Source organism: Sylvia atricapilla, chromosome 22 (assembly GCF_009819655.1).
Source record: "Sylvia atricapilla isolate bSylAtr1 chromosome 22, bSylAtr1.pri, whole genome shotgun sequence".
Classification (NCBI taxonomy): Eukaryota; Metazoa; Chordata; class Aves; order Passeriformes; family Sylviidae; genus Sylvia; species Sylvia atricapilla.
The window spans coordinates 7,052,886-7,279,642 of NC_089161.1; the positions used below are offsets into that span (position 1 = coordinate 7,052,886).

The following is a 226,757-nucleotide window of genomic DNA, read 5'->3' on the forward strand; positions in this document are numbered from 1 at the left end:
TCATCTCTACCCACCTGCTGACAATTCCCATTCCCTCCAGCCAGTGGTTTTCCAACTCTTTCAGCCAGAAGGTTTAAGCTCCCCAAACAGATTTCCCAGCCCTGACACAGTGGATTCACAGGTCTGTTCAAAGGCTCTACAGCAAATTTGTCTTTTCCAATCCAAGGCAATGAGAGCAATCCGTCCTTGCACAGCTCTGCTGTTGCACACTCACATTCCCAGCAGGCTCTGACACTGACATCCTGAGAGGAATTCCACACCAAGTTGGCAAATAATTACCCTTATTTACATACAAACTGGCATCCATTTAATTTAACTATTTAACTGCTACAAGCCACCATGTACCGCTCAAAAAAGCGCCTTTTGGAAGAAGAGCACCCACACGACCTGCAGAGGTTTAACAGACAGCCCTGGAGCCCTGGTGGGTGGGGGTTCCACGGGGACAGACCTTTTGGAGACCTTGAGAGCCCATCCAAACCTCTGGGCCCAATGGTGAGGCCAAGGCATCACTGGACGCTGGTACATGCAGATACATGAGCATATATTAATGGTGAGAAATATTTTTCTTTTTCTTTTTTTTTTTTTTAACAAAACATCAAAGAAAAGTGTTTTATTGTTACTAAAAAAAAAAATAACCAAACAATGCTCTAGTGTTTTAGGCCATGGATTCTCTAGCTCAGATTCATGGTGTGGAACATGTTAACAGGGAAAATGTCTCATGGACATCTCCCTTCTGGCCACAACCAGGTACCTCCTCCCTTCCCCATGGTGATCAAATCACATCCTCAGGCAAGTACAGCAATTGTTTACATGTAAAAGTAAGATTAGGAAAGTATTTAATGTTTTTGTAGCCTTTCTTCTTTTTTTTTTTTTTTTTTTTTTTTTTCTTTTTGTTTCTTTTTGTTGTTGGGGTGGGGTTTTTTTGTTGTTGTCGTTGGTTTTAAGAAGTGATTTAGCAGCCGGAAAGAAAAAGACAGCATCATGTGAGCAGTCCGTGCTGCAGACACCCCCAGCAAATGCTCCACAGGTTACTCATGGTCCATGGCCCACAGTTCACAAACCGAATTTCAGGGCTTCCCCAGTTTTGTAGAGTCCTTGATGGCAGGTGCTTCTCACAGTGAAAGCCAGCAGGTCATCTTTGGTGGCTGAAGAGACACACGAGGGCCTTCCTGTCCTCAGCAGCAGCTCGGCTTGGAGCAGCACCAGGGCCTGGGTCCCAGTGGGCACACAGAAGGGGCTCCCATGGCTTGTGGCTCTGCGCACACGGAGCCAGGCGGGAGGTGCCTTGCTCCTGCACCTGCTCCCTGGTGCTGTGTCCCCTGCGGGGGCCCTGGCTGCTCAGCACAGCACAGCACAGCTCAGCACAGCACAGCTCAGCACAGCACAGCACAGCAGTGGGCGGCCACGGGCGCAGGGCTGGCGGATCTCGGCTCTCACAGCTGCTGTGGGCTCCAGAGCTCCCAGGGTCACACATCTCCCGATGACACCACTGATCCAAGTCATACCAGAGACACGCTGCCACGTGGCTGGAGAAACCCTGCTGAGGTTGGGCACCGTCCACCCTTAGGTCACGTCCCAGCCTTGGGAACCAACTGCACCCACGTGGCCCCGCAGCCACTGGCTTCTCCCTGGCCAGGGAGTTTCTCGGCACAACAGCAACCCCTTTTTCCCTTTTTTCTATTTTTTTTTTTAAACAACAATTGCTCTCACCCTTCATTTCTGGTAGTCACACATACAGACACACACTATATGTACACAATTTGGGCCCGAGGATCTACGGCATGCCAAGGAAGCCAGCACCGCTCAGGATGGTGCACACATTCAGCAGCTGTCAAAGGAGAAGTCGTTTTACTTGCTTTTAAACTTGCAATGTTTGTCTTTATTTTGTTCTTTATATTTTGAAAGTGAAAAGAAATAGTATCGAGTCAATTTCTTTTTTTCTTTTTTTTTTTTTTTTTTTAAATATTTGTTCTATGTATTTACAAGCCTTAAAGTTGCCCTAAAGGTTCTCAAAGTATTACTAGTACATTTTTCCCCGGGGTAGCATGGTTTTCAATGAGTTATTTTTGGAGCACTCTGGTCTGCAGCAGTTTTCTCAAATGCATTTTCGTTCTGATCCAAGGTTATGTATGGTTTGATTACTATTTTCTTTTTAAATTTCTGAAGCAAGCTGAGAGGCAGGCAGAAAAATCTGATGACAATAAAAAAAAATTGATCTTGTCCTCATCTAGCTCACCCCAACCCCCTTCAAAGTTTTGTCTATTTATCATGCTTTGAAACAAAACTGAGGTGCGTATGAAGGGGAGGGAATTTTTTTCTCTGCTTTTGTTCTATTATACAATTTGTTTACAGAAACTGCAAATTTAAAAATTACACTGGCATTTGCAGTCCTTAAAATAATAAATTAGAAGTTTTCAACTTGTTTTTGTTTTTGCTAAACAGATTTGTTTTGCTGTGTGTTTCCCGAAGTATGAGTCCTTGTTTAAAAAAAAAAAAAAAAGAAAAAGATTAAAACAGAAAGTATTTTCTATAAATAATACATGTATTTTGGTTTAGTGCTCCCGCCCTCGGGTTTGAAGTTTACTTTTGTGGGGTTTTTTTCAAGTACCTTTTTGCCTCCATGATGACCTCGGTGTTTATTGGGTTTTACCTGTCCCATTCGTGTGTGTGTGGGGCAAGGGGAGTCTGCGAGAGAGAATTGGCCTTGCTGCACTGTGATTGGCGAAGACGTGAAACTTTTTAAAAAAATACTTAAATTGTTTCTTTTTTGTTTGTTTGTTTTAAATCTGTATTTTAAGTTTTAATTATCCTCCGACTCCTCTTCAGCCTCCCGTAGCCACGTGAAGAATGCTGTGACAGATTTTAGCGCCACTCCTTTCCCGTTCTGCTCTGCCGGGTCCTTGCTGCTTTCCCACTTGTAGAAGGCATCCTCTGAAATGACCTCCTCGTCATACAGGCAATCAAAAAACATCCGCAACAGATCTGCAGTAATGGAGTAACAGGAGGGAACATCTGTCAGCTGTGCCTGCGACAGAGACGTCTGCAGATAAGGGGATTAATGGGACCTCTTGGCACAGGAGATGGAGAGACAAGGAAAACAAAGGGCTCTTACTCAGTTACTGTTCCTGGCTGCTCACACTCAGGTGAGGGGGAAAATCGACTCCTCTGACACTGTCAGAGGAGAGGGAAAGCTGGGAAAGCGGTTGTGGGAATATGTTATCTAGAGATGGGCTGGCAAGCAGGACCACAGCAGCCCATATCCTCTTGACCACATGTTGAATTCCCTCCAACCCCGGATTTTTGTGGCTCATCAGGAGAGATAGAATGCTCAACTAATGTCATAAAGGACACTATGGATGATCGTGTTGGATGTTTTGAGGTACTCTTGGATTTTGTGCTGCAGATTCCCCTGGGAATCCCTGTTTCTTTGGCTACTCCCTTGCCTCTTGCCCCACAAGAGTTTTCTGTAGCATCTCTGGGACAAAACTCATCAGTTGGCCAACTAATTTTATTCCCTCCAAGCCCACAGACACCTGTGGAGTAGTAATGCAATAACAACACCCATGCTTTCACATGCCCAGGTACTGCAAACTCAACAGATTATTTTTTACTGCTCTTTTTTTGCTCTCTTTTTATCAACAGAGGTGTGTCCTTCCTTCTGTGTGGCTGCTCACAGGAGCAACCAAAGGAAGAACCAGCCTCTGGCCAAGCATTTGGAAACCTGAGCTGCTCTAAAAAGCTGGGATCTGGACAAGCTGAACCCACCCACACCAGCTTCTCTCATCTGCTACCTACAAAGGTAAGGAAAAGTACATCCTCTTCCAGTCTCCCACAGAACCCCCCTTCCCTTATGTGGGCTCAAATTCTTAGCACAGAGTCAACACTTACTAGGAGGTTGATCAAGTTTTACTATTGATGCTTGTAGTGCATAAAGTGCTTGTAGTTCCTTCTCTGTGTCTGAGTCCAGGTACTTGAGCAAGATTGGCACTCTCTGTTTGATAACAGAAGTGTCCACTCGGAAGCTGGAAGAGTCCGCTGAGGGCAAGAGGAGAAAGCAGGGTTAGCTTGGCACATAGCAACAGGATGGGTCTTTGCCTTTATTTATGCAAACAGCAATCACAAACACAGATTAGAGTGGAGAGAAAAGGAGGGTGAGAAACAACAGGAAGTATTTTTGCTTAACGGCTCTTTCTGGAAGTCTTGGTCCATACAGTTCCCCACGTTCAACCACTGAACCTGCAGTGACCCCAGCCTTAATACAGGCAGAAGCACAACCTTACTTTGTAGCACAAATAGTGTCCCCACAGGCAACTGTGTTTAGGAGGTTATACGTTTTTTAAAAAATCTTTGTTTTCTGGAAATACCAGGGCAGAAACAGAATCCTAAGTTGCACATTATATAGGAAATAGTGAGTATATAAAAAATATGCATTAGAAGTCCATCACCTACAAGGATAAATTACTCAGCAGCTTTCAAGTAAATCATGCAACCCAATTAAGTGATATTTTGAAAACAAAAAAAAACCCACCTCAGTTAGAGGCAAGGTCAAAATTTAAAGCAGAGGATGATTTTCCTTACACAACAGGGAACCCTCAAACACTGGAAATGAAGTCCCGTGTCATGTCTCTGCTAACACTAGGTGGCATGAGCAAGGTTCTGTTCCCAGGGAGAGAAAAGAGCTGGGCTGTCCCTCCCCTCCCTCACACGGTGGAATTCAGCCCGTTCTCTCCCCTAAATCACAGCTCAGAGCAGAACCAGACTCTTTACAAGCACCACTTTTTGGTGTGCCAGATGCCAACAGCAAAGTTAAAGAAAACCAAGTGAACTGAGCAGATGTTTCTGGCTGCAGAGCTTTACTCAACCCCCTCCCCCTGAGGTTCCGAGGCTCACATGTCTGACTTGGGAGCCTTCCCTTTCCTGTATTTCCAGCTATACAGTCAGGCAGTCCACATAAACCATCCTTCCAAAATTGGAACTTTGGACAAAAAACTCTTACAAGCCTGAACACCAGACTGCCTTCTTCCTGCAGCCCATGCTGGGGTGCCCATGCATCCTTGTTGACACAGGAGTGGACGTGTTAATTGCCTTAATGATGATCTCAGTCATTTCCAACTTCATTAAGAAAATCAACGAACAACCTGGCATTACCAGCACCGTCTGAAACCCCTGCTCACACAAGGTCACTGGGACACACCAGGGTCACCCTTAGAAGCACCATACCTAGCAAAGTGCCCAACTGTCACATGTGGAGGGGACACCCTGCTCTCAGGCACAATCCCAAATAATGGAGAAGCCCCAGTGTGTGATAAAACACAGGCTAGGGCAGGGAAATGTGACATAGACCTGGAAAATACTAACCAATTCTTTGCATGTTTGGTTTGTGTGGTGTTTACACTCTAAGTTACTCACCTATAATAGCTGCTTTACAAACTGCTGTCATTAAAGCTCTAAGGAATGTAGGTGAACTCATCTGGCTTTCATCTAGATTAGCCTGGAATCAAGAATAAATTGATTTAAAAACATGGCACTGCAGGAGTGCAACCACTTCCAAGCTCCAGTGCTGAATCTCAGGCTCAGCTGCTGCAGCAGCACAAACCCAGCTCACCCCTGAAACACTTGGCTTCCCCACTCACTCCTTGAAATTCCCTCAGGGACCTCAACAGGCAACACCGGTTCCCATGGGATCCCTGTGCCTCTGAACGCCTCCCACAAGGAGCCGTTTGTCTGCAGAGCCAAACCAACCACCCTGGGCTCCTGCAACACCCTTACACAGTTCAAGGAGTTTTAGGCTCTTCCAACAAACTTTATGGTGTATTCCTTGGGTGGAGATTGTTTGCTTTGTAAAAGAAATTCAGGGAATGGCTATGGAGCCTGTCCAAGGCTCCAGAGAGCCTGTGGCTGATTTTCAGTGCTGCTTTCATTCCATTCTCAACTCCCCTAACAGCAGTGGAAAAATGACATTTCTAACACATTGCTCTGCCACAGAAATAACTGCAGCTGACCAAGATTTAGTGTAAGCACAGACGTAAATGCCTATGTTGGGTATAATTTCAGACAATAAACATCCAAGTTTAAGAAGGCAGCCAGAGACTGACAGCAAAGACCAGGGGGTTGACTGGCCTTTTCCTCTTTTTTTTCCTTTATTTTCTCTTCCAGTGCCTGGCCCAGTGCATTGGGAAAAGGTGCTCTCAGTGAAAACCCAGCATGTTTTTACAGGGAAAAATTTGGAGAGGTCATGTTTGAGAAAAGTAGTGAGAAGCTTCTCTTCCCTATTTTCTGAAGAAATGATGTAGCAATGTACATCTAAAATGTACTAAGTGGCAGAAGCACAATATTCAGTGTCAGAAAATCTACAGTATTTAAAAGATTAGTTACACAGTTAATATGGCTAGAAGTCTTCCTTCCCGAAGCTGACCCTTAAAAAACTGATCATATTTTAGACTTTAATTATTTGGAAGTTTTGATTGCACAGACCAAATCCTCACGGTGTCCCATACCCTGAGATGTTCAGACCAGAACATATTTACACAAGCAGTTTAAACAGTATGCAGGGAGGGTGAAAATCTCTTTGTACCTCTACCCAATCAAAGATTTGTTCATCATTCGCCTTGTCCTCAACAATGAGTTTTTCCAGCTGCTTATTCAGCTCTTCTGCAGAGAGTTCTTTCTCTGAAAGTGCTTCTGAGGAACTGGAACAGTCAGACTCTGTGAACTCCAACTTCTGCAACACCACATGTGATGATGACAATTAGTGAAATGTACCTTCATAGGCTGAATTACAGCAGATTGAATCAGGAAACTACATTTAATTCTGCTTCCTGGCATCTTTTAGCTGCTCAGTTATCGTTACAATATAAACTTTCCCTGTTCCTATAGTTAGGAAGCATTTTACAAACACATGGGGACTCCATTATCCAACAAACACAATGAGGCACCTCAGCCAGCTCCAGCCCTGCACAGCAGAGCACAAAATCAAGTGTGTGTTGCCTGCCTGGAGCTACAGGGGCTGGAATGCAACAACCAGAGCTGGCATTGGCTCAAAGGAATTGCAGCCAATGCCCCAGTTCCTTGAAAACTGTGACAGAAGAGCTGCAGTCCCCTCAGCAAGGCCCAGGCCATGGTAATCATTTCATTTCCTGCAGCACTTCCAAAGTGCCAGAACAGGGCACTGGATCACTCGAAGCTCCAAAGGGAGACAGCAACTTCCTGAGGCACCAACAAGAAATGAGGTGCCTCCATCAGTCCTGGCTCCCTCGAGGATCATAATCCAAGGTGGGATGAGTGAATAACTGCTACCATTAATTGTGGCACTTCTGCAGATTGTCCGCCCTTGCCCCAAAACTTATTTTTGAATGTTTTTTTCCCCAGCTGGAGAAATAGGTCTCCTAGAGAAAGCCAGGTGTCTGGGAGCAGCGGAGACAGGCTTGTCCTCCCTGTGCTTCAAAAGGTGGTGCTAAAATCATATACCCCAACACTTCACCTCATATTACAACTTGCACCTAAGAAGGGGATGGAAGAGGATGAACAAGCAGGATGATCAAGCAAATGATCTGAACTCACTTGTTCCATGAGAAAGGTATGTACATTCTCCCCTTCGGGTAAGTAGTCCTTCCAACTGAGGCCAGACTCCCTCCATAAGGCTCCCACTTTCTTATGGCTCTGAAACACAAGCAGTTTGTCCATTTAAGGAGCTGATGGATGCCCTGGGAACTCACAGGGGCTGGAATGGTGCAGCTGTGTCAGGAGGAATAAAGGACAGTTCAGCCACCCAACAAACGCCCGGCAATGAGTGAGAACATCTGGAGACCCCGTGCAAGAGAAACCACATGCGCAATCCCCTCAGGTATGCACATCCTCTCAGGTGGGCAATGCCTCGTGACAGGGAATGGGCAAGGCAGAAGTGACACTGGAGGTTCGCAACGTCCTCTGAGGTAACCCAGGAGAAGTGACACGTGGAACAGGGCACTTTCCCACGGCCTGACACAGAGCTGGCACACGTGACTCAGATCCTTCTCCTGACTTACTCCGTGACTCACACTCCCTTGCCTTGACAGTAAGGCTCTGGCAAACTGTTCCTTTGAGAAAATCTCTCATTTACATGGCTGTTTTCTGCGCAGAGACCATGCCTCAAATTCAGGCACATAATTCCAAATTCTCTATTTCCTAGAGTTTATGCAAACCTTGACAGCAGTGCCTTGGAGCACAGACAGTTCTGCCTTTTGCAGCCTCTAATGTCACACTGACCTTTGAGCCTCCTGCCTCAGAGAGCACAGTTCTGACACACACAGTTCTGACAAGAATAAAAATGCTGAACATAATCAGCTCTTTTCACCCAAATGCTCTGCCGAAGTTTCACCCTACAGCACCTGTACACAGGAGACCACTGAGCAGCCTAAGCCAAGCTGAGAAACACAGCCTGATTTTAAGTTTACAAAGCAGATTACAATTTTCACTTTACAATACAGGTTGTTAAGAGCCAACTGTGCATAGTTCCTGCTACCCCAGTCCAAGTCTTGACCTGGACAAGATCAGATCAGAAAGCTGTGGCAAAAACACTGACCCAAGGCTGTGCTTCCACACCCAGAGCACAGCAGCTTTTCTTTCACAGAATAGTTAAAAAAAAATTAAAATTTGACTGTCCAAACAAGCACAATACTAAAGTAAATAAATAAAAAGTCACTCTTTGCACTGTTGGACTGAAATGCTCCTGGAACATTCAACTTTACTTGAATGCATGCTTGAAAAAAAAAAAAAAGAAAAAAAAAGGCAAGTGAGGGATTTTACAGGGTTGGAAATAGACACTATCCAAAGTGCAGGATTCAGCTGGATTTAAAAAAAAAAAAAAAAAAAAAAAAAAAAAAAAAAAAAAAAAGACAAAAATGGAGATGAGTTATAGGGAAACCACCAATCTGGTTGGACACACAGCTGTGAGGTGTGAAAGAGAGCTCTCGGAGTCATGGGGTGAGGAGGTGTCACTACCCCAGTGGTGGGTGAACCTCAAGAGTCGGCAGGTTTAGTTTGGATAAGCACACAGCAGTCTGAGGCCATCGGAAGCTTATCCGAGCCCTGAGAACCTCTCCGGTCTGCAAGAACAGTTCTCTCGCAAGATTCCCGGCACTTGCTGCTTCTGGTCAGCCCAGAAATCCCTTGAGCATGTCCCTCTTGCAGTATTTCAGCACTCTTAGCTTCTGGGAGAAGCCAGGTGCAAAGGTACCTGCAAAAGGGAAAAGTGATGAGAAAACAAAAAGTTAACTCAACTTTTTGGAACCCTGTAAGGCTTGGTTGGAAACTGGGGGTGCGAGGCACGTTTCCTAAGTTATCTGGATTGGCTGGCCCATCCCTAAATGTCCTCATGGGAATGGTGTAGGTGTCATGCACGAACACAAATGCTGCATCCACTCCTCCCTCCGGAGGACAGGAGCACCAGCACACTCACCATTTGTTTGCATAGAAGGTGCAAGATTTCAGCAAGCAAGATGCCGGCTCTTCCCACAGGAAGCAAGGGTTTGCTAAATTCTCTAGAATGAAAGAAAACCAGGTGTTTTTCCTTTATAATTTGTATTTGGAATGCAAATCCAGGGGTAGTGATCAAACTGAGGCAAGGAAACCTTTAACTTCTGCCCGGAAGGAAGGATTTGATTAATCCAGCATTGCTGGTAAAACATTTAGTGATGCAGTGACCTTGTCACAATAGGGCAAATTACAAAGACTTGAATTTTACATCAAAAAATATGTTCTATTTAATGTCAAATCCACTCATTTTTGTGGGATGCTGCATTCGAGTAGACGGAAAAGACTTGTTTTCTGAATATGCTGGTAATAGAAATAGGAACCATTCAACTTGCTCACAGTTAATCCCAAAATATGTAGGGACAGAAAGAAAATGCAGGAATTATGATCCAGGAAATGGTTTCTGGTCCTGCAGACAAGGTTTTGTGCCCATTTAAGGCAGTGCCCAGGTGCTAGAGACACGGAATCTCATAGTTTGGGCAGGGGCACCTTCCACTATCCCAGGTTGCTCCAAGCCCTCTCCAACCTGGCCTTGGATGCTTCCAGGGATGAGGCAGCCACAGCTTCTCTGGGCAAACTGTGTCAGGGCTCCCCCACCCTCACAGGGGAGAATTTATTCCAAATATCCCATCTGATCCAGCCCTCCTTCCGTTACCCCTCTGAGCCACACAGCCTCTCTGCAATACCTCAGTCTCTAATTCCCAGAGCCCCTGTGCTCCCAAATGACTCCACTCTAAAGAACTGGGATATTTTTAAGCTGAGCTGAAACAAACAGCAGACTTATGGATAAAACCCTTCTCCAAGGGTGTAAGCACCAAGCTCACTTCCCAGCAGAGCTCTCAGACCCGTGTGGGCCCCCAAGGATGTGCAACAAGTTTTCCATCAGCTCCTGTGTGGAGCTGAGCCTCCAGCATTGCTCATGCCTCACCTACTACTGAGGTGAGACTGAGAAAACACTACAGGCACAACTGGGGAAGCATCACTTACTGTATAAGTTCTCTCATAGAGATTCCTCCTTCTTTTAACATGGGGGTCACCAACTCAGCCAGGTACAACCAGATATGGGGTATATCTATTGCCATGTCATCCGCCATCTCCAGGGTCTCAGAAAAACTTTTGAAGGAAGAAAAAACATTAAGTATTAAATAAAATTTAATTTGAGACATTTCCTTCAAAGAAATCTGCACTTCCAAAATGTTTTGTAACATAAAAGAGGAGCACAAAGAGAGAGGAGTGAGGAGAATCATAAAGGTAACAAAAACCCTATTGCTTGTGATACTTCCAAACTGCCAAGACTGAATTTCTCCATGCAGTAACATGGAGAATATGTGGAAAAGACCCCACTTTATAGATCCAACAGATACATCCAGGAAACCTCCATTTATAATAATTCTTATATCCCAGTACCAAATCATTTACTAAACAGTAACATCTATAAAACTAAAAAGCATTTTTGTCTGTATATATAAACCATCAAGTAAATAAAACTTTCTTAAAAATATCCAAACATTTAGGGAAGGGGGTTAATCCTAACAGAATTCCAAATGTAAGGTAAGCAGTGAAACATCTGTAACTAAGAGCTCAGTTCAGCAAACGAGAATTTCTATGTGCAGCAGGAATTATAGGACTGTTCCCCAGTGATATACTTTCCAGAATGGCTCAAAACTTTTCTTTCCCATGAAACCCTTGCAGGTGGCTTCATTTCCCATGCTGGGAGATGGTAACTTTTCTGCTCTCCTGCCACTATCTATCATGGTTTATTTCTCCCTGAACACCTTGAAAACTCCTGTGTTCTGTTTAGTAACTATAAATCCACATTTTCTCTCATGTTTCAAACCTGAAACCACCTTCTTTGCTTTGTTCTTTGCATCCTCTGCTGCTCCTCCATCCTTTCTGCCAGAAATTGTTTTCCTGTTGTGCATCTCCCCAGATGTGGGCTGGGACCAGTGTTCATCCTGTTATCCCTCATTACACAGTCACTTCTGTGTCAGTAAGTGAGGTGGTTTCTGGTGTTCTCAGCACCCACTGAACACCACTTGCCCTTTCCATCATCTTCAGGAGTTGTTTCACATTGTTTGTCACATTCAGAGCACAGATCCCAATATTTCATCAAGACCCACTTATCCATCTCCAGGAAACTCGAGAACAGCTTTAATCACAGTACATTTTGAGTATGTACCACCTCTAACGAGTCCCTCTGACCATCAGTGCTGTGTGAACACAAATGCATTCCCTGTGGATACAGATTTCTTCAGCCGTTCCACATGGTTTAGAGCTTTTCTGTGAGCTAGATGAAATTCAAGGACAGACACGAGTGCAAGAATTTCCCTCTTGGAGTGGTTGGTGGTATCATGACAGGGATTCAAATTAAAGCCAGACAGAGTCAACTCCTCAGAAAGTCAGTACCGAAGGGTTACTTCATCTGCTCTTTCACTGCTGCATTTGTTGCTATCCCTGTTTTATCCCTCCTGCTCTGCACCCCAGCGAGGACTGAGTGCTGCCAGGGACCTACACGGGAACAGGGATTGTTTTAGGACTGGACACCAGGCTGAGAACACAAAACTCAGGGAGCTGAAATGAGCCAGCAACCAAAACTTAGGTTTCTCAAGGCAAGTCCAACCCATCTGCTGCATTTTTTTCCTCCTCAGCCCCTCAAGGATTTGGCTGCTCCAGCTGAGGTGTCCTGAAAAATGGCATTGTGTGGGTGAAGCCTTTTTCCCAGTGGGTGAGTGGCTGAGGGGCTGAGGCTCTGTGGGTGCACAGGAGCTCAGGCTCCAGAGCTCCCAGGTACCAATGTTGTGTGAAGGATTCTGATTGCTCCCTCTTCCAACTACATTCAGGGATTTGCAAAAGGCAAACAGGAAGAAATGTAGCACAGAACAGGGATCTGAACACACACATTTAAACAGACACCTACAGATCTCCTTGAAAATAAACGCTGATATAAATATGAACATATTTACATTCACTAAAGCATCTGAAACACTTTAAAATACATTGCAATAATAATATTCCTTATAAATACACCTAGATGATACAGTCCTTCCAGAAGAATGTGTGGAGAGGGCAGGATACCAAAACAAGGTGGGAGATCATTTCTCTGCAGCACAGGATCCACTTACAAGAAACACTGAGGAAAACAATCTGTTTCCCTCAGAAATTCTCCATGCAGAATACTAACCCCTTGAAGAAATCCTGCTTGCTCAGCTTTCCCGACTGCACCAGCTGATGTAACAACTGGCCCATGTGATCCCTGGTGATCTGACTCCGCTCCAGCGTCGACTCCACGCCCACACGCACGAACACAGGGAGCAGGTTCTGGGCACTCAGCTCCTCCACACACTGCACAGCCTCCTGTGGAACGACACACGTCAGTCACCCCTCAACCGAAAAGCTGCAGAAACCTGGCACCAAGAGTATTTCCTACTGTAACACTGGGGATTTTTGGTGAAATGAGTATTTTGTCAGGCTGCCAGGTGAAGTGCTAAATTAGGCTGGAACCTCATCACAATAACAAAATAACAAATCACAAATCACCTCATCACAATAACAAAAACAACAGTAATAGCAATAGTGGAATTTATGCCACTCAAGTAACAATTTTTAAAATACACAATCACATTCCAGGGCTACTTAGTGAAATGGCAGGAGTTGTCTTCTGGATGCCACCAAACACCTATTACTGCATCAAACATCAAGGCAAGTCACAAAAGGGGTGTCAGGCCAGATTTGTTACGTTCTGACCTGGCACAAATGCCTGTGTCACAAACCCACAGCCCACCAAGAAGCAGAAAATAGCTGGGGAACACTTGCAGGAAGATTTCCCCTTTCTAAACCTCCCACTTTGACTTAAGCCTTTTTTAACCTGAACAAAGAAAACACTGAGACTTTGAGAGCACCTCTTGAAGTCCCATATCAAAATCTCCAAGGACCCTCCAGTGACCTTCTGAGTCCAGCCCACAAATCTCAGTGGCCTTCCTGACAACAGACATCTTCTCTGTGACTAGTTATGCCTTGAGTTACCCAGACCTGGCAGCCCCAGCCGTGTTTCCTCAGGCCCTGTATGGCTTTTTCCTGCAGGTCAGGAGCCCAGTGGTCCCGGCCTGCGTGCTCAGGTCAGAGTTCATCCAACAGACCTACTGTCACAGGGAACCCTGCTAGCTGGCCCTGCTGTCACCAGGGTCACAGCTCAGCAGTTTGAGTTCATGGGCAGGTCACACTCTGAGGACCACACACCTGCAAAGTGCCGTTCCTCTGCTCTACACAGCAGGAACTCACTCACGGGTGGCTGCAGGAGCATGAGTTTAAGCAGTTAGTCAGAGCTTGGCCACACCTGAAGAGCACCAAGAATTCCCCAGTACCAAGCAATTCCTGATGCAAACAAGCTGCCACAATTCCATGGACTTTTAACCAGCCCTGCCCTGGCTAATGCAATTCAACTCCACTTCCAGCCAGCCACAGAAACACATCACTGTATTTGCAAAAGGGAACTGAAGTAAACTGAAGTGGCCCCTTCATCGCAGGCATCCAGGGGGAGCCTTTGGAGTCTGTCACAAGCAGGAAAAAGAGCAGAGACTCCTTGGCTAACCAGCCACTGGGTCACAGGCCAGCTCACTGGAAATCAGTGCAAGGTTTTTCCTCTCCAAACCAAGTATTTAATAATTTATCCAAATAACTAGATGTGACCTCTAAACAATCCATCATGAGAATATTCCTCTTTCCAATTATTAATTGGAAGTCCAATGAAATGGAAGCAGCAACTCTGCTTTTAGGGTGCCAAACCAGAAACTCCCAAGTGCTGCCATTTCAAACTTGGCAGGTTTTAAAATCTATTTCAGTGAAAGATCAAATGAAGCAGCTTTGCAGCCAATGTAACACTCCTTGCAAACTCCCTGGACGAGCTAAAAAACCCATTTACAAGGGAAACAAAATTTCAACCTTTTAACTAGGAAGTGATGACAGCTGCTCAGTGATTTTCAATGTTTATTAAAAATCCTCTAGAGTAATTTGTTCAATATTTAGTATTGCTTTATCTGCCTCCAGATCAGAACAGCACATGCTTTCATAACTAAATGAAGACCTCTGTTTATTTTCCCACTAGCTTTTCTGCTTCCAAAGTTGCTAGTATTATGGTGCTGCTCAGTGATTCATGACAGATACATATCCATCTTGCTACTTAAAACACACAGGCTGAGCTTTCTTTCCTATAACCAGAAGGGCAGAAGACAAGCTCGGGAAACAACTGTCCTGAAAGTGCTCATGGAGCTTCTGCTGCCTCTGTGTAGGCTGGGGTCACAGAGACACACCGTGGAGAGAAATCACTGCAGCCCCTCAGAGCTTTCTGTTAAGTGAGGTTTCCATTGCTTACCTTAAAATCATTAATATGCAAGAACTCATCAATGATAGATTTGCATTTTCTCTCTATTTCCTCTTCTGATAGTGAAGGCTTTTCTTGGACTGGAGCTGGGGGAGCTTCTGGCTTGGCTGGTGGAAATACAACAACAAAAATGTTTGGAAAAGGAAAATCAGCATTTTAGAGACGACATTCTGAGAAGAGAAGTCACTAGGGCAGGTGTGTTTTGTCCCATCCTCAGGCATAGGGTAGTTCTTTGAGGGGGCTTGGAGCAACCTGGGATGGGTGGAAGGTGTCCCTGCCCACAGCAGGGGGTTGGAACTGGATGAACTTTAAGGTTCCTTCCAACTCAAACTATTCTGGGCTTCTGCGATTCTTTTCTGGCTACTTTTCCTCCACATGAACTCCCAGTATTTCTGTAACTTGACCTTGCAGGATCACAGCTGGCAGTGGCACAGGTCAAACACCTTCAAACCTCTGCACCAACATTAAATAATTTAAAGGGAGCTGTTGCAGCCAAGCTAAAATATGCTGACTGTGATGGGCAGCAGCCCAAGGCAATCTCCCAATCACATCCCAAAACCCTGGTCCCCATGGATTGCCTACAATATCCCGAAGCTTCAGGGTAAGCCTGTCCTGTGGCAGTCGAGGTGTTTCCCTCATTGCAGAAGTTCCCAGATGTTTCCCAGGGAAGGAGCTGAATGCTGCCCTTACTATAAAGCTTCTGTCCACTGGGAACATCACCCTAAGTGTCCCCGTTTCCCCACTAATAGATCAGCCCAAGCTGGCAGGAGGGAAAAGCAGGAGCTGCAGACTGACAAGGTGACACAAGAGTCACCCTGGCAGGTGCCACCATCCCACTGCACCAGGGCTGGCTCGGAAGGAGGGCTGGCAACAACACGGTGCTAGAAAGCTGCTGTGCACCATCTGTCCCAGATCCAAATCCCTGCCCTGGCCTTGGCGAATGCTTGAAAAGGGCAGATGTGGCTTTACTGGGCACTGAAAAGCATTGCTCAAGAACTGACACTGATCTGGGGGACTTTGTGCCCAGAAGCCAGTGGGGCAGTGAGAGAATAAAAGAGGAAAGACAATGCCATGGGGTGATATTGTGCTGGCACCTGCAGCCTTTCAACTCTTCTGGATCCCACAGAGGAGTGGTGAGAGGGATAAGGCCCAGGCCTGCCTGACTCAGCTGTGTCACCCAGCTCTGGGAGGTGCATCCCAGCTGCAGCAGCCTGACAGTGCCCTGCACAGACACCTATCACTGCTCCTGACAGATTCTCCCTTGTGCCTTTCCACACATTCAGTAAGACTCACTGAGCACAGAGGAGCTGTTACCAGATTCCTTGGCTTTGTTCCTCTCGGCCTCTGTGCTGTTCCTGTCCATCTCCATGCCTCCTGTCAGCTGCTTCACTGTCTCCAGCATCTCCCTGCGCTGCTCCTCCTGGGCCTGGTTGTCCAGCAGCAGCTCCTTGCTGCTGCTGCCCCGGAGGAAGGTGTTGGGCCGGGACAGGGAAGGTGGCAGAGGTTTGTCATTCTTCTCCCTGCCCATGCTCCCACGACTGCCCAACAAAAACACACTCAGAGGTTAGAAAAGGCACTCGAGACCTTCACCGGGGGGAAAACCCACCCCCCCAAGCCCCACAGGATTGCTGACTGTCCTTCTTACAGCCGCACTTAGAACCAAAATTAACTCAAGTCTAGGGATGCACAAAGAGAAATACCCAGGGTAGACAGGCACAGCTAATGAATGCTTCCTAGAGGACATATGGAAAAGCAATGCTCTACAGCACCCATTTTATACATGGAATAGTGAATTTTATAAAACAAAGACTCTCTTTCACTTTGAAATGGTGTGAAAGCTTTAGATTAGACAAAGAAGCTCCTGCCTTGTGAGGGTGGTGAGGCCCTGCCAGAGGGTGCACAGAGAAGCTGTGGCTGCCCCTGGATCCCTGGCAATGTTCAAGGCCAAGCTGAATGGGGCTTGGAGCAGCCTGGGACAGTGGAAGGTGTCCCTGCTCATAGTAGGGAGTGGGAATGCGTCATCTTTCAATTCTCTCCTATGCAAAACATTCTGTGATTCCATGAGAGTTGTGTTTTTTACCCATTTATTGAAAAACACCTCCCAAACAACAGGCAACAGTGATCTGTCCTATTAATTATTGTGTTTTTGAGTAAGATGGGCAAAATTATGTCAAAATGGAATAATTTCCAGATAAGCCGAAGTTTTACTTGAAATAGGAAGGAAAACATTAGAGGCACAACCCAGGAAAACATTTCAGCAGCTTGTGTGCACTGGAAGGAAGATCCAGTGACATTTTAAACCAACTGTACATTTATAAAAGGTGTCTAAAGTTAATAAATTATTGAGGGTAAATATTGAGGGTTTCATGCTCCAAGCTGGCTTGGTTGCAGCCCTGAAGGAATTGGAGTGAGAGAGAGGCTCTGCAGTTTTCTGTTGGATGTGAGAGCACAGGCACCCAGCTCTGGGAGGATGCACCTCCCACACCTGCTGGGGAGGGTCAGACACGGTTTTATGCTGCATTTCTGCCAGGTTTTAGGTGTGTTTTCCCGGATAAATAAACCTACTGACCGGCTGAATTCACAGCCACTAAATCCAACCTATTTATTACGACATTTTATCTGGAGAGTTTTTAATATGTTAAGCACAACTACCTTTGACTGAAGGGTGAAGTGGAAACTAAAACATTTATCAAAATGGTTTTAAAAATTAATTCCACCTCTCTCTGCTATGACATTGTAAAATACAGGCATGTTCAAAGCTAATTCAGAGGGGAAAAAGGACCCAGTCAGTCCTGAAAAAGCAAGGAATTCTCTTCTTTCCAAATGCTTGTGCCCAGAGCAGGGGGTGCCAAGTGCAGCAGTGAAGAGCAATGAGGCAACACTCACCTCGTTAAGGCCCTGCGAGACTCTAGTTCTGAAGATGCAGATGAGGCAGATACTGGGGAGACTGGAGGCTGCAGGGCAGAAAATCTGTTCAGACTTGTGGCACTTGGTCGCAAGGAGTCTGGAGATTGTGGAGACAACACAAAGCAGAGCAACAAGGTCAGGAGCCTCTGATACCTCAGCATCACTGAGCAGTCCAGCCAGAGTGATGGGGATACAACTGCAGGGAAAGGCTGGTCCTGCCCCACTTCAACCCTTCTTGTCAGGAGGTCACACAGAGGGGAGGAGAGGAGGCAGAGAGCAGTCCTCACTGGGGGCTGCAGCTCCTCCTGAGGGGCAGCTCTGGTCTCTGCCCTATGATCAGGGACAGCACTGAGGGGGCAGCTGGAGCTGTGCCAGGGGAGGGTTTAGGCTGGAGATCAGGGAAAGGTTCTTCCCCAGAGGGTGCTGGGCACTGCCCAGGCTCCCCAGGGAATGGGCACGGCCCCAGAGCTCCAGGGGTGTTTGGACAGCACTGCCAGGGATGTCCAGGGTGGGATTGTTGGGGTGTCTGTGCAGGGCCAGGGGTTGGACTGGATGGTCCCTGTGGGTCCCTTCCAGCTGAGGACATTCCATGGTTCTGTGAACCTCATCTGAACCTGCTCTTTGGCAGCAAAGCCGAGGGTGAGGGTCCATAGTGACTTACCCATCTCACTTGCTTTGGCTCCACCGCTGCTGCCCTTCCCCCAGCTGCCCAACTGGGCTTTAGGCACAAGCTGAATCTTCTCATCTATTGTGGGCTGTAAAACACACCAGGATGTACAATTACAAGGGCAAATTGTACTGCTCAATAATAAATGGGAGGTTTTTTTGGCAATAATCCCAGTCTTGTGAACACCAAAATACACTTTACATATTTTTGGAAGACCAAACTGTGGCCAAAGACAGAGGACACAAACAACAAAGGGCATCATAAAGAGCCTCTTCCAAAGGTCAATGAGAGACATTCACAGTGAGCAGGAGCTTCTTTTTATTGAGAATTCTGAAGCTCAGAAAGAAGAAAAAGCTCAGTATATCTGTATTTGAAAGATGCTCAGTTTGTTATGCGTAAATCACTTTCACTGTCCATCAACTCTCCAGTCATTGCTTTGGGGGGATCTGCAGGGCACCAAACAATCCAGAGGGCAAAGGACGACCACAGGTCGCAGAACTTGGGAGGGAAGAAGTGGTGTCTGGCAAGAAGAGAACATTGATTTTACAATGTTCAGTGTAGAATTTATTGACAAGGAGGCTGTGACCTCGCAGATCTCAGGGGAGCTCCTCTCTCCTTCCAAAGCAACTGCTGTGGAACCAGCTCCATTTGTATGGAATAAAGGTGTAGGGCTTTTTCTAGGTGAGCTCCTTCCAGGCAGGAGGAAGCTGAACCTCTCCTGCTAATGAAGTTTTGGAGACTTGTTTTACAGCTTCCATAAGGAACAAACTGGATCTGCAGAAAGGTTGCAGTCTGTCCAGGTCCTGCTTTATAGCTCTCCAAGAATCCAGACAGAGTGTAAAAATTCAAGGTGAGTGACATTAAGTGGGACAAGGGAATATTTAGGAGTCAATGATTTATAAAAAGGCCAGACTTTTCCTTGGCAAGAAAACCCAGAGCTGTTCCAAAGTTTGGCAAAGGAGAAATCTTGCTCAGCCTGTAGCCTGGAAAACTGTCCCAAATCCACCATCTAATGGTGAAATAACAGGAAGATGCTCATGTGGAGCACGAACATGACAGTTTATCACACACTGGGGGATGCAGCAGTGCCACCAAGCCAAGAAACCTCTAAAAGCAGACACAGCTCTTCTCATTCTACTGGAGGGTCCTAAGTCTGGAGTGCTGCTGTTTGTGACACATCAAAGTCGATGTGGCCTCCCTATTTTACTGAAGAGCAGCATCAAAACAGGGTCTCAAGAACTCGAGGCAGCCAAGGATTTCCAGCAGGTGTTTGAGACCCCCAGCTGATGTGTTTGCGACCCATGGAACATGGGAGCTGTGCTGCATATCCATGTCACACAATACTCTGGCTCACATTTTCATCATTGAATAAAATGCAGATTTTCTCACTGTGAGAGCTTCTGGATTACTAAAAGGACACAGTGAACCTGAGAAAGAAAGTCTGCACACTCCTTTCCTTCAGGACAAAACAGGAACATCCAGAAGATAATGCAGCTTGATTTATACACAGTATTAACTCTTGAGTATTTAACATGTCCCAACCGCAAGTTTTGACCTGTACACACCATCCTGGTCCTTCCTGGATTAACAGATGTTTTATTGCCCTGTCCTGAAGGAGGCTTGTGCTGGCACCTACCTTGGTGATTTTAAGGAACTTGGTGGGGTCCAGCACTCTGCTGTTCTTTGCCCCCTGCACAGTGTTCCAGCCGCCTTCGTCGACCCGCGGGACACCTGAGGATGACAAACAGAGCCACCCTCAGCTTATTCTGCTGCTCTGACTGGCAGGGTCCTGCTCATCCTTCACACTGACATGACAAACCAGCCTGTATTCTCACAGAACAGCCTGGACATAACAGCTCTCACTCCTTTCAAGGACTGCTTTTGGAAGGGATGGTTCCTGGCTGGATTTCTCTGCATTCCTGTGGGTGCTGCATGTTCATGAGCTCTCAGAAGGAGCAGGTGAGATCCCTTCCCTTACCAGAGCTTCACTTACGCCAAAACTCCTGCAGCGCTTGGCTGGTCTGATATGGAGCCCCTCAGGCACTCCCAGGCTCCTTACCTTCTCCTGGCCACTTTTAGGATAATTAAAGTCTATATCTATTTTCTTTACACCCTGTTTTAAAAGCACTTTCATCTGACAATCCTTAGTTTACTTTCTCCTTGCCCTGCTCTGTTGCCAATCTTCATTTTCCCAGTCACTCCAAATTCATCTTCAGATAGTGCCCTGTGGGCCAGGAGCAGTTTAAGGTGACGCCAAGACACTCACTTGACAGAGAGTCAGCACCTCATGACTTTAACAACTAAAGACAACAAAGTTACTCCTGAACTGAGATGTGTTTCTCTTGAAATGAGACTCTGCAGTGCATGAGAATGGATGGTGTATCTGACTCCTCAGTAATAGCTTGTTAGAACAGATTTCTGGCAGCCTGTCACAAAATCAAACAGGGTTCATACAAACAGAACGTGAAGCACTGTTGGCCTGTGGCTGGTTATTTTCACCCCTGAGATTTGCCCCTGAAAATCCCCACAGCCAATCCATTGCAGATCTGTTCCTTTTCCAGCCTCTGCCGTATCAGGCCCCAATTCCCTTTGTTCATTACACTTAGGAAAAAAACCCCACAGATTTTTTTCCTTTTATGTGGGATTCCCTCTAAGGCTACTGGATGTGAAATGAGTGAAAAGAGCAGCCAACTTGGCTTTTACTTTACCTGGTCTCCTCTTGTCTTTGGTCATGAGTTGTTGCATCTTCCTCTGTTCTTCTTGCTCTTCAATCTTGGCTTCTTTATGGATCTGCTCGATGGTCTTGGGGCCCTGGTCTGCTCTCCGTGACACCCAGTTGCACTGGGGAAGAAGCAAAAAACCCAAACACGTACTCAGGGAAACTTCCAGGGGAGCATCAAAGATGGGGAATTTGAACACTGGGAGCAAGGCCTCATCCTCCCACCCTTGTCATGCCTTAGAGGGGCTGGATAAAATCCTGTGGAGCTGGGATACATTATGGACATGGTTATCCCAGCACCACAGAACAGAGCATTGTACTCAGGTACAGAGACTGCAGTGAAGATCTGACTGAATTTAGGACATGTGCATTCCCTGCTTCTCTTTCAAGGTTCAGAGGAAAGAGAAGAGCTGCTGTCACTCTCTGTTTATGACTGATACTTTGTGGGAGCCTTTCCTCTAAGCTAGAGGGAAAAATGAAACCTTGAAAATAAAAAAAGGCAAGAAGCGACTGATTTTAAGTGGAGACAGTGCTTTGCACTCCAGGAATGGTGATGGCTGACACAGGAATCCTGCAGAGAGGAGCAGCTGTCTCTCCAAAAACACTTTCCTTGCTTGATGTGTCTTTCCAGCCATGCAGTGCCCAGACACGTCCAGCCCTGGAATGACCTCACGGTCCCTTATCTTGCTGCAGCCTCATTTACAGGTCTTGGGGTAATTATCAACCTGCAGCCAAAATGGTGACTTCAGCCTCCACATAAGCCAAACCAGCTCCCCTGGGGAAGAAGGTCTGTTCCACCCATGGACACGTCTTCACCTGCACAGTGTGGGGACCCCCTGCACTGCATGTGCACTGACCACACCACCAGGACAACATGGAGACATTTCCTGGCTTTGAACAGCCAGACTTCGGGGAGAAGGGGAACAGATCTTCCCCTAACATCCCACTTGCACCGTGAATCCCTCCTTTTGCATGAGAGCTTATCCAGTCTGGATATGGAAGGGAACATAACAGACTGGCATGAGAGCTAGGTGTGTTCACATGGAGCAGAGAAGACCCCAGGGAAACCTTAGAACCCCTTCCAGGGCCTAAAGGGGCTCCAAGAGAGCTGTAGAGGGACTGGGGACAGGGGGGAATGGCTTCCCACTGCCAGAGGGCAGGGTCAGATGGGATACTGGGAAGAATTCTTCCCTCTGAGGGGGAAGAGGCCCTGGCATAGGCTGCCCACAGAAGCTGTGTCTGCCTCTGGATCCTCTGGAAGTGTCCAAGGTCAGGCTGGATGGAGCTTGGAGCAACCTGGGACAGTGGAAAGTGTCCCTGCCCATGGCAGGGGTGGAATGGGATGATCCTTAAGGTTCCTTACAAGCCAGATTAGTCTGGGCTTCTATGATTTCATGCTTTTACTCACTGGAGCTAGGACCTACCAGCCTTAGGTCTATTACATCCTGAAGCATGAACCGAATCCTTGAGGAGGTTTTCCTTTCTTTCACAATCTTCTCCATCTGATTAAAATACTGGTCCATGCGGGGCTAGACAAGAAAACCACAATGAGCACGTTGTGGAGAAAAATGAAAGCACTCCCTCAAGGGGCACCCAAGTTGGTCCTGCATTCCAGGATTTCTGTGCCAGAAACATCAGGGACACAGGGCTGCTCCCCAGGTGCTGGGTCTTCTATACTCCTCCAGGATGGATTTGAGGGTGCATAGGGCAGCATGTGCAGGAGATGAGGTGCACCTCTGGGTTTTTAACTACACAAATGATCTACACCCTCTGCATATACATAATAAACACTACATCGAAAAAAAATGTATCTCAATCTGAGCTTCCCCTTCTCAAATTAGCTGTGTGCTCACCTCAGCCCAAGAAAAACTAGCTCAGGAAACAAAATGGGTACAAAACCAGTCTAAGACACATCATTCCATGGTTTATCCCCGAGCTGAGCCAGGCCAGACTGAGCAGCAGCTCTGGGTCTCTCTGGAAGAACAGTTTAATGCGCTCAGCTATGGTAAAACACCCCACAAACTCCTCATCCAGAAAATCGTAATGTGGTGGAATCCCAATAGGTTCACACTAAGCCATGAATTGGGACTCGCAGAGAAGCTGTTGTTAGGTCCAAATTTGGCTCATCAAGCTCTAAAAGGCCTTTTTTTCAAAATAGCACCTCTGGTTGTTTCAAACAAGAGTTTCAGAGCAGTTTCCTACTGTGTTTCCCACTTGTCACTAAAAACCACCTAAACCCTTATCCTTGTAGTTAAACAAACAAACAAACAAACAAATCCATTAAAACTTGTGCCTGGCCTTGCCTTGGAAAGTTCCAGCTCTGGGAGCAAATATTTCCAAAGTTAGGGATGATGGGGAAATATTTCCAATGGACTTTGTTTGAAAGCTTTAATTAAACTATGATTAACAGTTCAGCTTCAATAAAAACACATAATATGTCTACTCCACTAAGAAGGATTCACTCAGTCTTGACAGAAATAACCTATTCCCAAAAACAGGACAGAGGGATCTGGAATTGCACCCTCACTCCATGCCCTGCCATGCCTCAGCTCAAGGGTGCAGAACCAGCAGAGCACCAAAATGTTGGCTTTTACAGTGCTCAAAAAGACCAAAACAGCATCCAGGCCTTGTCCAGCCTGACCTCAGCTTGGAAGGCAAACCTGTTTTTTTTTTCCCAAAGCACATGGAGAAACTGAATCCCATGCTGGTGCCGCGTTCGCAGCCTGAGATGTTTAGCCTGGGACTGCTGATAAACCATGTTATTGTGGTCAACTCTCAGAGAACAATCTGGGAAATTCCTTCCCCTTAAGGCTCAGGATTGATCCTCCATGATCCCTGAGATCCAGTGAGTGGAGAGGGAGCTCCCTGCTCGGGGCAGCTGAACACAATTAGCTCCGATTGATTCCAGAGCCCAGTCCCACTGATTCCTGGCAAAACCCTCCAGTTTTTCATCCCAAGCCTGGTTTTTGTGAAGGATCAGCAGACTGTCTGTGCCAAGAGAAGCTCCTGGAGTGTGCAATGCTCTGTGGTACAGATATATTTGCTGGAAAATGGGGAGGAGGATGCAGGAGTGCTGCAGATGCAGAGTGGCTGCCGCATCCCAGCACAACTAGAGACAAGGATGAGACAAAACACAGGCATTCCCGAGGTTTAGGTGGGCTTTGGACCGGGTGATGAAGGTGCTTTAGATTTAACCTGAACAATACATTTCATGGTAGCTTTTGTAGGTAACACAAACCCTCAACGGGAAATATTAATGTTTTGGGAACTACAAAGGAAGAGGGACATTTAACTTAGAAAAAGGTAAATGTTGTTCATTTCTGGGCTGTGTGTTTGGATAAAATCTTTAGAAATACCAACTGGAGAATACCATTGAAAATGATACAGGATCTATTACGGAGCAGGGAGCAAGGCCAGGTCATGATGAAACATCCACAGAGAAGTGGATGATTTCCTCATGCCATATGGAAATCCCTGAAGAAAAAACAAATCTTCAAATAAAAACGCTCCACACCCATTTTTCCAGCCCTGCCCAGAGAACCTCATCCCTAGCTACCATTCCTGCCCCACCTTGGCCTTCTCAAAGTCCAGGTCCTTGCCAATGGTCGTGAGCAGGCGGCAAAGGCACTCAAGGGACTCCTCGTCGTGGTTTTTCAGCAGCTTCACCACGCAGTCGTGCATGATGGCCTCCGTCAGCATCTTCAGTTTGAAAAGCTCGCCGATGAATTTTATATTCCCAATGGATCTCCGCCGGGCTTTGTCCTTGGCCTCTTCCAGCTCGTCATGGAGCCGTGTCTTCTCCTCTGGCTGTAAAACAGGAAAACAGCTCTGCAAAACCACGTTCCCAGTGCACAGAACTCTTTGAAAGATCCAGTTTAATGCTCACAGACACTGTTCACTCTTTTTTTCCTAAAGCCCAGAAAGACGCTGTGATAAACCCACTGTCAAGGCAAGTATTTTTTATTTTCCTCAGGCACAGTGACAGAATGCAACTCCAAAATCCCCCTCAAATCAACTGCCCTCTCAAAAGGAAATACATTTTTGAGGGAGCTCTGAGAACTTATGGAGAAAAACAGCACTTACAGTGGTGGCAGCTTCGAGTTCTTTCTGCTTCTTTTCAAAGACATCATCGTCAGCCTTGTCCTTTTCAAATTCCTTCTGGCAGCGATTTAACAGCAACTTACGGAAATTTACTGTGCTCCCAGGTTTGTCTGCCATGGGCACTTTCAGCTGGAGTGAGAAGGAAGAAAAACATCAGCAGAAATAAGGATAAACTTCAAAGAGGAGGGGTCATCCCTAACAATTTATTTTGCTCTTCATGTTGAGCTGCGTGGCTCCACAAGGCTGTGAAAGTTAAGCTCCACATCAGGATTTCCAGTGGAGTTTCACACTGCAGATGTAAAGTCACACTCCAAACTTGGCTGGACACTGCCTCCGCTCAGGGATGAATTACATTTCCATCCATAAGATCCCGAAAAAACACCCTCTGCTTACAAATACTCCTGTTCTGTGCTAAAAGTTTAAGCCATATTTCTTCACTGCAAGTCATGAAGGACCTGGGGAAAAGGGGGCTCTTTTGTCTCACATTCACCATCTGAGAATGATCTGTGCAATGCCTGGCTTATCTTGAGCTCCCTTGGAACTGACAGATACAGAAGGGTGGGGAGGCCCTGGTACAGGGTGCCCAAAGCAGCTGTTGTTGCCCCACCCCAGAAGCGTCCAAGGCCAGGTTGGACGAGGCTTGGAGCAACCTGGGAAAGTGGAAGTTGTCCCTGCCCATGGCAGGGGATGGAATGAGAAGAGCTTTAAGTTCCCTTTCCCACCTATACTATTCCATGCTTCTGTGATTCCATGAACTTCCCAAATAGAACTAATCTTGTGACCAGGTGGAACAAGGAATCCTCAATTCCCAACAACTGCTCCAAGCAAATCCCTCTGCCTTGGGCACGACCAACAAACCAATACTCCACATTAGTTATTCTTACTTACACTCAAATGAATATTTAACTCTGCTCTCTGCAGCTTCTGTCACTGCCCAAGAGCCCAGGCTGAGCCCTGCTCAGAGGAGTTCCCGTGCTGCGGGCGGCTCTTACCGTCACCAGGCACCGGCACATGTTGGCGTACGCCACAGAGAAGCTGGGCTCATCAATGGCCTTCTCAAAGACCAGGTCGATGACTCCCTTCAGCCTCTCCTCCGTGTCCACCGTCAGGTCTGTCACCTGCTTCATGAGCTGGTTGAACATCTGGGGCGTCAGCTTGTTCAAGATGCTTCGTACCTTGCGGAACAACTCCTGAATGACAGAAACACTGCAAGTTCAGGCACAAGTGGTGCAGGTGCATTTAAGGAATGAGCCAGGATGCTTCCCACGGGGGAATGGAGACATCCTGTAGGAATGTCTGGGAAGCTGAGTAACCCACCACACATTTCTGCACAGCCAGTTCTCTCTTGGCTAGCACAAGTCCAAGACTACAGGGCAGGAGTTTTGGAAACACCCAAGTGCTTTTATCAAGTGCAACAGAGACACAAAGACCTTCCTGTTAGAAACACTCTTCTTTATATTAGTTAAATCCATGAGATATAAATTAATTCACTTAAAGACACTCTATTTTTTTCCTATCCAGCATGATAATGAGGTCAATAATGCCACCACTAGCTCCAAGAACAAATTCCAGTGTCCTTCAAGACTATCCCAACTTTTCCTACAAATTACAAGGTTGACCACCAGATAAACATCTCCACCCAGAGCGAGTGCCCCACAGAGGAGAGGAGGGGGAGGACAGAGGGAGCTTTGGATGGCACTGTTGGGCTGGACAGGACCAACTGAGGGATTTCACAGAGGAACCACAGTCTTGCTGAGAACTCAGAGCAAAAATGTGGTCTAAAAGGAAATGAAACCCAAGTTCTGTGCTGGGAATGTAGGGCTCTTTGCTTTAGCATGGAGACAGAAATATTCCAGTAAAACAGCAGTAGGAAAGCAATGCTGGAAGAGAGATAGGAGGTTGTCTGGTGTTCTCTGCTTAATATACAGGACTGGCATTTAAACACTAGGTCAAGAAAAAACATGTAAGAAATACCATCAAGGTAGGGGAAAGCTGGGATTCCAACTGGAATTCACTGCCCCTTTTCACTGTTTCATACAAGAGGGAAGGCAAATTACCATTACCTGGTGCAGCTGCTGCACCTTCAGACCTGCTTACGCTCTCACCTGGGTTTTGACATTTTCTGGGTCTTCTGTTTGGTTTTCTCTCTTCAGGCTGGGCTTCCAGGCATTCTCTGCCTTCTTCAGGTGCACATCCTCCTTCACACACACAGTGATGATCTTCCTGGGCTCCCTCCTCTGGCCTGGCTGAGATCTCCTCGGTCCAACATTCAACAACTAGGACAAAAACATTCCTTGTTATATCCCACTTTAAGCTCATGCTGAATAACACACTCCAAGGCAAACGCCAACCCCTGCTGATGGCACCACTGACCACCAGCACTCTTGCTGGGACATGAGGAGTCCCTCCAACCCAATAGTGCTCCAGGCTGGTCACAGGGAATGTGGAGACACCAGACACATTTCTATGGGCAGCTTTTCCCAACAGAGAAAGAGGATGACTCTGCCTACACAACCCAGCAGTGCTCCAGGTGCTGCTACAGGGGGGCAGAACTGACCCTGACTGGCCAAAAGTGCCTCTTGGGAGTCAGAAACTTCATAACTGAGACATCACAGCAAGGTATGGAAGAATTCAGCCCTTACAGGTGTATTTCAAATATGCTATCCCAAGCACTTAGACAATGACAAATTAGCAGCTCTGCTAGAAATGTTAAGTTTTACTTGAGATTGCTTCAATAAAGCCATTTTGAGATGGGAATTGTGTAAAACACAGTGAAGGCTATCACTGCAGCTCCTGCACTCTAAAAATATGGACCCTAACAGACATGGGACAAACTCTGGGTGGTTTCACAGAAGAAAGGGAATCAGGTGCTTTGGAACTGCCTAAGCACCTCTGTTATCCTGTGTTCTGTGATGCTCCTCCCTAATAGGCACAAAACCTGCCACAGCCAGGGAGCTTTTCACCAGATGTATAAGTGGGAGGACACAAAACACCCTCAAACCTCTTTTTCATCATCTGGGGGCTTCTGATTAAGGACTAGGTGCTGTTGGGAGGTTGCTCTTCCCCCACGCTCTTTCACATTTCTGAACTCACTTATTACAAATGGCCAACCTCACGGTACAAATTAACGCAGCAAAACTCCATTATCAAACCCAGTACTTCCCACAGCAGTAATTAATCTGCTCAGCAGCCACTCATGGAAGACAGGCCATTTCAAAGACTGCTTTGTTCAACAAAGGGATTCAATGAGCATCAAAAAGGCCAGACCACTGCAGTTACTTGAAGAGCTTCAATGAATAGGAGGAAAGGGCTCTTGGCAGGTGCCTCTTATATCATACGTCAGCCACAAACCTGGGTTTGTGGTTACTGAAAGGCAAAACTTTTCTTAAAGGCAGAGGGAGTTGAACCACTTGCCTTTGACAAGGTTAATGTGTGCAAATTAACAGGATCACCAGCAGTGCTGGAGCTCTTGTTTTGGCTTCATTAGGGGACAACAGGAACAGAGGAAGATGTTGTCAGAAGACAATGACCACATGCAATGATCTGCTCCATGTGTCCAGCGATGCCTGGGAGAGGGCTCCAAAGGACAGGGTGTCACTGGGCTCCCCTCACCTTACAAAGACCCTGTTCACATCCCCTGCCATGCAGAGGTATAGCCCAGCAGATTATTCAAACTGCACGGGGCACAAGCCCCATGAATGCTATAATTCACAGAATCATTTACCTTGGAAAAGTTCTCCAAGATCATCAAGTCTAACCACTTGCAGAGTAACCGCACCAGCTGATCACTTGTGAGGAAACAAGAGTGAAACAGGGAGCCCTCAGGACATTTCTGTGTGTCAGATACCTTCCTAAAGCAGACAATGATCTCTCCCTATGTCCCCTCTCTGTTCCCACCCTGAGTCCTGACTGATACCAGCCTGGCACAGCAAGGCCTGACAGCAGCCCTGGCTTCACACACCACCTCTGATGTTACACAGTTCTGCCGCCCAGGCTCTGACCATGCTGCAGATGTGAAGAGAAGAGACTTCCCTCCAACCGAAAAACCAGACAAGGATGTAACAGAAAACTGACTGGCTGCAGCCACGTGTGCCTGAGCTCACCACATACCTCCTGCCTGCTGACAGCTCTGTAATCAGAGCCAGTCTGGAGTGTGCCCTGAAAACCAAACCTTTAAGCTCATTCCCCCCGGAACAGGGGAAAGCCAAGGAGAGGTGACCAGCAGCCACCTCATCTCCTGCAGAGAGGCAACTCTGAAGGACCTCCCAAACACGCCAAGCTGTAATGCATGGGGACAGAGTCACAGAGGCTGGCATTTCCTCAAGCATGGAACTTCTTTGGGCACGGGTCCATGCAAATGTTCCTTTTTAGCAAACACCCATCCCTGAAGGAGTTGACTCCCTCGGAGAGATGAGGGATGCACAGAGCATGTCACATGTCATCTCCTCATATCCAGCTGCCTTTGAGCCCAGACCTTTCAGGCATCAACACAAGAAAGACTTTTGTTGAGACTGTAAGTTTTTAATATCTGTGAATAAACTCAGTTCAAACTGTGTGATTAGGTTTTCCATCAGTGAACAGAAGCCTCCTTTGAAGATGTAATAAAATAATAGATGGATCTAACTTTTAAAAGGAATGGTCTAGGGGTCTGGGGTTTTTGGCTCCAGGTTTATACAGAAAGTTAAAGAGATGCCTGAGCTCAGGCCTGGCTTCCTGTAAATAATGATGGGTCTTGGGGCATGGGGCAATTACCAGGTGTTCCTGTACTAATCTGAATGACCTCTCTTCCAGAGGAAGATGTGGGAAAGGAAAGCAGGAAGACACAGGCACAAGACTCCTGCAGAGAAGCCAAAGACTCACAGCAGCATAGACTGACCTGGTGCTCCCACTCAGGCCACAAATCATGGAAATACTTTAGAAACCATCCAAGGAATTAAGGAAGTGCTTCTCCCTCTATAAGAGGCTTTGAATGCAGACAGTGACATTGATCTTCCATGGAGGGAGAGGTTGTCTTCCAGGAAGAAGAACGGAGGTGATTTCAGTTTCCATCACCTCTCAGGAAAGACAAAGCAAACGCATCCTGTGCAGGGACAGACCCGTCTGCTCCAGCCCACCATCTCTGACTTTCCACCTCCTCACCTGCCATGCTCACCTAACCCTGCCTACACCAAAGAGCCTCCCCAGCTGCATTCTGCTCCTGTGCAACTCCACCCCGGTGCCATCTGACCCAACACTGGTTAGTGCCAGAAACAGTCATAAAACACATTCAAGCAAAAAGACGGAAACAAAGACAAAAGCCAAGGAAGCGAAACAAAAGACTCTCAGCGTGCTGGAAGCAGTTAGCGCTGAGCTCTCCATGTTATTTGGGGCGAGGAAGAGGCAGTGGTTTGATGGTTCATGGCATGGCCTGTGAAGAGGTGGGATGGCTGGGGACAGGCAGCGCACACGCAGGGGTTGCCATGCGTCACGAGAGGGGAACGTCTGCTGGGGCTCAGAACCCTCTGATCCTACAACCGCCGGCGTCAAGGACAGGCTGGTTAAAACAGGTCACCTTCCAGCCCTCCTCCAGAACAAGGCAAGGAGAGGCTCTGCTCTGCAAAGGTGCAAATGTAAGATGTATGTTATGTGCTGAATGCTCCAAATGAACGGGGTAAGCGGGACTTACCTTTTCTCCCCCTTTCCACAGGTCTGCAAAGTGCAGACCCTCGCGGATCCCGCTCAGGCCAACGTCCCAGCATGCCCTCAGCTGGTGATGTCCCACCCACCACTGAAGACTGCCTAGAGGGGTACAATGCAAGTCTTGTTTCGGTTTTTTTAAACAAGGTTGCACCTTTTTGTAAAGTTTTCTGCCAGTCGTTCTTTATCAACAGTGGGTGTTGGGAAAAAAGGCAACTCTACAAAAAGGTGCAAAGTCTGGGGGGAGAGGGGGGGATTTGGCTTACCCCTATCGGCAGGTTCCTCAATGGTGGGTGAGACGAGACCAAGAGAGGGCATGCTGGGGGCCCACACCGAGCCAGGGAGGGCAATCCAGGGGTGCTCTGCACTTTGCAGGCCTGCAGAGAGACAAAGAGTGACAGCCGTGTTACCCAGATGCTTCAGGGCTCGGGACACTCAGGACATGACAGGAGAGGAGGCGCCACAGCGCAACCTGCATGTCCTGAACCCGGGAAGCACTGGCAACCTCACGAGGTTTTGTGGACCAGGTGGTGCTCCAAGAGAAACCGTAGCACCGAGGCAAGACCAAGACACAGATGTTCACCCTGTAACTGAGGCAACAGCCACGAGGCTGCTCCCAAACCAGAAACATTACATTGACCCAAAATCGCTGGGTCTGACTCCTGGAAACCTGCACACTTGGAAGTTGGGGTGATTCAGGGAACTCTTCTGGAACCAGCAGGTTTGAAAGCTCCATGATGGCTGTGTCGTTAGACACATCCAGATGGACACAGCAGAAGCATCTCGATAGCTGAAAATCAGTGATTGCCCCTAACGGCGGCAGCGTCCTCCTCCAGTGGCACTGATGGCGTAGCATGTGCTGGAGGCACCTGTGCCCCAGGAAAAGATATGGCAGAGGCACAAGTGAAGAAATCACAGAGGGATTTCAGAGTGTGGGCAAAGCCAGACACAGGGAGAAGATGGGAAAGTGAAAGAAAAGCAGCAGAAAAGGTGGGAAAACAAGGAATGAAGTGACCGGAGCAATACATGGAAGCACAGAGAAAAGCAGGAACACACAGGTGCTGGCTATATTTGTTAGTAAAATTGTTTTGCCCTGTTGGTGTGTTTTGCAGCACAGCCCCCCAGGCTGACACACTGACGCCGGGTTTGTTGTACGACGAACACATGACCGCACACGCGACTGCCGGGCCCTGGTGTGGAAATGCTTCCACCCTCTCACACAGGGAAACAGGAAGGAGATCAAACCCTTCCCAAACAACACCTACCCGTGACAAACATCCACAACTGTTTCCAATTTCCCTACATTTTGTCAGCCAAGCAAACATCCCCCCTGCATTCATCCTAACAAAACGAGAACCACCGGCGCATCAGAAGAGGTGCAAAAACCTGAGGAGGGACTTCATCAGTGTTAAGCCCAGTTTTTAAATGAGCAAGTTTGGGTAAACTCACACTTCCAGACATGTTTCTTCCTCCAGGGGCTTGCCTCCCAAAATCAGCAAAGGCTGGCGTGAAGTCAGGGCCTCGTGGCAGGATCCGGGGGTCCAGAGTCCTCAGCGGCAACTTCGGCTGATTGACCTGTGCCACGAGCAGAGCACACAAACGGGCTGCTCAGGGGTGCTGAGCTACCAGAGGTCATGCAATCTACAGACAACATCAGCTAAACAATAACAGTCATATCAACATTCATATTAAAGCTTTTAACAAACTGCTCAAGTTTTAGGCATCCACACTTACGCTAAAAATAAGAGCTTAATTTAAAATGCATCTTCTTCAGGAGACTATTGAGGAAACAGGAATAGTTCAGAAACATTTCAAAGCTGACAGGAATTATGGAGGTTAAAATCATGGTAATACGGGCCTGTCTTGGTTCAGGAGCATGAAACTGCCACCTTCCCTCAAAGCAATGGCTTTTGTGCCGCCATGAGAGATGGACAACTGAGCCCAGGAAGTTCAGCCACAGAACAGTGAGAAACAGTCACGGGAAAGTAGCAGGTAGGTGAAATAATTTTGGGAATAAAGCTGTGTTTTACAATTTGTCTGGGAATGAAGCTCAGAGCAGAAATGTTTCTGCACACAGGGATCACCCACATCCCTGAGTCTCAAGAGTGAGTCTGTTGTGGTTCCATCAAAGCCAAGGAACACCCCAGTTCTCCATGAGAGCAGAACGAGGCCTTGGTGTCAGTATTCAGAAATCCCAAGTGTTTCAGACCTCCAGCAGAGACAATCAGCTCTGAGATGAGGCTGGAGAGAAATCCCAAAACTGCCCAAGAATGGAGTTCTTAAAGATCTTTTATTAGATCAGCTTATAAATAGTGAAGAAACTGCTTCAGATTAAAAAAACAGTTTGTCCTAAAGCTTCTCTCTGATTTTTAATTGATCTAATAAAAGCAGCTGCCTCTCCATTCAGCCTTACTTGGATCTTCAGCTCTTCATGGCTGGATCATTTAAAATTTTAATAACAACCTGGTATAACTTAATCTAGATAATGCCCATCAAAAATACTTCAGTTTTTAATCATCTGTGCACATCCACCAGGCATCAACACCTCTATTTGTAGAATTTTGTGATGAGACCAACTATTCCCACTTCCCACCAAAAGCCGGCATGGAAATGGTTCAGGAATAAGGCATTAGGGACCTTTATTCAAATCCCTGCACGTACCTGTTTTATGGGCTCTCCTCTCACCTTGTCGAGCACCACGTCGCTGATGGGAGGCAGCCCCTCGGGCTTCTGGATACAGGCAGGCATGAACTGGATATCCAGCAGGAATTCCCGGTCGTATTGCTTCTTCCCCTCTGGGTCCACGGGCTTCCACTGCTCTATAGGGAGAGAAGTCCCTGAGAGTCACAGGAAACAAACCCCCTGCTCACCCAGATGTGCTTCTGGTAAATCTAAAGGGACGAGGCTGCTGCACCAGTTTGGGAAATTTCAGTTTAATTTAATTTTCATTTTGAAGAGAGAGGAGGCAACACACATAACATTAAAGGGACATGAACAACGGGGAGTCTGTAGAGCCAAGTCCATAGCAACCACACCTGGATCTGGTCACTAATTCCAGTTCTAACCCATGTATCTATCTTTGACTTCTGCTCTCCTGTGGGATATGGTGGAACGGGGACAATTTCCTGTTTCTGCATGAAAATGCGGAAGTTAAAGGAGTTTGTCTGGTGAAAAAGGGAGCCATAAACATGAACTCAAGGACAGCAGAGCATGGAACAAAAACACTCTCTGAAAATGTGAAGCCATGGAACTGTGAACAAACCAGGCTGGAGATAAAAGCAGAAACAAGAGAAACCACTACCACAGGCCATGATCTGGGAATTTTAACTTTCCAACTATTGTACGTGGGGCTTCTTGGGTGTGGAGGACCCTGCCTGGTGCAAACCACAGCATAAACCCACAGCCACTTCAGCACAAGGAAAGTCAGCCTCTGGTGGCCTGGAGATGGCATTTTCAGCACTGGCCACACAGTTTGCTTGAAGTTAGGGAAGAAAACATGTTTTATCTCTAGGAAAACATCTGTATGAGATGCTGCCTTTGAATCTCCCTCACACCACACTGCGTTACTCAGCACTCATCAGCTCTCAAGGTATTTATTATTCCTTTATTTCACTCCCTGACCCCTGGCTTTGGATCTCTGGGATCTCACCATCTGCATACCTGCAGAGACCATGAGCAGGGATTTACTCCAGTGATGGGTTTCAATAACTGGGAATGAAAATACACAGAAGTAATTGCAAACTTTAGCTCTTTATACAGTTTTATTTCTACAGAGCTTCAGGATACAGGGTTGCAGAAATGGTTTGGCTGGATCCTGGCTGGAATTTCTGGCCTGCCCACTGTACCTGTCATTGACCACGGAAAAGCTCCAACGTAACAACAAGCAGATTATGTGTAGTTTCCTTCTTCTGGAAAGCTCTCAACAAGCTGTTTTAATGTACAGAGCAGCTGGGCAGCATCACAGGAAGGATCCTCAACACAGGCAGAGACAATGATCAAACACACAATTCCTCCAAAAGGCAGAAATTCCCCTTTCTAAAAAGAGCAGAGCTGAAATCGAGGACTATTGCACAAGTCTGATGTATGTTGCTTTCCCAGGGATCAATCCACTCCTCCAGATGAGTGAAAGGAGATCTGGACTCAACTGCGATTGCTCTGACTGCATCAGCCGATGAATTATGGATTAACTTCAGGAAGTGCTTGGCTAGTGAGCTGGTCAGGTACCCTGAGTGTGATGAGCTATCAAGAGGCCTCTGTGTTTCCCTCACATGGTATGATTGTGCTGAATTAATAAAACCAAAGCAATTGAGGTCTTTGTCAGAACAAAGTAGTGCAGAAATAACCACTGCAGTGGAGTCCCTTAATGGCGGTGTGCCTTGTCCACCAGGTTCTCCAGGTCTTTCCTTATTATTATTATTATATGCTAATTTCTGGGATCATAAAAAAATTGCTCCTTTATTTAGAGAGTGTATCACTTGAATAAGAAATTGCTTAAAAATTGGGAGAAACTGAAAATTTGGTCTCAAATTCTCTCTGAATGAGGTGGATTAACTGAGGTGCAGGTCTATAAATTACAAAATCCACAAAAATAACAAAAAGGTTAAGTTTTCATAAATAGCAAAAACCACTCTATATAGATCTCCTATACCCTAATCAATGGGACTGAGCTGGGCAGTGCCTGGATTGAAAACCACAAACTGTTTTTTTTCCTTACTTTTCTAGAATCCCAAGATCCATGCAACTGTTTAGCCTGGAAATTAAATCTTTATGAATGCATATATTTGTATTTGGGACCCAATGAGGACTTTTATTTCTTATTTAACCACATCTTATTTCAGAGGTATATTGATTTATGTGGAATTTCTTGGATATTTTCCACCTACCAATCCACACAGGAATCAACTCTCTGCTGTATCCACCGTGCAGCATCCAAATACACAAAAATTTCAAGGAATTAAAGATTTTCTCTTCTCTTGACCATGACCAGCAAGACAAAAACAGTTTTCTCTTTTTGTGCCCTTAGAAGATGTCTCAGGCCTGCTGGGTTGCAGATTTCAGCAGACTCACACAAGATGAGTCCCCTTCTAGCCCCAATGGGAACATCCATAGGGATGATACATGGGTGTCAGCAGCTCTTACGGGAGGGAGGCAGAGAAGCAGAGTGGAGCAGGACTTACCTGGTTTGCACTGGTACACCAGCCCCTCTCCAGAGCTCTCTGTGCAGCTGGAGTTGGCGTCAGTGCCTTCGCCCTCCGAGATGCTCTCGGCACCATTTCGCACAGGCTCTGTCTCCTGCTCCCCATTCTCTTCCATGGGTTTCACTGGTTTGAGCTCTGAGGGTTCCCTTTCTGGTTGAAGCCCATGGCTCATTTTCTCCTGCTCGGATTCAAGTACTTTGTCCCCTAAAGGTTCCTGTTCCTCCTCCTCCTCCTCCTCCTTCGGCTGGAGCACAGACAGAGGCAGAGGTTTCATTAAAAACACCCTGACAAATTCAATGCACATGAAACAGCTCTACATGGATTCACATGGCACTTTTGGGAGCAGGAGGAATATAAATGCATTTTACACAGGGATACTGAACACCACACTGAGCCACTGGGTGATTTATCAGCTCATTCCCATGGATAACCCACTGATAATTAATAGTGCAACTGGAAAGACTCAGCATTGCCCATGAAATCCCCATGGAATTGGATGGAGGGAACTGTTAAGCCATGAGCAATCCCAGCCTGGAAAGATAAGTCTGCTTTCCTCTTCTCCTACCATCCATGATAAATGGTTGTAAAAGGCACGTGGTGCTTGTTTTGGGGGATTCTTCCTTTAAATGCCTGCTGCCAACTGGAGCAGATCCCACTAAGGAAGACAATGTGAGATCCAGCCACAATTTCAGCATCTCAGTTTCAGGAAAAAGCATTAATAGTATCCCTGGCTGTTAATTTTAGAGCTCTCCACGGACACAGCCTGATTGTGCATTCAGATGAGGAGGTGTCGGAATGTGCTTCTCCCAGGAGAAATCCCAGCACATCTTAGCACTGAACAAAGAACAACTTCATAGACGATGCTCTGTAGGAGGCTCCCAATCCTTTTGCCTCCCCACCTGACAGCACTACATTCTAAAACGCTTCTTGCAGATTTTTCAAGGGAATTCTCTGAAGAATTCCTCAGTGGAACTGCTGGGTGGCGCAGGAGACATGACTCCTCCAGGGGAGGATGAACCTGCTGGGGCTGGGCTGCCCCAGTGACATCTTTTGCTCTTCTGCTCTGCCTCACATCTGACCAGTCTCAGCTTTTATCCACACACTGAGCAGTCTGAACTTTTACATTTTTACTCTCTCGCTCCCTTTCTGATTGATTCTAACCCCATATTGACCCAGGATTTTAAGCACCCTGCTGCAATATCCCTACCGGAGCAGCAGCGAGGGAGGTTTTCTTTCACTCATCTAATTACTCATCTAATCACTCTTGGGGTGGTTTTGCCCGAAAACTTCAGAATTTTCCTTTGCCAGCTTCTCCATCAGTTGGTCATCAGGAAAACTATCCTCTGCCATGATATCCCTGTGCAGAAGAACCGGCCAAATGTCAGGATGGTGGCCTGGGACCAAAATGGGGCAGTGCTGAAGGATGCAAACCCACTTATCCCTTACTCTTCACTGAAAGGGGTCCCTCAGTGCTGGGAGGCTGGTGGAAGTTTAGTGGAACCTTTCAGTGGAAGGTGTCCCCAGCCATGGCAGGGGTTGAATAAGATGAGTTTTTAAGGGCCCAACCAAAAACCAGTCTGTGATTCTGTGACTGTACTAGTAATTAAAAATTAGGCAAACACAAAGAAAACTGAAGAGCTTTAAAAGGGAGCAGACTGACACCTGTTACCTAAAGGATGCTGAGGAATACCAGAGTTCCTCCCCAAAACTCTGCCCTGGATCCTGTGAGACAATGAGGAAGCAATGTCTCTAAAGTACAATTTCAAGAGAGGAACACCATCTTTAAATTTGGGTAAAGCAGGACTTTGGTTCCCTCTCACCTCTTTTTCTGCCTCTGTCAGCTCCTCAGTGGCTTGGGTCCGGTCTTTTGGTTTCTTCCAGGTCTTTGGTGCAGTTACAGCAGTTTGGGCTGCAATGTAAATGTGCATCTGTTACAACACTGAATGACGCTGAGCTGATGTGGCCATGAGTAATGAGCTTCCCTCCCAGGGGCTGGTCTGAGGCACAGGAAAACTAAAGCAGTAGCAGCCTTGTGGAAAATTCGGCTTAATTTGACCACTTTGGCTTTCAATGCAGCAATAACAATCATTGGAATTACATTAAAACAAAGGAACTGTTTTACAAATTGCTCACTGAAGCTCCAAATGGCACTTGGGGTAGTAAGGAGGTCACTGCCAACAGCACAAGGATCATGCAGAGAAAAAAACCTTCAGGAAGTCAAGTTTTTGGAAAGATCAGGTGCTGGCTGGGAGAGAAGGCTGTTCTCAACGTATTTTTCTCAAGAATTCTAACATTGTTATAATATTAACCATGAACAAGCCCAAATTTCAGTATTTCATCCAAAAGGGAAAGGAAACTCCTTCAGTCCTGCAGCACTGGCCTGAGCTAGATTTATACTTCAATTTAAAAGCAGGTTCATAACTCCACCACTAATGATCTCCCTGGCCAACTGAGTCACTGAAAACACCACAGAGTATTTCCAAGATCAGCACTGATTTACTCCAATCATGTCTTCCCTCTAAAAGGTAGAAGAAACCACACAATATATTAAGGAGACAAACCCATTAATCCAATCTGCTCCTAATTTGTGACAACTGCTCCCAGCTTAAATTCGGATTCCAGGCACAGATATCCAGTTAACAGAGTGTAAATGGGATTGATTTTGTGACTGAAGTTTACTGCAAACAGATTTCCAGCTCCGGCCTTTGGTTTCCAGCAGGTACGGTGGAAAAACCCAGTGTGCACTTCCTTTATCACAATAAAATACAATTTTGAAAAGTTCTTCACTATGGATAAATAAGAGTTAATAACAGCCATCTCTGTTCCTAAGGGCATGGAGCAAATGGGACTTGCTGTGTTCCCGCTGCCCCAAAGGATATATACAAGCTTCCAAGGCTTCTCCAGAGTGCTTTCCTGCTTGGAGGGTGACCATGGACCTGCAGATACTCTGCAGATTCCCGTGGGAATCACCATATCCAGGCCCCAGCCCAAGGAGCAACAGGAGCTACTGGCACTGATGGAAAACTTTTAGCTCCAGGCTGAACAACCCAAAAGCGAAATTAATTAAAAAAGGAAAGCCTTAATTAAATATTCAAACATCATGTCCTTCTTCACAGAACCAATGGCTGGAAAAATCATCCAGGTTTCCCAAGCTCCAGGGCCTGCACATCCCATCCATTGTGTCTCCCTATGGAGAGGCTTTAAGGGCTGGGAAGAGCCCCAGCACAAATCCCGAGTTTCCTGGGGCTCAAAGGAGGGGAGAGGAAGGGCCGAGCAGGCCCAGACTGCAACATGGCTTTGTCTCCCACAACTGAGACCAGCCTTTACTGCTGCTCCCAGCAGCTCCTGGCACCTTGGCAAGAACAGCCCAGTTATTCCCACTATCCTGGGGTAAAAGCAGGGCTGTGAATGATCTGTGTTTGTGCACATGGTAATTTCTGGAATTCAGCAAAGCAGAGATCTAAGCCAGACTCCCCAGTTCCCTCAATCACAAAACCTGCCAAAAATTCAGTGAAAACTGAGCACTTTTCAAAGCGCTGTTTTCAGTCCTCTGGTTTGGTGATGTCACTTGCACACTTTCAGGGGTTTCTCCAAAAAAGGATTAGGTCTGCAAAGCAACAACCTCAGTGTTGCCTGAGCCATTTTAATCTGACAGAATTCCACTCCCCTCAAACTCAAACCACAGAAACCATCTACGGTGTAAAATAATGTTTCATTTTTAACCGTACAGAAATAAATTCAGGGGTCATGGATTTGGGGCTGGCAAAGGTCCAGGGTGTTTCCTTCCTCAGCTGTCAGGATGTGAACATTACTGCTGCTCAAGTATACATTTTTTCCACATTTTTTTGGCAGAAGTAACCTCTGAAGAGGCTGAAATCCTGCTAAGCCTTCTGAATGAGTCTTGCCTCAAATCCCACGACTTCCATCAGCTCAGGGGTTCTACAGTTGGAGCAACCCCTGACCTGTTGTGGAGCTCCCCAGGATGGATCTCCAGAGACGTTGTTCAATTTCCCCCCCTCTTAAAGTAGCAGACACCAGTTTTCTTTTTTCTGTCAGATTCACATTTCTGCTGCAGAAGCTCAAAGGAGAATGTGCACTGATGTGAGTTTGGGTGTCAACCTTCCCAAACCCCAAATCCAACAGGACAATGGCGTTATTCATCTGAAGATGGAGTTTCATCTGTGAGGCTATAGGGAAATACAAAGTAATGTGTCCAGTTTGGCTCTTGGAGAGGGACAACTCCAGTCTTCTGAAAGAACACCACCTCTGGTCTTTTTTTCCGTTTTCCAATCCCCAACTTGAGCAACTTCATGTGCTCTCCAGTAGTTTAATTTCTGCCCAAATGCAGGTTCATTTTTGCCATTGTTCAACACTTCCAGACCTTGTTTTCAGCTCATTTAATTCCTTTGGAGAAGGGACTCCAGAAACCCAACCAACACTCTGAGCTCTTACCACAGCTTACAAAACCAAGGGAGATAACAGGAGTGACAACACAGATTTACTTTAGGACTGGAAAGAGGAACAAACCCTTAATTCCAGACTATCCCGGACACCATTCCCAGTGATAACCTCACCACTGCAGGGATCTGTCCAGCAGGCCCAACACTCCCTCAGCCCATTTCTCCAGCTGTGTCACATTCCCCAGCAGAACATCTTCCCACGGGATTTAATACCCATGAGCTCATGGCCCATCTGGTGGGACACGAGGCCTCGCCTCTCTGATGTGGTGCCAACTGTGAAGCGTAATTAATACCAGCTCTTATATTTTTATCTTATTATCCAAGATGCCATGAAAGACCAAAACAAAGATTCACCATCACCTTCCAGCTCATGGAAAAGAAAATATATTCCAGTGCTTATGGCAGCAAATCAAGAAGAAGGGGACACCTGATTTATGTTTCTGCCTCTCCAGGTATCGGTGTTGGAGAAATTTCTCCAAGGTATTTCCAACTACAGCCCAAGTTGCTCATTACAGTCTCCCCAGCTCAGAAACTCCAGGACTCACCAAAGCTGGGCTATTTAATACAGAAATATGTCTCATAAATGAGCTCTTCAAGAAATAGCTCTTTGAATTCCACGTGTATTAAGTTCTTTCGGCTTCCTGTGTTCCAAGGAGTTCGGTCTGGGACACACATCAGTCTCTTGTTTTCCTCTTTGCTTCTTGTAATAGCCATGATAGAATGCTGACATCAAAGGCCTCAGGTCTCTGGTAGCATCTGCAGAAATTCCACTCCACCAACAAAACACTTTTTCCTGTTTCATTGCCTGGAAAATGCTGGTCCCTCACTGTAGCTACAGAAACCCCAGATTTTAATAAAAAGTAACAGTCATTGATGACTTTTAGCCAGGGTGATGTTTTTAGTGCAGATTGGAGCGCTCAGGTCCTCTCTTGATAATCTCTTTTTCTCCTTGTAGAGCAGATGAGTAGGAATTAATTACTTTTAAAAGCATGTGCTCTTACCCCTTGTAGGTTAACAGCTCTGCCCGTCCTAAAAACTCCAGGCAAAAATTCCTGAGGAGGCAGGAATGCAACCTGTGCCCTGAGAACAGGGGGAACATGTCCCCTTTGGGCAGATGCTCAGACCAGGAACACAGTCATCAGCAAGAAACTACCCCTGAGTACAACATCCTGCACTGCACTGCTGTGGTTTAATGCTCTGAAACTCACCAAATCTTCCCCATTTCACAGAGACCCACAGTGATGCTGATGAGCAGGGAATGTTGATCTGGTGACTCACACTCAGAGACTGAACCACTAAGGCTGCCAACTTTGCTGTGAGGGTGTACAGAACAGGCAGAATTCAGTGTAAAATACAACAAGGGTGCTCCCTGACCTTAGAATCCCCTGACCTTAGAAATCTGGTAAAGACCTAATGCCAGTGGAAAAGGTGAAGTGGAGGCTCCCCTGGATCCCCACAGGATTAACTCAGCTCTGGCCTCTCCCTGCAAACACTGACAAAGTTGTTTTGTTGAGCTGTAAAAAAAAAAAAAAACCTGCTGCAGGATAAAGACTTTTAAAGGTCTGAATATATTTTCTTTCTCATCACAGAGCTTGACAGAGCAAAAAATCCAAGTCTGGTTTCCCTGACTGTTGGACAAAACGTGTGTTCTGTAAAATACTGCAGGAACAGGCAAATCCCTTTGCTCATCCCCAAAAAGCTGCCATCCCCAGCACAAAATATGGAATCCACCTGGGAGCCTCAGCAGTGCTGCCCCAGCAGCGATGAGGGTGGGATGAAGGTCTCATTCCCAAAATCAGGCAGGCCGGGTTATAGCTATGAAAAGGACATGCAGGAGGAACTGCTGCAGGAATGAGATTATCCCGAGAGGTCCCAGCACTGCCCCAGCCAGCCCAGCTCAGATCCCCTAAAAGGGAAAGCAGGGTGATGATTTGTGGCCAAGCTGCTCTGTAATAAAAACACCATTCTGCTGAAAACCCCAAAGACATATTGCTCAAAGTCACAGAGCTCACAGCTACCAGCATACTCCTGAGAAGTTTCCCTTATCCCAGGTTTAATCCTAACTCCAGAGATCATAAAAAAATCTCTCAGCCTTTAGTCCAAGAAAAACACAACAATATAACCCTTTCTCCTTGCTCCTGAGGGTCAGCATCTGGATCTTCGTTCCTGAATTAGCAGGCAGCCTCGGATGAAGTTATTTCAATCTCTCTTCCTCTATCCAAGAAAGAATTGGAAAATTATTGCTGAAAAGAAGGCTGGCAGAGAAATGCAATAGTTTGAGATCATTAAGTCAGGGGTAAAGCACAAAAAAACACTTGGAGAGCTTCATGCTTTCTTTGAAGTCCTGAGCTTTTAATAGAAATCTGAGTTTCAAGTCATCTTTTACATGACTTGAGAACTCCTTGTTTCCGTGTTGCCAAAGCCAATGGCTTGGCTAATGTGTGTTCTGGAGCAAAATGACATTACAGCATTAAAATTAATCTTCTGCATAATTAAAAGCCTAAACACTGTAAGTTAATTTTTTTTAAATTTAAAGTACAGGCCATTGCAAAGCCAGCAGTAACACTGCAAACTGAAACCTGCCTGTGCAAAACCTTATTTACAGTGTCCCATTTCTTCTCTCCTTTGTAAGGAAATTAATTTGGGTTATGAAGCAGCTTTGATTGAAAGAGTGCCAGAGCAGTGAAATGACCCAAGTGAAATAAAAACAGAAGAAGATTAACAGGAAAAAATCCTCATGGTTGGTGTAGTAAAAGGGATCTTTCTTCTCATCTGTAGATACTGGATTTTAAAATCAGCATATTGAGCATCACACAAACACGGAGCATGGCCAACTTCAGCCTTTCAGTGCATTTAAGAGCAGAGCCCATTTCTGAGCCCATTTCCCACTTATCAAAAAAACCCTCAAAAAACCAAAACCAAAAAAACCCTCCCAAAAAAACAACTAAACAAACAAACCCAAACCGAACCAAACCAAACAACCAAAAACAAACCAACCACCCTAAAAAAAAAAAAACATATAGGGTTATGCTACCATATAGGGTAAATGTTACTTTAAAAAAATGAAACCAACAAAGATCCATATCACAACCAGCTGCTTGTCCTCTTTGTCCAAGCTTCACCAAGTTCCAAGGAATTGAAATAACTGCAGAACAGGACGTTGAAAATGTGACACATGAAATGCTATAACACTGCTGGGTGTGAAGAACAGCCCCCACTTCACGTCCTCAGTAGTAAATACAAGGAATTAATAATTTAACTTCTTTTCCACAATTTGATCTCCAGGAAGTCCTGCAAAAAAAGCCATTTTTCACAGGAAACACAGAGTGTTAAAACCACAGAGCCAAACCAAAGATGTGGCAGGGCTGAAACCAAAGGCAGGAAACAACACTTGAAGAAATAGGCTGGATTTTAAAAGGCAGTTGCAGAAATAGGGATTTTAGTGAATTTTAAACTGTAAACTGCAGAATTTAAATTTAAAATTGTAAACTGTACATTTTGCTTACATGCGACTTCTGCAACCGAAAAGCCCAAGCATCACTAATGAAGGCTGGGCAGGTAGAGGTGTGTGACACTGAGGTGACGATGGGGTGTGACCCGGATGGGTGATACTGGTGTGGTTGTGATACTGGTTGTCAGTTGTTTGGATGAGTGTGAACAGTCCATTTCATTTTCCCACATCTGGGAACACTGTGACATGTTTTTACAGCTGGAAAAAGACCCCAGTCCAGCAGTACTGGAAATTGGTGGCTCAGGGGCTTGCTCCCAAGAGCATCAGGGTCCCAAATTCAGAGCCACAAACTGGACCAACTGCTCGGGGGAAACAGGAGCTGTGAATGCCCCATCCCTGGAAATGTCCAAGGCCAGGTTGGACAGTAAGATTTGGAGCAACCTGGGAGAGTGGAGGGTATCCCTGCCCATGGCAGGGGGTGGCACTGGATGGGATTTAAGGCCCCTTCAACCCAAACTATCCTGGGATTCCATGAAGGCTAGTGTGCTCTGCACTCTCCTTCCACCATCCCTCTGTTGCCATGAAAGCATGAGCCCACCCCAGCCTGGGACACACATCCAAGTCAGTGACCAATTATGAACTATCAGGAGGGATTTCTATCCGTGCCAACAAAGATCAGCATTTCACAATTACAGCAGCCATGAGGCACCACCACGCTTTTTTCTTTTGCAGATAGAAACAGAAGCATCTGTTGGAAGAAGAAAAAGCCCCTTTCCTTCCTTGTGCAGTTCACTACATGAACCCACATAGCCCAGTACTTACCTGGGACAGGACTTCTGCTCAAGTTCATACTCAGAGCTTCCCGGCTCTCCTCCAGTTGCCCATCTGTTTCTGTCTCTTCCTTCTTTTCAGTATCTTTTAGCTCTTCACTTAGAGTAGTTCTTGTGCTCTCCTCTCCTTCTAAATCTCCCTGGACAACAGAGAGGGCACTCGGAGACAGGAGAGGAGGTGGAGAAAGAGCTGTAGTGGCAACAGCAGCAACGCAAACCGGAGGGGCCGGGGGCGGCGGGGTGGGCGGCAGGGTGGGCGGAGGAGAGGGAGCGGCGTGAGGAGCACTGGGAGGTGATGGAGCGCTCTCCAGCTCCACTGGGGGCACCGCGGGGGGCTCCAACTCCACAGTCAACGCTGCAGCTTCTGCCTGGGCCACCTCCGCCACGGGGTCGTCCCCTGCAGCCCTGGCGCTGCTCGTGTCGCTGATGACACCGGGCCCAGCCAGCGCCAGCACCGGCACCGGCACCGGGGTGTCACCAGGGGATGCTACCGCACTGCTGGGCTCTGTGCACACCTCGGCACCAGGCTCCTCCACGGCAGGAGGGGCCGCTGGCTCCGGGCAGGCTGTGGCACTGGGTGTAGGCATGGCCTCCTCTCCAGGGGAGGCCAGTTCACATCTGTCCTCTGGGTCAGCTGTGGGAGGCGTTTTTCTGGAAAGGGGGACAGCGGTGGCATCCGCCGGGACAGCTGCGACCACAGCGGCTGGGGCTGGCGTCAGAGCATGAGGATGTTCTGGTGGGGTTTCCACCGAGGTGGGGGCCTCGGTTGTTTGCCCAGCTTGATCTTTCTTCTCCCCAGTAGGTTCTGGTCTGAGGACTGGAGAAGGTGGTTTTAATACTGGATCTGGTTTTGGCTTCTCTTCTGGGAAAGGAGAAAAAAACCCATTATCAACAGCAAGGCAACTCCATGTTCCTGCCTGATGTCTTGGCCCCCTTGGTTCCCATTCCTGCATTTTGCCAAGCAGCTTTGAGGAAGACACAAGAAGCCTCTGCACCTCACTGGGAATCCAAATTTGAAAATACCTCTGCCATCCTGACAAGAGACAGATCTGCAGACAGACTCACTGCAGCTTTCCAGTGCCTACAGGGGGCTTATAAAACAAGGAGAGCAACTTTTCACATGGACAAAAACTTGCAGGACAAGGGGGAATGGGTTAAACTGCAAGAGGAGAAATTTAGATGTTTGGAAGAAATGTATCAACACAACCCCCAAGATCTCCTGCAGAAAGAAGTCCCTGCACTCATCTCATTATCAGCAACAGACACGGTGATCCCGTCCCTGCCGAGACTGTCACAGAGCTCCCAAAGCTCTGCTGCAGCTCTGCTGCTTCCCCCTTCTTTTCTACAGAAGTATGAGCCATTATCATTTAGGATCTTGCAGGAACACTAAACTCCTTCAGGACACTATTACACCAGCAAAAATAATTCTGGAAAAGACAGAGGCACAAACCTGCTTTTCAGAATTACAAAGTCAAAGGCCACAACCAACCCCAAATCATCAAAATTCAAGTAGAACTGAACAGCTTTGGCTCTGCTGGATTTCCATTAGGGGTTTATCCAACAGCTGAAGGGAATGGGTTTCTAAAGCAGAACCAAAGGGTTTTTGAAGGAGAACTCACTGGAAACTGCTTTGAGCATCAAATCCCACCTTTAGAATAGCTGAAGCAAAAGTGAACTCTGCTTGCAGCCGTCAGCAGCCCCAGCAGCATTACAGAGGCCCATGGCCAAAGTAGTAGTTTATCAACCTAATGAGGCACCCAGGGACATGGCTTTGGAGGAGGATGACAAGTGAGGAAAGAGAAGGAAAGAGTACCCCAACAGCTGACTTTGATTCTGGAGGCTCTGTGGAAGAAAAAGGATGCAGGAACTGGTTTGGAAAAAGAAAACCCCTCTGATTTCTGGAACATCCTTCACAGGAACTCCTGGGGCATTCCTGACATTTACAGCTCGCTATAAACAACTGCCTGGATATTCTCTCCCTGAGGCAAAGGACAATGCTAAAAAAAAAACCCAAAAAACCAAAAAAAAACCCAAAACAAAACAAAAAAAACCCACACACAAAAAAACCCCCAAAATCAACAACAACAAAAAAACCCCACCAAAACCCCCCCAAAAACCCAAAACCAAAACAAAACACAAAACCACCCAAACCCCAACCCCCCCTCCAAAAAAAACCAAAAAGAAAACAAAAACAAAACAAAAACAAACAGACAAACAAAACCCCTCCCAAAAAACTCCAACCTAATGCATTTGAAGTGCTAATAAATCATTCTGAGAGATAAAATCAGCACAAATTCACAGCTGCATTTGAAACCAGAGGTTTCACTCCCTTCCTTCAAACCACACCTTTTCTGGCCAATGTTCTTGTTATGGATACAGGATGTGTGTGCAAAATACCAGAGAAAAGTGATTTGAGGAGGGATTTCAGAGAATGAGGAGCAGATTTGGCTAATGAGAAGCAAATCTGAACTTGAATCCTCATCCCAGAGAACAAATCTCCAAGTCCTGGCAGAGGAGGTCTCATCCTTGCCAACTCTTACAGAAAGTCACGTGAACAACTCACAGTTGGGGAGGAAAAACAAAAATCAATGCAATTCATCCAAACTGGATCAAATCCCTCTTCCTAAATATGCTGAGATCATTCCTCATGATGTATTTAGAAAGTATTTACAGGAAGCAAGGGCTGCTCCACTGGAAATATCAAGAGATAAAAATTTCCTGATAAATATAATTTTTGCAAAATTATTCCTTAAAGATTCTTTCACATATCCAGTGGGACAGACTCTGCTCTGTAGTCTCCTTCATGGAAAAGTCATTGTTGGGCTGGTAGGTGGTCCCAGTGGCACAGACTGGCAAAAGCAGTGGATGAGGAAGATTTTACTGGATACGGGAATTTGTTCCTGCTCTGTGGTGTTTATCTGACAATAACTGCTGGGCTTGCTGCCATTTTTCCATCTTTTGTTCTGATGCAAACACTCATGAGATGGCACCAGGACTGACTCAGTGTCAGCAGAGGGGCTTTGGAGCTTTCCAAACTCCGAGGTCTGATATTTATCTGTTTTCCACATACCATGCTGCACATTCTCTCCATGTCTGATGCATTGCAAGATTTGGAAAGAAGTTTGAAAAGAGGATAATACTACTGCCTGAAACATCCCCCTGAACGTCTGCAAGTGGAATAAATGTGGGCAGCTCTGATTCCATGCAGTTCTATCCCACTGCACCTCCTGCACCAGCCTGGCCTGCAGCCAGGCTCTGCAGGCTGGGCCACCGGCTTGACCTGGATTCCCCAGCAGTATCCTCCCCTCTGTCAGCCTGTCTGGTATGGACACACCAGGGGTGCCTACAGGAACCAGAACTTGCACCTAAATAATGTGATTTTTCAAGGTATCATAGCAGCAATTCCTGTACCTGGTCCACTGGAAGGTGTCCAGCGGGGTCAGAATGGGAGGAGCTTTAAGGTCCCTCCAACCCAAACCATTCTAGGATTCTACAAAATGCCAAAGGCTTGTCTTTAAAAAAAAACAACTAAGGATATAAATAATGCAATCCCAGATCCAGTCTCAGGAATGACTTCCAGACCAAACCAACAGGGCCTGCAGATCCTGGTCTGCTGGCAGAGCACACGGCTCCACCCCTGAGCCCAACGGACTGGCCAGGTGCTGCTCACAGTCAGAAACAGCTGCACAAGTAGCACTGGGTGTCACAGAATCACAGTGAAAGCCTGATTCCAAACTTCAACGGCTGAAATGGTCACAGGAGAGGAAGGGCACAAGGATGATCCAACCGACAGGATGAACTTGGCAGAGGGGACTTTGGAGAAACCATGACACTGGTTTTAATGAACACTTCAGCCATGCAGCCCTTTCTGCCACTGCTTTTGTTTTGGGAGCAAAAAACCGCAACATCGAAATAAAAAATAATTTTGATACCTTGGCATGTATTTCTGAACAGACATGCTCCCCAAAAGTCATTAGTTCAGTTTAAATACTATGAACGGGGTCTATTAATTACTGACACTAACCCCTACATTGCTCTGCCTGCCCCAGCCCCAGCTGAGTGTTATTCCAGCGCTTTCCCTGCAGTGCTTACATAAATGTGCTCTTTAGCAATTTTTGGACTGGAACAAATGTTTGACTCTTTCTGGGATGGAATGGAGATAAACACAGGGAGGCTCACTGGTGTGAAACCCCAGTTAATCCCTGCTTTATGTTCAAACCAGCACTGTCAGGGCTGTGTAACTAAATAAACACATTTACTTCCAGTTTACTCACAGCTGCCTACAAAGGGATTAAGTGAAAGAGAGAGAGAAGAGGGGTAAGACCTGTTTGTCCTGAAAATCCACGTTTTCATACACAGAGATGAAACACTGTGAAGGAAAGTGCTGGATTTTCAGAGATCAGAGTTCAAGGAGGTCTTGGTCATATGGTTTAGTGGTAGGCATTCCTGTGAGGAGCAGTGGGTTGGACTTGGTGATCCTTACATGTCCCTTCTGGCGGGGGACGTTCTGTGATTGCACGGCTCTACAGCTCAGGCCAGCTCTGTCCCCAGGCCAGATGCACTTCAGCCGTCACTGGTGCCACCAAGTGACCATGTGGTGTGCTCAGAGGATGTCCCTGGCAGCAAGAGGGACTTGGGAGTGTTGGCAGAGGGAACACAGACAGAGAAGAGCAGCTGTGCCAGAGCTGGGAAGCACCAAACAGCCAGGGGAGCTCAGGCAGCACAGCCACAGCAGAGGCAAAGGACATCAGACCCACCCATGCCTTGTTCAGGTGACACTGGGGATGAAGGTTTGCACCAACACCTAGACAGACGCACAGCCTGCCGTTACGTGGGAGATGGGACCAGCCCAGCTCCAAAAGGTCCTTTTTCAACCTCTTTGAACCGATTTCTAGACGTTGCAGCAGTTTAGAGGCACAGCACTGGAAGAAGGAAACCCCGATGTCCACACTGTGGCTGTAATAACCCCAGGGACACCTGGGGAAGGTGATCCTTGGCTTCCCAGCAGTGGCTGTGCTGTTCTGGGATCGAGGACATCTGCAGCACCAGAGATGCTGGTTTGTCCCCTTTGCTAGAGCTGTGCTCCTCTGGGGCTTGGTTTTCCTCTAGCAACCCTCTTCCAGGGAATACACAACAGGACAAGAGGAAATTGCCTCAGGTTGTGTCAGGGGTGGTTCAGGTTGGATTTTGGGAAAATTCCTTCATGGAAAGGGTGGCCAGACAACGACCTGGGCAGTGGTGGAGTCACTGTCTCTGACAGTGTTAAAAAATGTGTGGATGTGACACCTGCGGACATGGTCAGTACTGAACACAGCAGTGCTGCGTTGGACTTGAAGATCTGGAAGGGCTCTTCCAACCTTGGCGATTCTGTGACTCTGGGTACTCTGAAATAAAAATCTCAGCACTCTAGGACTTCCCTGCATGCATCGCTCCAGGCAGAGCCCAGGAGGCTGTGATGCCACAGGTAAAACTGGGAACAAGCAGCGATGTCAGCTCTATAGTCCAGCACCCATTCTGCTGCCACACATCAGGAACTGCAGCTTCCAATGGCTGCAAATTCCAGCGTGGGAACAGCCTGGGCCTGCTCTGTTGGCCTCCTAGGACAATTCCCTGAATGGTTTTTAAAATCTCCCTTCCAATGTTTATTATGGAATATCCTGAGCTGGCAGTGATCCATCAGGATCATCAAGTCCAACTCGTGGCCCTGTACAGGGACCCCAAAGATCCCATCCTGTGCCTGAGAGTGTTGTCCAAGGAAATGGAATTTTAAGAAACTTTTTCCATTTGTGCCATTTTTACCAAAGTCAGCAAAATCTGCTATGGACTTTATGAGACACTTGGCACACTAATGCATTTTTTCCTAGTTAATTTTGCCCATTCCTAGAGGACAGGACACACAAGCAGCTCTGGGGAAGCCATATGATCCTCTCGATCCATGCCATTGCTGTGGCTAATTATCCAAGTGATCCAAAGCCTCTCTGGCTAAAGCATTTCCCTGACAACACACTGGTTTCTGAAGGATGACACTTGGGTGAGAGGAGTTTCATCCTTCTGTGTGCCCTGAAACAATGTTTAGGACACAGAAGATTAAAGACAATTATTTTTAACCAGTTCCACATTAGCAAATTCCAATTAATTGCCTTAGCAACACACTTAAAACGTTTCCACTGGAGGGAGAGAAGTTCCTCCCCTTCTATTTCTGCTGCCTGCTGGTCTCCCTGCCAAAAATATTCCAACTAAAACAAGAAAGGAGGGGGGAAAATAAATGATTCAAAATAATGCGGGAGGAAATCTCCATGAACCGACCTTGTTTGGAGGCAGGGGCCGCGGTACCAGGGGTGCTGCCAGAGGGGTGGGAGCTTTCCACGGCTCCAAACGCCGTGGGAACAGGCTCAGGGACCTGGCTGGGCACCTGCTGGGTGGGAGGGACAACAGGGTGAGCCTGGGAACATAAAAACAGGGGGAACATAAAGACAAGGGGGAGATGAGACAGGGTGAGATAGAGAGGAGAAACGAAAGGCGGGGAAAATAAAGAGGAAAAAAAATAAAGAGAAAAGATACAAAGGTCAGTTGGATAAATCCAAAAAGTTCATGGGAAAGAGAGGGAAAGGCAGCAGGAAAAGGGGAAAAGTATGCTCACTGTTAAGAACAGCAAGGAAGGGACAGCACAGCACCATTATCAACATGCTTTGCTCTCCCACCACTTCTTCCAGGAGCTGCTGGAATGCTCCTCCATGCAGGACACACACCAAGGCTCCTGGATCTCTCTGTGATTTAAGTTTGCTTCAGGGACTTGACTCCTTTTTCTACTGATCTGTTATTTCAACCCCCCTAGAGATTTAAATCTATTGATTTACTCTTCCATGTATTTATCAACAGCTGATGTGTGCAGCACGGGATGAATGCTGGACAGATGTACCTGCACACACATCACTCCTTATCCCAGTAGGAAAATCATCCCAGACTGGGAGTGGTTGGATGAAAACAATCCCCTAGCACCGCCTACAACCAGCCTGAGGGGTGGGACCTGCAGGGCAAGAGGAGAGTAAAACCAGCTGGACAGCAATCTGAGGGAGAGCAGGAGGAGCAGATTCCCAAAGAACGTGGACTGAGATTGTCTGTATAGAAGAACAAAACAAAAAGGCCTGCAAAGACTGAAGGAAGACAGAAGGAGCCCCAGCCTGTGGCGGACACACATATTTTAATTATCTCCCACCAAACACTCACTTGTGTTCAAGAAAGTTTGATAAAATCCTTTGTATTTAGTCTCAGAATTTAGGGAAGACAAAGTTAGTGCTCCAGATTTGAAGGTGAGACATTTGCTGGAGTGAACACAGACAGGGCAAGGCAGCTGGTCCCAAAATCCCCTTAAATACACACTGGGGACCAGGCACAGAAGAAAATGGGGCTAAATTTTAATTTCCTAATCCCAAGTGGAAAGCTAGGCAGCTCCCTGCAGGTGTCTGCTCCCACCCTGTGAGTTCCACATCCATGAACTTCTCTGACCATCTACAGGGAAAGGAATTTTTCATCAGTCCAAGCACAGCAGAGTGTTCAAGACATGGGTGCCTAATTCCTGATTGCAGACAGGCTCTCAGAGATACATGCAAAACTTATTTCCCTATAAAAAGAAACGCTCTGGCAACCTGCTTCTCTTCCTGGGACTCTGTTTTTTCCTCCCCATCTCCAGCTTTTTGCCTATTGCATCTGAACAGTGCAGGATAAAGAAGGAATTATCTCCAAGACACATTTTTCACCATTTCAGGAAGACCAGGAAAAAGCACATCTGGAAAAATAAGAATGAAGATTTAAGTGAGGGTGAAGGATAGAAGTTTTATTTGGGATTGCTCCTCTTTCAGGAATGAGCCTGACAGATTGACTGGAGAATGGATGAAGAACTGCAGCCCAGCCTCCAGCCAGAGGGAATAAGCCAAAGAAAACTTAGCTTTACAAATGAGCAGGTTTCAAGAACATTTTCTCCTTGCCCTCAGTGATCAGGATTTTCATTCTATAAGAAAATTTATGAGTGAAATCAGTGTGGAGAAAGAAAACTGTGATAAGAACCACAGGAACCTAAACAAACCAATTAAGAAGAAACCTGTGAGCCCAGAAACTTCTTGGGTCAGGAAACATATTTCCTTAAGAAATGTGGAAAACGCTCATTAATTTTGTAGAAATGATACTGCAAATGAATAAATGGTCCTTATGCAGAGCCTTGCAGCTGCAAAATGGAGCATTTAGAGAGTTCTTAGGAAAAAAAATCCCACTGCAAATTCCTCCCCTGACTTATGATGCTCCAAGGGTTGCTCTGGGTTGTTCTACCCTACCACAGCCTGGACGCTGTGCAAACACGAACTCACTGAGACTTGGAAGAGATTGGCGAAGAAAATAGGAGCATTCACTCGTTAGAAAGTGACCTTCCGTGGAAGCAAGTGCTGAGGAAATATCACAATCAGACTCTGGCCCTGGGTTTTCTTTCTCTTCACAGGAAAAAACAGAGTGAAAATAGTGTCCTGATAGAAATAGATAAGCCATATCTCCATGTACCTCCAGCTTCTCTTGCAGGAATTTTAAAGCACTTGCTCAAAAGCCATTAAAATACACTGCAGAGACACAGAGACACTCCACCCAAAGCACTTTTTGGTCACTGCTGCTGAGTAAAAGGGACAGAAATGGCTGAAACCACACATCTTGGCAGCAATGCTCATCTTCTACACAATTCCAGTTTAACTTAAACAATTAAGTTTCTGATGTTAAGCACAATTCCAACAATTTTTTGATGTTTGCTGCTTAACCTACTGAGAGAAGAGGGTGCTTTGGGCTTATTTTCTGGGCAAAGTTTTGGTTTATTTATGTCAGTTAATAGAGTAATTCAAATCTAAAGAAAAAATCAAAATTTGGAAACTATTATTATTATAAAAGGGTTTCTTTTTCAAATGCAGAATTTGGACAGGGCCTGGTCTCCAGCACTTCCTGAGGACATTTCTTCCTTTGTGTTTGTACCACTTGTATAATGAGATAACAGATTCAGAGGAAGAAGTTTTATTAGCATCTGCCATAATTATAAAAACCTCATTGGACTGGGAATCACTTTGATGCTGTCTTGTCAAGCCTTGAGGCTGCACACTCACATTTTTAGTGCTCAAGCAGGTGAAATCTCCCCAAGTACCCTGATGAACAGTTTGATTCACAGGGTGAGCAGGGTTTGGTCCAGGGGTGAGCAGGGTTTGGTCCAGGGGGTGAGCAGGGTTTGGTCCACAGGGTAAGCAGAGTTTGGTCCAGGGGTGAGCAGGGTTTGGTCCAGGGGTGAGCAGGGTTTGGTCCAGGGGTGAGCAGGGTTTGGTCCAGGGGTGAGCAGTTTGATCCAGGGGTGAGCAGAGTTTGGTCCAGGGGGTGAGCAGTTTGGTCCAGCAGGTGGAACAAACGACAGCAGCTCTGCTCCCCCTGCACTCTCCCAGGAGCTGCCCCAAGTCAGAAGCATCTCAAAAGTTATGGCTGAATATTGAAAATTTACTGACTCAAGCCTGTTCTAAACAGTACCACCTCCACTACTGCAATTCCTGAGTACCGTTATTAAGGCACTACTTCATTTCACCCAAGATATTAAACATGCTCTGAAGACTTGATTTAGAGAAGCTGTTGGGACAATAATGTTGAATTTCCTGGCTTAAGTGGGCTTAAATTTTCAGTTATGTTACACCAATATTCTTATTTTGGTGAGCCAAATTTAGAGCTCTTCTGTGATTACCAAAAGTGGTCCAATCACCAATTCAAAAAAGAAGGCTGGATATTAAACAATGGAGTATTTGCATACCTTGGAGGAGATGACTGGGCATCACTGCTGTGCTCTGCATATAAATTACAGCTAATCAGAATTCAGGCCTATTGACCTCCTCTTGAAACACATTTATTTCCTTCTGTTTGACTTAACTGTAGTGCCTTAAAATAGATTTCAGAATGTAGGAATGATCAGGCAAGTGACTGGATTCGATGCACTGTGCAGGGATGCCATGGGAAATCTTGGCTGGTTCAAACTCTTCCCACTTCCGACGGGAAAGTCAGGTAGCAAGAAAAAATGGGGAGATGATCTCACCAAGATCCCCATGTTTGGCATCTCTACTGTTTTCTCTGATGGAAAGAAGTTTAACTGGTGCCTTGCTGCTGCTTGTCCTCGGTGGGGCCAGAGGACAAAGCACAAGGTGGTGCCTTCAGAAGACACAAGGATTTGACTGAGTTGGGAATGGCTGAAAGCTGAAATCCTGCTGGTCTCAGGGAGAGATCTCTAGGCCAGGCTCTCACTTCACCTCAGTGATCCCAGTTACATCTCCCTGGAATCCCCTGCTCCCACTCCAGCACAAGTGCTCCCAGACAGGGTTGTGCTCCTGCCTCAGCACAGGATTTTCAGCAGAAAATCTACTCCCACACAGAGAGGAAAGAAAGGTTTGAGCTCAGGAAAAGCTGTTTCACCTAAAAGCTGCCAAAAGCTGGTGACATCCAACAGGGAAGAACATGGAAGAAGAAGAAATCACATCCCAGCACCAGCTCTGCTCTACAGCCCAGACATCACTTGGAGAACCTTCTGACCTTTAACCAGGGACTTAAAGAGGTCAGACTCAAAGGTGTACAACAAGAAGGTATTTAACAGCTACAGGAAGTGATTTGGAGTATTTATAACTTTTCTGTCATCAGAAAAATGCATTTTTAAGTTTGAACACCAAGAGATCAAATGTGGGATAAATTTATTACAGTTTTGTGAGAAAATTCTTGAGCTCCAGATCATCTGGTGACTCTCAAACAGCTCCACAAAGGCAAAAGGAACAGTGATGCAACTGAAGGTCTATAATCAATCACCTGTGTGATATGGACTTTCCTCAGGTGCACAAGACTTAACAGATACCTTCTTTCCACAGATATTTTTGCTCCTCCTTTAACAAAGAAATGCTGAAAAGCTCTGAAAATCTACTGCTGATAGAAAACCAGGGAGGAAGAATGTGCAGCCGCACTGAGACTCCACATTGACAAGCTAAGGACTGCTAAGAATGATCAAACTTGGCAAAAAAATAATCACTGAAGAATATTGATAATTTAGGAGCATCCAGGTCTCTGAGATGGTGAGAGGTGTGGTTGGAAGCATGAGGGAGAGGCATAGCAAGGCCAAAGTCCCAGGGGGAGGAACTCAGCCCTTCCTTACCTGAGGTGGAGTTGGGGTGGAGGTGGGTCGGACGATGGGGGGCGTGGGGTTCCTGCTGCCCCCTCCAGACATGATTTCTTCTGTTATGTCTTTGCCTCCCTGGTTTGGATCCCGGATTCGGATCTACAGGATTGAAAGAATTGCAATAATAACAAAAGAACAATTCCCGTGAGTGTTCCTGCTACTGCTGTCCTTGTGGAGAGCTGCAATTGCAGCACATGCTCCCACCACACCCAGCAGGAGATGCTCTGGGATGAGCTGGTGCTGAGCAGGAACACTGAGATGTGGCTTGTTTCCACGGCTTGGAATGCATGGCATGCCATCCCTTCATCAACACATAATTTAATCAAAACCTAATTTAATCATCAACCACACCAGCTCAGCCTAAATATGTGCAACACTGTAATTCAAAATATAGTCTCTGCTGCTGGAACAAGAGTTTCCTGCAACTGAGAAAATCTGGGAGACAGTTTGGGCACAGGGCTAAGCTTGCCCAGTAGTGGAAAGGGCAAGAATGGAGAAAAGGCTGTATTTTACCTTAACAGGAAACTCTGTGACCTTGCCAGCCCAGCTTCCAGGAAAGGGGGAAAGCAAATCAGCAAATCAGTCCCAAAAGCTCCACCAAAAGAGAGGGAATCAAACAAAAATACTTAGTGGAGGAAAGGGAAACTGAAAGAACAAATTCAAGTCCTGTAGAACTCTGCAGCATTCAGGAAAAAAGCGGGATTTTTGAGTCTCTTCCCAGCTCCATAAGGAGAAGAAAAAATATTTTCCTAAATAAACCACTCCAGAACACTCACTGAATCCTCAATTGACACTTGAGCCAATCCATGTCCCTGAACAGGGGGAAGAGCCAGGATGTCTGGAATAATGTGAAACAGAGCTTTTGATCTCCAGTGTAAGAACTGGAGATTCTGGTAACCCTGAAGACAGAGTTCTGTGTATCTGCCCACCTTTTCCAAAGTCCTTGGCTGAACTCAAGAATAATTCCACGCAAAAATCCAAGCAAACAACTCCATGCAAACCAAGAGACACCACCACCCTTCCCAGGACAGGGGCTCTGCTCAAAACCACCTGTAATTGCCCCATAGCAGGGGGTGGGAATGGTCTTTCAGCTTCTTCCAAGCCAACCCTTCGGAGATTCCGGGCTATAAAATTCTAACTGCAGAAGTGTTTTGTGATTTGCCAAACTCAGTTTGGTGGGACGGTGGCTTCACTCTGGGTTGTGGACACACAAACACACACACTGTACTCAAGATGTTGAGTCTGGGTTTCTCTTATTTTTGATGGAGTTTTTTTGCTAAAATATCTCATTAACTACAGCAACAAGGACCTGAGAGCTGGCACTAATTCCAGCCCTCTCCTCCCCCTGACACAGCATCAATGGCATTAAATACAGGATTTCCCTGCCTGGAAGTTTGTAGTACTCAAGTATTCAACTCATGGTGGATGTGGGGATGTGCACATGGATACATTTGGCTTTAATTTTTCTCATTTCTCCAGTTACAACACCAATCACCAAACTGAAACAGCACATTCAGAGAGAATCATCTCGGACATGAAAAATCGCTTTTCTCCCTCAAAGAACACAGCTTGGTTGGCATGGAACTGCCTTAATCCCAGCTGAGCGTGTCTGATCAGCTCTGCATTTCAATGGCATCAGGGATCTGGGCATGTCGTGTTTGGGATGCTGAAAAGAGACTCCTGGGGACTGAAGAGGTGACAAAAAAGCTGCAGAGAGCAGCCACCAAAAAGGCCCTTCCTGCAAGCACAGCTCACACATTGTTCAGTTCTCCCAGTCTCCCAAATCAGGTGTCGCCCCAGATCATCCCCAAAACTCCAAAGATCCAAATATTCTGGATTTTGAGACATGTCCAAGTCCCTTTATTATTTTCAACCCCCAGGAAACAATTCTTTTACCGCTTCCAAAACACTCTCACACAAATACTGCTGTAATTTCCTTTTCAGTCCTTCACAAATGATTCATTCACAAGTGCAAGCCCACATCCTGGGGGCTTGGTTAAACCTTACATTCACCCCACATACCTTCGCTGTTCCCCACCATCCACCTATGGATACATTTAAATTCCCTTTATCTGCCTCTCTCAAGTTCCCCCCAGTGAATTAGAGAGAGAATGTGCTCTCCAAACCCATATCCACTTTGATAATGCAGTCAAGTTCTTCCAAGCCTGCAAATACATCCCCAACTTACTGGTTTTCCACTTTTTTCAAGGCATAATATTCAATAATTTCTGATTTGTCACTTTAAACCAATTCCAAACATTCTCCCAAGCTGCTGAGTTCATTCATTCCCACCTGGCTTTTTGGGAACATTCTAAGCAGCAGCACAGGTGAGGATTCCAGGCTTGGGGAGACCATGCTGCTTTTGTTTAAGTTTATTTAAAACCAGCAGAATTATCTTCCTTTTTGATTGGCTGACATGTCACAAACTCAGAGTGGAGAGTGCCCATAGAAGAAGGGAAAATAAGGCACCACTGCAGCACTGTGCAATGTTTAATTACACTTAATCTCTTCAGAAATCACATAATTACTGATTTGGGATCGAAGGGACTTTAAAGCTCATCTCGTTCCATGGGTAAGAACACCTTCCACTGTCCCAGGCTGCTCCCAGCCCCGTCCAACCTGCCCTTGGACACTGCCAGGGATCCAGGGGCAGCCACAGCTGCTCTGGGCACCCTGTGCCAGGGCCTCCAGTGAAGGTAAAGCTCAGGTTTCATCTTCAGAACATTACTCATGTCCTTGCCCCTCCCACCCAGGACAGACCCTGGGGCTGAGTACCCCAGGGCCCCACTCACCGTTTTCTTCTCTCTCTTGGCAGGCGGAGGCTGCTGCTGCTGCGTAGGCACAATGATGGGTGCAGACTGGTACACGGGCTGACTGGGGTAGAAGGGTGTTCCTGGGGCAGCAATGACACAAACCAGAGGCACAAGGTCAGCTCATGACAGAAAACCAAGCGCCAGAGGTACAACTGGCCAGAACTTCCAACATCCATCTGGGAATGCTGTGTTTGCTCGGCTCCACTTCCACTAAACAGAAACTGATGCTCCATTAAGACAAGAGATTTAGTCACTATTTCTTATTTGATTTCCATGACCAAAAATTGGCCATGTACACTATCGGTATCTGAGAGGCTGTGAACACCAGAGGCACTGGAAGACCATCCCTGGACTCCTCTGCCTAACAAACAGGAAGGTCTTCTGCTGGGTTTGCTGCTGGTTTATCAGGGGTTTTCTGCCTTTGTAGAGAAATTCAGTGTAACCAATACAAATAATTTGCGAGGTCAACTGTAACCTATTTGGAAGCAGAACCAGAAAATTAAATTATGAGCAACGTTCTTCTCATGCTGCAATACACAAAAGCACAACCATGGTGGTTAGTGCAGAATTACACCATGGTGCTGATCACATTCCTAACAGCCAGCATGGTTCATTATGGTTGTCTCAGTGGAATGAGAGTGGCTCAATAAATAACCAAGTGCTTTAAGACCACGCCAGAGATCAGGGTGGCAGAACAGAGCTGCCTCCTGCCCATGGATCAGGTGTCAGGGGAATGTGTAAGGTGCTGCTGGGTGTTTTCCTTTCCAGTCAGGGATGCTGGATGAACTGAGTGCTTGCACTTGCCTCTGGCGCAATCTGATCTACTCTTCAGCTGAACTAACCTTCAACTGGGAATGAAAATCTGGATTGTGCCTGTATCACAACCAGGAAATCACAGGATCTCAGGCAAAGAGTGAAATCTAAGAAAGCAAATTAAACCAGCCCAGCACAGCCTGATCTGCAACTTTCAAGGATGGATTCCTCCTGCTGAGAGCTGGAAAGCCCCAGCTTGGAGCAGGCTCCATCTGCATCCTCTGAGTGGGAACTTTCTCCTGTCCAAGCAGAGAGCACTGTGTGGCATCAAGGAGCTCAAAGTGACACTCCTGGGTGGGCTGAATCACTCAAGAAATATCTCATTTTGAATGTCAGGGTCAGCAGAGCCACTTCAGATCTGGCCTCAAAGTCTCTATTAGCATCTCTGCAGGCTGGGAATCAAAAATAATTGCCCAGAGAAGCTGTGGCTGCCCCTGGAACCCTGGCAGTGTCGAAGGCCAGGCTGGACGGGGCTTGGAGCAGCCTGGGACAGGGGAAGGTGTCCCTGCCCATGGCAGGGGGTGGGACTGGGTGGGCTTTAAGGTCCCTCCAACCCAAACCATGCTGGGATTTCATGATTGTATGAACCCTGCTGATGAGCAGGTGTCCAAGCAGAGCCTGGGTAAGGTGAAGGAACAGGAGGATCCTGGGATCCTGAAATGTGTGAATTCCCTTCATTTGTAGTTTCCTAGAAGCCAGATCTAACCACATCACCTGCAATGTGATCCCTGCTGGAGATGCAGAACTCAGGGAATAACTCTCCCTTTATGAAAAGTATTTTAAAAACCTAAATCCTGAAAGAGTAACTTCTGGGAAGAAACAGCTCCTGTGACAAGCCAAGTGCATTTGCTAGTGTCACAGCTCTCTGCTCTGCTTCCTACCTTTGATCCCTTCCAGTTCTCCAGCACCCAACTTTTATTCTCCCTCCTACTCACTGATCATTCCAAGGTCTTTCCCAACGCTGTACAGAAACCCCCCAATATCAGAGAATGATAAACTGCAAAACTGAGTTATAAAATTGCACTGTCCCTCTCCACAAGTTTTGTCTTCCATTGTATTTTCCCTCATCACCTTCTTTAGGTCTGTCAAACTGCAATGATTTCGATATCCAGCAGCCACACTGGCTTCAAATCCTGTGGTTTATGGAAAAGGCACTGCTAGCAGCATTATCCATGCCTGGACTGTGGATTTAGCTGCTCCCCAAACCTGGCAGCACCTGGTGAGAGGCTGAGCATTCCCAGTCCCTATACACAGCAAGGGAGGGACAGGAGGGAAAGACGGATAAGTCCAGGCAAATCCTTGGTGAAACCTTCCCTATCTGGAAAACTCTGGAGGACAGAGAGTTCGGCTTCACCCACTGATGCTCCACCAGTGCAGCAACCTAAAGCTAGGACTGAAAGATTTCAAGATTTTCTGCAAAAAACCAGGCGCATCCAGGAGAAGAAAGCAGCTGGAAATGAGCTCCTTTTCCTAATTACAGGAGTGAAGACAGAAAAATCTAAGCAAGCAGGAAGTAAGAAAACAGACCTGTAACAGCACAAAAAATGAGGAATACTGGGCAATTTCTTCATCTAGTGGATCAGATTTGAAGAACCATTACAATATTTCTTCTATTTTCTCTGTGATCAACCACCAGGAAGTAGCTGCCCTGTAATTACCCTCTCTCCTATTCTGAAATTGCATTACCAGGTTCAAAGGCTTCATGGCAACCTTTCAATGATTCCCATGAGCTCCACACAGACCAGATAAATAAAAGAAGGAAAAGAGGAAAAATAAGAGATATTTCTGAATGATGCACAAGGAAGCTACTGGGTTTCTCACTTCTTCCAAAGGGATCTCTGTGTGTGAAGAGCAAATTGCAATTCTGCCACAGGAGCAGGGCTGTTACTGTTCAGCCTGGAAGGCAATCAGTCATCCCAATGCTCCAAAATTCCACTAGAGAATTCCCATGGGAGGCTGAGAATATCTCTCCCCAAAACAGGTTGCAGAATATGAGTGGGCAGGGAGCAGTGAGTGACCAAATGCATGAAAAGGCCAAGTTTTGGCCTATGAAGAGGTCTCTTTCACTGGACTAAATTACCTTTGCAGCATCAATCCGGGAAAAACCCACACAGCTTGTTCTTATCCCCCACCACACATCAAACAAGAAATGCTGGGATAAGAACTGTTAACTGCTGTTAATGCTTAATGCTGGAGCATTCCCAGGGCATGGCACAGTGAAAACCAGGACTGCCAAATGTACCCACAATACCTTAATAATAATGACTGAGCAGGGACTAAGAAACAGCCCCATTCCTGGTCACAGGCCATCCTGGGCAGCTACAGCCTCTCCTGATACACTCACACAAACAATACTCTGGGATTTTTCAGGAGTGAATAATCAGGGCTGTAACACCACCAAATTTAGCAGCTATGCGAAGTTCAAACAAATGTTAATCCAGCTTGCTATTATAAATCTTCAGCTTGACAACAGAAAAACACACCAAGAAAAGACTCTGTAAGAACTCTCCAAGCAGAACTTACCATAGGCATTGGGGAATTCTCCAGGACCTGGGCCTGGATAAAAGGGTCCCGGTCCTGGTGGCTGCACAGGGTATTGCTGGGGTGGCCCGACGTACGGGGGGCCACTGTGACGATACTGGGGGGACAAAAACAACCATCACTGTACAAGGACTGGGGCAACCTGCAACTGAGCCCCCCCAGTCAACAGGGATGTGACCCTCAAGCTGGTTAATTACAGGTTTGGGAATCACAGAATCATGGAACTGTTAAGGTTGGAAAAGATCTTTAAGATCACCGAGTCCAACCAGCACCATCACCAAGTTCACCACTGACCATGTCCCCAAGCGCCACATCCACACATTGTCTGAACACTTCCAGGGATGGAGACTCCACCACTGCCCTGGGCATCCTTTGCCAGTGCCTGACCATCCTTTCCATGAAGGAATTTTCCCTAATATGCACCTAAACCTCTCCAAATGTTAGTGCCAAAAGTAAGGTAAAGCCAAGATAGGGAGGACACAGGACCTGAGGTAGAACAGAGTCACTCCCCTAATTGCAGCACCACTCTGTGTTATGAGGCCCAAGGTTCTGGAGTGCCTGTGGATCTATTAAGTCAGGTAAATTAGGTATTTTTAAAGCACTAAATATTTTCTAAGAGCTTAGTTTCCTAATGTATTTGAGGGAGGCCTGAAAAAGGTAATTGATTCCTACTGCCTCCATGCACAGAAGAACAGAGAAAGAACAGAGGCTGAACCACAGAATCTGGAATCATTTAGGCTTGAAAAGCCCCCTGCAATTACCAAGTCCAACTGTTGCCCAGCACTGCCAAGCCCAGCTCTAAATCTTGTCTCCAGATGCCACATCCACATGTTTCTTGAACACTTCCAGGGATGGTGACTCCACCACTGCCCTGAGCTGCCTCCGCCAATGCCCAAACATCCTCTCCATGAAGGAATTTTTCCCAGTATCTAATCTAAACCTGCCCTGGCACATGATATGTAACTACCAGCCTGATTTCACAGACACATCCCCATGCACTCCTGCCAGGTCCCGAGAAAACCGCCATGGAGCAAAGGTTGCTCTGCAGTTCCTCAGGCACCTGGATGCTGGATTTACCTGTGGGATACAGTACTGGGGGCCCTGAGGCATTGGGTAGGGCATTGGCAGGTGGTTCACCATCATGATGTGCTGGTTGGTTTGGTACACGGCAGTCGGGGTCTGCGCACCAGGACGGATGGAGGGGCTGCTGTTCTGTATGGTGGCTCTTGGAGGCTGGATCTGAGGCCTCTGAAAAAACTAGAAAAGGGAAAAGAAAAAGGAGAGAAGACAAAGAACTGGTCAGACTTTCTGGGAGAGAATTGGAAATATCCTTACAATAATATAGTTATGGTGTTAGTTTCCAGGGGTTGCCACACTTCCAGAAAACAGCAGGACAGTCCATGTTTCTCTGTGACAGCAAGGCCATCTACAGCTCTCTGTTTTACACGGCAGAAACAGGCAAGAAACTTTACAAACTAATAATTATTAGTTTGTATCTTCTGAATTTTACAGCTGAACCTTCAGAGCAAACTTTGGAAAAACGAACTTGTCTAATTTTCTTTTCATAAGGTGGGTTGGCTGCTGAAAAAGCACAACTTTTCATAAATAGCCCAGGGAAACAAAAGATCAAGGCAACTGTTCCAATTTATCTCCAGAAGAGCTAAAAATCCAGAATTTCACAAAGGCAGAGGCACCTCCCATCTCTCCTTCACATGCAGGTGACTAGTCCTGCCCTGTTTTCCAAAGGGTGGCAACCTGTCCCAGGGTGGCCCCAAAGCCTTGCACCACTCTGGGACAAGGTGATGCCCTGGCGGATGGGCCAGGCTCAGGCAGCCAAGCAAGTCCTGGCACTGGCTCCATCCTCACCCTCCTGCGCTGGGCACTGGGGCTGCAGGCCCTGGCTCTGGATCTCGGCAGCCTGGCAGGTCAGGAGGTGAGAAATGCACTGGACACTGAGGCATTCACTGACAGAGGAGTAACCAGGTGAGAGACACTGACGCCATGCAGAACCAGGAGTTAGAGTTACCTGTATAGGTCTGAATCCTCCCTTCAATAACGAAGCAAGAAAGCAGCAGGAAACAGAAAGAAAGCCAATGGAACAGCTTACAGATCAACAGGAAGGAATAGGATACAACATGCACCCTAAATGCACACAATTCCAGTCAGCTTCTGCCCTGCTCTGACTCATCCCTTTCACAAACAGCCAGGAAAAGACTGGTACCACAGACTCTGCTGCCAGAATCCCACAGGGTCAGAACTCTCCTAGAAAAGTTTTATATGGAAGCATGAAAGTTAAAAAAAACCCCCAAAACAAACAAAAAAACCCAACAAACCAAAAGCCAGTCAAACCATGATTTACTGCATGAAATGTGACACTACAGACTGTATGTTTACGCAGTTCCTAAAACATCAAACATTTCTCCTTCTGGTCTCTTTCAGTGGTACAGAGAGAGCAGATAAAGCAGAAGCCCTGGCTCCAATCACGGATTTCTCTCCTTTTCTGCACCAAGACTGGGAGGGGAAGAAATGCCACATATTTAACTGTTAAGTAAAAAATAATTACAATAATTAGACCACCACACATCACACTAAATCCTGCTGGCCGCTGTGCAGTAATGTGCTACAGGGAGTAACTGTGCCAGAAGGAGTGAGAAACAAAGACGGGAATGAAGAGATGAGCTGGGATTATCTGCCCCAGGTTTGGGAAGGGTGGTGGAGGATGGAAGGAAGCTCTGATGTCCCTATCCTCAACATGACAAAGAGCTTAAAATGGCCATTCTGGCGCTGCTGAAGACTTCATGACACCTGAGCTGTTCTCCAGAGCAAACAACTTCTCCAGGAAAGTCCTGGGTGACCCTCTTTCAGATAATCAGACATTGTTAAGGTGAGCACAATGATTTTATGTCCAGCCCTGCCAACCTGGATGAAGAGCTGTCCCCAGCATGTTGGAAGTGTGACTTGAAGCAGGAGAAGGTAACTGTTTGGGGAGAAAAGTTTGGAAGTGAGGATGGAGAAAGCAAACGAGAAGAACAACAGCCTGCCATGGTCCTGTTTGGATAAAACCGCGTGGCTGTGCAACATGGGGGAGATGCAGGAGTATGGCATGAACCAAGCACAGGGGCTGAATTTATGGTGAGAATCACCAGAGTCTGTGATTTTTCGATATCCAAAACCAAGAAAAAGTGTCAAAGTCTTCTTTCACTGCAATTCACTGAGTAATGATAATTTTTAAGTTGTCAGCATGCTGCAGCACATATCTCACCAAGGGAGGGTTGGAAAAATCTAATAACCCCTACGGGGGGTGTGTGTTTATGCAGAGTGAGAAGGGCTGGAGGCAGAAGTGAGACCTCTCTCTATCAATAGCACCTCCATCCACAGAGCACGGTAAGGAAAACCTCCAATCCCAGAGATGGGGAGACTCCGTGGAATCTGCTCCTCAGGCTCCTGCTGCACCTACAGAAGCTGCTCACAACCAAATGAGACCATCAAGGGAACACTGCCAGCACTGGGGACTCCTTGGGCATGGACAGCTGCCATTCCCATCACTTTCAGCTGGTCCCCGGAGGCTCCTGAGGTGACCCCTGCTGGGGGACAGGCCCAGGAAGCTCCATTCTGTGGGACACAGCCCGGGGCCCTTCCCTACTGCAGCAGAAGGAAGTACAGCTCTGTGCTATGGAATGGGAGTAGCACTGACCTGCTCTTCCGTGAGCTCTGAACACTCCCCAGAGCTGCTCAGCTGCTCCACAGCAGCGGGGGGGGGGTCTCTGACAAAGACACTGGATGTCAAAAATTTTCTCAGAGCCCCACTGTGTGCCCACACCATCCCAGATCTGCCTCAGCTTCAGGGGTGGGGAGAAAAGGAGAATTCCAGCCCTAGCAGGAAGACAGAGCAGCAAGAACTGCAGACATATTATTCCAAGCAACAGGAAGATCAAAAATTTTTGAAAGTGGCAACCCAAGACCTCTCTGACAAAGTCTGAATGGCTTGCAGCTACTCCAGTTCCTGTAAGTAAAGCCAGGATTCTGAAGGAAAACTGGTATGGGAGCACTGTGCATTTGACCTGGATGTGGGTTTGACTGCTCTAAACTTGCAGCCCCTGATAAACTGCTTCATGCTCCATCCTCACCCCTGGCCCTCAGGAGCTCAGCCAGCAGTATTCATAGGAATGTTTAGGAATGTTTTGCCATTTGATTTCCTGAAATAGATGGGCACTCATGTAGGATTTTTTTCTGGTTTTTGCTACTTTATTTGCTATTAATTTGCTAAAAAATCAGCCTTGCAAGGTCAATGAGATGCCTGCACAGGCAACACCTTCAAGTAACACTAATCATGTCCTATGGAAGAACAGCAGGAAGGGAAAATCTGACAGATTTGGTCTCTATTTCTTCTAGTAAGTGCAGGATTTGCAGTGGAGCACACCCAAGACCAGAGCAAACATATCCTGGGCCACAGAAAAGCTTCTGAGAGAAACTCTGCATTACACCAGCCCTTCCTTGACACCTTCCTTCAAAAATTAAGCCCTGCTATGTCTAATGATGGTCAATTTTCAGCAACCAGTTGTTCAGCAACCAGTGACGACCTGGGACATGGTCTTTGAGTCATGTCTCATTCCTTATCTGTCCAAGTCTGCTGGGGAGAGGATTTCTTGGATCACCTTGGAGTCAATGCTCCTGGGCAATATGGTCTTCATCCAGGGCTGCTCCCTCTCACTCCCAGAGGAGAACAAACAAAGCCCTATGACACTGCTTTGATCAGCTGCCTGAAGCTCAGCTCCTCTGCCTGCTCATTCCTTAAGCCCTCATCATCCCAGCAGCCCCTTCCCTCCCTGCTCAAGAAGTTCTTCTGGAAAATCAAAAAGCAGAACTGCACATAGGCTCCACAGGGTTTCCCCCAGTGCTTCCCAAAACTCTATAACTGGAAATAACTGGAAATAAGGTTGCATTGCAGAGATGGTTTCAGCTGATCAGCTCCCACTACATGGAATTAAACCTTCTCATTGGCACTAAGTGCCAGGTCGGCTGTCACCTGCTTCTATGCCAGCCCCCCCATGCTGATCGTGTTCTCCAGCTTTGCACTCCCCAAACTTGCTGCAGACACACAATTGCTGTTTGAGCCAGAAGAATTAACACTAATTTTATGGAAATCCACTCCAAACCTTCTGCCTATCCCTTGAGCACTTCTCTGCCATTCTCCCTTTAGTCACTGCTCACATACCCCAACCCCCCCAAATCCTTTTATTTACCATCATCTTCCTGCCCAGAGGGAAAAAATATGAATGATCAATGTGCCATCTAGGAAAAGTAGAGATCAAGGAGAGCCCCAGCCCCCTCTGATTACCCACCACTGCTTTTCATGGATTTGCCACATGCTCTGTATTTCCAGGCCATGGCTCTCAGTGCACGGAGTGCTCCCAAAAGCACAGGGACCCCAAAACTGCACCAAAATAGAATTTGGTATTAGAGCCTGAAAATAAGCCTATGCTAAGCTCAGCCTGGTAAATGTAGGCATTCATCTATTGTTTTCCTAAGATCATGGAGGATGTTGTGATGGGTCCATGGAGCCCTGCTGGAGGTTGTGGAGAATGGAAACAAAAGTAAAGTTCAACAAGTTGTCACCCAAGCTCTGAACTTCAGTCAGGCTTCTCATGCCCCTGTTACTAATTTTTAATCTTTCTGGTGCCACCAGGAAGGCTGGTGGGATAACCTGAGACTGGCCTGGGGGAGGGAGGAGGAGATGCCTGCACAGGCAGTGGAGTAGGAACTAAGGAGATGCAGCCCTGAGATGTGAAGATCAGAGAATTGTACAATTGCTTAGGTTGGAAAAACCCTCCAAGATCATCAAGTCCATCCCTAAGCCATGTCTTCAGGTGCCACATCCACACATTGTTTGAACTCTTCCAGTGATGCCGATTCCACCTCTTCCAGTGCCTGACCACCCTCTCCAAGAAGAAATTTTCCCAATATCCAACCTAAACCTTCCTTGGTGCAACTTGAGGCCATTTCCTCTTGTCCTGTCCCTTGCTCCCTGGTGCCAGGAGCAGGAGCTCCAGCACAAATCCCCAGGTCCTGCTTCCCCAGCATCTCAGTGCAGCTCTTTTGGCTGGCTAAAGGCAAGGTTAATTTCCTCCCCCCTAGACTCTCCTAGTTTTATTATTTACTAAATGATAAAATGAAGGGGAAAAGCTCTTTTTGGTATTTAAATGCAGCAGCTCCTTCACACACTCATTGCTGCAGTCAAGGGAAGTGGCTGCAGCAGCTGTTTCCCATCCCTTTCTGACTTGAAATATCCCCCCAAAGCTACAAAATGCTCAACTGGGTCAGTTCAGAGAGTGACTTCTCAACCTCTTCAAGTCCCAAAGCTTTTCCACAACAGCACCCAGCCAAACCCATTCTCTGTTGTACCAGTTACAACCAGAGGATCTCAAGTAACCCCGAGATGAAACTGGAATCAACTCTACCAGCGATCTCAAGTGAGAGGCTGCGCAGCAAACTTGTCTCAAACACAGCTCAAGTCAAAAGGAAACGACCATATTTCAGTTTACATTTCTGATTTCTGTTTTCAATTACACCAGCCTCTTCCGAGCACCCATTTCTAAAATTAACCCCACGCTCCCCAAGTCACTTCATAAGTGAAGAGTTTTAGGCAGATTCAAATGTAACAAAAATTTACATTTTGGTGCTCTGGTTAGAAGAAAACTACCGTTCTGACCTGTGCTTTTTGAGGATTAGAAGCAACAAAGTGATGCCAGAGCCTCACTTAAAAAGAAAAAACAGGGAAACTCCATGCATGAAGTAGGAAATGGAGCAGCAATTCCAGGCAGGGAATACCTATGTGTGCTACAGCTTTTGGGGAAAAACACCAGCTGACAGTGTATTTAAAAATACTGCTCAAAATACTTTGTAGGGGTTGGTTTCTATCTCCTATAAAGTGAGGTCTTCCTGCAGATGCTCAGTGTGTCATCTCAGAATCTGGGATTACTGATGCACATATAACTTTCAGTCAGAATTGCTGCAATTATTTCATTTCCCTTCAGCCACTATTGGTAATACTCTAAATCTCTGCTATTTTCTCTCACACAGCGTGGTCACACTTTCTCCAGCATTAACTGGCTCCATCAACTTCCACTGTAGCTGTCCAACTCCAGGACAGGCATTTCCATCCAGGAAAAAGCCCTGCTTATAAAGCTGCCATTCAACTTCAGCGGCTTAAATCATGCTCATTTGAGTACCTTAAAGACCTAATAATTACAGGCAGTAACATTAAAGAACAATCCATTATTTGCCTGAAGGAGACCCAGAATCAATAAAAGGCACATGTTAATAAAGGCTGGGATGGACATAGGGAATTGCAAATCCCACAGTGCTGCAGCTATCTTCAGAGAGAACTTGGAGTTGCTGCAGTAAACATTAGCCCTGCTGAGGCCAATTTACTTATTTAGCACTTTCTAGCTTACGAATCTCAGTCTCAAAGCTCTCAGCTTGTGTAACACAATTTAACCAAGTGTAAAAGCTCCCATGTGAGGATAATTATTTATGTTGGTCTCAAGCATCCTGTGAGTGCTGGGTTTAGGACGAACTTGCTCCCACAGCCGTGACCCTCCTGCACGTGGCAGGGGCCAAAATCCCTCTCTCCAACCCCCAGTCCACACCACGAGTGTTTTGGATTAAAGGAAAGAAACAGCTCATCCACAGCACAGGTATCTCTGTGCCTGTTCTGATGCAGCACATGACAGACGTAACTGGGAATAAGGCCTGAAACATTTTTCTAATGGTGACAGCTTCTCACAGATAATTATAAGCAGATTCAAATGTAACAGAGACAAAAATCTAACTGTGATAAAATCAGGAAAACACTTGAAATTTACAAGTATGGTAAGGGCAGGACCATAACTAGGTCCAAAGGAAAGTTCTGGATCCAATTCTGATAGACTGGTGGCAAAGTCCCACCAGTAAACCTCCTAGTCATGGGAATATTTCCTCCCAGGCTGTGCTGCCTCAAGACTCATGGGCCAAAACCTGCTTAGAGAGCGCTCAGCAAATTTTAGGAGAACATTAAATGGCTCCCAATGAATATATCCCTTGGGAATGACCGATGAAGGAATTAAGGAGCTGCAGAACACTAGTGTCTGCACTAGTCTTTGCATTGTGCAGTATAAACACCAACCATGAGTCAAGGTCAAGAACAGAAGTATCTAAACAAGATCCTGATCCCACTGTTGCCCAGGCTGCCCAGTCCTCCTGCAAACATTCCTCTACCTCTGTCCATGCCATCCCAGCCATGCACAGAAATCATTGCTCTGTCCTATGTGACCTTTGCCTATGAGCAAACAACTGAAAATGTCCCATTCTACTCTTTAAACTCCCTTTTTTTTTCCCTGCTCTGGAAGGCTCCAGTTCACCTGCTGCTCCCTGAGCTGAAAGGAACAAGGATTATGGGGATTTTGGGGTATCTGTGCCCACCTAACACGTTCCCACTCTCCTGAGACAGAACTCTCCCCATGCTGCTCATCCCAGTGTTCAACTGCTCAGTAACATGAGTGAAGCGAGAGCAAAATAATTCCCTGGAACAAACCTTCCATGCCTCAACCCCTGTCCTGACACCACAGGATTAATAAGATTTTTTTTTTTCCTATTAACTTGTGGAAACAACCCGATTCTTCCAAGCCAAGAGAGCTCTGGAAGAGCTTTCCTGCCTTGTCCTGCCTCTCCTCCTCTTTCCCAGCAGCAATGCCACCTCTGTTCCCTCAAAACCTACACGAAACATCAAAATCTGTTGCCAAGGATAAGCGCTTTGGCAAAGAGGAGTGTAGGAGCTGAAGAAAAGACAATTCCAGACACCCTGACTAGGACAGACAGGCTTGTGTGTCTGTCCTGACACTGGAGAAGTTCCAATTCTGCCACCTCTGAGTTCCATGAGCCAGAGCTATTCCTAGTTCTCCTTCTTAATAATGAAGTTGTTCCTTACAGAGTCCAACTTGTACAACAGGAATACTAAACGTTTCATACAGCTTTGGCTTTTGTGGGCTAAATGAAAATGACATTAAGCAACGCAATGGTGACAGATAACCAGGTGTATCACACAACAAATGCAGGAACTGGGAAGCTGTTTGCTTTGCTCCAAGCTGGAAAAGTAGGATTTTTTCAGGTGACATCTTCAGGAAACTGAATCCACCAACTCGTTTGGGAAATATTCAGACCAAGTTTCTAGTGATGTGAGAAAGCAAGGGAATTCCAACAAACCCCTGGCCGTGACTCCTAGAGGTTCTCCTCTCTTGGGGGTGTGGTTAATGGGAGCAGTGACCCCAGGGTGAAGTCAGTGTCACTCAGCGATGCAGGCGGCTGTTAGCGGGGTTATGCGCGTGCCAGTAGCTGCTACAGGGCTGCTTTCCTCCACTCGAGTTAGTGGGTGAGTCACCCCCACCCCCACCCCCCAGCCAATTAGTGCAGGGTGATAATGAAGGGGCAGGTACTGTACCTGGTGATGGGCAGGTCGAGGCCCCGCTGCAAACTGAAGTAAGGCGGGAGAAACAAACACAAAAGGAAAGGCACAAAGAGTCAGAAACACCACAACAAACCAAAATGTCACACTCTATGCAAAATAAACCCACAGAAAATAAAATAACAACGACACAGTCAAAAGCTTTGCTGCAGGAGAGCAACACACAGGGACTGAGCTGTCACGATGGACATCACTATGGGCACTGTGCTGGGAGGTGGGATAAACAACCAAAGCTGCCCAGGATCCTAAGGGTACTCAGGGATGCAAGCATTCCTTATCCTGCCTGGGAAGAAAACATAAAACCAAAAATAACAACTTAAAACGAGCAGCAGTGGAGATTCTGGAACTGTTTAAGGCGGAGGTCAGTGGTTAAAGCAGCTGAGCTGGAGCCGTTCCAGGGGTTTGGTGGGAGCAGAGGATGGAGATTCATGGCTGGGAAGAGCCAGGGAGGCTCAGGTGCGTAGGACACCCCTGCAAGGCAAAGAGCAGCCATTCCTTGCACATACACCCCCTGCTACTGCATTTCCACAGCTTTATTCCTCCACTGGGATGGCAGCAACTCCCTCCTTAACAAGAGGGATTTGTCCCCCCCCTCTGAAAGTGAAGGATCAAGTAATCCCAGAGAGCTGAAGGCATCAGCAGGGAAAACTGGATGGAGAACAGGAGATCCTGGTTCCAGCCCTGAGCTCAGGCTACTGAATCATTTCCCACTCACTTGGGCCACATGCAGAGGAAAATAATCCCAAGGTAACATGCTCAGTTGACATTAAAAGCACTTCCCAATAAGGAACTGATTGTTAAAATAGAAATAATAAATGAATGCAAAAAATGGAAAATATAAATAAAGATGACAAGGTACCCACTTCCAGAGCTGAGTTAGGTGTTGAAACCCTTAATTCTAAATGTAACAAGAAGAGTGTCACCATGAGAGCAGAGAATTCCCCTGATAAGAGCTGCAGTAATTAACTGCAGTCACCACAACAACATCCGTAGTGGATTTTGCCCACCATGTGCCTCTGCTGTGATGGCTCAGCACAGCCATCTCTGCTCACTCGGGTGCTTGCTGTGGTTTACTTTCTGCCTCAGAACAGTGATCAAAACTGGCTACTAATTAGTGACTTTCTTAATAAGTTTTATTCCATAAGGAAAAGTGGGCCCGGGTTCACTTTCAGCCCTTCCAGCTCCTCCAATGTCATCAAACATGAGGCAAAGCATAAATATTTACTGGTCCATTTGATCTTTTCCTTTATAAACACTTAAATTGCCCAGATTTCAAGATGTCCAAGAACTATATTGCTAATCCTGGCGTTCATATATTCCTTCCACCTTCACCTTATGGTGGCACTTGGTCACACTTGGATGAAAGTCATAAAAACCTTCAGATATGAGTAAATATGGACATACAGACTGTTCCTGGGACAAAAGTTTATAAAGAATGACCTGTAGTGGTTCACCAAACAATTTTCTCTGGAAACTGGAAAATTTTCCCTAAGCCTTACATAGAAGAATAAAAAAGCAAAGCACGGTCACCTTGTGAAACTAAAAAGCTATGATTTCTATTTAACAAAACAGAAAGACTCAGAGCCTCTTGGCATCCTCATGAGGCTCGGGTAGGAGGAGGGCAGTGGCTCTGTGGATGAGGAGAAGCAGGTACCTGGATGAGTCTCTGGAGATAAAAGCACTTCAAGTCATTATTTTCCCAAAGAACTTCCCCTAAATCACCTCAAATATCTTGTGTTTGGGAAAAGGGACTAAAAGTACCCTGGAAGGGCTTTCCATGGGGCTGCACGTTCTGTGTCAGATGGAAAGAACAGACAAAAAGACAGTGCTGGGATGCAGAAAACTTGTACAGCTTCACTTCAGGCCAAGACACTTCTCTTATCCCTGCTGCACAGAAAAGATTTGTTCTCACTGAACCTAAAACAAGGGCTGGAATTTTATATCTGAATAAGGAGAAGTTCCTTCCATGGTGGAAAGTAATGCGTGTTACAAAAAATAAAATAAAATCTCCAAGTTAGTGAAAAATGCCCTCATCTGTTTTGCACTGGTCACCACTGGCTGTTGATTTTTAATTTTTCTTGAAATAATTCTGTTTGACAGGAATTATTCCTGTCTAATAGCTGTAAGCAACAGAACAAACTGTAGTCACTGGCTTGAAATAGACACTTTGGGTTGTTTTTTCTCTGTTTGAAGAAGACAGTAGATAGAAAAACCAAATGAATCCTGGGTCCAACTTTCCTGCCCCATCCCCCCTACTCCCTACAGTCCTGCTCCATAGACAAAGGAAAGTTCTCTCCCTGCGGATGTTGGGCGGGCACACCTCACTCCTCCTGGACTGCTCCAGAACATCTTTTTTTTTTTGGCATAAGTCCTAAAATTGGACAGTTTGTGCTGTACTTGGGGCTGGCATGGCCAAGGGCTAATTGGGAATTTTCAGCAGTGCTGAAGGATCCGGATTTTGTTTTCCTTCCCCAGCTGAAGCTTTGCAACTCCCGCTATGGGAGCGATGGTAACAGGGAGCAAACATGAAGCCAACTGGATTGCAAAGGCTGCCTCCCAGGCAGCTGTCCTGGGAGAACAGAAAAGCCTGAGCTCTGCACTTCCAAGGGCCCTTGGATGCAGAACAGGATGGAGGAAGATTCGGCTTAAGGGAGGAGTTGGATCAGTCCTGCCTGCCCACGTCGGCCAGAGCACGACGGAAACCCAGGGATGACAAAGCCACCCTGCCACCCTCCTTGTCCCCTCCTCACCCTCCCCTCACCACCAAATGGGATGGTTAAAAAATAAACTAGAAAAAAAAGATAATTAAATTACAAATTAATAAATCAAGCGAAGAACCAAATGCAGGAGTAGCCCAGGCCTGGGTGAGTCTTGCATTTGCTTTGGGGTGGGAGGTGGAATGAGATGTGATGGGTGGGAGCAGCTTTTAGTCATGGGGCGAGATGGGCACTAGCAGAGCACATAGCAAAACCTGCACACAGGAGAGCTCAGAAATATACAAACAAGGCTGACAGGTGCAGATAAATTCTTCCTCAGGATCTCCTCAGTTACGGGGCCAAAACTGAACAAAATTTGACATTTATTGGCCGAATTTCCTGCACATTCTCTCTCTGCTGAGTGACAAAGCCCAAGAGCCCCTGGTCTCTGTCCTACCCCAGAGTTCAGACCTCCCAGCTGTAATTCAGCTTTGGGCCCTTGTGGCACCACCTCACCTGGCAGAGGCTGCCACGGCAGCTTGTGTTTTCAGCAAAGAAGCAAAATCAGTGCATTTCTGTAGCCAACAAAAAAGGATGTGGTAAAAATAAAATATATATAATAAAGAAAGGAAGAAGAAATAAAAACAGTGCCATGGGCACAATTGCCTGCAAGAAGGAGTACAGTTTGTTATATTGCTTACAATGCAGTATTTTATCCAGCCTCTTCCAGCCAAGGACCTGTAAACCGGACTCTGTTCCAAAACCTTCCTCCTCTTCCAGTTTTCTGTGCAATGTATTGGCACTGTTCTGCTGGGCTGTCAAAAAAACTGGTTTAGAGATGCAGCTCTTCAGTCAAGTTTTTGCTCCAGTTCTAACCATACCAGATTAGTTGTGTTTTGCAACAATTAAAGAGAAAGATGATTATACTTACTGAGGAAAGAGTTTTACCAGCAGTGTCCTGAATTACTGATGAGAACAGGGCACTAAGGACAAATTCCCAGTTGTCATATGAAAGAGTTTCAAAGTCAGCATTACTTGGCTCATTCATCAGCAGAGGTTAAAGGGGCCTCAGAACAAACCCTGGCATGTCCTGAAGCGGAAACCCCTAGAGCTGGGCAAATGCCCCAGTGATGTTGCAGGTTTGGGGATTCTTGCCCTGAGTAAATCTGTATTCATACCTGTCTTGTGGACAAAGTCCTCTGTCTCAGAGGCTTTCAGTTTGCTCCAGGAGCATTCACCTTACTCTAAAGAGAAGAGTGCTGGGAAGGCACCAGGGAGTTATGGGAAACCTGAAGGTGTCCTAACAGAGAGGGGCAGGAGGTGCAGGATTGCTGCTCCCTTGGCTGACGGAGCCTTGAGATATGGTGATGGGAAGCCACCATGCCTCCAGAAGCTGGGCAAAGCATCTGATGCCCTAGGAGGGTCTACTAACATCATGTGGAGCTGTGCTACAAGCAGAGAATCCCCAGACTCCTGGTTTGGGGAACTGAAGTCCTACAACAGCAGAGCAGTTATCACCTACCCCCCAAAAACAGACTGTGAAGGATGATCAAACCCGAAGTTGGATGAAAAGGGGGCTCAGCACAAAGAGATCTGAGTACACAGAAGCTCTGGGTTATATGTGAGCACCTCCAGGGTTAGAATTGATCGGTGGCACTGATTTGGGAGCAAAGCCCAAAGGCCACTGGAGACCGAGTGCTGCTGCAGAGAACTGCTTGTGTTTGATCTTTCGTCTATCCCTGTGTAAAATATATCCTTAAAGGAAAAATAAAAAGAAAAAGAAAGAAGAAAAGAGAAAGATTCTGGCAATGAACCTGAACTCTATAATGAAGTGAACCTGAAAGCAACTAGGCTAAAAATAAATGGTGTTATTTGAAGGTAGATGATAATCCCTCCATCACTTCTTTGGGAACTTCAGAAGGAAAATTATCCTACCAGGATAGCATCTGAAAAACTCAATCAAGGTTTGCCATTTGGGATGTGCTTCTGGGTCAGTAAAATGGGCTTTCCAGAGAACCAGCCATGTACTATAGACACACACAGACAGAGAAACACACAAACGAGGAAAGAACAGGAGATGAGGCCAGATTGGGCTCCTTACCGGCGAGCGGGTCTGAGGCTGTGTGTTCATTGTCTGAGGGGCTTGAGGGTACACCAATGTGGTTGGAGCTGCATTCTGTCCTGAGGGATAAGGAGCCTGCCACAGAACAAGAAAAGCAAAGTGAGTGTATCCAATGATTCAGCCCAAAAAACAGGAGCAGAACATGTTATCAGCTGGAGTGACTGACATGGAGATAAAGATGAAAAGATTGCAATGGAGAAACTGTCTCTGTTGAGGACCAGTTCATCAACACTGCCCCGCCTGACAGCAGCTTGTAGCTCCACTAGTAGCTCCACTAGTAAGTAACAGCTGCATTACTCATTATTAGTCAGAGTTTACTACTATTTTACAAGTCAGAGTTTGCTACTATATGATCACCTGAGCTCCCCAAGTACTGCAGCGGAAAACAATCCATGAGATACATGATCCCAACACAGTGTCAGCAAAACCCTACATGTCCAAAGGCCTGGCCACCTGTTTCCAAAAGCCTCCACTGAACCAGCTTCCAAGGAGAGCCAAAACTGCAGATGATGCCAATAAATCCTCCAAAATCAGACGAACAGCAATAAACAACCTTGAGTGTGTTTAACAGAAGCTACTGCTGCATTAAAGCATTTCCAATGCAATGGAACAGCCCAAAATCATCCCAGGTGGAAGGCAGGCCATGGCTACAGGCTCTCAACATTTTTCCTTCTTCCAGCCCTTTCCATGGGCTATAACAATTTATCCCACCAGATGCTCTCCCCAAGTGTTATTTGCCCAAAGTAACAATAAACTGGAGCTCTGGAGCTCCGCCAATGACGCATTTTAATAAGACACTTAGAAATAACTTTTCAGAGCGCCTTTTTCCTTACTCTTCTTGTACAAAACCATTATAATTTACATTATTATTATTTTCTGAAATAGTTTATTATTGTAATGGCACGAAAACCAGCCACCAGCCTGCAACAGCCTTTGCTCTCAAGAACCATAGAATCACAGAATCGGTAATGTCGGAAAAGCTCTCTAAGATCTTCAAGGCCAACTGTTCCTCACTGCTGGCAAGGCCACCACCAAACCATGCCCCCAAGTGCCACAGCTACACATCTTTTAAACCCCCCAGGGATGGGGACTCCACCACTGCCCTGGGCAGTCTGTGCCAGGACTACGCAACCCTCTCCATGAAGGAATTTTTCCCAATATCCAACCTAACTTTGAGGCTGCTCCTTCTCCTGTCCCTTGTTCCCTGGGGGCAGAGCACAACCCCCTTGGCTGTTCCCTCCTGTCAGGGAGTTGTACAGAGCAAGAAGGTCCCCCCTGAGCCTCCTTTTTTTTCAGGGCTGAGCCCCCTTCCCAGCTCTGTTCCCATCTCTGGACATGCTCTAGCCCCTCAGTGTCCTTCTTGTCCCGAGGAGCCCAGAACAGCCCCAGGGCTGGAGATGCCCCAGAAGTGCCAGCACAGTGGTACAGGTTGCATTGTCTTTTTTCCTGTTCTTCCATCCCCTGGACTAATCACCTTTAAAGTGCAACATAAGGTAAAGGATTATATTGTTTGGAAACAATTCAATCAATTCCCTGGTCTCAGGGAGAAAAAAAAAAAAAAAAAAAAAAAGAAGGAGAAAATACAACAAATACAACAAACACCCCACCCCAAAACATGGTAGAGGGGATGAGGGGAATGAGCACAATCCAAAAATAGTCCCATACCAAAACCCAACTGCTGCAACACCTTCTATTCCTACTCTGGGACCACACTGGAATTGCTTTTTAAAGAGCAAAACTTAGACATGACTCCACAGATACGCAAGGACATTGCTCCTACCACACAACTTAAGAAAGCAGGACCTTCTGTTAGCTTCTGCCTCATTTTCACAGCTTTTTGGGTCAAAATGATGATAAAAATTGTATCTCCAAATAAATCACTAGATTTTTAGTGTGATTCAGGACACTAAATACACTGGGCAGAGTACTTAGCTGGACAATGTTGTTCTGAAGAAGTTTATACTGATACAGCAGCACAGCCTCTGGTACAAGAGCAATTAAATGCTTTGTTCAGCTCCTGATGGCAGCAGCATCCTCTGAGGGGTGGGCAGGGCAGGTTTCCCCTGTCCCTCCTCTCCAGGATCTCACAGATCCAATCCACTCCAGCCAATCCTTCCCTCCCTTTTCACCACTGCCAAAACTTAATTAAGGTAAACAACTAAATGGAAAGAAGCTTTCTAATTTTTTTTTTTTGAGATTTTAGAAGCATCATCAACTCTTTTCCCTTCTTACTTGATGAGTGATTCTGGTGGAGCTGGTGGTGTCAGTGTCATGCCAGAGTGAATACCCAAAGCTAAAGAGAAGCGGGGAAACTCTTTTCATCCACAACCTGGAGAAGTTGTCCTGCCTTTGTAGTATCCTGCTGCTGACTTTCTGCACCTGGGATCTCTGCCCAGTGTGAGATTAAGGCTTTTCCACAGGTCCAGATGCTGCTGTTCATATAATGGAATCATGGAAGGGTTTGGGTGGAATGGACTTTATTCATCCTCATGCAGTGCCACCCCTGCCATGGCAGGGACACCTTCCATTGTCCCAGGATGCTATATAGTTCATCCAGCTGTGGATCCAGGGGCAGCCACAGCTTCTCTGGGCACCCTGTGCCAGGGCCTCTCCACCCTCACAGGGAACGATTTCCTCCTAATATCCAACCTAGACCTCCTTTTAGTTTAAAGCCATGCTTCCTTGTATCTCTCCCACCAGCCAGCAGTGAGCACACAGGGTAAGTGACTGTGTTGGGAAATATTATAAATAAGTAATATCAATAAATGCACCAGTTGATCACTGGCTCCTTATGCCTCCAGCTCCACATCTCAGGAGATGAGACCTCATCCCAAACTGCTGCTCCCACACCACCTCATCAACAAGAGAAGAAAGTATCTACTATTCCTCCCTATCCTCAGGCTCATTCCTCCCTTTTCTTCAGGCTTAAATTGCATGTGACAGAGGAGAGGTCTGATATGACTCCCAAAGGGTAAGTCAGATATCTGCTGCTGCCCCAAAGTCAGTACCCACCTCCAAAACAGCCCCCATTTTCTTTTAATAACCCAAGCCAAAGGAAATGTGAGAGAAAGGGAGCACAACTATCACTAAGTCTAAAAATCCTCAGCGTTTTAGCAGCAAAACTATAAAACAGGTATTTGGAAACACAGTGCCAAAGGCACTTCACTGGTGACATGTCACTTGTGACACTGTGACACAATCCACAGTTAAACTTGTTTTAGTATTTAAAGTCCATCAGAATGAGCATAGCACTAAGTTATAAATAAAGAAGAAAGCACATAAAGGCTTAACTAGAGGCCACAGAAGGGTTTCTGCTATTAAGGTGTCGTCAACCAAGGCAGTTTTGGACAGATGACCCTGGTGGATGCGAGGTCACAAGTAAGGAACAAGTGCAATACAAATCCCACTGAAGACCACAAACATCAGCTAAATAAACATGTTTTACAACTATTGCACAACAACAACAGCTTCTGCTCCACGTTTCCAACCAGAGAGACTCTGCCTTAACTGGCATTTGTGTTAAAACCATCATGGGGGGAAGAAAAGGGAAGGAAAAGTGCTTTATAAATTGCTGCAGGTATTAACTTCACATCAACTGTAAGAGCTTAAATAAACTATCAAAGATCCAACAGAATAAAGCAAAGCACTCTGCTGCTTTTCATAGACATCAGCTGATTAAAGCATTGGATCTATTAATCTGTCAAAGGCCTTTTTCCTGTGCCAAGCAGCTAAATGGGTACAGAAGGTGATGTGGTCACGTGCAGCCACACAGGGCTCCATGCACCGGGGCTGGAACACTGGAGTGAGGGAATGAAGAGATCAGCAAGGAAATGCTCCAAAAATTCCCTCAATAAACCCCTACAGAGGGCAAGACAAGGAAGCAAGTACTGCTCTGCAGACAAACGTTGGTTCTGAAGCATTTAAAGGCTGGATTAAATCCCTGAAGTTCAAATAACTGCTAGAAGAGGACAGAGTGCTGCTGAGCTGCTCCACTTTGAGGCAGAGCAATTTGCTTCCCTTAAAGCTCCCACCTTCCTGATTTTACACTTCAGCTGTGGTTGTTCAAGGGAGGAAGGTGATAACAGCTGAGTGTTAACTTATTCCCACAACTTGCTGGGGAAGCCCTTTCTCTGGGCTGTTTCCACCTCAAGCTGCTGCCTGCACTAAGCAAGGAAAAATAATCACTATCAACAAAACAACTGAAAAAAGTTATTCTTAGCTCAGGCCCTGAGCAGTTTAATAAACACTGAGCCTGCAGCGTAATATGACTCCCTTGAGACTGCCTGTCCTGGGAATAAAAGTACACACACCAAGCTCAAAGAGCTGAGTCACCTAGCTCTGCCTCTGGAAACATTTTTGGGAACAAAACCCTTCCAGCCCCAGGCAGAAAGGTGTCACTTGCTGAGCTCTGTGGCTGGGTTGGCTGGGAAGGGGTTAAACCCTGGGGCTGATTCCCAAATCCTCTCCCGACTCAGGGAAGGGGTTGCTGGGTCTATGTTTACTGAAGTTACACAGGAGGAGGAGAACTGGACTCGCAGCTCCAGCACATGACCGTGACTCAGGAGCTTCGCTGCCGCTCCCAGCCCTCACCGTGACCTTGGGGTGGGAAGCTTTGTATTCCCAGTCACCTCCCAGTCCCAAACCTTCACTTTCCCAGTCACTTCCCAGCCCCACCAGTACAGCCAGAGTTCCGGCTCCCCCTGGGCACCAGCACGGAGCATAAATCTCCTGGGAGGAATGTGAAAGAATAAGCAAAACACTTTAGAACAAAGCGGGGTTTGCTGGGGCCATGGCAGCCACTTGCTGTCCCACGGCAGCCTCTGTGATTTATTTTACGGAATTAATTCGTGTTTCATTGTAAGATACGGTATAAAGTCATTTATGTGCAAGAAATAAAGGTGTTTATTTCTGTTTATTTCTGATAAAGGTATTTATTATATGCCCCTGCTCTGGAATGGGGGAAGCGACCCATTTGCAACAGAAAGAAGAGTGGCTCCAAAAGGAGATGGGTCTCATCTGAAGATGGGTCTTCCAACGACCCAGTGATCAATACCTCATGGACATCTTATCTACATCATCATGGATGTGCATCCCAATACCTGGTTCCCATAAATGTAATCAAGTGTCCATCCCTTCCCAGAAAACTATTCACTGGACAGCAGCAAGGAGAAGAAGAGATATGAATATGCAATGAAGACAAGAGGGACGTAAGAATGAAGCAACCCACTGTCCAGTTGAAAACCTGTATTAAAACCGACCCTGTGAAGACCAAATTCGTGAACGGAGGGGGATTTGGTGCGACAGAGGCTGGATCTGAGTTTCACTCAGTACCGACCCTGGGCTTGGCGCTGATCTTTGCTTGTGGCTTTCTGGGACTTTTATATTTCAATTTTTCAATAAATTACTCTGTTGATAAAATTGGCTGATCATTTATTACAATCTGGTCACTCCGACACAATCCAATTTTGGGGTCCGCGGTTCCCCCATTTTCTGATCGGGAGGTGCCCCGATGATTAAGTGGCCTGACAGAGCAGAGAAACCCCATGGAACCAACTGTACGCTGAACCAATTGAGAGAAAAAGCCACAATCAAAAAGGGGATAAAAGCTCGCTCAAGAGCTCTCGAAAACTCAGGGAGGACTCAGGGAACGGGTCTTTGGAGCCATGGCGCCATTTCACTCATAAAAATCTACACGCATGAAGAATCCATGTGGGAAAAAGGATTCTTTAAGTACTGTGTGGTTAAGTGGGGAGTGACCAAGCGTGAATGAGACGTGGTATTATCACCACCCGAGAGTGGACCTTGCGATCGCAGTTCTGTCCTCCTGCGAGAGAAATGGTCGGTCAAAAGGGAAGCGCTTGTTTCGTGTAAAATCTGAACCCCAGGAAGGGGCTTGGAGGTTGGTCACCATAAGACTGAAAGGGAAGGAACGTTCTCGGGAGGCCAGGAACTGATAAACCGTTCAGTCTAGAACCAGGTAAGGTCCAGGAGGAGAGGAAGAAAATAGAGAGCTCATTACCAGGCAAAAAAAATCCCACAGGTCGGCTCCCTACAGGATTAGTAGCCTGGTAATACCAGATAAAAATTAGGCTGAATACGGTACCGGTTAAAATTTAGGTGTTTGTGTGAGTGATTAAACAGGATTTAGTTTAAATCCAGGAAAACTGAGCGAGAGTAGGTAAAACTGCAGTAATTCCTGGGAAAGATAGGACAGAGGAAGAATAAAATCCAGGGAAAAAACCTCAGAAAAATGTGTGAGAGAATCAGAGGGTGGTGTACCTGAAATCCCAAGGGAAAGCCCGTTGGGATGAATGTTAGAATCCATTCCTCCATGTTGGGAGGAATATCCAACAATGAGAAAAAGGTCCAAGGAGAAAATGATCCATTATTGTGTGGAAATCTGGGGAGGGAAGGAGATAAGGAATCATATAATTTGGCCTGTATTTGGTACATTTGAAAGGTGGATTTGTAGCGCTTTGATTTGCTATATAGATGGTAAACAGCCATGGGATAAGGAAGAGTATGAATACACCAGGATATGGGAGAGGGTGGATATTAGACTCCTCCTGGTAAAAATTAAAAACTCTGCTGAAACCCAGGGTGACACGTGGGAACCCTGAGATAACCTCCCACCACTGTATCTAATGCCTTTACCCCAGCCTGCACAAAGCCAGGCTTCACCCCCAGGATCCCCACTTCAACCCTTGCAGGGGCTCAAGCACTCCTGCTGACGGCGTCAGTGCCTCTGCCAGGGCTGCAGCTCCCGCAGGTGGGATTTCAGTCTCTGCCCATACACACTCCCCAGCCCCGGGGATTCCCTCCTCCTCAGGAGCAAGCTCCTGCATCCCAACCCTCTCTGGCAGACTCACAGCCCCCTCCACCACAAGCCACCCTGCCCCCAGAGCACCCGCCGCCGGAGCTGGATCCGGTGTCCCCTCTCAGCCCCAGCCCCCATGCGTCCCAAAGCCTACAGAGAGCAGATTCTACCCCACCAGCTGGGAGAACGTGGTGACAATTAAAAAGGAGAAACGAGGAGGATAATAAGAATGAGGAAGACAGACACAATCTTCTCCCATTAAGGGAAGTGCTGACTGCCCCAGGGATTATTGGACACGTGAATGTACTCATTAATACTGGGGATGTAAGAACTTTTAAGAAAGAGATGGGAAAATTAACGGATGACCCTTTGGGGGTCTCAGATAGGCTGGACGAATTTTTAGGTACCAGTATTTATTCATATGAAGATCTTAAAGCAATATTAAGATCATTATTTAACAATGAAGAAAGCGAAATCATAAGGCAGGCTGGAATATGGGAGTGGGAGCACTGGAACCCACAGGGAGAACAAAAGTGGCCAAGCCAGAGACCCGGGTGGAATGCTCAGAGGAAGGTCGGCAAAATATGATAGATATGAGAAATATAGTAATCCAAGGTGTAAGGGAGGCAGTGCCAAGGGGACAAAACATTAGCAAAGTATTCAGCGAATACCAAGGGAGAGATGAAACCCCTTCTGAATGGCTGGACAGGTTAAGAAAAAGCTTGCAGGTATATTCAGGGAGAGACCCTAGTTCTCCCATAGGGGAAGTATTGTTAAAAACACAATTCGTAGCTAAATCGTGGGAAGACATATGGAGGAAGCTTGATAAGATGGACAATCGGCAGGAAAAAGGGTTTACAGGAGTTGTTCAGGGAAGATCAGAAGGTGTATATGAGAAGGCACGAAGAGAAACAAAATATACAAGTGAAGGTGTTAGTCGCAGCTGTCAAGGAGGTGCAAAAGCAGGAATGTACCCAAGATTCTAGGAAGGCAGGAAAGAATGGTACCCAGAGAAGGCAGTCTACCCAACCAGAAAGAGATCTGTTAACCAGAGAGAAGTCCCTGAATGCTTTTACTGTAAGAAAAGGGGGCACTTCAAGTGATATTGCAAGAAAAAGGTTAAAAGACGAGAAAATGTTTCAGGAGGACTAGGGGTGTTGAGGGATTTTCATTTTGGGGTCTAGAACATCTAAAGAGCTCTTGATAAAATTGAAAATAGGACCCTCAAAAGAGGAGCTAGAGTTTCTTGTGGACTCTGGAGCCAAAAAATGTACTTTTAAGCAGTTACCCCAGGGTGCACTAAAAGTAAAGAAACAATGATGGTGGTGATCGGCACGAAGGGGGAATCATTTAAAGTCCCTGTAATTAAAAATGTAGAAATAGAATCAGATAACAAGATTTGTCTAGGAAATATGTTGTTAGCTGAAGAAGCTGATTATAATTCGTTAGGACGAGACATGATGGTAGTACTCGGAATTAACTTGATAGTAAGAGACTCGCAGTAGGTGGTAAGTTTATATAAATTAACGACCAAGGATGAAAATAAGATATATCCCAAGGTCTGGCACACTCAAGGGGAAGCAGGGAGGTTGGAAACGGAACCTATTTTTATAGATATAAGAGAAAGCAGAGGATCCGATTAGGATAAAGCAATACTCCATTTCTATGGAGGGAAGAAAGGGACTAAAACCTGTGACAGATGATCTGGTGAAAAAGGGGACTTCAGAACCCTGTATGTCTAGGCACAACATGCCTATACTGGCAGTACAGAAAACAGATGGCAGTTACAGGCTGGTCCAAGATCTAAGAGCAGTAAATGAAAGGACCAAGACAAGTTTTCCCATGGTAGCCAATCCGTATACACTCCTAAACTGGGTCTCCCCTGAGGACATCTGGTATAGTGTGATAGATTTAAAGGATGCTTTCTGGACCTGTCCCTTAGCTGAAGAGAGTTGACACTATTTAGTTTTTCAATGGGAAGATCCAGAGACAAATAGAAAGCAGCAGCTCAGGTGGACATCCCCTCCCCAGGGATTTGTTGATTCTCCAAATTTGTTCTGTCAGTCTCTGGAAAAATCATTAAGCCAATTCACCCCACAGGAGGGGACCAAGATTTTGCAATATGTTGATGATTTACTGATAGTTGGCCAAAAGGAGGAGGATTTAAAAGCAGGCACTATAGCATTACTAAACTTCTTAGGGAGCAAAGGACTAAAAGTCTCTAAATCCAAATTACAGTTTACTGAACCTGAGGTAAATTATTTGGGACACTGGATTATGAAAGCAAAAAAGAAATTAGATCCAGAAAGGATAGCAAGCATTATGGAGTTACCTTCCCCACAAACTAAAAGAGAGGTTAGGCACTTATTGGGACTTTTGGGATATTGTAGAGAATAGATCAAAGGATACCGTGAGGTGAAGTTTTTGTATGAAAAATTAACTACAGATAGATTAAAATGGACAGAACAGGACAAAAAGGGGTTCAAGGACCTAAAAGAGACACTGACAGTGGCCCCTGTATTAAGCCTCCTCGACGTAAAGAGACAGTTCCAATTATTTATAGATGGTAGTAATCATACTGCCTATGGGGTATTAACCCAAGATTGGGTAGGAACTACGAAACCTATGGGATATATATCCAAACTTCCGGACCCAGTGAGCAGGGGGTGGCCAACATGCTTACAAGCAATTGTGGCAGTGGCACTGTTGGTAGAGGAAGCAAAGAAAATCACTTTTGGAGCACCACTGACAGTATATACTCCTCACAATGTAAGAAGTATATTGCAGCAGAAAGCAGATAAATGGCTTACAGATGCTAGACTTCTGAAATATGAAGCTATACTAATTCATTCACCAGGATTAGAATTGCGGACTACATCAGCTCAGAATCCAGCTCAGTTTCTGTTTTGGGATGCATTAGAGGAATCTACTCACAATTGTGCTGAGATAATAGAACGCCAGACAAAGATAAGGCTGGACTCGGAAGAGGAAGAACTGGAGGAGGGAGAAAACTGGTTTGTAGACGAGTCAGCTAGGGTCACAGAGGGAAACAGGAAATCAGCATATGCTATCATGGATGGTAAATCAGGAGAAGTGGTGGAATTAGGTCCTTTAAGTGCTAATTGGTCAGCACAGGCTTGTGAATCATATGCAGTATTGCAGGCATTGAAAGGGTTGAAAGGAAAGAAAGGGACTGTTTTCACCAATTCTAAATATGCATTTGGAGTGGTTCATACATTTGGAAAAATTTGGGAGGAAAGAGGATTAATCAGCACTCATGGAAGAGGGCTGGTTCATGAAGAATTAATAAAACAAATCCTAGAAGCAATAAGAGAACCTGAGGCAATTTCCATTGTAGATGCAAAGGGGCATCAAGTAGGAATGCAATTCTGGACTAGGGGAAATAATCCAGCATATAGAGAAGCTAAGAGAGCAGCATTCCTTATGGTAAAAACCCCAGACATCAAGGGGGGTGAAATACAGGAATATCCCTCATGTCCTTCCCAAAAGGAAATGGAAGAGTATAAAAAGATAGGAGGAAAACGGGAAGAAGGAAAATGGAGGCTACCAGATGGTAGAAAATTGTTATCTAAAGATTACACCAGGAAAATTTTAAAAATACTTCATCAACAGACTCATTGGGGAGTACAAGCTTTGGCAGAACTGTTTCTAAAGCTTTTTAGGTACAAAGAGATTTATGAATGAGCCAAGCAAGTACAAGGCTGCCTATGTCAGAGGATAAACCAAACCAGAGCACGGCAAACACTCTTAGGGGCCGTCCCTTGGCTTACTGTCCATTTGGAGGAGTTCAGGTAGATTTTACTGAGTTGCCTAAAGTAGGGAGATATAAATATTTACTGGTAATAGTAGATCAATCGACCCATTGGGTAGAGGCATTCCCTAGTGCATGAGCTACAGCTCAGTCTCAAAGGTAATACTAGAGGAAATTGTACCTCGGTATGGGATCACAGATTCTATGGATTCGGATCAAGGGACACATTTTACATCCAAAGTTATCAAGCAGATAGCAGATGCTTTAGGGATTCAGGGGGAATATCATACTCCTCTGCATCCTCAGAGCTCAGGGCGGGTAGAAAGGATGAATCCAACATTATAAAAGCCCAACTATCCAAATTAATGCTAGAGTCTAAAATGCCCTGGATCAAGTGCCTTCCTTTGGCCTTCTTAAACATTAGAACTCAGACATACACAGAGGCAGGATTATCACCCTTCAAAATGCTTTATGGAATGCCCTATGAGCATGGGATGCCCTAAGATGGAGGATAGCCATATACAGCCTTATCTCATGGCGATAAATAAAAATCTACAGGAACTACGGAAGCATGGGCTTATAACGCAAAGCACCCCCTTGGGATTTGCTATACACAAAATACAACCAGTAGATGAAGTGTTAATCAAAACTTGGAAAGAGGCTCCTCTAACTCCTCACTGGGAAGGTCCTTTTCTCATCCTTTTAACCACAGACACGGCAGTTTGAACCGCTGAGAAGGGGTGGATGCATGCCTCTCAGGTGAAGAAGATCGAACGCAGGGAGGAGAAGCCTGAGTGGAAGGTGACTCCTTCCCCAGGAGACCTGAGGATAAGGCTTCATCAGTGTGATAAATGACCGAGGAGAACACGGTAAGGTATTCAAAACCAGGATGTCCGTGTTATCCATGTATTCATTTTGAATGTGGTTACTGCCATGAAATCTGGGTTGTGCACTGCAGAAGGGGATATAGACCTAGTGGCTTGTGTACTAAATGTGTGGAAGTAGAACAAAACCTGACTAGCCATATCCTAGTACTTGCTACAGATTTGGGTTTATTGAGTTAGATTCTCTAGAGTGGTTGCCCTTACATCAAAAAGGGACAAGGATAAAACTGGACTCAAGAGCACAAGTCCTAGCAGTAGAGTGCCAAAGGTCAAATAAAGTACCCTGTAACGCCGATCCAGTAAAGTTATCTAGGTGGGGCACCTCTAGGAGGAGGTATGCCGCTCGGTCCAACTATGGAACCCTGGAAGAATACCTCAGCTGCTGACAAGATGGTTTACCTCACCACCGGCTGCAACCTGGTGGGTGCAGGCAAAGGCAGAGGAGTACACCTATAGGGAATCCTGTGCCACATGGCTGGCCTGCCTTCGGAGAATCAGCTCAGCACTGAAAGGCAGAGCCCAATGGATAGATGCAAGCCGTGTTTTGAAACTGTCCTGAAGGGACAAGCCGCAACTGAGACTATGGCATACCAAACACACTATGATTGCCCAAAGGGAAAATGCGTACTGTACCTATAATGGCACTCACTTTAGAACATGTCAATTGGAAGGGGAAACAGTTTGCCATAACCCAGCAGCAACACCTAGGAAAGGCCAGTCAGAATTGTCATCTGAAAACAGAAAAACCTTACCCTATGTGGTACATAAACGGGATGTTGAAGGGATGCCTACTATCCCTACTTGCAACCAGTGTAATCGTACAGCGTGGACTGGAGGTAGAAAGGAATCCACATTTGTAGCATATTTTCAGGTTAACAAGTTGTGTTATGACAGTAATCAGCTAGAAATGTGTGTAATGAATGGAAAGACTTACCGGGTAGGAAAGAATTTGAAATATGATAAGTTATCCCTTAATAATGAGCCTATCACACTGGATCTCCTAAGAGAGGATGATGAGAGAGTATGTCTAAATTTTGAGAAGGCTTTTTGCTTTTTAAAAAATGAAGAAGGGATGGATCCAAGACTAAGATAATAAAGGTAGCTCAAGTGGTAAAAAGACAGGAATCAGAAGAGAGAAAGAAAAGGATGGAACAAGAAAGGCTAAAAACCTTGAGTGAGCAGTATGAGCAACTAGACAAACAGTACAGTGATTGGGGTTTGCCCACCACAAACAATAATCTGTTTACAGAATTAATGAAAGAAATTGAAATCGAATTGGGTTTGTCTAATTGCTGGATCTGTGGGGGACTAAAGTCGGCTGAAAAACGGCCATGGAAAGGTGAGAGTTTAACTCCAGAGCAGCTTCTTAAACGGGATCGTGCCGAAATATCAAAAACAATGCCATGACCTGAGGGATGGATTTTCGACCAAAGGGTAATCGGAACACTTCGCATTAGTAGAGAAGGGAAAGAATATACCAAAGTGGTGGGATATACTCCATGTATATCCATCCTAGCTGTAAATTCGAATAATAAAAACTAAGGTCTGGCAACCAGAACCTCCTGCGGGATATTGGAGTCAAGCAAGAGTAACAAATGGTGAGTGGATTGATCAAATTGGATTATATTGGCATAAAGGCTCTGGAGCTAACTCTTACCAATCTTTGGAAAATTTAAGAGAATACTGGAGAGAGCCAAGAACCATAAACATTAAATAGAACGCCCCACGCAGAATATATTGGATATGCGGAAAGAAAGCTTACAGCGAGTTACCCCGCAGGTGGAAAGGTTCCTGTGCTCTGGGAATGATTTGACCCTCCTTCTTCACGCTACCTAGGTCTGAGAGCAATCTATTGGGAGCACCACTGTTTGAGACTTTGAACAGGGAGAAAAGAGAATTAAAGAAAGAACTACCAATTGGTGGTGGGTATCAAAAGTGGGGAAATGAAAATTGGCCCGCAGAAAGGATAACCGAATACTATGGCCCTGCGACCTGGGACCAGGATGAAAGCTGGGCAATATCGAACCCCGATCTATCTACTAAATGGACTCATTAGACTACAGGCAGTGGTGGAAATTTTATCAAATCATACCTCAGATGCTCTTGAACTACTGGCCAAACAACATACCCAGATGTGGGGTTTTGTGTAACAAAATCAAATAGCATTAGATTACCTACTCACTGAGGAAGCGTGAGTCTGTGGGAAGTTTAATGAATCTGAATGTTATATAGAGATCAATGATTATGGGGAAACTGTCAGGGGCCTTGCAGCTGAAATTAAAAAGGTAGCACATATTCCAGTTCAGAAATGGAATTCTATACTTCAGGACTCATGGTGGGATCAACTGTTTGGGACAGGAGCATGGTGGAAAAAGGTGTGCTTCTTTATATTACGCTGGATTATTATTAATTATTAAAAATTATTAGCTGGAATAATATTTTTGCCTTGCCTAAGACCATGTTTCATTTGCTTGATACACTCTGTAGTACGAGGTATGCAGATAGTAACCCTGCCTATGGATCCAGAAATGGTCACAGGAAAATTAGAGCAAAACCCTAAGCTACCTAGAATGATGAACTAAAAGAAAGGTGAAGAAAAAAGTGAAGAAGCAGAGGTTTTAGCCAAATTTGAAGCTCAAGTGAAAGAGGAAAGGGAAGACTATGAAAGATATTGTGCAATGTTATGTGTGGAATGGGATGATTAGGAAGAAAAATTAAAAAAAGGATAAAAGATTTTTCTGGGCAATAAGAACTACTCAAAACTGCCTCATGATAATGCTAGGACATTTAACTACTGTAAGATATGATTGGTAAAAGCGTTGCTTTAAGGGGGATTTAGAAATAAGAGTAGAAATTAGAATAGTGATTTAGAACACTGTTATTATTCACCCACGCATCACTGTAAGGATAGAACAGAAGTTAAGGGTTGGTAACTAAAAGAATAAAAATCTGAATATAAGAGCACAAATTAATGTGTTTACGTAGAAGGGGAGGGATTGTGATATATTTTATGGAATTAATTCGTGTTTTATTGTAAGATATGGTATAAAGTCATTTACGTGCAAGAAATAAAGGTGTTCAGGGATTGTGCAGCCCCTGCCTTGGAACGGGGGAAGCGACCCATTTGCAACAGAAAGAAGAGTGGCTCCAAAAGGAGATGGGTCTCCCCTGAAGATGGGTCTTCCAACGACCCAGTGATCAATACCTCATGGACATCTTATCTACATCATCATGGATGTGCATCCCAATACCTGGTTCCCATAAATGTAATCAAGTGTCCATCCCTTCCCAGAAAACTATTCATTGGACAGCAGCAAGGAGAAGAAGAGATATGAATATGCAATGAAGACAAGAGGGACATAAGAATGAGGCAACCCACTGTCCAGTTGAAAACCTGTATTAAAACCGACCCTGTGAAGACCAAATTCGTGAACGGAGGGGGATTTGGTGCGACAGAGGCTGGATCTGAGTTTCACTCAGTACCGACCCTGGGCTTGGTGCTGATCTTTGCTTGTGGCTTTCTGGGACTTTTATATTTCAATTTTTCAATAAATTACTCTATTGATTAAATTGGCTGATCATTTATTACAGCCCCCAGCGGGCTGTTTTTGTGCAGCAACAGACCAACGTGGGGCAAGGGGAATAAAAACTACTGGTCTCTTGCCCAGGTGGTTTTACACCTCGCTATACCTCATGTATCACTGCACTATTGATGGAGAGCATCCAGCTAAAGATGTGCTACCACAAACATTTTCAAAAATATCTTATTATTTAATGTCAAGACATAAAATACCAAAAATATGCTCTGTGTGGAAACAGGATAAAACTGTTATGACACCCATCTCTTTCCCCAAACACAACATCTCCAGGCCCACACCTGTTTCTCTTATAGTACAGGGATTTCTGCATAAAACCTGCACTGGTCTGTTTCCAAGCCATTCCCTGACCTGGTTAAATACTAAATATTGATTCAAAACCTCCAGGTAGGCACTCAGAGGCACAGTCAGTGTTCTTTACACTGTACCTTGTAAGGGTCTGGTCCCTAGATTTATAAACTGTTACTCACACAAACCCCTAAGACCAAAGGCAGCTGCCCCTGGAGCAAGGTACAGGAGGGGGAAGTCATTGCACTGGAGTCTCCTATTTATCCCTGTTTTTAACAACCAGACTTGGTTTTCCTTCCAGCTGCTGAACGATTTTGGAAATCTTGAGGAAAACCACAAAGGGAGCACAGGACTGGCTGTGTTGATGCACCCGCCTTTGAGGCTGCTTTTGCAGAGTTTTCTCCTGAGTCACTGGCCTGGACAACAGGAATTCGGCCTCAGATGCAGGTGAAGAAATCCCCCACAGCAGCAGAACCCATCACTTTGCTCATAAGTGTGGAGTGATGCTGACAGCAAGGATGTGGCTATTAATTGTGAACCATGATTTCTTTGCGGAGCTGGGCTGGCTCTGCCCTCCCACAGCCCCAAATCCAATCACTGTGACAACTCAATCACTACACCCAAACAACTACAACCCTCTAATGAGGGAAATCTCTGGGCATTCAGCTCTGGGAAAGTAAGAGGATTATAATTTAAACCCTGTATCTTCATTACTCCCTAATGAACTCCCCAGAGGCAGCGCAGGCTGGAACAGCAGCTCCTCAGGCACACCCGGCATCTTGATTTCCCCCAAGCTTTGGTTTCTGCATGCCCTGGATTTTGACAAAGGTGCATCAGCACAAACTCAGTGCCAGGGGAAGAGGCTTTCCTGGCTTCCCCACAGGCAGCTGCTCTGTTCCTGTGAAAATGCATGAAACTTCTGAAGACTGAAGGTTACAGCGAGATTTTACTTTTTATCTGATGTGAAAAGCTGTGTTATTGAAGGCAGAGAGAACTGCCTCAGCTGGATATCCCAGAAGAGCCCAGAATCTCCTCCTCCCACAGACACTTGGCCGGTGAAAGGCTCCTCTTCTGTCCAGGTGCTGCCTTATGAACACCGGCAGCATCCAGGGAGAGGCACAAGGAAGTTCCTGCTCTCACTGTCTCCCTTACCACACTCCCAGTTGCCACAGAGATCACTGAACACAGGGTAGAGCAGCCTTTGACGTAAAACCAGTATTAAGGGACAAAATTAGCCGCTTTGTAATTATGTCACTGAGTTCTGGAGATGCCCTCCAGAACAAGAGGCACCTCCAGCCTCAGGCACCTCCTGCATCTCACCACAAACAGGGAAGCGCTCAGTCCTGCACCTCTTCTGGACACAGCTGAGTGTCACCATTATTTTGGCAACCACATAACTCAAGTCTACCTCACTTTTTTTTTTTTCTCCCTGGTGATCTCTGCTCTCAGCAGAACAGGCTTAGAAGCTGCTGGCAGGAAAACCTCCAGAGTATCTGTAACATACAGATCCAGCTCTTCTGCAAATACTACAAATGATGGTGGAGAAACATGAATTATTTAATTTATTAATTTCAGCCTTTTTTATACAGCATCCCATCAAATAAAGCATATTCTCTCACTAATCCTGTAAATTATTCCAGCTTTAAAAATAGCACAACAAATGATTAAACCACTAAACGAGGACAATTCCTCTCTAAATGCTTGCATTTTGCCTTTCATTATTACAACGATATTTCAATGATCATCACATACACTCTCAGATCCCTCTGCTTGAACGGAAGTCCCCATGCTACAAATCCAAATGTGCAAGTTTTAGGTACCCATCACACTGGAACGCCACATTTTTTAAGCAGCAGCTTACTTGCAAATTATCCAGAATCACTGAAAGAGCTCATCCTCACCAGGGCAAAGCTGCAAAACAAAAACATGCAGCAGTTCCACTCTGCTGCTTCTCTAAGCCAGGGCTCCCCTGCAGGGTGCATCAGCACCTGAGAAAAATGCTTTTCCTGAATATATTCCAGGTATATAATACCTGGAATATTCAAAGTCCGTGACAAAAGCACTAGAGCTCTTCTCTGACACCAAATAAACTGTGCAGATGAAGAGCTTCCACACAAAAAAGAATTAACACAATTCCAGTGCAGAAACACTGCTCGTGAGGGAGGGGTCAGGATGACACCAGGGTGGGACATGGTGCAAATCTCTGCACATGGGATTCACTGGGACATTTTGAGGTTTGGATTTGGGTGGAGGCACATAATAAACAGGAACTGTGACTGTTCAGTGAGCTTATTTAGCTATTTCCTCAAAATGCCAGGACTTGGCTCCAGGTGTTTTGCCTGATTTTAAGAGTTTAACAAATTGCAGACAAGTAGTAGATGCAGAGAAGTAGCTGGCATCGTCACTGCCCTTCTCCTAACAAGTACACTGGATTATTCCCTCTTTTTCCATAAGTTCAGCCTTCAGGGAATTCCTCTTGTTGGTAAATATTAAGATTTTAGGGGAAGGTGTCTCTGCCCATGGCAGGAGGCGGAACAAGATAACCTTTAAGGTCCCTCCCAACTGAAATCAGTCTGGGATTCTGTGATTATGCTCAGCCTTTAAAAGCACACAAATATCCTGACCCAGGATGAATTACTCTTCTCTTTTCCCCGTTTTCCTCTGCAGCAGTTTGTCCCAGCATACATCACCTGTGTCGTTACCTGCACAGACAAATTTGTAACAATATTTTTAATGCTTTACATGTTTTCACCACATCTGAGTGGGCAAAGCAGCAAGGCACAGAGAAATTGCATCCCAGCTAACTTCCACAGAGCTACAGGGACTTTTCCTATTTCAACGTGGATAATGAGATTGTCGCCAAAGGAAGATGGTTAAGGAACATGGTCTAGTCTTCCCTGGACAAGGACTGTTTGTGCCAGGGACCACAGACATATAAAATGCACATTCTTGACCTGCTGGAGTGAGTCCTGAGGAGCCCATGGAGATGCTCCAGGGCTGGAGCCTCTCTGCTCTGGAGCTAGACTGGGGGAGCTGGGGGTGTTCACCTGGAGAAGAGAAGGCTCCAGAGAGAATTCAAGCCCCCTCCAGTGCCTCAAGGGGCTCCATGAGAGCTGGAGAGGGACTGGAGACAAGGGATGGAGGGACAAGACACAGGTAATGGCTTCCCACTGCCACAGGGCAGGGTCAGATGGGATATGGGGAAGGAATTACTCCCTGGGAGGGTAGGGAGGTCCTGGCACAGGGTGTTCAGAGAAGCTGTGGCTGCCCCTAGATCTCTGGAAGTGTCCAAAGGCCAGGCTGGATGGGGCTTGGAGCACTCTGGTATAATGGAAGGTGTGCGACAGGATGAGCTTTAAGGTCCCGCCAGGCCAAACTGTTCTGAGTTTCAGTGATTTTCTCTTGATTTCTGCTGGGTGTACGTGTCCCTCCTTACAGTGCAAAGGCAAACAGAGCACCCAGCCTGAGGGAGGAAAGAATCATCTTCCTCCCTCCCAGGTAAGGCTCCAGCCCATGAGCTCATGCTGAACTCCCAACACAGTGGAGGACTTGGACTGAAAGACCAAACCAGTGTGATTTTGAGAAATTGGTGTGGACAGATGTCTTGATGGTGGCTGCTCTCTCCCAAAGCCATTTTTAAATACATCAGCATGGAACCTGCTGCTAACAAAGGTGTGAGACCATGGATAATGTCACAGGAAATCATTCCATAATATCTGGAAACACTGCTATGGCTTCACATGGCTCTTTACTGAAGCTGAACTGCCAGGCTTTGCCCTGGCTGCAGCACCTGGCTTACAGCTTGGGGTGTTCTGCTAATGGCCATTATGTAATTAAATAAATTGGCATTTTCTGTAATAAAAGTACTTAAAAATATGGAGTGTATGTGTGTGCTTAGGGCAGAAATTCCAAAATCTCCACTGCTGAAAGCAGAGATGGGACTGTCTGCAGAAACATCCTTGAGTTCACATAGTGCCTTTCACTAGTTCTATACAACTGCCTCCCATTTTAACAAAATAGACTTTGAGGACAAATGCTTGTTCCCAGGAACACAATCGCAACCAGTCAAGACCCTATTCCACATCAAAACATCAGCAGCAGCTTTCCTCCTATTTTCTTCTGAACACCAACAAGAAGCTCCAAAAATGTGTCGTATCTCTGAGGATGCTGCCATCCATGGAGATACCCAGAACCCAAGGGGAGCTGATCCAGCTCAGAGCAGGCACCTGGACCTGGTGATCCCAGGTCTCTTCCAACCTTCACCTGTGTGAGGGCAGCAATCAGATAAAATATTCAAGTTTTACTGAATTACACTGAAGCCCAGAAATATCCTACATATAAAGTGTCTGAACTTGCACAAAGCTAAAACAAGTAAATAAATATGAGTTTCTAATGGCACCCTAAGGAGGCCATCTGTGGAGAGCATGGGTGCAGCCCTTCCAGGCTGCAAGGACTGGAATTACAGCTCTGTCATCTTTGTTGGTTCAATGGAAAGCAGCACAGTGAGAGTTCACTGGCAGGAGAACCGGGCTGTTTATAGATTCAAAGCCTCACCTCTGGAATGTGGCCATCCCTGCTGCAGGTCAAATGGCTCCAGAGGTTATTCCGCTGTTTTGCAGTCTGACACAGCTAACAGTGGACTCCAGGAACTCCAGGGCTCCATCTCCCTTATTTCTCTCGCTGCAGGGTTATTTTGTGCTCTCTGTGCTTACAAAATACAGTCTGTGTAAAGCCCTGACTTTTGTGCTGACTCTGGTGCTTTATGGAACACACACATGGTGTCTGTTTAATAACTGCGTATCTTCTGGAGCATGCAAGAAAACATGCATTAAATTGCACGGAACAGAAAGTACTATTACAGAAGAATTCCAGAATTGAAATTATTAAATATAAGAAAATGGCAAACTGCCTCATATTGTTTTGTCTTCTTATATTACAAATAAAAATGTGGTCCAACAAGCAGCAAAGTCTGAAAAGCAACAAAATAAAGCCCAGGACATGTGACTGTGAGAACAGAAAATGCACGTGGAAGAGTCCTGAAGAAAGAGATCTGGAGAATTTTTAAACAGCTACAGAGGAGTTTAATTCTCTATTAAAAATTATTACACCTCAAACCAAGTTATTGGCAAGTTTAAAAGAGCTTTTGATTCCCAATAATGTCACACACCAAATAAAGCCGCTTCCGCTCGCGCAGAAGCCAGGATGTGCCGTGAGGCCAAAACACTCACTGAGAGCTTTCCCATTCTAAATCCCTGTGCCTGCACAGGGTGGAAGGGCCAGGAAACACCCAGAGGCAGGTCACAGCTACTCCAGAGAGGAAAAGTTCAAGCAGCAGTAGAAAATCCCTTCTCTCCCCACTGGGCAAACCAGACTGCTTGGAGAAGGATTAAACAGGCCTCTCAGAGCTGCAATTTTTTACAGGAGCCTGGAGTGTCAGGAGAAGGGAATGGCTTCCTACTGCCAGAGGACAGGGATAGGTGGTATATTGGAATGGAATCCTTCCCTGTGAGGATAGGGAGGCCCTGGCTCAGGGTGCTCAGAGAAGCTGTGGCTGCCCCGGGATCCTTGAAGGGTCCAAGACCAGGTTGGACGGGGTTTGGAGCAACCTGGGAAAGCGGAAGGTGTCCTTGACCACAGCAGAGGGTGGAACGGGATGGGATTAAAATTCTTTCCAACTCAAACCATCCTGGGACTCTATGATAGGATTCTATGAGGCATTTAAGTCAGATCTAGTCCCAACTAGACTCATTATTTGTGCTGCAGTCTTTTCTTTGTACATCTACATGGTAAAATTGTAATAGGTCTTCCTTTCTTTCCTTTCCTTGTTAGGAATAAAAAAAAAAAAGAATTAAAGGCTCTTTCTGTCCTCGAGTGCACAAATACTAAAACTAATTCATACATCCCTCCTACATTGCGCCTTATGAAAGCCAACTGCTTCCAAGGTTAAATAATTAAAATAAATGGTGTTAATCAGCATTTGAAGTGACATTATGCCTTCCCAACTCTCCCTTCCTGCAGCTCTTACACCCAGATGCTCTCCCAATTTAGAAGACACCCATGAAGTCAAGTATCCCCACACAAAAGCCCCCTGAAGCCCAAAAGCACCGAGATACAAGACACATTTGATGTTTCCAGCCAGATTTGCCCAGATCTAACTTAATGAGGTAAAAAGCAAAGTAATGAACCAAAAATAATGAAATACATTCTAGGAGGAAATATTCCCAGCATTATTAACCCAATCAAAAACCTCCTAATCCTATTACAAACCAGAAGGTTCAGCTGCACTTCCAGCAGGTCTTGAACACAAAGGCCAAAAGAAGATTAGACTCCTGGATTTATCAGCTATTAAATAACTCTCAGTTTCAAATCTCCACCTGCAGTTACATATTCCTGCAAGCCTGAAATTTGCAAACTGCATTGGAAATTTGCTGGGATGAAGCCTGACCCGGATGTACAGAAGGAAGCATGAGGAAAGAAGGGAGAATAAAAAGAGGTCAAACTCTTGACTGGTCAAAAAAAAATACCATTACTACATATTAATCTGGTTATTTAGATGGGTTTATTGTTCACAAAACACCATCAGGAGTTAAGTTGTTTAAATTTGTTTTATTCTTGTTATCTGTAATGGAAAGAAGATCCAAGAAACTGGAATCTGCTGCTTGGAGGAGCAGCACAAACAGGCAACGTTTTCCCTCAGCTGGTCCAGCACCAAGTTCTTCACTTATATAAGGAGAATTTAATCTTTCATTCTGTGTCTAAATTATGAATAAATACCCTGACTGACAGCCACAGGAGTTACAGGATTCCAGGTAGTTTTAACTAGCAGGGAATTGGCTACAAGGGCACCTTACACAAAACAAGGAGGTTCCTACACAGGGAAGTTCTCTGGGGGAAGAGCTCCCTGGAAAGCTTGGAGACCAACTCAGATCAAGGGATCCACAACAATGCTCCTGTACACAGAAAATGATAGACAGGGGGGGTTACCTGAATGAGACAATAAAACTGGGAGCCCCTCGTGCCCCAGCGGCAGTGGAAGTTTATTATCTGATTTTATGCCGACTATTTCCTTCCAGCAAAGCACACGTGGACCCAAACAATGAGGAACCATGGATCAGGAAGGGACCCACAGGGATCAACCCAACTCCTGGCCCTGCACAGACACCCCAACAATCCCACCCTGGGCATCCCTGGCAGCACTGTCCAAATGCTCCTGAAGCTCTGGGGCCGTGCCCATTCCCTGGGGAGCCTGGGCAGTGCCCAGCACCCTCTGGGGAAGAACCTTTGCCTGATCTCCAGCCTAAACCCTCCCCTGGCACAGCTCCAGCTGCTCCCTCAGTCCTGTCCCAGCTCACCACAATTTGGCAGAAGACAAGTTTAATATGTAGCAACCAGACTCCAAAGGCAGCTGCCTTCAACAGGAGGAGAGAACAAGGAGTAACACTCTCCACATCCCAGGGCACCTGACTGATCCCAGGGTTCCAGTGGGTGAGGTTACAATTAAATAACATCCTTCCTTCCGTTCCAACCCCTTAATAAACATCCTTTTATTAAAAGCATCTCAAACTGGGCTCTGCATAAGATGGAAGCACTGAATAAACATCATGGCTCTAACAGGATTATTCCAGCTCCTGTAGAAAGGATCCAAGATCATAAAAGAGGGGCTCAGGGATTGCCTAAGAAACACGCCACAGATGGCAGGCAGACTTGCTTCCTGGCACACATTCCCAGACCTGAAGGTACTAAGGAATGTCTCCCTGCTATTACAAATGCTAATTTAACGATGGTGACATTTTTGAGGACCAGAATGAGACCACAAAACTCTCTTCACTTCAGGCACAGAACCAGATGGTAACAAGTTTCAGCTGGTACAATCTGTTCTGGATTTAAATCAGCCACCTAAAAGTCAAGGTCTCCATGCAGCAAGATCCAGAGAATTAGCCCTCTTGCACTTTTTTTCACCTAGGTATATCTCCACCTTTTAAGGAGCAGGTGAGGGACGTCCACAAGTACAACAGCTCCAGAGGACTGTCCCCATCAACGCTGTGGGATCCTCTGCTCCCTGGGGGCTCCAGGATTCCAGGCCATTCCAACAGGCAGCCGTGGGCAGGCAGTGCCAATCTCCTCAGTGCACAACGTGTTCTTAACGAGAGCTGAAGCTATCTTGATTACAGAGGAAATTCCTGCCAATTTGTTCCAAGCATGGTTGCTTGATGCTTCCAAACTGTGGGCCTGAAATAGGAGAACCCCTCAGCATCCCACTGGAACCAGAAGTTCTAAAGCTGAGCCAGAGAAAGCCAAGAGTCTTTTCCAAACCGTTTACCCTCACATGCCAGAACCAACTGCACTTGTTCCCTGGGATCCTCCAAAACACTCCAAGGGGGATGAAACTGTCTTTTCCCGGTGTCCTAAGCTCTGCACACTGCCTCTGGAGGAGCCCTCTCTTCCTCTGTTCACTCCATGGACAGAGGGAAGCTCTTTCCTTCTGCTCCCCAGCCCAGCTGCTCTGGAAGTGCTCTGCTTTCCCCTTACCCCAACCTATGATGGCTGCCCCATTCATCAGTGCAAGGCACAGCTGGAATGGGGCACATTTACAGCATTTCAGCTGCTCTCTGTTAAGGGGTCTGGGAATGCTCTCAGCCTGCTCTGGATTCTCCCATCCATCATGGGATGGTGCCTGACTGTGGATCCAGGCTCTACATGAGCTCTGGATAACTGGCTCTGGGAGCCATATTCAAGAAGGAACTGCTCTGCTCCTTTTGCAACGGCTTCTCCTTTCCTCCATACACTGAGAAAGGGAATCGTGTCAAACCATCTCCTTCTGCAGTTTCAAGCCAGGAGAGGAGGAAAAGAGGCTGGGCTCCTCCCCCTGTCAGAATGAGAGAAAAACATGCAAAACCCACCAGGAATATGAAATTTTATGTACTTGAGGCCACATCTGGCCATATCACCACTGCAGCAGCATGTGCTGCACACTCCCTGGTGCCAGAGCTCAGCACATTCCCGCGAGCAGCACTATGATTTCAACGCCCTGGAATTTGGGAAGCAAAGATGCTGCCTGTTGCTGCAAAGATGGGGGTGTGGGGCTGTTCCACATTACTGCCAAGGTCATCTCACTGCGCTGCACAAACTAATCCTGAAGGGCAGTGAAGTGCCAGAGAGTGTCCATCAGGAAAGCCCTCAGAGGAGATGGAACACAGAGCCATGCTCTTGTTTTGGCTACGTCAGATAGAAACAGTGGAGGAGTAAGAGAAAGGGTCACCCAACCAAAGCACCACAGAACCAGCTGTTTCTGTCCATTTAGATAAAGCTAAAGGAAAACAAACATAGGCACAACACTCACTTGCACTTGATTTTTCAGGTTAAATATCCCATACATTCCCTGATCCCTGGTTTCCAGACTCCCTCTCTGACCACTCAGCACCATGTCATCATATCATCACACACAAACTTACAGTGAAGTGCTCCAGCTCCTAGAGCTCTAGTAAGGGACAGCAATTCCTTTTATCACGTACTAGAATTCAAGGTATTACCTCTTCTCCCAGCCCCCAGACATTCTGGGACAGGCAGCTCTGGAGCAGCCTGGACAGCAAGGGGTCACTGGTGGAACCAAAGCATTTGTTAACCCTCATTCTCCTTTCACCTTCAAAGCATGGCTTCTGCCAAGGGTGAGGGTGAAGGGTCTGGAGGGGCCACACGAGGAGCAGCTAATGGCGCTTGGTGTGTTCAGCCTGGAGAAGACAAGCCAGAGGGGAGACCCCACTGGGGGCTGCAGCTCCTCCCCAGGGGCAGCTCTGATCTCTGCTGTCATCAGGGACAGGACTGAGGGAGCAGCTGGAGCTGTGCCAGGGGAGGGTTTAGGCTGGAGATCAGGGAAAGGTTCTTCCCCAGAGGGTGCTGGGCACTGCCCAGGCTCCCCAGGGAATGGGCACGGCCCCAGAGCTCCAGGAGCATTTGGACAGCGCTGCCAGGGATGTCCAGGGTGGGATTGTTGGGGTGTCTGTGCAGGGCCAGGGGTTGGATTGATCTCTGTGGGTCCCCTCCAGCTGAGGACATTCCATGGTTCTGTGAGATCCCCACTTCAGGAAACTCTTGAGCCTGACAAGATGCTGAGATGTCACCTGGGTAACAGCAAGGAAAGACTCTGCTGAGCTCGGGGCTGAGCACTCAAGAGCAGTCTGCCCACACCAGCAGTGACACAAATTCTGTCTCTGCCCAAACTCCATATAGTACCAAATGACAACCAAAGCCTAAAACATCCAACAGTATTTTCACTCACTAACTGCCTCAAGAGCAGTGGAAAGACTACTTTGGAAAGATTCACTTTGATGAGTATTTATTAACTCAGAGGTCTGATGGAGAAATCAATGACCCTTAATCAGACTCTAATTCAAATGAAGTGGTCTTGTCCTTCTCTTTTATGCACAAACACCCTCTTGCTACGTTAGGCATGATTGGACAAAGGCAAAGACATTCTCTGTTCAGTGTTCAATCATCAACACAGAGCGTGGGTAGGTAAAACAGAGATATTTGTGGTTTATTGCTGTTGAAGTAATTAATAATAACACATTCATCTGAATCCCATGTCAGCCTGAGTCCTTTTATCTCTGAAGGGAAACAGCAAGATTTAAGATGCCCAAGAATCAGACAAGATTATCCAAAAATTACTCTCTCATCGCTTTCTAAAAGAAAGCAAACAAATGAAACCATGATGGAAATTCACAAACTACAAGAGGTGTGGTAAGAGAAAACTTCCACTCACCTTGTTCTTAACACAAGCACAGGGCGTTCCTTGAAGCCCAGGGGAGACAAATCACAGATGCAATGAACAAGTTAAGCTTTCGTCTAGATCCCCATTTAGCTTGGCAATTTCTTACCATAACGTAACACAGAAACTCAACTCCTGACAGGGGGTCCAAAATGAGATACACAGAAAAATATTCAAAACTTAAATTTACCCAAATATCTAATAGTTCTGGGATATGGAAAATTGTCCCTGGGGACAGGTTATTCTATAAGGCTTTGATCCCCTTTCAAGCCTTACTGGTGTCACAAGTGCAGGCACTTGCATTTTGGTCCTTCACAGAATCCCAGAATGATTTGGGCTGGATCAGTTTGTTCCAATTCTCCCCTGACCATGGGCAGGGACAGCATCCACTAGAGCAGGCTGCTCTAAGCCCTGATCAACCTGGCACCACCACCGAACCTTCACCTAATAGAAGGGGTTCCTGAGGGGAGGCCTGACACTGGCTAGGAATGGACAGGAGCCAACATTTGTGCCACTTCACTGCTGAATTCCACCATGGTAGGAGAATCACCTGGGGAAAAGCTCTGCGGTCTCCAGGGCTCTCTCACTTCAAAGTCCACAATGCCTGAAGCTTCACCTGCCCCATACCCCGCAGTCTTGCTGTTCCTCCCTGTCCCTGAGCACCCAAGGGCTGGCTCCACACAGTGGGAGCACGGCCAACCCCCGGAGCCCCCGAGGGTCCTCGTGTGCCACAGAGGCTCTGAGGTCACTTCAGCAGTACAGCACGGACACAAGCTGACCCCCACCTCCAAGAGCCAGCAGAACAGGAAAGCAGCACTATCCAGCTGGCTGGAGATTTGGCACCCAGCCCACTCTCTACTGATGCCCTGACTCAATGGGAAAATATTAAGGGAAGAAAAGAAATCCCTTGATTACAACAGATTTAAAGAGACTGCCCAGAATGTTCTCTTCTTCCATTCTCTCTGCCACTTGAGTAGCTTTCCTGTGTTGATGATCTTTACTAGGAAGGAATGCCTTGATCCATGACAAAAGCCAGGCAGCAGCATCTAAGGGTTTGCTCTGCAACCCTGTTGTGTCCTCTCTGTTCTGTGAGCCGCAGTCCTCAACCCAGAACCTTTACTCCCAACAACCCTGCAGCAAGAATGCAAGAACAGCTACAATACCACTAATACCTGCCAGACACTTCAGCCTCTAATTTCCCACCCATGGAGGATGAGATCTGCACATTCCCAAAGACAACCACAAGTTTCACTTTCCCCATCATGTTTTATCTAAAATGTGCATCATTCAGATGAAGTGTTCCTTCCATGATCTGTTTCCAGACATCTCCTGGTCTGGAAGGCCAGCTGCAATCTAACGTTTCAGAGGCTGCCAGGGGGCTTGGATCCATTTGAGGGTCTCCCCATCACCTCCCCATTCCAACCCGACCCTCGGCCCCTCATCCTGCAAACCCACTCTCCTTAACACCTGACCTGCTCAGGCCTTCCTGCTTGATCCACACAAATATAAATTAATCAAGAGCAAAGGCAGCTCTATCTCACACCTCATTCCTTGCACATCCCACTTTCCCCATCCCAGTATCTTTCATCTCCCTTTTTTCCTCGCCCCATTACCTGCCTCTATTGCCCCTCCTTTTTCAGATAAGCTTCTCCAATCTCAAGTCAGCCCTACAGAATATTTAACTAATAGAGGCTACAAAGAGACCAATTCATTCCACATATCTCACTAAACTCTGTTTCTCCATTCTTATTATATAACTCCCATTTATCTCCTGTTCTGGACTTTTCTGCAACTAGCCCTTTGTCTGATCTCTTTTATGAGAAATGATTTGTGCAACTCGTTTTCCTGACCCATTTCTTGGAACTACAGAACTGCACCACCCTGTACAAAACTCCTCTTGGAAAATCCCTGAGGATTTTCACACAGGGCACTTTTAGGGTGCCCCAAAATGCCTGATCCAACAGCAAAACACATTCCTCCTCATCCATAATTGTTTTCTCTAATTTTTCAAGTTGCTTTTAGTTTCTGTTACAGACTCCATGAGGAACTAATGTCTAACAAATGTCTTGTATTTAATTTACAAATACCAATTGATGGTATCGATGTGCTAATCTAAGTGCTGCCTATACATCACTACAAGGTTCAAGCCACACTCTTTACTCACTTTATTTCTACACTGGTCACAGACAACACAACTCAGTTACCTGTTGAGCAGAGGCTGAGAGTGGGATAGGAGGAAAAGGGGGAGGCTGGAAATGCTCTGCTCCAATGCCAGGGCTTACCTGTGAGAGCCCAGGGGACGATGCATGTCCTGGTGGTGTTGCAGCAAGGTTTGGGTGTCCCTTATTTATTTCATGTGCAGTGTAAGGGGATGGGGCAGGAGGACCCGGCTGTCTTGCTACTTGTGTTACCTGTGTGGAGATAAACTGTTAGTAAAACATTACATTAGTAGTCAGTCTGCAGAGACTCCATTGTACATATCTAGAGAGATAAAATAATATATACTTATCTAAGTGAAACACGGCACAAGTTATTTTACTATTTATGTGATTCAGGAAAATGTGGAAAGATCAAAAGATCAGATCACCAGCTGGAGTCACTGGTGGACATGTGTGGGGATCCCTTTGCCTTCAGGCCTGAGACCTTCTGATCCCTCTGTGAGAAGCCATATCAAAAAATACTGGGATTTTGCAAGGGGATACACATTACCAGCAACAAAGTAAGGGGGAAATTTGCATATTCCTCTCCAAAAAGGAAAAATAAAGGACTGCAGAGAGGCCATGGTATCTGCAGGTCTTGCCACAAGCCAAGAATGAAATAGCAATGCAACTCTTGTATATGTTTATCTCCTTTCTCAACTTCTATCAAAAATACCTGGCAAAACACTTTAAGCAAAATATTAGAGAATTTTTTTCATAGCACACAAATGTTTGCTCTACTTTACTATCTCCATGATGGAACAGTTTTAAATGTATTTTAGAAAGCAGCTATAGTAAAAGAAAAAGGGAATCAATGGAAAAAAAGTCACTCATCTATTGGGTGACACCTCTGGCTGTTCAACACAATTAAATGTAGGCAGACTGGGTAAAAATGCACACTTACTGAAATTCAGCATTTGTTTCTCACTGACCTTTTCTCATTTATTTGTTTGCTGAAAATCACACTTAATAACAGAACAGTTTGGGTTGGGAGAGACCTTAAAGCCCATCCAGTGCCACCCCTGCCATGGGCAGGGACACCTTCCACTATCCCAGGCTGCTCCAAGCCCCGTCCAACCTGGCCTTGGACATTTCAAGGGATCCAGGGGCAGCCACAGCTTCTCTGGGCACCCTGTGCCAGGGCCTCACCACCCTCACAGGGAGGAATTTCTTCCCTGTATCCCATGTATCATTCCTCAGTCTGCGCTAAAGGCACCTGAAGCCCACACAGGTCACAGGCACTGCACAGGCCAACGTATGCATGAATGTCCTTAGCAGAGTAAAGAAGGCAGGAGGAGATTCCTGACTCCTTTAACGGAGTACGAACTCCAAGCTCCAAGAGAGCAGAAGTCACAGAGTTCACCACTTAAGCGCTTTTTCCAAGTCACTTTATTGCACTTAGGGTGTCCACACCTGTCATTACAGTTCCTAAACCACCACAGCAGCTGTGCCAGCACCCAAATCCCAAGAGATCACAATGTGCAACAGCTCCAGGCTTGGGAATGGGCCAGGAGCCTTCACTGTGGGAAGATTTACAGCCCCTGAGTGCACATCAGAGGAAAGGGTGGGTCAGACACAGAACCTCATCCTCTATCCCCACTGGATCCTTCCCTTAGCCAGGGATGAATCATCTCTTTTTCAGGCTGATCTCTCTTGGCAGGTGTGTGCATGCAGCCTCAGCTGAATCAGAGCCAGCCTTACAGAGAGCTCCATAAAACTTTCCACAGCCCATCCCCGAGAAAATTAAAGTCTATCCCATGACTCCTGTGTCAACCCTGAGAGAGCTGTCATGTCAGTCGTGCAGCACTCTGTGTTTAGGAGTGACTACAGATTGTGATGTATATCAAATAATGCAGTCAGGGAAGGGGAGGAAGCAAAAGCAACCCAAAATACAAGGAAATCATTCCTATCAACAGCCCCAGTGGCAGGTTGTACCTGTGCTCCTCACCAGGATTCTCCTTGAATGGCACTTCCTGGGGGAAAAGAGAGGTTACTTTCTGACAGGTGTGAGACTTCAGCCACTGCCAGTTTTCACCTCCCTACTCTCAGCAGTGCAAACACTGCTCCAGCTAAGGCTGGAACCATCCAAAATCCTCTGATCCAACAGCAGCCAACTCCACACAGGGCTTTGACAATGGGGACAGGGGCACTACCAATACCTCAGGTCAGTGTGAGCATCCCACAGTCCTCCTTCTCCTCAGAAATTACAACATGCAAATGGAATCATGGAAGAGAATCCCAGAATCACCAATATAATCTAGTTCAACCATTAACCCAGCATTGCCAGGTCCACTCCTAAACCATGTTCCCAAGTGCACATCCCCACAGCTTCCCAATACTTCCAGGGATGGCGACTCCAGTACTGCCCTGGGGAAAATAACTTAAGTTGGAGGTTACTGAAAGACATCAAGAAATGCTCTCATGATTGAATCTGAAATCTGTAAGCTGAACTGAGAGGAAAACTGCAGCTGCCTGAATGACTCTATGAGATACCCCCATGCAGTGCAGCAGACACATGACAGACACAGGTCTGGACCTACTAAAATTGGCTTTAAAATGTAACAAAGGCAGCAGAACAATTATAAAATTGTACCAGCTTGATAGTTTGGCAACAGGTCATTAGGAGAGTATCCAATAGGAGCCAACCACTGATTTTCCAGGCCCTCCTAAGGCTAGCCAAGTCTAACTTAGTGCACCCAAACCAAGGACTGGTGTTTGTTCCAGCAGAAGGAAAAGCACAGAGAGCCTTTCTCAGCAGCTACAGCAACATCAGTGTTTTCACACCTTCCTACTTCTACAATGAATTATTTACAAATAAAATTAATTATAAGATACTGATTTTAATGTGAACAGCTAGTAAAGGAAGACAAACTTGCTAAATTTGTGTCTTTTTTCAGTAATTTTTAACAAAGGTAAAAGGTAGAAACTATCTAAGCTCATCACTCCTGGGATACCTGCCCCCATAGAGCCCAGGGTGTGGTTTGCTGTTTCTTAAATGGTCTGAGATGACTATGGAAGCAAATATCCTCCTTAAATCTATAGGTTAAATTTTTCTCCTAAAAATGGATACACAAAATTACATATTAATTTGCTAGGGCATCACCTTCTATTTTCCCTGAGTAGCAAGAGGTAATTACAGTTTTCCAGAAGCCTTAATCCTGTATTTTAAAGGAAGCAGGTAATGTAATACAAAATAAAAAAACTCAGTCTAGAATTCTTGCTTTTCTTTCTGAGACCTTTTACACCTTTTGGGTTTAGCATCTTCTACAAGTTTGGGATTACTTTTCAGCCCACCCAAGTCCTTGGTTTCAGGTACTTCAGAAAGTTGTGGCTGCCCCATCCCTGGAAGTGTTCAAGGCCAGGCTGGCCAGGAGCAACCTGGGATAGCAGAAGGTGTCCCTGTCCATGGCAGGGGACATCCAGGGCACTAGATGGGCTTTAAGGACCCTTCCAACCCAAACCATTCCATGATTCTAGGCTGGAACAGGATGAGGACTGAGCTTCCCTCCTGCATATTCCACATCCTCCACAGCAGCTGGGCAGGGACCACGTCAGCCTCCTGACCCAGATCCTTCCTTTAAGCACAGGGTGGCTGGAGCAGCTAATCCTCCCTAATCCCTTCTCTACAGGATTCTTTTCACTGCAGGAAGATCCCTGTAAAGGACATGAAGGTGTATCATGGCACTTCTGTTGGGTGTGAAATACTCGAGGAACAAATGGGACAAAAAACAAGAAAACACCCCAAGAGCGATTGACAGAGTCAACTCTTAATCCTTTAAAATTTGGGACAAGGAGGTTCTTCAGCACCTCACTTCCCCATTACCTTCTTTGTCCCCAGCTGGCATGAGCTGAGCATCCTGACAGGAGATGCTATCTGCTCCAAAGGCACATGGGGGTCAGCAATTAACGAGTGGCTTCAAGCAGTGTTGGAGGTTGTGTCCAGCCCAGCCACCAGTGCCCAGCCCCCAGCTCATGAAAGTTTATCCCAGAGTAATTTTGGCACAAGCTTCAGCACTTACAATCACAACATACTACTAAAGCAGTTACAAATCTCCACCATAACCTGCCAAAACTGGGTATCCATAAACATCGTTATTCTTTTTATCCAATTCCACAGCTGTGCCTCGTGCTGAATTTGAAGAGCATGTCTGCTTCTGCTCATTCATCTCATTTTCCATAGATTCAGTGCCATTCCCCTGGGCACAGGACAGGGATGACAAGTGGGATTTACAGTCACCTTTTGTGCAGTTCTCTTCCCTTTCAAAAGAACTCCAACCAAAAAACTCTCTGGAATACATTTCTTTGAAATAATTTCCAACAGAAACAGAATTTCATTCTTATGCCCCTTCCCCTTCTGAACTCTGAAGGTTTGGGGTCTTTCAGAGGCCACACAAGTAATCAGTCTCATTTCTTGCAGTGTAGAGGATTAGGAAACACCAGGCAAGAAGCTGTTTACAGGACAACCCCCAATCTTTACGTCCAAAAGTAGCTCTGCAAATAGAGCATTCTCCAATTAGGATGAGGGAAAATTGTTACTAGGTTAGTTCATTGAAATAATTATTTCCAACTGTGACTTTTCAAATAATTTTACTGCTGGATTTATTTATTAACAAACCCAAACCAACAACACACTCAGTGTAAGATGTCAAAATAAATAAAGATGACTTATGATGAATTTAGGTGGGTTTGGTTTTAATACCAGTATGATTTCCTTGATAAAGAGGTTCTACCAAAGCCTTGTTGTGAATTTTGCACATCTCCAAGTTCTCACACAAACTTCATCCCGCTTGGCCTCTTCCTCACCTCCTACCTCTGTCCTATTGGAAAACTTGTTCCTCAGATTCGGTTTTATTATTGGGGCTCATAGCGGAAGCCACATGATTTTCCATTCCCATTTTTGTAGCTGTGGGAAAAAAAAGAGCTCTGGAATGTGCAACCAAGGTTCCTGATAATGCATGTGGACAGGCGTGAAAAGGATAATTGAATTATTTTTCATCTTTATCTAACTAAAAATTGGGGATTCATCTGTGGGTTGCCCATATCTCAAATGATTTCTTCCCACACCAGCCATGCTCTGAAAGAACACACAGCTCTGGAAATGATGATCCATAATTGACGTGGAATCCCACAGAAGATGTGCAAGCAAATAAAACGCCAATGGAAAAAAGCAGCCCCTGGGTACTGAGGATGCACTTGAAGGTTGGACTTGAAGATCTTGGAGGACTTTTCCAAGCTTCATGATTCTGTGATCGCACAGAGCTCTTCAAAGTAACTGTTTAATACAAACCCAGGCCTTAAATACATGGTGCTGTTCCTTGTGCAACAAACCACTGAGACGTTTCATGAATGAATTTATCAAGGCCCTCCCATCACGTGCTTTTTTCCTTCCCAATTCATTTTTCCCTGGATGTTCTCTGAATCTGAAATCTCCCTGGGGCTTCAAATGGAAGCCTGAAAGGCACCCAGCTGAGAAATTTCTCTCCCTTCCCCAAAACATGGAATTTTCTCTCAAACCTGCAGATTCTCAAATCCTGGAACTGAGATATTCCCAGCCCTGTCTTCTATTCCTGCAACGTAGCAAGGAGCGATATTTTTCCATACTCAACAGCTATTTTAGGTCATTCTTCACAGTTACTTTTCTATTTTACATTAATTTAAATTTTTACAGTTATATTTTCCCCACAGGCATCTGCATTATATCTTGGGAAGAAAGAAATGAAAAAAATAACCTTCTTTAAAGGACTTAAGATATTTTAAAGTGTTTTTAAGTGTTGCATGGGGCATATAAAACATAATATAAACTGAATTATTTATTATAACTATTTATACATTTATGTTCACAGAATGGTTTGGGCTGGAAGGGACCTTAAAAGCTCATCTTGTTCCACGGCCACGGACACCTTCCACTATTCCAGGCTGCTCCAAGCTTTGTCCAACCTGGCCTTGGACACTTCCAGCAATGGGGCAGCCACAGCTTCTCTGGGCACTCTGTGCCAGGGCCTCTCCACCCTCAGAGGGAAGGATTTCCTCTGAATTTATTCCTTTGGTTTTGCTTTTCTGCACACAAACATTCCTATATCAGATACTGAGAACAGAAGGTGCACAAAGCCTGCAGCTCGGGTTTGTTGATTCACTGCTGTCAACACCACAAACCTCAACATCTTCAACCCTTGTCAGAGCTGTATCCCAACCATTCCAACTCACCTGGATGGGAATGCATGGCTGCCTGGCCATCAGACCACCCACAGCCACACCTGAGTCCTTCTGCCACTACAGCCACCTGAGCTGCTGCCTTTCTGGGACCAATGGACACTTGGTGGCACTTTTACCCTTAATCCTACCCAGAGCTCAGCTCAGCACCCCTGACAGCCGCAGCAGAGGAGGCAGGACAAAACTCCTCTACAACCCAAAAAAGGGAAGGGCTAAATATCATCATTATCATTGAATCATCATGGAATGGCTGGGTTGGGAGGGACTTTGATCCTCTTCATCTCGTTCCACCCCAGCCATGGGCAGGGACACCTTCCACTATCCCAGGCTGTTCCAAACCCTGTCCAACCTGGCCTCAGAAACTGCCAGGGATGGGGCAGCCATAGCTTCTCTGTTCTCACTCTGGGCAAAAAATGCTCCAGCCCCACGACCTTCCAAGGAGCCAGAGCCAAGAATCCCATCCCCAGTCACTCCTGCAAAGAGGGGAGGAGAAAACCTTGCACAGCAGCTTATGTTTTTCTATAAGCAGCTTATGTTCCTGCATAAAATGTAGTGAATTTATCCCATCTACAGCTTTTCTTCCTGTTCTCCAAATAATTAAAAGAGCAGCTTAAAAGCAGGGTTTTTTGGCATTAAAAATATTTGCATTATCCCAACTAGAAAAGTAAAATATGACTTTCCCAGGGCTGTGCTGATTTAGCAAAGCTTATAAATAACCCCGGGCTTCCAGGGTTTATTGCCATTAGAAAAAAGGAATTAATTAAAGGAAAAGATTATCATGTTCACTAATAAACATCGCTGTTTCTAAGCTAAATTTCTACAATAATCAATATTATACATTACCATTCATCTAGGACAGCGAGCCAAAGGCACCTATCCCAAATACTTTATTTAATATCAAAATATTCCTTCCTCTATACAGTGGAATGTTTCACATGAAAACAAATCTTTCTTGATTATTTTTCTCCTAAGAAGGTATTAAAAATTAGAAGCCACTAGTACCCAAAACAATCAGTCTGTGAGATTCAGGGGAAAGGAAAGAGATGGAGTGACACAAATGAAAATATGGACAAAGCTCCATCACTCCAGTGACACTGTTGGGAAAACACACTCTCCAATATGCTAAATAAAACTAGAGACATTTAAAAATACCAATGGACCCTCAAGTCCTCCAAAGATTTCTTCCTTTCTTGCTCCCATGCAACAAAAAAAGTTCTTCATAAAATCACAGAATTACTAAGGTCAGAAAAGACCTCCAAGATTGACCAATGTTCGACCAATGCCCACCCAACCCCTGTCCCCGGGTGCCACATTCACACATTTTTTGAACACTTCCAAGGATGTGACTCCACCACCGCCCTGGGCAGCCTGTGCCAATGTCTGACCATGCTTTCAGTGGAGAGACTCTCCCAATACCCAATGTGAACTCTCCTGGCACAACTTCAGGCTGTGTCCCTTATTGCCTGGGAGCAAAGCCTGACTTCCCACCTGGCTGCATCCTCCTGTCAGGGAGCTGCAGAGAGCCAGAAGATCCCCCCTTCTTTTCCTATTCACATGCAACCAAGAGGGTCTTTTTGAGCACCGTTTATTTCAGGGGGCAAAAAGAAGTTGCATTTTTTCCAAGGTATTATTTCTAATTGCACAGTTTCTGACTGCACAGGGTTTTGCACACCCATCTGATCCCCTCACACTGCCCCAGCCCCGGCGGATACTCACAGTGCTGTACACAGCCGAGACGGTCGGAGTGAAGAGCCGATCCTCCAGGGGCTGCTGGACAGGACCTCGGGGGATTCTGCAACACAGTGAGTCAAGGAAAGCAGTGTGGAAGGTAGGGCCATGCTTGGAGACACCCCCAGGGACCTGTCGCCTGGCAGCTCCGATCCTTCAGGATCTCTCGTGGCTCCAGAGGCAGCTGTCCCACACTAGAAATGAGGGGACCAAGGCAAACTCATCACCAAATAATCCACAAAACCTTGGGCTTGTCAAGAGCATCTCCCATCTCTGCTTTAATTTGAAAGGGAAAAGTCCCCAAAGCCACAAGTCCTCGGGCATTCAGCGGACAAACCCCGCGGATCAGCAGGGCACTGCCACACAATGGCAACTCCTGTTTTGCTAACCACACAGGAATCCTGCTGGAATTGTTTCCTTGTTTGTCTCTTCACCCAGTGACTCCTTTCCTCATCCACCCACCAAAAGAAAGGGCTGTCAAAAGGGATGGAAGGTTTTGAGGAGCTGTTGCAGGGTGACTTAAAGGCAAATTGCAAGAGATTTCTTAATTGTAAAGGCATTGTAGAAATCTGAAAGAGAAAAAAAGGGAAAGAAACTATGCACAAACCCCACACACAGAAAAGAATCTGGTTTATTTGTGGAATAAAACAGGGAGATACAGAGATCCAAAAGAATAAAAAAGCCTGACTTGGGTAACACTGTGTGGCCTCACACAGATCCAGACAATACCCAATGCCCACTGTCACAGAAAAGGCACTTGCTGAAAAGTTTCCCTAAACACCATAATCGGATTTCACCTTTTTGCTGTTTATATTTTACACACCAAAATTTCATGGGAAATGAGAACAGCTGGATTGACTGAGGTTCTTGCATACATGGAAGGACACAGAACCTCATGTGTTAACATGGTGGGATACTTAAAAAGAAAATAAAGTCATTAAGGCACTTAGTTTTATTTTAACAAGGAAAAACACATTGCTAAGTTAAATTCTGAGCCTAGATTAGTTTGAGTTGACATTTCAAGATACTCTTTGCACCTCAAATTTGATCCCCAGATTAATGCTGCTGCCCAAAGCTTTGCAGGGACCAACATCACAGTGACAGGACACACCCTGCCAGCGCTGACACAACTCAACAGCCACCCCAAGCTCCACAATCCCAACTATTCCCCTTAAATTGGATCAAATGTTAAGGTTGAAGTAAGGACTGTTCAGACACAACCTGCTCTGCCCCTGCCAACTGCTCACAGCACATCCTAGCTGGATACTCTTCTTCCAGCAGTGCTAAGGCAAATTTACAGCATCAGAAGCACACACAGAGTTAAATTTACAGTCTCACTCTCCTCTGGCTCTGAACTAACTAAAAAGCTCTTCCTCACCAAACAGGCTCAGAAATTACTCTAAAGCTTCTCAGTTTTCATTACATATTCAATGTTTGAGCCCCAGACACAATCAAAAGCTGCTTGATGGGATTATACTGGGAAGAGCCCAGCCTTGAGCCTTGCAGAGAGGCCCTGCCTGTCACTCCAGCGGGTGACAGGGGACAGCTGAGGGCCAGCTCCAGGGCAGGAGAACCAGGAACAGGAGCTGGCCCCACTGCTGCTCATTCACCCTACATCTCTTTTTGCCTTTTTTTTAATGACAGCAAGAATTCATCTGCAGGGTCTAAGGCTCATCTGCACTTCTCTCATCTGCCAGCTCAGGCACAAGCAGTGTAATTTGACAAATAGAGGGTTTTTTAACAACCAGATAGGGTTTAAAACTCTGACTCAGCCAAACAACAGTAAGATTTATGACAAACTTCAACAGAGGCACTCCTAGCCTTCATCCCAAAGATTTGCATTCACCTTCAAGTTTTGGAAAACAATAACAAAAAAGGCAAAATCTGGGAAAGAAGGATTAAAAACATACTGGAAGATAGAATGAAAACTCCAATTTCCTGCTGTAGCACCATTCCCTCTCCCCCAGAACAACCCTATGACAAGGATGACAGCCCTAGGCCTGGGACGGAGCTGCCCCCTTTGTGTCACAGCTGAGATTTCCCTTCTCCAGGCACTCCTGACAATTCATTGAAGCAATCACTACTTCAAAAGAGATCACTCTTCAGTTTGGAAAAATGGTTTCATACTTGACAAGGTTTGGATTTATTTTCTTATTTTAGAACTTATACAAGTCAGGAGGAAATAATCTCCTTTGAGCAGAGCAACTGCTCTTTTTGCACTCAGGAAGAGCTGCCTGAAGGAAGGAGCAGTTCAGACGGATTTGTGGAGTTTGGAGTCACTGTTTAAGTTCTCTCCTAGGAACGGATGATTCTTGTCAGATCCAGAAGAAACCTTTTAAGTCCTTTTTGCCAAAGGATCTGACCTGGACACAAGACTGACAGGAATAAAATACCTCAAATTCCCACAAGCCTTAATGAAATGATCGTTGGAGAAAGCGATTATTTCCAGCATCCAACTTATGGCATCCACAGACTGACTCTGCAAGAAGTTGGGCAAGTAGAAAAGTTCCTGCTTCCCTGAGAGGACCTGGTCAACTGGAAAGGCTCTTGGCTCCCACCAAGCCTCTTGGAGATTGCTCCTGCTCCCCAGTGGAAATTACCACCTTCCCTCTTCCCTCCACCTGCCCAAGGAGCCTGTCCTGGGATAACAGCTGCTGTTACTGCAGGAGAAGTGAATCAGGGTGACAGCAAAGTTCATCACAACTTGTGCAGATGAGGCTCTTCTCCTAGGAATGGCTTAAGTGACAGCATGCACACTCCCCCAGGGGAGGTGAACAGCTTAGGGCAGGCGGGTGGGAGGCAGAACCTCATCCAGCAGCATCATCCCATCCACATGCACATCCACACCACCCCCAGAGCACTCACTCATCTGCTCTCACACACACATTTTGGTGCCACTGGGGCAGATGCCAAAACGCAGCACAAGCCTTGGGGTCGCTGCCCTCAGGCTGCCCCAGCACACCCAGGCAAGTGCAGGAGTTCAAGTCCAGCCAGCCCAGCCTTGCTGCAGCACTGGATTCACCACAGCCAGGAACACCAGGATACCCTGAGTAATTCAGGCAGCTCTTTCGTGTTCTGACCCTTCCATGCTGAGATCCGATTCAGGAACATCCTGTGCCCTCCTTCTTCCTCCCCCTCCTCCTCCCCTGTATCCTGCCACCCACATCACCGATTTGTGCAACTATGCTCCAAAATCATCAGGAGGGTGGGAAGGCAGGGGGTGGGGGGGGGCGGGGGGTGAGCAGGAAGCAAAGATAATCCAAACCTCACACGGTTTTCAGAGCCCCTTCCACAGGGAGAAAAGACAGGGAGAGCAATGAAGCAGAGGAGCAGGAGCAAGGAAACCCTGTTAAATCCAAGAAGAACCTCTTAAAGCACCATCAGGTTGGTAAAGAGCAGCCTCTGCTTTACTCATGCCAAGCTCAACAACTCCTCAGAGCTCTCCCTGCTCCATCAGCATGACACCAGGATCCAGGAGAAGGATGGCAACCCCGGCACTACCAGCACTGGATTCTCCTCGTCGCTGTTCAGGGCTCATTAACTCATGAAATATATATTTAAAATCTCACCTAAGCGAGATACTACTGGCAGATTCATAAACACAGGCACAGTTGCAATGGGAGTTCCACCTAGTTCCCATCTGGCTGCAGCAGTGATTACAAGCTGGAAAATTTTGGGAACTATTACAGACCCAGCAGGAGAAGGAACGCTGGCTGGAAACCAAACAGAATTTTTCTGGAAATCAAAAATCTCCCTAAAAAATGGAGGATATCTGTTAATTAGACAGCCACAGCCACACTGAGGAGAAGGGAATGTGACTGCTCTGTAAAGTGATTAAGAAAAAAAATCCAGCCTGGAGCTGCTGGAGCAATCAGTGACACTGCCAAATGCTGAGTGAAATGACAGCAGGAATTCCTTGCAGAAATCTCCTCCTTGTATCACATTTCTCTGCTTGCTCCCATCATACTACAGAACTGCAATTCTGCGAGATTGCTGTATGCTGTTACAGACCTGGAAACACACAACAAAATCAGCCCTTCCATCAGGAATTTGTACCAGTTTCTCTGCTCCACCGAGATTGCAGGAAGACAGAAAGAACATTATTCCATTTTCTCCCAATGTGGATTCATTTACCCTCAAATGGTGCTTCTCACCTAAGCTCATTTCAGCAACTAGCAACCATTTTGCCCCAAGCACCGCTAGCCTCTCCTCCCTTCCAGCTCACAGCTCCAAGGAAGCACCTTTTCCCAGGAATAAAAACACCTATGTACCCACGGGCACCTATGCAAACACCTTACACAAAACCATTCCAGAACTCCTGATTTTCATCCCTGCCCAGAAATGGAGCCAGTCTCCCACCTGCTTCCCCTGGTTATATAATCCCCACACGTGTCCTCGCTTGTACTAAAACTGTGCATTAAAAATCCCAAGGAAAAACCGTCAAGTAAGATTACAGAAGAGCAAGAAACCACATCAAATTTAAGCATTTCTTTCAGCTTTCTGGAGCAAGGAATCTATAAAACTCCTCCAAGCATGCAGGGATGTGATAGCAGGGAGCTTTTCAGGAGCGTGTTTCTCCTTTGCAGCCTCTTTTCTATTCACCACGCAATTAAAATGCAGGAGGTAAACATCTCACAGCAGCAACACTTCATTGAGCCGGCTGGGAAACCACACGGCTCTGAAAAGGTTCAAAGGGAAAAGCTCTGCCAGTCACAGCAGATGGAACTTCCCTGGCATCATCCCATCCTTCCCAGCTCCACCATCCTCCACTCACGGGGCCAAGCCCTTTGTTCGGCGCACTCCGTCTTACCTGGCAGCGAGCTCCAGCAGCGAGATCCAAGGAGTTCTCACAGTGAGAACCCAGAGAGCTGACAGTGAGATCCCGAAGAGGCTCTGGCAGTGAGACCCCGGAGAGCTCAGTCAGAGAGACCCCAGAGAGCTCAGTCAGAGAGACCCCAGAGAGCTCAGTCAGAGAGACCCCAGAGAGCTCAGTCAGAGAGACCCCAGAGAGCTCTGGCTGTGAGCCAACTCAGTGCTGCATCCTCTCCCCACATCCATCAGCGAACCCACAGGCACATCCCATCACAGGCACATCCCATCACGGCCACATCCCATTTGTGCCACGCTGGGCTGGCTCAGAGCTCTTCCTGCCCATCCCTGTGCAGGCAGAGCTCGAGCTTTTAAAGGGGCAGCACAAGCGGGACCTCTGTGGGGTTTGGTACCAAACACTTCCAACACCACTGCAATCTCAATGCTTCCCTGACTTTCATGCTGTGCACACAGTGGAAAAGGGATGGGAGGCAGGCATCATGCTCCCCTTATCAAGTTGATATGGGATAATAATTAAGCCAAGCCTATAAAGAAAAGGATAAGGGAAAAAGAGGAACTCCTCCACAGCACAGAGTGGTCTGGAAAGCTGCATGGCAATGAATGAGGAGCTCAGAAAGCATCAGTGCTCCTCATCAGAAGAATTAAATTGCCCACAAACTCCTCAGTTTTTATCTTGCTATTCCCAAATGTAGCACCACAAACCCCTTTAATTAGCAACTACTTCAGCAATCAATTTTCCCTTCAAAATCAATCCCGCTTTTGACAGATCATGTTTCAAAAGCCCAAGGAAGGAATGCTGGCAAAACAAACTACAGCCTTTAGAAGACAAAACAACAAAATCACAAAGCAAGCTCCACCAAGTGACACATTACCTGGGAAAAATTAAAATATATAATATCAAAACAATGTCCTCATCTCTCCATACTGAAATATGACACACAAACTGACTTCTTCCAAGGAAAAATAAAATTCAGGTTACAAAGCAAGTTACTCCAAACTTGGGGAAAGGCAGGATTGATGTTGCCTGGGTGACCATAATTCAATCCTCCTGGGTATCTGCAGAACCCAGCCCTTAATTACAGAGGTCCAGGCTGATTTCCCCCATTCCCTGTCACCTCCACGTTTTCAGCTCTTACAGGACTCCAGCACCCTGACCCTTCACAGCTGGGTAGTCTTGCTCATAACAGATGAGAGAGAATTCATATTACAAAAACCAAGATTAACATAATTCAAGGACTTTGGAAAACATTTAAAAATCCCATCTATAAAATGCTGACCCACCCTAACCATTCCCCTGCCTCCATCCAACATATCCCATCTCCCATCCTTGCAGAGAATGCATTTTATTTGAGGGTGGGGTTGGGGGGGGTGTGTTATCTGTTCAGGGGGTTTTTTTGGTAGTGGATTCCCAACAAAAGGATCAGGCCTTTTGGCTGAGTCTCAAAGGAATGAGGTGGTCTCTGTATGAAAATAGCGCTTTTATTTCAATTATTTCAGCTTTATGCAACTGCTCTTGCACAAAGTGATGGGATGTCAAAACAGCACATTTCTAAGCCCTGACTATACCACAGGTCAACCTCCATTGGTATTTCAGTGTTTGGTGTTTATTGTTATTATACCAGGGAAAAACAAGTACAACTTTTTGCTGGCAAGAGCACTCAGGAATATGGTCACAGTTGAGAGCTGCAGGTGAGGACTTCCTTAAAAGCCCATGGCAGCTTTACACCAATACTAAATTCTGATCTGAGGACTATTTCTGGCAAGTCAAATGTTTTAAAAACAAAGGAACACAATAAGAAGTGCTTGCAAAGTGGCAAAAAGTGCTTGCAAAATGGGGTTCATGGTTTAAAAGTACTGAGATTTTTAATAGATCAGTACATCATCCCTGTCAAGTGATGCAAACCTCCAGGGTATGCAACCTTCTAGAACGACTTATCCCCAGACGGATCCGATGGCAAAAGCCATTATTAAGCTTGTTTAAATATTTTATGGCCCAGTATAAAGCTCCTTTGTGCCACATGTGTAGTCAATGTTCACAGCCCAAATGCCATTTATCAGACATATAAATTTTAAGTGAATCAATGAAGTGTTTGTATAAACAACCTCTTTAATCCTTCATGTATTTTGTGTATTAAACTGCATCACTGGATTATCTTTAAAGTCTTATTTATGGGCTATTTTATACTTGGAACAAAACATTAAATAAGGTATTTATCTTCTCAGTTTGTACCAGAAATGCACCTACATAAATACTGTTGATTTTTCACCACTTGTTTATTGCCTCTTTCAAAATCCCTGACTGCAGGACTCATTCCTTGCTCCCCAGCTGAACTCTGAGACGATAACTGGAAGTTATCTTCCTGTCCATCCCTCTGCATTAAGTGCTCCTCATTAAATCATGCTCCCCAAGCTCCATTTGGATCCAAATGTTACAGTGAGGCTTTCCCTGCTGATCCAAGCTCATGCCATGCTCTAAACGAACACTCTCCTTACAACAAAACTTGCCTTGAAATACATCTTGGGCTTTTTACTTAATTATGTATCATTAATCTCAGCATCAGCTTCCAAATAATCCCAAACACTGCCTTTCCCTACTGTCTGCCACACAATGTCCTCTGAGCTGCGCTTGCACGGAGCCGATTGGGAACAGGGAGAGCTTTCCAAAGAGAAAGGGCACACAAATCCTGATAAACCTCAATGCCTGATGGAAAACAAGCTTTCCAGGGCCGAAAATTGCAGCTTGAAAGGAAAATGTGACCTTCAAATGCTCACTGAACAGCATGTTGTCCCTCTCCTGTCGCTAATAGGATTCCTGCTCCCTTCAGGAGTCCCGACACGTTTTGGGAATCTGTGGATGCGGGCGTTGGCACGTCCAACCACACGGCCAAAGGTCAGGGGCAGAGCCCACCTGGCACATCCCCAGCCCTTCAGTCTGAGCAGCCACTGCAGCAGCCACAGCCACAGCACATGTCCTGTCTGTACCTGAGCACATCTCCAAATCCTCCAGCTTACATCCCTTTAAATATCCATTCCACAAAATACCCCAGGATCTCAGACAGGTTTGGGTTCTGAAAGCTTCAAAGCTCATCCAGTCCCAACCCCTACCACGGGCAGGGACACCTCCCACTATCCCAGGTTGCTTCCAAGCCACATCCAACCTAGCCTTGGACACTTCCAGGAATGAAGCAGCCACAGCTGCTCTGGACAACCTGTGTCAAGGCCTCCCCATCCTCACAAGGAAGAGTTTCTCCCCAGTATCCAATCTATCCCTGTCCTCTGGCAGTGAGATGACATTCCCCTTCATCCTGTCAGTGTCTGCCTGTATAAAAAGCTCCTTTCCCCTCATCCTTTCCCTTCTGTCTTTGGTCCACGTGTGATAATCTCACAGTCAAGCCAAACGAGAATGCCAAAGGAAACCTGGGGACTAGGGGGAAGAAAACAGAAAAAACTCGCCCTTAGTTGCAAATTGTATTCCCAGAATCCCAATGATTTCCACGATGCTTTCAAATACAAACCAGCAATATTGGGAGCACCAGCTGCAATAGTTCCACCTGCAGACAAGCACCTAATTAGCCAGGGCTCATTACTTCCAGGCTCAGTTTTGCATCTCTAAATTAGGCAGCAGTGAGACAGTTCACCTGCACTAAATCACCCCAGACCTCACCTCACCCCACAAGTCTCCTCCCAGTGCACAGAGCTCCTCAGAGCTGGCAAGACCCACACCCGAGCAAATGCCACAAAACCCCAGTCAATTCTTCTGCCCAATACAAATGTGTTTCTAAGGGCAACCCGATTTTCTTAGTTCATCACTGTCTCCCTCCACTGCAACTTCATCATGGAGGCAAACTGGCTATTTTCAGCTGAGACATGGAAAGGTTGTTTGGGGTGGAAGAAACTGTGTCTAAACCCTGCTAATCCTGCTGGGATTTTCTTTGAAGCGGGGCGTTGGTGGGTGGGGGACGGGTCTGGAGGCGACACACAGAATATTTCTGTAACTGTGAACTTTGAGGTATATTTTTAATGCTCCCAGAAGTATTCACAGCACAGCCTGAATAAGGTCAAATCCAGGTTTCAACTAAGTTGTGAAATATTAGTAATTACCAAAAAAAAAAAAAAAAAAAAAAGCCACAGAGGCTCCCTGGGTCATGCCCGTGGCAGCTCAGGTAACAAGATGAACAACATGCTAGGAAAACATCTCTTGCTCAGCTACAGACAACTTTTCACCAGCTGACTTGTCCTCTTTCTTCCATAAAACACCAGCCACTTCCATATTTTTTCAATTCACATTTTATTCTCAAAATATATGGACTCATCTAAGAAATTATAAAGTCAATACATTTCATCAGCTCCCTTCAACTGGAAATCATGGCATTGCCACAGAGAGGCAATGGCATCAAGGCAAATGTGCCGAGGTAGCCTTAAAATTCCATTAATTTTAGGAAGGTTATTTATGATTGTACTTGTCCATGTTAACTGAAACTCCCATTAGGCTGCAGGAAACAGGCAATTCTCAGGAACCTAGAGCAGCCCTAATTGTCTTCCAACAGACCCTGCTGCTCCAAGTGATTCCTCACAGATCTCTAGCCTCAAACCCAGGGCAGGCATCTTATAAACAGCCCAAGATATTAAGGGGGGGCAAAAAGGCTCAACAAGGTGAGCTCTGGGGACTCCAGCTGAGTTTTGGAGAATTGTCTCCAAGTTACAGAGGACTATGGAGACTATCCCTCCAAACAGGATGATGCCCCCACAGAGATATTCCAGATGAGGCCTGAACTCCAAAATGCACTCAGTAAGTCAGAAGCAGAGCTGTGTTAGGCCAGCAGCATGCATACCCACCCAGCTCAGAACAGCCTGGCCCCAAAAACAGCCCTGAAGTCCCAGGAAAGGCAGTGCCAGGAAGCTGGGCTCATGCCATGTGATTTAGCCCTATATTTATTTATTTAGCTCCTAAAATTCCCTGAAATTGCTACAGACCTCCACTGGAGCTGTGCTACTCTCAGTAATGATTAAGCTTTTCTTTGCCTTCCGTGCAAGGAGAGAGCCAAGGTATGGGAATGAAGGATTTTGGTTCTGCTGCTCTTTACATCCATATATTAAAGGCAAACCTAGATTTTTGTTTGTCATCTTAAGGTCTACATCAAGACATCATTTCCTTATTTTTTAAAACAAGTACCAAGTGATCAAAACACAGTCAGAGTAGTCAGAGGGTGTATGTAAGGATCCTACAATGTGTAAGTTCACCTTTGCAGGTGACTCAGGTATACAAAAAGGGAAAGAAAACCTGCATTTTTCTGTTGTTTCAGAGGAGCTGCATGTTCCCAGGCACCAGCCATATGTGGGAATAAATCACATCCAACATGCCCTAGGTAAGATCTTTGTCACCCTGCTACCAAAGCGGGGGTGGGGTTCTTGGAGAACCCACTTCCAGCTGTCTGGGAGGCCTGTGGGTCAAGAAACCAGGGAGTTTTCCAAAACAGCAAGACAATGGGAAAGGAAATGGTTTGGGTTGGAAGGGACCTTAAAGAGCACCCAGTTCCACCCTTGACATGGGCAGTGACACCTTCTGCTATCCCAGGCTGCTCCAAGCCCTGTCCAACCTGGCCCTCAGCACTTCCAGGGATGGGGTAGCTTCTTCTGAGCAACCTCTGCCAGGGCCTTGCCACCCTCACATGGCACAATTTCTTCTATTTACCTAACCTAATGTTGGGGGTTAGGTTTTGTTCCTTTTTACTCTAAAGAATTTTTCCCCATAAGTTACCAAGGAAACTAAATGCCGTACTTAAGACTATTCAACAAAACAAAGGGGTGGTCAAAGCTCGGAGGGTGGTGGGGGTTTGTGGCAGGTAAAGGACAGAGCTTCAGGTAGCCTGGCTGGCTGGTTTTCAGCGGGGAGAAGGCACGGCTGGGTTGGTGCTCCTGCTGGAGGATTTCACTACAGTCCAGTCTTGGGAAATCTGCCATCATCTGCTTGCCCTGGAATTCTGAGCTTCTCTGCCACCCTGCGAGAGCTGGGCCAGCTCTGCCCCAGTCATGGTTCCATCAGCACTGCTCCTCTTGCTACAGTGTGACCCTGCATCTCCCTGCCCCTGTCCTGGACACCCTGCCCCTGTCCTCCTGGGACACCCTGCCATCCCAGTTACCAGCCCGAGACTCTTTTTTCACTGTTCCCAACTTGGTGCTCTGAGGATCCTGCAGGGGCATCGAGACTAAACTGCCCTGGGTTTTTGTGAAGCAAAGTCCTCGAAGTTCTTGGTACTGTTTTTGTTATTAATGCTGTAGTCGTTTTTGTTTGTTTGCTTTGCTTTGTTAAACATACTAGTAAAGAACTGCTATTTCTATTTCCAAAATCTCTTGCCTAAAAGCTTTTAGTTGAAAAAATTATAATTGGAAAAAGGGTGGTGATGATGGTTTACATTCTCCATTCCAAGAGAAGCTCCAGCTTTCCCTGGCAGATACCTGTCTTCCCAAACCAAGACACCTAAATTTCTCCTCTTTCAGTATGAACCTGTAACTCCTTATCCCATCACTACAGTTCCTGATGAAATCAGCTTTAAAGCTGCTCCCTCCTTATGAAACAGCAACTTCCCACTACTCAGTCCCTCCTCTCAAACCTTTCATCTTGCCTTTTAAAACTCCAAATCCAGCCCTAGGTTTCTTTCGAGGGACGAGCCAATTGGGAAAGAGAGCAACTGCAGCAGGTGGATGCTCTCAGACCCATCCCAAGGCAGCTCCCAGCAGAAACGAGGGAACAGACAAGCCTCTGCTCACAAGGCTCCTGAGGGCAAGGGCAGGCATCCATGGCACCTCTAAGTTATCAGGTAGCATCAGAGGAAAATGACTGTCAGGAAGGTGTAATCCAAAGGGCAGAATCCTTCAGGCAAGGATGGAGAGGAGATGAAGAACTAAGCTGTCACCAAGGGGAAGGATGCTCCATAAAATGAATGCTCCTGGAGTAGATTCCCTAAGCACATCTCTGCACAGGACTGTGGGGATGCAGGAAGCCCTGAGGAAGCTGAAGCAAGGCAGATCTGAACATAATCTAGTGATCCTAAACATCAGAATCATGGAATCATTAAGGCTGGAAGAGTCCCCCAAGATCACGGAGTTCAACTATTAACCCAGCACTGCTGTGTTCCTCATTAACCATGTCCCCAGGTGCCACATTCACATATTTATTGAATACTTTCAGAATTGAGGAGTCCACCACTGCCCTGAGCAGCCTGTGCCGGTGCCTGACCACCCTTTCAGTGAAGAGATTTTTCCAGTACCCAACCTGAACCTCCCCTGGTTTCCTCTCATCCTGTCCCGTTTCCTGGGAACATCTGACACCCCTCGCTGCACCCTCCTGTCAGGGAGTTCTGGAGAGCCAGAAGGTCTCCCCTAAGCCTCCTTTTCTCCAGGAAAATTAAACTGCTGAATCAGATGCTTTTCCAGAGTTGTGTTCCACTCCCAAATGAGAACCAAGCAGATCCCCCTTAAGAAATAATTTTTCTTTACTATGTTCAGCTCTGGACCCTCAGTTTAGGAAGGACATTGAGACACTTGAGCACATCCAGAGGAGGGAAACAAGGCTGATGAGGGGCTTGGAGCACATGCCCTGTGAGAAACGCCTGAGGGAGCTGGGGTTGTTTAGCCTGGAGAAAAGGAGACTCAGAGGTGACCTTATCACTCTCTCTATGACTCCCTGAAAGGTGGTTGTAGCCAGTGGGGATTGGTCTTTTTCCCCAGGTAGCAACTGACAGAGCAAGAGGACGCAGTCTTAAGCTGTGCCAAGGGAAATATCAATTGGATATTAGGAAAAGGTTTTTTAGGGAAAGACTAATAAAGTACTGGAATGGTCTGCCCAGGGAGGTGATCGAGTCACCATCCCTGGATGTGTTTAAAAACTGGATGTGGCACTCAGTGCCATGGTTTAGTTGAGGTGTTAGGGCCGAGTTGAACTTGATGATCTTGAAGGTCTCTTCCAACCTGGTGATTCTGTGATTTCCACAGGAGATGGGAACAGCCTAAACCTTCAGTACCTGAATTCACAGCTTGAGAACCACCAGCTTCATACATCAGGCAATTCTGGGAGGATTTAATCAGAGGACAGAGGTTTGATGGGACTGGGAAAGGAGGAGCAGGTACACACTCTCACGAATGAGCTGAAGCAGTGCTGTGCTATACCATAACCACACATTTACCTAAGTAATGCTCTGACTCGAGGCCACAAGGGGATTTTTGAAGATGCTGTTCCCCACACCCATGTGCATCTCTTCTAGGAGCACAACCCACTCTGAAAGCATCAGCTGACTCATCTGGAAGCACGAGGGATAAAAACACGTCAGTAAGATAAAGGAAATAGCAAACAGCTTTTAGTTTTGCCCTTCCCAATTACAGAAAAGCCACCAAGCCATCCTTGCCCTGCACTGTCCCCCAGGGGCTGACCAAACCTGACCACATCAGCAATGAACAATCTGGAGGCTGCAAATACAGTTACAAATGTTAAAAGCATCCAAACTGAGTAAGTAACAGGCTTTCAGATGACCAGAGACAGTGACGTTTCTTCTAAAATTATTCTCGTAGATGGCAGCAGCTGCTAAATCACTTTCTGTGCTCTGAGCTGACTCAAACATCTGCATGTTCTCACAAAGGCAGGAGGTCTCCTACTGAAATTGCTGGAGGGGCAGCAGCTCCTCCAGCTGCTCCAGAAACAAAACAAGGCTAGGTTAGATGGGGCTTGGAGCAACATGGGATAGTGGAAGGTGTCCCTGCCTGTGGCAGGGGGTGGGACTGGATGAGATTTAAGGTCCCTCCCAGACCAAACTATTCTGGACTTCTATATGACCCATGAACTTGATTTAAACAGGAGAAACATTCATGATTCCTGATGAAGAAGCTTTTCCAGACATTCTCACATCCCAAAATAATTAGCATTTTAGTGGCACCTCACAAGCCTAAACAGCACAGCTACTTCTTTTAATTAGAAGATTTTTATGCAATGATTGCATCCCTGCTATTCCCTGAAATGAGACAAAGCTCTGAAGCTCCCCTGCCATCGAAATACCTATTTTTGTGGCCCTGACAAAAATAAAATCCCTTTTAGTGTCAGCCAGCAGACTGCCTACCTCTATAACACCACTTCATCTTGCTGTCCTTCCAACACAAAAAATTCTCATCTGTCTACTCAAGTAAAACGAAAGTAATAAATAACATTAATTCTAAAAATAACAACAATAATAATAATAATTTGTGCAAGTGACTGAAGTCAGTGACTGTTACTATTTTACATGGCTCTTACATTGCATATCTCATACTTCAAAACACAAGTGACAATCCTGGATCAGAAACAGAAAAAGCCCAAGTCCTCCATCCTGCAATTCCTCCACCCATCCATGCCTGGGTGGCCAGGTGGGGAAGGAACAGAGACTTTCAAGGTGCTGCAAGCAGCAGATCTAAAAGCTGATCTTCCCCTTCCATGCTCCACCTGCATGGAGCATTGCTTAGAAACCTTCTGGAGCACAGTTAATTAGAGGGGAAAGAGGGAGTAATTCCAGGTCATGGGGTAGCCCCAGTGTCCCTGGGAAAAGAGAAGGAAACCAAGGCATGGTTCCCTGAGGGCACAGTGCCTCCCTTGCTCCTGCCAGAGGTCAGCTTCCATGGGATCCCAAACCAACCTCACTGCCAAACATTGGCACCCACAGCTTCTGCCACCTCACTCAGCAAGGAATAATGTTTCTCAGAAAGGACTAAGGATCACAAGATTCCTTGGTGAACCAGCTCACCCTGGTGATTCAAGAGAAAACTATTTTTTTCCTTGGCTGTGTGAAGTTTTCCAGGGATTTCTGTGAGCTGATGAAAATCACTAAATGCTCCCATGATCATCACATCTGAGACCAGGGTTCAGACAGAGCCCAGTCAGCAAAGACAGATCCACCCTCTCCACCGCAGCTCAGAGGGAATCTCTAATGCCAACATGAAACCACAGCCACGAAAGAAGCCCCAGAACATCCCAAAATCCACACTGTGAACCAGAGGCTGGTGCCTTTCTCAGCTAGGCAGAACTCCCCATCCTGCTCTGTAGCTTTGCCTCTTTTGCATTCCAATAGAGGGCCTGGGCATGGCTATACATCAGGCTTCCTACACACAACGCTCTTCCTCATGTTTCCACACCTCCACGACATGACTGTTGGAGTTGGGAGAACGGCTCTGAGGGGCTAAAGGAGATTTTGAAGCTATGAGAAAGGAAGTAAAGCAATGGGCATGTTCACAGCAGCTGGAGTCACAAGGAGCCCTGTGATTCTCCAGGATTATTTTAGTCCTTCATGTGAGATGGCAGGGAGGTGAATCTTGGTAGGATGCAGCTTATTCCTGAGGGATAGAGTCTGTCTAGGTGAAGTGATGCAGAGCAAATGAGAAAGAACCAACACAGACACCACAAGGACCACTTGAGCCTCAAGGCTATTCAGGCCCCAGGACAGGACACAAAACTTGTCATACACTTACCAAAGAAAAAGAAAGGAAATACATGGGGAAAGCAACACTTTATCTGAGAACAGATTTCCCACTGCTTTCATTCAACACTGAGATTGTTCTCTATGCTACCCAATTTAAAGTCTTCTAGCTCTTTAATGAGTTCATTTCAGTGCCACTAGTTCATTAGCACACTGAAGCTTTCAGATGTTTTACATACCACCTTGAACATGTCAGCTCTTGCCTCCTCTGGAAAGACACTTTGGGAAGGGCCTTCCATCTGGAGCCACGTCCAGCAGCACACAACCCCATCCCATTCTATGGAACGGGTCCAAATCTTGCAGCTCCACTCCTGCAAATGCTCCCAATATTGTTCAGAAACAACAACTGAATGCTATGGTCACAAGCCAAGCTGTGATGGTAAAATCAAGGGATCTACCACTGAAATCTACGCATGAAGATCTTGCAATTCAAGATATGGGGCATTCCCAGCTAGCACGAGGAGCTACAGGGCTCTTGTGTCTATGTAGGCAGTCCCCTCGAGCCATCTGAGGAATTCAAAGCAGAAGAGAGGGGAGGGAGGAGGTGACCATTTGAGCTTAACTATAAAGTTCTTTAGCAAAAATTCATGAAGGTTTTAGCCTAATGGGACTTGAGACAGAAGGACAATGCCCTCTCTCATCCCTGTACAAGGAAACCAGGAGATAATTGTGATTTAGCCTTCCTCCATACGAGAATTATGCCCAGAAGCTGCTGAACAGCACCAAATCTATGGCTGCTCCCAAGCTTGAGTCCAACCTAAGTCCATATATAATCTACCAATATAATAGAAGTGACCAAGGCATAAGACTTCTTAAAATATCGCATAATGACTGCTACTCAGCCAGCTTCCTCTTAGCGTTCATTTCATATGAAGGCCCTCAGAGGAAGCAATGCTGGTATTGGAGGACAAACTGCTTATTAAGGAAGGAGTTTCCAGCTTGTGCTACTTCAGTGCAGGAAGTTTTCTGGCACAGCTTGAGAAAGAGCAATTTAGCAGCAGCTTGTACAACTGGCTGCACTCTGCTCTAAACCGATGAAGTGATGGTGTTATCTGGGAGACTGGGCCCATGCCTTCCTTAGCTGAGGGGGTCCCTCAGCTAAGGTGGGAGCCAGCTTTGGGGCACAGGATCCCAAGAACAGCTCACAAGCACTAATACAGGGTGCAGCTCTTAGGAAAGCTGCCGGGACAGGAGCAATCACACCAGAAGCTCCCTCACAGAGCCGCAGGAACAGGGACAAAGATCACCAGGAAGCATTTTGGGGCATTTGTCCTCAGTGCAGCAAGTAACTGTATCCATCACTAGAGGGGTCAGGCACACAGATATTTTTACACCATCATTGGAAATCTCCATTCCAGAGATGGAAGTTTTACGCCTGTTTTATTGGAGATAGTAAAGCCTCTTCAACTCAGGAACAGTTAAAGAATCTCCATGCTGCACAGAAAAAAATACAGAGCAATGTAGATTTTTCAGCAGAGTTAACTGAAAACAATTCTCATGGATGCCTGAAGCACCACATGTGGCTTTTCCAACAGTGACCACATCCCAATCAGCATAAAGTACTCTCATTCTATAATCTTCCATACTGCTTTAAGATGCAAAGTATCCCACCCTTCTCATTTCTTCTGAGTCATCTCACTCTTCATCTTCCTCTATTTTCCCAACAAATGCCAAGGTCACTAAGATTTTCCTAGGCAAAGTGGTATTTGACAGCACGAGAACTGAGAGGTGTAGGAACCACTTACGCAACCAAGTGGCTTTAACGTAAGCCAGGAGTATCCGAGGTCAGTGCTCACCTGGGCAGCACAAACACAGCCCTGATCTTCCAAGGGAGGAAAAGCTTCTCTGGATCAGACAGCAGCGTAATACCCCCCCATTTCCAGTGCAGTTATGCTGCTGCTATGAGTAAAGCAACTTTTCATTTCCCTAGACATTGCTGAAATATATTCCTTAAATATTGTACAGCAACAGCAATTCAGGAGCATTTATAAGGTTTGCATCCAATTTTGGAGAAAGTCCTACCTGTATATATGCATTATATCCAATAAAAGGCATGGATTTACAACTTTTCCACCTGTGATTAAAACCCAATGTTTCTTCAAAAAAATAAAATAGGGGCTAATCACAAATACCTGCTGCATTTTTGCCCCAGTTTTGCCAGGAGAAGTTTCACTAACCATATCCTCAGACTGATGTGCAATTCTGTACCAGTTATGTAACATCAGCTGATATTTCCTGCAATTGGTGCTGAGTATGGGCACAGCCAGGCCTGCACCCCTGAATACTCCAATCCCCCAAAATCATCACATTTTTAGCAACAAATTATCAGAATGCAAAACCCCCCCCAAAACCTAGCTCCCTCAAAGCCAGGCAAATTCACATTTAATCTAAAGCACTTTGTTGTCTCTTTAGCTGAGTTTGTTTACTTAAAAAAGGAATTTTCAAGAACCTGTAGACATGGAGCTTGCAAAACTGCAGAGATAACTGAATTTTCCTTTAAGGAAAAAGAGAAAACAGATGCTGTAAAATTCTAAAGCACCCAAGCCCAGCTAACCCACAGAGCTCTTCAGAGACCATTCCCATTAATTAAAGTGTGCTGAGCTGAGCTATTCACAACTTCTTACACATGTTCACTACATGGATTAATTGACACTACAGAAAATGACAGAATCATTTACAGTAAATACACGTGATTTCAAGATTTATGTAAGTATACACAACACACACTACCTGTCAATTTCTGTGAGGTTTCTTAGGGTCATGGATCAGTTTGCTTGAGAAGTTGCTTCTCCAGTTAAGTGGAATATTTTGCTTCTCCATATTTTAAATATAACCAAGTGATTGTATCCACATCCTGTGATGCATTCCTCCCTATTTAAGAGTACACAGCCAAGAGAAAGCATTTTGCAAGGTCAGCTATTCTATCAGCCATCCTCACTTTTACGTAACACGCTCCACGGATTATGAATCTTTCCTCTATTCTGATATAACCAACGGCACCCTGGAAGGGGAAACCCAACCAGAAATCCCCAGCAGGAGCTCCTCATCTTGAATTCCGATTCATTTAATCACATTGCTATAGCCTAAAGTACCTGGCCTTGGCTACATAAAAAGGCTTTTTCCTCTTGCTGTTAAAGTGGGTACTTCCATCTGGGCTGACTCACCCAACGTGCCCAGAGACACACCTGAACCACCACAGTGACCCACCGCAAGGCCTTTTGTAAAAATAAGAAATCAAAAAGCTTTTGGGAGGGCAAGTGAGGATCTTTGCACAGATAAAGAGCAGAGAAGGCTGGTTTCCAAGCAGGCAGTTGCTCAGCCAGGTGGGTAAATGCAATCCTAATCTCTACCTTACAGTGACAGAAGCCTGCGGCAGTGTAAGCACACCATGGCATGTAGGGCAGAGAGGAAAAGCCCACACAGCACTGCTGTAAGGACCATCTCTGCCACAGGCAAGGTGAGGTGCTGCCACGGCACCCAAGGAAAGGCCAACATGTATAAACACTGGCTGATACGTACCATGGCAAATCACAAAGCAATCCATGTGTGATCGCACAGACAGCAGGGAGTTAACTTTCTGCTATTTACAACAAAATAAATTCCCTGTTATGACAGAGAAAAAAGTCTTGAAAAAGAAAAATCCTTAAGTAATCTCCTCCTAACTGAAGGGACTGAGGTAGTGAAGCTTTAACTGTTATTGTTGCTTCTAGGGTTAAAAAACCCTCCACCTAAGGAAACCTCATCTCACTCAAACACACCCCACAGGCTTCATCCTCTCCTGTTTCCTTCACTGAAGAGCTGATACACATCCAGGAAAGTGGGAGCCCTTGAATGGAAAAATCTGAGCACTTTTTAGGACCCTCTGAGTGGCGCTGGGAACCTGAGATGAGCGATGAGCTATGAGCACCCATAGGAGGCCATTTACTGCATGGCAGGCACAGAGCTGGGGCCAGTGGCCAAGGGGAGAAGGAAACATTAAGGCACAGAATAGCACTCTAGCAAGAAATGTTAAAATTTCACCATGCAGCTCTTATGAAATAGTGAAGAATTAATTTTACTACGGATAAGGCCACTGCCACTTTGATTATTTTCATTTTATGCTACTTGGCCTGATCTGCTACTTTGTAAGGAGTTGCTGAAATCAACACTGAACAATCAGCTTTCACATGTTTTCCCAGCCTCTGGGTCTCTCGCTCTTGCTGCAGAGTAACAGGGACTCCTATAGGAGCAAAAGTTAATAATAATCATTATCATATTTTTTCCTTCAGCGGCATTAATCCCCTTGGCTCTGGACATCAGTGTTAGAACACTTGACTCCAGAACAGTTTCTGTTTTGTGATGTCTGTAAGAACGTCAGAACTGGTGCATGAGTAACGACTGTGATATATCTGCCTCTGAGCTGATCTACACGGGAGCCAAGGTTCCACCTGGACCTTCCACACAGCCCTGGAGCACCTCTATCCCCCATTTCCAGCTGACTCACGAAGCACAGTGACCAACATTACCCCACATTATCAAAATTTTTCAAGCGCCAGAGCATCTCGTCTGTAACCTCCTGGAGGTCGTGCAAGAGACACAAGGCATTTCAGAACTTCACAAAACAGCCACAGCAAGAACAGTGAGAAACAAGGTTTGAAAGCCAAGGCAAGTGAGCATTTGGTTTGTTCCCCTTGCATTGTAGCTCCTGCTCTTTCTCCTCATCATGAACCAAGCAACAACCATGGCTGTGTTGAACACCACCACTGCTTCATTCAGTTCACTCCACACTGGAGGAGAGAATCCCCAAGACAGCCTTCATATCCTGCCCTAAGGAACTTTGGTTAACGGCCTGGAGTGCCAGGACAAGCAGGAATGGCTTTGCACTGCCGGAGGACAGGGTTAGATGGGATACTGGGAAGAAATCCTTCCCTGTGAGGATGGTGAGGCCCTGGCACAGGGTGCCCAGAGAAGCTGTGGCTGCCCCATCCCTGGGAGTGTTCAAGGCCAGGTTGGTCAGGGCTTGGAGAAACCTGGGACAGTGGAAGGCGCCCCTGGCCACAGGATGAGCTTTAAGGGTCCTTCCAACCCAAACCAAAAGCCACTGCATTCCACTCACTTCTGAAGCCTGATGATTTTTAACACTGCTCAGCCTCAAAGGATGGGGCACGTACATGGATTTGGGAGCAATCTCACGGAACGTGGCAACGCTTTGTGCCTGAACTAAAAGCCTCAGCTCTGATGCTGGCACTTACACACTTTGCAGGGTGAGTAACTAATGACTCTTTGCTCACCCCACAGGCAGAAGAGCCCAGTGGGATCCTGCCTTCCCCTCATGGCCTGGGGCCTCCCAGTTGCTGAATGAACTGACCCTGCCTAACCCTGCCTGTGCCAGCTTCCGGGACTCAGGCTCTTCAATACCTCCACTGAGCAGGGACAGCTGACTCACTCTTCTTTCAGAGAGATGCTGGTGATGGTAGAGCAAGAGAAATTATATTTATGACATCTGAGAAGACAAAAAAAAAGAAATCTGAGGTTCTCATCCCCCCAAAAGCTTTTGAAATCTAGTCATTACTTAGTAAAAGGAGTGAACAGCAACCAGATATTCCTTAAGCACCTGAACTGTGGTTCCTTACGCCACTCCCTGCACTGATTTTGGTATGAGGTCATGACAAATCATCTGTATCCCCACAGAATAAACCTCCATGTACCCATTTCCATGGAGGTTCAGACTTTCAAAGGAAAAAAAAAACAAAAACCAACAACATAAAGAGATCTCAAGAGGACAAATACCTGAAACAGAACCATGTACATGAGAAGTAATGCGACAATTAGTAAGAGAGTGTGAAAAGGTAAGTTTGTACTTATTTCCTAGTGGAAGAGCTGGAGCTGAAAACACACTGGTAAGAGGGAAATTAAGGAAGAGAATTCAAGGACCCAAACAAAAAGGAGAGTTGATCCAATTCCTTCAAAGCCCAGCAGATGGGTGTGAATGTGGCTGCTCTCAGTACGAGCCCCCACAGTAAATGAAGCAGCTCCTCTTGTCACTCTCTGACTGTCTCCTGCATTCCACGTGAAGGAAACAGAAAAGCTTTCTCCAAGATCACCCCAAACAAGAAAGAGACACTGCCCCAACTCCTGGTTTTTATCACCACTCAAGTCAAACAAATGCATTTAATATACCAGGTTCTTTCACTCTGGAGGCCTCTGTGTTTGCCAGGTCAGCCGAGCCAGTATAAGAGGCATCCAATTGGATTTTGCTTTTCTGGATAGCAAAGGCTTAAGGGACTAAAACAAGGATTGTGCGTTCCCATGGCTGATGGAGGGACAAACTCATATTTAGAGGATCAAGCATCATACAAGTGTGGTCAAGACACCTCCTAATTCAGCTGCATCAATCCCCTTCCAGCCATCCTGGAGCTGCTTCCTACCTCTGCACTCTGACAACACTGCCACTATAATTAATTACCTGATTTAAGAGTTCCAGGCTGATGGTTCTGCATTACAAAAATCTCTCTTTACACAAACCTAATCAAACTGAGGCTGAGCACTGGTATTTTAAGTCCCAAAGTGCAGCCATGTGTGTCTGAGCACAGCACATGCCTGTGGAAATCACCAAAAATATGCAGAGTTCCAACATCAAAGACAGGAAAAGAAGAGCACTAAAAAGGGCACCCAAGGTCAAAGCCAACACCAGGGCTGCTAAACCCAAGGTTTTTATTAGAAGAAACCTTCCTGAAAGACTTGCAGAGGAAGGTGGCAGATTCTCCCCCAAGAGAAAGAAAACCAAGATCTGAAAACCTGCATTTCAGCAGCCAGAACGAAGCCATTGGGTGGATTTGTGCCACAAGTGAAGCTGAAACTTCGCACTGTGGTTTGGGTGGCTTTGGGGGTAGGGGGGATTAGAAGAGCATTCCTTGCTTCAGTCAGGGCTATGTGTGCCAAAATCCAGCTCATTTGGTCCAGTCCTAGGGTCTAAACCCTCTACCACTGAACCAAGATGTATTTCAATCACTGACGATGCCAGGGACACAACTTGTTTTTACTTTGTTGGGTAAGTTTGGGCACAAATTTTAAAGAAACTGTTAAGAAAGGAAAGTTTGAGTGTTGTCTCATGGACACATCTCACACTTTTTAAGAAAAGCTGTTGGGGGTTAGGTTTGTTCCTTTTTACTCTGAAGAATTTTTTGCCAGTAAGTTACCAATGAGACTAAGTGTCGTACTTAAGACTATTTAACAAAACAAAGGGGTGGTCGAAGCTCGGGGGGGGGGGGGGGGGGGGGGGGGCGGGGGGGGGTAACACGAGTTTTGGGGCAGGTAAAGGACAGAGCTTGAAGCAGCTTGGCACTGTTTTTTGGCGGTTTTTTGGGGAGAGAGAACGGCTGGGTTGCTCCTCGCTGCTAGAAGAGTTCACACTCTCTGGAGGAGTCCAGTCCTGGGAAATCTGCCATCATCTGCTCGCCCTGGAATTCTGAGCTTCTCTGCCACCCTGTGAGAGCTGAGCCAGCTCTGCCCCAGTCATGGTTCCATCAGCACTGCTCCTCTTGCTACAGTGTGACCCTGCATCTCCCTGCCCTGCTGGGACACCCTGCCCCTGTCCTGCCGGGACACGCTGCACCTGTCCTGCTGGGACACCCTGCCATCCCAGCCACCAGCCCGGGACTTTTCCACTGTTCCCAACTTGGTGCTCTGAGGATCCTGCAGGGGCATCGAGACTAAACTGCCCTGGGTTTTTGTGAAGCGAAGTCCTCGAGGTTCTTGGTACTGTTTTTGTTATTAATGCTGTAGTTGTTGTTTTTTGTTTGCTTTGTTATACATACTAGTAAAGAACTGCTATTTGTATTTCCAAAATCTTTTGCCTAAAAGGTTTTAACTGCAAATTTATAATTGGATAAAAAGGGGGTGGGAGTGGCTTACATTCTCCATTCCAAGGGAAGCTCCAACTTTCCCTGGCAGATACCTGTCTTCCCAAACCAAGAGAAAAGCAAAAGCCCCAAGGGCTTCAGATTAATTTCCCTTTTGATTTACAAGCCTCTACATTTATTAGCCTTCTGGACATGTGAGGCCCATCCTTTGTACAGGAAACTGGAAGGAATTCAGACAAGGCCTTAGTTAAAGTTCACATTCCCCTCACTGAGCTCCACTGCCACACAGGGATGTTACCCCAGGCACTGACTTCCAAAGCTTAAAAAAAAACCCAAAAACCTCTGACAAGAATAACAGAATTAAGACAATGCTTACCAAGGCATGAGGAGTGTTTGCATTGTGTGGTCAACCAGTTGTGAAGCTGTTTCTGGATAAAGTAATTCCTTCTGAGTAATTAATGAAATATAGTGGCTTTTTTGGTCACAGAATCCTAGAATGGTGTGGGTTAGAAGGGCTCTTAAAGCTCATCCTGTTCCATCCCTGCCATGGGTAGGGACAGCTTTCACTGTCCCATGTTGCTCCAAGCCCTGTCCTGCCTGGCCCTGGAAACTTCCAGGGATGAGCAGTTCACTCCAGGATGGAGTATACTGCAATCAGACTCGTCCACACCCCTCCAGACAGGTGGCAAAGAAACACCAACCTAGGAGGTTCTCCCACCTTCCAACCCTATGTCGCTGTATCTATCTGAAGTTGGTTAAATTTATTTAAGACTATGGATCTTAAGCCTTAAAGCCATTAAAATCACAGCCCCCTCACAAAACAGAGTCAGACTGGACTGATGCTGAGCAAGTTTCCAGCTGTTACGCAGTGTGCCCCGACTCGGTGCTGCCACTTATCAGAGCAGCTGTTTTAATAAGCACTTACATCTTCAGCTGCCCAATGCAATGACAAAATTAAACAGGACAACATGGACCCTAATCCAGCCGGATAGAGGAAAGCCAGTTAGTGTTCCCAGGCACTGGAACAAGGCGCTGGGCTCTGTAAGAAATAAAATACAAGTTTCTAAATTCAGTTTATACAAGTTTCTAAACTCAGTTATGTATTGTTATTGTAAAGTGCCTTCTCTCAGTTGAATACTGGTTATCTTGTACCTATTGAAAAGTCTTCTTTGTTAAATACCGTTTACACCAAACTTACTGTTACTGTAATTGCAAACGCCTGTCCTGAATGCTTTCCCTGTTAAATGCTACTTACCTCAGAGCCCATTTCTTTAGAACTGTATTCTTCCCTCATTGAGCATCCACCCCTGCCCTGCTGCTTCCCGCATAGCAACCAATGACACCACCTGGCATCCAAATAGAGAAGACTCCCAAGGACCTTAGCCTCCAGAAGAAGTGAAATAAATATAAAATCCCTAAAAACAACCAACCAACACAAAATCAAGGACTAAAAATAACCACTCTAGGTTGGTAAAACCATAGAGAACCTCGCACCAATCAGAGCTGGGTTCCACCTTGTCACCATAACTTCAACAGCCCTTAATGAGACAGACATCCCTAGACTACCAGCCGAACAAGATCTTCCCAGGGACTGTGGTGAGGTCGGAAGGCCCAGCTCTGCCCTGTGGCAAAGCTGAACACTCCTCCGCTGGGTTGTTCAGATGAACAGCGGCGGTGTGCACAACCCCACGAACCCCACCCCTAGAGCCGATTTTAATAAAGGCACTCAAAGGAGCTGCTCTCCTCGCCCATTCTTTTCAGGCTCTGCGCGCAGGCGCTGCTGCTGCCCTGCCACGCTCCGCTCAGGCACGGGTTTGTTAGGATGTGTTTACACAATCCACTTTTCCCTGCAAAAGGCATGAAAGAAAATACTCTGTGGAGAACCTAAGAGGCAACATGTTCTCTCTGCAGCTTTTTGCAACTTTTCCTGCGAACTGAGCAAACAAAACGAATTCAGAACTATCAGTGCTGCTCCAGAGCTCACGAGCTGAGGCTGCCTGGAGAGAAAGACTGAGCGCATTAACAAAAGCCCAGAGTGCACTGGCTGCGGCCAAAGCCAGAGCATGAAAGGCCCCTTTGTCTCTCTGGTCAATGCAAACCCATTCAGCAGCCCATAGACAGCAGAAAGTGAGGGTGGGAGGAAGAAGAGTCCTGTCTCTATAGGAGACGTCCCCTCAGCTGCCAGGCTGAGGCAGAGCAGGGACTCGCGTGGACACAGCAGCGTTCCAAGCGCCTGCAACGCCAGCACTGTGCACAGCAAATGCCCACTGAGGACATGCTCTGCTCGCACCCAACTTTCCACGACCAAGGGATATACACTCCAGGAACTAGAATCTAGTCCCCAAAAAGCCTTCAAGTGCAATATAAATAGTAAGCTATAGAAAATAACCCCCTATTTCTGAGTCTGCTGGTTTTTTCTGCAATCACTTCCAACAATGAGCTATTGTTCCACTCCTGAGACTGAGGAAATGTTTGTGTTTGTTCTCCAAGTCCTTTACATTTAGAGACCTGCTCCTCATTTCAACATCATTCCCCACCGTGCTAAAAGCACCCAGCCATTCACATTCGATAATTCAGTATCGAGTCCACCAAACAAAACTAACATCCCCTTCCTTGTTTTCTTAGTGCTGCCATAAAACTCAGCAGAGCTCAAAAGCAAACCAAAATATCTAGACCTGACCAAAGGAGGAGGGTCTCAGTTGGTACTGGTGTCCCATTTGGAACATGGACACATGCCACCACCAGTCTGAAATGCAGAGTGATAAAGGCGAGTACCATCTCCAAGGATCTGATGCTTGCTGGGCGTGTTTCTCCTCCCAGACGTTGAAAGAAGGGTACACACACTCCTCACCTCAGCCACCAGCACCAGGAAGGCATGATCTTCCATGTGGTGGAGGACATGGCTGTTGTGGACCCTTCTGTGGCCTGCATGTCCCAAGGAACACAAATACTCTACTGTAAAAATCCAAAGCCATTAATTCATGCTGGGCTTCTCCTCCTCCTCTCCCAGACTAGGTTCTTGTTAAACATGGGAGCATCTGAGCAAAAAAGCAAAGTTTTAACCCTCTGTGCTTCTGCAGAGCCAAGGTTTTTGAGGCAAATGCAGACACTAAGAAGAGATTTCTGCAAGGAGTCTCACTTATGTACAAAAGAAACATGTAAGTGAGCAAAACCAACAGAATGTCTATTTCCACTTCTTTAACATTTACTCACCTCTCTGCACCACGGTCACCCAACTATCCTGTCCTAACCAGGGAGCTCTTGCATGCTCCACACACAGGACACATGCACTGTCTCAGAGGAAACTGGCTCCATTTTTCTTCAGCAGCCTGACTTGGGATAATCACACAAAAAGTAAAGCTGGCTAAATCCTGTCCTTTTGCACCACCCCATGAGTTAATCTATATGCTGTGTTTAAACACCTCACTTTCAGGGACTCCACATCTAATTTTGGAGATGGCCAAGGGGCAAGGTATTTCTTTATACAAAAAAGTAAGCTAATTTATTTTTGCCTAAAACACAAGGGTTTCTTAATTGCAATCACAGCAACAGCTTCTACAAGAACAGCTTGTAAAGATAAAAACTTTCTTCTCCCTGTGTTGTAACTGAACTAAAAAGGAGAAAAATCCCACCATAACCAGAGTTTTAATTAAACTGATTGACAGCCTGTTCACACAGGCCGCAGCTCACGCAGGATGCCATTTCCTTCCGGGATTTTTCAATATAGAAAGGACTCCTGTTCTTCACCATTGGGATAAAGATCTTTTTAGAGGTACTGATCTGTTGCTTCATTGGAAAATGAAGGAAGGTCTCATTAAAAACAGCCAGCTGTGCAAAAAAAGTTACTGTTCTTCAGGCATAGAGAGGGGAAATCCACTCAGAGGGACCAAGCCTGGAGATGTAGCTGAACACACGCCTGGCAGCACAAAGAAGCATTTCAAACACGTACACACACTCTTGCCACTCCTCCTCCACTGCAAGAATATTTTCTGCCTCCTTTGTTTCCTTACAGGTGGGGAATGGCAACACAGAGTAGGCAGCTTGTAAAGAGGGGAAGAGGAACTTGCAAACCAACTTGCACAGCAAACAGCCATGGACCTGTGGCTGCTGCAGAAGTGGGAATTTACAGCTGCCCTTGCAGCACATTTTTTATTTTTCCCTTTATTTTTTGTCAGGTCTAATACTTGCAAGTTCACCCATCAGAACAACCTCAAAGGTGAGAAATAATAAAGAAGCAGAGAAGAAAAAAAGTTATCCTTGGGGTATAAAAGAAAGTGATTCTTGTGGTTGTCTTGTGCAGGGCCAGGAGCCAGACTTGATGATCCTCGTGGGTCACTTCAAACTCAGGATATTCCATGATGATCTGGCATGAAATCAGGTAATTGTACACTCAAAACTCCCATGAAGGAAGCAGCTGCTACAATACACAGGCTTGAAACCAAGGTCTAAAGAAATGTGGAAATAGAGAACAAAGAATAAGTCCCTAAAACACCTACTGCTGATTGGCAATGACTTGGGTTTCCACTGGCAACTCTGGCATGATGAACAGCAATGGGGTATAAACAGAAAACTCCTTTTCATCTTCATAAGGTAGAGCTGCTGTGCTGGTCATTGAGAAAAAAATCCAGAAAGTCAGTTGTATTTATTTGTATTTCAAATCACAACACGAACCACACAGCATTAAATAACTCCTTACTCCAAAGCTTTAGTATTTGCACCGTAAGAGAACATCAATAATCTGCAGCAAAATACATCGTCTCCAGATAAAGCGAGATGTATTTGTTCTATTTAATTCTGCTTTGTACAGTCCAGATAACATTTTGAAATGTAACTATGAAATGCCAGCATTTAAAATCAATCTATGATAGAAGTTAATATAACAACCAAGGAGAAAAAAGCAGTTCTCAAATATGCTAATACATGGTACAGGAGAGCTCCAAGATGCCACTTATACATTAAAATTCATGTAGAACAAAATTGAGACCTAAGAAAAGCCACACAAAAGCCTCATTGAGGTTATTAGGGCCACTAGAAGAGCTCCACGTGTTGATGCCACTAGAGCAGGTGGATTTAAGTCCCAACTGTAGGGCTCTTTGCTACTTTCAGTACACACACTGCAGCCGACACTCCAGGTATAAACAGGCTTAAAGGGATAAGCAATACAAGCAAAATGTGTCAACCAAATGAGCGTCAAAGCATCATCTGTAGAGGTTTCCTGGTTCTATGTTCTTTGTTTTTACTGAGTGGTACACAGGAAAGAGGGTGATGCATGTTTTGGGTATAGAGATACTACCATCTGTCCACTGCTCTCACCCCATCTCGCACCTGCCTGGGATGATGTTAAAATACTGTCCTGTCCCTGGCACCATGCAAAGTGATCCTAGAAACTGTGCTTTTCCCATGGAACTGAAAGCCTGCCCTCTGATCCTACCTGCTCCTAATGCCTACAACAACAGGCAGCACACCTGAGGCCTCTCAAGAGGACTTTCTCTCATGGGTAACTTCACATACTGAGGACTCCCATCCTGTGATTACTCTGACCCAGAAACCCAAACCTATAAACGGGCATTCTAGGCATGGCAAAGGCAAGCCCAGCCTGGGAATAATGCAGAAAGGAGTCACAGTTCCAGCTGACAGATGAACAACTCCTTGTTCAAGGGCACCATGTGATGAACCATGCAAGCTTTGGCCTCTTTTGCCCATTGACACTGAAGGTTGCAAGGGGGAATCAATATTATTACTAGACACAACCAAAATTACAATATCATTCAACACCTGCCGCTGATCTTTACGTTTCAGTCCCTGGAAAGACTATTTTGTCACAATTCCCTTGTATCTAAGAAGAATTTAGCAAGACAGCTGCTCTGATTCTCTCTGCAGTCAGGACATGTCAAGAAAGTAAGAAAGCTCCTTTAAAACAATCCTGATTCATTCACCTCCCATGCAAGCGACCCCACTTTCTTCCTCTCAAACCTTCTGCAACCTGGCTTCTCTGGAACAGTAATGAAAAGCAAACAGCCTCAACTGTTTCACAGAACCACAGACTGGCTTGGGTTGGGAGGGTCCTTAAAGACTATCCAGTCCCAACTCCCTGCCAGGGGCAGGGATGTGACTACACAGGGCTATGTTTCCACCCCTCCTGGCCTACCACTGTCTCTCAGGCTTTAATCCAAATAAACTTCCTGATTTCTTGAGCTGAAGATAGAAAGTTACAGCGAAGAAACAGCATTGTTCTCACCTTTAAGCATGAGAAAATAAAATACCCAGTTGAACCTCAGTTACACCACCCTGCAAGATGACAAAGGATGGCTCTGCAGTGCACCGCAGAAAGGGCCAAGGCCTCCAGCTGGACAAGACCTGCTTCCTTTGAGGCACCCACTGAAAAAACCAACATAGCCAAAAAGTTCAGGACCTCACACTATGACACCAGTGGCAATGAGGGCAGAGCCTAAACTGTAATCAAAAGGTGAGGTTTAGTGCCTCACAAATGTTTCTGAGAATCATGGAAACATTTTAAATCATAGAACATCCTGAGCTGGAATGGACCCACAAGGGCCATCCAGTAAAACCCTGGCCCTGCACAGACACCCCAACAATCCCACCCTGGGCATCCCTGGCAGTGCTGTCCAAACGCTCCTGGAGCTCTGGGGCCGTGCCCATTCCCTGGGGAGCCTGGGCAGTGCCCAGCACCCTCTGGGGAAGAACCTTTCCTTGATCTCCAGCCTAAACCCTCCCCTGACACAGCTCCAGCTGCCCCCTCAATCCTGTTCCTGGTCACAAAGAACAGACTGGAGCTGTGCCTTCACTGCCCCTTGGGAGGAAGCTGAATACAAAAGGAGGTGAAGTCCCCCCATCAATACCAGGTCAATGTTTTTACTTATGTATCTGAGCTGCATTTTGGGTGACAACCCTCAGTGCTGCAGTGGAATCCCCTTGCTCTGATTTGCCAAGCTTTGTCACAGCATGTTTACTATGGGATGCGTTAACAGGATGAAGCTGCCAGTAGCAAACTGGAGCAGGTCCACTCTGTCCAACGGCATTTAGATCAGTCTGCCTTCAGAGCCATGGTATGGACAACCTGGGGAGCAGCATATCTCAATCCCCACCTAAAAATAACTGCATTCCAGGAGCGACAGTCAATTCTAACTGCATCATTCAATCTTGATTAAATCTAACGTTCAGTATATTTCTTAATCAACTTGCCTCAAGTGACTACCTTAAGGTTAATCTCTCTAAGCCTTTTTCAGGGGAAAGAAGATTCTTTCATGGTCTGAACACACCAAAGAGCAGGTAGAACATGAAAATTATTATCCACAAAGCTTGTTCTTTCCAAAAATATTTGGCAAAGCAATGGGGTTTTATGGGTTTTGGTGGGTTTTTTTTTTTTTTTTTTTTTTTTTTTTTTTGTGTTCTGTTTCATATAAACACGATGTAAAATGAAGTTAAAACAAAGTCACAAAAATGCTCTTCAGTATTTAAAAAGGATCCAAACTCAGAGGAAAGAAAGCATTTTGAACAAGGCATTTTACAGCATGGTGCAGCAGAGAAAAAAGTTCTTTGGATACTTTTAACTGCATTTATTTTTGCGATTAACGAAGACAGAAGAGCAAATAAATCCAGTACCTAACAGAGCGTTATCTCTACACTGCTTTCCTTGAAGAAGTTCTCCTAGAGCAGCCTTTGGCATCCAAGCATTTGGTAAGTGTTAAATACCATATTTATGTATGGAACAGTTCAGCAGGGAAACGGCATGCCAGCTCCCAGACCTCTAAGCATGCATGGAGGCACCTCTGCACACTGCAAACCTCCCTCTGGAGATCATGGAATGCAAAGGGGCTGCCAAAAACCCTCCAGCTGCCCAGGAAGGCATTTCTGCCCCAGCTGATAACAGCTGACAAAGCCAACCACACCCACCCCTGGCCTGCCAGCTCAAAAGCCCTCCCTGAACTGCGAGAGTAAAATGATCCTTGCTTGAAACAGTTAAACACGGATGTGAACAGAATCATGGAATCCCAGAATGGTTTGGATGGGAAGCAACCCTAAAGCTCATTCCAACTCCTGCCATGGGCAGGGACACCTTCCATTATCCCAGGTCGCTCCAATCCCTTTCCAACCTGGCCTTGGACACTTCCAAGGATCCAGGGGCAGCCACAGCTTCTCTGGACATTGCAGAAGGGTTGGAAGAAAAAGAGACATACCAGGAAAATACCTGGGTCGCTTTTTCAAGCAAAGCCACCAACCAAATTTTAACCATCCCTGGGGAAAATGGAAGATGCTCATCCCAGACAGTGGTCAGAGCCACTGCTGCCAGAGAACGAGAAGGAGTCTTCAGAGAAGAAACCACGTTGTTCAAGACATGAGGGAAAAGCAGGAATCTCTAATAGGAGACACGCATTCAAAGAAAAACATCACATACATGAAAATTCCCAGGCAGTGGCTAAGGAAGAGCCAGAGGGGATAGATGCAAATCTGACATGAGGCAATGTTAGAGCTAGAACTTGTGATGATCGTTTTGTTTATTGAATTTTCAGGCAGGAGAAAGAAAAAAAAAAAAAAAAAAAAAGGTGGTAGTCTCACACTGAACAGTAGCTAAACAAGGACAAGACTGAGCAAACCTCCTGGTAAATGCTGTAAAATATCCAAAGTAAGGCTGTGAGCAGGCTGGCTTGATGGAGGTGACAAGGAGTGACTGGGAGGAGACAGTCAGGGAGAACAAAGCTTTGATCTCCTGTCTGGCCAGACACACACATCAGCCTACTCCTTTCTGGAGTAACTTTGGCTTTTGGTCTATTCCAAAAGAAACAGGAATGGTTCTTCAGCTGTTCTCTGCGCTTCTGGCTGCATCAGATGCTTGTGCACATCTAGTCTGACAGAAAAAAGTTCATTAATAAAATCCTACAGAGCAGACAACACAGATGAAGCCACACCCATCTTCCACCTTTCCCATTCTGAAATGCAGCTGCAGATACAACAGTTATTTTCAAATACTCCTGAACTTCAACCATTGAGCTTAAAACAATTTACACCAAACAGCCAAACCAGGCACTATGTCACACAAACTGAATCACAATCCAACAAAAACAAAGGTCCCTGAATTGAGTGTAGCTGTCCCCTGGCTAGCAGCTGAATCGGCAGTTTCTGGCCTGATAGCAGCTCAGGGAGAGGCTCTGACCTGCTCAGCCCCCATCCATGAGGCGACCTGATAAACACACTCTGGGTCTGGGTTGGGAAGTGCGGCAGAGGACACTGACCGGGAAATACACTCCACTCCCAACAACCCCACCAGAAAGAGAAAATAGGGATTGTTTGGGGCTTTTTTCCTTCAGAGCAGTTACTTAACACACACACGGAGTTATTTCTATACCAAGTTTGCCCTGCACACACATTACCAGGTAAGAGCATTAAAACCACAAGAGCCAAAGCACACAGGGTCAGGTGACATAACTAAAAAGGCACAAAAAGAGGAAGGCAGAGCAGGAGGAAAAGTATCTCATCACAGAGGAAGATTCCCAAGCTTTTATCCAGCCCTTATTCAGCTTACAGCCTGGAATAAACTTCTGTGTTGGTCTGAGGGCCTATCTACCCTCATGCTGAATTCACCAAGTAAAACTTCCCATCTCTGGCTTTCCTTCCATGCCAGCAGTAACTGCAGCTGGGGCACGTTGTTATGCCATCAGAGAAGAAAGTTCCCATCCAGACACAAGCGCTGCAGTGCTTATTCATGGCAGTTTTCACCCAGGAGTCTGAATTTTTGTAGAGTACTAAAAACCAGCTGACTTTTCCCTTCCTGTGCATGCTATTAACATAGAACTGCCTCTGTCCACTCACCTCAAACTCTGTGCCCTAAAATCACAAATAAACCAATCAAGCTTGCCAGGCTTTACCCCCAATGTGTCTCTGCTCCACAGGGACAGCCCCTGCTTGTGTCCTGGGGGTTGGGGACTCTGCAGCAGCACCATCTATTTCTGAGCCAGGCTCTCCATCTGTATGATAAGTAGGAATATCAAACTGCCTGGTATTTTACTGTCTCATTCACTCAGCTGCATTTCCTGTGGTGTCTCCAGTACTTCATGCTGCGACCTCATGGGGAAATGCAATGCTCTGCTGGCCACTCTGTTGTGGTGACAACAGTGTTGTCACTCAGGTGATGGTCCTCCCATCAGCTGAGCAAGGAATTCTAGAAGGATGATTCTCTAGAGTGTTGATGTTCATTTCCATTCTCAATTCTGTAGCTCCTTGTGGTTTTCAGCCCATAATCTTTTATTTCAGCAGTTTATCAAAATGAAATTAAATCCTAAGTTCCTTCTTGCCACATGTGGAGCTTATCACTTCCCCCGAGTTAAAATTCTGTGTCATACAAAATGAAATCCTGGGAAAGCTGGCATACAGGGAGGGCAGTGCAACACATCTGACACTGCTGCACAAAACCCAAAGTTCACAGAGGGCTGTAGGTAGGAGAGGAGGCCTGAGTCTCCTCAGTTCAAGCCTCTGCACCTCTGATTCTTCTCCAAAGGAATCTCAGATGCACACTTCACACACACCTGTGCAGGGGAATCCAAGTGTAACAGCAATGATATATATTCACCCCACCAGGGTCTGAAGATGAGCAGTAAATAAGCCTCCGGGCATTTCCCATTAAAAGAAATCCTGGTTTACTTCCATTGGCTCTGCCTATTGGATCCATGGCCGGGTCAGATGGGGCTTGGAGCAACCTGGTCTAGTGGAAGCTGTCCCTGCCCATAGCAGGGGATGGAACAGGATGAGCTTTAGGGTCACTCCCAACCCAATCCATTCCAGGATTCTACAGATTCAGGCCACAAACAGGCATATAACACAGAGGGAAGGCTGCAGCTCTGCAGTGCTCACTGAAATGATGCCACACAGCTGAGCCAACACACAAGTAGAAGTCGGTGAGGATGGACTTGATGCACTATCCCAGGTGGGAAAGAAAAGAGAACTTCAGCACCTGTCCCTGCCTGGTTGCTGAGGCCTGTCTGCACCAACAGGACAACCCATACACCACCACAGGCACCATGGTTTCTCTTCTGATGAGCATAAACCCAGCTGTCTGATTTCAGACTGCAGAATCTCACAGTCACAGCTAGCCTTTAAGATTGAACTTTCCACCTACAAACACTGCCCAGACACTTGGATTTCACCACCACAGCCATGAGTGCCATCACCACCTTAAGCACATATGGGGAAGCTCTGAGGACTCTGCTGATGACCACTACTATTTTAGCAGCCTTTTTTCAAATTAACCATAGTTATCAACATTGTGGATGGGAGGAAGGGAAGAATAAGAGAAGTATTCTTCCCTTAAATGCTGAAGTTTTGGAGCACTGCAGAACGGAAATGGAAAAAATGAAACATTTCTGGTTATCCCTAGCACCTCTGACATTATCAAGGGCTGCAGTGCAATTTGATTCACCAAACTGGTTGAAACACATTTCATCTTCTTCCTTTTTCCCCGCAATCCAGAGACATTTTGGACCCACTCACAGTCACTGTGGATGATACAGATCTTTTGTCTCCCATTCCGAAACAGAAACACCATCTTAAGCACAACATAAAAACAAGGATGGAGCTAGACCACAAGAAAAAGTAATCCAAGCCTGAGAAGTGAATTCTCCTCCTTTGAGGGACTATTTCCAACCTTCTCCTCTCAGTGGTAGAAGTTTAGCAGACTTCTCCAAGAGCTTCCAAAGCATTTGAGTTTTAGCACAACCAGCAAGATCTCAAAATCCCTGATGGAGACCAGGAGTTATCCCTGCTTTCAACACTTCCAAGTCTGGCTGCACTCTTTCCCCAAAAACTCCTTTCAAGCGACAAGGCAGAGCTGACCTGACAATAGAGAAGCTGCTCTCCCCACTCACCATGTCCCTTGTTTTACTGCTGTGTGCCCCTTTCTCCATGCCCTTCCCAAGCTGATTAATATTCATCCTGGACAATCAGAAGTCTGGTAATTCAAGCTTTTACAGCACTCCACACCGTAACTCCATGTAAGGCTTACACATTTCACCAGAAAGCTTTTTGCTGACTGTTCCCACTCCTGACATCCTGGGCACTCAATAAGACATTCTGGACAGAGGTCCCAGCTAGAAAACTCTCATGTCCTTCAGCCGCCAGGATGGGAATTTGACGACAGTACAATTCATTCATTTATTTAATGATCCCAACATCATCCTGAATGGATGAAGTGTGCTTTGGCTGCAGCAAGGCAGAGAGGGGGCCGTGCCAAGGGCCAATTGTTTTGGTGAATGCCAGCAATGCCTTGAGACAGGGTAGTTAGGGGCAAAATGGGAATCATTTCAAGTTAAACATGGTGCATAACCTCATAAACAAATATCAAAATATAAAGGAGTTTATCTGTGCAGATGAACTTTTTCAAAATTAAAAAAGTGTTTTAGAAATGTAATCAATGAAATTAAGGTGAACAGTTTAAACGCATCGAAACTTAGCCTTTGTGATATTTGCATATCCGCAAAAATTAGGTCTTTTTTTTCTTTTTGAAGAGACAGACATGAAGGCACTTTGGAATCAACTTTAAAACACAACACTGAAGGAAACCATAAAATTCAGATTCAATTCGGACAGGTTGACAGCGGAATTACTTGCACTCACAGCTCTAAAATATGAAACACACAGCCCAGAAAAACTGAATATTTGGAGAAAGACTGTCCAGTGACTAGTATTTATAACTGTGTGAGCACTAGTAAGAAAGGGTGATGCAAACTGAAGTTTGTTTTATATTATACAGCAAGTGGAATTTAGGATGTCTCACCAGCTCTAGAAATATTACATCTAAAAGCACCTTCCAAACAACTAAAGCTGCTGAAATCCCCTTCCCAGCACACTCCAGAGTTCAAGGTGCACCATGAATTTCACATTAAAAGTCACAATAAACAGTCTTTAAATGTTTTTTTGTTGTTGTTTTTTCAGTTCTTGAATTCCCCCCAAATAACTGGTATAGGTTACTCACCCTCAGCTACAAGAATCCTGCCAAGTTCCTTTTCCAATATAATATATTGAGTCAGCCCAATGATTCAGCTGCACATTGCAAAACCAAGTGTCCAGTGTGGAGCCTGTACATCACCCCAATCAGGAATTCCAAGACTTCCAGAAAGTTTTCAGGCTAGATTTCAGCCTGAATTTCACATCAGACCTGACAGCTCTGTGGAAGATCTCATGGCAGCCCCAGGACAGAAGGACTGGGTCTCACCACTTAGCAGAAATGCACTGTTTTGTTTTTGTTTTTTAAAGGTCCTTTGCTCACAGGATGCTTAGGAGCCTTCCCAAGAACACAGTTGACTAAAAAAACAAAGCTGAAAGTAGTATCACTAAAAAAGTCTTTCCCTTTGATGCACATAGGAAGAGACTCCTGCTTGGTCTGAAAGACCAAAGATTTCTCTCATTTTTGCCATTTGGCAAGAGAACAAAATAAGCCCAGAAAAAGCCAGTTTCAAGGCACAGTAACTTATACGACTTAGTAAAAACACATAAAAGAGGGAAATCAGTTTTCAGACCACCATTAGCAAAGACATAGCACCTGCTCAAATGGATTTTCACCCATCACAGTGACACAGACACTGCAGACTCCTCTGACTACTCTGAGTAACTCAGTCATCCTCACCTGTAAATCAAACCAACCACACAATCATCATCTGGCAACCCCAAACAGAGCAGCCCTGCAACGTTTATTAGCTTCCACTTTCCAAAAGCTTTCCAAACTTAGGAAAATCTGTGTTATTTAAGACCTTTAAGGGCATTAATTCCTCCTTGCTTGGCATTTTCACAGCAACAAGAGCAAACTCCAAGGCTGGCAAGGAAATTTCTGTTCCCACCATATTCAGTCCCCTCCCCTTCCAAAAGCAGGGAGGGTCCTGGTGCTTCCAACTTTTACAGCTATTCCTATGCAGATACTCTTACTCCAGAGCATGGGAGCCTCATTCCTGCTGAGCTCAAGCACTTGGAAAGAAGTAGCTGCTTGCTGCACCTCAGCAAGTCCTAACCCATTCCAACGCTCCACCAACAGACCTGGAGAGCGCTACCGGGATCGGTCAAGGATGGGATAAGTTTTATTTCCAAGACACATTCTGGAAGCCACTCGGCTTTTGCTTCAAGCCTATCTAAAGCTCTAGAAATATTTTAACTCTCATGTAGATAAAGGAAACACAAAGTTGTTACAACCAACAACTGAAACATCTTATTTTTGGTGGAAGAATTGATTTAAACCTGATACAATCTCAGTGTGGGGAAACTTGTCCATTTCTCTCCACCTTAACTGCACAGCAAATAAAGGTAAAAACAACTCCTCAGGTACCATCGAAACACAGAGCATGTAATTTTCCTTTCAGGAAAGAAAAAAAGTAATCATGCTGTCCCATTAACCTAGTTACATGCCCAGCAGCAATTTGACTTGAGTCCCATCAGCAACAGCATGCCATCACCTATTCCAAAAAGAGGGAGCACACCCTGGGACACCTTCCAAAGGTAAAGAATAAACCAGAGGAATAACATGCACCAGAAAATTTCACTAGCCTAAAAGCTGATTTTGCTCTCCTCCCTTCAATCCTTTTCTTTTTTAAGAACACATTCTATTTTCTTCTTTCAGCTGTTCCATATCATCAGCTCCTATTTGAGAGGCAAAACAGAATCCAGGGTTTGGGAAGGAAAGCTGTACAGAGGAGTCCTTGAAATTGCAGCAAGTGTAAAACACAGCACCGTGAGTCTCATCAACTGTATTCCCTTAAAAAAGAAAAAGAAAAATTAGTTCCCCTCACTCCTTCAGACCACAGGGCACACGACTCCTCCCCCCAAATGTTCATGCCTTGGAACAAACACCCTTTTTCTCTACTCTGTTCATTGCAGAAAAGCTTTTGCAATTGCCAGCAAGCACATTCAAGTCACAGATAAAAGTTTCCTACCAAAGCAATGCCTGTGAAACAGTGATACTATCCATCTGTAATTCCCTAGAGTAAAAATTCCAGCAACTCTAATCATATTAGCAGATTTACACACAACTAAACTTGACAGTTGACTAGCCCTGAAATTGCTGGATTAGGAGAAAAAAAATATAGGTTACCTCTGCCTTCTAAAGGGAGATCTTCACTGCTAATTCCTACTCCTAAACAGTAGAGCAAATGCACCAACTCCACACATCCCAATGTTTGCTAATGACATGGAAAAGCCTTTCAGCCTGAAGATGATGGACAAAATCCATTCAAACACAGATAAAAATCCTTCTACATCCCAATATCTAAAAGACAAGTTATTTGTTCTGAGTTTCCTGTTACTCTCTCAACAACTTCTTACACACTCTGCTCCCAAATCAGAGCTGCTCATTAGGCATATATTTAAATGGATAAAGTAACCTTTTCTCACAGACTTCTGCCAGAAAACATACACAATCGTGTCCTTGAATGTGAGAAGAAAATAAGCCACTTGAAATCACATTTTTAGAATGGTTTTCTCCAAGAGCTTTCACCACAAAAATCTTACAAAGCTGGTAAAGTGACATATCTGTGCTCTAACATGATTAGCTTTTGTGATTAAATAAATTAAAGCTATTGCTACTTGAAAGAACACTAAGATGTGCCAAGGCTGGGGAACATCAACAGGGGACATGGCAGAGAGGGGCTTAAAGCACTTAATTTTTTGGCAACACGCTCCTCAATCCATGCCTGTTCCTCCCCTGCAGAGGAGCCACCACCACGGAGCAGCAGGGAAAGTCTCTTTTCAAAGCTCTTCTCCTGCTCCAACCCTCCCAAGATGTTTCATCTCCACAGCTTCAACACTTCTAAACAGAAACACTTCCCAGGCAACACCTCTGCCCCCTTTCCTTCATCCAGCCCAGATCTCGGAACATTCCTTCCTCAACTCAGAAACACAGAGAGCAAGGGACACCTCTGATCTCAGCCTCGTTCCCCCTTCCCACCTCTCAGCACTCCTTCCCTTTCAGGACCATGACGCTCCCGACACTTTCCTCACACTGGCATCTGAAAGAGGGTTTTCAACTGCACTTTGGTGGATGTCAAAGCTGCACAGGGAATGCTTCACACGACCATGCTCTTTAGGCTGACTTTTGTGCCCAAGCAGCTTCCAAACACCTTCTCCTCAACTTCAAAGTCAACAGCAGACAAACCCTGGAGAGCACAGAGCTGCTCCCTCACGTAGTCTGGGGAAACACCACCCAAAATGGAAGTCCAGGAGGGAAGACGGCATTGGCTCAAAACTTCCAGAGGGGATCACGGCAACCCAGAGACCTCAACCCTTTGGTGCACACTACAGATTCTCTCCTGGGCAAAATTAGAGGACACTTTCTCCTCCAACTCAACTCTTTGTTCACAGAGAGACAACAGAGAACCACACGCGTCCAGTCCTCCTCAAGAATCTTGATTTAACCAGATTTCCAAGGCAGGCCTACTCTGGTCTGGCCTGTGTCCTGACACTGGGCAAGCTCTGCCAGGAACTCATCCCAACTTCTCACACAGCCTCAGACGTTCCTGAATGCCATCCTGTATTTCTTGCTGTCCTCCTAGGCTTTGGGGAAGCTGCTTGCATCCAGAAGATGCCACCCAACACAGCAGGAACCAGCACAGCACTTACTGAAAGGGACTACAGCACAGTTAGCTGAACAATGCAGGAAAAACTAAAACTAAATTACTGAGGTAAGATTAGCAAAACACACATTTCCTTGAACAGCAATGATGGAATTTGCACAGAGATCAGTTCCCCAGACACTGACCCTTCCTCTGTGCTTCTTGGAAAAGGGATTAACAAGGAGAAAGAGGAGAAAAAAAAATTAGCAACAGTCTGTTGACACCTACCCTGAGTCTGCCACAACCATAGCCCGAGGAACACCCAAATTTTCAGAAATGTCCAATCCCACACAGAAGCAGCCACAGGGATAGATTAAAGTCAAGATTACTGGTGCCTGCACATCAACAACCAGGAACTCCCTCCAAACGTGAGGAAGTTGGGAAAAGAAAACAAAACCCTACTGACACCAGCCCTGAGCTAAAGACAGCTCTGATTTGGCTCTGACTGAACAGTGTCACATTAGTCAGCAGTCAGGGGCCCTCACCCCAGGTGCCATCTATCAACTTGGTTATCCCTTACAGACCAAAGTTTGCCCACATCTAGGCTGGGAAGAAACTGGTGACCTGATTATACTGATCCACAAAATTTATTCACAGTACAGGGAGTTTTGAAAGAAGAGCTTAATATAACATACACAAAAAAACCACTTCATTCCTAAGTGGCAGAGTAAAGAGCAGGGTGGAGTGTGACACATGTCAGAAGTACCACTGAGATAAAACCACAAAGGCCCACAGTACCCTTGCAACACCTTTGTTACTGTACCTTTTTATGGAAGAAGTCTCACACCAGACTTCACTGGAACTTCTCCTGCAGAGGTAGTCTGGGAGTCAAAGCCAAGGAGGGCAGATTTGGATTTACTTTTTATAATATCCCTTCTGTGTATCACTTCACCCTCGCTTGTCCTTTCCACCCAAATAATGGTCAGACTCCAACTGAAGGATTTATCCATACTGACAATGTTTGCACACAATTTCTGCGTGAAATCAGGTTTGGCTGAGTACTCCACTACCAGAGCCATAAAATTACTTTTACACAGGAAATTTAACTTCTTGAAGCCACTGTGTTAAGAAAATTCTTCACAAGTCTGTTTTGTCTTACAGCAGCTCCAATAACTTCCTATTTCGCAGGAAACAGAATGAATCTCACATCCAGACATTTCTGCTCTTCATGTCCATCACCTTCCAGCTTCTCTTTCTCTCAAGAAATATTATTTTCTGAAAAAATCCTTCTTTACCCTGCATTTTAATTTTCCCCTCCCTCATGCCTTGTTACATGCACACGCTGAACACTTCTCTCTCACACAATTCTATTTTTTTTTTACAATTACACAGATATTGTTTAATTTCATGATACATTAATTCTGAAACCATAAGTCTTTGGTATTTCCAAAGTTACAAAGTTCACCAGCAAGAAACTGCTTTGGTTTAAAAACCCAAGTCAGAGAAACCTGCAACTCTTTTATCTGCTGTAACAGTGGCTCAATAGTTGTATCAAAACACAGAGAAAAAAAAGAAACCAAAGAGAGCTAAAAATAAGGCTGAACTCAGATAACCCCCTGCACTCCAGTAAATCAGGGATGAACTCTGCTCCCCAAGCCTCACTCAGAGCAGCACTGAGAGGTTACAGCTTTTGTTTATAATCAAACACAGGTTTTGGTGGAGGATAAAACCAGCCAGGGCACCTGAATAAGCATCAAAAATCAAGTGCTGGTATATATTCCAAGCACAGATCAATAGTTTAGGAGTTAAGGAGAGATATGGGTCAAACACAATGTTTTCAAAACAGGCATGTCTAGAAAGAAAAATTAAACCGTGTCATTTTAACCTCCCCACTTTTGTAACACAAACTTGCCATGTCCATCTAACACTTCTCCCTGTCCCTCCTGGTCACAGTGTCCAGTTGGGTCCGCAGGACAGGACACACTGCCACAGCAGCCCCAGCTCCTCTAGGAGCTTCTCCAGGCTTTCCAAGCCTTTTTGTTTTTAGGCTGTGCTCAGAGTAAATCCAAACTTCATCCCTCATGTGCTTCATGTAACACTCACCAAAAGCAACAGCCACAACGGCACAGCCCCTCACCTAACCCACCAAGCTCCCCTCAGCAACACACAGAGAAGTACTCCAGTGAACAAAGTGCTTTGGAAAACCCAGCACAGCCCCAGAGCCAGGCAAACTTCAGCCTTCATCTGTCAAGGCATCCAAGTGCCACGTTCCTCGATAAAAAAGCCCCTTCCCAGACAAACCAGCACCTTGCTGGGAAGACCAGCTGAGCACAGCCCGTGCATACTGGCCAGCATTCCCACTCCAGCTCTCAGCACACCCCTCAAAACTGAAGCAAATTTTCTCTGAGCAACAGTTTTACTTACCATCACCCCGCTGACTCTACTGACTTTCCCACTTTCTTTATTCCTAAAGCACTGGCTGGAATTACGGAATACCACAAATCAGGCAAAAATCAGCCAGCAAAGAAAACATCCAGGGGCTTTCACTTGACCCAAACGAATCCATAATATCAACAGTCCCAAGATTTAAGCAATTAATTTGTTGTCATGGCAGAGGTGATTCTTGCCGGAAGCTCCAAGAAAACAATGGACCTAAACGGATTATAAAAAGGCTGGGTTTTCCCACCTCCAAAATGAAAGTGAGAGCAGGAAAATGCTCACGCACAGGCAACACAGTTCTAAGAGGACAGCCCTCGGCACGAAAACCACCCCTCACTTCCACCTTAAAATCCAACACACCGCCAAACGTTAACAGGAAAACACACTCCCGACCATCCGTGTACCTTTCCCGGATAACACAGCACGGACATACTTCACAAAGTGTGTTTTGCATTTCATACTGCACTCAAAACTCCGGGGGAGGGGAGGGGAGGAAGAGAGCAGCCAGTTTGCCACGGGATGCTGTCGGACGCTGCAAACAAAACCTCAGGCCAGCAGGCACTTTCCTGCTGATCCCTGCAGTATTTCCCTCCTGACTTGGGGCCTACTCACCGCACAGAACCGAAGACCTTTAAAAAACACTTGCAGCCCCCGCCGGCCTCTCTTTGTAGCAGCAGCTGCTTTGGGGGGGGATTTTGGGGAGTGGGAGCCTGGTCCTCCTCCCCATCACGCGTGGCCTGGCAGGGAAAGCTGCTCAGTGAAACGTTCCACCTGAGACTTATTCCCACCAGCCGAGTAGGAAAAAATAAAATAAAATAAAATAAAATAAAAATAAAATAAAATAAAATAAAATAAAATAAATCACATTAAAATCTTCCCCAACGGTTAATAAAAAAACTGTGTTTAAATTCGCCTGGAAAAACAACAAAACCAAAGCACTTACCTGGGCAGAACCAGAGGCAAAACTGAAGAACGATTTATAATTAAAAGTTTACCCTTGGGGTCACCGCTGCTTTGGGGGATGGGGGAAAAAGACCCCCTGGAAAGGGCTGAACCTCCAAACCAGCCCACTGGGGAGGTGGACGGCCCCCCTTTCCCCGCATCATCCCAGCAGGTGCAGCCCCCCTTTGCAGGGGGCCCCATACACAGACACACAAAAAAGAGCCGGGAACCCCTTAACAACCCCCACCTCACACACCCGCCCGGCTCTGGGAGGCCCCGCGACCCCTAACCCTTCCCCAGTGAGGGGAGCCCCACGACCCCTGATCGCCCACCACCCCCAGGCCTGGGGAGTCCCCGCAGCCCTCACCCCCCCGGCTCCGCTCGCTGCGGGGAGGGGGTGTCACCCCGAACCCCTGGGGCAAAGGATACTGCTGGGGCGGCTGTGGCGGCAAGGCCCTGATGTTGGGGTGAGGCGCCGGTGCCGGGTGAGGGGGAGCCGGGGGAGGAGGCGGCCCCGCCGCCGCCCCGCTCCCGGGGCCGGTCCCCGCCGCCGCCGCGCCGGGTTTCAAAGCCGCCTTCTGCGGTAAACTCATGGCCAAGCGCAGCCACCACCCCGCGGCGGGGAGCGGGGCCGGGGGGAGCCGCGGAGCGGGCCGGGGGAGAGCCGGGGCAGCGCGGCGGGCCGGCACCGGCGCCGGTCTCCGTGACAACGCGCCTCCCGGAGGGCTCGGGAGAGGGGCCGGCGGGGAGGGAAGGAGGGAGGGGAGGGAGGGAGGGAAGGGGGGGCGGCTCAGGCCGCGCTGCTCATGAGCCGCCGGCGGCGGGGGGGTCGCGGTCGCCCTCGCCGGGGGCAGCGGAGCCGTTCGCGGCGGCGGCTCGGGGGCGATGCCGGCGGATTTTCCTCACTGAAGTAGCGGAGCATCAAACATGGCGCTGCGGCCGCCTCCAGCTGTCCGGCCGGGCGGGCGCTCGGGCGCCTTCGGGCCGCTCCGGAGCCGCTCGGCCCAGAGCCGATCGACGACCTTCGGCACTTTCCGGAGTCGCTCGGCCCACCGGCGATCGGCAGCCTTCGACTGTTTCCGGAGTCGCTCGTCAGCCAGCGCCGCTCGGCAAACCTCGTGTTCTTCCGGAGAGGCTTTCGCGGGCGCCCTGCTCCCCTCCCTCCCCGCGCAGCCCAGCACCTCCCGTGACCCCTGTGCTCGGTACACTTCGACTATTTCCGGACGACGAGGGCGTAAGACAGTTCGGGAAGCTTCGGAGAGGCTCGGGGGAGGGATTCCCGCCCCGCTCGTAGCTCTTCGGAGCTTCTCGGCGATCTTCGGAGTCCCTCGGGATCGGCGCGGACGCCACTTCGGCACACTCGGCTCGGCGAGGCTTCGGCAGCGCTTGGCGCTGAGAGATTGGCCCGAGAACTTACTCCCAGCCCCAATTCCTGGCTTCTGGAGGGGCTGGAAGGGGCAGCACCGCAGCCCCCCTGAGGCACCGTTGAGGGCCGGCAGCGCTGAATGCAACATGGAAGCCTGGGACCTCTGAGACCTCCTTGGGTGTGAGGGGTCGCGCAGTATCCACCCTACCCTTTCCACGCTTACCTAAAAACTCTCACCCTCAGCTCCATTACCAGCCCCCAGCCCAAATTCCCAGCTCCTGGGACAGCTGACAGGACCTCGTGAGGGCAGACAGTCTTTAGGGTGACAGGGTGGCTGTGAGAGACCCCGGGGCCCCCCAAGGCAGCCCACCTGTGGCAATAGGGCCCCTATAGACTTGTCCTTGTGGGGAGGGGTGTCCACCCGACCCCATGGTCACACCAAGCCATCACCCCCCGGGGTTCCACACCACCACCATGTTCACCATTTCACACCTAACCTGCGGAACCCTCCTCACGGCCACTCCCTGAGCTTGGCAGCAGCCAGGGTGGTTTGCAACATCTCAAGGAGATAAAAAGCACCTCAAAACAGATTCCAGCAACTGCCAGATTGTCCTGACTTGTCCTGCCTTGCTGCTGGCTGCTAAGGGCTCATTCCAACAATGCTGGCACCTTCCAGCATTTTCTGCCGCACCACACATCCCAGGGAGATGCTCCCAGCACCTTCGCTGTACCCACAGGTATTGCTGCTCCAGTCACCCAGCCGGGGATGATGCTCTAGGAAACCTTCCCAGAGTTTATTTGTGTCCCATCTCCTGCAAATTCTGAGCAGCTGCAAGTTTAGGAGGAAGATAATGCTTTAATGAAACAACAAATAAACCCTTAAACGTGAAAAGCTTCTTTTACTGAAGTGAACAGCTCTCATGGTGGTGTATTCAGGCACCTGAAGAGTAGCTGATATAACCACAAACTGAGAGAAGAGGTCTTGTATGAAATGAATGAAATGTAAGAAATTCCCTTTTTTTTGACACAGTCTGTCATTTGTTAAGAAAGTTATGCTGTTTAAAATGTTATGCCAGTTGTAACCTGTCTGTTAAGGAAGTTATGCTGTTTGTACCAAAATTTGTACCCTCAAAACCTTATTCCAAGTTGTATACCCCCTCTAAAACCCCGGGTTCCCTTCCCCTTCCGTCGGGCTAGGCTGTCCCCATTCCCCACCAGCTCCTCAAACTGCTGGCCCCGCCTAATAGGAAAATCCAAGGACTTCCATGGTGCACCGCTCCAAACCGAAGTGCAGTTGCCGGCAAGCGGACCCAAAAGCCGGGACCCGGCACAAAATCCAGATAAAAGGGAGACACTACAACACCGAGAAGACCCTCAGCTACCTAAGGACTGAATTCTGCTTCTGCCGCCTCGCCATAACCACAAAGAGACTGGGAAGAAGTGACACCCCTAGACCACACGAGCCCAGTTGAGTTCCTGGGGATTCCCGCGAGGCCGGAACCCCCGACTCTGCTGCGGGGAGAGCAGCAGATTCGCCTGACACCTGATCCTCAGCGGCGACAGGAGCGAGGGCGGCGCAGGCGACCCCTCAAGTTCCCCCTTGAAAGAGCTGACTAATAAAGGCTTTTCAAAGGAGCAGGTCTCCTGGCCCATTTATAACATTGTACACTAAAGAAAACCTACCTGAGGAGTCACATCAATCTCTGTCTGTGCAATGGTCCCGTTTCTACACAGACAAGTAATTTTGAATCTTAAATATAAATCTGAAGGTTGAGAATCTGGACTGAGTGTTGTTCACTCGAGCAGAACTCAGCACAGTGGGCAGAAGATAGACGAGTCTTGAGTATGTTTTCCCCTTTGGAGTCAGACTCTTGAGTTATTGAACAATGGGGTTGTACAGGGCAGGTTTAGGACACACAAGGATTGCAGTGTATCTGGAAGCACTCCCTCCTCTGAGGTATGTTTTCAGAAGGAAAGCTGGGAACTGCCACGCAGGTCTCCATTTAAAGCAGCCCTGCAACTGGAATATTTTCTTACTTACGTGCTACCTAGAGGGTACAGCCACCTCCTGCAGTGCTAGCAGGCATCAGTGGGACAGGAGAAGGTGACTCATGTGCTGCTTAGTGTCCCTTTCTGTGCTCTTTGTTCTGCATTGGGGTAAGGGAAATACCTGGGAGGAGGTGAGTTCATACACGCACTGCCTGTGGGAAATGGAGGGAAATAGGAAACACTGAGATTTCTTTTTGAGGGGAAAGTGCTCCAGCTTGCCAGCCTGTAAAGAAGTCCTGAGTGGGGAATATTTCCATCTGAACCCAGGAACAAATATTTAGAGGGGGCTCTGACTCTTTTTTCTGAGTCAGTTTTCCTCAGCAGCCTTCAGTTTGCCCTATTAATTGATTCTCCTCCAGGAAAACTGAAGAGAAGAATAAGAATGACCAAAAAGAAAGGCCAAGTACTCCTCCACTCCCCAAAAAATGGGAGAAAGGAGGAACTTCTCTCACAATATGGAATTTGCCCAAGAACTAATAGATGTCCCAGCCTACCAGAGAGCTGCTGTGATCACAGCACACCTCTCCTGCTGGGAAGACAATTCTTCCTCAACAGCTGGTAAAGATTTGGCTTGGAGAGTGCCAGTAGAGCTGTGTGTTCTGAGGGGGCCAGTGCCATTACATGACCACCTCCTGGCATGGCCCTTCTCCGGGTATCCCCCTTTGCATGGAAGGAAATTCTTCTCCAAAGCAAATGGACATACATGGCTGCCTCTGTTCTACAGAAATAGCTGCCTGTAAACACAGCTGCGAAAAAGCTTCTATGCTCCAGGATCTTTGGATAGAACACTTTTTGCCTGTTTAAAAAGGAAAAAAAAGGCATTTTCATCATACTGTCTGCTGAAGCTCCCAAAATATGCTGGCCAGGCAAAGGGGCCAGGTGAAGCAGCCAGGCTCCCCGCTCTGCCTTAAAGCCCTTCCAGAATCAATGCCTCTCCCCAGCCATGTTTTTCCTTTCTTTTTATTTTTTCCTGAGAAGGAAAAACAGATACGTCTCCCTTCTACCCTACGTAGGATGATTTGGTCAACAAATCCTGCACATTTAAGAGCCTGAGTGAGTTCCAGCTGGATTCACACCCTTCTTACCACCTCTCCATTTTGTTTTTCCTCCTCTTTTTCCTGCTGGCTTTATTAGCACCTGGGAACCGATGTATCACCGTGGTCAGCTGGAGCCTACAGTTCCTGTTTCCAAGCATCACCAGTCTTGTTTTACAGTCCCACCAGTCCCTTGTATATCTGCCACAGCAGAGACACAACCCCACAGCACAGTGTAGTAGGAATGCTGGAGCTTAGGAATCTTAGGAAAATACAGGATTGGGGTATCACTGGAAAATGGCTGTTTTCCTGAAGGGATGCTCGTGCAGAGAAAAGTATAAAGTGAGAAAAGCATAAAGCACAAAGCCATGGTCCTGGGAGCAAGTGAGGAGATACAGCCTTCTTAATGCTTGATTCTGAGTGAAAACTCACAGTGGTCAGAATGAGCAGGTCCCAGCTGCAAGGCGGCATTTTAGAAACCTGCTCCATACCTCCCACTCCCCATCCTCCTGCCTTCAGGATGGTATGGCTTGTTCAGGGAAGCTTTTGGCCCTAAAATCTGGTTGTCCTACTACGTGACCTCAGCACTGTTGTGATGTGTCAGGTGTTAGATCCTACCACGAGGGAACAAAGTGGGAAGGAGAATGGCAATTCAGATGGTTGGGTTCAGCCTCTCACCAGTTTTCTTGGCCCCACCAAACCTATGAACAGCCCTCATTTCTAGCTCCGTTTGGAGGCTTCAGCATGCTCCAAGCGCCTGCTTTCAACCAAGCACAGCAGCACCTCCCTCTTTTGGCTTCTCCTTTTCTTGCACAGATCCTCTTCCAACACCCTCCAGACAAAAAATAAAAGAAAAAAAGTCCTGCTTGGAGCTTTCCCCACTCCTCCCCCTGCCTGGGCTCAGCCCTCGGCAATCGTCTCAGCCCTCCAGGGCACAGCTGAGTGCAAAATAAAGCAAATACCACCCAGGACCAGGCAAGCCCATACCAGGTGCTGGCACAGAGCAGGATGATTCTCCTCCTGCCCGCCCTCCCTACGCCCCCAGCCTCCCAGGGAGGAAAACTGCCACCTGCTCCCAGCCCGGCAGGGGCAGCCTTGACCACAACACAGCTCACAGTCACCCTCAAAGTCCTTCCTGCCCTGGGGCTGTCCCTGAGCCATCACCTGCCTGGTCCCTCCCTGCAACTAAGCCCCAGAGAGCCCAAGTGTTTCCTTTTTGGATGGTTAAATCACTTCTAACATCATCTCCACATGACGCCTATGCTCCCTTCCCTGCTCCTTGCAGCTGGGAAAACACCCTCTCACCCCAACCCCACTCTATTCCTCGTGCTTTACACCGACACTGCTCCTCTCTTTCCCTAGGAATGCAGGTATTCCACCACAATTTAAATATGTGGGGCCACATCCAGACCAAAACAGGACTCCAGTAACATCGCTGGTTCCTGCCAGCCAAGCACTGGAGTGTGCAGGCAGCGATTTTCTTGGCTCCACCGCCCTCTGCGGGTTTGCGCCATTTCCAGGCAGATCTCAGGGAAAACAACGGCCACGGCCGTTTTCCAGCACTACAAGAAACAGAGGGCCTTACACCAAGTCGTGCAAGCAGAAGGTGAGCGCTATTACTACATTTCGATTCTCTCTGTGTGAGAAAACACGGTAAAAACAGTCAGAGAGGTATTTTAATGTCTTGTTTACACAACACTCACGTCCCTAGCTCACTGCTTGCTCAGTCCTGCCCGTGCCAGCAGCAGAAACACTCTGTATTCTCAAAAGTTTGCTACCAGTGGGCTGCAGCCTCCTAGTTTTGACCCAGATCCAGCCCCTAATAACAATTATAAGGCTAAATAGCAAAGGAATACCCAGCACTTGGTGTGGTTAGTGGCCATCAGCCCTGTCAGGTGCTGGAGCCAGGCTTGCAGGGAGCCTGCAGTCCAGGTCTTGCCTTGCATTTTTTGGGCAAGCCTGATGAAGCCGTGGAGCTTCTGCTCGGAGTAGACGTTGGCCTGTGTTACGGAGCTGGCAGCACTCACCAAGCCATAAATAAGGGAGTTTGGAGAGAAACCTGCATGCTGCCTGTGCTGATGGATCTGACCAGAGCCCAGCCAGCCAAAAACTCACCGGGGAGGAAGGAAAAGCATCTAGGAAAGACCTCCCTGCTGGGGAACTGTGTGGGCCCATGCCAAAGAGATGGAAAGCAAAGAGCCACCCACAGTGACAGCAAAGTTTTTGGGCAAAACCCCCAGAATTTAGCCTCCAAGAGAGGCAGCAATCACCACGCACAGGCTGGGAAAAGTCTCACTGTCTCAGTTTTGTCAGCATGGGATAGTCTCAGTGGCATAGACAGGGAGAAGAGCACAAATTAAGGGATGCAGACCCTCCTGCTACAACAAAATATGAGTCGTGATCAGCTCCAAATCCAGTAAAAAGTATTTATTATTTCAAATACAATAAGCCCCACGCATAGGGTGAAAAAATAGTTACAAAAACCAGCCCCTTCCATCCCTCCCTTTACATATTAGGAATCCCTCTGCTTTGTCTAGAGCAAGACAACACAACACCTGAGCTCCCATCAGTGCTTTCCCCTCAAAACAAGTACTGAAAACATCCCTTAAAAAAAGTCCCTCAGGCCCATCGTGATCACTTCTCACACTGGTACCAAACCAGCTGTGGAGGGATAGAGTTTTGGGGCTTGCAGTTTCCCAGGCAGAGGGCAGGCTTAGCATGAGAGAAGCAGCGGCAGGAACCGCCTGCACTTGTCTGGGAAGCTTTAGGGCCAGGAAATCCTGGCTGGCCTGGCTTCAGAGGGGACAGGAGGGGGAACAGGATGCTTCATCCATCCTATCACCACCTTGGTTACATCTTTGGTTACGTCAATTTTTCCCTTTACATTCTGAAATTAAAGCTAATCCCAGGAGCTGCAGCGTCCTAGCACAGCCTCTGTGACTTGCAGCATCGTCCAGCCCTGTCCCCAGGCCTGCTATCCCTAATTTTCCCATCAGCATCCTCTGAGGATAGTCCCTCCCAGAGAAACACAGGGTCCAAGACTGGAAAGATATCCACAGCCCTACCCAGCTTCCCTAGCCAAAAGGGACTGTTACCATAGGGTACTGCACCTACAGCTGCACTAAGTAAAAAAAAAAATAATAAATATACTAATCTTTTACTAAGAAAAGGCTTTAAAATGCATTTTCCCTGAAAATTTCCAGTGTATTCCACAACACATGAAAAAAATATATGAATTTCCCCCCTCCTAAAAATATATCTTAAAATATTTTCGACCCTCGTGTGCTCATCTTTGGAGAGAAGGTGATGCATCAGGTGTATTCAGACACCCAGACAAACCTGCCGCTGTTTGGGGGTTCCCTTGATCACCTCCACAGCAGAGGGGATTTCCGGGCAGTGTGTCAGGCTGCAGCGCTGTGTGTGTAAATACAGGCAGTACCCATGGACACGTGTGCCTCGACACTTGGCCCGGTCATGGTGGGTAAGAAAAGACCTCCAAATCTAAGTCATTCCACCAACAAACCAGGGGGATGAGTTTTCACAGTGGATTGAGCCTCGGACAATGCCAGGGGTGCAGACAACCACTCCGGCTGAAGAGTCGGGCTCTCCGTGGCATAGAGAAGTGGTGTGAGCCACAAAGGACTGGGGAAGCCCAGCTGTTGGCAGAGGACAAAGCAACCGGCCGCTGGTTCCCTTGGGCAGTCGCCCATCACCAGACTTCACACTTCTTAAGGGGGTTCATGGGGGTGCCCGGGGGGCAGCTGAAGTGCTCCGCGAACTCTTGGGAGTTGGAGACAGTGCCGATGACACGGAAACGCGAGGGGCTGTGGGGATCAGTGATGAGCCCCTCGTGCGAGCTCTCTGGTGTGCGAACTGAGCACCACACCTGCAAATGGAGAGCAAGGGGCCTGAGTACTGACACCCATCACCATGGGGCCAGCTCGGTGCCGAATCCAACCTTTCTGCCTGCATGATGGTGGCCAAGGCAGCTGCAGCTTCAGCTTTGTCTTCCTTTGTAACCAGCACCACCCCAATCTCATTCTCCATCCACTACATCATCTCTGGAGGATGTCGTTTTGCCGTCACACCCATCTGGTTTTGACCAACCCCATCTGGACATGCTCCACCCTCAAAAAATCTGTGTGCCCGCTCTCCCAAGGTCACCACATGACCTACCTGTGCAAAGCCAACAAAGAAGAGTTGGTAGTTGGTGAGGCCAAGAGCTGGGAGTGTTTCTTCATCCCCATTCTTTTTCAGCCAGTTTTGATATGCCTGAAAACCAGGGAGCACAGCAGGCTCAGGAGACGACAAAAATCCCACCACACCATGTCTGTCTTCAAATCTGCACAGCCCCATGGTCCTACCCGGTAGGCAGCCTTGAGGCCCCCATTGTCGGCGATGTTCTCCCCGAGGGTGTGCTTGCCATTGACTGCTTCACCATTGACAGTGTAGTTGCCATACTGCTCCACCATGCATTCTGTCTGATGCTTGAAAGCCTCCACTGAGGAGTTCTTCCACCAGGGACGCAGGTTACCGTCTTTGTCATATTCCCGACCTGCAAAAACACAGTGGATTCTTCATCTCATACTGGCCACCCCTCCAACTGCCCAGCCACCTGGCTGTGGTCATACCTTGGTCATCAAAGGCATGTGTCAACTCATGGCCCACCACCACGCCAATTCCACCAAAATTCAGGGACCTGCAGGAGGGTAATGCAGAGGTTAAGAAAGCAGCCTCTGATCTTCACAGCCATGAAACTTAGGCTAAGATCGGGATGTAGGAGGAAAGCTGGGAATCCTGCCCTGTTTTCCCATGGCTCTTACTTGGGGGATGCACGGGTGTAAAAGGGGGCCTGGAGGATGCCAGCAGGGAAGACAATCTCATTCTTGGTGGGAGAGTAATAAGCGTTGACTGTCGGAGGTGTCATACTCCACCTGCAGGAATACAAACACGGCCAACATGGCAACACAAACCATCACCAGTGTTTGCTCCAACAACATCCACTTTTGTTGCAAAGGCACTGTCCTAAATTTATCTCCCCAAAACCAGCATAGACTGCTGGATACCAAATCCCAGTGCTCCAGGTATGCTGATATTCCCCACTGAGTACAGGGAAGTGGAGCAGAGGACTTACTGGTCCCGGTTTGGCGGTTTCCGGAGCTGGTCAGCCGTGACCCTGGCTGAGAAGTTGTAAAACTGCATGACATTTTCAAAATAGAGGTTGGACACGGCCTCATACTGCAAAAGAACAAGGGATAAGTGATGTGTAGTGATCACCCAGCCCCACCCCTCCCTCCACAGTCACATCCGAGACTCCAGAGCAAGTAGAGTTATAGCTTCTGTTTCTCCTCCTCTCCAACATCTGCAGAGTCTCTGGAGGGCAATGAATCACTATTATAGAAAAGGGCTCCTCCTTTTCCCAGGCAGGGTATCCCAAGAGCCCCAGCCACCCCAGGACTGGCCCACAGCTCTCTGGCAAGTCCCTAGAGAAGGGCCAAGGATATCAGAGATCTTTCTGGAGGTAACCTGTGGTTCAAAGGTGCCCTGACGCCAGGGGTGATATGGAGACATCCTGTACATCCTACAGAATACCCAGGGGACGTATCTGACCAACTCACGTCATTAAAGACTTTATCCAGCTCCTTGGGGTCCATGATGAATTTGGGATAGCCAATCATGTTGTAGATGGCATCTGCCTGGAGGGTGACAAGGACAAGAGTGCTTTCAGTGCCAGAGATGGAGGACAGGCCAGTTCCACCATCCTCACTCTCTCCTCAGCGCAGCCACCAGTGCCTCACCTTCTCTTTGGCTGATTTCCTCGTCTCTTCATCCATCCACTGCAGGGTCTCCAGGCTTTCCTCGAAGGCAGTTTTAATCTCTGCAATCATTTCCTCCGCCTAGACAAAACAAGGCAGCACAGCGTCAGTCCAAAGAGCTGGCTTCCTGTCCCAGAGAGGTCAAGTATCTTCACACCACAGGGAGGAAGAGGCTGGGAGGCCAAGACACCACAGGATGAAAAACCCAGCACATGGAGATGCACAGTGAACACAACAAGGTAGACAGAGAAACATTGTCTGCCCTGACAGTTCCACCATTGTAGAGGCTTTCCCAGCACTAGGGCTCGCATGCTGCTGCCTTGGGGACCTACCACCTGCTTGCTGTCCTCAGCAAAGGTGGCCTTGACAAACATGGCCCCTAGGGCGAAGCCCAGGTTGTTGTCCGTGTCACTGATGCAAAACTTCCAGCGCGGGAGGCAGCTCTGCATGGGACAGGAGGTGGTCATCAGCAGTAGCATGGAACGAAGCCCTCCACATTCCCACCCCTTGCTCCACCTGGCCCTTCCAACCCTCTGGCACCCCAAAAGCTGCCCCATATCTCTATTGTTTGGAATCCACATGACAGGGCCTTGACATAAAAAGCCATCACCATTTTAATGGTGATTCAAGGACACTGGGGACTTCATTCTCACCTTTTTCGTCCCATACATCACTTCCATGAATTTTTCCTCAGCATCTCGGAAACGCTGGTCAAGGAGTGGGCTGGTTTTCCGCACCAGGTTCCAGATCATGTAGTTGTTGAGGAGACTATGGTGAGACGTGGTGAGTAGGCAGCAGCACATTCCTGCCCACCCTGGGTACTCAAGTGTCCGTACAGACTCGGGGTTCTCACCACTTATCTGTGGCCAGGATGAGGTCAGAGACCTGCTCCAGGTACTCCTTGGCATAGACCACAACAGGCTCTGACTCGTTGAGCTCCACAGGGTAGAAAACCATAGAGAGGAAGGGCATCCAGTCCACAGCCGGTGCCAGCTCCTGCAAAAGCCACAGCACTGCTATGGACCTAAAAACCATCACAGGGGGTGGCAGCTGCTTCTTGAGCTGGAGTTGGCTGTACTAGTCCCCATTTGATGGAATTAGCTGACTTTGCAGGGGCCAGTTCCCATAACAGCAGCATCCTCGAAGGCTTGGAGGGGAGTAAACAATTTCCTCCCACAAAGAAGGAAAAGAAAGTGGGGTGCATGTCAGATGTTGACACAAGTCATTAGAGCCCCTTTGGGGACACTGGGAGGTGACCAAGCTGATGTCCAGGGGCAGCAGTGCTAGGAGGACATAAGTGCTGCAGTAGGATGGCTGCCAGCCCCAGAGGTGGTCCAGAGGCTGGGAGGAAGGGTCAGGGTAGGATTTCCCCAAGGAGGACATAGGCCAAGCTGTTGCACTAGAGTTTCCCAGGCTGTGTCAGCTGGTGTCAGGATTCCCAGAGGAGCTGTGTCACCTCCACCCATCCACCCCACTTCCCAAACCACAGCAGAATGGGGAAGCTCATTAGCTCCATTCCTACCTTTAGGTCTCCCGCTGTCAGTTTATGGTAGATGACCTCCTCATCCCGGTGCTTCTCCTGTGGGATGGTGATGTTGGCCAAGGCCGTCTCAAAGTCCAAGATCTGTTGCATCTGCTGCCGCGTTGACTCCTCATCGGTGCCTCCCAGGAACATCCCCAGTTGTACCATGTAGTTCAGGTACCCAGCAAGCACCTGTGTGGTCCGACAGGTGGGATCGGCATGGCAGGTGCTACCCACCCACAGCATCCCCCCAGCCAACCCACATTCCCCCCAACACCCTCACCTTCTCATTCTCCGTCTTGTTCAGGTAGTAATCCCGCGATGGCAGGCCCAGCCCTGACTGATCCACCTGGATGACATTGCTGTTGGAGTTCTTGGAGTCAGCGCTGACGTACACAGTAAAGAACGGCGAGGTGCGATAATGTGCTGTCACCTCCCGCAGAGTCTCATTGAAGTGGTCACCGGCACAGGTACCTGTGATGTTCCAGCCACCCAGCTGGGGACAGCAACCAACTTTCGAGTAAGAAACAGCCACCTGAAATTGCTTCAATATCCCCTCAGTATCCACCCGGGGTGGGGGGGAAACAAATTGCAAGGGCACTAAAAAGCTCCATTATAGGATTATAAACCCTGCCTCTGCCTGCCTGACCTGGGGGATGCTCTTCAGCAGGAAGCACCAAAAATGCACTATGGAGGGTGCTGGGACTGCCCATGACTGAGCTTTTCCCCTCATTTTACAGAGGAAAGATGGCTTTTCCACAAAGACTGGGACAAACCTTTTGGATGAGCTCCATGAGCGGGGTGGCTTGCAGCTCCTCAATCTTGCTCTCATTCATGCATGCTTGGTAATAGCGCTGTGCCTTGCGCTCTGCCTCGCTTGACACATTGGCCGTGGTGTTTTCTGCGGGAGGTACCCAGGGAGAATGACATGGGGCTCCAGGGATGGGCATCCACTGGACCAAGAAGGATTCAGCCCCATTTTGGGCAAGGCTAGGCTCCAAAAAGGTACCAAGGATTGTCCCCACTATGCCCCCAAGGGCATCCTATTGGCCCTATCCCTTCCTGGCCTCCTGCCCCACATCTCCTTTCCCACCCACAGTGACTGCTCCAACTGTCTGGGGACAAAAGATGAAGAAAGAAAAAACAAAAAGCATTTTTATTTTTCCAGCAGCTCTGATATTCCCCACATCATCCAGCCCCAGGCTGCTGCCCTTGCCTCTGTGCTGGTGCCCCTGAGATCTGTATTATTTATTCCTGCAAAAAGGAATAATAAACCCATTTTTCTCCTCTGCCTCCAAAACCTTCCTTTTATCTCCCCGGCTAAAATTCTGCTTCCCCAGAGGGTTTTTGGGCTTTTTTTATTTATTTTCCTGATGACACAGCCTGCACCTTTGGCTTCCTAGCTGTGTGTTTTTGTTAACTAAAGGTCCCTCAGCTCCGAGGAATTCAAGGAAATGCCGAACGCAACCACTTGGCTGGAGTCCCAGTCTCTTCTCCTGGTAAAACCAGAGCCAGATTTCTGCAGGAAAAGCCAGGGACGAAGCTGTTCCCGCGCCACCCCCTTTCTCTCAAAAGAAAACACTCTTTGCAAACCTTCTCTTTCCAGATAATCAGTCCTGGCACAGTGGAAAAGTCCTGATAAGGAGCCAGTTGTTTGCTCAAAGCTTGAACAAACCGTCCCCGTTGGTTGCTCGGATAAGCTGCTCTGCTTTGGTGTTCACACACAGAGGCTGAGCCCAGGACCCTCTCTTTGCTGGGGGAGTTACAGCCACCAAAAATGGCCATACTGGCAGCCAGCCCCCCAGAAGGCTGCTCACAAAGGCTGGAAATCATAGAACACAAATAACGCATCTCCTTGGGGTGACACTGGGGCACTACAGCTTCTGGGATGCAGTCTGGAGTCCTGAATTTCAGAGCTCCTGGGAATGCCACCCTGGGGTTTAGAGAGCAGAGGCCTTTTCCCTGTGCAGCACCAAAGACTAGCAACACCACCGTCAAAAACCTCAGGACCATCTGGGAGAGCAAACACGGCCAGGATCCGTTTCTCAGTGTCCTCACGGCATGTGTAGCAGACTGGTTTGATGCTGGAGTTCAATTCCAACCTCATATTTCTCATGCATAGCTTTTTGGCATCCCCTGGACCTAACAAAGCCCTGCGCATTGTGGGGTCCCACTGCTCTCATGCACTCACCCAGCAGGTGCTTCATGATGGCCTGGTTGTGCTCCCAGAGGTTGTTGAAGGTGCCCCAGCGTGAGTGACCGTCAGGGAGGGGGTTGGCCTTGATCCAGCCCCCACAGGCATAGCTGAAGAAGTCCTCACAGGGATTCACCGTGCGGTCCAGCGAGCTGAGGATGGAGCTGGTGACAGAGATGCAGGCTTCTGACAGGCACACGGCGGGTGGCCCTGGGCGGGGTAGGGACAGGCTCAGCTCTGCTGCCGCAGCAGGATGAGCAGCACCACAGAGCATCCTGCCCCGAGCTGAAGGATGCAGGCAAATACCCAACCTGGTACCTGAGCATCCCACCTTGTACCTTACCACCTTGCTCTAGGGCAAGCAATATGGACTAGCCTGCAGACCTATGGTCTGAGCATCCTGCCCAATCGTCCCATCCCAGGGCAATCATCTCATCTTATGCCCAAAGATCATGCCCTGTGCCAAGTCATCAACCCTGGGGTGAAAGATGTAGAGAAATGGTCCATCCTGTGCTCAGGCATCAGCTCCAGGACAAAGGGTCAGAGAAACATCTCATCCTGCATCTAAGCATCTTGCCCTGGGTTAAGGGGTGCAGGTGACCATCCTGTCTTGAGCCCAAGGATCCCACTCCACACCTGAACATCCTGTTTGATACCCAAGAATCCTGTTCTGTGGTGAGGGGTGCAAGTGAGCATCCCACCCTTGCACCAAATATCGCATTCTGGGAACTCGCCAGCAACCCATCCTGGTCAAGGGAGCAGGATCCCTGTGCAATTATTTGCTCAAAGCTTGAACAAACCATCCCCGCTGGTTGCTCGGATAAGCTGCTCTGCCTCAGTGTTTGCATGTAGAGGCTGAGCCCAGGACCCTCCCTTTCCTGGGGGAGTTCTGGCCCCAAAAAAATGACCAAAGGACTTACTGGCTCTGTACTGGAAGATGAGTCCCAGCAGACAGGCCACAAGCAGCACCGCCAGCACCCCCACCAGCACTACCAGGTGCTTTTCAGCACGTGTCCGCTCAGCCCAGCACCCCCGGCTGCCCCGTGAGCCATGGAAGTTCACCTGTGGAAAGAGCAGTGTCATCTCCCCACTGGCAGAAAAACTCGCTGATGCAGCCCCCATTTTGCTTCCCACAGCCCACAGCAGAAATTTAGCCGCAGCAAGGGATCCGTCATGGATTGGGCTGGGAAAAGCAGCAGCTGCCTTCCAGAAACAGGGCAGGAAGGGCGGCACAATGGCAGGAAAGGGAGCGGGATGAGTGCTTTGGAGGCCTCACCTGCTGTCCCGTGCCACCCTGAACCCCTCCTCAAGCACAGTGTAATCCCGTGGCTGTCCCAGTCCCCACTGCCAGCACTGGGACAGAGTGGGGGCTGCATCAGAAAGTGCCTTAAACAGGATACTCCCACTCAGCCAAAAAACATCTCCAGAAAACATCTCGATGTGATGGCAAGTGGAGACAGCCCCGCTGGGAAAAGTAAAAACACCTTTGGGGCAGAAACCACCATTCTAGAGACTGATGGAGCTGGGATTGGGGCCAGGACAGAGAGGATCTCTCCAGACCTGAACCCTTCCCAGTGAGGCTGGACACTGGCAGCCGTTGGGTTTTTTCTTGCCACCCTTGGCCCTCTTTAAGCTGCTTTCCCACTGCTCAGGGGAATTAACTCTGGGGAATTAATTTGGGGAGGAATTAACCTAATCCCCTTTTGTGTGGGGACAAAACTCCTGGTGCTGCGATAACGGCTCACCCCAACCATGCTGGGAAGGAGTCTGGCAGCAGAAAACCTGGGAGGTGGAGTGTTGAAACAGTGGAGGCAGGATATGGCCCTACTGGCTCCCTGTGCCAGAAGGGGAGCAAAGGGCAGCAGTGGCAGGAGCCAACATGGCTCTGCCCACACTGGACTTTACCCCTTAGACACTGGTCCCAGGTAGAAAATACTTCTGCACCCTCTCTTTGCTGCTTGCCAGGGCACAAAATCCCCTTTTTTTTCCCCTAAAAGACATATGAAGCTATACCTGAAAGCCATTGGGGTATCCATCACCGTCACCAAGGGAGTCCAGGGGATCTTCGTCATCCAGCGTCGCCCGTTTGTAGGTTGACATCTGCACACGGAGATCAGCAACAGAGTTGCTCAGTGGCCCAGGGTTGAGGAAGAGGAAGAAGGACAAGGAAGGTTTACACACCTTCTAAAGCCACCTCCTCCTCTGGAGAGCAAAATCCCGAATGGCTCTGAGGTAGTAAAGCACTACACGAATGCCGGAGGATGGTTATGGAAAGCAAAGAGGGCCAGAGCCAAGAGCTGAGTAAAGCCCGAACCCGCCTCACTTTCCCCCGGGGCCAGGTTGTGCAACCTCGCCTTCAGCCTGGAATAAAGCCGGATCCACCTCCGCCCTGCAGCGGGGAGAGGGACCCCCTGTGCCAGGGAACCCTGGAGTTACAGGCACCTGAGAAAGGCAGGCAGCAGAGAAAATGGCTTTTCACCTGGACACTACCAGCTCACTCATGCTCAGCGCCCCATTTGTGAACCCTGCTCACCGTGAAACAACCAGAGAAGTCCCTGTGAGCACTCAAAGGCGATAGCATACAGGATTTCAGCTGTGGACGGGCTCCCTCCCGGTGCCGTGTCCCCTGGGCATTATCTTGTGCTGGTGCCCAGCTCTTATCTCATTCCCGGCAGAAAAACAAGGAAAACCTCACGGGTTGGCAGGCAGCCCTTATCATGCCACCGCTGCTGTTTCCTTCCCCCTAGCACTGCCCTGCCATCCAGCCAGACTGTCTGCTGACGGAGCAAACAACCCTCCACTCCCCACTGAGGGCCTGAGCACCCCAAAATCCACCCTGACCCTGCCACTGATGGCCTGAGCGACACCACTCACAATCCTTCACCCACAATCAGCGCACGGAGGGGGTTTACACCCATCTGGATGTCCCCATGCCGCTGCCCTCAATCCTAGAGGGATGAGTTGATCCCCATACAGCCATGCATCAGCTTCCCCTGGCAGAATGAAAGCACCGGTTCTCAGCCTTGTGGCAGCATTCCCAAACCTCCTTTTGCACACTTAAATACAAGTCTCATCCTCTCCCCGGACCCTATTCCCAGCCTCAGTTTAATTAACCACAAAACCCACCTGGGGAAGAGAAAGAGTTAAAACAAAGAGGTGGTTTCCCTCCTTGGTTGTACCAAAATCTCTGTTTCAGCCCCAAAATCTCCCCTGGGTGCCCGCCTGGAGCCTGAGAACCATGAGGTGAAAGAGCCTCAACTGCATGATTTTATCGTGAAGAAAATCTCTGTTTGGATCCTATTTTTTCCCAACACCTTTCACTTTTTTTCCACCTATTTTAGTCGTTCACACATGGCTGCAATTGGCAGCTCCCGGCACAAATCCCAGCCCACACGGTGAGGGTGATCCATGAAGCCCCCCTGGCTCCGCAACACCAAATTCCTGGAATGCCAGCTTTCACTCTATTTCCTGAGGAAATGCTTTTTTTTTTCCTCAGCGATCCCCCACCCCGCCGACCCCAGCCTGAAAACAAGAAAAAGTCCAAAAAATAATCCCTCTCTGTTCTCCTTTCACAAGAAATGTGCTTGCTCAACCCTGTACCGGCCACCATCAGAGAATCCAAACCGAGCTCCCGCAAAACACCCCCGGGAGCGACACCCATCCTTACTTTGAGGGGAAATCGGTCCCGGGAGGTATTTTTGACACCCATATCCACCATGCTGGGGGCACAGTACCACCTCTGGGTGCTCCCAGCGCGTGAAGCGGGAGCACCCCTTTCTGGGGGGCAAAAAGGGGTCGTTTTTCTCATCCAACTCCACCCTCCAAGCCGTTATTTTCTTCCATCCGAATAAAAATGCATTTTTCCCAGCTCCAGCAGGGTGGGGTGTGTGCACGGGGAGGGAGCACCCACACTTTAACCCCCCACGCAAGGGATTTTCACTCTCTTAACAACTTATAAAGATCTCAGCATTACCTTAAACTGCCCGTTTTTACCCTAAATGGCTCCTTCTCTTTCTGAACGCGCGCTCGGAGCCCGCACATCCCCAGGAAGGCTCCGTGTGGCTCCGTCCCGCCGGCGGAGCCCGTCCCCGGTACCGGGGACCCCGAGCCTCCTCCGGCTCTTTCAATTCCCGTCCGGGCGCCATTTCGGAGCCAGCACGGCCGCGATGGCGACGGCGGCTGCTGGCCTCCCCCGAGCCCCTCAGGCCCCCCGCGCCCCCACAGCCCCCTCCGGCAAAGCCTCAGCCCCTCCGTGGCCTGCAATCAACGCCCAGACAGGCTCACAGAGCTCATTAGGATGTCTGGGGGCAATTAGAACTCCTGGTGTTAATAAGGGGTGCTGGTGTTACTGAGGAGTGCTGGAAAAGGGATCTGGGGGGAGTCTCCGGTTTTGTAGGGAGCCCTGGCGGCAGATAAATTAATTTTTAAAGAAAAGCTTAAAAAGAAAAAAAAAAAAAAAAGAAAAAAAAAAAGGGTAGGGAGGAGGAGAACAACCCAGTTTGGGGGTGTTCGCATACAGCCCCACAAAAGCGGGTTCAGCTGGGTGGGGGGCGCCGCCCTCCCTTTGAGAGGGAAACACGGTGCAAACCCCCGTGGGTCTGGGTCAGGAGTGGATTTGGGGGCGGCGGGGGGGTTGAAGGGGCACCCACGATGGGGTCCCCACCTGGAGAACCCACCGGCCACAAAGAAAACGCGGTGAGGGGTGCCCGAATGAGGCACCCAGGGGTGCTCGGGTGTGCAGCGGGGGTGTCTTAGTAGGGTCCCTTGGGATGCAATGGGGGATCCCTTACGGGTCCAACGAAAGTGTCCTGGGGGTCCCTCGCGGGTGCCAAGGGGGTCCCGCGGGGGTGCCGGGGGTCCCCCAGGATGCCACGGGGGGATCCTATGTGGTTACAAAGAGCATCCCACGGGAAACGCATCACCCCGCGCCCCGCTTCGGCCAAGCGCCTCCCACTCAAGCACCCGCAGATGCAGGGGTGTCGCCGGGCCCCTCACTCACCATGGCCGTCACCCCACTCCCGCCGGCCCCAGCCCCGAGGGGGCGAGCGCCCGTGAGCCCCGGCACGGCTCGTGCCGCCGCCGCGGCCTAGCGAGCAAAGGATGTACCTGGGCTGAGAAACCAATGGGGCCGCGGAGGGACGGGCTTCCCGCACGCCTCCTTTAACTCTTTCGGGGCGTCCCGAGCCCCGTTTGGACGGGGGCCCCACGAGCCCTGGCGCTGCCGGCAGCAACCCCCCAAGCGAGCCCTGGCTCCCCGGCGGGGGGGATGTGACGTCCCGGGGCGGGCGTGCGAGGCGCGATCCCGGCGCCGGGCGCTAGTGCAAGCGCGAAAGCACGTGGGGCTGCCGGGCCGCGGGGCGAGAGCGCGGGACTCCGAGCGTGCGGCCGTGCGAGCGCAGTCGTGCAAACACACGAGCGTGTGACCCTCAAAACCACGCGTGTGTGTCAGCGGTGCCACCAACAGCGCAGCGCGCGGCCGCGTGTGACAGGCGCGCGTGCAGTTGTACAAGAGTGTGCACAGGCTGCCGTGCGACACCGTGTGCTGCTCGCACGCCTGCAGCTGCGTGTGAGCACACACGCACACACGTGTGCGTGCCTGCAGTTGTGCAAGTGTGTCGGCGTGAACTTTCCCACACCACAAAGCACGGCTGTACTGGCGCGGCGACAGGGATGGAGCACGCGGTGCCACCTCCTCCCCGCGGTGCCTCCAGCCCCTGCACTGCCCCCGGCGGGCTGAGCACTGACACACTCATCACCACCCACGGGGCTACAGATTGCGTTTGCTGGGCTGCGAAAGTGCTGGGGGGCTTGACGGGTGAAAAGGAGAACGGGAGGGCTCTGGAGGGTCCGCAAGGGGCTGTGCCTGTCCCCGGCATCGCGGCGGTGTTGGGGCTCCCTTGGTTGCACCCCGAGGCCTCCGGGGAGCGGATCTGTGGGCTGAGACCGCCACCTTCTGGGAAGCCACGGGCGGCTCCGCGGGTCACGGAGCCCCTCCGGGCCCCCGCCGTGGGGAAACTGACGCCGGGCTGGGAGTCACCCCCTCCCCCTCCGCCCTCGTCACCGCGCCGGGTTTATTGTAGGACCTACAGGAACGCCGCGCATCCCAGCAGGGATCTCTCGTGGGCTACTGCAGGAACCCGTGTGGGGAAACTGAGGCAGGGAGACCCCACTCATCTCCATCACCCCCACCCCAACCCCTCGCTGGTGCCGCTAGCACGGTTTTGTGAAAAAACGAGATTCAGGGGTTTTTTTGGTAGATTTTAAGAAATAGGTTTTAATAAAAGATAAGACAATTAGGAGATAAAAAAGCAAAGTACGGCCGGCCGGGTGACTTGGCACTCAGCCAAGTCCACAACCTGCTAATTCAGGGACTTTCTTTAAATACCCTTTCTATTGTATCAATCTGTTGAATATTCATATTTTTCCATAAACTAGTTTCCATATTCCAGGGACTGTTTTGCATGGCCCCTCCTTGGGTTTGCCTTTTTAGAGCTGTGTGTTTCTTGGCTGTGTCTTCATTATCACCTCCAGCTCGGGCCTTGGTCCGTGCTTTCTTCAGATGGGAGATGCTGACAGTTGGTGTATCAGTAGCAGAGTCTTCTTCACATGTTCACTGGATGTTATCCCAGCCAAACAGACAGTTTAAGCATACTATATCACTACTACCACTATGCCTTATTTTCTTTACTAACAGCAGAAATAAAAACCTGTATCCTTACCACAAAGTTATTAATCATATAGTACACATCTTGCGAAAAGCCAACTTTATAATAGGCATTTATAACAGTTTGGATGAAAATAAGGCAAAATCCAACAAAACGCACGTCTACCCCACCAAGAGGCAGCCCGAACTCCCACATGTGAAGTGGGGGAGGGTTGCTCAGCACTTACAGCCAAGCTTGGTGCGCCCCAGTCCTCCCAGTCTCCTCCCAGTATAACCCGGCAGAGGGCATCAGTAAGCCCAGTTTGCGGCCTTTTCTCCCCCCACCTCCCCCCCCCTTGCTGGCAGCAGGGGGAGGGTGGAGGAAGGGGAGGAGGAGGAGGAGGCGAAGCCCGGGTGCGGGGGGATTTAAGGGCTCGCGGTCCCCCCGGCCCGGCCTCCTCCCGCCGCCCAGAGGGACGTGGGTGTCGGGACCCAAGTTGGTGCGGGTCATTGTGACAGCCCCCATCCCCGGTAAGGACCCCCTCGGGCCCCGCTGGCCTCCCGGGGGAGGGAGGGTCTTCCAAGAGAGAAGGGTGAGAGGGCGTTCAGCGGAGGGGAGGTGCCATGGGGATGTGGGGGCGATGGGGACAGGAGAGTGTCATGGGGGCTCGGAGGTGCCGTGGGGACACGAGAGTGTGGTGGGGACGTGGGTGTGCAACAGGTAGACGAGCATGTGTTGGGGACACGGGGGTGTCATGGGGACATGGAATGTGATGGGGACGTGGATGAGCAACAACCACACAGGCATGCAATGGGGACACAGATGTGGTAGGGACACGGGTGTGCAAGAGGGACATAGACATGCAGTGGGGCCACGAGCATGTGGTGGGCACACAGACATGGGATGGGGACACAGACATGCAGCAAGGACATGGATGTGTGAGGGGACATGGTCATGGGTGTGTAACAGGGGTAGAGGTGTGTGATGGGGATGCATAATGGGAACAGGCTGGGGACCAGGGCAGGGGTGTGTGATGGATACATGGGAGTATATTAGGGACATGGGCATACATAGAGGACGTGGGTGTGTGGTGAGATCGCAGACGTGCAGTGGAGACATGGACATGGGATGGGAACACAGGCAGGACAGGAATGCATGATGGGGAAACGTGAGAGGTACACAAGCACATGATGGGGACATGGGCATGGGAGAAGAAGACACATGTGATGGGGACATGGCCATGTCATGGGGACTCCACTTCCCCCAGCTGGGGGTGGTGACAGTGAGGTGACGCCTCATGGGACTGATAGCCAGGGGAGGAGGTGAGGTGAGGCGGGTGGTAAATTGGCGTGTCCCCAGGGGGTCACATTGGTGACTGTGTAGGGAGAGGACATTTATTTCTGTCTCACTTGACTGACCCTGGGGCAAAGGTCTCAGTGAGGAAACTGAGGCACAAGTAGGTGCCACCCACCCCGCAGCTCTCTTCTGGCAGCACCCGCTCAGCACTACAGAATGAAGGCTCTGATCATCCTACTCCTTGCCCAGCTCTGCTCAGCATCATTGGTCCCAGGTAGGTGAGGTTTGGAGCAGCAGTGCCCCAGCAGTGGGTGCTGTTGGGTGCTATGAGCCTGGTTTCCCTGCAGAGAGGGAGAAGGACCCCGAGTACTGGCGGCGGCAGGCACAGGAGACCCTGCAGAACGCACTGCGGCTCCAGCACCTTAACAAGAATGTGGCCAAGAACCTCATCCTCTTCCTGGGGGACGGTGAGATGGGAGGGGAGCACCCACCCCGGGTGGAGGCAGCAGGGCTAGGGGGTACAGGGGGTTGACGAGGTGGGTGCAATAAAGTTGTTGCTGTGATAAACTGGGGCTTCAAACCATTGGGTGTTGTGGAAAAACAGGTGCTGTGGTGGGATAAACTGAGTGCTGGGATAAACTGGGCTTCCAGTAAGTTAGGTGCTGGGGTAAACTGGGTTTGCAAAAAGATCTGTGCTGGGGTAAACTGGGTGCCACAATGAACTGGATTTGCAAAAAAACGGGAGCTATGGTAAATTGAGTTTACAATAAACTGGGTGCTGGATAAACTGGATTTGCAAAAAATATTGGTTGCTGCAATCAGTTTGGTTTGCATTAAGTGGGGTGCCGGGGTAAACTGGGTGCTGGTATGAACTGGTTTTAGAGTAAGTTGAGTGTTATGATAAATTGGGTTTGCAATGAAACTGGGTGCCGGGGCAAACTGGGTTGCAATAAATTGAGTGCTGGCATAAACTGGATACTGCAATGAACTGGGATTGCAGTAAACTGGGTGCAGGGATAAACTGGATTGGTGAAGAATTGGATACTCAGGTAAATTGGTTTTGCCATTATTTGGGTGCTGGGATAAACTGGGACTACAATAAACTGGGTGCTGGTATAAATTTGGTTTGCAAAAAAGTTGAGTGCTGGGATAAACTGTGTGCTAGAATGAATTGGATTTGCAAAAGGTTGGGTGTTGCAGTGAACCGGGTTCTGTGATAAACTGGCTTTGCAATGAAAAGTGCCTGCTGGGATAAACTGGGAGGTGGGATAAACTGGCTGCACAATAAACAGGGCTTGCAAAAGTTTGGTTGCTCTGATAAACTGAACGGTGGGATAAACTGGATGATGGGCTAAAGTGCATCTGCAGTAACCTGAGATGAGCGGGGTTTGCATGGAGCGGGTTGTGTTGCCCCGGTGTCGCCGGGCTGTCCGTGCATGGCTGATGGTGTCCTGCAGGAATGGGCGTCTCCACGGTCACGGCCGCCCGCATCCTCAAAGGGCAGCTGCAGCACGGGCAGGGCGAGGAGAGCCTGCTGGAGATGGACAAGTTCCCCTTCGTGGCCCTGGCCAAGGTGAGCCCCTGGGGCGCCCATGGGGACACGGCACCCACCACAAGGTCACGGGCGGGCGGCATCGACCAAGCCGTAATTAGGTCAGGGGCGGGTGAAGGGAGCTGGCTCTGGTGCCTGCTGGCTGTGCCAGGGGCTGGCTGTGGGAACGGGGAAGGGGGGCAGGAGAAGCCTGCCAGCTGCGGGACGCCGTGGGACCCCCCTGCTTCTCCTGGGGTTGTTTTGCTGAACAAAACATTTTAAAATAATAATTCAATTTGAAGTCAGCAGCCTACTCCATTCACCCCATGGGGAAGCCAGTGGCAGTGCTTCTATCTTCCTGCCAAAAGATGGACTGAAAAAAGGCTAAAAGCAGCAAAATGCAGTAAGGGGAGGATGTGCCACCACAGTGGAGGGAGCAGGGGTAAAAATGGGAGGCAAAGGGACAAAGAAAGGGGGCACAGGTGGGATGGGGGTCTAGTACAGCCAAACAGCATTCGCAGAGTGGGAATGATGGTGGTGTCAATGGAGACAATGGTTGTGGTGATAACCATAGTGGTTTATCCATCTCCCACCCTCCAGACCTACAACACCAATGCCCAGGTGCCCGACAGCGCAGGCACAGCCACTGCCTACCTCTGCGGTGTCAAAGCCAATGAGGGGACACTGGGGGTCAGCGCCGGTGTCACCCGGGACCGCTGCAACACCACCAAGGGCCAGGAGGTGACCTCCATCCTCCACTGGGCCAAAGAGGCAGGTGAGGGACTGAGGGACTCCTGGGCAGGAGGGGGGTTTTGCATGTGTTCTCACTATTGTCCCCTGAACGATTGGTGATGCAGGCAAGGCTGTGGGCATCGTCACCACCACGCGTGTGACCCATGCCACGCCCAGCGCTGCCTATGCCCACTCTGCCAACCGTGACTGGTACTCAGATGGAGAGATGCCCCCGGATGCTCTGGAGGGTGGCTGCAAGGACATTGCCCGGCAGCTGGTGGAGAACATCCCTGAGATCGAGGTATGGATGAGGACACCAGGAATGTGTCCTAGAATCAGTGGGGATGGGACCAGGACAGCCTGGAGTGGGTGTTGGAGCCACCCTAGGGTGGGGACAGGGCCGTAGATAGATATGTGTGACCAGGACCACCAATGGTGGAAAAGCCAGGACACCCAGGAGATGTTGGGCTGGAACCACCAGTGGTTGAAGAGCCATAGCTCCCAGATGTTGGGCTGGGACCACCATGGACTGGAGGGTCAAGACTGTGAGTGGGTACAAGACAAGGACCACCCCTGCAAATGTGAGGCTGAGACCACCCGTGGGTGCAGGACAAGGATTGTGGGTAGGTATGGGGCCAGGGCCACCAATGGGTGCAGAGCTGGGACCCCAAAGCAATGGTGGACTGGGACCACCCATGGGTGCAGAACCAGGACCACCCAATAGTCATAGTGAGAACCCCCAATAGACGGGGAATCAGGACCACTGATGGATACAGAGTTGGGACTCTCATCAAATATGGGACCAGGACCACCATGTGTAGGTTACCAGCACTTTCAGGTGGACATGGGACCAGGACACTCAAACATAGGTCTGGGACCACAAGCTTGGTCTATAGGACCAAGCCCCAGACCCACAAACCCATCTTAGCCTCCTCCCTTCCCATACTTCCCAGACCCAAAATTATTCCTTTTTCAGTTCTGCTCCTTGCTGTGGATTTATGCAGAAATTCAGCACTGTAAATAAATCTTCTGTCCTTCAAAATAGCCCCAAAGCAAAACATCCCAGCCTGTTATTTAGCTCTCTAATAGCCTCTTTTGCTGGTTTTTTCCCTTTAATATAATTTTAACTCTGTCTCAGGCTGGAAATAATTACATAGTGGGGAATAGACTTTTTTTCCTTTTTTTTTTTTTTTTTTGTTAATAATATTGGCGTTAGCGTTTTGCAGCTTTATAATTCACCTTCTACACGGAGAAAGTGGGGGAAATACAAAAAAACATAAAATCTCTGCTAGGTTATAAATAACAGAGGCCAAATAAATCAGGCTCCAAAGCAAACAGGGAGAGCCGCGGGATGAGGCTCCATCCCAGTGGGTTCATGTTGGGATCCCAATGTGGAGCATCCTTCCCACAGATGAGGGTAAAAAAATATTCAAAAACCCAAATCCCTGCTGGATATGGTTATTTTTGTCCTGGGTTTTAATTAATAGGAAGAGATTCAGGGTTATTTTGAGTGAGGTGAAATTCCTCGGGTGTTTTTGCCCACACCACCAGGGCTCTCCTGGACATCCTGCTCCACCCCTTCAGGGTCTTCCCCCATTAAACCCCAGCTGGAGGGGGGAATTGAAATTAATTAAAAAATTTTTAAAACTACATTTCCTCTCCTCTTCTGTAGGTGATCCTGGGTGGAGGGCGGAAATATATGTACCCCAGAAATGTCAGTGATGTGGAATATCCCCACGAGGAGAAGCATCGGGGCACCCGCCTGGATGGCAGGGACCTCGTCCAGGCATGGCAGGAGGCCAAGCCCCGTGGCAAGGTGACAGGGACTCTCTGGGGGTGGGGGCACACAACCATCACCCCACTGTAACCCCACAGAGCCATTCCTGGGGCATGGAATATTTTGGGTGATGTCTGCAGGGATGGCAGAGGCAATGGAGAGGTAACAATGCCTGTCCTGTCCCCAGGTTGCTAAGTACGTGTGGCACCGGCGAGAGCTGCTGGCACTCAACCTCAGCCGTGTTGACTTCCTGCTGGGTGAGTCCCTGCACCCAAGGGTGCCCTGGCATCAGCTGGCTGCTTTAGGGGAACCCCTGGCCTGTCCTGGAGTGCTGGGGCAGCTGGCAATGGCCATTTATCTTCCCAAGGGTGCTGCTGCCTCCAAGGGGTGGTGGTACCCTCTCTAGACGATCCTGTTACCTCCCTGGGGGTGCTGGTACCCCAAAGGGATGCTGTTACACCCCCAAGGGTGGTGCTACTGCTGCCCCCAGGGATGCTGGTACTTCCCAAAGAGGCTGCAATTTCCCTGGATATGCTGGTGCCCCACCCAGGGGGTGCTGGTGTGCTCTCAAGGATGTGCTGCCCACCAAGGACGATGTTACATCCCCCAAGGATGCTGCTACTCCCACCCTGGGACACATCTCCCTCCTAGGGATGCAGTTCTTTTGCCAGCAGTGAAATTCCTGTCCTATCTGGAATGTGGAATCCAGCCCTGCAGGAGGAAGGAAGGGCTGGGATTATCCCCTGGCTTCTATCTAATCTTCCTGCTTCTGATGGTGTCTGAAACATTTGAGTCAGCACGAGGAGCAGGATTTGGCTCCCCCGCTTCTTTCTTTTGGTGGAAAAAGGATGTCCCTAGCAGTGTCCCTGTCCCCAGGCCTCTTCGAGCCAGGGGACATGATATATGAGCTGGACAGGAACAACGAGACAGATCCATCCCTCAGCGAGATGGTGTCCGTGGCCATCAAGATGCTCCAGAAAAATCCCCGAGGATTCTTCCTCCTGGTTGAAGGTGGGAGGTTCATGGGGATGCAAAACTGGGGGATAAAAGGGGGCAATGAAGCCTCCAAAAAGGGAGGGATTTGTTAAAAGAGAGGTGTGAAAAGAGAATAAAATGGATGATAGGGATGCACAAAGGGGAGAAAAAAAGGGGATGATGGGGAATTGCAAACAGGGGAGGTACAAAAAGTGAGGACTGGAAGGTGCAAAAGGATGATAAAGGGGGTGATGGAAGAACAAAAACCGGGATTAGAGGTGATGGTGCGGAAAGGGAGGATAAGTGACAGATAAAGGGAATATGGGGGATGCAGAAGAAGGGTAACAGGGACAATGAAGGTGCAGAAAGGGAGGGATGAAAAGAGGTGAAGGTGGAATGCTAAAACAGATAAAGGGTAGGGGGGGAAAGAAAGGAGGAATAAAAGGGCTGATGGGGATGCAAAAGGGAGGATGTGGGATGCAAAAAGGGGGAGATAAATAGGGTGATGGGGGGGACAAAGAAAGGGAATCAAGGGGGGTGCAAGGCTGGGAAGAGGAGGACAATTCCAAGCGATGCTGGGTTCCGCAGGTGGCCGCATCGACCATGGGCACCACGAGGGGAAGGCAAAGCAGGCGCTGCACGAGGCAGTGGAGCTGGACAGGGCCATCGGGCTGGCCACACGCCTCACTTCCACCCAGGACACGCTCAGTGTCGTCACTGCCGACCACTCTCATGTCTTCACCTTTGGCGGCTACACCCCCCGTGGGAACCCCATCTTTGGTGAGCCCTGCCTGGCCACGGTGCTGGGACAGCTTGGGGACAGCTTGGGGATACCATGGGGGGATTCCATCCTGGTGACTATGCCACACCGCCAGGTCTGGCCCCGATGCAGAGCGATGTGGACCGCAAACCCTTCACCTCCATCCTCTACGGCAATGGCCCCGGCTATAAAATCGTGGCAGGCGAGCGAGAAAATGTCTCTGCCGTGGATTTTGGTGAGTATGTTTTGGGCCAAAACCCCTTCAAATCATCCCAGCTTGGCTAAAATGAGCTGGGTTCTTAAATGATTCTCACTTTTGCTGTTTTACCCCAGCACATGCTGACTACCAGGCGCAGTCAGCGGTGCCGCTGCGGCAGGAGACCCACGGCGGCGAGGACGTGGCTGTGTTCGCCCGCGGGCCCATGGCCCACCTGCTGCATGGGGTCCACGAGCAGAACTACATCCCCCATGCCATGGCTTACGCCGCCTGCATCGGCTCCAACCAGGGCCACTGCAACACCGCCGGCCGCCCTGCCACGCCCCTGCTCCTGCCCTTCCTCAGCCTCCTCCTCCTCCTCCTCTGCTAAAGTGCCTCTTGCAAATCACTGAGGGGGATTTATTTTTAATTCATCCCCTCTTTTTATATTTTTGTGGACAGCAGCACCCGGGAAAGAGGAGAGAGAGAGAACAGAGAGACTCAGCGGAGCTAAAGCAGCCACTGGCGGTTTGGTGCTTGGAGCTCCCTCTGTAAATACATGGCTCCTTCCCTGTAATTAGCAGCATTCCCCAGCCTATCCCAAACCCTCCGCAGGATTTGGGATGGCAGCCAGAGCCTCAGCGGATGAAACCCCCTCTTTGAGCAAAATGCAATGGGGCTGGGTCCCAAAATGCCTCTGCAGTCCCTTGGCTGAGGACTGACCCTGGTGCCCAGCTCGTCACATGTGTGGGGAGCCAGAGACCACACGAAGATGGGAAAAAAATTAACTCATCAGGTTAATTTGTCCCTAAACTCGGGTTTTGTTGTCTCCTCAGTGATTTATTTTGTTTTAAAATTCTTCGGGTTAAAGCAATTTGCTGCCCCAGGAGGCATTTGGGAGGGGTTGGGGCTGGGATTGTGGAAGGGGGTAAAGGCAGCAAAGTAGGATGTAAAGGGTGAGATGCCCTGGGACACACTCCCTTCATTAGGGTGAAGTGATTAGGGGGGTAATTAGTAGGTGGGGTCGCAAGGGGAAAGGGTTTGTGCACCTGGAAGGATGCTGGGAGCATGAGGGTTGGGCAGAGAGAGTGACCCTGGGTGTGCAAAGGGTGCTGGAGTGGGCAAATGTGCTTGTGCCAATGTCACTGTGCAAGTGGCTTGTGCCAGTGTCACTGTGCAACTTGAACATGCAAATGTCACTGTGCACTTGCAGACACTGCCTGAGCTGAGCAAAAGGTGCCATTGAGCATGCAAATGTCACCATGCATGTGCAGGTGTCGCAGATGTCAGGGTGCGTGGTGCCTTGCATGTGCAAATGTCACTGCTGGTGCATATGGCTCAGTGCACATGCAGATATTACTGTGCTCGAATTCCCCTCTTCATGTACAAAAGCCACTGTGCGTGTGTGACTGTCACTGTGAGGCACTGTGCACATCCATACAATGAAAATACACAGTGCAAACACGGGCAAAAGTCACTCTGCTTGGGCGAATTACCCCTGGCATTTGCAGACGTGCACACACGAAACCTCCGTGGTGCCCAATGAGTTTCTGTGCTTGTGCAAATGGCTGGGAAAACACTGCCCTGTTTCCCCCAAATCCCCCAGGTCCCTCCAAAACCCTCCTTAACACCCTCCCTCGTTGGTTTTTTGTTTTATTTTTGTTGTTCATTCACCAGTTTTATAATTAAAAAAATCCAGTTCCTCATTAAACAGGATCCTTTAAAGTGGGTGCAGGGAGTGACCCCGGCAGGGTTTGACTGGGGGAGCTCTGACCCCTTCCCCCCCTTTGCCCAGTGCCCTTTGCCCCCACTCCCCTGCATCCCTGGATCCTGACCGAGGCCTGCCTGCTGACACTTCCCAGAACTCAGGCAGCCCGGAGCTATGTTTAACCACTCCCGGGGTACTGCGTGGTTTTAGGGGGTTCAGGGGGGTGGCAACCACTTTCCCTTGGCCAGGGGGTTGGCAAGCTGCCAGTGGCCACTGGGGCCGTGGCCAAATGCCGCTCCTGACGCCAGGCTGACCAGCAGGGCCAAAAGAGGCATTTTTTTTTGGGGGGGTGGGGGGTGAGGGCATGGTCTGCCATATTTTGGAGTACAGACAGCACCCCAAAAATAGGGACTATCAAAGAAAGGCTTTGCTTGGCCCAGCTGATGTGAAAACCCAACTTTTGGCTAAATAACCCCCCCCAAATGAGTGTTTTTACAGCCTCCACTGATGTTTGGGGTTTTGGGGATCCCCTAGATATTGGAGACCCCCCTCCACTGATAGTGATAAATAAACCTTTATTTTATACAGGGCTCACGGGAAACACAAACAACAGTTTGGGAGGGTGTGAAAAAATATTCCTCTCCCTCCCCCCCAGTTCCAGCCTCCAGCTCATTTCAGAACTTTTTTCCTTTAAAATAAAGGGGGGGAGGGGGAACTCCACTTTGGGGTTACCCTGGATTTGAGTCCCCTCTTTTTTGGGGGAAGGGGATGATACTGGGGTACCCACTCTTCATTTTGGGGTCATGGCAGAGGGGGAGGCCCTTTGTGGTGCATCACCCCCCCACCCAAGGGGTTTTTGGGGTGACAGATTGTCTGGAGGGGGGCACATCCCAATTTTTTGGGAGGGTCCCCCCAAATCCTGCACTGGGGACGATGGCTTCAGCTCCTGGCATGGGGGTGGCACACAGAGAGGGCGAAGCAGTGACACCCCCGGGGGTGAGGGGGGGGTGACTATGAGCCCTGTGGGAGGGACATCAGTAGGAGCACCCCAGTGTGGGCACCCCAATATTGCTCTGGTGGAGTGGGGGGAAGAGCCTCACCGGATTATGGAGGGGCTGCTCCAGCTGGATTTTGATCTCAGGGCAGGGGGGGTCAGGTGGGCGATGGCCTGGGGAGAAGAGGGGGTTCATGAGCACCCCGAGGGGTCCCCCAGCCCCGCGGCACCCCGACCTGGCGGTGCTGGGCTACCTGGCGGGGTCCCGGGGGGCTCATCCAGCCAGGCGGTGTCAGTGAAGGCGTCCCGGTGGCTCCCCGCGGGTGAGCGGCTCTCCTGAGGGGGCGGGGGGGTCAGAGGGGCGTTGCCCAGGCTGCCCCCGCGGACCCCCGCCCAGACCCGCCAGCCGCAGCTCCCGTACCCCTCCCAGCTCGCCGGGCTCCTCCGCGGCGCTGCCGAAGCTGCTGGCGCTGGAGGAGGAGTGGGAGAAATCCAGCGGCTCCGGCTTCTCAGCCCTGCCAAGGACAGTCCCTAAGGCCACAACAGGCTGGCACCGTGCCTCGTGGCCACCACTGTGGCCAACTACGATGCTGTGCTGGCCCTGGGACACGCTGTCCCCACGCCACCCTGTCCAGGACACTGGATCCTCATGTCACCCTATCCCTGGCATGTCCCTGTCCCCATCCCATCCCTGGGAGGTCCCAGCCCCATGCAATCCTGTCCCCATGTCTGTCGTCATCATACAACCTGTGCCCATGCCATGTGTCCCTGTGCCACCCAACTTCATGCCAACCTGCATCCAAGCCACCCAAGTACCACCCCACAGCCCCCTCCCACCTTGTTCCTGGGACACACAGACCCGGTGCCACTCAGCTCCTGGGGGAAGCTGTCCCTGTGACACTGTCCCCCTGGTGTCTTGTCCTCATGTTGCCCTGTGCCAACCATCCTGGTGCTACCTTGTCCTCGTGTCATCCCATGCCTGTGCCACCCCACACCGAGGTTACCCTGACCCATTGCATTTCTTTGCTGTCCCATCCCTCCAGTCCCTGTGTCATCTTCACACTGCCCTGTCCCAGTGCCCATCTCTGTGCCACCCCATCCTAGTGCCACCGTGTTCTTGAGCTGCACCATCCCAGTGTCCTCCAGTCCCTGTGTCACCCTAATGTCACCCTGTACTCATGTCATCTTGTCTAGGAGTCATCCCATACCAGTACCACCCTGTCCCCTTGCCACACCATGCCTTCCAGTCCCCGTGTACTCCCACCCCAGTGCCAGGGCATTCCGGTGCCCTCCAATCCCCGTGTCCCCTATCCCGGTGCCAGCTGCGGGACCTGTCGGGGTTCCGGCGGCTCTCGGGGGAGCTGTGTGTGGAGCTGGAGCCTTCGGCGGCTGTGGGGCCGTCCCTGCGGGGAGGAGACGGCAGTGAGGACAGCGGGAGGTGACAAGCGGGAAGGGACAGCGATGGTGCCGGTACCGGCGCTCACCTGCCGGCCGGTGCCTCCTGGATGCTCTCGATGCCGATGGCGCTGGAGCGGCGGGAGCCAAGGGGGCCGGGCCGCCGCCGCGAGGGGCTCTTCCCGGGCACCAGCAGCGCCTGCGGGGAGACATTAACCGGGGGGGACACCAGGGCCCGGAGGGACACCGAGGGGGGGACAGGGAGATACCCACCTCTTCCACCGAGCCCAGCCCGATGGCGCTGCCGCGGCGTCCCCGGCGGCTCCCGGGCACCAGCAGCGACTGGGGACGGCAGCGCGTCACCGACCGGGGGCCAGGGGGAGGGGGGAACCGGGCACCGGGGGAGGAACCGGGCACCGGGGCAAGGCGGAGCCAAGGGCAGGGTGGGAGGGGCTTGCGGTAAGGGGCGGGGCTAACAGGCGGAAGCGACCGCGCCTTGGGCGGGGCTTGTGGCGATGAGGGGGCGTGTCCTCCCGGGGTGTGGTATGACGGGGAAGGGGCGGGGCTTGTGGCCCATGGGGGCGTGGCCTGGGCTGGGCGAGGCCTCAGCCACACGCACGCAGGGGGCAGGGCCAGGACCCGGGGGCGCGGCCAGAGCAAAGGGGCGCGGCGAGCAAAGAGGCGTGGTCAGTGGGGAGGGGGCGTGACTTGTGTGGGGCCTGACGGGCGGGCCCGGGGAGGGGCCGGCCCCGCAGGCCTCAAGGTGGGGCTGAGCCCCGCAGCGCTGCGTGCGGGGGTGAGGGGGCTGCGGACCCCCGCGCCCCACCTTAAAGGACTCGAAGAAGCCTGGGGCGCCGCCGTTGTCGGGGCGCTCGTCGTCGGGGCCGAGCCCCAGCATGGCTTGGCTGCGCGCCTGCAGCTCCTCGTGTAGGGTCTCCAGCAGCGCCGCCCGCGTCCGCTCCTGCGCACCAGCCCCGTGCTACTCCGCCCACACGAGACCGTCCAGCCCCGCGCCCCTCTCCGCGCCTGCCTCTGCGCCCACCCCCGCACGACTAATCCCCCTCTGCCGCCCCAAGCCAGCCCATCCCACACCACTCGGCTGCACCCACGAGAGACACCCGGCCCTCACCGCACAGCTGCCACCCACGTGAGACCGCCCCACGGTTCCCCCCACCGCGGGCGCCACCCACCTGCCCAGACGGGGATCCAGCCCCTGCCCACCCCCGAGCCGGCCCCACGGTGTATACCGGTCCCACCGTGGGCATGGCAGCCACGGCACCCACATCCACAGCCTCGTGTTGTGCCCCACGGCTTGCCCAGCCCTTCTGGGTGCCCCCCAGCACCCCGTGCCCATCCCGCACCCCGTGTCCGCACCTCCAGCTTGGCGAACTTCTCGGCCCGGTAACAGGCGTACTCGGCGTTGATGAGCTTCGTCAGCAGGAACTCCTGGAACTCGGGGCCCTGCGAGGTGGGAGCGGCCCTGAGTGGGTGCGTGGGTGGGTGCGTGGGTGGGTGTCACCAGGGACCCCCCAGCGGCACCCACAGGCGCTCACCTTCCTGAAGATGGCAGGGTCAGGCAGCGGCGGGCCGAAGAAGGGCACGTCATCACGGGCGGTGACAGAGACCTGTGGCAGGTGGGGGGGTGACGGGGCACCTTGTGGGCCCCCAAGGGAATGGGGACAATGAAGTACTGGGGGATACCTTGTAGAGGGTGCCCTGGGTGCTGCCCTGCTCCAGCTGCACCACCACGAAGGCGTGGAGGAAGTTGGAGGCGATCATGTCGGGGACAAATGGTGTATTCTCGTCCTGGAAGACGATGGCCACGATGTCGTTGCCGATGTGACGCTTCCGCTGCAGCTGTGGGTACAGGTGGGATGCAGAGGGACGCGAGGGGACATAGGGGATGGAGGGGGCCACAGCAGGACACAAGGGACAGGGGGGTCACACCAGGGGCATTAAAAGGGATGAAAACCCCTGTGCCTTATAGATGCACTCCAGCACCCATGGGTGCTCCACCAGCCCCTTGTGTCCCTTACCAGCCCTGTGCATCCCAAAGATGTTTCCCCACACCCATGAGTGCCCTGCCATATCCTGAGCCCCACAGATGGCCACCACCACCTATGGGTGATCCAGGAATCCCCTCCATTCCATGGGACATCCCCAAAGCCCAAACAGCCCTTCCATCTCATAGAAGTGCCCCAGGACTACCTCAAATCCCCTGCTCTCAAGCATCCAAATGTCCCCTCCTGTTCCCCCTTCTTTCACCCCCCAGTACCCATGGGTGCCCCAGGAGCCTCTGCCTGCCATAGATAGCCCCCAGCACCCATGGGTGCCTACCTGCTGGGCATCACCCTCGGTGTAGGGCAGTTTGGTGGAAACATGGAACATGATTTCCTTGTCACGGAAGTGGCAATAGACGGACTCACTGCCTGTCTGTCCATGGGTCACATCCAGCCCCCCTCGGAACCTGGGTGGGTGGGTGGGTGGGTGGGTGGGTGAGACAGGCACCCTGACCCTGTGGGTCCTTCCCCTGCATCCCTTCACACACCCCTTGAAGTCCCGCAGCTGCACCCGCTGACCCAGGATGTCGAGGAATTCGGCGAAGGCTGGGCTCTCCTCCGTGGTACCGAAAAGCTCCTCCTCGGAGGTCTGCAGTGGGGTGGGGATGGGTGCCAGCACTCACCCAGGGACTCCCCCCACCCCAACCCCCACCACATACCTGCCCCAGCTTTTGGTAGATGACCCCAAATTTGAAGTGGTTGCTGAGTACATGCTCGTCAAAGGCAAGGATGAGACGGGATGCCTGCAAGGTGGGGAGGGGTTAGAAGTTGGGGAGGGGCACCCATGGGTGCCCATGTGCCCCCTCCCTGCACCCCCTTCACCTTGGGATAGAGGACAGGGTAGAAGCGATCCACATTGACATCCTCGCACACCAGCTGTGGGAAGAAGGGGTGTTGCCATGGGGGGCCTGGGGCTGGGGGGCACCCATAGGTGCTGCTGGGAGATGGGATTGCACCCACCTTGGCCATCTGCACCACGTTGGGGAACTCAGCCAGGCAGGAGATGGGCACCACATCATGCAGGGTGCGGGCACGGGTGCTGCGGAGCAAGGAGGGGGTCAGGGGGTCCCCCCACCCCCAGACAGCTCCCATGGGTGCCTCCCACACCCCGCTCACCGCAGCAGCAGGTGGAGGTGCTCCTGCTCATCATACTTGAGGGAGAAGACGAGGTGTCCCAGTGCTGGATCCAGGGAGTAGTAGTTGAAGTGCTCCTGTGGGAAGGAGCCGAGCAGCCATGGCCAAGGGTGCTCATGCTGGGGGCACTCATGACATGGGACACCCAGATCCCTGAGCACCCACATCCATGGGACACTCATGTCCATCGGATACCCACACCCATAAGCACCCTTCCCCATGGAGCACCCATGTCTGAGCACCTGTACCCACAGGTACCACCTATGGGGCACCTACACTCAGTGAGCCACACAGCCCTTGGGGCATCCAGGTCCTGTGGACACACAAACTTATGGAGCCCCCATGTCTGTGCAAACCTGTAGAGAACTGATGTCCATGGGCACTCATGTCAGGGTGTCTCCTGCCCATGGCAACCCAACACCCACCTCCTTGACCACCCATCCCATGGAGCACCCATGTCCAGAAGCAGCCACGTATCAAAGCACTTGTGTTTATGAGGTCTCCACCTCCTTCCATTCCCATGGAGAACCCACCCCAAGCACACTTGTGATGGCGCAGCCAAGCCCAGGGATACCCGCAATCCCTGAGCACCCATGTCCATGACCCATAGGGCTCCCATATCCATGGATGCACAAACACACATCCATGAGTATCCGTGAACATGAGCACCCTTGCCACGGAGCTCCCGTACCCATGGCCACCACGCCCACATCCAAGAACACCCAAGCTTATGTGGTCTCCATGCTCCTGCCCATCCATACCCATGGGATATCCCTCCCACCACAGACCCCACACCTGCAGCACCCCAGGGCCTCACCTTGCCCAGGAAGTGCTTGCGGTAGATCTTGGCCGTGTGGTTGCCCTCCAGCTTTGCCCGGGTGCTGGGTGCCGGGGTGGGGGGCGAGTCAGGGGCCCCGCTCAGCTGGTGGTTGGTGCCCTCAATCCAGTAACCCCCGAACTGTGGCAGGAGGATGAGGGGGAACGGCCCCTCCCGGCCCAGCACCTGCACCCACAGCCATGGTGGGTGCTTTGGGCACCCACCCACCAACTCACTCACCCAGCCACTGGCCCTCACACCCCTCTCTGGAGAGGTGCTTTACCTCATGCACGCTGGGGTAGGGGATGTAGTCCTCCTCCGTCTGCAAGACAACGGGGTTGTTCGCCACACTGGCAGCCATGGGTGGTGGGATGGGTGATGCCCATGGTGGCACCCCAGGGTGCTGGTTGTGTGCCCCTCACCCCAACAGCACCTACCTTGAGTGGTGGGGGGATGGCATGGCGCTGCTGGGCCATCCTGCTGTCCTGGGGAGAGAAGGGCTGTGGGTGCCTATCTCCCTGCCTTGGGGTGGGCATCCTCGGCTGGGGGCATCCATGGGTGCTTACCTTGGGGTTGAGAGGTGCTGCTGGCTGGAGACACGTCTAGGTGGTGTGAGGAGGTCCAGGGGGACCCATGGCGTTTCCTGGGGGAGAGGAGAGCTCCCCCACAGCCCCTCTCCAGGATGCCCGGCCAGCAGCCTTACCCCGAAGCCAACTGATGGCAGCAAGCCAAATGCCACCCTGCCGCAGCCAGGAGCCAGCGGGGCGGGGCGGGGTCACTCCCTGGGGGCCGCTGAGACCCCCCCAAAACTCATCGCATCCCCACCCCCGCCCCGAAGGGCGCCCTCTGCCGGCGGGAGACGGCGGCGCGGGGCAGCACCACGGACAGAGCCGGGGCCCCTCAAAAGTGTCACCGACTCCGTGCCCTTGTCAACCACCCCGTGAGATGTGATCGTGCCCGCACCAGTGTCACCGACCCCGCGCCAGTGCCGCCCTCCCCATGAAAGTGTCACTGACCCGAGTTAGTGCCACCAACCCCGTGCCAGTGCCAACCCTCTTCATAAAACTGTCACTGACGCTGCACAGGCACTATCATTTTCACGCCAGTGCCACCGACCCCATGGCCGGGGTCTCTCCCCGTGTTAGAATGATCATTTTCGTGACAGTGTCACCAGCCCCGTGCAAATGTCGCTCTCCCCGTGGCAATGTGCCCATTCTCGTTCAAATGCCACCGTCCCCATCAAACACAGCCCTGATGCCCGGCCTTGTGCAAACACAATGACGTACAAGTGCATCCCTGGTGCAAAAGGGACCCTCGTGCAAATGTCACCGTCCCTGTGCAAACACGGCACTGGTGCAAATGAACCCCGTCCCTGTGCAAAGACAACCCCAGTGCAGGTGTGACCCATCCCTGTGCAAACACGGTGCTGGTGCAAACACAACGGCAGCCAAGCACAGCCCTGGTGCAGGTGTCACCCGTCCCCGTGCAAGTGCGACCTCGTGCCAATGCGACATTACCACCCATCCCCGTGCAAACACGACCCTTCCCCGTGCACCCCTTGGGCTGCAGCGTGACCCCGCCGGGCTGGGGCGACCCTGGGGGGAGTTCCCGTATCGCTTCCCGCAGCCCCCGGCATCCACGGGAGGCTGTCCCGGAAGGGTGGGGGGAGCACCGAGGAGGGCGGGGGGGAGATGTGCTAAATGTGGGCGCCAGGGAGGGGGAGGTTGAGTTGGGGGGACACGGGAGTCAGACTGGAAAGACTGGAACAAGGGGAGCAGAAGAGGGGGGCAGGTTTTGGGGTATCCGGGAGGGGCATATGTCTGGTGGGGGCAAGTTGTAGGGTGTAATTATGGAGGAGATATTTGGGGGGCACCGCTTGGGGGATCGATGGGGGACTCCCCCCCCCCCCCCCCTCTCCAACCCGGGTCTTTTACCCCAGGCCCGGAGCATTTTCCCTCCCATCGTCTCCCCCGGTACCGGCAGCAGTGAAGGTCACAGGCGGACGGAACCCCCGGTGCTGCGGCGGGGATGAGGGGACATCCTCAGACGGGAATCTCTGGGGGGACCGCGGTGCCCGGTCCCCGTAGGGCGGCACTTACCGGAGGCGGCGGGTCCGGGCGGTCCCGGAGCGGGGCCGGTACCGAGCGGAGCCGAGCGGGGCCCCGGCGCTCGCTGCCACCGCGCAGCGTCACGTGCGGTGGGGCGGGGCGGCCCCTACGGGGGCGGTGGGACCGGGCACCGGTACCAGCCACCGGGCACCGCACCACTGAATGGCCACGGGCACCGGGAAAAGAGATCCGGAACTGGGGATCCCCCTCTCCATCCCCGATGTCACCCCCCTGGACCGCCTGGGTGTCCCCTCCCTCCCCAGCGCCCAGGTCCCCGCAGAGCGGGGGACCCCCTCAAACGTCTCCCTGTCCCCCCGGGACCCATCCCCATCGCCCCGCGCGAGGTTGGTACCTGGGTACCGCTCTGCCCGTCACTCACATCTCCCCCCAAATTCGGCTTACGGGGTTCCCCCCCGCCCCGTCTCGCCCTGGGACCCAGAGCTGGCTCCCCTATTCCCCTCTTCTCACCACTGGCTCCCGGCAGACCCCGTTCATCCATAACCCCCATCCGTGGTACGCAAGGACCCCCATCTCCGTCCCTGCTGCCCAGGCCCCTCCTCCCATACCTCTCCATCCCTGATACGCCAGGAACCCCCTCATCCGTCATTCCTATTCCTGGTGCCCAGACTATCCCTCAGCATTAACCCCCCCCCTCCTCTCTCACCCCCAGGGTGGCCCCCATTCATACCTGGAACCCCCGCTCATAACCTCCTACACCCAGAGCCCCCAGCCCATTCCTCCCCCTCCCATCTCTAATACCCAGCCCCAGTACCCAGCCCCCCTCATCCCCCAAGAGCTCTCTCCTTCCCCTACCTTCAGCACTCATTTGCCTCCCCCGGCGCTCAGGGGGACACCCTGGCTCAGAGGACTGGCACTGGCACCCAAAAGGGCAGAGACCCACCCCCGGGGACACACCAGGTGGGGACAGGGGTGAATGTGACAGGACCAGGGCTCCATAAAACCTATTTCCTCCCTGTGCAAAGGAGGGGGGGATTCCTGCTCTAACAGGGTCCCTCTTGCTCCCACCGCACAGTGCCCACATTCCTTTGTGGACAGCTCCAAGTGGGATTTATAGGATAATCACTTCCACCTTGCTCCAGCACGCTTGGCCCATGCGTCTGCACCATAACGAGGCTGCCACAGCTCAAATGACAACTTTAATCTGGTAATATTTGCAAATAACAGACAAAACAGGAATAGGGCCTTGGCTCACACCTTGTATCTGCATCCTTCATAGGATCTGGCGCTGCTGGAACTGCCACAGCCCTGGAACACCCCACGGGATTCCTTCTCACCATAGTGTAAACTCAAGGAAGAAACTTTTTTCTATATAACATTTAAAAAATTAACAGTAACTTGAAAAGATGGAATTTTCAAGGAATATGTACACAAGTGAGTGCTTCAGGTTGGGAAGAAAAGCCTCCTGTGGCTTTGGCATGGAATTTGCCATGTCTATACCTTGGGAAAAAATCCATGGGTTCAAACTGCCCCAAAAAATCACTCTTTAGGAAATTTAGAGCCCCTCAAATGCTGCTGCTTCACCCCCAAACCCAGCAGGGACAGGGGAGAAAGGCGATGGGCAAAGAGCAGCTGGAATTCTTTGCATAAAACACTGGAAATAAAAAAATTAGAAATCAAAATGAGTGGGGGTTTGGGGATGGAATTTATGGCCCCCACCCTCTTCTTGCACCCCAAATTCCTGCAAACCTTGAAAAAATAAAACTGATGTGATCTCTGCATTGTATTTTTCTGTGGAAACAAAGGAAAAGGTTGGAAAGGAAGAGGATCTCATAAAGAGATCCCTTGGCAGTGTCCAATGTGGATCAGTCTGGAAGTGGGATACTATTTCCTGCTACATATTAAAGGGAAGAAAACTTGGCTGGGAGATTAAAAAGAAAAAAATTAGTGCATTGCTGAAAAATGAGGAGAGAGGAGTAAGAAAACCTCTTTCCATGGGAAACACAGCATCCACCTGCACCCCCTCGCCAGCTCCGACTGCCCTGAGCCAGAAACACTCCCAGCAGCGCTAGACTGGAGGAAAATGTTCTCCAGAGTCATTAAAATATCCCAAACTTCTAAAACAAGCCACAGTTCCCAGAGTCCAGGTGGTTACTGGATTGTCCAAGGTGTGGAAGTGAGGGCAGAAGGATGCGGAGAGGGGGCAGAGCTCCCAGCCCCTGGGAGGGTTTGGGAGGCAGATCCCAGCTTCCATTTTGGGTTAAGTAAACGAAGTTTTGTTGTCTGAAAGCGCTAGACATTCCTCATGAAGTCACAATTCCTGTACTTCCATGCTGGACTGAAAGTGCAAGAGTGGATCAAAGACAGGATTATCCTAAAGAGTTACTGGAGAATGATCAGGATAGTCTGGATCTACTGGATCATGACCCCTCTGCGGCCGGATTGGTGGACACACAGGGCCACCTCTTGTCCCAGACACACCAACTGCTGCTCAACTTCCCAAACTTCCTGTTCTTTATTAAATAAACCCGGGAACGTTGTCCTGAAGCAGGATGTCCTTCAGTGCAATTGCTTTGACATAAGGCATTTGTTTTGTTTTTTGGGGAGCAAACACCTCACGATGGATTTTTGCCTTCTGGAAGAGTCAAAAAGTACTGTATCCACCTGTTTTTTATTCTTTTAATGCCCTACTACGTGACTCTTTCCTCCTGGTCGCTCCTCTTGGAAAACCATCAGTGGCCGAGTAAACCAGTCCCTGGGAAGGAAAGACACCAGCAGTAGATGAGGAGGGAAATGGGATGGGGGTGGGATTCATGTGAGGGGATACAAAGGGGGCGAAACACCTGGACTCACCTTTAAATCCCTCTTCAGGCATACAAACTGGGATGGAGAGGGAAGGAAGGCATTAGAAGTCACTCTGAGGATGCCATAGTCAGTGACAAAGAAGTGTCACAATCCCCATTTTCCACCTTCCCAACCCAAATCCTTGGCCACCATCCCAAGCCCAGCCCCTCCCCACCTCTCTCACCTTGCATAACATCGTCCATGGCTGCATAATCCGCGATGGGCTCATCGGCCTGGAAAGGATATTGGGGCAGGGAATTAACACACACAGGCAGCCAGGGGATCATGGTTCTGCTCAGGAGAGGAGCAGGGAATGAATGGGTCTCTTGCCCAAACACTGGGAACTCGATGGGAGGACTCACTCCCTAATTCAGTCGTGGTTTGGGTTGGTACCCACAGAGCTCAGCAGTGGAATCAGCTACAAAGCACTCTTGGAAATAAAAACGGGGGTTTTCTCCTTCAAAACAAAGATAAAAAGGATTTACCTCCTCCAAAACAAACGAAATTAGGGATATTCCTCCTCCAAAACAAAAACAATGTGGATTTTTCTCCCCTAACACAAAAAAAAAGGCTTTTCCTCCTCCAAAACAAAGCAAAAGGATATTCCTCTTCCAAAACAAAAAATTTAAATATTTTCCTCCTCCAGAACAAAAAAACCCCAAAAAATCAAAACAAAAACCCAATCTACCAAAAAAAAAGCCTACTAAAAACCCACAAACAAACAAACAACCCCCACAACAAAAACAAAACAAATCAACAACAAAACAAACCCACAAAACCACCTCAAACACCTAAGGATATTCCTCTTTTGAAACAAAATAAGAATTTTTTCTTCTCCAAAACAAAAATGAGGTTTTTTCTCCCCTAATACCAAAAAAAAAAAAAAAAAAAAAAAAATTAAGGATATTCCTTCCTCAAAACAAAAAAAAATAAGGATTCTTCTCCTCCAAGCAGCTCCAGGAGGAGCTTGCTCCATTTATCCCTATTTCCATGCACAGCCCCACACACCTCTCTTGGCTCTCACTGATCCCCTGGCACTCCCAAATCCTGCCCTGCCAGTACCTTGAGCAGGATGACTGACTCGGGGATGACTCCGAGGCTGCCCAGTGTGGCTGTGTCATCGTTCAGGATCTTCCCATCCAGTGACAGGTTCTGGTCGAACGGGGCCACGGAGAAGGCATGCATGATCTGGGGGCACACAGACACCTCATCCCGGGAACTGTGGCAACTCCCACCCCAGCACCCATCCCCACCTCTTGGGGGCGTCAGACCCTTCCTCTGTGCCTCCACACTCCTTATTTTGTGTTTTCTTCCTTGTTCCTGGCAGGAGAGCCAGCCTCACCTGGATTTTCAACTCTTTCAGGGTTTGGCTGGCTGACACAAGCAGCGCTTTCTCCCCCCGGACCTTGCGGTGCCGTGTGCTTCTCCTGATTCCCTGCTTTTGGTAAGTGATGTAGCTCTGGTGGGAGAGCTTCTGGCGTTTTACGCTGCCATTGGCCTAGAGACGAGGCAAAACACGAGGAGATTGAGTTGTTTAGGGATAAACACAACCTCCCCAGATCCCAGAGAGTGTTTTGGGCAAATTGGTCATGCAAGGGAAGGCAGGAAGCGATGGAAAACCCTTGGAAAACCAACTGAATTATGCAAGTGTGGAAATTACCAAAGGATTTGCCTTCAAACCTCCATTCCAAGTCCTAATGCCAGCATGGGGCAAATTTCCACATGTGCATGAAACCCTATCCATATTTAATCTCTCCAAACCCAGCACTGCTGTGGTTTGACCATTCAAATGACAATTTAAGACACTTTTCCACTGCCAGTGAGATACAGAGGAGGAGGGTGGTGATCTCATCATGCTGACTCAAGAGGATGATACAAAACACAAGGAATCTGATGGGATTTTTCATCTCTACCTGGTTAAAATCAGGATCTTGCTCCCCCTCTGGCTTGTTTTCCTCCCTTTCCTCTTCAGCTTCCGAGCTGCTCACGTTCAGCTCTGGAGCTGCGTCTTTCATTACCTGGAGTCATAAAAATCATTCTCCGTAACCAACAGAATCCACGTGGCATCCCATCATGGCAAACAGCTCCTGGAGACCTCTGGGTGCCACCTCCATCCAGAGAGTCCAGGAATAACCCCAAGAGATGCTCCATGAGCTCTGCAAAGGCTCCTCCACCTTCCCCAGCTGTGTGGATCCTCAGTGGGATTCAGCTCAGGAATCCCCCTCTGTGGAACTGCAGGTGCTTCCTGCCCTCCTCTCCAGGCAAAGAGAAAGCCTCCTGAGCCCTGGACTGATTCCCTTCCCACCAGCTGGTTGATATAAGTATATTACAAAAGCCTCAACATGGACAAAGTACCTTCTGTGAATTAAGACATTTATCTGTCCCTACAGCAGCCTGGCAGGGACATGCAGCATCATTGCTTACAGGGCTGGAGGTTGTAAGTAAATGAAATCTAAATAAATTACTCAAAAACAAAAATAAAAAGGTTGTTCAGGCCAGTGAAAGTCACTCCCAGCATAGATTTGCCTGGATGTGAACTCCCAGCTATGCTGTGGCTGGAACTGGGCTTTGCAGGAGCCCAGGAGACCTGGATGCCAAGAGCTCTCTTCTCCATCAATGTATTTACGATAATGATGCAATTCCAGCTCCTAAACATTCCCCAGAGCCCTCTGAATTCCAGCAGTGCCACCCTACAATGATTTTATCTGATGAAGTTTCCCTCTGCAGCACCATGCACCCTAAGGAGAACCAGGTGGTGCAGAGGAGGGAGGAAAACGGGTGAGGGGCTGGGTGAGGGGATTTTGCAAAATCAGACACTCCCTGATTTTGCAAAGCCCAGCAGGAAGGGCACAGTGGCTCCCAGTGCTGCCCACAGTGATCCTGGCCAGCATTCCTACTGGTTCCCTTCCTGCTGAGGCTGCCCTGTTACTGGGGGTCTTGTGGGCAGGTTCTTGCTCCCTCTCTCCAGTTCCAGTTCCTCCACAAAGAATAGCTCCCTGGTTTTTTGCCAGCCCTACATGTGAGCACAGTCCTGTCTAGTGCCAGAAAAACACAACACCCAGCCCTCTCATGCACCACAGACAAGAGGGATTCAGGCTGAAAGCCTGTGGCTGATGGCACCAGACGGTGTTGCGTGATCCACATCTCACAACCAAGGCAGGAACCCGTCCAGCCTCCAGCTCCCTGCGGCTCCCCAGGCTCCAGCGCCTCCCTGGGATTGACAGGGAGGTGGAAATCAAGGAAAGGCCAAAAAAACCCACCCCACACTCCAAAGGTCAAGAGATTGTCTTCATCTGAGCATCATCTGAGCTTGCCCATCCTTGGCTACCTTCTTAAGAGCCCTTAAGAGGAGGGGGGTTTACCAGGACCAGCTTTGAGAACTTGGAAAAGCAGTTCCAGAGCTGATCCTGACACTTAAGATCAGTAAAAACAAAATTCACAGCTTCAGGGGATCCTGAGAACCATCTCCAAGTTCACTGTCTCACCAGCACCAAGGGGAAGAGCTCATTTCTATCCAGGAATAAAAATGACACTTGAGCAAGAAGAAAGGAAATGACAAATACTGGAGCAGGAGGAGAGCAGGTAGAGCTTGGGAACACAGCTAAGACAGAGAAAACAACTGGGAGCATCCCTGAAAACAGAAAGGATTTGGTTTGGCAAAAGGAAGCCTTGAGAAGATGGAATTTTCAGAGCCAGAATGTCTCAATTTGCTGGTTTTTGCCAAAGCTGCCCAGAGCTGCAGAGCAGGGGGCTTCTGCCCTCACCACGACGACAGACCAGGATTCCCACCAGTCCTGGGATATGGGAGCTGTGACAACCCCCTCAGGGCATTCCTGGGGCACCTGGAGCCAGGCTGAGCAGAAATGGGGGAGAGTTCCTACCTTTTTATTATCCACCACCTTGTGGATGTAGATGGTGGCCTGGGTGTACTCGCGCAGGTCCCGTTGCTGCTGGCACAGGAGCCCTTCCCGGCATTCGGGGCACAGTTCTGGGCAAACACCAAGGGAAAAAGCATTTAATTGCTCCAGCTCCTCAGAGGCCCCAGTGCAGGGCCTCTCACTGCTAACCAAATGAATCACATCAAAGCCCAGAGTGATCTGGGTTGGAAGAGACCTTTAGGATCTCATCCCACTCCCTGCCACGGGCAGGGACACCTTCCACTATCCCAGGTTGCTCCAGGCCCTGGAGACTTCCAAGGATGGGGCAGCCACAGCTTCTCTGGGCACTCTGTGCCACGCCTTACCATCCTCACAGCCAAGAATTTCTCTGCAATACCCCATCTGTCCCTGCCCTCTGGCAGTGGGAAGCTATTCTTGTTGCCCTATTCCTCCAGGCTCTTGTCTCAAGTCCCTTTCCAGCCCTCCTGGAACCCCTTCAGGCACTGGAAGGGGCTCTAAGTTCTCTCTGGAGCCTTCTGTTCTCCAGGCTGAACAGCCCCAGCTATCCCAGCTTGGCTCCAGAGCAGAGGGGCTCCAGCCCTGGAGCATCTCCATGGGCTCCTCAGGACTCACTCCAGTGGCTCCACATCCTTCCTGCGCTCAAGACTCCAGAGCTGGACCACAGCATTGCAGGGGGGGAATCTGCCAAGCCCTGTGTTTCCCACTGACCCCACCAGACTGAAGTTTTTCTCCCAGAGAGCCATTCCCAGGAGCAGAGGTCACTCACGGGGTTCGGAGATGTAGCAGGCACTCTCAGGGTCAGCACCAGCTGCCTGCGTCCGGGTGATTTTGATGACGTGATCCACAACAAAGAGTTTTTGGATCCTCTCCCACTCGCTGGGCCATATCAGAGCTATACTGTGCAAAGGAACAGGCAGGTGCTCTATGGTATGAAAAAGCCAAGCCTAAACTCCCAAAAACCCTCCCTTCTTTGGCTTATTGGTCTGTCAATGAAAGAAAAACTGCAAAATCCATCCAAAACCCAGCTACACGGGAGGGCCTGTACACCCAGATAACAGCAGCCTGTGATTAGTGACACTGCTGTGCTCCTGCTGTGCCAGAGGGAGGGATGGAGGAGGAAAGGAGTGGAAGATTTCCTACTTTTAGTGCTGCATCACTGCAGAAGCAAGGCCATGCAGCATGAAGTCTAGCCCTGCAGCTAGCACTCTTGGGGGGGGAAGGTTCATGGAAAGCAAATTGTAAGGAAGCAGGATGCTTCTGTGTCCTGGCCAAATCCAGGGTGGTTATTGTCAGGAACAAACCAAGCTGAAGGAAGCTCTTTTTTCCTGACCCAGTATCCTTGAACAGTTTAAGTGTTGCCTTGCAGGAAGGCTGAGGTGGCTTTGAGAAAGCTTGGGTGTTAATTTTGAAGGAAAGGTTTACTCTTATCTTGCTGTGGCTCAGCAGCAAGAATACTCCTTTGGGAATGCTCTCCCAAGGCCCCTGGCAAAAGGAAAGTGTGTGAAGGGAAGAAACTCACTGTTTGGAGTCTTCTTTGGTCATGGAAGCAAAGGTGAACATAAGGCCCCCATGGGGACAGAGCAGGACACTGTTTGCTATGGAGGACACAGGGCTGCAGCGCGTCGGCCTCCTGCAAAAAGGAAGAGTTTTGGAAAGCTCACCCAGGTTATCCTACCAAAACCCCCACAATTCTTCAGGAAGCCAGGAAGAAATCACAGGTGAGTATTTACACAAGCGATTCCAACAAGGAATAGTAACTACTAGTGATGAGGAAATCAGATCTGCATTCCTCTGTGGTGCAGAATGACTCTGTCCAGCAGAGATTTCCATCTGTAGCCCGAGCCGTGACCTCTGGGATACAGCTCCAGACATATGAAAATACTAATCAGGTGACCAGCTAATCTGACCATCTGGTTAACACACAGCAAACAAGGAAATTCAGTGTCTTACACTGTATTACAATTGATACAAGTCCTGCAAAAATTGGCTTAATTGTTTCCATGAGCTCACTGTGCTGGGAGTCAGAAGCAAAATATTATCTACAGCCCCCAAAATAAGAGATAAAAAGCACCAAAACCCTCCAGCCAAGTTACCTGACAAATTTCCTCCATTCTTCTACAAAGAACTGTGAAACAATATACAGCTCATCTGTCTCCTGGGGAAAAAGAGGAGGAAAAAGGATCTTTTTAATGAACCCAACAATGACTGTTCAGTCTTTTGGCAGCGCTTGCTCCAAGACCTCCGTGCTGCTTTACCATGACAACTCCATCCAAGTGGGCTGCGAAAGCCAAGGAAAATAATTTGGGATCAGGTACTAAGCACTGCCATTGCTAATCCTGTGTTTATTATGAAGTTACTTGAGCTTTTGATCTAATTACTTTTAATTCGCAGTGGGAAAGGGCATTTCCCTGGAGCAGCCAGGACTCCCCAGTGGTTTCTGTTGCTGGGTACTTGGCATCTGAAGCCAGTGAATCCCTGTACTCTCACATGTGGGGTGGGACCCCCCCAACATCCCTCAATTGCTTCCAACATCAAAATCCACAAGTTTTTCCTTTTGGCAGCAGCAGGGATACAAAACTGCAGCTGTGCACCAAATAAGATAGTGTTTTGGGATAATCTGTGGGGTTTTTTGTCCCAATCTTCCTTTAAATTGTTTGCTCTTGGACAAGAAACCACCCAGGCCCCAAGGGTTGGGTGACAAAATTACTTCCATGCTCTCCTTTACCCTCACCCCTTTCCAAAAGACACATTTAAGGGCTTCCTCCATCCTTCTGTAGGAAAACTCGGCACACCTGAGGAATATATATATATATACTTTTATATATGTATACTTTTTAATTTCCCTTCATCTCTTGATTTCTGTTTGTTTTTCACTCTGCTTGTTTTCCTCCCCAAACATCAACTTCTTTGGATCAGGAAAACTCCTAAGGCTGGAGGGGAAGACCCTCAGCTCTCTTCTACAAGGCTCCCTTGGGAAATCAAAAGGGAAAGGAGGATAAAAAGGGAAAGAAGGATGTAATCCTTCCTGCTGGTGGAGACCCTCCTATGTCTGACCCACAGTGATGAGCTCCAACTTCCTAAAGTTAGGGTCCCTTTGAGAGGTCGGACCGAGCTACGACACATCCACACTGATGCAGTGATAAATGTCGTACTGACGTTTATTGTTTGTGCATCCATATTTATCCCCTTACAACTTTATTGACATTACAAGGCACACAAAGAATGTACACATCTGCTGCCTTAAGGTGGCTACTGTATTAGCACCATACATCGACATGTGAGCACCCGTTAGTACCCGAAATACCTTAAGAGAGAGGGGTGAATTTTTGCTGTGCCACAACCTGAATTTCCACTGCGCCACAAAGGCCCACAGGTCCCACAGACCCAAGGAGCCCACAGGCCAAAGGGCCCGGTCTGGAATTGCTCACACCTCACTCCAAATACAAATCATGTCCTCCATCTCTTAGAAACTCTGCTACAACTTCCCATTCTCCAGCCCCAAAAGTAAATTCAACCAGCTACAACTTAAACCACCACTGGCAGAACCTGGAGCTCTCCAGCCCAGCACGAAAGAAAAACTCCTTTTAAACTATTTTGGGTCTCCTTGGTTCCAAGTCGTGGGTCTGTGTTGCCTCAGTTTTTATTCCTAACTGGAGCAGTAATGCATGGAGCCAGACACCAGCCAATGCACCTTAGCAGGATTGTAGAGTCAACCATTAATTAGCACCATGAGACTCCCAGAAGCCAAGGACTGGAGCACACAGCTCATTCTGGGCACCTCAAATCTTCAAGAATTCCTGAAGAAGCTGCTAGGAGACCATTTGCACAGCCACCACTGCTCTTTGGAGGGCTTCAGCATTTTGGAGAGCTCCCATGGCTTGTGGGACACAGGATGATGCTGGAGCACACCTGAATTTTGCCCGAACAGCAGCAAAAGGTGGTGGTGGGGGCAAAGTTCAGGTGTGTTCCAGCATATACTCCTGCACTTCCTCATCTCTCCTCCTGATAGAGAGCTGTGGGAAGTGGCTGTGCTTCCAGGGACGGATACAACTCTGTTAGCAATATTGTCATTGTTATCTCCCTGACTTCGGGCCAGCCACAGCTCCCTTGGCACATCATCCATTTCCGTGGCTCTTCAGGGCTTTGTGCCAGCACAGCTAATCCAGGGAAATCACACCTCAGCACAACACAAGTGAGAGCTCTGCTGGCATGGACTGAGTGAATGGATATGGAATGGTTCGGCTTGGGATCTCCTTCCACACCCCTGCCATGACAGGTACACCTTCCACTATCTCAGGTGCTCCAAGCCCCGTCTAACCTGGCGTTAGACACTTCCAGGGACAGGGCAGCCACAGCTTCTCTGGGCAGGTGAGGAATTAAAGCAAATAAAAGCCTCTCCCAAGCCTGGCTTCATTCCCTGATCCCCCTCCTTTCCTACCTGAGGCCAGCTGCCCAGGCAAGGTCTGCATTTATCATGGAACAGGTTCTGGAGAGAAGTCTTCTGCTCGCTGGCCATCATCTTATGCAGAGCTTCATTTTCCTCCCCTTCACGCTCCAAAATCTGCAGGAAACAGTTAATTACATCCCAGCTCCTGTTCCCAGCTGCTACTAAAGGTGACTTTATTCTCCTCCATGGCACAGGGTTGTGTTAAAAAGGAAAACCAGAAATACAACCAGTATTTACAGTCAACAAAAGGGGAGTATTTGGCAAATACCTTGCACTGGGAACAGCACTCTTTGTTATTTGGGAATTCGGGGGCTTTTGGAAAATATTGCTTGAGTTTCTCCCAGGCTTCCTTGGAAACCACCCTCCGCTCATTTTCAGAGATGCACAGGTCACCTGCAGGGAGAGAATCAAGGAAAGGCTTTGATCACAACATGCTCAGGGATGTTTTGCAGCCCTTGATTAAAGAGATTACAGGGAATGAACACGGGGAAGAAATCCACACAATTATCAGCCAAGGCCATGTCAGCAAAAACCAGCAGTCACCTTCAACTCCTTCCTTGCTTCTTTTAGACAGAGAATAATAATAATAATATGAATTTAATTCATAAAAGTGCCTTTTAGATTTCCAAGATCATGGCCTAAGCAGCTGATCAAACACGAGTAGGGATGTGGGGAAAAACCAGAGGGCACAGGGCTACTGTTTTCTGATCCTGGCTATCCACAGCTACATCTTCATGGTGACTCCATTTGCTGAGGCTGAGGCTAATAACCCTGTGCCCCATGAAACCAGGTGCCTTCCACATCCTTGAAAACCCCACATTCCCACTTGTAGAGTCTCAAACAGTTTCATGTGCCTCATCCAAGCACCTAAAAATGTGGAAAGCGCAGATTTTGCACCCTAAATCTGCTCTGGGGAATAACTGGATGTGAAGATACCGAGCAAGATTTACCAGCTACCCCCCAGGACACTTATTTATCCATCAGGATTATTTATCCTATATCAGGACTATCTATCCTCATGCTCAGGCAGCCCCCAAATCAGCAAGGATTTTCAGAAGCCTTTTGTGCCTGTTGTCTCAGGGGTGGAAGCAGGAGGCAGCTCAGGCACTGGGACACCACGTGCACGATGACACAGGCTAGCTGGATAAACAAGGCTTGGAAAAATGGGAGAAGGCTCCAGGATCCAACCAGCTGCCCACTTGCAGGGTTGCTGATGGTCAAGGGGAAAATGCAACCACATTTCCCTCTGAGACAGCAGCTGGGAAATCCCTGTGCAGGGAGAAACAGGAGGAGCAGCCATTGCGACACCTGGATGTGAACCGGATTTGGGACTATCTGTGCCTTGGTGGGGGCTGCATCAGCCAGAGGGAAGGAAAACAGCACCTGTGGTGTCCAAAGGGCACAATCGCTTATTATCTGCTTTTTTTATAGCCTGGAGGGCTGCAGAGAGAGGAGAGGGGGAAAAACTCCCTCCTCCCCACCCTCCAGCAGCTCTTTAACATGACAAGCAGCTTCTCAGGCCCACAGACTCAGTCCAGGAGCATCTGGAATTTGGCCAGCCCTGAAGAGGAAAAAATAGCAATGCTCCCCTCCTGCTTTTCCTCTAATAAACAAAAGTCGGGCCTTGATGCAGCACTTGGCCACTTGAGCTTCATCCAACAAGGCCAAGGGTCTCTAGAGGCTGGCCCAGGAAGCTGCCCAGAGCCAGTGAGGATGGGGGGAAAAAAGGAGCTTGTAGAAATAAGTGCCTTGACACCACATGATTAATGAAAACAGACTAATATGGTGAGTGAAAGAAGTGGAAAAATCAGCTCTGGGTGTTTTGCATAAGTGTTTTGCCATCTGGAAGATGGACCCAACCACTGCTGACTCTGCTTCTCACTCCCACCATCCAGGGACATGTTTTAGTCATGGACATCAAAGAAGGCTTAAGTTGGTACCTGGAAAAAATTCACTGGATCAGGCAGCTACTGGAGAGTGAGGAACTGCAGCAGGGAAGCAAAAGGAACTGTGAAGGGAACACCCGGGAGGCATTCCTGGAGGCCAGCCAGCCCTCCCAGATGGCCTTTTCCAGAGCCTACCATGGAGGCAGGAACCTCCTCCACCACAAAATTACGGCCGTAGGAACAAGACTACAGATTTGCTGATCCACTCGAGAGGGAGTTTTTCAAGGTGGAAAGCTTGTTTTCCTTAAGTAATCAGACGTTAACTCAAGAAACAAAACCTGCCCTACCAGCAGCCCCTTTATTTAGTATTATTTATTCTGCTATGACCCCAAGTCACAGATCAACCAGCAATTTAATACCATACATTTTCCAAAGGCCTGCTGGCCTATTTTTTATCGTGTCTGGCTCCATAAATGTTCCCTCCCCACGCTCCATGCTTTTATTGAACAGCAGCAGCCTCGAGGCAATGGGAAATGCAGCATTCTAGGCACTGAGTAACAGCTAAAATCGTGACAAAGTCCTTAAACACTGCTTGAAAACGAGATTTCTCAAGCCTTACTCCAGGTTCTTGACTAGCTCTGATGACAGGAGGTGTGTGGCTAATTTATGCTATTTTTCCTTCTGTTTGAGATACGATGGAGCCTCCCCACAAACTGATGCCTACAAACAGGAGCTTAAATAAAACTGGGTTTTATGGCTGGGAACACAAGCTTTATAAAGTGAGATTAAAACAGCAGGGTAGCCAAGGATGCAGCTAATGAGGCATCACTTGCAAAACAACTGATACAGGTCAAAACGTTAAGTAAACAGACATCAAAGCACAGCAGGTTGGGAAATCGACATCCAAGAGTGGTCCTGGCCCAGGTGCTTGGGTGAGTGGTCTTGTTTGAATGTAAACCAGAATATTTAACAGATACTCTCAGCTCTAACCTGGACTGATTTACACCACCTTTTCCTCTCTTACTGCTCTTAGAGCTCCCAAATGGCTGCAGACCTTTGGTGCTGCCTATGCAAGAAAGGGAAGCTCAGCATCTGACAGCTTGGCTTGACCAAGTCCCTACTGACTCTGCCTGCAAGGAAAACTTTTGAGTACAAGAGACACCAGGAAAATGAGAATGAAGCACACTTCAGCAGTGACTCCTCAAACTAACCACAGCTGGAGCAAATGCTACAGGGTTAAGCAGTGGGCAACAAGGGAGATACTCAGCTCCATCCCCCGGAGAGACTCACCATGTGGGCAAACGATGTCTTCATTAAAATTTAACTCCTCTTCCTCCTCTCTCTTCTCTTCATTTGATCCATCTAATTAAAACAAAACAAAACGAAACAAAACAAAAAATCCAACCAACCAACCAGAAAAGAAAACCCCGAAAAACACCCAAGAGGATTGCACAGAGTTCCTCTTCCAAGGAAAAAAAATCTCACAGGGAAAGGAGCAAGGTCACCTTTCAAATTACAGCCAACCCCCTCACCCAAGGGAAAATTTGGAAGGAAATTTGTTATTCTCCGATATCTCTGGCCTCTGGGCAGGCAGGATTACAGCCTCCAGGCTACGTAGGAGGGCTTTGAAGTGCACGGAGCACAAGCCAGGCCTTTGTGAGATTACAATGGATGCATTTGTTAGGGCTGGAACATCGCAGGGGTTCCCTGCTCCCAGACATCTCCGAGTTTAACCTAAACACAAGCCTAGGTAAGAGCAAAAGGGGCAGAATTCCTGGCAAAATTCCTGATCTAAACCAGATGCTGCCTGAAAAACCGAGGGGGAGCCTGCCAGGGGGCTGACAAGCCCTACATCAATCTCTAAATTAGTTAAGTCAAGCGCTGGCCACTGAATGGAGCATCATAAAGATGATGACTGTCAGCAAGAGCCTCTAACGAGCTGCCTAACGAGCAACATGGCTTGTGAGTAATTCAAATGCACTATTGGGAGTTGCAACCTGTTATGAATCGAAGTCACCCCCGAGGAACGATGAGTGGTAACACGGAAATACCCTTTTCTCCATGAATGCTCCTCCTTATCAGAGGGCCTGAGGTGCAGCCTTCCAGCCCAAGATCAATGCCCTGAGCCATCATTCCCACTTTCATTCCAACAAGCTTGTTATCCAATTCAAAGAAGCTCAACAGAGTATGATTTTCAAACATTTGGAGAGCAGAAGGCAAATAAAACCTCCATTTATTCTCATGATATAGGCACAGAATGGAGTGCAATTCATGATTTTTGTTCCTAGGCTGTGTTTTCCTAGTGCTGCTGCATCAGCTGTGCTGTTTTATCCCTCAACCTTCACAATAAACATCACCATCATCCCTTCCCCAAGGTAATTTTCACGTTTCTTCCTCCCCTGTGCCCTCTCATTCAGAGAAAAGTGGATGAAAAGATCATGTGTCTCGGGTGGTAATTTCACACAGCTTTGTAAACCCACTTATCACCTCATCTCCTTCTCCAGCATGAAAATCACCCCGCAGTTTTCAAGCTTAGCAAAGAAAAAGCTCCTTAAATGAAGGCCTTTTTTATTCGATTTATCATCCTTTCCTCCCTACTCGTGCAAGGGGAACAAAACAGCTACAGAAACCCCTGACGTGTCTTTTGTTGGGAGGGATCAAGCAGAGCTGATGGGTCTCTACAGCAGCAGAAATTAGGAGGAAATAAAGAGTAAATACCTTTGTTTTGTGCATTTCCATTCATTTTTCCATTACTGTGCTCTGCATCTTCATCTTGCTCATTTAATTGCTCCAGAGCCAGCTGACGCCAGCTCCTCAAGGATGCTTTTCCAACCCAAAAACCATCGTTCCTGCAGGGAGACAACAGCACTGGTACCCCAAAATCACAGCTCCCTTCGCCAGAGCCTAAACAGGGAAATCTTTAGGAAAAAGCTGTTTAAGCACTTCTAAAAAGCATCTTTGACAGCATTTGGGACTTCCATACCCCTTGACTGTCATCTTCAGCAGGTTGGTCACGGTTTTGTAGTCCTCATTCAGCTGGTTCTTCAGCCGCAGGATTCTACACCTTTCCACCACACAGTCCTTGCAAAGTGCCTTGACTGGGGTGCGGGGTGGGGAGGGAGAAGAAACACAAGTCTTTTATACTATTGCATTATTTATTGCACAGGTAGTTTCCTGCTGGTTTGAAGGCCCTCAGACAGGTGTGTACCAACTATCCTGCCTCAGGATGGTGATTTCACGTGTAAATGAGAAAATCCTGGGGGTTAAAACCACATCAGGCCATGTTTAAAGCTTAAAGAAGCATAAAACACTCCAAATGAGGTGTGATTTGTTCCACTGCCTCACAGGTCTACTCTCACAGCTCCTGGTATCCACAACATGATGTCACAGGGAGCCAGGGCAGCCCAGCACCCAGCCACAGGAGGCAGGAAATGCCAGGAAACCAAACACCTGTATTGTGGCATTTTGCCAGTTCAACCCAGAAAAACTACCCTCCTGCAAGGCTGCACTAGACCAAGGGAGTGGAAACCCTCCAGCTGGGCACGTAGTTAGATTTTCATCCTGGAGCAGAGAAGAGAGGCACTGTGTCCATCCATCCTTTTACCCTCCCTCCCTGCCAGCCATGCTCAACCCACAACCCTTCAGGCAATCTTCCACTTGACTAATAAACCTTGCCCTGTTTTTCCCTACAAAGGCTGCCTGCGTCAAAAGCAGTTTTTTCCCTACAAGCTCCCAGCAGGAGCTGAGCTAATTCGGTCTCAGTGGGAGTTACTGAGCAACTTCCTAAAAGGAACAAAAACTGGGACTTGGTGAGGGGATGTCCAAAGCCTGGAGGGGCTGGGCTGACCCTGAAAAGTTGAATGTGTGGTAGATGCTTCAAAAGCAGCAAGCTAACAGGTAAGTGCTTCCTTGGATGAGGTAACAGACAGGAAGGGGTATCTTTTGTCTGAATACTCCATGAGACCCAACCCACACAGGAGCTGTGGGTGCTGCAGGCACAGAAAATAAATGTCAAGAGTTTGGAGTGTTGCACGTGCAAGTTTTATTTTCTAGAATTGCCTTCACACCTTCCAGGTACTATGTTTCCTAAGCCAAGTGCCCCATTCCTCCACAGCAACTCCTCAGGTACAGCCTTTTCCTGAGCAGAGTCCAGGGGCAAAGCAGACCCTGTGATCACCCTAAATGGGTTTGAGAAACGGTAACAGAATTAAGTGATATCAAAAAAATCCCCTAGAAATAAGGCAGCACTAAAGCCATACACTGAAATAAAGTTATGATGATAAAGGATGGCTCAAAACAGGGCTGGGACCAGAGTAAGGCTCCAAACCACATCCCAAGAAGTGACTTGGAGAGGATATTACCGTTGAGCCGGGGCCCTCCTCCGTATCGCCGGTAGAAGAAGTCAGCCACATATTCTGATATCCTCTTCATCAGGGATATTTTATCAGGATGGAGTTTGCCATGGGAGCACAGGCAGGCTGTGTTATCAATAGGCTTGGGAGGAGTGGACTCATCCAGCCACTTCTGCAGCCATTCCAGAGAGATGAAGTCATAGGGGGAACCTGGGAGGGGAGAAACCGCAAAGAGAAACAAGACCATACACGTCAGCTCCAACATCGGGTGGTATTTTATATATATTCTTAAAAATTAACAGGCAATCACTGTCGAATAAATCTCTATGGTAAAAATTTTCAGAGGTCTGATCCAGCTTCTCTCACACCATTCTGATCTCAGTGTTACAGATTTGGAAGACAGAAGCTATGTACGATTAAGATGTGAAGATCATTTTGGATTCAGCAATCAATATGCAACAGCTCCAAGGAGGAATGGGAGAGCTTTCAAACCTTTTGAGGTTTACTGGAGAGCAGTCGAGGAAATGGAAGGTTTTCCTATCATCCACCAAGGGACTGATATAATATTTAAACCATGATCATATGTTACAGGCTTTTTCTACAACAGAGTTCACTGGAGTAATTTAAAATTAAAGGCAACAACAGCAGAGACAGAATCAGTGTTTCCCTGGTCCTTTCAGCACCCAAATTTTCAGTGTCTCTTACAATTTTAGCTAAAAATTTACAGTGCAAATGGAAACTTTAGATTTTTGCTGAAGCAGAGCAGCAGGCTTGCCCTTGTTTGCTGAAAGAGAAGTACAAAGCCGAGTTTCAAGAGCAGGTCAGTGCTTGTATGATCAGGCTGGAGTGAGGCACAGTATCACTACACAACTCTTCTTTGGAATGACTGGGAAATAAGGAGGAAATCAGGAAGAATTCAAACCCATTCTGTGCTACCACGAGGGCAGCTCTGAAACCGTGGGGAAATGTACCCGTTGGTGACAATTATAACTGAGCACAAATCCTTCATGTTTCCTAGGAAGGAGCAACAGAGAAGCAAGAAGAAAATAAAGAGGACAGGAAAACACTGTGTCTCCAGCTTGCACTGGAGCTCTATGAAGCCTCTTTTCCTCCACAGCTTCAATCCATGGTGTTTTCATCTTATGCAATGCCCTCCGCAGCCGTGACCTCCAGAGAATTGCATCGCTGTCAGAACCAGTTTGTTAGTTTGGGATGAAACTGCCTCCCCCAGAAAGGAGGGTTTTCTGGGGCAGGCTCCACAAAGCTGGCAGAAAACGTGTCTGCACAGCTGCAGAGAGAGCCCCAAGCTCCAGAGAGACAGGACCCAGAGCAGTGCTGGAATGACGCTGCCTCCAGCTGTGCTGGAAGTGCTGTGCTCATGATGTGCCAGCAGCAGGCAGAGGGTGCCTCAGGGCAAAGTTTTAGCTCCTGTCATCTCTAAACTGAGGCAGAAGAGCTTCACCTGCACTTGTAAAAATCGTATTTTTTGAGATTTATTCCTCTGTCACATCAGAACTGCCAAAAGCAAACTCTTCCGTTCCTGCTGAGGAAAAGCTCACTGGAACTTTGTTGCTGCTCGTTTTCATGGGTGTTTCAGGGCAGGTTCATCCCTCCAGCACAACTCTGATCTCTCATCTGACATCTGAGTGCTGCTCAGGCTCATAAGGAGCTGTAACATCTTCCTGCTCCAGAGTTAAGCACCTGAATTCCCAAACTGGAGAGGGAGATGATTACAGGAATAGGAGTTTGCTGTTGGGCTACTCCAACCTCATGGAACATTTAATAAAAGCTGAACAGTGAATTCTCTTACAGGCCACACAATTAAACCCACTTTTAAGTCTTCAAATATAATTATCCTGCAGTTTTTAGGAGAGGTACATAGTGAAGACAAATTCCTCAGGCTGGATGGATAGAGCAAATTTTGCAGGAGATGGGCAAGAAAAACAAGGTGGGAAATTAAAATCTGTGCTGAGGCAACAAAACAGAAGGAGGAGACAAAGCTTAACCCCAGTCTCCCTACAAAACTGAGACATGGAGCAGTGAAACACTGGCAGGGATGGATCCAGTAATTTTCTGCTGGAAGTCAGGCATTCTCTTAGTCCGTTACCTGCTGATGAATCGGGCTCACCAGCTCCCAAACCTGCCGTGAGCTGGCAATTTGGGAGCAGGCAGATATTCCGCCTCGATGCTCCTAATGAGCTGAGCTGCTCACCAGGCAGAAGAAAAGAGTCACAAAGCATGAGGCTGATGGATGGGGAAGGAGCAGGAGGGAATTAGCGATGCCAGAGGCCATGAGAACAAGCAAAGAAAGGAGAAAAATAGGTTAAGGCAGAAAAAGAAGCAAGGGAAACAAATATAAGCACGCATGAAGCTCTCCCCTTCCAAAGGGCTGCAGGAATGCTTTCCAGCAAGGCAACAAGAGTTGGGAGTTAGTCACAAATCATTCCTAAGCTTAACAGCTCTACTACAGCAATACTCCACAATGTCTTACAGACCAGCTTCGGCGGGTAACCTTTGGTAGAGCTCCTTCACCTCCTCGTGTTTGATCTTGCCTCTGGCCACGCTCTGTTTGCGCATCTCGGCCATTTCATTGCACCACTCCTCAAACTTGCAGTTATCCCGCTCTACCAGCTCCTGCAGAAAAGCTGAGAAAGGAAAAAAAAAAACAAAAAACAAAAAAACCAACCAGGAATTAAAGGGAAAATGCCAGCTATGTTAATTACCATGGGTTATCTGGGGATAACAAACCTCAAAATTCCCTCCCGCAGCCTTGCTGGGCGAGGTCTTTCCCCAAGCCAAGCACGTGGACTGTTGCTCCCTCTGATGCTGACGGTTGCAGATGATTAAATGCAAAGTTTTGCACCCAAGAAAATAATTTACTTGAGGTTTGTTGTAAGGTTAAGTGCAGCTCCTCTGTCCTGCCTCATCATTCCCAGGGGGTGGGGGAAACAAAAGCTTTTCACCCTCTGGATACACTTAAAGTCTGTCATGACCTGTGATCTAGCACACTGCAAACCCAAGGGCAAAGAGCCCTCAGGAGATGGAAGATTAGTCAGGGCAGATCAACAGAAAGGTGAGGGAAATGGGGATTTTTGCTGCCACTGATGGAAAAACCCCAAACAAAGCAAACCTCAGCAGGGAAAAAAGAAGATAAACTACTTCCCTCACAGGGCTGGTGGGAGTGGGAGGAAGCTCTTATCTCTAAGAGTGGGAGGCCTCTTATCTGAGGCCTTTTCCTATTTAGAATTATTCTGAAGAGCTAAAATATCTGCAAGAAGGTTAATTCTTGACCAAAATATCCACCTTGGGAGAGTATCCAACATTAAAAAATAACCAGCCTGACCTCCTTGAGATCGGAGCCAAGTTACATCTCTCCACTGTCCCGGAAAAGCCACTTTTAACAGCATCAAAGCAAAATGCCTCAAATTTACAGTTCCATGAAACCTCCCCACAACCGCAGAGCTTGACTGCTGCCCTTCACTCCCTGTTCCCTGGCAGGATTCCACGGGAAACAAAGGCAACCGCGGGGCTGTGCAGGAATTTGGAGCTGGGTGGGGAGGTTTTTGTTGAGTTATTGTTTTGGGCAGAGGGGTAGGAGGAAAGAGAGAGCAAGAAAGCTCAGGAAACAGGTTGAAAATACAGTTCCAGGCAGGAATTAGTGCTTATTCTTGAAGTTTTATGTCTTGGAGAATGTGTTTTAAACAGGGGGGGTTGGGAAAGGTTTGGGGTGTTATTAGGGGGGAATAAGGTGTATGATTTTCCCCCTCTGCAGAGATCCAAGGGGACCTGCCACCTCTGCTGTCCCTCCTCCACAGAAAATGAGTGAAGGGGGAACACACCTCAGCACCACGGGCCTAATTAGTATTTCTAATCAAGGAGCAGCCAAGCAGGAAACATTAAACCCACAAGCAAAGTCCACAGGGAGTTCTGGCACCCTCTTAATTCTATAGCACAACACGAAGGCACTCAGCCCAAATTCCCATTTGGCCCTTGGAGCCTCTTTATTTTCATGTCATTTATTTCTGATATGGCAAAGCTGGAGCACAGGGAACCTGACATCTGTCAGGATTATTCACCTCCACATTGCTGATGACATTTAACCACACTGTTCTCCTGCACCTTTGGAATCCAAGCAGGATCGCAGTAGTGAATCCCAGTGGGATGATCTCCTCCTGACCCCTTCCCAGCTTGACCAGCTGGGTAAGAAAGCAGTATCTGAATGGGCACATGGGAGGGATTAGCAGAAGTGCTGGGAAAACCCAGGGGTTTCACTGGTCAAGACACCAAGGTGCCACACAGCACCTTTGGGGCTCATGGCAAACAGTCAAAAATCATGGAAGCTTGGAATGGTTTGTGAGTGGACCTTGAAGATCACTTTGTTTCACCCAGGGACAGCTTCCACTATCCCTGCTTGCTTCAAGCCCCATCCAACCTGGCCTTGGACACTTCCAAGGATGAGGCAGTCACAGCTTCTCGGGGCACCCTGTGCCAGGACCTCACCCCTCACAGCCAGGAATTCCTTCCCAATATCCCATCTGACCATGACCTCTGGCAGTGGGAAACCATTCCACCTTGTCCAGTGACTCCATCTCTTGTCCCAGTTCCCCCTCCAGCTCTCCTGGAGCCCCATTAGGCATTGGAAGGGGCTCTAAGATCTCCCTGGGGCCTTCTCCAGCTCTCCCAGCCTGGAATCAGAGAAGAGAGGCTCCAGGAACTTTGTAGCCCTAAACAAGACTTCAAGCAAAATTCCACCTCCTGGCGCACCTGGAGCAGTGCAGGACGAGCCGGATCCCCAGGGGACTCACCTGGCACTTGGACTGTGAGGGACTTCTCGCGGGCCTGCAGCCTGTACACCAGCATGTAGGCGTTGCGGGAGCAGTGCGTGCCCTTCCCACACTTGGGCTTACGGGTCTGGGATTTTGATGGCTCTGCTGTGGGAACAAAAGGCAAAACCTCAGCAACCCCTGAGCTCCTTCCCTGATCCTCCATCAACGGATGAGTTTGCCACCCAGCCAGCTTCCCTGTGCCAGGCCTCTGTGCCAAGCACTGGGCTTGGCATGACTCAAAACTGTATCCCAAAGAAAGCCCCAAATCTCTCCAGCCTTTCTGGATAAATCAAAGGGACTAAATTTAGGAGCCTGTTCTGAACCTCCCTTCTTTCTTCTCTCCCCAGTGGAACTTCTCTGAGCCAAAAGCCACTCTCGGAAAAACATCCTTTCTCCCTTTTGACTCTTGTTCTGCTCCCCTGACTCCAAAGAAAAGTCAAATCCTCAGGGAAGAAAATCATATTTACAGGTGATTGTGGATATGAAAAAGACACAGCAAAGCTTTTAGGAAGCCAAGAGCCATAGAAAAGGTTGTTTTTAGCAGCTGCTGGGGGATGTGAAGTTGTGTTGCAAGAGCTGCTGTTTCCAGGGGAATTTTCATGCAAGGAAAACACTTATCTACAGCTATAGCTTCAAAAATCAAACAATTTTAAATAAAGAAAAAAAATTAAAGAACAACATTCTGTAAGTCAAACTCTAAATGGACCAGTGAATTATTAAGTTTCTTTTTCCCGAATTCTGAAAAAATTCATGTGCCTTTCCCCCCACACCATCTAGGGGACATTCCAGACTCTATTTGCATTTTATCCAAGAATTTTCTAAATTGTTCCCATTTGCATGGCCAAGATTCTTCCCCCCATAGACCTTCAGTTTATGTTACTGACCTTCTCCTGCTGCTACATGTTACAAAGAAAGGCCTCAGTTTTGCCTGGAACAGGCAAATTACTTCAAAACTTGATACAAATACTAAGCTCCCAGCTTAAAGAGGCTCCTAAAACACACTTTACTTCTATTCTCCAAACAGCCTTGAATTGAAATACAAGAAATAAGAACATTTACTTACAGTTAAGCATAAAACTTTATAAAATTCAAGTCACAGCAGTTTATTTGCAGCTCATTTTGCTGCTGCACTGGGTGAATGGGGAGGGTGAAAACAAAGGCTGAACTGCTCTTGAGCCTTCCAGGCTGTTTCCCGGTGCACCACTAGATGTCCGGCCAGCTCCAGCCTGCGCCAGCAGTGAGCGGAGCCAAGTGGAACGGGACAGAGCTGCCGGCACAGGCAGGACCACGGAATCACTAAGGCTGGAAAAGCCCTCCAAGACGATCAGGTCCAACCATTACTCCAGCACTGCCAGGTCCACCACTAACCCACGTCCCCAAGTGCCACGTTCACACACTTTTTGAACTCCTCCAGGGATGGTGACTCTATCAGTGCCCTGCACAGCATCTTCCAATGCCCAACTACACCTTCCATGATGGATTTTTCCCAATATTCAACCTAAATCTCCCTTGGCCCAGCCTGAGGCTGTTCCCGTTCCCTGGGAGCAGAGCCCAACCCCCACCTGGCTGTCCCCTCCTGGCAGGGAGTTGTGCAAAGCCACAAGGTCCCCCTGAGCCTCCTTTTCTCCAGGCTGAGCCTCTTTCCCAGCTCCTTCAATTGCTCCTCAGAAGTTCTTCACTCTTTTCCTTGTGCTCCAGACTCCTCCCTAGCTCCACTGTTCATCTCTGGGCACATTCCAGCACCTCAAGAAGCATCATGCAGGTGAGAGCATGGAAATGGGAGAAGGCTGATGGCCCATTACACCAAACCAAGGGAGCACTTAAATCTGCAGGTATGTTTTCTCTAAAGAAGCCTTAAAGAAAAGCAACATTCCATAAATTCCAACCACAGCAAAGCATCCTGGTGGGTAAGAACTCCTGGGAATGGATAGCTTGCACTGCAAGTGAATTTCTTAATAATTTCCCTGGTTTTCCCTGCTGTGAGCACCTGCACTACAGAACACTGAGCCACTACAAAACCATTTCAACTCCAAATTAGCTGCTCTTATTTACTGACTCCAGAGTGAGAAATCCACAGGTCCAGCCTCAGCTCAAGGTTTCCAAGAAATCTCCAAGAAATCCAATCCAGAAACATAGTGATCTGGGCAGCACGTGAGCCAGTAAAACAGGAAAGCTCCAAGGAAAGAGCTCAGAGTAAAAAAGGCAGTTTTAGATTCCAAGTTGTTATTTGGATCAAAATCTTTTTTACTGCCTCCAAGTAAAACACCTCAGTGGAAACAGAACCATAATGTGTTAAGGAAACTGAAAGCATTCTCCTTATCTGTTCCAAGAAAGTGGCACCCGCCTGTTGCTCCCTGATAGGAACCTCCTGCCCGTGTTATCAGCATCTTATCTGCCATGTGGCAGCCAGAGGAATACTAGAGCAGCTGATCACAAGGTGTAAACACTCACATGGGGTTGAAACGAAGCAAATCTGGCTGCAATCACCAGAATTGCTGTTTCCCACATTCCTCCGAGCCATGATAGCCCATGCAGGAGCATTCTGGGGAGGAGCAGGAGGCTGCACCTGGGGACACCCAAGGTTTTTGGTAGAAAGAGTTATTTTAAAAGGGCACTCACAACTGAAGGGTTTTACCTAGATCTTCCTCAATCCCCAGTTGCAGTTTCTTCCCCTCCATCTTCTCAATGTCCTCGTCATTGAACTTGTACCACTCGCCCGTCTGCGGGTCCTTCACGTGGGCGATGTAGTGCCCAGAGTAGGCACTTACTCCGCGGTGTATGAGCACAGCGCTCAGCTCATACACGTACACACCATCTGCAAGGCAAGCAACACTTACACACAGCCAACAGCACTCATCCTTCCTGTCCTAGAACTTGGTGTTTTCACCAGGCAGCAAAGCCTGCACTTGAACTCACAGCTCTTCACGACATTGCTAAGAGGGCTGTAGCTTAATAACAAGGATGTTGTTTGAAATACAGGCTTCAAACAGCTCTTCACAGAATTTTCAATCAAAAAGAGGATTCAGAAGAATCACAGAATTCCAGAATGGTTTGGGTTGGAAGGGATTGCTCCACCCATCTTGCTCCACCTCTCTGCCATGGGCAGGGACATTTTCCACTATCCCAGGGTGCTCCAAGCCCTGTCCAACCTGGCCTTGAACACTCCCAGGGATGGGCAGCCACAGCTTCTCTGGGCACCCTGCCAGGATCTCCCCACCCTCACAGGGAGGAATTTCCTCCTAAACAGAACTACAGAGGAGAACTGCCAAGAGGCAATGGGCAAAGTTTAGAAAAAACTCACTTTTTTGCTCCATAAAAGGCTCCATGTCCAGCAGCTCTGAGAAGCCAATGTAAGTATTCAGTTTCTTCTTGTGGCCAGTTTGTCTGTGCAGAGGGAAAGCTATGGCTCAAGGCACAGTAACAACAATTCACATCCTGGAACTCCCCTGAACCTCCCTGAGCATCCCCCGAGAGGCTCAGACACCCTGTCACCCTTCACATTAAAGCAGGAAAGCAGGGTAGGTGACTTCCCCAATAGCTTCCAGGATGTTGCCACTCACCTGTCAAACACAAAGCGCATGAGCTGCAGGTTGAGGGTGCAGGGCAGGCTGAGCAGCCGGATCTTCCTCGTGGCGTTTTGCTTGCTCTGACAAGTCTCACAAAAATAACGATTGTCCCCTTCTAATTTTTCCTCCTGAGTGTGGAGAGGCAGAGGGAAAGGTCTTGAGAACATGTCAGCACTGAAAAGTCAAGTGAGCTGTTCAACAGCTGGAGAATGAGAAGCACCAAAGTTATTTTAACTACTTAAGTCTCTTCTCAGCTGCTTCCCAAATTTTTCTGAGTTAAAGACACACTAATGACTGCACTTCACAGCATGGCCAGAGCTGGCTGCTCTCGCTTTAAGGCACATTTTAGACTGAATCAAGCCCCATTCCAAGTGCTCAGATCTCTTACTTTTGCTCCTCACTTGACCGAGTTGGTTTATACCAAAGAAAATCATTAAACCACCCCTTTTACAAGTTCACATGGACCTAGTTAATGTAAAGCCACATTTTAGCCTGGAAACTACAACCCTCTGCTCAGCCACCCAAAATCACCCTGCAGGAGTCACTCACTGCCTAACCAAATCCAAGGGCAGGACTAGGCCACAGGAAAATTCTAACTCCCCTAAAAACCGTCAAAGGGTGTTTTGTGTGAAGGAAGGGCAGACAAATGTCAAATTCACCAATTCAGGAATTTAATCTGTACACCCAAAAGTTTTTTGTTGTTTTTTTTTTTTTTTTTTTTCACAGCAGACCTTCCAGGCAGAGGAACTGGTTTGCTGAGTGCACCTGAGCAAGGAGCTCAGGGAAGGGGTTTGGGTTAGTTCTGTCCCAAACAGTCTGAGTGAAATCCACACCTTAGTGTGCAAGAGCTGAACTTCGGATCCAGGCAAATTTTCAAGTTGAATTGAGAACACTTGCAGCTGTTCCTGCAGCTATTCCTGGCACTCCCAGGCACTTTTGAGAGCACATTTTTCCACATGGAATGTCTCCTGTTGCTATGCAGATGAGCACTGACACAGAAAACAGAAAAGCAGCCGTTCTCCTAGTGCTATCTGTGACAAAGCAGGCAGAGACTTTTCCCTAACTTTCCTGGCAAAGTATTTTAACTAAAAAAGCAACTTTCAAGTGCTTTTTAAAGATGTAATGGGAGCATGTGATATCACGGAGTCATTCCCTGCTCCATGCCTCAATCCTGAATTTTGGGTCTGCGGAAAAAAAAACATTTTCACTTGGATGCATCCGCCTGAGCCAAGTCAGTGGCAGCACTCTGAAACCGACCTCGAAGGCTGTGAATTGGAGGAAGAAATTGAAATTCCTTGCTAAAAATAGCAGGCCTCCAACCCCCACAAGCTCATACCTTGAGGAATTCTGTTATACAGTCTGTCAACTGCTTGTGTCCTTGGATGTTTAACTCCAGCTCATAAAATTTAGACAGCAGTTTAGATTCTCTGCCACACTGGTTACACCTGGAATGGGAAAGAACACAAAAATACATTTGAGGACAGGTCAGGACTCATGTGTTGGTGCTCCCAAGCCTTTAGTAAAATATTCCTTGAATAAAACTAGGAAAAAAAGTGAAGTCAGGGCTAAAGAAATTTACACCTTCACACCATAAAAACTCCAGCAGAAGGTTTAAACAGCTTAATAGCACCTACCAGGACCTGTCCCAACTTGCATGCACTGTTTTCTATGATTTTTAAGGTGAAATTCACAGCTCTGAGAACACAAGAATAAAAATACAACACCCAGGATGCTGCTTTCTGGCTGCAGGATCTGCCACTCCATTAACTCACTTGCAAGTTTAGTTGGTAAATTCTTATTAAAGGAGTAAAAGCAGCTGGAGAACTGTCACAGCAACACTACACACACAGAAACAAGAAAAGAAAAGGAAAATATATCTCAGAAAGCGTTTCTGCTGCAGCTTAACTGCCTGCTCTGGTTGCTGTAAGGGATCTTCCCCTCCCAAATCCTTCTAAAAATTTAAATGCTTACAGAAAGGGTCTTCCCAAAATTATTACTTACACTGTGACATAAGCATACTCTCCACAGAACTGCTTTTGCACAATGTTCCGGACATCTGGGTTTTTCTGCTTGGACAAAGTATCTTCCAGCAGGGACATGAACAGCTTGGAAAACTCCTGGGCATCCTGAAAGAGAAAACCAAGTTTCTTAACAATCCACCACAGCACAATCCCAACCCTGTCACTAATTCACTGCTAATAACTTCAAGCCCTTCACACGGGCTGCACTGAAGCCCCGTGCACCGCATGGAAAATAAAGACCAGGCAGGAAAACTAAGGAAAACAGAGGAATTTGGCTAAAAGGAGCGTGAGGCCCTTGGTGTGGGAGCACAGCAGGAGCTGCCCTGGCTCCCCGCCAGCCCTGCCGGGGGTTTTGACTTCTGCTCTGCTCCTCCCAGGATTCTGGAAGGGATAAAAAAACTCCTGTGGAGCTTTCGAGCCCCTTGATCCTCATTTTTGCAGCTGTCCCTGCTCAGATCAGAGGTAAGAGGAGAAAAAAAAAACACCCTAAAAATGACAAGCTGCCCTATGGGTGATCCTGGCAAAGCTCTAGAACTTCCCCACACCCAGTTCAGGGCCCTTCTCTCCCACCCTGGTTCTCCTCTTCCAAAAACAAACAGGTTTGGCCGCTTTCAGCTGCCCTGTGGTGTCCTTGGTCAGCTTCCTTCCCCTCCTGACCCTCCCAAGGAAACATTTGCCAGCACTCTGGTTCTTTCTTCAAAACCTCCCATTACCCCTCTGTGTGGATTTCCAATGAATGCCCTTCTCCCAGGCTCTCTCCAGCTGCAGCCCCATAGGGCTCACAGCACTTGCCTCCCACATGCTCCCCTTGGATCCTGGCTGGCTCCTGATGATCCACCTCACCCTGAAGATCTCCCTTGCGAGGGCCCTTTCACCACCCAACGTCCCTCTGGAGGAGCAGCCCATGGAACACCTGCAGAAGGACCCTCACCACAGCTCTGGCTCCCACCCGGCCCCATCCCATTGCTCCTGGTCTTCATCCCACCACCCAACCCTGATCTTCTGCACTCATCACTTCCTAGCCTCATTCCATTGCTCCCTGGGCTCCTCCTTATATCCCTGTACTTGTCTCATTGTTTCATGTTCTGATCCCATCACTCCCTGGGCTCCTCCTGATCTCTCCCTCATCATCCTATTGTTCTATGTCCTGATCCCATCACTACCAGGGCCCTGTTCTCATCCCATCTCTCACTGGGCTCTTCCCAAACTGGCCCCATCCCATCACTCCATGTTCTCATTCCCTCACTTTCTGGACTCCTCCTGATCTCCTTGGCCTCATTCCATTGCTCCTTAGCCCATCCCATCATTCCCTGGGTTCCTCCTATCACCTTGTCCTCATCCCATTCCCCCTTGGGATCCTCCTGATCTCCCTCTCTCCATCCCATTTGCTTGCTGTTCTCCTCCTGATCTCCCTGTCCCCATCAAATCACTCCTTGGACCCCTTATCTCCCTGGCCCCATCTTATCCCTCCCTGGGCTCTTCCTGATGCCTCTGCACTCCTGACATCCTGGCCCCCTCCTGTTTCCTCCCTGCACTCTGGGAGGGGCCTCACCTCCCCCTTCATGTTTGCACCCAGAAGCCAGACCCAGCTGGGAGCTGCCTGACCACCCAAGGGTGATTCCCAACTTCTGGAAGTGCCAGGAATCCCTTCCACACACCTGCTGCTGCCCTGTGTCGAGCCCCAATGCCTTGACAAAGCCCGAGGGGTCAATGTAGCGCCGCTTACTGTTCTGCAGCAGAGCAAACAGGTACTGCAGGTGCTCACAGATGGTCTGGGGCTCATAATCTGGGAAAAACACAAGGCAGAGCAGGAATTCAGGATGAGAAGGGATAGCTCCAAGTGTTTCATAACTACTAAAAAATGATGGGGTTGGAAGGTAGTTGGAGTTCTCAGGAAAACTGAAGTGGATCACGTAGATGATGATGCCAAATCCCAGCACAACTCAAATAGTGAAAAATTTAGGCTGGGAAAAACCCTTAGGATCACCAAGTCCAACTGTAAATATTTACATTCTTCAGCTTGCAGATAGGAGAGTGGAGCCAGGCTCTGCTGCCAGGGAACAAGAGACAGGATGAGAGGAAATGACCTTGAGTTGTAACAAGAATAATATCCTAGCTTGGATATTAAGGAAAATTCCTCCATGGGAAGGATAATCAGGCACTGGAACAGGCTGCTCAGGGCAGTGGTGGAGTCACCAATCCTGGAAGTGCTCAAAAACTGTCTGGATGTGGCACCTGCGTACATGGGTTAATGGTGGGCTTGGCAGTGCTGGGGGAATAGTCAGATTGATAATCTTGGAGGAGCTGTCCAACCTTAGGGATTCCATGATTCCATCCTGCAGTGTCCAGCATGAGCTTTGAGAGAAAGGTTTATACAACATGCACCAATTACCCCAAAGATCAGCTTCTTATTTACCCCAGAAGGTGAAACATCATTTACAACCACCATGAAACAACAACAGAGGTGGCTGCACTGACCCAGAGCTTCCCCAGGGAAAGCACCCAGGAGCAGAGAAAACATAGGAGCCTTAATCCTATCTGGGGCCCAAATTTCAGCCCTGCCATGGGATAAGTGCAGCTCTGTGCCAGCACAGACCAGCCCCGATCCACATGTTCCACCTGCAGCACCACCACTAGGTATTTCTGGAAGCAAGACCAAACCACATCATCATTTTCAACCAGCTCAGGTCACTGTGGTCTAAGACATCACTAGAATTAACATTGGTTCATTCCCAAAATCCAGATAATGCCTCCAAACAGTTCAGCAATGGAATATATGGTTGTAGCTTCACCTATGAATTCTCCTGATAAGCCTTATCCCAACATGTGGTTTTACAAGGAAAGGAAGAAATCCCTTTCTCCCACGCACCTGTGTCCTTGGGAACGCCATCCCCACAGGCGCTGGGGCACAGGTAGAGCGCCTGCCGCAGCTCCAGGTTCAGGAACCACATCTGCAGGAAGGTGTTGACGTAGCACGTGGCACCAAGGTTCGTCAGGCCCACAAACGCGTTCTGGGGGGGCAAAGAAAAGGCCAGGAAAGGTCATCTCCCCTCGTCCCCGGCATCCCTCCTGGGCCCCGGGGGTGGGGTTTGGGGGTACCTTCTTGCGACGCTCGCAGTTGGGGTCATCAATGTTGTGGAAGCTGTTCTCGTCGATCTCGCCCAGCCACACGTGCTCCCCGATGCCCACCAGGCAGTTGGGGTTCCCTCGGCAGTTCCTCCTGGGGAGCCAGACCCCAGCTGTCACCCCCATGTCCCTTGGGGGCTGAGAGGGGTGACAGTAGGGGGATTTGGGGGAAGCATATAATGTTAATGGGATGAGACATGGAACACTCCCCTCTCCAAAAAGAGTGGTCATGGATGACAAAGGTGGTGAATTATAGGGTTTTTTTAGATAAAAAAGGGCAAGTATGGGACCAAGGGGTTCTCCTATATCTGGGAAGCCAGGCAGGGACATGGCTTGCCCCAACTCCAGGGTGAGTGCTGTACATTCAGGCAAGGAAATGGGCTCCCTACAGCCCACAGGGATCCCCTGCAAATGGGGAACCAGGCAGAGAGAGGGGTCCCTACAGTCCTGGGGTGGGACTAGTTTCTTATATCTGAGAAGTCATGCAAGAAGAGGGGTTGCCTACAACCCGGGGGTTATCCTATAAACGGGGAGGGAGAAGGAAGGAGAGGGCTCCCCACAACCCCAGGAGGGCTCCCCTGTATCTGAAACGCCCAGCAACAACGGGCACCCCACAATACAGGGTGGTACCCTGTATCTGGTGAGCCAGGTGGGAGGAGTGTCCCCCACTATCCCAGGGAGTTCCCCTACATCTGTGGAGCCAGAGAATGAGGAGGGGTCCCCACAAACCCGGGGAGGGTCGGTCCCCCTATGTCTGAGCAGAGAGGGGACAGAGGTTCCAACAGTTCCCCACCAGGCCCAGGGAGTCCCCTCCATCTGGGCAGCAACAGAACGAGACTGTGCTGAGGGCCGCCCCAGCCCCGGGGAATGGGGCCCCCCAGAAGGGAACACGGGGAACCTCCACCGAGCCCCGGACCTCGGGAGGGGCAGGGAACGCCGCGCGCCTCACGGCGGGAAGGAACACGGGGGTTCCCCCCAGATCCCAAGCGCGCTGTCGGGGGGTTCTATGCCCGGCCCAGCCCCGCGGTACCGGCAGGCGCCGCGCTGGCAAGGCTCCAGCCGGACGCGATAGGCCGCCTCGATGTGCTCCTGCGCCACCGCCTCGGGGCGGCACTGTCTCGGTCCAGCGCCACGCCGCCTTCTCCAGCTGCAGCCGCGGCGCCATGGCTCCCGCCGGCGCCCCGGGGCTTCCCTGGCCCGGCCCGGCCCGGTCGTTGCCTCGGTCCTTGCCCCGGTCCCGGCCCGGTCCCGATCCCACCCGGCCCCTCCCGCCGCCGTCAGGGCCGGTGACGCCACGAGCGCGACGCGGTGAGGGCGCGAGGTGCTGACGTTAGCGGACCGTGACGCGCCCGGCTGGGGGCGGGGCTTCCGCTGCGGGGGCGTGGCTTGGCCGCACCAGGGGCGCGGCCTCGGACTACTGGGGCGCGGCTTGCATGAGCGACCGGAGAGGGTGTGGCCTATGCGGAATTGGGGCGTGGCTGGCGCTGTATGGGCGGGGCCTGCCCGGCCGGTGGGCGGGGTCCGTGGCGCGGGGCCGCGCTGGATCCCATCGCACCCCCTGCCATCCGTACCGTACCCCACAGAGCCCCCTCAGCCTCCTCTGCACCCCTGTGTCATTCCTCCGCACCCCTATAGTACAGTCCCCCACGCCATAACAACCCGGACCCTTGAACTCCTATACCATGTTCCCCTATACCACACATCCCGCACCCCAATACCACCCTTCCATACCAAACCTCCCTGTACCATCACCTTCCAGGGCCCCGTAGCCCCCTGCAGCCCCAC

At 48.2% G+C, this 226,757-nt stretch overlaps 5 protein-coding genes across 13 annotated transcripts; 1 reads left to right on the top strand and 4 right to left on the bottom strand.

Moving 5' to 3' along the window:
* Positions 1 to 1,856: 1,856 nt before the first annotated feature.
* EIF4G3 (eukaryotic translation initiation factor 4 gamma 3) lies at positions 1,857 to 157,535 on the bottom strand. 4 transcript variants are annotated; one of them, XM_066334485.1, is made up of 35 exons: positions 156,369 to 157,535; positions 112,842 to 112,917; positions 105,000 to 105,128; positions 76,575 to 76,670; positions 71,754 to 71,786; positions 63,356 to 63,535; positions 62,261 to 62,375; positions 58,904 to 59,004; positions 56,088 to 56,210; positions 51,203 to 51,338; positions 44,889 to 45,758; positions 37,976 to 38,064; positions 36,135 to 36,399; positions 33,619 to 33,776; positions 32,407 to 32,532; positions 31,224 to 31,334; positions 27,387 to 27,557; positions 26,274 to 26,471; positions 25,264 to 25,410; positions 24,751 to 24,987; positions 22,605 to 22,709; positions 21,170 to 21,302; positions 20,098 to 20,192; positions 18,456 to 18,549; positions 17,774 to 17,891; positions 16,181 to 16,425; positions 14,879 to 14,994; positions 12,692 to 12,864; positions 10,498 to 10,623; positions 9,437 to 9,518; positions 7,561 to 7,659; positions 6,575 to 6,721; positions 5,410 to 5,491; positions 3,889 to 4,035; positions 1,857 to 2,982 (listed from the first exon to the last, which is right to left on the bottom strand). In XM_066334485.1, exons 1-35 carry the CDS (start codon positions 156,530 to 156,532, stop codon positions 2,801 to 2,803), a joined length of 5,469 nt encoding a protein of 1,822 aa, XP_066190582.1. In that variant the 5' UTR covers positions 156,533 to 157,535; the 3' UTR covers positions 1,857 to 2,800. The 4 variants fall into 4 exon arrangements, with proteins under 4 accessions (XP_066190582.1, XP_066190584.1, XP_066190586.1 ...); XM_066334487.1 differs by having other exon boundaries at positions 16,202 to 16,425; positions 105,000 to 105,143; positions 156,369 to 157,533; XM_066334489.1 differs by having other exon boundaries at positions 16,202 to 16,425; positions 51,203 to 51,308; positions 105,000 to 105,143; positions 156,369 to 157,532.
* A 5,265-nt stretch (positions 157,536 to 162,800) lies between these two features.
* On the bottom strand, positions 162,801 to 175,022 carry ECE1 (endothelin converting enzyme 1). 4 transcript variants are annotated; one of them, XM_066334493.1, is made up of 19 exons: positions 172,454 to 172,787; positions 172,102 to 172,362; positions 171,934 to 172,020; positions 170,841 to 170,982; positions 169,918 to 170,130; positions 168,503 to 168,627; positions 168,010 to 168,222; positions 167,727 to 167,918; positions 167,058 to 167,200; positions 166,858 to 166,972; positions 166,537 to 166,647; positions 166,187 to 166,285; positions 166,007 to 166,084; positions 165,523 to 165,626; positions 165,212 to 165,322; positions 165,020 to 165,087; positions 164,753 to 164,943; positions 164,565 to 164,660; positions 162,801 to 164,274 (listed from the first exon to the last, which is right to left on the bottom strand). In XM_066334493.1, the coding sequence occupies exons 3-19, from the start codon at positions 172,018 to 172,020 to the stop codon at positions 164,098 to 164,100; spliced, it is 2,265 nt and encodes a 754-aa protein (XP_066190590.1). In that variant the 5' UTR covers positions 172,102 to 172,362; positions 172,454 to 172,787; the 3' UTR covers positions 162,801 to 164,097. The 4 variants fall into 4 exon arrangements, with proteins under 4 accessions (XP_066190590.1, XP_066190589.1, XP_066190588.1 ...); XM_066334492.1 differs by lacking the exons at positions 172,102 to 172,362; positions 172,454 to 172,787 and adding an exon at positions 174,920 to 175,022; XM_066334491.1 differs by lacking the exon at positions 172,102 to 172,362 and having other exon boundaries at positions 166,540 to 166,647; positions 172,454 to 172,789.
* Positions 175,023 to 176,954: 1,932 nt separating this feature from the next.
* Positions 176,955 to 184,644, top strand: ALPL (alkaline phosphatase, biomineralization associated). Of its 3 annotated transcripts, XM_066334495.1 has the most exons (12): positions 176,955 to 177,094; positions 178,043 to 178,134; positions 178,208 to 178,327; positions 179,318 to 179,433; positions 179,992 to 180,166; positions 180,249 to 180,424; positions 181,796 to 181,939; positions 182,088 to 182,157; positions 182,777 to 182,911; positions 183,464 to 183,655; positions 183,751 to 183,870; positions 183,969 to 184,644. In XM_066334495.1, exons 2-12 carry the CDS (start codon positions 178,077 to 178,079, stop codon positions 184,220 to 184,222), a joined length of 1,560 nt encoding a protein of 519 aa, XP_066190592.1. In that variant the 5' UTR covers positions 176,955 to 177,094; positions 178,043 to 178,076; the 3' UTR covers positions 184,223 to 184,644. The 3 variants fall into 3 exon arrangements, with proteins under 3 accessions (XP_066190592.1, XP_066190594.1, XP_066190593.1); XM_066334497.1 differs by lacking the exon at positions 178,208 to 178,327; XM_066334496.1 differs by lacking the exon at positions 176,955 to 177,094 and having other exon boundaries at positions 178,018 to 178,134.
* Positions 184,645 to 186,425: 1,781 nt separating this feature from the next.
* RAP1GAP (RAP1 GTPase activating protein) lies at positions 186,426 to 193,526 on the bottom strand. The gene is made up of 20 exons (XM_066334494.1): positions 192,506 to 193,526; positions 192,377 to 192,424; positions 192,223 to 192,261; positions 191,940 to 192,125; positions 191,105 to 191,199; positions 190,949 to 191,027; positions 190,811 to 190,864; positions 190,648 to 190,731; positions 190,477 to 190,577; positions 190,266 to 190,395; positions 189,630 to 189,785; positions 189,482 to 189,553; positions 189,303 to 189,389; positions 188,755 to 188,889; positions 188,202 to 188,270; positions 188,018 to 188,127; positions 187,865 to 187,936; positions 186,955 to 187,048; positions 186,788 to 186,869; positions 186,426 to 186,707 (listed from the first exon to the last, which is right to left on the bottom strand). Exons 2-20 carry the CDS (start codon positions 192,413 to 192,415, stop codon positions 186,574 to 186,576), a joined length of 1,818 nt encoding a protein of 605 aa, XP_066190591.1. The 5' UTR covers positions 192,416 to 192,424; positions 192,506 to 193,526; the 3' UTR covers positions 186,426 to 186,573.
* A 1,665-nt stretch (positions 193,527 to 195,191) lies between these two features.
* USP48 (ubiquitin specific peptidase 48) lies at positions 195,192 to 226,292 on the bottom strand. The gene is given in 28 exon segments (XM_066334498.1): positions 195,192 to 196,760; positions 196,859 to 196,885; positions 197,034 to 197,082; positions 197,912 to 198,037; positions 198,192 to 198,347; positions 198,763 to 198,867; positions 200,731 to 200,837; positions 201,515 to 201,645; positions 202,268 to 202,378; positions 202,842 to 202,903; positions 205,187 to 205,309; positions 205,464 to 205,588; positions 208,372 to 208,443; positions 209,800 to 209,930; positions 210,065 to 210,179; positions 211,443 to 211,643; positions 213,929 to 214,078; positions 216,239 to 216,364; positions 218,895 to 219,074; positions 219,561 to 219,643; positions 219,820 to 219,953; positions 221,162 to 221,270; positions 221,827 to 221,951; positions 223,505 to 223,632; positions 224,716 to 224,857; positions 224,946 to 225,066; positions 226,003 to 226,082; positions 226,084 to 226,292. Coding segments are annotated over 28 exon segments (3,096 nt in total). The 5' UTR covers positions 226,138 to 226,292; the 3' UTR covers positions 195,192 to 196,737.
* Positions 226,293 to 226,757: the final 465 nt, after the last annotated feature.

Coding starts and splice junctions, on each gene's coding strand:
- RAP1GAP (XM_066334494.1), bottom strand. CDS start 192,415: ATGGCCCAGCAGCGCCATGCCATCCCCCCACCACTCAAG. Junction 190,578..190,647: donor TCTACCAAAAGCTGGGGCAG/GTATGTGGTGGG, acceptor ACCCCACTGCAG/ACCTCCGAGGAGGAGCTTTT. Junction 188,890..189,302: donor AGAAGTTCGCCAAGCTGGAG/GTGCGGACACGG, acceptor GCTGGTGCGCAG/GAGCGGACGCGGGCGGCGCT.
- EIF4G3 (XM_066334485.1), bottom strand. CDS start 156,532: ATGAGTTTACCGCAGAAGGCGGCTTTGAAACCCGGCGCGGCGGCGGCG. Junction 56,211..58,903: donor CCAAGAGAGAGAAGAAAACG/GTGAGTGGGGCC, acceptor TCAATCCTGTAG/ATCCGAATCCGGGATCCAAA. Junction 6,722..7,560: donor ATACCTTTCTCATGGAACAA/GTGAGTTCAGAT, acceptor GTGGTGTTGCAG/AAGTTGGAGTTCACAGAGTC.
- ECE1 (XM_066334490.1), bottom strand. CDS start 172,501: ATGCTATCGCCTTTGAGTGCTCACAGGGACTTCTCTGGTTGTTTCACG. Junction 172,021..172,453: donor ACTTCTCTGGTTGTTTCACG/GTGAGCAGGGTT, acceptor CTCCGTGTGCAG/ATGTCAACCTACAAACGGGC. Junction 168,628..169,917: donor CATCATGAAGCACCTGCTGG/GTGAGTGCATGA, acceptor TACCTCCCGCAG/AAAACACCACGGCCAATGTG.
- ALPL (XM_066334495.1), top strand. CDS start 178,077: ATGAAGGCTCTGATCATCCTACTCCTTGCCCAGCTCTGCTCAGCATCA. Junction 179,434..179,991: donor CCTTCGTGGCCCTGGCCAAG/GTGAGCCCCTGG, acceptor CCCACCCTCCAG/ACCTACAACACCAATGCCCA. Junction 181,940..182,087: donor AGGCCAAGCCCCGTGGCAAG/GTGACAGGGACT, acceptor TCCTGTCCCCAG/GTTGCTAAGTACGTGTGGCA.